This window comes from Hirundo rustica, chromosome 8 (assembly GCF_015227805.2).
Source record: "Hirundo rustica isolate bHirRus1 chromosome 8, bHirRus1.pri.v3, whole genome shotgun sequence".
Classification (NCBI taxonomy): domain Eukaryota; kingdom Metazoa; phylum Chordata; class Aves; order Passeriformes; family Hirundinidae; genus Hirundo; species Hirundo rustica.
In genome coordinates this window covers 20,397,802-20,649,343 of record NC_053457.1, presented here as the reverse complement: position 1 = coordinate 20,649,343, position 251,542 = coordinate 20,397,802, and the positions used below count along the sequence as shown (strand labels likewise).

The window sequence follows — 251,542 nt, the reverse complement described above, 5'->3', positions numbered from 1 at the left end:
ACTGGTGACCACATTCTAGGCTGAAAGGAATGACTTTGAAACAAGTGTACACATAATGCTGCTTTTCAACCAGACTTAAGAACTGCTTGAAATTCTGCTTAAAACTAAATGGAGAACTACCTTCTGCAAGCATGCTCCAGGTCTGCATAAATACAACTTCTGCTGTCTGTTGTACTTAGTTTAACTAAGAATTCAATCTAACAAGTCTGTCTTTCTCCATACATGTTATCTTTGGAATTCACTTAGGCAGGAAGCTGCTTGCTTTCTGCAAATTGCAGATTTCTAGGTTGTTTTTTTAATCCTTCTCCCTAATGCTTTTGGAAGGTTTTTTTTTCCAAGCTTGCTGAAAACAAAATTGCACTGAGCATCCAAGGTATACATAGTGATTTCGTTTAACTCAAATTAGTTCAAGTTGAGTTGTTTGCTTTAGTCTATTATCTTTAAAAATCTTGTGTTTTACCTTAAGATTACCAGATTTAAAGACAAATGCTTCCATTTACCATTAGTGGTATCCCCAGCTTTCCTACTGTCTCATGGTTCTGCAGGTTGTAAGGCAAAGAGCACATATTTCTAATTAAGCCTTAATTCAAGCAGAAGTACAGCAACTTTTAAGCCATATTAGAAACTGTGGAAAACTTCGAAGATGAAAATATTCACCTATCAAAGCTTTTATTAACTTACTTATAAATGTTAAATAACATAGTGCTAAATCTAGCTTGGTGTGTAGTGTTAATAGAGCTTTGGCATAGGGCAAGCTTTTAAGGAACACGGCAGTAACTGACTTGTGCTAAGTTGCTTTGTAATCAAAAGCTTGGAAGATGGAGTTCTTTCTTGAAACCAGGCAGAGTGGTGCTTTTGAGTAATTTTTTTTAAAATCACATTTAAGTGAATTACTTTCAAGGACAGTTCTCTGAATATAAGGATTGTATAGAGGTGATAATCATTCTAAATGCTTTTAGTGGTCTATTAAAAGACATTACCTTTGAATTTGTGTCAGAAACCCTTTCAGTTGGCTCCTTATCTTCTAGTAGCTTTACTAGTTCTCCAGTATTCTCCTATACATTAGGTTTGGAAGTATCTGTTCAGTTCCACTCTCTGTTTTTAGGACCAACACCCTCTTCAGGAGTCAGGATTTAGTTGATTCTGGTTGCCAGACCAGACTTGGGGATTCTGCCCAGCAAGGGAAAGCTTCCTTTGGTGTGAGACTGAGAGCACAACCCTCTCCAGTACAGGAATGCCACTCCCCTCCTGGGAGGACCATATAGCAGCAGGGTAACAGAGCTCTAACTTCACACTGACAATTCTGTGATCTTGGGTGTCATTCAAAAGGAGATGCTCCTCATCTGCTCTGTGTGCACACAGGCTGAGCTCTGCTGCTATGAACCAAGCAAGCATGGTGCTCATAGAGCCAAGTCCTCTCCATTAGCTTTATGCACTAACAACAAAACCTTCGTTTTCTTCTAACATGTTCCTTTAATTTAACATAAAGAGTAAAGGGTTTGTGCCAGGCTCCTCTCTATCTTTTTCCTTGAGCAACAGCTAAACACACTATGCTTACACTGTGCATATGCTGCAGTAGATAGGCAAGAAGACAAGAGAAAGTTGTCCTTTGCCGAGGTTAAGACGTTTTTATTAACTTCTTGTAAACACTGGGATCCAAACTTGCGACTTTACGTCTCAAGTTGCACCCATCAGCCCTGCATCTGCACAAACCAGCACATGTGGGCTTAGGAAATTCGTTAGGCCATCCTTCCTTAGGGCTGTCAAACCTTTAAAAAGTCCTATGTTCAAGACTTGTTCTGCTTTCTTAGCTCAGCCATGTGAATAGCTAACTTGGAGTTGGGTGTCTGACAATTTATGAAGTAATCAACAATCATAAACTCTTACAGAGGATGACCTTCAGGATTTTCTTTTAAAATAAAATTTAGACCAGGATTTGCTAAGTTGTAAAAGGAATTCCATATACTAAAGGAAAATGTTTACTGTTCAATTCCCTTTTCAGCTGAGAGGAGTTGATCTGGAGAGCAGAAACTTCAAACCCATAAATTCAGCCTCAGGTGCAAAAGCTGCAGGATTGAGGAGAAAGGAAGGATACACTGCATCCTGCCAAATGGCTGTTCCAGGGACGCAGCAAAGTGAACTATTCTGCAGTTCAGTGAGAGGCTCAGAAATAGCTGAGCTATCAGAACATGCTGGCCATGTCTCCAACACACTCTGGTTCCAGGGGCCTTTGCAGGGCAATGCTGTGCTCTCCACGCCAAGGCTGTGCCTGCCAGAGATTTCCCATACATCAGGGTAATTACATTTCACAGTTTATGCAGGCTGGGTGCTTAGATACTCCATTGAGAAAATGGGAATACTGCTCAGCGTAGCGGCCCAAGCCGATCACGTGGTTAACTTGTGTGCTTTTTGCTGCTGTTTCAATGTTAGCTCTCTCTGAGTAAATACTGTGCTCTCCAGATACACATTTGTCTATTCTGACCCTGTTTCTTGTGACTCATGCTGCACTTAGAGAGATTTAATTATCAATCACAGCCCAGCATCTGAGAAATAAAGCCTTTGAGTAGAACTCCGCAATGGTAAGCCAAGGGAAGAGCTAACACAGATGTTAAAATCTGCTTTGTGCAAGAACAGACCTTGAAAAGTCAGTTGAATTTGTCATGATCTCTGCTGTAGCCAGAGAGGGAAGACATTATAAATACATCAACTCCCAGAAAATGACGCATTCCAATTCCTGCCTTTCTTCTGAATCAGAGCTGCTTCACTTAACAGCAAAACTGACTTTTGCCTTTGCATTACCAAAACAAGTGTGCTAAAGGAAAATGCTGCACTGTATTTTGATCTATTTCTCCATGCTGCCCTCGCCTCCACACAGTCCAATTATAAAACACTTCTGGGACACCTGCAACTGTTCATTCTTGGCTTCTGTTTTGCAAGTATCGTCACTCACAAACCACAACTATCTTGTCAACTAAAGCTCAGGTACTTAGGTGCTATTTCACGTTCATTTGGACACATTTGGATACCTATATAAACACAGGCAAAATTCACTTCTGGGCATAAAGTCAAAATTCGGCCCATGCTCATATTCAAGAGAATGTGTTTTCAAGAGATGGCAGAGGGAGGAATCATGCAGAATAACAAAACCAGCAGTAAGTGCCAGCCCACCAGTGTCTGTCTACATTTATGACTAATTTAAAGCTCACCCACTTAGCCATCATATCAGTTAAATTATCAGTTCATTTACAAGCTGGAAAGGGCAAGAATTCAGAGTTGGTACTTCTGCTTTCTTTGCTGCCCTGGTGAGAGCTGCAAGATGTGATCAGCATTTCAGGCTTCTCACAGGCCGGCACAGTCAGCAGTAGTTAATTATTGTTTATAAAATGCAGAACTCTGTGTTCTCACAGTCAGAAGTTGCATCACTCTTTGGCTGTGCCTATTATTTATCAGCTGAAGAGCGAGGCAGCAAACAAAGCAAGGAGAATGAAAAAACACCAAAACCCATGGCTGTTTACCTGGGCTGTGAAGGGGCAGGAAAAGCAAAGGAGGAGGAAGGGACACGGGCTGCACTTGCCATCAGCCTAATTTCCCTGGCTCTGTTTGGTTTATTTCTCCCAGTTTCCCACTGCGCAGTATTTTTGCCTCCAATATAGATGTGGTCACAGCTGGCAAAGCCACCGCAGTACTGCTGTGGAAGAGATTAGAATGCCTTACCCCTGGGAGCCTGGTGTGTGCTGCCTCATCCCCTTCCCACCTAAGTAGGAAAAGTAGCCCTGACCACCACCACAGGAGCCTGCTGTGCTACCCCAAATGAGAAAACAAACCAGCCAGACTCAAAGTTCAGATAAGTTTCAGTGGCAGATGGCTACGGACACCCCACAGCTTCTTGCACCTGCACAGAAACTGGGAGAGAAGTGACAATCTTTCCACACCAGCCGAGGCCCACAGCGGCCGTGAGGATGCGGCAGCCAGCACTGCCTTCAGAGAGTCACGAAACCACGGAGTATCCTGAATTGAAAGGGACCCACGAGGCTCATTGAATCCAACTCCTGGCCCTGCACAGGACTGCCCTAGGAGTCGCACCATGTTCCTGAAAGCATTGTCCAAACAGCTCTTGAGCTCTGTCAGGGTTGGTGCTGTGACCACTTCCCTGGGGAGCTGTTCCAGTGCCCAAACACACCTTGGGTGAAGAACCTTGTCCTAATTTCCAACCGAACCCTTCCCTGCCTTCACACCCTCGCTATCCCTCGCTCTCCAAACACCAGAAGAGAGGGCCTCAGAACCACGGGTCTCTCGCTGCTCCTCGGGCTCCTGCCATGTCCCCCACACGAAGGGGGAAGGGGATGGAGGGACGGCGCCTCAGCGCCCGTGGGGCCGCGCTGGCTGCCGGGGCTGGCACGGCGTGGCGTCCGCGCAGCGCCCTCGTCCTCAGAGCTCCCACTGACCGCCGCTGCACGGGGCAAGCTGGCCTCAAATTCCCATCTTGGCATTTCTTCCCTCTCCCAGGTTTGCCATTGTGAGCCCCAGAGAACAGCCCTCGCCTCGGAGCCCGGAGCACGGCGGGCAAGGCGGGCGCTTGTGCAGGCCCCGGCCAGGCGGGGCCCGGGGAGGCGGCTCCGTGCTGTCGGAGCGTTTGCAGAACAGCAAAGCCGACAGCTTCACCGGCGGTATTTTGGATTCCTGCCAGCTGAGGATCAGCCCGGATTTGGGGCCGAGTTGTGCACCTTGAGGAATTCTCTAGTTATCCACCCAAGGTCTCTAAAGGCAAGGAGGGCTCCTCTCCCTTTCGTTAGCCCGATGCTCATCTGTCACAGAGTAAGACTTGCATCCGTGGCAGAGACGTATTCAAGGCACTAAAAGGCTTTTGCAATTATTAGATGCCTTTATCAGCTTTGCTTTGGCACTTAATCAGCTGCAAAAGCTATTTATTGCCTCATAAACTCCTCTGCAGCAAACATTATCCTTTAATTAATCCGTGAAAATTACAAAGGCTGATGAGGTAACCCCTTTTTCACACCACCCGGTTAAGCTGAGGAGAATTTGTTGCTGTTTTCCCCTTTCATTTTGTTTTTAGACTTTTGTCAGCTCTCTCAGTCAGAGGGCTTGTTAGGACAGGTAGTAGCAATTTAGCAGCATGTCCCAGGTAACAAATACCAGCCAAATCACTGAGCTGTGAAGATTATTCACAGCTGAGAAAGTTAGGAGATGAGTAAAAGTTAAACCTTAATTTAACTCACATTAAAATAGGAAAGGCAATCTGAACAGCATGTGGCTGCAGAGTTAAAGGATGTTACAGACTCATTAAAAGATGGGACCAGTTGCTGATTAGGATTTTTTGACTCTAAGGACACAATGGCAAAAGTAGATCTCTTGCATAGTGAGATGCATTCTTGCTTTGAATATCATTAACTTTTGTACATCAGCACTCAGAGGAATTCAAAGTTACTGAAAAGCATCAAGATCTGTCTATGTCTGCGACAACTCAATACCTCAAGACTTCCGCTAGAGTAGTGTTTCGTAATCTGGATTCAAGTTTTCTTTACAGCACAGACATAAAGTTTTGCTATTTCCACATATCCCAACTCATAACCCCACCAGATTCAGACATTTGTTTTCAAGTAAAGCAGTTCACAAAATAACAAAAATATTAGGCATCACTATTTCAAACTTTTTTCTGACCTTATGAGAACTAGAATTACAGCTGGAAATTCAATGCTCTTGTGTCAATTCTACTTTACAGTGGGGTGAGAGGAGCAAGAAACATTCCCCTAAATATTTGGGAGTTGGCAATGGTGAGTCCTATCTCTTCACTTTCCCATGGATGACTGATAATTGTGGAATTGCCATTGGCTGGTCGGAAACATGATGTCAAAAGAGAAGGTCTTTAATCCAGGTCAGTTGCTGAGTTGCAAAAAGGTGTCGGGACCGTGTAATCAGCCAGTTCTCTGCAGATGTGCAGAAAATGTTTCATGAACAGCAAATTGTAGTTTAGGAAGAGCCTCGTGATGCAAGTAGTTAAAGTAGAATAAATTTTGTAGGGGACTTGAAGTACAGGAAGGGAGGTTGCTCTAAAGATTATCGCAACAAATTTCCCCATCAGTATTTAAAGTTTCCAAAGCAAGTTCTGAAAGGGAGAAAAGAAATCTCTTGTGTTTGAGAAATGGGAAAAGAGAAAGAGAAAAGTGGAAAAAATGTCACCTTCCATGACTCTTAAAGCTCTTTGTTTTTCCTCATCATTAAAAGAAATAAACGCACTCAAACCCACAAAAACCTCAACCTTCTTCTAATCCTAGCTCACAGCTGCTAGGGAATTTACATCTCCTGTGGCAGGTGTTAATCATGGTGAGACTAAAGAGCAGTTCCACTTCAGTGAGTCTTTCTGTTTGTTAGTAGGTGGTAGCATAGTCAGGACTCAAATTATAAGAGATTATGTTTTCAGAGATGTGTTGAAAACCCGAACCCAGCAATTATGTTTTCCAAAATAGTCTATTTGTTACTGCTGGAGACATCCTGCGTTGGTAAGTGGTATGTTCTTGCCACCTGAGTTTCTGAAGCATAAGTAGGGGGGAAAAAGATGAAATAGATGAATATTGTTAAAGCAAAACTTTGGAAGATAGAAAGTCTGAGGCTTCACATCCCAGGAGGAGGTGTGGTGGGGTGCAGCTGATGCAGTTTTTTGCAGTGTTAGGTGGTCCAACAGCCATCTTGCTGTACTGCTGGGGAGTGGAGGGCAGGGCTCTGCACGAGTGCAGCAACAGTCCAGGTACCTTCTCTAGCCCCAGGAACAGTCACACAGGCAGTGGGACACATCCCATGCTGCAGGAGCACCTCGGTACCTGGCGTCCACATCCTCTTGAAATGAAAGGAACCACAGTAAAAAAATTTGAGTCCATTGGGAGTTCAAGTCCGTAACTAAGTTAGTTCTAATTCAAGATCCTTCTCAATTAACTGTGGTGGTGAGAACATATGCTCAGCAGCAGCAGCAGCGACATTCAAGACACCCAGGTCTGTTTCTCGTCCTTTGGCTAAAGACAAGGCCTGTGATGGACCTCACCTGAGGAAATGCCAGCAAAAGTCCCTCACTGCAACAGGTTTGGTGTTTCTATGCATTTAGTTGCAGCTTTCTCAAATGCCTGTAATTTCCTCTCTGAGCAGTTTGGTATTTTTGTCATGCCTGAATCAAAGCATTTGGATACAGGAGTAATGTTCCTCCTCCTGGTTGCATAATAGAGCACAAATACCAGCTGCTGTCCTTTTTTTCTTAGAGCACAGCTGGAACACCGGGGGAAATGGCAATCCCAGTCCTATTTCCATTTTTATGGACTAGAGTGATTGTTCAGTGATGTTAGTGTCAAGGCCTGAAATCCACTAGGGTATGAGTGGATTTGTGTGGGATTCCTTTCACCCTGAAACTTTTCCACAATGCAACACAATCTGAAGTATTCATGGGGAGTAAAGAATGTGAGAATGAATGTGTAAGGATAACAGGCTGCTCACTCTAGTCTGGGTTTTATGTGTTTCCCTATGGAAGAGAGACAGTGGTTGTGTCTCCACATCACAGACTGTTCATTTTATGCATGTTAAAGCAAAACTTCTTTTGGCTAAAGTGTAAAAAAATGTCCTGGTAATGCAATTGCTACTTACCTGCAGCTACTTGAAAAACATTCTCTTGATTCTCTAGGGGATACAGAAAAACAAACAAACCAAACAAAAACAACAAAGAGAAGGGATTTAATTTTCCCCAAATTACATCACATCACACCATTTTCTATTAATCTTCTTTTCAGTGTAAAGAATATCCCTGTTGTTTCAGAAAGATGACAGCATGCTGCTCAGTAGGCGAAAGGAATGATAACGAGCTCTCAGAGCATGAGGAAATCAGCCTTGTTGGCTCCTCTTCCAAGAATAAAGAGAAGCAAAAAGGTTAATGCAGGGTTGAATCCTTTTGAGTAATTCATCCAGTGTGTTAAAGAGAGCACCACTTTGTTATTATTTCTAAAAAAGGGTGGTTGGATCAGAACAACTTGAAAAGTAGAAACAATCTCAGCACATTGACCCTAGGCCTTGGTAAGATAAGGAGACTCAGAGCTGCCTCACTGAGCCCAGCCTCGTCCCATCAGAAAATCTACAAGCAGGAAGCTGAAGTTCCTGTGTCATGGGTGGGGGGCATTGTCTCCTGCAGCTCCGGCAGCAGTGAGGTGCAAGAGGCAGACAAAGGCAGAGCTGTTATTCATGCTTTATTTGGTACAAACAATGCATTTTAACCTGTCTAACAGAAACTGAGCCAGACTGAGTCAGAACTGAGTTGAGTTTGGATGCCTGAGTTGTTCCAAATGTCTGAGCAAACCTTTTCTTCTAGCTTCTGCTGATCTGATTTGCAATCCAAAGAGGTTTGTAGAGTTAACCTAAGTGCACTGAATAGGTTTTGACTAATTCAGTCTCAGTTGGAAAAGGGTGTGTATGTAATGGGATATTGCTGAGAAGCAGCTTCTTGTATTGTGCTCTTCTGAGTACAAGTTTTGTTTGAATGCTGCCGTAGTCCTTATTGGACATTGTGATATATGTCCTAAAGTTAATTCGTGTTGATAGATAAAATTTAATATCATCTAAATAAATGTAAGGTTTTATTTTAATCCAACAAACTCTGAGTTAACTCAGAGTTAAGCAACTCAGAAGAGAGTGCAGGAATTCCTCTCGCTTGAAAGGACAAGGGAGGGGGAAGCACGAGACATAACATGATTAAGAATTACCAGGAGGGAGACACAAACATGCATTAACTACCAGGAGAGAGACACAAACATGCTTTGGCTACAGGTCGTCAAAAAGGAATGTAACATCTGCTCTGAAGTTACTTCATGTTAATAGAATATAAATTGTAATACTGAATGTATGATTATAAGTCCTGTATAAAGTAGCATGTTAGAAGTTAGGTTTTGTTTTAGCATTTTGTGGGTTAATTTGGGAAGACGGGAGATTCAACAAAATACAAAATATCCCTAGCCTGAAAAGGTGTGGGAGGGACACAGAAAGAGCTTGTTTAAATTACCAGAGAGGGGGCCTAGAAACTATCGCTGCCGGGAATCCCTGAAAGGATACAAAAGACAACGGAAAAAGAAGATACAAGTCCGGAGACCAAGATAATCACTTCAGATGGATATCTCTACTCGTCTCCGCCGAAATTAACATATACACGACACACCCGGGCTCGGCCATCAACGGCATTGTTTCACCCTACCGGTCTATTCAGACCTCCGATACCAGGACTTGAATAATTAATGAAGACGCCTCGGAGAGGATAACGTCAGAATTTCGGACTTCACTCCGCGATCTTGTGTATAAAAAGGGGTGGCCGGAGACCAGAAATTGTGAACTTGGGGGGGATACCAGGCTGACAGAGCTTGTTATCCGTGTTCACCCGGCATCGATCCCGGGCTCGGTGCTGTCCTTTTAAATTGTGGCTTTCCGAGACTGATATTTTGTCTCACAATAAAATTCTAAATTTTGATACTTTGAATTTGGTCGATTTTATTTATAACAATTCTGGTGACCCCGACGTGATTGGAGTGATACCGGGACCCCCGAGGGACCCCCGTCTCTGACCAGGAGGCGCCCTGCTGAATTCAGCGGCCTGGCAGAGCTGGGGTATCCGGGTGGAACCGATCAACCACACGATGAACAAAAACAGCAAAAGCCACATTTAAAAGGGAGATAGGCGAGGTCAGAGCTCTCGGGGAACTCGGGGAGGTTTTTCTTTGGAAGCAGAACCTCCGGAGCCGCGGCGAAGAAATCTACTCATAAAAATCTACGTGCACGAAGAATCCACGCAGGAAAAGGATCGTAAGTATTGCGTGGTTGAGTGGGGAGTGACCGAGCGTGTGAGTGAGACGTGATTTTATCACGAAGCGAGTGGGACCCCAAAATCGCAGTTCCATTGTCCCGCGAGGGGCGTGGTCGGTTGCGGGGGAAGCGAAAGTTTCGGGGGTAAAACGCACCTCACACGTTAAGCCCTGAAAACTCGGGGAGTTTTCGGAAAGGGGGGTCGGTCACAGGAAGGCTGAAAGGGAAGGTTACGTCCTTACAAGAGTTCCGGGGACTGGTAAACCTTTCAGCCTTGGACCAGGGACGGTCCGGGGAGGAAGTAAGGAGAAGAGAGCTCGCACACACCAGAGAAAACCCGGGGGGGGAGCGATCACCCACAAAGGGCAAGTATCTGGTAAACCCACACCATGGGACAGACAAAAAGCAAAGCTAGCAAAAGGAATCTTAGGAAAACAAAGCGGGGAACCGGTAAAGGAATCCCTGAAATCCCAGTTGAGAGCCCGCTGGGATGGATGTTAGAACATTGGGAAGAATGCCCCATAAGGGAAAGAAAATCCAAGAAACGGATGGTGCATTATTGCATAGAAGTATGGGGTGGGGTAGAAATACGGGATCACGTAATTTGGCCCGTGTTTGGAACATTTGAAGAATGGATATGTAAGGCACTGGTACGTTATGTCGGAGAAAAGGGAACTGCGGAAGAACGGGAATATGCTGGGGTCTGGGGTAGAATTGATGCAAAATTACTACCCATAAGGATAAAGGACCCTGCCGATGTTTCCAGGGATAAGTGGGAGCCTTTAGACAACTTACCTCCACCTTACATAGTACCCTCACCCCCTCCCCTCCCTGAGCAAAACAATCCACAGAACCCGGGGAGATTGGGACCCCCTCTGGGACGAAGGGTCCCTATATCCCCGTCTCTCCCCTCTGCCCCTCCGTTGGAGTCACAGACAGTGGCTCCGGTCCCACCGGTCGGGCTCCCTCCCCCGCTAGAACCTGTACAAGCCACTCAGCCACTGGGAAGGGGGACACAAAGTACAAACACCCCTGCACCAACCCGGGATGACCTGTTGCCTGATCTAGATCTGGCAGCTTTCTTTAATTCTCCTGAAAACACACAGCAGGGTTGGGCAGAAGCAAAACACTCACCTCCCGCTAGGAGGACTAGGAGACAGCTAAAGAAGATGAATGAGACGGAGAGTGAAGGGGAGAGTGAAAGAGCAAATCTTTTCCCCTTAAGGGAAATTCCCACTGCTCCAGGAATTATCGGGTACGTAAACGTCCCGATTAATACCAGTGATGTGAGAGCCTTTAAGAAGGAGATGGGAAAACTTATGGATGACCCTTTAGGGGTCTCCGAAAGGCTAGACGAATTCTTGGGAACTAGCATCTATTCGTATGAAGATCTCACAGCTATTCTCAGATCCTTGTTCAATACGGAGGAAAGGGAAATGATCAGACAAGCGGGGATACGGGAATGGGAACGGAGGAATCCTCAGAGCACTCCTGGAGATCAGAAATGGCCAAGCCAAGATCCCCGATGGAATGCTCAAACTGAAGAGGGTAGGAGAAGTATGATTGATATGAGAAACATCATCATACAGGGAATTAGAGAGGCCGTGCCCCGGGGACAAAATCTGAGCAAGGTCTTTGGGGAATGTCAAGGGAAAGATGAGACTCCCACTGAATGGTTGGAAAGGTTGAGAAAAAGCCTCCAGATATACTCTGGGACAGACCCTGATTCTCCCGTGGGGGAGGTACTATTGAAAACCCAGTTTGTAGCAAAATCATGGGAGGACATCAGGAAAAAGCTGGAAAAGATTGAGGGGTGGCAGGAGAAGGGATTGCAGGAATTACTGCGGGAAGCCCAGAAGGTCTATATGAGAAGGGATGAGGAAAAACAGAAAATACAGGCTAGGGTGTTAGTGGCTGCAGTAAGGGAAGCCCAGAAACAGGGACGCCCACAAGCTTCGGAGAAACCCTTAAGGAAAGCACCTCCGAGGGGAGCCACGCGCCCGCAAAAGGGGACTTCAGGAAAATGGGTGGAAGGAATGGAATGTTTCTATTGTAAAAAGAAGGGACATATGAAAAAGGATTGTCCAAAGAAGATAAGAGATGAGAAGATGTTTCGGGAGGACTAGGGAAGTCGGGGGCTCTATCTTTTGGGGTCCATAACATCAGGAGAGCCCTTGATAACATTAAAAATAGGACCCCAGGGAACAAAAATGGATTTTTTGGTAGATTCAGGGGCTGAGAAAAGTACATTCAAACAGTTGCCCCCGGGATGCCGAGTAAGTAAAGATTCTATGGTAGTTATAGGAGCTAAAGGGGAGCCATTCAAGGTACCCATAGTTAAGAACGTGGAAATAGAATCGGAGAATAAAATTTGTTTGGGAGATATGTTGTTAATAGAAGAGGCTGATTACAACCTGCTGGGTAGGGATTTGATGGTTGCACTGGGGATCAACCTCATCATAAGGAATTCACAAATTACGGTTAGCATATACAAACTAACCTGTGAAGATGAGGACAAAATTAATCCCAAGGTATGGCATACAGGGAAGGAAGCCGGAAAATTGGCTATGGAACCTATATCAATTGAGATTGAGAAGCCTGAGGATCCCATAAGGATCAGGCAGTACCCAATCCCTTTAGAAGGGAGGCGGGGGCTGAAACCTATAATAGAGGATTTGATCAAAAAGGGCATATTGGAGCCATGTATGTCCAGACACAATACCCCAATACTGGCTGTTAAAAAGGGAGATGGGAATTATAGGTTAGTGCAAGATTTAAGAGCCATAAATGAAAGAACAAGAACTCGGTTCCCTGTGGTGGCTAACCCCTACACCCTTCTGAATAGGATCTCCCCGAAGGATACTTGGTACAGTGTTATAGACCTAAAGGATGCATTTTGGACCTGCCCTTTAGCTGAAGGCAGCAGGGATTTTTTTGCATTCCAATGGGAGGATCCAGACACTAACCGGAAACAACAGTTAAGGTGGGCCTCACTTCCCCAAGGATTCATGGACTCCCCAAATTTATTTGGACAAGCATTAGAAAAGTTGCTAAGTCAGTTCTCCCCTAGGAAAGGGACCAAGATCTTACAATATGTAGATGATCTATTGGTGGCTGGTGAAACAGAGGAAGGTGTAAGAGAATGCACTATTGATTTGTTAAACTTTTTAGGGGAAAAGGGATTAAAGGTAGCAAAACAAGAGTTACAGTTCACAGAATCTGGGGTGAAATACTTAGGGCATTGGTTAGTAAAAGGGAAAAAGAAATTGGACCCTGGAAGGGTAGCTGGAATCATAGAACTGCCCCCCCCTAAAACCAAAAGACAAGTACGTCAGCTATTGGGGCTGCTAGGTTATTGTAGACAGTGGATAGAAGGATATAGTGAAAAAGCTAAATTTTTGTATGAAAAATTAACTGCAGAAAAGATAAAATGGACAGAACAGGATGATAAGGAATTAGAGCAATTAAAGGGTGCTTTGGTGACTGCCCCAGTATTAAACCTCCCTGATATAAATAAGAAGTTCCAATTATTTGTAAATGTAGGAAACCACACAGCACATGGGGTGTTGACACAAGAATGAGCTGGGGATAGGAAGCCTGTAGGTTACCTTTCCAAACTATTGGACCCTGCAAGCAGGGGGTGGCCTACATGTTTACAGGCAATAGTAGCAGTTGCCTTATTGGTAGAAGAAGCCAAAAAGATTACTTTTGGGGCTCCCATCACAGTTTATACTCCACATAACGTAAGAACAATTTTACAACAAAAAGCTGAGAAATGGCTCACGGATGCCAGACTGTTGAAGTATGAGGCCATTCTCCTTCATGCTCCAGAATTAGAATTAAGGACAACACAGGCAAGTAATCCTGCTGGGTTCCTGTTTGGGGAAGCTTCATCTGAGCCTATACACAATTGTATAGACCTAGTAGAATTACAAACAAAAATTAGGGAAGATCTGGAGGACGAGGAGCTCGAAGAAGGGGAAAAATGGTTTGTAGATGGGTCAGCCAGGGTTATAGAAGGGAAAAGAAAATCAGGATATGCAATTATAGATGGGAAAACTGGGGAAGTGATAAAATCAGGCCCCTTGGGCACTTCATGGTCAGCTCAGGCATGTGAATTGTATGCTGTGTTGCAAGCTCTCAAAGGACTTAAAGGAAAAATAGGGACTATTTTTACTGACTCAAAGTATGCTTTTGGGGTAGTGCATACCTTTGGGAAAATCTGGGAGGAAAGAGGACTGGTGAACACTAGGGGAAAAGGGTTAATACATGAGGATCTAATAAGGCAAATTCTCAAGGCAGTAAGGGAACCAAAAGCTATTGCAGTGGTATATGTAAAGAGTCACCAGGCTGGACTACAGTTCAGAATACGTGGGAATAATCTGGCTGATCAGGAAGCCAGGAAAGCAGCTCTCCTAACCCTGGACACCCCGGAAAGCAGGACAGAAAATCTTGGAGAAGTTTCTCCTCATCCCACAGAAAAAGAGATTGAGGATTTCAAGAAAATGGGGGGGAAATTTAATAAATGGGAAATGGAAATTGACTGACGGTCGGGAATTGATTCCAAAGGCTTATGCCAGGATCATATTAAAAAGATTACATGCACAAACTCATTGGGGAACTCAAGCTTTAGCAGAGCAATTTCTGAAATTCTTTGGATGCAAAGGTATCTTTGAGTTAGCCAAGCAGGAGGTTCAGAGTTGCTTGGTATGCCAGAAAATTAATAAATCAAAGGTCAAACACAATGCATTAGGGGGACGTTCTTTAGCATATCGCCCCTTTGGGAGAATACAAGTGGATTTCACAGAATTACCAAAAATAGGTAGATATAGATATCTGCTAGTGATAGTAGACCAATTAACACATTGGGTGGAGGCATTCCCTAGCCCTAGGGCTACAGCTCAAACAGTAGCACGGAAATTATTAGAGGAAGTAATTCCCAGATATGGAATCCCTGATTCCATAGATTCAGATCAGGGAACCCATTTTACATCCCAAGTCATAAAAAGCCTGGCAGAAGCTCTGGGAATCAGATGGGAATATCATACACCTTGGCATCCTCAGAGCTCAGGTCAAGTAGAGAGAATGAATCAAACTCTGAAGGCACAGTTGTCAAAACTTATGCTGGAAACTAGGATGACTTGGATCAAATGCCTTCCTCTAGCCCTCCTAAATATCAGGACACAACCTCATTCAGGTTCGGGATTATCTCCATTCGAGATGCTGTACGGAATGCCTTATGAGCATGGAATGCCAGTTGGACATCCCCGGGTGGAGGATTGTCAGATCCAGTCTTATATTGTTGTGATTAACAAAAATTTACAGGAACTCCGGAAGCGTGGACTGGTAGCACAAAGCACCCCCCTGGGATTTGCTATCCACAAAATCCAGCCGGGTGATCGGGTACTAATCAGAGCGTGGAAAGAAGCACCGCTGTCATCGCGTTGGGAGGGACCTTTCCTCGTCCTCCTCACTACAGATATTGCCGTGAGAACAGCAGAAAAAGGCTGGACCCATTCCTCCCGAGTGAAAAAGGTGGAACAACACAGCAGCTCTCTGCAGTAGAAAATCACCTCAGCGCCTGGAGATTTAAAGCTAAGAATTCATCGAGACACCCAATGACCAGCGCTTATCGGATAAGTTGCACTCAGGCAGGATGTCCCTGCTATCCTTTTGTTCATTTTAAGTGCGGGTATTGTGAGCAAGTTTGGATAACTCATTGTGTCCGGGGAGCTAGACCTTAGAATTTGTGTGTACCTTGTTACGAGGAGGAAGTCAGGCTTACCAATCTATTCCTATACGTTGCCACAGAATCGGGATTGTTCGAATTGGATTCTCCTGAGTGGTTCCACTATTTCACTAAAGGGATAAGGGGAGGATTAAATAAAAGGGCGGATCCACTCGTAATTGAGTGCAGGAGAACGTTGAAAGTACCCTGTGGAGCGGATCAAATAAAAATAACTAGGTGGGAACAGTACAAGAGGCGATATGCTCAGAGGAGCACCGGCAGGGACCCGGAAGAATATCCCTGCTGCCAAGAAGATGGTTTACCCCGCCGCTGGTGGCAACCCAACGGGCGAAGGGTGGAGCAGAGGGATAGGTCTATGGGTAACCCTGGTGATCCTGAGTCGAGCCATGTACCCCACGAGTGGCCTCCACAAACCCCAAGAGGGAATAGGGAAGGGAACTAATCCCTCCACGGTTCCTTCAAACCTTACCAGGAACAGAGTTTCAGAATCCAGGGTACGAGTAGACTGGTTTACACTAAAAAGGGGGGAGAATCACAAATGGAATGAAGGGGTTAAAATTGAACAGATCCAATCACCCGATGGCAATATCTAGGAGGAGAAGGAAGGTAAGCAGTCTTCCTCTGATCCCCACCTGCAAAGAATGTAAGAAGACTGTCTGGATTGGAGGAAAAAGAGAAAGTACTTTTGTAGGATATTTACAAGTTAACCCCTTATGTTATGATAAGAAGAAACTAAAAAATGTGTGCCCTGAATGGGAAAACATATTGGAGTAAAACAACAAGGGAAATGTTAACAGAATAATGGTTAAGAGGCTTTTTTATCTTGACAGAGAAAAAAGACTATAACCGGAACACGAATTAAATTGGTGAATTTGGAAGAGGGGGGATTGTGATATATGTCCTAAAGTTAATTCGTGTTGATAGATAAAATTTAATATCATCTAAATAAATGTAAGGTTTTATTTTAATCCAACAAACTCTGAGTTAACTCAGAGTTAAGCAACTCAGAAGAGAGTGCAGGAATTCCTCTCGCTTGAAAGGACAAGGGAGGGGGAAGCACGAGACATAACATGATTAAGAATTACCAGGAGGGAGACACAAACATGCATTAACTACCAGGAGAGAGACACAAACATGCTTTGGCTACAGGTCGTCAAAAAGGAATGTAACATCTGCTCTGAAGTTACTTCATGTTAATAGAATATAAATTGTAATACTGAATGTATGATTATAAGTCCTGTATAAAGTAGCATGTTAGAAGTTAGGTTTTGTTTTAGCATTTTGTGGGTTAATTTGGGAAGACGGGAGATTCAACAAAATACAAAATATCCCTAGCCTGAAAAGGTGTGGGAGGGACACAGAAAGAGCTTGTTTAAATTACCAGAGAGGGGGCCTAGAAACTATCGCTGCCGGGAATCCCTGAAAGGATACAAAAGACAACGGAAAAAGAAGATACAAGTCCGGAGACCAAGATAATCACTTCAGATGGATATCTCTACTCGTCTCCGCCGAAATTAACATATACACGACACACCCGGGCTCGGCCATCAACGGCATTGTTTCACCCTACCGGTCTATTCAGACCTCCGATACCAGGACTTGAATAATTAATGAAGACGCCTCGGAGAGGATAACGTCAGAATTTCGGACTTCACTCCGCGATCTTGTGTATAAAAAGGGGTGGCCGGAGACCAGAAATTGTGAACTTGGGGGGGATACCAGGCTGACAGAGCTTGTTATCCGTGTTCACCCGGCATCGATCCCGGGCTCGGTGCTGTCCTTTTAAATTGTGGCTTTCCGAGACTGATATTTTGTCTCACAATAAAATTCTAAATTTTGATACTTTGAATTTGGTCGATTTTATTTATAACAGACATCACAGCCATGTCTTTGAAACATTGACCTGATAAAATCCAGTGCTGGGGAGAGAGAGCCAGTGAAATGTGAAATGTTCATAACCTCGCTACCCAACACAGTCCTTTCAAACAGGGGTCAGGCTTTCAACCTCAGTTCTTTAAACAGGAAGAATGAACCAGCAATTAAAGCTCCTTATACCATTCTAGTTGTTAAGTATAGAAATTAAATGCTACAAATATGTGTTCTCTACAATGGAGATGGAGGCAGAAGGAGATAATCACATTAATTAGCTTTTTCTTTTGGAAAAAAGACTGTCTTTATTGAGTATTATAAGTGCGACCAATGCAGTTCTGACTGGCTGTAAGATCTCAGACAAGTCACTTCTTTTTGGTCCTTCTGTTACTCTTATGAGCGCTTTTTGGTTTTCGTACTTAGACTGAAAGCGCATCAGGACAGCATCTTTCTCTCTCTGCCTTATGTAATGCCAGGCCTAACAAAGCTCTGCTTTGCTTTCAGGCTTTTAGACACTGATGAAACATAAATACTTTCAAAGATAATGAACTACACTGACTTAGAATGGAAAGTTATAGTCTAACCAGAGAAAGAGGAATATTTAGTGCTCTGCCCTATCTGCTGATGACTATTCTCTTGGAAAGGAGGAGACTGGAAATTTTTGCAAACATTCTAAATGTTCAAGATGCTTTCCGAGTTTTGGCTGAGTCTGAAGGAGCTGGAATGTGAGTGATTAAATTGTGTTTGGCTGAAAATCAAATTAGCTTGAAACCTGAGTGTCTCACTAGCACCTGAAGTCTAGAAGAAGTTTAGTAAAAATTAAAGAACTCCTTGTCCTAAGCAGACAACTGTGATTGCTTACAAAATAACCATAAAGTGTCTTGAGGGGCACAGGCTTGACTGTGGGGTAATATTTAGACTGTAAAACAAACAAATTGAATCAAAATAGGCTTTAATTTGAAGAATTATATAATTTTTCCATTAATTATTTTAGTTTTTTCTACTATTTTTATCACAACACCACCTGAGAGTCCAGTCAGCATAAAGAGCAAGGCAACATACAAACCCTGCTATAAAATTCTGCTCTTCCTCTGAAGCACAGTTGGTCTTAGGGCACAGTGAGAGGGGCAAACTAAGTTGCTTAAGAGCTTGAGCGGACTACATTTTATGACCTTTTCTTCTCCAGAAGTTCTTGTCATGTCAGTTCTACCAGCTAATTCACTTTATTTTTTTTTTTTTTCCAACTTGATTTTTTTTGTAGTGTGAGATTGTGTTCTGTAGTAATTAGCTAGATAAGAGCTGAGATAGCTGGAACTCTGTCAGAGACATAGGATTAAGTGTCCAGGGAGTGGAAACTTCTTAACCATGATCAGCAGCAGAACACACAGCAAATGAACATGCACTGATTAGATTAAGTCAGGCCTGGTGGCACAGGTGTGGGAAATAAGTGCAGTCAGAAATTCCTTCTTACTAAGTTAGTGCTAGGCTGTAATGAGGAGCACCTGCAAAGATAGTTACTGTTGCAATTACTCTGGCCTTTAATTTCTTCCTTTTAAAAGCCAAAGGACGTCTCCCCAAAAATATTTTAATAGATGACTGATGTAATCATAGGAGGGCACATTTAAATATGGGTAGAGTATCTACAGTTTGCTCCCCGCCTTCTCCTGTACAAGGCAATTTAAACATAGGAAGTGTCACTAGTTAGTCCACAGATGCAACACAAAAATTGTGGTCTGTGTGTTTTCCCTCAGGAGATTTGTGGCTGCCAGAATGTCCTTTGTAATCAGAGAAAATATTTCTGTCGTGGGAGTAGTCCAGGTTTAGATACTCTGTTGGTATCATCATGGTGGACTATTCTAATTTGTCATCTAGTTCACTAACAAGCATACCTAGTAATTGCGAGTTTCTGTGAAATGACACCAAGTCACTAGACCTGCTGGTCCTCCAGGCAGGCTCATAATGCACTTACCTATAGTGCATACAGGTGCAGCTCATAATGTCTCATAAACCCAGTAGGTCAGGTGCATCTTTTTAGACTGTTGGATGCCTATTGGGTTGTTGGGGAACTTTGAACCTGCCCAGTGTCAAGGGCAGTTAATGCTTTCATACTTGGCAATGTAACTTCACCAGGACTAGCTAAGAGGGAGTGGTGTGGACATCAGCACACCTGAGATCTTGCCCCTCTTTAGCATGTGGGAATGTCGTATGGAATTCACACCAGTGAATTCTTTTCAGTTTGGCCTTACAGTGAAATTTGATTTCAACAGTACTAAAGGTTTTTCCACACCAACAATTTCGCCTTCAAAGGCATTTGCAGCTCTGACCTCAGATATTGTCGCTGTATTGTCACTGTTTCATGTATTTCTTCTCTATTGACTGAAGAAGAAATTCATGCTCACCATACATAAATAGGATCATGCCAGAGAACATCCTGGTTCTGTGTGCAATCTCTCTGTCTGCAGTCTGTCTGCTTGCTCTGCCAACCCTGAATCTTCAGCTACCCACCTGATTTGAAAAGGGCAGATATTTGTTTTTCTCTGAAATGAACTGCTGAATTAACAACTCTCTCATCTAAAGGCCACAAATGGAAATGAAGAGCTAATTCCCTGTGCTGTGGTGCCCAGCTCTGAATTATGTGGCAGACGCTCTGAGCAATGCATATGATATTCTTAGAAACCATTTTGATGAGGTGTCGTTACATCAGCCAAGAGCAAATGTAGATGAAAGGCTCAACCGATAACAAACCAGAGGGATTTCCTTCAATCTGAGGTCCACATCCTCATTCAGAAGTTGGATTTGGAATCTGCTTGTCCTGGGTGTCATCAGAGTACATTTTGAAAGCACACACACAGCTGTCCAGAAAATCTGAGAGGATTGCTGGCCAGCTCATTTGTCTTTACAGGCTACATCTGGCTTTGATGAGCTGCACATGCATGCATATGATCTTTGTCCAGGTGGACAAATGTCTAGTTTAATGTTTAGCAATAGGTCCTTCGTGGCCTTTCAGTCAAGGGCTTCAGTTACATATTAATGGCACAGGTCTTTGTGCGGGTTCAAGAGCAGGAACACTGGTACATACTGGGGTAGGAAATGTTTTGGCTCATCATGTCAGGTACAGCTGTTGGCCCCAGTTTGGCAATTACTTCAGTGTCCATGTAATTTTAAGCACATAAGTAATTCCAGTCAGTCAGGCTTGTATTTAAAAGTGCATTGCTGACTGGGGAATTTCTGGCATCTATAGCTGTTCAAATCTTGGCTCTCAAGAATCTTCCTCCAAATTTAACAAGGTTTCTGCTTTACTCTCTCATGGTAGAAAACTGGTAGCCTCCTTTGCTCTGTCAGCACAGACAGAAAATCTGCTTTATCTTCCATCCTGTGAGGTTCTGTCATTTACACACTGGACAGATACCTTGATGGGAGTAAACATGGGGTGGTTTCCTTGAGAGGCCAGGTGATGTGGATTGTTTAAGCTGAGACTCATTACTTAGGTTGCATGAAAGCGCAACCCAGAAATCTGGCAAAAATTTTACACACACTTTTACAAAGTTGGGTGCTTGTTCCACAAAGTTTAGAAGTAGGGCAGTACAGAATAAGAGCCAGGAGATGTACTGGAAATGGATTTGCTTTTGCACCAGGATTGGGAGAGAAATGTGTAAGCTCCTTTGAACTAGTACATGAAGTTACATCAGCTCCATGCTACACGAGATAAATATTGTTCAGGGCAGTGTGGAGAAGATATAGCAGCTAAAATCTTGAGGGAGAAGACAGACTGTTTGGGACACTTGTAAGAAAGGGAAATATATTTAAATCTTAGGTGCTATTCCTTGTCCAGATTTTTTTTAAAAATGGATCCTTCACGCTATTGCACCATAACCTGTATAAGTGAGGGAGTTTCTTCTTTCCTCTGGGCAGTGTGTTTTTATATCTGTTTTAAATTCACTCATATTAGGTAGTGCCTGCAGGCCATCAGCCGTTTCCCCCTTGGCTGTGGAAGAATGAGCCTATAATAGGAAGACAGTACTGCCCTACAGCGTAGTCCTTTCTCTTCCTTTTTAATCACATCTCTCCCTTGAAGAGCAGAGCCTGTCCAGCCTGGCCCAGGTCAAAATGGGAGAATGGCAAAAGCAGATTTTCCTGGGAAGCTTTTTTCCCCCATTTACAGCTAAGTGCATTACTTCACATCAGAGTTGGTCTGGCTAGATGAGCACGTTGTACACCACCCTCCCCACTACATTCTAACTGATTTCCTCATCTTCAGCTCTTTCCGCAGCTGGAAAAGCCACAAGTAGCTGGGGGCTTCTGTCTGCTGTACTGACAGAATTACAGTCAGCAAATCCACAGTTGTTCCCAGGTGCACCCCAAATATCTCCAAGCAAAGCAGCAGGAAGTGGGGTTCAGTTTATGACACATTTTCCTGGCTACTGTAGAATGAATGGGAGCATGCAGCTCAGTGGGTTGCATCAGAAAGCTCAGTGAGGTTTTGCTCTGTGCGCTTGAGGCTTCTGTTCATACTTCAGAGCAAGGATGATCTGAGGACAGGTATGTGTAAGGGTCTAGAGCATGTCTGGGACTGCGCTCGTGGGGAGAGGTGGAACTGACAGAAGGGTGATATCAGCCCCTTCTAAAGCCTCAGAAGGGATATCGCGTTCTTTAGATCTAGAGAGAAGCAGCATCTTCTCTGATTGCCTTGTCCCACTGCCAGGGTGAGGCTATTCCAAGTAAATGGCTCGGTAATAGGAGGAGCTGCAGAAGGGCCCCAGGAGCCCAAGCAGGTGGTACAGCTGGTGATGACAGGCTCAGTCTGTGGGAACAGTATGTGTGCTGGAGATAGCCAGGGAGAACCCATTTTAGCAAGAGCTGGGCAGACTCACAGTCACATGGGCTCTGGCTCAGCTGTACAGCCTGAGCTTTAGGAAGCTGACAGAACCAAGTTTTCAGAATTTGCATATTGCAGCTGAGTGACTCCACTGACTCCATTTCCTGGGGCCAATAAGTTCTCACAGTCTTGTTTCTGCAAGAGTCACAAAATGGATGACACCCCACCCCCACCCCCCCCAAATTTCTAATCTGATAGTGCATTTGGAATTGGTGTGGAAATTGGGCAAAGATCCAACTTGTGTATTTGATATGAAGTGTTCACTTCTGGCTAATGCTATTTCTGTTACATCCCTCCTTCAGAGCATGATTTAAGAGGACTCTCTGAGAGAGGGCCACTGCGACTTGCTGACTCTGCACTACCTCCTGCAGCATTTTGAATGCAGCTTAATTCCCTTGTGAAAAGAACTGATACAACCAATGCCCATGAACACTTCACACTTGACAGAAACACAAGTGAAGACGGTGATCCATAATAATTAGGAAATTGGGATCAAAAGCGGGCAGGCTTAGCCCCAACTGTTTTGCCCAGGGGCAATACTGCAGCTTATAATACACAACTTAATTACTAGAGAACATCCTTTCTGCAAGTGAAGGCAGTTTCCAGAGTGGAAGACCTGCTATAAATATAGTTCTAAATTCTACTTAAACTAGGTTAGAAGAGCATAATCTTGAGTAGTATTTAAAGGAGGAGAAGGAGAATGTCATGTAGTGTTGTCCTATTGCTAGCATCACCGCTCAGTGGAAAGGCCATTGTCACCTATCTGCCCTCATATGTCGTTCAGACAAGAAATCAAACACGAGACAGAAATGATGGTCCTTAAGATCCCTTTTCAAACAAAAGTGGTTGTCCTACTTAAAGGCAGTGGCAGATATCTTCAGCTCAGGGCTGCAGTTGCTGTCAGAGGCAGACTGAGCTATGTTTGTGTGAAGAGTCCTTTTGTGTGTCACAGATACTGTGTTGGTAAAAGCCTAAACTGCAGAAAAGGTTCATCCCCACACTTTGCTGCTTTTCCTCTTTATACATGTACTCTGCACTCTATAGGCTCTGTTCAGTGCAGCTAAAACTCACAGGATGGAGGTAAATTTATGATTTAAGGGTTTCTTCTAATACGTTGTGTAAGAATAGTCTGATAAAAGCAGAGGATATCACATATCTCAGCATTTGTTTTCCTTTGTCTCATACAACCCCCAGTTTCACTGAGGATTAGATGTCAACAGCCATTACACAGCAGGGAGTTAATTACAGAAGTTACTGGGTTATATAATGGTGTAAAGGTTTCCAGACTCAGTAAGTCATATCTCCTCATGACAAGGTTTTTTTCTGGTCTTTTGGCTATATAGTCTACACTAAACTTTTTTTCGAGGCAGTCACTGAAGTAGTTTTACTGAAGGAATTGTAGCACTGAAATTCCCTGGTATCTGATGGATTTTTCCAGAACAAAATGTTAGCAAGAGACGGTTACAGTTTGTCATGTTTATATCTTACCCTGCTCTGAGGGTAGTGCTTTCACTACATGGCCATAAAGTAACAGTGTTTCTTTGCCTCAAACTCTCTTGACAGAAAAGTGTTAAAACATTCTATTTCTGGATATATATATATATATATATATATATATATATATATATATATATATATAAAAAAAATTTTATTTTTTCCCTTTGTAGGATTGGGGTGAGGGGCATGGTGGGGTGAAGGGGGTGTGATTGCATTATCAAATGTTTCATGTTTTGCCCCATAGAGTGCAGGTTCTTCAGCACTTCAAGATTCGGAGTAATTTTCCTCTGTGTGGCAGGCAATTATTTTCAGCGCTTGTTGGAGTACGTATTTTCTGCTGTTGTCTGGCATCAATATTTAGCATTTAAGATAAGCACCTCATGTACACATTTTAAAAAAATCTGAACTGAGAAAAGGAAACTTGTTAGTCAAAGTCTCAAAGCTGAATCTACAAATTATGCCAGTGATGTTGAATTTGAGCATCACCAATGTCTAATTGTTTAGCTTGTGGTGGCCACGGCATCATCCTGGTCCTTGAGCCAGGCATCTGTAAGTAAATGTGATGCAGAGATACTCCAGGTGCTTTAGCACAGGCAAATTTAGTTGCTTTTCAGGGTGGTTTATCACAGTGTTTTTTTATCAGAACAGTAGTGCTTACTTGCATTACGCTGCCTGTGACTGGAGTAAGGCTTTTGCTCTCTGTTGTTCCACTTCTACGTAAAACAAATCAAGTTTCTTTGGACTAAGAGGGTGGAGCATAGGAATGACTTACTAACTGAAAGGCTTGGACACTCACTTGGGAGGGAGGAGCTGTTGGTTGTGGTTTCTGCCCTGTTTCTGAGTTCAATGTGATAATCAAATACTCCTGCTTATTTCTGTCAGAGTGACTGAAATTTGCCCATTTACAAATGGTAGCACGCAGGTCCAGTCAGAAGTAAGGAAGGTAGAGGCAGATTGCTCAGCAGGACATTTCTGGCACATGTGTCTATGCTGTGAATCTGTGGGCCCATAGTACAACAATATACACAAGGCACAGTTGGAAGAATTAGGTACATTGTGAACAAGATTTTGCCCATCACCTAGAATTTCAGGGTTGTTATTTGACTCTGACCACATTCTGTAGTCTGACAATGAGATTAGAGGGGTTTTTGCAACTCTAAAAGGCAAAGATTTTGGAGGACAGATGAGATGACATCATTTATCTTTATCGTGACTTTGGCAGTATTTTGCAGAATTATTTTGCATATGAATTGTAGGAGCTCTGTCTCTCAGACTTTCATTTCAGTGGCTACACACTGAAGCTGGCAAGGAGGTCAAGGAGTTGTATCAGAGGGCATGATCTTGTTACATATAATTTTATGAAAAACCACTTTGATTATTTATCTTAATGGTGATGCTTATGCTCTTCCAGAGACCGTTCTTCCCTTGGTAGAGAGAAAAATATGTATCACAAAATAGTTAAGAGCAGTTGCCACAACCATGACTAAATAGGTTTAGTTCTTGCTCCATAGTGCAGGAAATATTGAAAAAGAAAATAGTAAAACGTAAAGATATCCCGAAGTGTTTTGACCACTCAGGCTATTGGATAGAGGAGAAATACACCTCTGTTCTCCAATATGTGAAACATAATAAATATGTTTGCAAGTGCTTTCTCTATTTAGGTCTGCAGGCAAAAAAAAAAAAAAAAAAAAAAAAGGATAATACCTGGAAAACCTAAGTAGGTCTTAGGAACAACTGAGAAGTATTATGACACTAGCAGTTTTATATACTCCTGTTCACAAAAACACAGGCCAAAGCAACGCTAGGGCAACAGCTCAAAGGGGGTTTTAGGAAGCTGGTAGCAAATAAACATCACTCAAGCTCCTAAATGGAGAGCCATTTAGTAAAACCTGGTTTTACTGATTTAGCCCCAGGTGCCTCCCATGGTACTCAGGTAATGGTAGGGACAGACACATGGGGAAGCTACTGCGCTCTGGGTGGGACAGCACAAATTCCCAGCTGTTGCCAAGGGCCTGCCATGTGACTTTATACTGGCTGGTAGTTTATTTCTCCTTCAAAACCAGGAAAAAGGGGAGATTTCTGGACCTTTATCATGTTTCCTTCTCTAACTGCTGTATGAGCAGTTTGTGACCCAGAATAAACTGAAAAAACTTGCTTGCCCCAGGGGAGAGAGAGGATTCATTTGAACAGGCATCGTTTGTGTGTGCAGCTGGTGCATCCAGCTTCGGCCTGTGTTCATAATGGAATTATGTTCTATAAGGGTTTTGCAAGTAGCTTGAAACATTTTTATGAAAACAGGTTACATAGGTTTCTTGTTTGAAAACCCATTTCTTGGTTCATCCCTGGGAGAGAACACAGCAATTCTCCTCCTGAGCTCATGGTGTTTATCTTTTGCTAAACAGAGGAAAGCAGATTATGGCTTTTAAGAGCTAAGCTTCAGCTTTTCTGCAGGTCTGTGTGAGGGGGGACACGTTGCTTTGGTGCCTTGAGTGCAAAAATGTTTAGCTTGGGAGCCTCTCTAAATAGGCTTAATATACTTCCATAGTCACATAGGTGACCACTTTAGTTCACTTTAGTTTAAGTTTGCCAAAATAACACACACCAAGCAGAAGCAGAAGAGGCCATGCAGCCTTTTGTACCTAAGTGCACTGGTTTAAATTAAGTTACTGCAGCCTTTTTTAATGCAGGCAAAGGCTGAGGTAAACGCTGCTATCAGCTGGAGAAGGGAGTTGTCAGTATCAGTGTACCTTGCCAGCAGCATGGCTGACTTTATCAAGAAGCGAAGAACTGGGGATTCGAAGGTCCAGAGGAGCTGCATTTCTTCCCACAGCTGTCCTCTAACTGAGGAGGAGCTAAACTCAGACTGATTTTTGTACTATGGACTTAGGACATTGTACAGTGAGAGGCTACACTATACAATTAATTGGAAGGTGTTTTTAGGAACTCCCTTCCCAAATTTAGCTCTGAAATAAGAAGCTCACAGCTTCTCATACATTTATTCAGTCCAGGAACGAATACTACAGATCACTGCCTTGCAAACTCACTTCTCCTGGCAGAGCAGTCCGACCACTCTCCTGAAAGTTACGGTTATTCACTACCGGTATGAAAAGAAGTCAGCCTGTAATTTCTAGTGCTGAGAGCTCCAGCAGGGCTCTTGAGCTGCATTTATTAGCCTTTGAAAGAGAGCAGTGACAGGCCATGCACTACTCTTGAGGCCTCCACTTGTCCTGACACAGAATTTGTGTTTTTTGCAAGGAAATGTCCTGTAGCATTCTAAAACAGCTGTAGCTAAAAGCTGACCTTTAATTGTCTCCTCTTCTTAAAAAATAAACTTTTACAAACTTCTGTTGCAGTGATTTTTTTTTTTTAACTGATCAGCCCAATTTCTGCCTGCAATCATTGTTAAACTGCTAATAAAAGAGTGCAGTATGTTAGCCAGCAACTTTTCTCTAGCTCAGAGAAAATAATTCAACAGTTCCTTTTCTCAAGGCACTTGATTCTACATTCCCAGAAGTATTTCCATCATATATATATTTTTGCGTTTACATTCAGTTTAGTGTACTAAATATCTCTTTAAGGTGGCTTTTCTGTTTTAGAGAGAATAAATAAGTGGACAATATACTCGCATTATAAAATAACTGAAAAAGACAGTTTGTGTGCATGTAAGGTGTCTTTGCTTGACCTTATCTAGTAAACAGTTTTCCACTACAAGATTTTGGGCTTTTGCATCTAGTTTACACTCCCATAATGCATATCCCAAGATTTCCTTAGCATGTGCAAAGGATGACAAATATCAGTACTTCATACAACTATATTTAATAAGTTATTACAGAAAAAAATAAAGTCCAAACTACAAAGTTTAAGCAGTTGTAAGCAATAGCAGCATTGAGCTCCATGTTTAGTCACAGTACTGCAGTTCCATACAAGCATTAGTCCAAGCCAAAAAGGAAGAAGCTTTGTTAGAATTACTAGCAAAAACAATCTAAGAGAACATGTAATAAAAGATACAGTACATTTAAAATTAGTTGAAAAACAAGTACAGAGATCTTAGCTGTGAATGCTCTAAAAGTTATGTCCATTAGTTTGACAGTAAAATTACAAATATCTAATACTTTATACCCCAACAGAACTACATCCAGGAAAGGAAAAAGAGCAAAAATTATCTCTTGTTAGCACCCTGGTTTTCTACTTACTGATGAACTTTTTGTCATGTAAATTTGAGTGTGTCAGAATTATGTGACCAATGTGATTTCTGACCAGCTACCCATTTGGGGTATAGAGTAGTCACTAACATGAATATAAAATACTCCGTGGTATGATAGAACACTATAGCAGCAGAGATTTAAGAGTTTGTCTGTTTAAAAAAAAAGAAAGAAAGGAAGGAAAAGAAAAAGGGTTTAGCTGACATCATACAAACTAGCATAAAAGCAACTACATACAAGCAGATTAAACAAAAGAGACATTTCTACAAATCTGTGACTAATCTTTCACTCATACCTTGCAAGTAGAGATGTCACAATACTGAAATATTAACATGGGAGCTTTTCCCAGTTAAGCGCTTTTTTTTTTTTTCTTTTTTTTTTTTTCTTTTTACTACTCTAACAGATAGTGAAATCAGCAAAGGTATTTGCTAACTGCATATTTGCAATACAATTTGTTTTAGCCCATGCCTTGATAGCAGGCTATAAAATACAAGCACGTTGGCAGAAATATAAGCATAAACTTTGTACCACTTAGCAGGAATTTTTTATTCCCTCTTCATTCCTTAATCTCCTTTGTTTGCAATTTGTGTACATTCCAACCAGTAGTACCTAATTTGAGTCTAAATTTTACTTCACTATTTGATCTAGTCTATACATTACTTACAGAACTGAACACACAGAGGATACACAATAGACCAACTCTGGGCACATTTCTTCCCACAAGTCACGGACGAGCCACTCTAACACTCGAGCAGAAGTTAACTCTAAAAGGTCATCAGCAACTTGTGGAAGCGAGAGTTTTGTCTAGAGAAAGTCATTGTATGCCCTGTTTGCGCAACACCAGTTTTAGTCTGGATTGTTTCAGGTGCCAGAACAGAGTCACTGGCTTCAGGAAGGGGTTTCTTCTGGCTGCACAGGGAAACAAAGGCGATGGAAATGGAGGTGAAAAGTGTTTTGATACTGGCCCTCGGTATCGCCAATACAAAAGAAAAAAGGGACAAAGACACAAGAGAGGCAGAGAAGAACGGAGAAAGACGAAGAAGCTGAACGGATGTTCAGACGTGGTGGCAATATGAGTTACTGCATTGCTACCGGGGCACGGACAGAGGGGATCTGGCATGAACTCGGCAGCTCCCACCCACGCGGGGTGGCCGGGTCAGGAAGTGCTGTGGGCACCCACAGTCGCTCCACGCTGCCACCAAGAAACGCGTGCAGAGAGGGACCTGTGCAGGAAAGGGGCAATTTCGTTAAATCAGTAACACGGTGGCAAAATACAATGAAGAATATATATTTTAGGAGGTTCGATCTAAGGCTATTGAAAAGAGAGTTTATTGAGTTCATGACAAGAAAAGTAATGAAGAATTATGCTGAATGGGCAGGGTCAAAAACCCATTGTTCAATAGATTTAGTTCCTTATAACGGCAATAGTATTTCATCAACACTGGTGGTGTATAAATCTAGACAGCGAACTGGTACTGTGACATCCCTATTATCTCCCTAAATCATTTTGATAAAGGAAAAGGCTTTTCAAAATATCACGTTTTTTCTGCTTCATTCTGTCATTTTATTGCCCAATTCTTTGTTACAATTTTCCAATCACTTTACATAACCAACCATTTTCATCATTGCCACACTATTGTAAACCACATCAGCAAGTTAATACATAAAGCTTTGCATTTCAAAAAACTAGACACTTTAGTAACAATATTACAAAGATTTTAGCTTCAAAAATAACTGAAAATGAAAAAAATAAACTTTTAAGGAATCAGCATCATAAAATTAATTTATTCCAAGTAAAAATACAAAATAATATTAATGACATTGACCAGATATGAAAGTCTCTCCCAGAAACAACTATATTAATGGTTGAGAAAGCACTCCTTAAAGAAAATACGAAATAAAAATGAAAAATATGTAAATATGTTTAATTTTTTTCTTAGCAAAAAATCTTTCTAAAAATAACAATGAAAATTTGTCTCAGTACAAAGGCTACATTACTATTGAAAAAATACCAGCATGAAGAAAAGGTACATATTTGACAGTAGAAAAATGATTTTAGTGAATCACAATGTCTAAAGTCTGCAATGAAAATAAATCTGCAATAAAGATTTATGCCTTTTTTCTTTTCATTTTTCTTTTTTTTTATACAAACAGTACAAACAGTATTGCACATAACAACAAATAGTCGAGGTTAGGTTAGCCTTCAAAAAAATCGACTAGTTCAAGTCTCACATCAGAAAAGGCCACAATAGGACCTGTTGTACCCAGGGGCTTCTTAGTCAAGTTGCAGTTCAGAACTCCATATTTTAAAAAATAACTTTTTTTTTTGAAGGACCCTCTTTTAATATAACATATTAACAACTCAGGGGCACATTCATTTACAAAACAAAAGGGAGCATGTCATAATTTAATAAACTAAAAAAAGTTCTCTTTAAAAAAATACAAACAGAAGAACTCTCACAATTCTGGTCAGTCGTGCATAATCACACTTGATTATAAATATACAAATTAAGGGAAAATATTTTTTCACCTTCTATTCACAACTTTCAGCACCAAATGGAGTTTGTGTTTACACATGTTCTTTATGATGATTTTGTTTCAGATTTAATCCAACATTATGCTATATTGTACATTTTCCAGCTTCTCTCGCTCTCGCTCTCTTTCTCTCTGGGAGTATTTTTCTACATGAAAGAGGGGTATTTCTTCAAAAAGGTTTACTTCTTTCACATAATTAGGTAGACTTCTGTAGGTTAGCTATGATCTTTAATATTACAGTTATAAAGCTCTAACTTCTTCATTTTCAAAAAAACTCAAATAAGCATGAAAAAAATAAAGTTACCCATCTGTTAAATCATTTTTCTTGCAGAATTAAATTAATATATATTTTTCTGAATAAACTTACTTAGAAAATATCATTTTCTTTCCTATATTTCAAAATTGAGGTATTGCAAAAGATCATGTCAGTCAGAAAGCATGCCTTTTTCTTTAAAAAAAATCATCAGCCAACTGTTGAAAACTGTCTAGATACAAAAAGTAGTGCATAACAAAATGTCTTGTACAGATGAAAAAAAACAGAAAAGACACCTGGGCTGGGAAAAGCAATATCACAAAACCGCCCAGAAGTAACTTCAAAAGGGATAATTATAATAAGCATTTTAAACGAGTAAAAAACTATTTTTTCTTTTTTTTTTCTCCAAAAACAGAAAAAATCCTTTCAAAGCCAATACTTGCAACTAAACATCGGGAAAACCAACTTACTAAATTAGACACAAAGAAGGACATCACAAGAAACAAAACCCAGAACATTTAAATCTACTATGCGGTGTCATATCCAGTCAGATTGTCCCCAGAACTGCAAAAACAAAGGAGGAAAAAGAAAAAAAAATAGTGTACACATTCTCACAATCATTAGTATACCAAGTGTGTTTATATTTATATGCTATCTGCAGCCCAATAGTTCATGCTAAAAAAATGTCCACTGTGTTAGCAGGTCTTAATTTGTATTCAAGCTTCACAGGATACATCCAGGGATTAGAGAGATAACGCCACGTCCACAGAGCAGACATCTCACGTTACTTTTATATGCAGACATTTCTTTAGCACCACTTTGTCACCTAACTTTCTTAAATGTGCCTAGGTTATTAGATTGACAGACTATCTAATCGGTAGTGTATGTACGCCAGCATGAGCTCTTTGGTTCTCTGGACAAGTCTGCAGCTACGTAAATGATGCAAGCATTAGGAGAGAGATTGTAACTAAGAGCTCATTTCTGTTTATGTACCTGTTATGAACTGTCAAAAATGTGTAATGTCAGATACAGAGGCTTTAACAGTTAAGTTTGATCACAGTACTAGACATAATCACTTTACTATATAAAATAAATTGCACGATATATAACAGAGCACCGCAAAGTACTTCATCTACCATCCACAAATTTTTTTAAGAATATCCTACAGCTAGTTTTTATACTTGTTGTAATATAGGTCATTCTGTAATGGGCTGATCCTAATTTCAGAAGCATTACATTTACTGAGGCATGCCTTCCTCCAGTCAGTAATCAATCTTTTTTTGCTACTGAGCATTTTGTAGCCTACGTAGATTCATAATTTGTGCATTGTGGGCAGGTTTTATATTAGACATATATAAAATTTATTGCATGCAGCAACCTGATTAAGTAAACATGCAGTCAAAAAATATTGACCTTCCTTGGAAGCTTTTCTGTATGCTATACTGATCTCCTTTCAGCAGCCATCACTATTTTAATCACATATTCATTTTTAATTGATACCCTAGCCTGAATAGAGTATTATGGTATTAGTAATACCATTTTAATAGCAGCAAAAGCTATTGCAGCATACATTTACATAACACTAAAAGACCTAACAGAACAAAACAAAAAAACCCAACGAAACAGAACAAACAAACAAAAATAAAAACCCTCGGCAAAACAAAAGAAAAAAAGTCTGATCCAGCTTATGAGGTATCATCCTTACAAGTCAAAATCGAGAGCAACTAAAGGCTTATTTTCTTTAAGGGTTATTACTATTCTAAATGACCCAAACTAATGATTGCTGAATATCTGTTTAAGTTTTTGCTACATCTGCCACCTACTTGTGAATATTACCTTTGGTAAGTCATCTGCTAGGGGCAAGTCTAAATTTCTGAAAATAAGTGCATGCTCCAGTTTAAAAATAAAAATAATTATAATTACAATAAAAAAATCTTCATCACATACACATCAGCCCAGTGAAGACTGATGAGAATGGCAGTCTACATAATGTCACTAGTGACAAGTCTTGTGTAGGAAATTAAGGTACCAAGCAGATGTTTGTGTGAATCAAAGTGCAAAATCAGTACAGTTACACTCTGCCGGTTTGTATTATACTGGACACTGAGTTCAGTAATGTGACTGTAAATAATAATAATAGTAATAAAAAGACCCATATCTTCATTAAAGTCGAGGACGAATGCACAGATTTCCAGAACACTAAGCCCTGAGGCAGCGCTCTCTTTTCACTCAATTTTATTTACTCCAGTACTTCTCGCTGGGCGCGGCCGGGGTTCAGCTCCAGCGGAACGGGACGTGGCGGGGCCGGTCACCTCCCTCCTTTACCAGTGGTTTGTGGAACTCCCGCCCAGCACGGGAGTGTATGCTGGCCCAGCAGTATTCACAGTAATACTGCAAACAGGTAACGTTGGCACAAAAGAACGGAGCGAATTTTCCACCGCAGCGAGTGCCCTGGCATTCGTCACACATCTGATCATCCAGCACGTATGGCTTCACTTCCACCTGCACCAGGGATGAGAAAACAACTGTAAGAATGTTTCACGGTTTTGCTAAGCACAAACACAAACCCCAGTACTCTTTCTGGCTCTGCTGAAGGGTTGCAATTGGTGTAGGATTAACCCGAGAGGTTGGCAGTTAAGTTTTTACATCATGCCCTTTACTTGTCACAAAATCTCAAGAAAAAAGGGTGTGCTTTTGTAACTATTCAACACTCCTTGGAAAAGCTGGGTGTGGGAAAGCACTAAGATGGAAGAACAGTAAAAATCTCTAAGGATTTTCCACTAAGAAAACTCCAAAAATCTAAATAGAGCTGTTAGGGGGTAGGCCATGAGAGCAGCATTTAGGAAGAAAACTTCTAAAAAATCGAAAAGATTTTTAGCTCTTGAGGTGCAATAAAATTTCACTGTAGTTCCAACTAGGGCCGTGCCATCTTAGTTTGGAGAGCTGTTGACTTTTGCCCTACACTCAGTTGTAAACAACTTGAGGCTGGAATGCCTTTTGTTTTCAAAATACTTGTGCCAAACACAGCAGGACTGATGCATGATTAGGCACTGGCAATAATGCTATTACAGACATTGAATATGTTCCTATGGATTGTGCCTACACATTTAAATTGAGTGTTCATTCATTCCAGGGTAATCATGAGTTCATGCATGTCTAATTCTTATGGCTCTCTGATGCTATTTATAAAGTGGTTTAAGTACAGTCAACTGCACTAGAAAAGATAGAAAAAAAATGAAGTATAGATTTATTATAAATAATTTTGCCATAACTGTACAAGTGCCAGTCCAGCACAATTTGTATAATGTGAGGAAAACCTGACTCTAGTAACAATACTTAAATATACAGAGATTTAAAGAAACACAGAATGAGATGTTAAGCTCAAAAACAAGAAACAGTCTACAAAAAAGCTTTATGCTGAATTTCCTCCAGCTTATCCTGATCACACTTCAACAAAACTCCTTTGAAGTAAAGCTTAATACACCGAGTTACATTTCTTGCCTAAGGAACAGCCAGGGCTGCCAATCTATTTTTTTTAATTACACCCTGCCACTAGTATTGCATGGAACAAGTCTGAGTAACTGCCATTTTGCATATCAGGTGCCATATCACTAAAATTAGAAGCATCACGTAAAATAAAACAGCACTGTCTCAGATGAAATTGGAAGAAAGCAGGTCCAGTGTCCAGCACAGCTCTAAACCTCCACCTACTCAGATTTCCCAAGCATGAATTGTGGAGGTCTCAAATAGAGTCTTTTTCTCTCTCCCGTCTTTTCTTGCATTGGTTACTACTGAAATAGTTTTAAGAATGTTTGCTGTACAGTTCAGGGATTTCAATCTATTAGATTTAAAAATTAAGATTTAAGGATTCATTAAGAGACTTCATACTTCTTCAAACTCACACATAAATCTATTTTAAAAACAGGTAAAAGGTAATTAAATGAACTTAAATTATCAGTTGACCAAGTGAAAAAAAGAACAGATTGATGAAAAAAATTACTAGCCAGTCACCTTTTGTGGCTTTAGCCTAAAGCTTAGAAAGTACCCTCTAGCAAGCATGGCTAATATATAAATCTCAAAGGGTTCAATGTGTGATTAAGACTCCAAAAGTGATCTTCTCAATCTCTCTGTGAGATTTTTTCAGAATCTAATGGACAAGAAATGTTTAGTAATAGCCTTGTCTTAGTTGATGTAGTATGGTGTAAAACACCATACACAAATTGTTTGAGGACTTATAACTCCATGACCGCCTCAAAACTGACAAAAAGTACAATTCAGTAATGACAAAGTCAAAATAGTTTCAACTTTGCAGCTGTGTGGCTTTATAAGCATACTGCACACAACAGACACACCCAATACCCGTTAAATGACTTCTGAAGAAACCATTGACACCGCATTAAGGAAAAAACAATCCCTATCAGAAAAATACACAGCAGCACGGCATGCTGTGTGTCCTTTTGAATAATTCTAAGTGCAGAGCCCTCAAAAACATGCCAGTTCTTTGTATGTGTAATCAAGAGGTGAAGACAGACGGTCTAAAGGAAAAAAATAATATTGGGACGTAAGTAATGTTTTCAAGTCAAATCTCAGTGAATACTGTAACTTCACTCCATATTTGATAACCCCTTTAGGGACTTCATATAGACTGAACAAAACCATCTTGTTTTCCCCTCTTCTGCCTATCAAGCATCTCTTGGCATTTGGTTTTAGTTAAATAATTCTGAAGACTTTTGAGGTCAGCATTACCTATTTCACTTACAATAAACCTGTGCTTTAGAGACCTCAACTCTACACCTACACTACTGACAGAAAATGGCCTAATAATAGCAAAACTGTCAGAAGCTATACAAGTAGTCACTAAACTAAAAGCCACTGATGCACAATAAGCAAACATCTAAAGGTGGAGAAAGAAGTTGGGAAATGCAATGGAATTTGACCTATGGAATTCAAAAGAGAACCAAGGACAAACAAGCTTACAATCAACTATTTTCTAGGTTCAGTACTAAACAGTTATTTAAGATGTTTAAAGTGTTTTTTCACTCCGCTTTAGATGCTTAAATAAGCCTTTAAAAAAATTGACAAACGTCATCTAAAGAACAGAACTAAAAATGTCCTCCAACACAATGCTAACCAAGATTTTTGAAATACCTGTACAGTTTGGTAACAACCATTGTGCTGCACGCTATTTTACTTACCCGTTTATCAATGTCATTGTGTTGGAGCTGGACAAAGCGAGCACTGATAGCAGCAATATAGCTCTGCTGATTGGAGAAAGCCACTCTGCCAGCACCTTTTGGGTACTTCAGCTCTGGGTCTGTATCAATGCCAGCATAGCAGACACCTCCATATAAACGGTCCATAATCATTGCCAATTCAACTGCAAGGAGTCAATTGTTAAATATAATAGATTTTACATAAATAATGGTGTTGCATTTGGATTGTTGCATTTAAAAAAAGCACCATTTGCCCTATCAGACGTGTCTTCCAAAGTCTAAAATTGCAAAGTGAAACACAGATTGAATCAACCTTACATGAATTATAGTATAATATAAAGTCAAACCCCAGAATCTGTAAAAAGCTGATGTGGCTGAAGCGTGAAAAAAAAAAAGCAGAGTTATGTTGTTAAAGTAGGTATCAGGTGAACAAGAATTTATAATATTGCACAATAAAACTCATGTGTTTGGTACGCTTTTTAATGCTAGTTTACATGTAAGATCAGTTAGGGTTATTCCTGTTTTAAGAATCTGATATTTTGCGCTAAGTACTAAGGTTCAAAAGACATCAAAGATGTGTTTCACACTGGAAACAAAAATCTGTAAAACACCTGAAGTTCCTGCAGCTAAAGCAAGCATTTTAGGTGCAATTTAAATTAGTATTTTGGTAGAACATTATTTTGGTTCTGGGTCTTTTAAAATGGTGTGTTGCTTTTTATGATATTAACAATAACTCTAAAGAAATTATAAATATAATTCATAAAATCAGACAGGTTGAGCCCATGGCTGAGGACACAGAGAAGGAAAGTTAAGGGAAAGAACTGAAGGCAGTAGGAAAGAGGCTGAAGAAAGCAGAGAATAGCCATGTAAATTATGCAAGGTTGTATGGCCACTGAGCCAAGCTCTCTGTAAAACCTCACAGGCACACAAATTTGTCAGTGCAAGAACTGAGACCTGTACAGGACCTGCCAAGTCAGCCATCTTCTAGTGCTAATGTGTGAAAACACTTTCTGTAGCAAGTTGCCATTTAACTATCCAAAATAAATATAAAATCCACAAATACTAAATATTTAAATTCTCACAGTTTTCATAAAACTCTCATTAGTAAACTGAATAGGTATATGTGTTTGTATAAATCTGTGTGCAGGGAAGTCCATATGCTTATCTATCCATTTGCAACAAGCAAACAAATGTCTGACTCATTCCACCAAACCAGGTAATAATTTTGCTCCAAAGAGTAAGGAAAAACTACCAGCATAATGTAGTGATTAATTGATTCTTCTGCTTTCCAATGATTTGGAATCATCACTTGGGTAACGATCTCAAAAAGTGACAGTACAGAATAAACATCACAAACACAATTACAACATTAGTTCCACCAAGTTACTCTTGCCAATAGAGAGGAAACATAAGGATCCCAGGGCAAGAAAACCAGGCAGTGTTCAAATATCTTAGGAAAACCTGCATCTGATCTTTAAAGGTGCAAACAAGAAGAAATGGAAACTGTCTGCTCTGGAGAAGGTACCTATTTAAAGGCATCGGTTTTCAAATGTAATGCATTTCAAATGTGATCCATGACAGGCCAAATGGCATACAGTTTTATAAAGTCTATCATTAGGAATGAGCTAAAGTTTAACTGTTACTATTTACATAATTACCACCTTACAGCTGGGCCTTATTTTAAGATGGTGAGAAAAGTGAAAGCTGCCGAGAAACCTGGAATAAGAGAAATCTTACTGTCAGCAATGGCTGGGGGACGTTGGTACAGCTTCCCAAAAGATTCAGGATTAGACAAAAGATGAAGTGAGGAGCTGAAGTTGCAGTGGGCTGGAAAGTGGCTGCTGAAGGAAACTGAGGGCTACAAGGAACGTCTTTCCTCCAGACAGTGACTGAGAGGCCTCGTCTACGTCCTTCCCAGGACTAGGATCAGGGTTGAGAGGATGTGAAAGACAAAGCATGCAGCTGTCTTGGAGTGAGAATGGAAAGGGAGTATAAACAGAAGTGAGGGCTGCCAAAAGAGCTGGCCAGGAGAAACGTTTAAATTGCTTCATGACTGTGTCATTGGCTCATCAAAAATGTCAGGATTAGAAGAAAGAAATGAGGGTTGAGCTACAATTAGGAGCAGTGCTCAAATGGGGCCTTCAAAACAAAATGAGAACTGCCAGGAGCCCTGGCCTGGGATAAATCTTTCCTCTGGCCAAAAGCTAAGGAGTCTCATCTATGGCTCTACAAATAAAAGCGAAAAAAAAGAGCTAAGGGTGAAAAAAAAAAAAGAGAGAAATAAGCTACATTAGGAGTAAGTCTGGAAAATGGTCTTCCATGTGAGGCCAATGAGAGACCTGGGTTGGGAGAAATTTTTTTTCCCAACGGACAACAGCTGAGAGGCCATGTCCATAGCTCCATGGAAGAATTAAGGTAAGGGTTGATTGAATAAAAGTGAAACAGAAATCTTAGAGCTGAGGTTGGAATTGGTTTGGAAGGGGTCTGGAAGAAGGGTCTGGTCCTTGTCTTCTACTCAAATGACAGGGAAACTTGTCTGCACCTCCGCAAACAAATCAGGGTTCAGATTAAGATGGTCTACATTACATAAAATCAGCAAAGTTCTAGCATATTATGCAAAGTTGGGGAAAACTCTACTGGCAATCCTAATTAGTAACCTATTTAAAAGGTAAAAAATGTTCACTGTTTGTATTTCATAAATAGAAATAGGAAAATACTCCTTGCCTTAGAAAGCAAACTGTGATCTTTGGAAAATACAGGGTCCATTTTCTGATCTTTTACAGATGCTCTTTATCTTTCCTCATCTTTTCTACTTAATCTGCTACACGTCCTACATTTTCCTTCTACTCACCAGCTCGGAGAGGCCGTGGAACTCCTCCAACAAAGATTGTTTTTCTTGGATCCAAAGGCTGAGACCCATCCATCACAAAGTCACTGTCACTTAGGTTCCAAGGTCGAATTTGCACCTGTATTAAGGATCATTTTTAGCAGAGGAACTTGGCCACTTAATTAAAATGCAGAAAAACCTGCCAAATCTTCCTATAATTAAGAACAAAGAGTATTAACTTTTCAAAAGCAGTAAGTTGGCGTTACAAGAACCAAGACTATTTGAGAACGTACCTTATCTAAATATCTGAAAGAAGGGGGACAACTCATTTACCACCTCTAGAGGCCAGGCTTGCGTTAAATCTCCTCATCACAAACTCCTACGCTCATCAATTCCCTGCCCCTAATCGCCATCACAGGAAAAAACCTGTGAAAGGACCTTCAGAACATTTTGCTACGTATGTGCAATTACAGTTGCAGCTTGGGCTTCTGGCTTTCCTGAAACCACATAGCGATCCACAAATTTAAAAGCACTGTTATGAGCTGATAAAATTCATTTCTGTGCTTGGATACCAAAGCAATTTGTATAATATGTGAATGCCTATTTCTATTGAGCAGCAGGCAACACAGCTGATAAGAAATCTTTAGATTACACAAAAAAGAAAAAACCCTGCTCAGAAGTTGTTTAGATAAAGCTGTTCATCAATCCATTTTATTGATCCATTTGAATCACACAAGTCCGTTCACTGTGCTGCAATCCTTAGCTGTTCATTCATCTCTGCAAGATTTCTAACAGTACTTTTAAAAGGCAGCACAATTTTTATCTTACTTGTCTGCAGTTTTCACCTCATTTGTATATCTCCATAGGCACAAAAAGAGACCAGCATTAAAGAATGTTACAGATCTGAACAATAAAAACGGGCTATTGTATGTCTTCCATTCTGCTATAGCTGCCTGCAGTAGTTGATTTTACCCCATAGTTTCTATAAGGTAAATGAGACCTAAATTATATATTGATTAGCTACTGAATGCATAAAAAATAATAATTAAAAAACCTAATGAAATAAAGGGGATATTTGATGCTACCTGGATCTTAATTTGGTAGGGTTTAATTTCTTCATTTCATCACAAAAGACTTTCTTTCTTCTCAAATCAAATAGATGAAAAATTACCATTCCATTGTTTTAGAGCTAACACTGTAAAAGGATGCACACTCCTTAAGCATACCAGGAATACCAAATATAAAAGTGACTTGAACATGGCATTTATCAGAAAGAAGCAAATGTTAAAGCCATGCTACGCTGACACAGGAAGTCAAATCAATGTAACAGCAAGGTCAGAAACAGGAAGTGATAAGTAATTAAGTGGTTTTTATTTATTTATTAGCTGAAAAGAGTAACAGCAAATGGGTTAGCAACCAGCATAAGTGGCATGGCATAAGTGGCATAAGCTACTTACTGGTTTATCCTTGATTGTGGGACTTGACACACACAGGTAAAGTTTTCCATCTTCTTCCAGACAGGCATCTATCAGAGCTTGTACAGAGCTTTCCTCCTGGAACAGCAGAAAGGCATAACCTTGGAAGGGAGAAGGGAACAAGAAAGAATAGTAACAGATTAATTTATAGAGCATTTTTTTAAACAAACAAGCCAGAGAAGTGGGTAAGATACACAAATTACAAATAACTGTTAAGGCTGGTAATTTGTTTTCATAAATTAAATTCACTGAACATATCCCTGCATTACAGATCCCCACAGTATTTTCAGAATAGAAACAAGAGTATTTGCTGCATCTGAGGATATTTATTTGATTAATTAACAATTCTGAGCAGTGAAAATATAGGCTGATGAATGAGGGTTTCTATTATCCAACTGTATTGGAGCTATTTATCAGTGGTATCTGCTGATGTCAGTGATTAGCATCTTACAATGGAGGCACAAAAGGTCTACTTACTATATGCAATTAATAAATTCTCAAAGTGAGGGCTAAGAAAGTGGACAGGTAAACAGAAAAATATTCTATGCATACATACTTAAATATGAAAAAAATATTCACTAAAACAGTAAGCCCAGTGAAAAAGAACAACATGCTTTGTGCTTTCTTATTAATAAAAGACTTGCTGTTTTTACTAACATTTAAATAAAGCAGTTCAAAACAAAGAAGAAAGTCTACTAAAATTGTTTCATGTGATTCAGAATTTTAGGACTTTAACTTAGCCAGTAAATCGAAGTGTGTAGCACTCAGTGCTCTGCTGAATGCAGCCGCCAAGAAAACTTTCTTGAGTTCTATTTGATGTTGTTAAATCTGCATGAAGAGTTCACCCACACAGCCCATGCTTCTGCTACCTGAGAAGTGAAACTAATACAGCTCTCTCTGCACTCAGCAAAGCCAGATAACGCCAGGCTGCTGGATCACTGGAGCTGCCTGGCTGAGAGGACTCCCATGGGGCAGGCACTGCTCCTCTGCTCCACAATCACTAGAGCAGTTTTCTCATGTGAACATGTTGGGTGTGACCTTTGTAATGTGCCACTTGTGTGTCTTTTTCCAGGTCAGAGTGAGAGGTTACATCTGTGGGAGTTGGAGGTGACCACCCTTTGAGGGTACAGTAAATGGTACCACTGTATTTTCCCCAAACAGTTAAAATTAACCAAACAGACACATTATTTTTCTCTGGTTGCTAGATTAGAAGAGCAGTTCAAGTTGGTGAGGTTTCCATTTTCTAACCTGAGGCTAGTGCCTGCCATGGAGTTCAGTGAAGTAAAAGCTCCACACTTCTCTAGACCTCTATGAATAAACCATTCTCCTGCTGCAGGGTCTACAAGGACCCACTGAAGACACCAAAGAGGCTGTTTACAGAGCAGCCTTGTGTCAACCTAGAAAAGGGGAAGGCTGGACTAGCATGACATGATGTCCAGCACTGCTTCAAAATCTGGTAACTGCACGTCTGTTCCTAACATTCAAGGACTTCTGGTACTGAAGAGTAACAAAGATTACATGAAAATGAAAAATAAAGAACAGAATTTCAGATAGCATTAGGATCATAGAAGCTGATATGGTCAAGAAAGACACCTGCCAAAGTTAATTTTTACTCATTTTCTAGAAGCACATAGGGATGCAAAACCCTTAAATTCAGAAAGGTGCAGCTTTTCCCCATGAGCACTTCTAGGCATTGCTGCTACTGAAGACTTATCCTCTTCATCACAATGCTGCTGTTTAGAGTTGCATCTGCTTGTTCATCCAGGAAAACATGTGCTTCCATGGATGCACTTCATTTGATTGGAACTCTGTAGCAGAAGATGCACTTTGAATTCAGGTTCCAGTATAAAAAAAAATGAAATTGGAAAATACCCGTGCCAAAATCGGCATTGAATAAAGAATTATCACACACTAGGTGCAATTTAGCAGATGCTGGAAGTTGCTTCCAATTCCCCAGCATCATGTGCTTCAGCATATTCTCCTCCCTGTGCTTCACAAATATCATATCACTTTAAAAAGTATCCTTTTTTTCCCAAGAAGTAAAATATTTATAAATCCCAAGATTTTAATGCTCTATGGCAGAATTTTGGTAGCACCACTGTGGTAGTAGGTTGCAGTCAAAGTTTAGCAGTGCTCCTTTCTTACCTGACCACACACTCTAAAGGTTTGAGGGCTCAAGGGACTGCCCTCGACTCACATTCCATAGAGTGAAACAGGCAAGATACCTGAGGCCTCAAAAACCAGCAACCTGACTACAGCTGACTGTTCTCTGTCCACAGATATTTAGATTCTTGGCAGAGCAGAAGAAATCCAGCTCCTCCTCTGCTGTTGGTGCAACACATCACTGCAGTGCTGACAATAAACACTGCATTTTCTGGGAAAAGGCAACAATATATTTTGGTGTAAGACAAGTCATTACAACTTTTCAATGGGTACAGCAGAGGGAGGATGGGGAGAATATTAATTTCCCTCGTTTATGAAGCCAACCTAGGAGATCCTCAACCCTGAGCTCCAAGATTCGTTATGGAAAGCAGTATAAGAATTGAGCTCCTTTGTACATGTCCTATTCTGACATCTAAACAGTGAAACAATTTCCACATGAAAGGTAATTTAGTCCAGTTGGTCTAATTTCAGTCAACCTTGCTGAGAATAAACTGGAAAATCTGGCATATACATTGTGTCCCACAAGCTTGAAACAAGGTTGTCACTTGAAATGCAAGATGCACCTGGAATGAAATAAAGTTATTACAGTTTGGCATAAGCATTTTGGCATAAACCAAAACATCAGGAAAAAAAAAATCTCTATTTCAATTAATACCAATGTTGGCAAATCTTGTCTAATGATGGGAACCTTTCTGTATTACAGAAAGCACAGTTTGTAATAAGGCTTCAGTGACCTCTTCAAAACAACAGACTAGATGGAAAGCAAGGTGCCTACTCTGCCTTTCTAATTAATCTTGATATTCATACTTTTATGTAAAAAAACTGGCATGCTGGCATAAATGACAGGCAGTCACACTGGAGTTTTAGCTAGTAGTGCATTATGCATGCACTCTGCCCATCCCTCCTCAAAGTTACTAACTGCAAAGAACTACTCATGTACCTTTACTATGGCAGAAAGTGCATTTTATGTATTAGGCATGCGAGAGAAAATGAACTTACTGGCCCTGTGGACACCATTCATCTTAGCAAGCCACCAAGCAAGCTGGTAGAGAAAAGACCTAAAGCAAAATATTTCTCAAGAGTTAAAGATTATGCAGCTTCATGCCTGCCATGGCTCACCAGAAAAAGTCTGACTGCATTTCACACCATTCGTGAAAAGAGCATGTTTAAAAAAGAAAAGGTTTTCTTTTATTCTTCTAAATCTGGTAACACCTTTCTTTTACAGCTCCGTGGTAAGCACAGTTTGATGGAGTAAAAGGAAATCAACGACTGTGTTTTGTAACCCATGGGAGAAGGTAGGAACCAAGTTTGTTGCATTAGAATTTTTATACTCTGTTCAGTTTAAGTGATTAACTACAAACATATGAGAGTAAAGGTTCTCTGGACAGTCTCTAGTTATTTAGTGGTACAAGACTACTTCGGAAAGGCATTAATGGAGTAACAGTACAGATCTCTCACTTAACGAAGTCCAGAGCAGATTGAGTTTAATCAAGAGTTTTTCTTCAGAATTTCAGTTAATTGTAAATTAGTTCAATTTTATTATAATAACTGAATTAGTTATTTAACATTTTAAATCAATCATTTAACACTTTATGCTCAACTTGTGAATACTCAGAGTAATTAATAATTTAAGTTCTTGCATTTGAGAACAACAGTAGATAAACTGTTTTTCAAATGCATCAACCATGAGCTGAATCTTCTGGTACAAAGCCAGCATTTTGGCATGCAAATGTTATATAGCCAACAGGGAAGGATTAACCTATTTCTGGTTCTTAGAATCTGGGCTCTTTTCATACAAAGTGAAATACTGTAATGAAGAGTTCTATATAAGGTCAAAGAGAATTTGAATCTCCATGTCATGTGTCTGCATATCATCTACTGATTTCATATGTAATTGATCTGAAATCCGTACTTCCCAAAATTCAGCCCACTTGCAAAATCTGATGCAGGAATCATAATCTAAGGGTCATGTGTTTTCAGCTTTAGGACACTGAGGTTGGGTGGCAGAAATAAGAGAATGAAGAGAAGAACTTCCCTTTTGCAGTCTGCACAGCAAGTCAGAAGAGCCTTTGGGTAGTTCACATGCACTGATTTCATCTGCAAAAGGAAAGGACCACTTATGCTTGAAACAAGCTGAACTACCTTCAAAGCACATCTTTCATCCATTTAGACGGTGTCATTTTGGATGTTCCTATCAGCTTCAGGATTACAATAAAATCTACCATCAACCTCAGATTTCTTACAGAAGTATTTCAGTATATAAGCCTACCTCATATTATGTTAAAAAAAAGGATGGAGGTAAAAATGGCAAAGAAAAATAATGTCCTAGTCTCATTTCTTTAGGGTTAATGTTAGATGGTTGAGATGGCTGCCTCAAAGAAGTAGATTTAAATAGACTTTTTCACTAAATATATATTTCACCTTTTTTCTTTTTTTACTAGATTTTAAGAAATAGTTTTGAACTGAATTGTGGTTCTATTTAATAGAACTTTTAGAATAAAATTGTCTTAAAAGCCCACAGGAAAAGAACATTTGGAAACAGTGTGAACCAAATTTCTAAATCAGTTAATGTGATGACAAGGGTCATCGCTCAAAGTCACCTTAGTAATCTTATTAGAAGATGCTTTGAACATGAATAAAACACATTTCTAAATCCAAAGATGAAACGACTATTAAAAATTAAACTCATTTTTGAAAAATAAAAATCGGAGGTGTTAAAAAAAAAACCTGCAGACTTTCCTTTAAACATCGCAGTGACATGACTGCATTTTCAGAAGACTTCAAAGGCTTTAAATACTTTAGAAACCTCAAAATAGAAAAGGCTGTAATCTCACTTAGCTACTGCGGAAGAGTGAAATTATGTATTAGTCAGGGCTGCAAAGATTAATTTCTTTTAGTCGGTCTAATTTTATGTGGCAGTGTTTGACCCTGTCAGCTGATTCTTTTCTCTAAAAAACAAAGGTGAATAAGAAATAGGAACAGTCTAGAATCTTACAGTGACTCTTCTATTTCTGCACATTTACATTTTTACATGTTTTTCATGAATACCAGACTAAGCCTGGCTGGTGTGATATGTAAGAAATTCTTCCTATGCCACATTACAGACAGGTACTGGGGAAGGATTTGTTTGATTTTAATTAAAGGATTGTACTCCATATCCTCAGTTACATTGAAAAATAATTGGATCCTGAACCTAATAGCAATAAAATGAAGCATACACGTCAAATGGAAGACAAGAGACATAACAAGAAAAGGCAGCAATGGAGTGGATCATAGAGAAGAGCTGAATGAAAACTGAGGTTCTGTATAAGTAGCTTCTGTAAAATAAATTGCATGTCTTCATAATTCCAGTCTTGGCACTAAATGGCCCACATCATGAGATCACCAAAAGAACTGAAACTAACACAGAACCCTTACTAATAATGATCTTACCATATCACAAATAACAGAGAAAACAGAAACCTTCCATTTTACATAAATATTACAGAGCATTTTTCTCCACATCTTCAATTAAAGTGGAAGAAGAAACCCAGTCCACCCACAGAAACTGCTTTCTGGACATGCATTATTTGTGGGACATTGGAGAGGTGTCCCAACGTTTCCTCAGTAGAAAGGACAACATTTCTGTAGTGCTGTAGTAAATACACACAGCTAAAGATTTATAAAGTCTTTTTAGTTCCAAAAGATGTCAAGAAGCAGAAAGGATTTTCTAATCATCATTACTTCACTTTCACCACTTATGGGTAAAAAAGGCCCAAAAGAACAGCACACATATGCCATCTCAGTTTGTCCTGGAGTAAAAATACTACCACCCATCTGTATTAAAAAAGACTGAAATAAATCACTTGGATTTTCTGGTGTTTTTTAACCAAAAGAATATTCTACAGGCATACTAAAGCCTCTCTTTATCTGGCATTTTACTAGTAAACTAGTATAAAACATTGCAACAGCAAATTTATAGTGTCTCCTCTTTCAAAGGTCACAGCCATTTTCAAGATCAGACTTCAGACTGCAACATGATCTATACCAGCTATAAATCAGAATTAAAGGGTATAAAAACATAAAAGAAAGGCTCTAACACACAATTTGGTTACTGTAGTTGTAACAGTACTCACATGAATTTCACGATGAAGACTAAATATTTGATGAGGTGGAAGCTATCTTTGTGAAGTTTACTGTGTTAGCAGCACGACAAAAACGAGCATTCATACTCATAAAAAACCCCCAAAAACAAACAAACAAAAACCACTAAATTCAGAATTGAATTTTTTAAAATTTGATTTTCAAGGTCAATACGCAATGGTGACTGCCCTGGGCAGAGCAGCTCATGGTCATCATCTGGAGGGGGTCAGGTCTGTTGCTGCTGCTTTTACTCTGAACACATGGCTTAAGAGAGATCAGTTTCCAAGTTTGAACAAAACCTGTTACTCTTCTTTGCAAAAAAACACATTTTCCAGTCCTACTCCAACCAACATTAACATGGAAAAATTCTACAGAAATATAAATGCTCTGCTTCATTTCAAATTCTATTTAAAGCACAGTATCAGCATGAGGTAAAATGTATTTTCAGAGGAAGAAAGCACTGGTCCAAAAATCTAGGCTATCTGGATTTCAGTTATTTTAAATTAAATTTGATACTGGGTTTTACAATAAAAATAGCTTTCACTTTAAATTATATGTTTTTCTTAACATTTATTTTTAAAGAAGAAAGCAAGCAGCACTTATTAGAGCTGTGATACACAACATATTTGGGACTGTTGTCAAGAGCTTCAAAGTAAAGTACTTCAATCAAAAAGAAAAGCCACCCCACGTCATTTGCACAGATGAAGCTAGTAACATATTTTCTGATTTTTGTATGATTGTAACTTTCCTGTGAGCTGTAAAACATTTCTAAAGGCAGAATGCAGAGCTTCAGCACTAAGGTTTGACTTCCCTTCTTTTAATCAAGTAATCGATTTGTCATTTGGTGCTGTGGTGCTGCTAATAACTGGTTTGAATGTTCACTCACATATGGATTGTTTTCAGGTTCTGGTTTGTTCAAATTTCTTGTCTTTGTTGACTATAAGAAAAAGACGAGCTTGAGACGCCCTCCTTAATAACAGAAGGCATTTTCCAAAAATTGCATTATGTGGAACAACAAATTCCTCTCAAAACCAAAGAAACCCCAAAACTCAGGTGAGTAAGAGTGTGCATGTCCCTGGGAGATAAGAATAGTATGTCAAAAAAACCCCCAAAAACTGGACTTACAAAATCCTCTAAAAAGTTGTGTTTACCTTTATTACTGACACTGCCCAGCCTTCGCTGGCATACAGCTGAGGACTGGTTCCACTCTTGGTGCAATCTGCAGTCAGATACACTGCAGGTCCCAAAACCAGATTGCATTTGCATGGTGTGGAGCAGACACAACCTGCCAAGCACAGCACCGAGACAGCTGGGGGAAACAGCAGCTCTGAGCTGCTCCAAGCTTTTGAGATCAGAGGCACCCACAGCAGCACCTGAAATACTCACACTGCCGCTCCTAACCTCTGCCTTGAGAGGACACAAGTATAATTAGGGGCATTAGCTTGGGTAAATTGATGACACGTGTATTTCAATGATCTTACACCAATTTTAGATTACTGCATCATTACTTTAGGGGCAGAATCACTGAAGTGATCCTAGGAACCGAATACATCATTTTACAAATACAATGTCTGTATGATTTCATCAAGAGAGCACAAGATTTTAGTGCATTAAATAATTACAGCTGATTGGGGGTGGGAGTAGGGAACAACTTACTGTTTAGATGACCATCAGAACAATGAATATGCTGCAGTACCAGTACAGACTCTGTCTCTGCACCACCCCCTGCAACAACCCCTTCAACATGTTTCAACGATTTGAAAGGATAATTTGGTGCTTCATTATTATTTGCTAAATTATTAGCAAAACAAGATAGCACAAGCTACTACAAAGCACAAAATAACATTAAGTCTTCAACAGCTCTATTCAATGGACAGCTTTTATCCTGAAGCCCATATTACTTACAGCTCAATTAATCTATTTCCATTTATAAAACAAAAGAAAAGGTGACATTTAATAAAAAGAGTATTGGGGAGGGATGAGATGTACATCCCACAGTAAAATCTATTTGGGTTTTAGGAGAGGTTAATGAGAATAACACAAATATTTAAATCCTTCCATTTGACAAAAGGGGTCTGGCTACCTCTAGAGATAAACATGGAAAGCTTTTTATGTACTTAGATATGTTCAAATTACTGAAAAAGGGTCAAATGCTGGCTTAAAAATCGTGGTTTCTTCTATAGCAACCTAGCAATTCTGAAAGAAAGCAGGATCAGTTGAAAGCAACATGAAAGCTGAGAGAGAATAATCCTGCAATGCTACTTCAGAATCAGATTTGCTCTGCCTAGGTTGGGATGGCTCAAAAATACTTTTGTATTTTGCTTCACCAGATTCTTGTTTTCCCCTAGAAAAAGCAGCTGCAAATGGCATCATTTTAGAGACAGAAATTCTCTTACGTGAAGCAAGCTCCTTGAATGTTCTTAGAACCTGGCACGGCACTCTTAAACACAGACATTTAAAAATCACCATTATCAGTACACCACCAAGAATCCTCAAACATTTAGGAAAAGACATGAAACAGTGTTAAGAGCTTTAAAAAGGGAGGCTCAAACAATAGTCATCAAAAACCTCAAAGAAAATTCTCGGCAAAACCAAGTTAAAGTCACACAGCTACAGAAGAGCACATGAGTGTGTACTGCATTTTGCCACAACACATTTTGTGACTTGCATTGGTTTGGGATTATGCTGCCCTGCTGTGGGAAGACACAGGGACTACAAATTACAGGCATGGCCTCAAATGTCAGTGGGTAAATGACTGACACTACACACGTGTGCTGGAACATACATAAACAACATCTAAAACCCTCCCCAGAATCCCTCTCTGCCACGCAATTTAATTCTGGATTGGAAATGTCAGTTTCCATTCTGACAAATATTATTATCTCTTACTTCAGTTTTTTAAATACAAAATTGGGCTCGGCATTTCATGCTAGACTGTGGTGGTATCGTATTTGATCAGTTAGCCAGGCAGTTTTCTAGAACAGCCTGCTGTGTTTGGACAAACCAGATACCTTCTTGTGAACATAACTAATGAAATTGGAATTATGACTCCATACTTTCTCCTTGCAACTGTTCGCTCTTGTTCCTCTGGCAGAATCTACACCTGCAACAGCAGTGGCAATGGAATTAACCATGGAAATGGTCTTCATCCATGAAATCAAAATCAGTCAAAAGTCTGCAACAACTGTGTTCCCACCTAAACAGTACTTTGGAGAGAATCAGAGAGGCTCACACTGTCTGTCCCACCATGTTTGTAAATTAAAGCATGAGAATAATTTCACGTTACTTTGTGCAACTTTGCTTATACTGTTCTGTTTTTCAGGAGATCTCCCTCACTTTAGTGTCCCATATGGAGCAGTAGAGACAAATGTGCTTAATTTTATCAGATAACAGGATAACGAACTGAAGAACAGGGAAAACACAAAAGGATCAGACTGCTGCATCACACATCTAAATCGACTGTAAAGCCAAAGCATTCCTCCCATTCCAAACCCATCCTATTGCCATGCTTCATTGTCTAACTCTAATTCTCATCTCTAGCCAAACATCAATCTTTCTAAATGAAGAAAAAAAAAAAAAAAAAAAAGGAATTTTGGCATAATTTTTGGCATTTTAAAACACATGGTGCAGTTCTTAGTTATTACTAGAAAAATACTAGTTATCTCAAGGAAAAAGCAGTAAAGAGGTTTTTTAAAAGTTGTTTTAAAGCTAGCAATCTGTTAAAGAAAAAACAACTGAAAAAAATGTTTTTGAAACAGTTGGCACCATCTGTTTCATTAAAAAAAGGAAAGAAAAAAAATTACTGTAGTTAGCATAAGCATTGCTTAACTCAGCACACCAGCAAATAAGTGAAAACTCCATCAATTTCTATTTAAATAAAACATGAATTATCTGGATTTTGCCAGAGATAAATAGACTGCGAGATGGAAACGTGCAACTACTTTTGATAGCATCCTTTAGTACATATTTCTTTATTTCTCAGTGTCTCATAGGTACTCGAAAGATACTTAACCACAAACCACATTTAATTCCCAAACTCTGGGGTGAAAGCCAAGTAAACACATTATGCACTGGGCATCTGCTTACCCAAGACCAACACATGGCATTTATAATTTTGCCAGTTCGGTTAGCAACGTATCCAAACAGATGCCAAAGGAAGTAATCCAAAGACTTCTCAGGCAATGGGAACGAATTAGCCTTATTCAGAGGCAAAGCATTAAAAACCACCTCATGCACGACACAAACATAAAAACGTGGTGCTAAGCTTTACAATGCACAGGAAGGGTAAAAAGAAATGTTAAGGCAACAATGCAGATGCTCAGAACTAGAAACAGGAGCCTCTTACACACATTAACAGCAGTTGGCAGTTTCTCTTGCCCAAGCGCACAGTACTCACTTCCAGTGATAAGAGCATCCCTGTTCTCTCGGCAACCTAAATATGGAATTCTCTGGGAACCAAGGTGAGGTAAGGTGTGCTTGATCTACAGAGTGATTTGGGGGTTGCTGTTACAATGCCCAAAACTCAACTGCTGACAAGGCCAGTCTACTTTCACAAACACGTGATCAGTGTATTCTGTGACATCAGGCAAGCGGCATCATTTGGGTAACAAACCCCTAGAACATCTGGGAAAACAGGAAAACCTGGATAATACAGATAGAAATGATGTGCCTGAGGAATATAGTGAAGATAAATCTGTGTTGCTGTGCCACCCCCCAAGGTCCACAATGGCACTGTTGACACCACACTGGGATAAGCCTGGTGTTACTCACCGTGCTGGAGATCCCAGCTCAGCATCATTTCACACACAAACATTTATGTCCATCAGGCCCAGCACTAAATCTGAGGTAATGTGCCTAAGCAGACCTCTGGTGACACCGTCCTGCTCAGGATGCCAAATCCAGGCAAACCCTTGTTCAAGCTCAGTGCTGCAGGAATGTTTCTGGACTCCAACTGCTTCCAGTGATAGCTTACATGCCACTGCAGCTAAGCTAATCAACCCCACCAACTAATAAATTAGCTAATAAGGCTTGCTGGAACTGACTACACATCTATGGCCTGACTTGCTCACTAAACCAACCAGATAAAGCCCTCGGGGGGGCTGGTGGGTGGTGGTGGAGGTCACCAGACTGTAAGCAACATTTTAATCTTTCAGATTTCATGCTTGATCAGATCAGCCATGGCTAATGGTTTCTGCAGCCTTCTCTTCCTAGCCCTAAGAATATCAACAGGGTGCTACTAATACAGGGCGACTACAGGGAATTCATGTATTACACCAACATAGCAAACATTACAAAATTCAATGGATTATACCAACAAGTAGATACTGGAAATCTGTATTCATTCACTCAGGACTGCAGGGGATGTTGCATCACCTGGATGTAACTGAAGACAGAAAACCATGATGTGCAGCAGCTCCAGCATAAAACTTCACTGACTGTGCCGAACCATGGCATCACCTACTGATGGTCTCTGCCCCAAAGCTCACAGTGAACACTCATCAAAGCAAACAGACAAAAATCCTGAACCTTGCTGGAAAACCAGACACTGCCATCCATCAAAAGGACACTGAAGTCCATCTGGAGGTGATGACATATGCTCAGAAAGAGCAGGGCTCATTTTTACTGCCCCTGGGGCACATTCAAGGAGGTGGGAGAAGCCTTGAAGGTCAGGCTTTATCAATGAATAGCCTCTGCACCATCCCCACTTCATTCCAACAACTCGTTTTTCTTGTTTTCTTTCAAGATTGCTAGCATACAAACCCCAGCTCATTCTCTCCTCTATAATTTCATTTGTCCTTTGGTTTTTTTGGACATGTTTTCCATTTGAAAGACTCATATTCAAAATGTCAGAGAATTTACAGACTAGCAATGCAACATGGAAGACAAGACATCTAGAAAAATGAAGGCAGAAAACATTTGAATTCATGAGTACTTCACAGCTGAGTAAGTCTCACTGAATTTTGCACCAAGCATAATTTCAGATATCTCTCTTCGTATTTTTTAAGGAAATGTCCAATAATGCACCAAACCAGCTTAAAATAAAATAAAAAACAACCCAAAACCAAAGCCCATCAACTTAAATTTTAGGTCTAAAGGAACTTCTGATCAAAACCAGCATTGGAGACATTTTATTGTGGTACTTCTGAAAATTATTCTGTAATAACTTTGAAAAGTAAGTACTCTTTATTGGAAAAAAAAAACAACCAAAAAAACCCCCAAAGACCAAAAAGCTGTGAAAAAATTAGAACAGACAATCAAACTTTACCCTTTGACTCCTGGAAATAATAATTGGCTTCTGTGTAGGTGCTGCCTGTAGGGGATCATAGTAAATCAAGCACATTTGACTGAAAGTGAATGTCAGAGCCAGGCATGCAGGATGTCTGATGCTGCAGCCCTGACTGATAACTAAGAAGTCAGATATAAATAAATCTGGAACAGTTGGGATTGACTGTTGTTTAGCACTTTCAGACAGACGTTCAGGGCAACTGGCAGGGGCTTTGAAAGCTGTTTCCTATATTAGATTCATGACAAAAATAGAAGTGAGGCTGCATTCCCTTGTCTTCTGCTAAAATAGATCTTACTTAAAAATATTTTTCAAGTTCGTCAAGGCATAACTAGACCACAGTCAGATACAGAACAAAATCAAAATTGGAAGTCCCATGTTAATTCAACAAATAGTTACTTATTGAAATAATAAGAGGAAAAGTTTTAAAAAGGGAAAACAAGTAGAGAATACTAAGAGATAATAAGGACAAGGAGAAGTTGGCTTTTTTACCTTTTTAAAAAAAAAACCTTTTAAGTGAAGGCACCATTAGAATTCACTAGCCAGAAAGACACCAAAGATTTTTAAAAATAACATAAAAAGGGAAAAGCCTGTATTTTACTAACTGTCCTTAGGCATTAGGGGGTTGAGGTTTGGAGTGGTTTTTTGCTGTTTTTGGGGCTGTTTGATTTGTTTTTAAATTCAAGAACAGATGTTGCATAACTGCTGACAGCAAGGCTGAGTGGTGAGAATGGAACAGAGAAGAGGAAGCATGTATTTCTCTTCTGACTCTAAGTAAGGGTTTCTCTTCTGATTTAAGTGTCCCAAATACTGTTCACAGAACAAGTATTCATCACAGTGTTATCTTGCCTCCAGCAATTAAGTTTCCAAATAAAGTTGGCTTTTATTTCTGTGTTTTTACAGTCAAAGTATATCTATCAAAATATTGCAGGATTAGCTAGTTCACTGACTGAACAGCCCATTGTTCTGCCAAAATAATCAGTGGCCTTAATGAGCAATTAAGAACTTCCAGGGTCAATGAGAAATAAAAATCTTTGCATATACACCAGAAATTTTGTGTACAACTTCTTGCTACTGTTTCAGATCATAAGGGAACTCAGGAACCACATGCAAGAGGCACACGCAAAAGAACAGAATGTATTGTACAAAATCAGAGAGACCAGGCGCAGTGAGAGCAGTTGGATTTAGCCAGGTAGCCCTCCCAAAACAGATTTTCCAGAGAGTGTTCTTCCTCCCCCAGAAGAGGCCTGCACAGCATTGTCCCAGTGCTCTGGCCCAGCCCCGTGGTGCCCTCTGAGCTCTGAGCCCGGGGAGCTCTGAGCAGGGTCACAGCACACGCCCGAGTCGCCCCCTGCAAAGCTCTGGGCACCCAACCCAGTGACCCAATCCAGCTTATTCCCATGGGCTCTGCAAGGTGCAAACCACAACAGAAACAACTAGGAAATTTCTGCAGCTTGCATTCTACCTACTGCTGGTACAAATTAAGGCGTAATTCAAAGGTTCAAGGAGTGCTGAAGAAGTATATGCAGAGCAGCACATTTCAGTAAGCAAATTGTGAACTTTTTTCCCATCATGACGATGGCTGAAAATATGCTTGATGAAAGATAGAAAATTCACCATAAAGAGTCAAAACTTTGCTTTATAGTGGATTGCCACATGGAAGATGTAATTTCTTTTACCAGAACAGCCTTTTAAAGTGTATTTTAAACTATTTACCTTTAGGTGGAAAATATGACTTGCTTTCAGCTTTGTGAGGCCAGTCCACCACAAGAGGTCCAAACCTACGAAAGCTGGCAGTGATCTCATCTACAAAAAAACAAATGAGGCACCTTAGAGAGAACGCAAAAACTGACAGTGGCAAGGTAAAAAGATCTTAAAAAACAAAACAAGAACAGTGAAAACTGCAATAACATCCACAGAGGATGCCTAAATATTCATCTCTGCGCCGTACATGGCTGCTTAAAAAGTGATTTTACATTTCACTAGTGGAAGTCTGCAGCAGGATTAAATGCAAACATGATCTATCAGAAGTGAATATGCTTCAGCTGCAGTCTATTTCTAATTATAGCCACAAAGCAGGGTCAGATGCAGCCACATGGGACTGACGGAGGAGCTCCATGTCAGCACGGCTGCTCCTCGCAGCCTGCCCTAGAAAGAGGCTGCAGCAGGTCATGCCACTGTGGGCACTTCACCCTCCTCAGGCCACTCAGGAAATCTGCCTTCAGTTACCAAGCTCTTCCTTCACTTTTTGAGCATCAATTTGGAACCGCCATGTAACACACATCACAAGCTACCCTATAGGATGATTTTGTTTTATATGCAAATCCTTCAGAAAAAATATTTTTAATTGTTTTTGAAAAAATCTTATTTTCTCAATACACTTTAAAATGTACTTTAAAGAAGAATTAATTTAAAATAGTGTCTAATTTGATGTTAGGTAGATCAGAGTCATCAGGAGAAAAGGCAGTGGGGTTTTCCAGTTTCTGGATTGCTATTTGAGATGTGTCCAGTTTCTCTGACCCCATGAATTGCATGCCAGACTTTTCAAGCTTCTGGAGGCAGAACACCCATGTTGTGCACCTGAAGAGCTGAAGGAGAAAGGGTTAGTGAAGGAGGCCTCAGGAAAGAGGGTGACCATGTTACCTCCTCACTGGACAGACTGGGTATGTATTTTGATTCTGAGTGACCCAGCAACGTTCACATCAGTTGTCCCCACTGGGCTCCTGCTTCTTGAAGCTGTAAACCCAGATTACCCACCAGACCTCATCCATCAGCCCTGCAATTCTTGGTGTGACATGGGAGCTGCAGTTGAGGTGTTCGTAAACACAGACTGGCAACTCATACTATTTCTTCATTAAAAGCGTACACAGTTTAGGCTTCAGATTAGTAGATTAGAGATCTCCCTCTTTTCATTATAAGGCATCCTCAAATTCCCTGTGTATGCCCTTTGAAGCTAGACAGTGGTTAATTCCATGAAATCCATGTATTTTTCTATGAAAAATACACCAAAACCTGTCATGATTTTAGTTTGGGAGTAAGGGTTTGTGGGGCACACACAAATAAAGAAGGTAATGATTGAGAAAAACTCTGACCATCCTTGTTCAGCAGGTTTACTTTGTAACCATATTATTATCCTGTATTTATCATCCAAACTCTGCATACATGCTGGGTATAAGAGCTGATTATTTAAAGCCCACGGGATTTTGGTAAGGACTGCATTAAGAAAGTCTTTAAATCAACCACATCCAAGAATAGGAAAAGACTATGGAGGAGAGACAGTACCCACTAAGTTCCCTTTTTCAGCTTTCCCACTTGACAGTCGTGGGAAGGTAGGCAGATCAGAAGATCTGCTGTGCAGCCACTTCTGTCTCCATCTCTTCTGATCTGCAGTACACAAGAACGTCAAGTAAACTCTCAGGTGTTGCAGGGGGTGGGAGCGTGTGTTTGTTCTAGGTAATGCCACAAGCACCACACCTGGGAAAATCCATTTCTTCTATGAAAATCTGACCTTTGTAATAGTAATTATATGAAAGCCAATTCCCACACCTCAGCAATGCCAGCGATTCACAGTACCTTCATCAATGTCAGGAGGAAGACCTCCAACAAACACCTTTCTAGAATAGCGCTCCACTCTCTCCCCGTTCTGACAGCGCGTCGGAGAGCTGAGACCCGAGGACAACGACTGATCACCATGGCTGTCATCTAGGAAGCCATCTTCAAAAGGAAAGAGTGAAGACCGACCTGAAACAGATTTTGTAGGTTCTACAGTTAATGCTATTTGCTGAGAATTAAATATTTCAGTAAAAATCTTCTCCTTTTACTGTTTTCCTTTAACAGATCTTGCATTAAAGAACCCAGCTAGGTGGTCCAGTTGTCCAATGCATGTTCATTAGTATTGTTTCTATTTTTCCAAGAGCTTATTACCCTTACAAGGTAATAAACCTAATTTAGCTTTAAAACAAATGCTTGCGAGTGCATAAAAATGAAAACCAAGTTATCTAATGAAATTATGTGTCATAGCTATAGAAATAACCTTTGCAAGATTTACATTTTAAACCAAGTCTCAGAGATTTACACTTTCCATAACAGATCTTGAAGGAATGGTCTCAAGATCCCTCAAGCCATCGCACTGCAGAGCAGGACAATTCTCTGAGTGCTGTACTGGATCCTGACAACAAGGGCTGCAGCACTTCCACCTCCAGGGAACACAGGCTGAGAGGGGGGCAAACAGCAAAATAAACATGGAAAAGCTTTGGATTGTTGATATTAAACACAAAATGAAGAAACTTAGTGAAAAAGAAAAAAAAATCTTGTTAAATAAACCACAAAGAACTTGCACTTGAAGGAAAACACTGTTAGCTAGAACAGCCTGTCAGCCTGTTTGTTACAGGGTGGGTTTAGAGCATAAAGAGTTAAAACATCCTTTAGTAATGAAAGAGCAAAATCAGCAGAAATGGCTGCTACTCAGTTTGTTAATGAAAAGTAAAGAATTTATTTGTAACCATCTGATGTGACTGATTAACTTGTTGCTATTACTAACAAAGTAGACACACATTATCTTAAAAACAGATTTATTAACAAGGAAGATGAAAAAAAATATTCAGAGACTGCATATAAGCAACACATGCCAACTTTGGAATTTAACAATTCCCTGTACCTGAGCTGAAAAATACGTCCTGCAATATAGAGAGATGTATAAATAGGAACCACGCCTCAACTCTGAAAAGGCTACTTGTCCCCTCATACCATGGAGGATTGCTCCCAGGGATGGAATTAAAATTAATTGATACAAATACTTTATTGGGGGGTTGATTACAAATATAAACGTATTTATACTTTTGTAAATGCACACAATTAAATTCAAAGGTAATGGATCACATGGAATTGACACAGCAAGACATAAGGATTACCATACTGGTATCAACGGCACAGGGAAGTGAAGGAAATAAAATCAGGAGAAAAATCAAAACAGAGGGACAGCAGTCAGAAGAACATACATGCTGAAAATATCAGTAATTGTCTCCAGTAGCAAAGGACAGATTACAAAAAGAAACAGAAATCCTGTTTACGAAAAACAAGCTAACAAAGTCAGGAAAGATGCTCTGACACACAACACCAGCCTGATTTTTTTTTTTTTTTTTTACAAACATCAGGCACCAGGAAAGTGTTGATTAAAAAGAATATATTGAATGTTAAAAACTGACAGAGACCACAGGCACAAAAATCCACTGAACCAAAATCCTACCGTGCATTTACACATCAACGTAAACAGGGTAAATGCCACAACCAAGAGGGATGTAGAGATGCTACCTTTCAAAGACTTGTCAGAAATGGTGGGTTTAGAGCATAAAACAGGAAAGACTTTTGATGAATATTCTATTAATGGACAAACAGGTCATGCACATGAATAAACATAGGCATTTCAACATAAAAGAGAACATTTGCATGAGAGAAAAAATAAATATGAATACTACAACTGTGTAAAAATATCAAATCAGAACACTCATTGAAAAGCAGGAAATCTGAAAAAACCTCAGAGACTGACATTACTGAAGAGATAAATAATTTTCTAGTTCCTGCCCATCAACCCATCTTCTTGTAAAAAAGTAAACAAACAAGAAACACGAGCCATTAGTGGAAGATGACATATCAAATTAATAACAAGGTGTTCAACTAAAATACAGATCTGCAGAGCAGAATGAGTTCTGAAGGAACTAATAAAAATTGACAGCAACTTAGAAAGCAAGGTATCACCTCTAAGCACCATGTTAGATGCTTGGTGGTCTGAAAGCACCGCACTCACCTTAAAGAAATGCAAATGATGTTCCTTAAGTTTATAGCTAAGTATAAAGCTAAATGTAAGAATACATTTAAAATAATGGGAAGCATACAGACAAGGGAATAGGGAATGACTGTTCACTGTTTTCTCCAGTAAGGGAAAAATAAACTGCATTGAACGCGATCAGTACATGCCAAGGCTGAAAGCAAGGCAAAATTGGGAAATCCTTGCTACAGACTTTTTGGGATGTTGAAAGATTTATGTAGGCTTAGAAAAGGGAATGAGTAAACAGGAGAAAAATGCAATCCAAAGCAATAAATATTAAAACATCACCTCAAGAAGACCCCCTGGGGCAAATTTCTGGGAGAACATTATGGGAAAGCATCACTAAATGCACTTTTTTTGTAACATGCTCTTGTACCCCTCCCTGGGCATCTCTGAGTTGTCAGTGTAGCAAAATAGTTTGGGCTGATTTCCAACAGCGATGCTTACATCTGTACCTGAAAAACTGGTTGTAAAAGTTTAAAAACAAGGTACCAAGAACATGACTCAACAGTTCTAAACATGATGCCTACAAAGAAATGCTCATTCCTTTTCTCAAAGGAAACAAGAGGATCAGGTAGAGAACTGAGAGTTTATGGCAAGCCTCAAGAAATGTCTGACAAAAAACCTCTTCTCGCTGAAGATGCTTAGCCACAGTGACAGAATCAAACACTAATTAAAATATCCAAGTATTACAAACATTACATGAGTCCTCGCACAGACTTGCCTGTGGTTACTCTGCATACTATCCCAATGCAAATGGTAAAAGCAATAATAGAGAGGGATATATGAGAAAATTTGATAACCAACACATTTTTTAACAGACCGTTGATGAATTTCATACTTAAGGTTAAGAAAGCTCAAAAACAGCATTATAAAAGTCAAGGTAATGATAAAGCATGAACATCACAGACTTTAATACGAATGAGGCAAGTCAAAATCCCTAACATTAATGACAAGACACACACAAATCCACTTGTTAGTATGGAAAAGCCTGCATTTCACACAGGAACAAGTCTTGTGGAATGAAACATGCTTCTTGGTACGGAGAAAAAGAACAAACTGAAAAGCCAGCACATTCAGAACTTGTTTGCCCTGTTTTGTCTTCACTAAAATTTGTATAAAACAGCCTAAGTTACATTCATCACAGTTACTTCTGCAAACATGAATTGCAAGTAATTTATAGTATCCTACCAATTCCTACCTCCTTTCCTATTTTGGTGCCATTTGATCCATCTGGAAACACCTGCTAGAATCTTAAAATAAAGTTAAACAGTGTTCACATGCACAGAGACTATACCCTACTGTATACTCCACATACTTCCCAATTTGTTTCAGTACTATGAAAGCACTGAAAAAGTCTAAGTATTAAAATGCTTTCAACATCTTTTAATAGCAGCCTGATCCCTGCAGGTGGGGAAAAATAGGAAGGTTAAGTTTGTGAGGAAAATTTGAATCTTTTGTTTCAGATTTAGCCATCAAATAAACACTAAAATGAGTCAGCTTTGAACAAAATCAGAGCAAATTCATTATTACAAGCTGTGTGAGTATGACTTGTACAGCCTACCACCTCAACCCATACAAATTACAAGCCCTTACACACTACTGGTCTTGTGATGGATACATCTGTCTCTAAGATGCCTCACAAACGTGATGCAAATTCTACATTTGGAAAAGGAGGAAATGTCACCTGCATAGCTGGCAGAGAACTCCATGGAAAGGAAGATAAAATTAAGTTTAATGCTAAAGTAACGCATGCAGATGGCACTGCCTCAACATAATTGTTAAAAGTTGCTATTTTCACTGTTATTTTCTCAATAGCAAGATTCTGTGTAAATTCTCTGCAAGCACAGATGTAAATGTAAGCCACGGCAGTGGCTTGTTCGGTACAGCTGTTGGGCTTGCTATTGTCCTTGTTCATTCATCTCTCAGAATAAACTGATCTGCAGCACCATACATTTCTAACGTATTTTCAGTTTGCTTTTATCTTTTAAAGGTTGTCTATGATGAAATACTGTTAAAATGTGCTCAAATACTGTATCTTTTCAAAATTATTATCAATATTCACTGTTGAGGAGAGTTACTAGTATTGGTTTTCACACATATTCCATCTGAGGCAATTCAATGTAATGAAGTCTAATATCCAGTGAAAGCTGTTTCATGTAAGAAAAAAAGAAATTTTCAAATGTTCAATGCAGCAGTTAAACTTTGCACTTGCACTTCCACAAAAGAAACAAACACACACCAAACATAAACCCCAAACCAATCTTTCTTTGGAACACTGTGCATTTCAAGTCACAAATACGTGTCATGAGAGTCTTTATGTTCGGTCATCCTCCAGTTCTCCAGTAATAGCAACACACTTGCAGTTATCAGCTCAGGACCATCATTGCTTTTTTGCAAGGGAAGAATATGAGATTGATTTATACGAAGCAATTGATCAACTAAATAATGTTAAAATCGGTAACATCATCTTATCACAAGAAAACTAAATATTTATTTCTCCCACTATTCAGCAAACAAAACATTTAGTAAATACTTTTACCTCTTCTCCGCCCATAGCTCCTGGCTGCATGTAAACACAGAAGAAAATTGTCGGTACAGCTGTCATTAGATTTAGCTCCAAAAGCAATGAAAATGTAGCTTCTACCTCTTCTCTTTTTCCCCTCCCACCATAAAGAAGAAAAAGACATTTAAAAGTGCAAGATGAAATTCAAACAACCCAAGACAAGAAAAAAAAGTTGATGATGATACAGCCAGGGAAGAAAAAAAAAAAGAACATACCTTCACTGCAAGTTTTCTATATAGCAAAGGGCAAAGGTATTAAAAAAAAAAATCAGGCATATAGGACAGTATTATAAAATAATAATTTAGGATGGATTGTGGTTTTAAATGGCAATAAACATCTGATTTTGCATTTTATTAAATAGTTGTGGAGAACATATTTTCCAATTATGTTTTAATTTAAATAACTAACCATACACAAATACTAAAATCCTACTAAAACTGAACTCAATAGCCAGTACATTTAGATGAATAAAACCAGACTGACAAAATGCCTTCATAACTACCAGAATCAACACTGCATTTCAACAAGATATGCTTCAGTGGCAAATCCACAATGCTGGACAACTTTAGAACTGTGATTTCATTACCTAATGGCAAATGCAAAAACCCAGCATTTTTTATCTGAAATGTTAGAAAAACAGAAAATAATCTGGAAAACACGTGCCTTCTAACACAGGATCTCCAAGCTAGCCCAAAAGCCATCTATCCTTCCAAGGTAATCAGGGGAATCAAGCAGGGTTTTTCAACATAAGTGAGCTTAGGTAAGAGGTAACAGAGCTTTGTTTTCTTCCTCTCCTCATTGTAACAATATCAGAGTTCCTGGCCCTTCCCATCCCCACCTCCTATTTCTGAAACCAGCACAGCGCTCTCCAGTCCTGCCCTACACACCCAGGTGTCCCACCAGACCCCTCAGCATTCTGAGAGCAATTTGTCTGAAAGAGGTTTCTCAGAATGTTACCCATCTAAAAATTAATTAAAGAAGCATTATTTCAGTATGAAATGAAAGACTCCTGTGTTTCTTCACAAGAAAACAAAGTTTAATCTAAACTTTCAGGATCTGATCAAGATCAGTATATGACGGCAGATATCTGCCACAAGCCTCTGTAAGTTTTAGAACACCCTATTGCTACTCATGTATTATAATACTTATATGCAATACTGTGCTGCAGAATAATACTTTTATCCTGTGTTTACATTCACACACAATCTTTATGTCCATAAAAGTTACTGAAACACACTGAAGGTACACTTGCCTGTAAATTCTAGGGGCAAAATAGTGCAATTCACTTAAACAGGAAGACAGACAAATCAATTTTTGCTGATTTAAAAACATCACATCACATTTAAATACTCAAAGAAGGTGAAATTCCACCATTGTTACTTGTATTTTGTTTACATATACACAAATAATTTGAAAATTATCTCAGTTTTACCTAGTATTTATATTAAAATGTTACTTTTGTCCCAAGAAGCTGTTATTCAGCAGGACGACTTCAAAACCTCAGTGCACACTTTATTATGTCGCTTTCTCAGGATGTGAAGTTTGAATGTGTCACTTGAAACTAATTAATTAAAAAATACCCATCTTGCTCACAAGTCAAAATTCACAGCACAACAGATTAAACAGCAGGAACAGTTCATCAGGTAAATTTCATGATGCCTCTAGTTTGAGTAAATACCTCAGAAAGTAAACAATTTAGAAATTATTCTCAAATGAAGACATTTGGGAGAAAATAAGAATATTACTGCACTATTTAAACAATTAAATTACCAGAGCTATGTATATAAAGTTACTTTCTCTCTTTGGCAATTCCAACAGAAGACAAAAAGCAACTGGGAGCTCCTTAAACTGTACCCCCACCAATGCATCTGCTCCCCGTGTACTGGTTTTGGTGCCACACAGAAATGTCCTTTTGCACAGAAAACCATCTCCTGAAATGTTTGTGAACTCAACCCAAATGATTCTTTCCTAGGTACCTCCTAGATCATTCCAGTATTAAGGCAAACCCAGGTGCTTTGAGAGGGGATGAGCACCTTTTCCCACGTAAAAGTGCCCTGCTGGATTGTGCAGCTCGCGGCAGGATCATCCCTGCGTTGGTGTTTGTCCATCCTCAGCAGCGTTCTGTAGCTGTCAGGTACAAAGTTACATAACTGCTGTGTCCCAAATTGCACGGCCTCAAATGCAAAGGAACAACAGATTCTCCTTCACCCGCTGAGAACTCTCCTGAAACTATTAACTCACCTCATCCCAGAAGCCAAGTGTCTTTTTATGAACATGAAACTGTATCCTGAAGAATAGAACTTTAAGCTTTTAACAAACCAGCAGAACAAACTCCACAAACCTCAAATCTTGCAATGCAATCAAGGAAACTCAGTGCTAATGCTTTGGAATTCCTCCAAGCCTGCAGCTAAGATCACCCATTGTTGCAATAAATCAAAACTCACTCAAATGAACTGCTCAGATTTTAACTGCATCTCAAGGCTACACAAAACTGATGAGAAAGAACTTTTCTGGGATTTTTTTGGCTGTTTTATCATAATACGGGACTGAAACTGCACCTTGTATTTGTATCAAATAATTAGCAGTCCCCGGAAACATTAAATTAGCAGTCCTAGGAAACAACAAATTTGTGAAACCATAAAACATTAACTGGAAAGGACTAGATCTACATGCTCTCCATATCATAACTTAAAATTATTTTTATCATGTAATTTCAAATTTTGAAATAGGCAACAACATTTATTTCTGTTACCACATTTAATGGAAGACTTAATAGAAGTATTTCAAGATTTTTAAGAACATTCTTTCTTCACTTCTGATATTCATCTTGTTCATGCAATTATGTGGTCACAATACACAATATCAAAGATGCACACTTAAAGGAAATCTTAAAGACACATACTAAATTGACATAAAATAACATTACTTCTATGGAAGAAAAAAAAAAAAAAATCAGCATTTCCAGACTAGAAGTTTTAGAGCTATACTGGCTAAAGGAAAATTTGACAAGACTGGGAACCTCCTTGATTTATAAGGTACCAGAATCTTCTTTCTAGCTTGGAACACTCATTTGTATTCTTGAAGCAGTCAGCAGTTCAGAACAATACTTGCTTTAGGACATTATGAGTTATGCAATGATTTTCTAAGATCAGAAAGGAAAATATATCAAGCTTTTGCTTTTGAACTGAGGGTCTCTGAAGTTCTTAGGGATCTGGAAGTTTACAAGCTAATTGAAGTACCAGGGAAAATGCATTCATTAACTGAGTGAAGGTGATAGAATCAAGTATAATTATACAATGTGTTTTTCTGCAACAGAGAGATCATCCAGAGGAATCGCAAAGATGGGCACTCATCTACAAGAGGTTCAAAAGGTGGTTCTCAACTTCCACTGACAGGTGGGCTGGATGTGCAGAAGGGTACTACAATAATTTGGTTATATGAACCTCTATAGTCCCTTTTGGTCCATTTTTGTCCAATACTAACAATGCAAGTGTTGCAGCAATCTCCCTGCTAATATATGCTCATATACATATACAACTGAATCCTATTGCTAGAAAAACAAAATCTACATGAAAGCTGTATGCAGGTAAGTCCCACACACTGGACTTCAAACACCTGATCAAACACATGAACTGTATTCAATACTCCAAACCAGCTGAGGTGTCCTTTCCTGAGGCATAAGAGCAACCAAGCAACTGTGCAAGAGGGAAGGTTTATCTATTTTCATCTTTTTGCTTCAGTTTAAAAAATCTGTTAACAATAAAACTCACATTTTTAACAGCCAGGCTGCTTCATCTCTTCTAGCATCATATATAATGCTCTTGGAGTAGCCTGGCAAATCTTAAAATTCAGAGGAAACAGATGGCACTAACCCACAATAGAGAGGATAACAAAGATGAAAGAAAAGCAAATTGGTGAGGTTGTGAGGCAGGAAAAGCGGTGGGGGAAACAAACAAACAAAAGGTATTAATGAGCTACCAAGTCAGATTAAGAGGAAGATGATTTAAGAAATCTTCCTCTGCTAGAAAAGCCTTTAGCAGCCACTGATAAGAGATACTGCCTCCAGTAACAGCCAAATCAGGTCTCTGGAAGTGCAGATGCCAACATAAAAAACTGAAAGGAAGAAAGAAGAAAAAGCACACACTTACTATTGCTCCCCTGCTTCCCCCTTCCCCCTTTTTAAAATTTAAATAGGTATAGAAGGGACTTGGAGATAACGGCAAGCTCACCTCCCAGCCTCCAAGGCAGCATCAATACCAACTGCTTGTACAGCAGGTTCTGAGAAACCTAACCAGGTGATGTGCAGTGACAGTTCCACACTCTTGACTCCTTCACTATCTCACACTTCACATCAGTCATTTTTTCCCTCCAGTTATATTAACTTAGATCTCCTCACAACAAAATCAGGTCTAGCTTTGCAAACCTTCTAAGTTCCTCAGTGTTTTTTATTCCTACCTGTTTTTCTCTATATGCTGTTAAGATGGTGACACATTTGTAATCCAACCTCGCAACTGGGCTAAAGAGCTCAGCAAATTTCTATAGGCAAGAACTAAACTATTAGATGAGATCGATGCCTCTTGGAATTCAGTCACACACTTGCCCAGAATATTATCACTACAAAAAGAAAGCTTTTATTAGCTATTCAACTGCCAACCCAAGATCTTGTGAGAGAAAAGTAATTCAACAAGCTTTCTATTTGGAGCAGTTTATTTCAGGGTCTAACAGTAGCATTGGCAAAACTTTTAAGTATAAAATGCTACTTCAGCATTTTATATCTAAACACTGTATGTGCTTGAAAACAACACATCAGGAAGTGCTAAGTAAAATAGCTCTTCAGGAGACAAGGTAATTTTAAAAGCAACAGAAACACGAAAATAAAAAATTAAATCATTTTGCTGTCATTACATTTCCTGTCATGGCATGACAACTTCCCCACATAAATGGGATTAATAAAATAAAACCAAAATCTCAACACAGACATCTAAAAAGGTGCCCCAAATCCTTTTCTTAATGCCTTTTTCAAATTATTTTATTCTGAAAAAATAGAACTATATTACACTAATGAAAAGACAAGACAGTCAGATGGAGAGCAAATAGTACCAGACCTCACAGATGACACATTTTTGTATGAGACAAGAATGAACAGTGGAAGCAGATGGAACATTTGTAGCCCAACAGGATGGCAAAGTCACTGTATAGAGGAGCTTTATGAAAAACAAAATTCAGCATTTCACAAAGGGGTTCTTCTCATTTGTTCATTTGACTACCTTTACACTACACTTATTTTACAGAAGATTGTTTGGATCCCAGCACAGCACTTCAGTGCTTCCTTACAGAAATCACACACCCTCATTTATTCTCATCTCCCTTTTTCACCTGCCACACTTCCCTCCCACTGAAGCTATTGTGGCTTTCTGGAGCTCCCAAGAAGCCCTAAAGACAGCTCCCCACCTACCATGTAGCTGACTGTGCATTCATGCTGATCACTCAGTCCTAGTTACCCAGCTAATTAGAAAGGAGCTAATTCAAGAGGAGCAATGGCTGCAGAAATGTATGGCTACAAACGGTATTGAATATTAGCAAGAGACACTTTTGAATTAAATTTATGTCCCATTTCCCTTACAAATTACAGTAATACTAAATAAGGTAGATGATAGTTTATAAAAATTCTTGTACTGTTTAGCTCACTATGAATGGTACTACTAAAAAATTACCTTATATCGTTAATTGATTCAAAACACTATTTCAGTTAGAGGAATTTCACTTAGATCTAGTACAGACAAAAACTATACCATTTCACCTTCAAAAATGCTTCCAATCTAATATTTGCATCTTCCTTTTGTTAAGATCCTCTTTAGGATTATACTCAGATCTCTCTGAATATTTGAACACTGCATTCCTCAAGAGAAGCCTAATTCTGAAGTTCAAGAGCATTTATAATAGAAACATGTTTACACACATGTGCAGCTCTGTATGTACACAAGCATGACATCACTGATGACACGAAGAGATTCGTAATAATTGTGCATTTAAAAGCAATCTCTTTTACCCCACGGATTTCATTAGTTCAGAACTAAGTGTTTTAAGATGGTGATGACTTAGCCTCGCACAATGCTGAACAGAACTGCGGTAGCACGCTGCCCCTGTGCTGCCACCTAAGCAACACCTTCCCCCAAACCAAACAATGCCCTCCACCATTTACAGACAGCAGCTCACGGCAGGCAGGAAAATCCCCCGTTTCAAAAGGCTGTAATGAGTAAACAGGAATAACAGCTGAAGTACAGTTGAAAGTGCTGCCACAGAGGATGAGAAGGAACATCTCCCAGAAAACTTCCCCTCTCCCTACAGCATGTGAAGTTTTGCATTGCTGTTGGCATGAGCATCTGTTGTCTTCCAACTTCAAAAGATTGCCTACACTGTCAGTACGAAATTGAGCTTTGAGTAATAAATCTTAAAGATTATTACTGTGTCTTCACAGGAAAAGAGAAAAATGCTTATGAAGCAATGACTTTAAATAGAATGTGAAGGCTGGATTTGCAGACTCAGCAGAGAGTGTTTGGTTTCACAGAAATTAAACAGAGATACGACAAGTATTATGATTTAAAGACATTACATAAGTTCTCAAAATTATGCCAAAAAATACTGTGATGAAGTATCTTTTGGGAATTTTTCTTTAACGTATGTTATTTTTTTAACCCAAATTTGACAGCCATTCCAGCACAGAAAAGTATATTTCATCTTGAACTGATTTTCCTCGGTATACTTTCCCACGACAGGGAAAAGGTAATGAATTACACGGGAATTACCTATCTAAATTTTTCAAGTTTAGCTGCATACAAAAAAGGATTTTAAAGCTTGTGTACATCAATATTTGCTTTTATTCTTAGCTCTTCAAAGATTTAAAAGCAAAACCCAACAGTACAGTAATTCTAGCTTAGGGCTGTCATTGATGGCCAAAAATGGTGTGGCCTTGCCTGCTAAAGAAATGAAGGGAGAAGAGTTGCAGAAGAGGAAAATTATATGGGAATTTATTCAAACTTTGGATTTGTGCTTAATTTCATTCTGCATAAATTGCATATTTATGATTCCAGCCTCATTTAAGTCTTTAAATGGTTACTGTTTGAATAAACCCATAATATTTTTAATAGTGCAAATGCATAAATGTATATCGTTTTGGTCTCTGTTAGCTATGCTGATATTTTTACCATGTACCAGGACTATAGCTAAAAAAGATGATTGTTTTTTATAAACTATTAGAGTACATAGCTGCTGTAAACATTTGAAAGAAATTAGGCAGGAAAAAAGGGTTTTTTTTTTATTTTCATAAAAAAGAAATCAGAATAAATCACATAATTTACTTAAGATAAAAGCAAGTTGTCTCAAAATAGTATAACTTTTTGTTTCAGTTTTTCATTCCCACCTTTCAAAAATCTGTTAGACTTTGTAAGAAATACTGCTATATATTTCATCACAACTGTCAATTTTTAAAGGTAACTCAAAATTCAGTCATAGGATCCCATCTTCACAAATATGTTTCTATTGTTAGCTTGTTGAAATGCCCACTTTAGAACAAGAAAAACATTCTGAGACCAGAATTCATGTCGAAAACCTTATTTACACAGAGGGGCATGAAAAGCTTCCTCTTTTAATAAAGCCTTTAGGAGAAACATTTTGTTTCATTAGTTAATTATTTGACTTCCCCATAATTTCATGTGCTGGAAGAAAATGGGGTTTATATGCAAACTGTGACAACAAAAACTCCCCAAAATATCACTTCACCACTAACAGTGTAAAACTAAGAGGAGCACAAGCAAAGTCTTACAGGTTTCCAAACCTGGCCTTTAAAGCCAAATGTTAAACACCTTACATCTTGGCTATTACAAATTTTCAGTTCTTCACATCTACCAATTATTCTTTGCTTGGTACTACACAAAAACCCCTGCAGTTCTCAGCTATACACAGTCTAATTACATAGACAGTGCAAAGGCAAAAAATTTTAGAGAAGTTCATAAAGAATCCTACAACACTGTAAACGAAAATGGACATTTCAAAACAGTGAGCATTTCTCAGGATTAGACAGACAAACACTCTGCTTTCATTTGCATCCAGCATTATGCTGGTGCTGCCTGACACTGTCCCCCACCCTCTCCACATAGGAACTGTCTTCCAGATTCATTCTGCCAGGTTCTCCGAGTCCCTATGTTCATGACTGGACTTTTAATTTTATTTCCTGACACAAAAAACCCCAATAATCTCTCAGTGAAGTGCAGTTTCGCCTCATTATTTTGATGTCTAAACATTCTCTCAGTTCCTGTCTACATAATGGAAACCAACAAAGCAAACACCGTCAGTCCATGCAATTGTATGCAAAACTTGTAACTGCTCATCCCAACAGGAAGAAATACTTCTGGAGAGATATCAGAAATTAGAGTTACAGCTTTAACACACATCCACACCCACAAAAGAGGGAACAAGAGAGACTGGTCTGTAATTTTCCATAGCAGGCATTATGAAGCTTCCAGTGAAACACATAAAGCCATTACAAAGCTAATATAAAGAATCAGAAGTGACTGATTTATGAAAAACATTTTCAGAGAATCAACATGAACTTCTGTACAAACATTACACATATTTATCTCTGACTGAGCAGCTACACACACAATAGATGTAAGAAATAATATTCAACGTGGCAATATAAATCACTAGACATTAATTACTTACTATTGAGAGCCATAATATTGTCTGTTCCTGGATGATGGAAGTTTATTCCCATACGCCCTGCAATGTAAGCAAAAGCTGTTTTCAATATTTTTATTTCAAAACTGAATTAAATTCATTAATATGAAAAAATTCTAAAGGGAGTGAACAGTCAGGGTAGCTGAATCTTCCACCTATTGAAGACAACCTCCCAACAATACACATTTAAAATTATAAACACCCCAGCACCTTCAGCATTACTTAAAATACTGAGAAATAAATAACAAAAAAATTATTTTAATACATTCCTTTACTTTGCACTAAGAAAGCATTGTGCTTACCCTTCCAAAGTAAGGCCTCAAGTTTAACCTTGCTGCAGTTATGCCATTTATAGCTGGCTTCCATATGATGAGTACAGCATTACCAAACTCCATTGGTAAAATAAATCACTATTTTACATACTACATGCAGCACCAGAAGCTAACAAACAGTTGGAGAGACTTCTCACCCTGGTTTTGCATTCTTCCCTAAGAATCTCCCATTACCTACCCTCTGAGATAAGACAATGGGTTGGAGGGAATATTGTTCTAAAGCAGAACATTCGTACGTACTTTGAAAAATTTACAGTCTTGACCTAAAGGAGACTTAGTCCAGAGAAACCTACTCTTACTGCTAAAGCAAGAAATGAGCCAACAGCAGAAGTGCTGTTTAGATTAGTTTTGGATACTTTTTAACTGTGCTGAAATATTAAACCGTATCCCGAAGACAGTTTGTCATAAGACTTCTTAAATTAAACCACACAAGAAAATCTGCAAGATGTAATTTGTATTAGTTCTTACTTGGAAAAATATATAAAAGTATGATTATAGCCATGTAAAAATTTATTTCAATTAAGTACTGTCAGTAACTTTGAAACTATGTCAGTAACTATGAAATGGAATTATATAGGCTTTTCCCATCTCTAGGTCTGTGGCTAAGTTTGGGAGTTAAGGAAGAGGCCACTTTACGTTTCTTTACCACATGGACACTCAAATATGGGAGCTCAGGATCCACTCACTGCACTGAAAAACCAATATAATGGTTATGTTCCTGTATTCTGCAAACCCAAGTTTTAACAAACAAACTATGGCAAAGCAGAACTAAAGCCAATCCTCTCCAACATTTTTAGTTCCTACTGATAATGAAAGCCTTCTCTTTCCAGCCACTGCAACTGCAGGGCTGTAACGAATTTTCTTTCTGAACAGATGCAGCATGAAGTTTCAATACACTTCTGAAACTAAGTCATAAGGAGGTTAAGAAAAGTAAATAAAACTTTTCTTCACACTGAAGTTCTCTCCTTTTAGAAAAAAATGCCCCCCACACTAAGTCTATGAAGCAAAGAGCACCTCCAGAAAGAAGCGGGGAAGAGAAGGTAAACAGAATTTCCATTTTTACTTTCCAACTTCTTGAGCAAAGCTTCTTAAAGAGATGATCTTCATTAACCATTTCACATTTCCTAATTACAGACACAATTCTCCTATACATATTTTTACATTAATCCAGCACTGCAGAAACATTAAAGCTGCTATTATTTCATTTAGCACAACATTTGCTAAAATACTTCAGACACCTCTCCAAATGGACATTAATTCCCTTTTCCGTAACAGTGTAACAGTGTATTAATGAGTGTGAGGTTACAGGTATTACTTGTAAAGAGAAAAGGTGTCTGTACTAATTTGTACTTTAAAATTAATGATTGGAACAGAAGGGGAAAAAAGAAAGGAAACTACTATGAACAAAATAGAGTTAAATTTGAATGCATAATGCTTGGATGGGTCCTTCTCTTTTCCTTTGCTGAAGATGAAATTCTGCTGTTTAACCGGCCTCAGAAATAGAATCCTATCTGTGACATCTGGGTTTGGTTTTTTCCTCCCTCCAGGCTGTCACTGGACCAGGTGCTGCTTGTGTGACATTTTGTCACCTGCCCTTGGCCTGCTATTTTTAAACAGTTCTTGTCAGCTATCTTTTAAGAGCAGCAGAAAATACAGAGCAGCACAAGCAGAAGGACATGTTCTCCCACTGAGCTAAGGCAGCGTGTGCAGGATAATTCTGTACATCTTCAGAGGTCCCTCGTGCAACTCTACAGAAACAAATTAATGGAATCCTTTCAAAACACACCTGTATTAAAAGCATTCAAAAGAGACTGGCAATATACCAATCATAAGGCAACAAATTAATTATGAACAATTATACAGCCTTTCATATTGGTTATAATGTTTTAATATTTTGTTGCTTGAAGCAAATGATTCAATTGAAAAGAACAAGCCATCTGCAGATTACAAAACTGCATAATTATCTAAGGAACAATAAGAGAGCACAGAAAGGAAATTATAATTTTTTAATTTAAAGGTGCAGTGTAGAACTGTGAAATGTAATTAAGAATATGTACTTTCAAAGACCTATTTAGGTGAAACAAATAAATGACTATTGGAAAGCAATCAATTTTAGGAAAAACCCATGTATGCTATCTGAACATTTACAAGCACATATTTCTAATTATAGTTATAAAACAAAATCTCTAGTTTACTCTTCAAGAATATTAAGCACGCTAAACAGAAACGTAGAGAAGAGCACAGAAGTTATGAATTCCAGTAGTTCAGTAAAATCATAAATAGGAACCCTTCCAGTAACAACATCCCCAGTACTTGTATTCAGTGTACATCTGCCATTTTCAGTCTGCCTGTCTTGGTTTCATAACTATTTACTGAGTCTATTTTCTATTACGTGCTTTTACAACCTACCCTTTTCAATTACATTTTTATAACATACACGTCTTTTCAACTCCTGGTTTAGAAAGAAGAAAAATCTAGTTGTATACTTCTTGCTCTTTAAACACTCCAGAGCATAAATGAAGGCTTGATGATTCTTGTACAGCCCAGGCTGCACTGCTGCTTATCTTCCATCGTTAAATTTCTTAAATTATCTCTCCTAACAGCATTTGGAGAGACTTTTCTGGCTGAACTGCCTGGGTGCTCTGCTGCATGTGCAATATCATACTTGTCATGGCTGAGAGCCCAATGCCTTTCTAGAGCACATCAAGCCTGTGCATCTTCTCTTCTGCATTACACTGGAAATGAGAAGTAAATGGAATCTAACTTTATCTTGTTCTTTGTAAAGGGGAGTAATGACAAACGAGTTCTGAAATCTTTCTAACAACTTAAGGAAGTATACCCTTCCCACATATGAATCTTTATTGATTCTTTCACAAATAATTTTTTTTAACTGTCTAGATAATTTTCAGCTACATAATCAGTTTTGAGAAATAGTGCTGTTCCCAGGAATAGTAGACATGACTATCAGACACAGTTCTACCACTATTGCATTTCTTCTTTTATTCATTTACTCTTCCTAAGTGCTTCATGGTTTTTTGAACTTGTACAACCCTAAATCAGCCTCTGGATAGGAACACTCATATGGTGAAGGACTTTTAAGATTACTGTTACCTATTCTAACCTTTTAATGCAATAATCAACATCCCAAGAAAAAATGTCCATTGCTTATATATTGAGTAAAACTTCTTGCACTATAGATTTGCACCAAGATTGACCACTTATATATTCAGCAATTAGTATGTGGCATAAGATTTGCTAGAAAATAGCAAAATTGGTCTGCTTTTGACCTTCCCTGAACTTTCTGGGAATGGGAACTTTCTTTCACATTCTTAAGATCACTGTTGATATCAATTACAATTTATGACTACATAATCCTGTGACAAGGTCAAATGAAACTGGCAAAAGGACTAGGTCTGCTCTATTTCTTTAGCAATAATACCTCCTTTATCCCTCTTTTCTATGATTTCCAAGTTAGTGCCAACAAAAGGCACTAAAAACTAGCAATACTTATTTGGATAGATAGGTAGCAAGCGGGGTAGGGTAAAGTTTAGATACAGAAGTGTGGAAAAAGCAAAGCAAGACCAGAATATTACCCCAAACACGTGAAATAAGATTATTCATCTGACTCACATGTATTCAGGAGCCCAGTTTACAGCACAACCTACAACTCCACAGAGTCTCCCTCATCTCCACATGCCCCAGCTCAGCTGTGAGTGCAGCAGGATTCACAAATGGCCACAAAGCATGAAGCACGTGTGCATATACAAGACTTTAAATATTTTTTACCTGAGTAGACCTTAGACCATTCTCTCTCCCTTTCCCCAAAATTGCAGACATGTGAAACTATGCTACATTAACTCAACATACATGCCCAAGACGATTTCAGCACCAAGAACGTTGTAAGCAAGGGTCCACATAAAAAACCATAAAACTAAAAGGTAGCTCTCTGAAGAATTTTATTCACTTTATTCTCCCCCCTCTTTTTTTATATATTTGTCATTTGTTCACACCCATAACTTAAACACCCACACCTACAGATCTTAAAAAACCCCCTAAAATACCGAGCAGAACAAAAGTACTATTGTTTGCGAGAAGGGAAATATGAAGAACTATTACTGTGTTCACATGTATATACTTTAACTGCTCAAAAACATATTGTGGCAATGTGAAGTGCGTAATTATCTGCTATGAATATCAGTAATAAAACTTCTTCCTATCACTGACTAAGAATACATATCCTATCAGTAGGGAAAGCAACCTATAAAATAAAACAGAATATACATTACGGTGAAATGCAGACTTTATAAGTAAATTACATTGCTCCAATAAAACATTGCAGTCTTGAATACATTTAAGTAGTGCAAACATTTTTAGCTTGAAAACAGCTGTATTTTCAAGATAACAGTACTTTGAAAGCAAGACTTGAACTTAAATTTGGCATTTTTTGTAAGTGATAAACAAGTATTTGTACACATATGCTCATTGTACATGAAGGTCTAGAACCGTATTCAAAAGAGCAATATTGGTATTTTTCATTGGCATGTTTGGAGGGGCTAAAATAAAACAGTATCAAAACACTTTTCCATTAGCAATCTATACTAAAATATACAAAACCCTCAAAACAGTAGCAAAGTGTGAAAGAAAAAAAAAACAAAACAGCTTTAGGTCTTTGTGAGGTCCATCTTCAATAGCACAATGAGAAAAGGGAAATAAAGAGAAGGAAAAGTTGCTATCTCTATAACCACTTCTTAAACTAAACAAAGCAAACAAAACACCCCAGCACTCCTGACCAAACAGATTCAGCACGTCAAAGACAAGGACATGCTGGTTGCCAGCAGCAAATTAGGAAGCATGATCATACTACAGGATCCTTGCAAAAGGCATTTATTTAAGAAATATCAAACATTTAATGACCATATTCTGTCCTGAAAAAAAACAAAAGAGGATTTTCTTAAATAAGCAGAGTTTCAAATGGAAGGGCAACATATTGTCTTTCCTTCCAAAGGATTAGCATGAGGGGCCTAATTTTAAACACAAACACACGTGCAAACACATCTGTCTGCTCACTCTGTTTTTCATGAGCATTTACAGAAAGGGGGCTGATGAGTATTGAGATTTTGGCTAGTGCTGGTACACTGTCCTTTTTGTCAAATGAAAGTGTTGCAAAAAGCTCCAACAGTGTAGCTCCACTTCCAGGACTGAGATGACAACACTTGCTCTATTTGCACGACCTTTGTGTTCAGCTGCTGACTGCAAACACAAATATGATCCATTCACCTTCACTTTTCTTAGGTCACGTGGCAAACTTAGTGCTTTGCTTACAAAAAGCTAAGAAACACTTACAGCTGAACAAAATTGGGTGGCATGTACTGAAATTAATGCAAATCAAAGTGGAAACATAAAAGTCCATTCTGTATTTATTACAACAGTCTTAAGTTGCATGTAATCTTCAAACACTTGGCTGTCAAAAATGTGGTTAATTTAAATATAAACAAGAAATCTTAAATTTTGCTTAGTTTTCATATGACCTGATAGTCTTTACAAAAGTTATGAAGTAGTAACCCAGTAACTTCAGTTTTGTATTTCACAAATAAATGGGTGACATTGAGTACTGAAAATCAAGATAAAAAGCTTCCCTAGAGATGCTATTTCTGCCTCTGAACTGTTGTACATTTATATTTAACATCTTGATTGCTACTGAAATATTAGGACATAATCAACACATGCTTTATGTATCTTTCTACAGTAAGATATTCCTTAAAATTAGGTATAGTAAAGCCTACTCTTGAAATCCCCTGTATATGTGTTGTCCCCAATAATTTATATTTGAAGTTGTATCACACTGATACTTAAAAAAAAAACAAACAGGATTTTTGTCAGGTGGGGATTTATAAATTACAAAGTTTATTTCTGTTCTGATTTAGAATAAAAATCAAACATTACTGTTATCCAGTGTAACAATAAATTTAAAAGAAATACTTTGAAGGACATGATTCCTCTCCTCAATTTTATACTTAGTTTCATGACCTGTCAGTAGCACACGTGCACAGCATATGATCTAACACAGCTGAAATATTTTATTTAATTATTTAAAAATAGAACAAAGGCAGCTGCTAGTTACTACTGATCAAAAATTTTTTTATAGATCAGAATGCCTCTGTTTGTGTTGTAATGCAATCGTTTGACATGGATAAGCGTATTGCAACAGTGACATATCACACCACAGACAGGAGACACTTTTATGTAGGAAAGAAATGTTCTGGTCAGTGATAAGTGGCATCTACCCATAGCCAGTCTGGTAATTCACTTTTGCTCTACACCTTTAGGTCAAAGCAGAATGTAAATAAAAAAGGTTATAAAATACTGCAAATATAACCTTTCCCCATTAAAGCAAAACTGTCCCTCATACTTTTGTAGCGTATAATATATTTTATTGGCCACTCAGAAAATAAATAAGACTGCTGAGGACAAACATCTTCGGAGATACTGCACATTTCTGTCAAAGAGGCCTTGTTATGACTGACAGCCAGGTACCCTGGGCCCTACACTGTAATTTGTCATTAACCAAGCAAAGCCTAACAATTCCTTTACCCAATTTTTTTCCTTTTTTCCCCCCTCCTTTTGAAAGAAGGAAAATATTCATGAGTATTGACTGAAAGAAAAAAAAAAAGTTGAAGCTGGTCTTGGTGGTAGAGAAAGTGGGTAGGGGAGTCTGCCGAAGTGTCTTGGAACAAATGAAAATGCAAATTCCTTTTCAATTAATTTACATTCCTTAAATCTCAAAGCACAAAAATGGCAGATTATTTGTTAAGTTACACAGCACCCAGACTATGAGGACAGAAAGACAGGAACATACAGAAGGGTTCTCCTATCTGGCAGGAGAAGCTGAGAAAAAGAAATCAATTCTAGAAACAAAATGAGAGCTGACACTGAACAACTTCTCCCAAGACTGGGCTCATGATAAAATGCAACTTAGATGGATACGCAGGTAATTTAGGTCCAGAAACCTCAGAGCTAGATTTCAAATCCCTTTTACAGCAAGAAATACACAAAAAGAACCGAGTGACTGAGTGACCCTGGCTCTCCTTGCTGCAGAACACCAAGCCAGCCTGCCCATCAGACTGGCCCAACATAAATAACTCAACATTGCAAGAGTGAGGATCAGACCACTTCTGCTGCACTAACAATCTGTCAGACTTGCTCTGCTCCACACTTGATAGCAATAAAAACGTCCCTCTCCAAAAAATGTCACTTAATCACATGCCCTCCCAAGGCCAAGTGGATCATGCTTTAAAAGAAGCCATCTGCTTTGGTGACCTTGAAATAAACTCCATTTCCATGGCCTACAGGACAAATCCTGACCATACCTCAGACCGAGAGAAAGGTATGAAGCGTCAGCTACTACAAACAAGAGGACAGCCTCTCCCTTTCTCACCTCGAGCTTCTCCACTGCCTCCTCTCAACCAAAGAGAGCATGAGGAACCCAGACCCCAAAACAAAAACAAAATATCCCAGAAGCATTTCAATTTGGTCTTCCCATCAGAACCTTTTATGGTTAATCCTCCCACCCACATTCTAATCGGGAGCTCTTGTTCCATACGTAACAGAATTATCTTTTGTTCCAAGTATCTGCTGGGACATGAAGGACACATATGCCAAGAAGGATGATGTTCCAAGCAAAGTTTCAAACTTCAGCTAAACCGCTTGCAATATTTTACTCATGAGTAGATATACAGACAGTGCTTCTAAAAGTAAGTATTTGCTGGCAGCAGCAGGTTCAGGAAACAATCCTGGAACAACTCCACTGTTGTGGAACAACATATAGCTGTTCTAGAATCAAATCTTCCTGTATTTTCAAAATCAGAGGATTTTTGTACTCACCCTTTTCACCCTTTCCATTTAAAAAATTTGGATCGGAAATGTAGGGCAAATTGACCTGTAAGCGCTGCTAGCTGTGATTGTTTGAGAAAAAATGGCTCATTTACCAATACAAGAACAATTTTAAAAAGTAATTTGAAAGCCATCTCATTGCTTTTATTTTAAATTAGGATTTTTGTGGCTGCTTTATTTCGTATCTATAGAACAAGAGTGCACAAACCTAAGAGAGGACAACCAGATGCAAGAGAAGTAAAGATTTAAAGGGAAATACAGAGGTGGTAAAATGAAGAGGAACTAGCTCAGAGAGTTGGTTAAGTTAATAATATTCCAGAACTTTCACACAAGAGGCATTCACATCCTACAATGAACTGAAAAAAATGAAGTACATAACCAATACGTTCAAAAAGGTTCAAGGTGAAAATAAATGAAAATTTGGCAATGAATTAAAAGCAAGCCAAAGCAAGCAGAATTGATCACTTACTTTCTGAATGTGGTAACAGACTAAAATATCCTGCTACCTTAATGGAGAGAGTCAGAGTAGAATGGGATAAGTAAGAAAAAGCAAGTGAGTTTAGAAGATAAAGTGAAATGTGAGGAAGGTGCAGAGGACAGCACCTTTGTAGAGAAAAAGTAGTGAGATGTACAGGAAAACAGCAAAGACCAATTTTCACAGAAAAAGAAACAGCAAAAATGCCATAAGAAAGTGATTTGAGGACTCAATCAATTTTTGCAGAAGAATGGTTTTCAGGCAAAGGATTCAGCTAAATCAGTAACAGAGATCTGTTTAACACAGAGGAAGGCAACGCCTCTCGCAAGGGAGAATGAACGTGCCCTGAAAGAGCCGCTCCTACAAATATTCCAGTCATGCTGCAGTGTGAAAACAGCAGCAGGGAAAGTGCACATGAGGCCAGGGCAAGGCTGGGGGCTGGCAAAGTCAGTCTTCTAAGTAGATGGAGGAGGAGAAAGAAACACAGGGAAAGCAACTGTATCTTTGGGAGAAAAAACGCATCAACCAGGTAGGCAGAGACACAAGGAGGTAACTAACAGAAAAGCAGACTTCTCTAACACCTGCTGACTGGAAGTGAGCTCATTGGCAAGGCAGGAAGGCCAAAATGGGTGAAAAGCACAAAATGAGAAAATGAAATAGTTATAAAGAGGACACTCAATCTGAGACAGAAGCCTTCGTTAGAGCAAAAGTAAAGCTAATGGTCCCATTGTCAAATGGAAAAGATCAATTTAAACTTTACGTAAGATCCAACTTCAACAATTAATATCCAATCCAATTTCTAACCCTATCTTTTTAAATTTTTTCTACACTCAGATTAATATGGAAATTCGTTCTTTAAAAATTAGCCTCTATTTGTAAATGTAAATAAATACTGAAAAACCCCATAAAAATCATGGGAGTTTTAGCTAAAATACAACGTATCTAACAAGATACAGAAATACTTAACTGTATTGACTAGTAATTTGAATTTTATTTAATGTTCTAATGAAACACATATCCAGTAGAAATGTTAGTTTTGTTGAGCTTGTTTTTTTAAGTTCAACTTTAACCCTTATTTCAGAAGTTTATGATCAGAATAGATATGAGACTGTATTCCTTGCCATTTTCAGCAGATGAATAGTGGTTAAAGACATGTGAACGCTATGGTACAGCAAATTTCAAGATAACAGTGGAAAGCACAGGTTAGAAGATGGGGCAGAAGCCAGTCTGGCTGGGTTGTGAAAAAAACCTGTACCCAGAAAGATGGCAAAAAAGGCAGAATAGTTTTGACCAAGAAAAAATATTTTTACAAATGGAGAGGAGAGTAAATGAGGCAGTCATGACATCCAAAAACATGTATATAAGCATTAGCATAGGAAGTGCTATACACAACTAAATTTCTTCTTTGTGTTCTTCTTAGTGTTTGGGAATCATTTCTTGTTCAATACTTCCTTGGTATCCAGCTTACAACTACCTTCTGTCTTATAAGTCAGCAAGAATGTGTACCTATTTTTAAACTTAACCAATGAAAGATAAAGACAAAGGAGGATGCAGGTTGATCAGGAATTCAGTGAAATGCTGCCACACCTTTTACTATACTATCAGCCAGTTTTAGAAATGGTTTTGTCTCTAATGCAACACCTGGTAGAACAAACACAGTTTAACAGCATAAATAATCAAAACTTTCCCAGTACTTAACAATACCTAGTATCTTTTGGCTCTCCCTAACAAATTGAAATCCAAATTAAGATAAATTTGTTTAAAGGAAACCTGAAATAACTCTAGAGGGGTTGGTTTAGAACCAGTGTATCCTAGCTCACAACCCACACGTAAGTGAAGCACAACCTTTGAAAAAGCTGCTGGACACAACAACTGGAATTCAGTTGCATCAAACATTTTTTGAATTGACTGTAGCAAGAGATCTCATTCTACAATTTGCCGATACAAAATCCCATGTTTCAGATATGCCACTCATATAATATTATGACTGTACACTGAAAATAAATAGATACACATTTCACCTTATCTTCCTAGTAGAGAAGTTTATCTTAAGATGGGAAAACAGAAATTTCACATAAATGGAAACTCATTTATTAACAAAAAGTTTATAGAAATACTGAAAAGCTGATTTTTGTTTAAACACCAAGCAAGCATGGACATATGAATATTCCTAACCTGTAAAATGATTCCTCCACATTATATCAGCGAAACTCATTGGTGGGCCACTGGGAGGGTAGTGTTTACCTTTCAGAGGCTCATGATCAGTCCTTATCATATCCATTAAGGAATTTTCCAAAGAGTGCAAGTTAAAAGTGTCATAGGGCCTATTCCGGTCCTAGAAGAAAGAAAAAAAGAAAAGACAAGTGTTATTGAAAAACTTTTTCTAACATAGGTTCATTTCTTATTATATAAATTCCAGCAACCAGTCCTACATTTCTTCTTGACAGAACTTTTTATAAGAAAAAAAAATACAAATATGCTATAAACATATATAAATTATAAACAGTTGTTTAAAATCATAACCTTCATTTTACAACTGCTGTTTTCACCAGTACAGCTCTGCAAAGAGGCTTTTAAGTATTTCTAAAAATATACATACAAGCAATAGCTAATTCTAAATATTCCCATTTAAATAAGAACTTAGAATAAAGCAGTATTTATGGTTACACTAGAGAAATGAAACTGTTTCAGAGATTCTTGGTTTACAGCTTCATCATCTGCTTCATGTCACTGTGCTACCTCAATATCAGAGCAGAAGCAAGCAATGCTCAAGCAGGCACCTTTGTGCCAGAAAGTATCAATTAATTCTTCAAATGTCTAGCATTAATCTGACAGGTTTAAGGAAAGTACACTAGGTGCAAGGAAAAAAAAAAGGCAAGCTAGGATAACACTTCCACTGTAGGGCACTCAAAAACCGCTGGTCTGTATTGTTTGAATATCCCATTTTTAATTCACTGTGCTTCTGCTTCTGGTAAGTAAAAGGGACAAAGGAAAGAAACACAAAATCCAGAATCAGTCTTTAGCAGGCCTAGTAGAACAACAAGTTTCAAAGTTCAGGAACAATTCCATGGAGGAAATAATCTACCAATGCCCGTGCATCCAGAGTACTGTACACCATAAAACAGCGTAACAGAATGGCCCCTTGTAGTCATCCTGTTGCTTAAAAATTTCATTTTCCAATTCTCATCACTATCATTAAAAAAAATATTATTATGCTACAGTTGATAAAGAATGGTATAATATTTGACCCTGCAAACTGAAACCTTTGTTGTAATATGCTCCCACAATTCCTGGAACAATGTTTTACATGCTGGTTACTAGAAGATATTCTTGTCTGAAAAAACTAGCTTTTAAAATCCTCAGAGAAAAAGTACTATCCACTGAAAAGGTAATAAAATTCTGCCTTAATAAATATTATTTCTCTTGAACCATCTTGTTCTTAGGTTGTCTTTAAATAAAACTAAAGGAGAGAAGGGAGTTCACTGGTATAAATTCAGCTTTCTTTTAATATTCCTGTTCTGGAATTAAAATAAATACACATCACTAAAAGCTTGCTGTTACTGAAAACTCTGAAATACAGATAATCTTACTGTTAAAAATCTCATGTTCCCACCATGCCTACTCCAAACTGAAGACCCAATTTCCCTTATCCAATGTGCTAATGTTGTATTTTCTGTAAGTGGACTACCATTATTTTCTACACACGTTTATTTCATCTATTGAGCATTTTTGGCAGTCAAACACTATGTTCAAAAAATAATACTTGATTTCTGTTAGAAGCTATACTAAGTACTGAAGTTCAAATGATCTCACTGATTTTCAGTTCGCATTGTTGACAATTTTTATCTTCTACAGCTGCTTGGAATTCCAACATTTGTATGCTGTATTTAAAAGACTACTTGTTCACCTATCCAAGTAGATCAATACATTGGAACATAAGATAAAAGGTATGTCCAGCAAATCCAAAGTAGATCCTAGGGGAAAAAATAACTTCAAACCAAACAAAAACATCCAAAATGCTGAGATTGGGTGGGTTTTTTTCCTAAAAAGAAAACTTTAAAACTTCATTTGTTTAGAACAACCCACTTCTTAGTAATATGCACTGAGAGAAGAGTTTGTTTTATTTCACAGTCACTCCCTTAAAAAGAAAAAGGTTAAATTGAAAAGAAAAAGTGTTAACTTTGATGGAAAAAAAATCCATTCCACTGCTATATTAGTAAATTGATTAAATGGAATCTATATCACTCCTTCAAAGCAAGAATTTTTGTTGTCCTTTTCTATCTGCGCCTTTTACATACACATACTGCATGTCAGTGAAGAGCTCAGATGCTTCAATACCCAAAAATAACATCTTTTTGAAGTGAAAATATGAAAGCAAAGATATAGCTTATATCCTCAATAGGGGTAAGGAAGTATTTTTCAGTCAGATGCGCACCCTGAGCTGGTTTAGTATACAGCCACAGCAGAGCTGAGCTGGCAAAACCAACACTGGCAGGCGAGCAAAAGGGCAGGACTGCTGCTTTTGCCACAGTGGTAGTTTATTCCAGCTTCAAACATTCCTGAGATTACAGTCTTAGAGGTCAGAAGGCATTGAGTTCAGAAGAGGACACAGCCTACAAATTGAATTTAATTGCCCTTCATTAACATATGTATGTTATATTTTAAGTATGCTACTATAGCAGCCAATCCCTGGGAGGTCCTACTTTGCTCTGTAGCCTGCCAAGGAGCTGTACCCATGGACACAAGTGGAAAAAGGGAGAAAGAAATTTTAGCATGGCAGCAAGGCTACGCAGGGCAGGCTTGTTAGAACCCTGCATCTTCCTAACCTTTAAAAGGGCACACAAACCTGAAATATATTTTCAAGGTTAAAACAGACCTACATTAGACACTGGGACATCAATTCAATCAAGACCCTTTACCAGGCAATTATAACACTTCCCATTATAGCACTTGAGCAAGACAAATCTAGTAAAAGAAATTTTAGACGCAACAGATTTTATGAGTATGTTGTGGCACCACATAAGTGTAATGCATGCTGACTACAGACTTTGCAATGTGGGTGATAAAACACAAGTAAGGGCTAACATTCTAGCTCCTAAATAAAAGGGCTATTACCATTTTTCTCAGTAGCTTTCATTTCAGTAGTAACTCATTTGTACTCAGCAGATTTGAAAACAGTTTTCTAAATTCAGCAATTTCTTCCAAGACGACTGGTGCTTCTGCATACATGCACACAATTATGTTTCCTCATTTCTCAGCATGAACAGGTTCTCCTGGTTTTGTGAGTGGATACTGTTCCATCTCCTGGAACTGCCTTTTGCATTGTTTTCATATGCCACCAATCTACTGCCAAACAATCCCAACAACATGAATTCATAAAGGTTCTTAGCAGCACATGAGAACTTTGCAAGAAAGTTCTGGGACTAGGACCATGAGCTAAAATCAAAATACAGAGTGATAAAGCATAATAAATAACTTGGAAAAGAAGTTTGAAAATCCAGCAAGTCCAGAAGATTTGCTGGGATATCTTCCTAAAGAAGACAAAGCTCCTAAGACCTACTTAGATAAACTGCATTATGGATAAAAAAGAAATCTCCAGCTACCAGGCACTGCCTTTGGCTACAGAATAATCATTAAGTCAGCAAAAGATTAAGTCCAGCCTGCCCACGTTGGATTGTATTTCTGCTGTGTGCAGACAGCAGCTCCTTGTTAGCTGCTGGTGTATACAGCAGCATATTTCAGTTATTAGAATTCTCCAGTTTTTAAAGAAAGAAAAGCAGTTTAGTAATAAGAGCTCTTAGAGAAGAGATTCAAAATTTTAAATCCCAGCCCTTTCTGGCTGTTATCTACACATTCATACACGCCTTGGACTGCCTCAAAGTGGACATGTGAAAAATCATAAATGCTTATCAGGATCAGATTTTGAAGGATCACAAAGTGAAACTGACCTTTAGTTGGGGTCCCAGCTTTCTACCTCTAAGTATCTTACTTGTAAGTCTGATAAAAATGTCACATAATACAGTGTCTATAATCTTTTAATTAAAAAAAAAAAATCAAAACCAAAAAGTAGCTGCCAAAAATAACTGCAGGGTCAATACACTAAAATAAAATGAGAAAACACAATGCGCATTTTATCTGAAACTTACACTTTTGTGCATATGTATTATGCTAGTCTTTAATTACACAACCATGACAATTATTCAGAGGTCTCCATCCAACACACATAATGAACAAGCTCTAGGGATGAATCAAAACAGTGCATTGAAGAGTTCTGTTTATCTCTAGGACAGATGCCTGTTTTCCTTACTCCAGGAGATGGCTGAATTATAATAAGTGCATCAGCAAATTCCAGGAATGCAAAAGTAATTTTGAAAGTTATCTTACTTATGAAACAAGTATTACTTAGCAGCACCTGAAGTACTGACACATTCGTAACATTTGAAATAAAAAGAACTCTTTCCCATTTGTTGTACCCTGTAACGTGGTAGGCTTTGTTCTGCCCCCTTCAGACTCTCAGCAGGGGCAAGTAAGGGCAGGGCATACTCAGCAGTACTTCTGGTCCCTCCCAGTAGATACACAAACCATGTCTTTACTGCTGAGAGGGAAAGATAAAGAATGAGAAAAAAATACATGACTACATCATGGATGACAATGTCAAGATCAAATCTATAGCTAGGACCATACGGGTGAGAAGTGGATCTTCACAGCCTGATTTCCTCACTAACTCTCTCAGCTTGAACATGTAGCCCAAAGTAATTAGAACTAATGAACTAAAAAAGAAAATAACTGACCTATCCCATGGCAGAGACATGGAGAATACGTATCTTGCTCCAAAACCTGACACTATCATTTTCTTCTGTCTCTGCAGTGGATTATGGCAGAAAAGACACTTGACCATTAATTATTAAAGTACAGTTAAAAAGTGACAAGTTTTACCCTAAGAATGCATGTCAGCAATGTAATGCACAGTGCCCAAGCCCATCTATCAGCCACACTCAGAATCCTTAACCAGGAAACACACGGTTGCATGTGTTAAATCCTTGTTGGCATGGTCATCTACATCTCTAACATAAAATACTCATGGAGTTGAGAGATGCCCCTCATCTCTATGTTTTTTATTGCACAAGCAACAATTCCTCAGGCATCCAGATCCTCCCAAAGACACATTTCCCTGGGTCTACATATTTCAGTTCACTGGCTTCCTACTAAGCTTCCAAGCTTCCTATATTCTGAACACTCTCAGTTTCAGTAATTTATTTCAGTGTTCTACATTTTCATGCTGCCCTAGATTTTTCAGCTTTCTGCACCAGTATGTGGCACAACACAACCCAACTCTGCTGAGCAACAAGATGGCTTCAACTCACTAAACATTAACTGTTTCCAGAATAGCACAACTCCAGCGGGGCTCACAGGAGCCATCAGAGCCTGCGACATTACAGAACAACGAGATCTAGGGAACAGCTTCAACTCTTATGGCTTAAACAACTTTCCTATCAATGCAAACTTCTTCACAGAGGTCACTGCTGTGGCTTTTTGTGCCTGACATAAACCTGGACTTGGCTGGACAGGATTGCTATGCATTGCCAACCAAAGCTGAAGTCAATGGAAGCACAGCTTTGAATAAATACAGGGTAAATTGCCAGCACTTTCAAACAGGGCTCACTCACTCTGCTCTAGCACCCGCAGCACAGGTTAATACTGAGAATACAAGGAAAACAAATTTGTCTTGTTTCAGTATCTCAATACAAAACAGCAAAACCAACAACTGAAAAAAAAAAAAAAAAGTGTTCTGAAGTTTAGCTTGGGACATGCTCAACATGCCATGATGGTGCACATGAATGATCACACACAGCACGCTCTAAATGCTCGCTGGGCAGTCCTTCCTTCACTTCTTGCAGCTTCAGCTGGGATGCAATCCCACTTGCAGTCTCAGGAAAGTTTAAAAAAAAAGTCTTTAAAAAGAAGTCTTTAAAAATATAGGAAATCTGAGGAATATGGTCACGTGGTAAAATTATTACTGTAGAAAAGAAGAGAAAAATTGTAAATAGCCAAGTGTTACTTCCTTTGCAGCTTGGTGCTGGGATGCTGCCAATAACGACATGACTGACAACCCAGATACACGCAGAACTAGAACAACCAGAAATTTCAGTAATTCTTCCTTATATTGGATTTAATAAAAAAATGAAATAAACCAAACCACATAAGATATAAAATGTAGGTAGGATGGAACATTAGGGTAAGTTTATCTATGCCCATAATTAGACATAGCTACTAAGTTTTAATGCTACACCAAGTTTTAATGGAATTTTATTCAAATTCCACTTTCTTTTTTATCTTTCCAGTTAATTTTGGGTATTAGTAAATGAAGGTGGATTTATTGTGTTCCTTTACCAGAACAAATTGGGGAATGTTTTCTTATGTTATTGCTGCTCTTGGAATGTGCACAGAACACATCGACTTCTCATATATTTGTCTTTTTTCAACATTACCAACTGTAGCACATTTTATTTTCATAGGTGTTCAGAAGTTCACTGGGCAAAAGGTGAATTTTCTACAGCCTATTTAGAAGGCTTCTAAGAAAAATAAGGAAGTTTAATACACATATAAAACAATAACTGTGTAAAGATTATGGAAACATTTCCATGTAATTTGAAAAATAACATTTCAAAACTCTAGTTAATATTTAGTCACCTTGTCTGTGTTATATAAACTTTTATAGTTAACATGCAAGAACTCGGACTGAATCCAAAAGCCTTGAAAACTTGACCTACTCAAGCAATTTTTCCACAAAGAAAGGTAAAGTTGCATTCAAACTTTAACCCCTTATAAATTCTGAGTTCTAAAATCTTTCCGTGAAATGTTTGTAATTTTTATTTTCAGATTAACTAAAAAGCACAGAAATCAGAAGAGATACAATCACAATCAACATTATATAGAATTAAAAAAACCTAATAAAATTTATATTATTTGGTTCAAATGTCTCTTTACTTTGCAGTTGAGAATCCCTTTTTGCACACCCTTGATACATGTTCAAAATATATATAAAAAAGCTCAGTCTTTATAGCTATGAGATGTGGCATCATACTCACTAAACAGAATATCCTATAAAGTTCCTGAATATTCAATATTTGTATGCGAAGTGGGGGAAGAAAGTAATTGAATTTACCCTGCATTTTTCTAAATAGAGCTGATAACTTCGTTATTCTTCCAATACATATTTTTAGTATATGCCAAGCACACTATTTACACGATCACTAGTGTTATTTCTCCATTCAATGACAGTCAAGCACAGAGTCAAATGCTCCAGTGGGGAACATCACCTTTTATCTTGCTACCATCTTTGTAAACAGCAATATGATAATATAATACAATTAATATTTCAGGCATCATCTTTTGCCATGAAAACAACTGAACAATGTATTTAAAAAAAACCAACCAAACAAGAACCCTACCAAAAAAAAAAAAAAAAACAAAAAACAAAAAAAAAAAACCCACCAAAAAAACCACAACAACCCCAGAAGAATCAACAAAACATCTATTATTTTTACAGCCATTACACTACTGTAGGGAATGATCTGCAGACAGTACAACTGACTGAGCACTCAGTGACAGGATTTATGTTTAGTCATATTTTGTTCAATGTGATGCTTTAGATAAAAATCTGCTCATCAGTCCTGCTGCTGAATGCATCTCAAAAAGCTGATGTATCCACTTTCTATTATAGTTACTGATTCCAGTAACAAATGATTCTAACACTTGTAAAATGTAAGATTAAAGTAGTTACACCCAAGATGACCACCAATTCACAAAAACAAGCCAGTGGAAAAAAAAAGATGTCAGCATTAGAATTTACAAGCCCATTCATTACACTCTTGAGCTATTAAAATGACATAATTTAACTGGTTCATTGGCCTGCCATGCAAGAGTTCAGCACGGATAAGTTACCTTTGGGCTTCTACCACTCTGTTCAGTAGAACGTCACCTGTGTTCCATAGCAAGAAAAACGTAACACTGACTTAAGAACTCCTTGCCACACAAATCAGCACAAGTGCAAACCTCAATTCACAACGCGAAAGCACTGCAGAGAGGCAAAGGAGGAGGGAGTACTGGGGATACTACAGAGTGAAAGGATCTCAATAATCCCACTTCACAGGCTGGACCACAGAATGTAAAAGACAGCAGAGACATGCTGCGTAAGGAAGCTGTTGCCTCAAAGATTTACAGTCTGTCTCATGGTATGAGAGCATAATGAGACAAAATGGGAGACAGAGAAGAACAGAAGTAATCACTGTCAAACAGATGTCTGAGCAACACTGCCCAGTAGTTTCATTTGCTATGGCCATCAAGCAACGGAGACTGAAGGATTTCTCTGAACCAGTGTTTTTGTCTACAGTTACTGATCATCAGCGACAAGCAATATATTCGTAAGAGGAAAAAAAAGTGTCACTGAAACATTTAAGCCTGATGACAAATAAAATATTGTCTCTCACCCTAAATGATTGTGCTTTTAAGAAAAATGTGACTAACATCTAACTGGCACATTCCATGTCATACTCCTGTTCCATTTCTGTTGTGCTCAGGAAATAGTGCCTCCTGACAAAATTTTGTCAGAACTCCAGTAGTTATTTCAACAACAGAGAGGTACCATGTTTCATCTGTTCACACAGAACTAGATCTTCACTCACATGTCCTGGAAAATTGTCCCTAGAGAGGACAGTCATGTTCCACTTCAGAAGAGGAAATGGTACAGTGGGGATCGTTGTTTGTCAGGCCTGGGGGGAACTGGGGCCGTTCACCAATATTTACTCATAGGCCTGAACCAGGCCAGAAGCACTCGCAATGAAAAACAGCTCTCAGAGCAGACAAGGAGGTGACCTTTGCAGTGTGACGTCACTTTGCATCCAGCAGGATTTAAAGAAAAAATAAGCTATTAGTTGCAATATACTTGTAATTACGAATTACTTACCAATTACTCATGTGAACTACCTAAGTCCTAACTTTATACTATTATAGCAAGATTAATATGCATGATAAATTGTGGCACACAACAATCCACTCTATCACCTTCCTCCTAAGGAGATTGAGAATAGCTAGGCAGCAAATCTTGCCCATCCTGGGACTTTATCAAGGACATAATCAATCATAGAATCCCAAGGTGCCTCAGACACCTTCATGTAAGGGAAACAGAACTACAGGGTTTCTCAAGTGGGGCACCTACTTCTAAACATGGGCTGAAGACCCCTGCATAGCCAGTGAGATACCAGGCAAATTTTTTCCTAAAGTGTCATTATGTTAGAAACTCTAATTTAAAAAGACTTGCTTTCACATATTTGATCATCTGCAAAATTACCAAAGGCTGCATATCTGCAACTGAACAGGCAGGAAACAGCAGACAGTAGCAATCCAAAGACCACTTATATCATCAAGCTCCACTTAGAGGAAGGAAGGGCAGAAGCAGAGCAAAAAAAATCCCAGTCCAAAATTACGTTTTAATTAGAAGCAATTCTTCAGATCAACTACATGCAAGCAATTCCACTGAATAACAAATTTTATAAACAAAGGAACTTTTCCAGTGGCAAGTACTGAATCATACCACGTACACAAAAAAAACTTGAATTTAATAACAAATTCAGAATTAATTTATTAAATACATTACCTCACATGATAATATATTAAAATAGTAACTGAATCACACTACGTATACTTCCATCTTTTATTGCCTAAGGGGCTTAAAGGCATAGAGGATATGAGGAAAAGAATAACTAACTGTACCACATATAAAATGCTTGAACGCTAACGTTAAAATAAGCAGAATAAAAAATTCTTCTTAGATAAGAAGAGGCCATGAGCAGTTGTGTTGTCTGGTAGGTGTTATGCATTCAAATTACTGCTGCACATTTGGATTTAATTAAAATAATTCAGAAATTACTTACAAGACACAAGTACAAGTGTGAACAGCCAATTAACCAAAAGGAAACCTTTATGCAGAAATTGAAAACCATATTCATAGGAGCAGGAAAAGCACTTTCCTTTTACATCATAAGAGCTAAACTGATTAGCACATGGTAAATTTAGTAAAGATTGCTCCAGACAGGAAAAATATCTTGAGATAAAAGCCTGCCTTGATTTGCAACAGAATTCTCCTATTTTGTTTTTTGTCTTTTTTTTGCACAGGATAATAAAAACTGACAGGTGCCTTAAGAAAACATTGCTACAAGGAAAGAACCAGTATGTTCAGCCACTTACATATATTCGGGGAAACTGTAAAGAGGTCAGTATGAATACCCTGGACAACAAATGTCTAGAAAAAGTCTAGCAAGACTGAGAAAAAAAATTTAAAAACACAAGAAGTCTGGAGAAAATAATGTAGCCTCCATAACTGTTGTTCACATTCACAGAGGAAAATCAGGTAAACAAGGGTAAACAGAGAAGACAGATAAATAGTTAGAGAATGCAGTATCACCTATCAAAGTCAGTAACTGATGAGGAGCCAGAGTCAGTAAGGCCATCAGTGGAACCACTAAAGCCAGCCCAAGTAACATTGTCAGTACTGTGTAGATCTGACCCGCAAAATAAAAATGAAAGAACAGCAACAACTGATACAGGATATGAAACTCTAGATGACAAACACAGTTTCTAGTTTTCTTGACTGAAATTCAAGGATATTGTCTCTTACGAAGCATAGTGCAGAAATAATGCAGCACTATGCATTGCTGATGCAATACCCTGGAAAAGACGATTCCCGCTTCTTGAAAGATTAGGATATGGCTGATCTAACGAGGACTGCCACCGAGCATTTCACACTGTGCTACAGGCAAAGTAACCACATAAATGGAGACAAAAAAAGTAACCAGTGCAATTGGGGTAAGAAAGAAAATGACAAAACGGGAAGGAACTGCTAGTGCTCAACAGAATCTGCTGAAGAAAAGTGAATAATGCAGTTTCTTAAGGGCAAATCTTGAGACCAGTTTTGTTGAGATCACTTGAGATACTTGAAATGAGTAATGTCAGTTATTAAAGTAGAAACATAGTAATAATATTTACAAGACATCATCAACCCAGAGGAGATAAGCTCATCGTACAAAAAGAGCTGAAGAACTACAGAAAAGCGGACTGATATTTAACAGCACTAACTACAAGGTCACAACCTCAAAGACTCACCAAATCTTCATCATAAACTGGGACCTCATCAACCAGTAAGAATTACTCAGAAAAGAGAAATACAGGAGATTTTTGGTTGATTTCTGGACAATTATAAACCACAAATATAAACGTTGTATGTGAAAAGGTAAACAAAACTGTAGGTTGTATGAAAAACTATGCATCTCATATGGTTGCCTTATGCATGCATCTATGCACGCCTGTATTCATAAAAAAGCTATTTTCACTGTGTTTGTTCTTTTGAAGTAATTCTCCTTGCTCTACACGTCCAGTAGAGCCAAGGACTGAGCTACATTTGCAGACATTCACCAGCTCAAGTTTATGTTCAAGCAAAGCTACTGCGAAGCAAAATAATTTGCAAGAAAACTTTCCAGTGTCTATACAAAGTGAAGCCTTTCAAAAAACCTGTAAAATTTCCTACAATCAATTTTCAAGTAGTTTTGAATGGCATACACAACAGCAGGTATTTCTCCCTTGCCTAGCAAGAAAAAATTGTTATGTAAGTAATCTACTACTTTGTAAAACCAAGTCAGAAGAATGTGTTCCTGCTTAGACAAGGGAGATAAGATCTGCCTGCAGAAACTTGCATCAAAACATCACCGGTAAAATCTGCTGACAATTATGGCTGATTTTTTTACTCAGAAGTCACAGTACAGCTTCACTTATTAGCAGCCAAAAGTAGCAGGAGCCACCCACCTGAGGACCCTTACCACTAAATGTTCAAACTGGCCTAAACTTTTCAAGGTTTTTTTTGCAGAAATTCTCATCCACAGAAAGTGAATGGGTATATTGTCCTGTTGGATTGCCATATTTGAAAATACCACAGCTTTCCTTCCATTCTACTCTAAAAGCCCCACTTTTTCTTGTTCCTGACTTTTGTTTCCCCTGCTCTCTTGTTCTCAATCTTCCTGCAGCACAGGCAGCTCCTACTTCAGGCTTTGTGAGTTTTAAGAGAAGCCCTTTTAGCTAATGTGAGAGGTCTCACTGCTCAGTTGTTTTTTTTTTTTTTCCAATTGTCACAGGAAGAAACAATATGATCCTGGAGAGAATACATGAGTAAGAGAATTATTTAACAAGGTGAAATAATTAGGTCAGACTGTTGTGGGCATCATGATTTAAAACTAAAAGTTATCTTTATAAGTAGTTTAAAAATTTTCAAACCCACAAAGTGTGCTATAAACATTTTACACACTTGGTTATTACACAACTTAACACTTACTAAGCGTATCAGTAGATGATACTAGGTTTGCTTGTAAGCCATCTGTTAACATGCTAACAATCAGTTAATACATGAAAAATTTGTTAACCCTTTACAAATGTTAAGGTCACGTGGTAAATGGGAGTAACACTAGTCACCTCCATGTTAATTCATTAATGCTTTTAACACATCTCTTACACAAAGCAAGATACTTCAGCAGAATGAAGCAGCAACTTTCAACAAGGAATTAGGAATTTTCATTTAATCCAAAGCAATATTTAACCATTCAAGTGTTTTAAAACAAAATGTTCGCTCTGTTTATTTCAGCAATTCCCAGAAGAAGCTACAATTCCAAAGACTTTCTTTAGAAAATGAGTCTTGCCTGCAAAAAAGAGCCTCACCCAGAAGAGTAAAACCCAGAAAGCTTGGGGGTCTGACCTATCTTTACTGTCTTGACATTTCTCATTAAAAGATCAACTTTAACTTGCCTACAGTGTTGCCAAAAAGGACTTTTTAGGATGAATTTTTTTAAGCTGAGCACCTTCACAATAATAATTCTATGTAGGAAAGGTGAATTTCACCAGAACATCCATTTATGACTATGACACAAAACAAAACCATATATAAAAAGTCCACGATACAGCCATAATGAATGCTTTTCTCATTTATGTCAGAAGCGTTTTTTTGTCAATTTGTGTGAAAATCCATCTCCAGTCATACATTTTGGAAACTCAGTTTGGGCATGGGGAAAGAAAATCAGTTCTGCATGTTCAGAGTAAATTATCACTTGGTTAAAATGCCTAAATTTCTAGAATTTAGAACTTCTAGCCAGTACTTCTGAAAATTCCATTCTCCCTGAATTTGATTAAATCTACTTAAAACCCCTCATGCTATTAATTTTGCATAGGTCTTAGCAAACACGCTTTTTGATGTTTGAAAGCAGCTGAACAGTTCAAGGGTGGATAAAACAAAGGAGCCGTGCGACTGAAACCTATTGACAGTGCTCTCTACACATAAATTTCATTAACTTTGTTAAACCAAGAACAAAGAATGATAGAGTTGATCATAACTTGGGTGATGAATCATGTGAAGTTTATCATCCTAATATGCAACAGAATCTGTGGTTTTGCTTAAGAACTCTAAGAATTTAAAAAGAAACTGGTGCAAGGACTCGCAAATTTTGCAAAGCCATCCAGAAAAAAAAAATAATTAGGAAGAGCAGGAGTAAGAACTTCTCCAGAATGTGGAAGATGTGCAGAGAACATACACAGTTGAAGGAAAAGTGGGTACCAAAGAAATTAAATATTTTGCTTCTTTTCTCTTCCCCGATGAAAAGTTCTTAATTCCTGAGTAATTGGTACATAGCATAAACTAGAAGTTTTCACCAGAACCAATTTGTTGTCTTCACTTTTTCAGGTCTAATTTGAGATTCACACAAACAGCAAACTTAAGAGATTGCCGTGGCTGTTCTGTTTTCAAAGACCTATTTTCTAAATATTTCAGAAAAAAACCTACAATTTTTTAGTCTTCTCAGATTGAACATTGAGAAGAAAATTAATTTCCCAAACTTTGTGGTTCTTATTTACCTCTGCAGAATAGACTTCACATCATTTCTTCTAGCACTGCTGTGACAAAACAGATCAATATCAATCCTGACTGACACTGCGCTTCTCCCCTGTAAGACCTTAGAAAAATTGACAACCTTATCTCTGGAATGAGCTTGAGAAGCATGCAATAAAGGGACAAAACCATTTGTTCACAACAAGGAGGAAAAGGAAGGCATCTATTAAATGTGATTTACAAATGCTACTTGTGGCTTGTAGGAAAAGACAGAATCATATAAAAATTTATGAAAATGAAAACGTTGACCAAGTCAGAACAAACACAAGTAAAGTTTCTGTGACTTTTCACAACTTGCATATTTAAAATTCTAAAATTTACACATAATAAAATAATTACATAAAAGAAAATCTAATTTATATACAAAAGTTTTACATTCTTCTAACTACTGAGACAACTTCTTAGTACCAGTATGTGCAGCATTCCAAAAATTGCTTAAAAGCAGTGTTTTTGTGAAACATGGAAAAATTAGATTAAAAAAAGTAATGAAACAAAACATGGCAATGCTACCCTAAATTTAGGTACAGAATGTATAAGGTAGCTTAAAACTGTGAAGTCTAGATTAGAAGTAAAATTCAGACATTAACTGTTTAAGATCACTTTCAAACTTTAAACTAAACAGTGCTATATTTTAGTGTCCCCTTAGTATAGGTCTGCTAGGAATTACTCGAGTGACCTTAATGAAAGGAGAGCTACTTTACCAACTGCTAACAAATGGAAATATTCATCATTCACTCAGTAAACTCCCTTGAAAACCACCAGAACCTGAAAACACTACTTTTCCAGTTCTCCCTTCCTCTTACATTCCATTCACAAAAGCAGTCAAGCCAAAAAGACAAAAACTGGGAGAGATGATCTAAGAAGGGAAATAGCAAAACAAACTCCATGCCCTTCACCTTCCCTTCTATCATTCCTCCCAAAATCCTTTATCAAATCTTTAAGACAGAATTATTGATTCACTGTTCGATATTAACACCTTTAATGTTTTTAAGGAAGTCCTGTATTTGTACCAAGTTGATCAGAATATCAGCTGCCTCCTGAACTCAGACCTTTGCTCTACCTTCACTAACTCTGACAGCTTAACTGATCAGTTACTTGAAGTCGAAACTCTGATCAATAAGCAATTAGTGCTCAATCATCACACTTTGAATATGAAACAGCCATGTGCTTTTTTCCCATGTTTTCCAACTAAAACATTACTATGTTTTAGTTAATTTGAAAATGCAGACATTTACAATTCAATCAAATTTAAAATCTAACAAAAAATTGTAAAATACTTCACAACTACTCAGCTAGAACATCATGTGCTACTTGTATCAGCTACACTGGAAGACTACTGAGATACCACGGTATGTGCTCCCACATTTTAGTACTCAGAATCTGGCTACAAACAGTGCTAGTTAATAGTACCAACAGAAGCATGTAAGAAAGGATGGGGGTGGAAATAAAAGCAGACCTAGGTACTTTTCTGTGTTTGTTTTTTTTTCCTTTTTGTCCATAAAGTTGCAGGCTGTCAGTGCTTGTGCATCATGGTGCAAGAAAAATTAAGACTGGACTACACGTTAAGAAAGTTTTTAAGGTAACAGTAACACTACTAAGTGTGGTTGCCCACTAAAATGTCAAGAAGCTAGAGCACAGAATAACAAATTTAGACTAAAGAAATACAGTGTTTTAAAAATAAATCTTTAAATAGACTTATTACATAGTTGCATACAACTATTTCTGACTGAAAAAAACCCTCTAGATTTAAAAAAGTGGTTTTTTAAAATTAGTCACCAGAGTTTATTAGCCAGTAAAACTCCTTTATGCTTAAACACAAAACTTTAATTGTTACACTCATGAATGTTCCAATACTTGAACTCTATATTTACACATATATATGCACTTGTGTTTAAACACAAACACACTGCACATTAGAACTGGCATTTTGTTTAAGTATGAAATGTTGAATTTATATAAAATTTCTAAATTTAGCTTATAATTCTATCTGGTCCAAACTAATTCCAATTGAAAACAATGAGGAAAAAAACACCACACCAAAACACTTCCCCAAAAATAATTTCTCAGTCTCCCTGCAAAAGATAGCACATTAAAACTATCTTTATACACAATAAACACCACCTTATTTATTTCTGCTAGAGAAATATTTATCAGTAAAGCTGCCAAGAATGGTTTGATGCATGCCAGAATCTTCAGAGCACAAACTGCAATGCATTTTTTGTTTCTAAAGAACATTACTCGGAAAACAGCAAAACTCAGTGCAGTTTCTGGAAAATTGTTAGAGGGTTGCTATAATTAAAAATCCACAAGGTAGACATACTTAATTAGAATACTGGCCTGCAAACATTTAATTCCTTCTCTATCTTCCCTGCAAAGAGAATTTCTTATCCTTGCCTCCAAGGATCTATTTCAGGCACTATCAATCCTCCTAACCCCACAAGCTGTGTCCCAGTATCTTCACATGGCCAGAAGCCAAAAGAAATACACTATTCACCTGAGACAAGTGAAGGGAAAGAAAATAGTGGGAGCAGCTCAGAAGCAGGAGATGACAATAGTTCTGTACAAGCCCCACCAGTCTGCTGGAAAAGGAACGGAGCCAGTGCCAGGAGAACGGCGTCCCAGGGACAATCGGTTAATGCCAGCCTCAAATGGCAGAGCTGGGGATCACCTAACCAACAGCACAACACAACTGCTTCCACAGGACACTCAGAGAGCCTCCACCTGAACCACTCAGAAGCCAAAGAATATTCAGAAGAACAAGCTGGCCGTGTTTTTGCATTTCCTATCTGGCCTAGTTCCACATCTGTTCCCATGATCTCATCTCCAAATCTTACTTGCTACATTACACTTCATTCCAGACTGATCACTTCTCTTTCAACTATCACATTTGTATCTCCATTTTTTAAATATACATTGCAGTCAATTTTTCTGAGTAAGCTTATGAATGTAGTCTCCTTCAAAGCATTTTTAGTGGCCTTTCCACACCAATCACAGGGCAAACACCTGCAGAATTCCTACCAAATGATATTTTAAATCTTCTGATGTATTCTGCAGCACAACTCCTCGGGACAGTCACCGGTTGGTTTTGACATACAAGATGCACTAATGCATTACTCAAGGGATGAAAATATCTAGCTTATTGCTTTATATGCATGTTTTAAGGGAAGCATTTTCAAACTGAACATTTTTTCCGAGAACAAGATATATCAATAACTGAGTATCAACTGTCTTCAAATATTATAGACTCAGAACACAAATCTTGGTTATAGATCTTTTCTGATCACTGCAAAGACCTGAACTACAAAATAGCTCTCCCTGATGTTATTTCAGTCAGTGAACATATTAATAGTTTTCTTCTTTCCCAGAAAGCCTTATAATCTTGACATAAAATAAAACTTGCTAATGTGCATAAGTGTGTTGCTATAAAGTTTATTGGAAGGTATTTCTAAAGCAGCTCAAAACCTTGCAGTTATGAAGGGTGGCAGATGTAAACGGATAAACCTGCAGTAACTACTTGATAGTGCTGACAAGCAGAACTCACTGTGACAAACATATTGCCCAATTTAGGGGTGGGAGGAAGAAGAAAAAAAGACAACCAGAACCTTGGCAGCAGATATTAAACTCTGAGACTAATGCGAATTTCAGTTTTATCAGTGTAACTAAACAGTTGCCTCCTAACAATAGCATGATTTCAAGGTGTTTTTGGCATTTCATTAAGGATAGCAGCAATCAACATTAACCCAGATTACAATTTCTAATAAGCAAAATTCAGCTGCTTGTATTAAAAAAAGGAACCTAATAGGAAAAAAAAATACAAGTGTTCTGAGTCTCTGAAATCAGACTGTTATACCAGCTGGTGCCAAGAACAGCCTAAGCACTTGCTTTCAGCTGAACGTGAAAATACCTGGCTAAATTCACAGAGAAGAAAACAGGTTTCTGAATTTACATATTGGCTAATACTTCAGTTTTTTTGAAACCTTCATTTCAAAATGAAAAGAACATTTCTTTAAAAGCAGTTAGCTATGTCTTTCCCCTCGCGATGAGTAAATATCCACCAGTTTAATTTGTGACAATTTACAGTCACAATAATAAAGTTCTGTATTCATTAAAGATGTATCTCACTAACCAAACCACAGAAATAAGTTCATTTACTGTTGTTTTCACTACTAATTCAAATGTACCAAAATTTGTAATGTCTTACATGTACACAATTAAGAATACTTGTAAATTGAAACACATTTCCCACTCCTAAAAAATGACTGGGAGCTATTAGCTTTTGTGGTGCTGCGCTCTGTGCAACACAGTATTTACACCAGGCGTATTGTGTCTAAAGTGTAATCTTCCTCCAGCCTTCAGCGCTTCAGAGACATTAACCAGCAGCTCACCAGAAGCCGCTCCACCTTCATTTCAGTCAGCCAATAAAAAAATTGCAACTCTCCCTTTAAACAGAATGAAGCAGCAAAATGAAATTTCAGGGCTGACTGTAAGATGTCCTCTTTGAATAGAACTGGAAAGTGCATATATTTTACTTCAACAGCCTCCTAAAATAATGGGGGTGCGGGTGCATTTGTTTGGTTTTGTTTTTAACTGCGTTTCTAAAACTAAGTGTCAATCTAAACGCTATTCTTACCAAACTGGTTAGTTAAAAATATTTGAGAGATCATACTTTCCTGAGAAAACAAATATCTAAAGAGCAAGCGCATATGAATGATTTAACTATATTTCAAAGCAGAAAATTTTGACTCATCTGACACAAAACCAGCTAATCTAGAAAAGGTCTGAGATTCACTTCACCCAGTATACATATAACTGCAAGTGCAAGCTCTCCTTTTCATCAACTTAAAATGGATTTCACACCATGACAGGTTTCATTCTGCATTAAAATTGCAAATCTTCCATTTGGCCCAGTTTCAGCTGCAATTGATCTGCTTTGTCGTCATAGATTAAAAAAAAAAACAGTGAAGGGCACTGCAGCTTTAAATATTTCAGAGCTATGTAGCTAGTAAATAGACTCCATTGCAATATGGCTCTGAAGGTCGTGTCCTATTGTCTCTTTTCTCTGCAAATATTCTGAACAGCATAAAATGGTTTATTTTATACAATACCTCCCTGCCATTTCTAAATCATGTCAATTGTATTAGGCATTTCCTTACTGGAAAGGACAGATACGCCACTCTTTCCATACACACCCACGCTGCTTCGAGATGTATTCAAAACGTCCACTGTGAATATAACAGCAGGGTGTACGTATTAGATGTACACAGCTTTTCATACGGATGCCTTATGCAAACAGACTCCCCGTTAAATCCCACCACAACATAAGGACAATTAGTTATTGCAATGGTGATAAAATAATCAACTGAATTTCAGGTCAAGAAGCATCTTTGGTTAAAATTAACAGCCCAGCTAGAAAGCTGGAGCCAGCAATTTCAACATCTCAGCTTTCTCACATATGGGAGAATGTGAAAAAAAATTCTAACACAGCACCAAGGAAATGTAGTCTGCCGAACCCGTTTTTCATGAAGGCTCCTACCTTTCAGAGGCTAAAAAAAAGGCAAAAACAATAACAGAAAACTCCCATACTCCACATTTAACAACAAGTTACAAGAAAAATAAGATTTCAAACCTTAAGCTAGAATTGGAAATCTGTGTATGCACTCCCTGGGTTCAACCCCACTTCTTTCATGTAAGGTGACTATTTGATGAATATATGAGTTATGGAGATGCCACTCAGACAGAACAGTAACACGAAACACAGCCCCACAAAAAATAATAATTTGTGACAGCTGTCATCGCGCAGAAGGTGCACATAGTTATTTACCTGAAAAGGCAACAGATTGTTGCCATTGTCCGTCCTGAACGCGTTGTCTTCCATCCAGGATTTGGGGGTTAAGGGTGCAGCCCGTGGGAACTTCGGAGGGGCAATGACATTGCTGGAGAAGGGTTTTTTAAGGGGTGAAATGGGATTGAGGGGGGAGGGCACGCCGACTCCTACTCCCACGCCAACCCCCACTCCAACTGCCCTGCGAGGGTCCCTACCAGCCTGCAGCCCACCCCACGGGTTGGAAGGTGTACTCCAAGCTGCGTTTTGGTGGTTATTCCAGCTGGAGGAAGAAGAAGAAGAGGCAGAGGAGGAAGACGGTTTGCTGGTCATGATGGGCTGATGGCTGTAAGCAGCATTTCTCTGGGCGAAAGGTGCCTGATTAGGACTCACAGGTGACCTCCGCTGCTGCTGCTGTTGCTGAGCTTGCTGCTGCTGCTGCTGATGTTGGTGGTGTTGAGTCTGAGCTAGGCCAATCTGAGGTGAGAAAGTGCCACCAAATACAGGGTTGACGTGGTGTGGAAAATTCTGGAAAAGCATTGTCCCATTGACCGGAGTAATCCCTTGGAAAAAGCTATCATCCACCGTGTTTGTGGTCCCTGTAGACCAGGTGCTGCCAAACGAGGGAGACAAGGAGGTGCCGGCTGCAGGTTCTTGTTGAGGCTGGTGAAAGCTCAAGCCAGGCAAAATGGGGGACTCCATCTGCATCTTCTCCTTGCTATTTTGGGAAGGAGCTGATGTGCCGATACTAGTCACTGAACTGTTGTCTTCTGGTTTGGGTGTCTCTGACGAGATGGGTGTAGAGGGGGCTTCTGCTGAGTTTTGATCTTGCTGCTGCTGCTGCTGCCGCTGCTGCTGGGGCTGGGCTTTGCTTTTGTCCATCAGTAAATCATCCTGCATGGTTTGCGCAGCTGAAACAGTAGGGGAAAAAACCACAAAGACAGATTATTAACATTGTCATTCATACCGCAAGCCAGTCTGTTTTAATCATCTGCCAGCCAAAAATCTCGTCCTATTGCTAGTACTATGCTACAGCATATTGCAAGGCAAACCCGTAATCTTCCCCCTCCCCCATTTAGGAATATGTAACCTTTGATCGAGCTAGATTGCCCTTAAAATATTTCTTGAGATGCTTCACCCTTTTTGATGCTTTGTTTCCCTTCAGTCTAAATGAGAGATGTGCTTATAGGGCAGAGATATACAGCAATTTCGCCACGTCTCTTTTCTCTTACACCGGAACTCAGAGCTCTCACCCTGCAATGAGAAACTGATTCTGGTTCCTGTTTTTCCAAGCACCCTCCTCCTCCACCTCCTCCCCCTGGTTATTTGCATACGTCAATAAATACTGCTGCGTCCTTCAGCAAGGTTAAAAAGACACCAGTCTTCGCTCTTCTCCACCCCCTTTTCTATTAGGGGACCTTTAAAGGAGCCGGGTAGCGATTTTCCTTAATTAACCAGCAAGCTTGCAGTGATTGAGGTCTATCAGAGCGAAGCGCACAGGGACGCTGGCGCTGATACGGGAGCGGCTCCTCGCTGCACAATCGCTTCCTGCCCGCTCCTGCGCCCAGCCCGCGCCGGCTCCGGGCAGCGCCGGCGATGGCACAGCCGGGAAGGGGGGCCGGGGGGCGGAGACACTTCGTGTACAAAGCCACCGATGGGTGGTAGATTTGCCTTCGGTGACCTTACGATCTCTCCGCGTAAAATGCTATTTTACATCAAAGCAGCCCTTTACTTGAAGGTATAGCTAGCTATCTACTCGCTCTATTTATATACATACCCGCTCTATTTATACGCATGCATATGAAATCATCTTGTGATTTGTCCACTAGAAAAACATAAGGTCAAAACCAGCAGACTGGGGAGGTATTATTAGACTGTGATCTTTCTGATGCTTTCAAACGAAATATAAAACCAGGAAAAATCGAAATATTTATGATATAGACATGCTGCATGTTAAAAATCACCTTTATATGCACAAGACAAAGACTAGTGATGCATATTATTTGCAAAATCAATACATAAGTTTAAACTTTTAAAAGAAAACGTATGTGGAATGGTTGAGGCTTATACCTGCTAGAAAAGGTGTTCCATATGAAACAGGGCAGATCATATAATTTTATTATTATTTTGGGACCCAATTCTACTAATTCAATACAGACAACAATTAACAGCAATTGTATGAAATCACAACAGGAACCTCCAAATTTTGCAGGCTTTTAGTCAACTGAGGAGATCATTCTAAATCTCAAAAGTATTTTAAATGAGCCCCAAATCACTTACTTTGAGTAACTATGTCAAAGATGGCCATCGCTGAATACCTAACTGCATTGCTATTGAGTTAATCATAGGATATTTACATGCCTAAGACTGCAGTTTTAGGATTGTTTTTGTAATGTGACAATGCAAAGCCAAATCAATGAACTGTTTAAGAAAGGTGCAAAGCGTGAAACTGTCGACACTGTCCTTTCTGACATCAGATGGCCCAGGTATATCTTACATTTTTTGCTCTTCCCTTTAAATACCTTCTGAGGCATGCACACACATTTTAGTTAAAATGAGTGTCAGGAGAGCTTCTGGTATCTAGCAAGTTATTGCTTACGCTCCCCCTGATTTAGCAGTTCAATATGTAAAGCGAGCAGCAGACCATGCTGTGAGACAACATTAAGCTCCTAAGGACGGGGTAAACCATTGCATCTGTTCCAGGCAGCGCTGCTGCTGCTGGGAGTGCAGAAAACCTCGCAAGGCATTTTAAAGCAGTACTGCAGTAAACCACAATATACCAAGCTCTGTCTGTGTAACTTTCCATTAGCTTCACTTCTACCCACATCACTATTACTCCTAGGGCTACATGAAACTCCTGATGACTCCGCATCAGAGGGAGAAAAGGATTATGTGTATCCCTCTCCCCTGGGTCTGAGGTATCAGTATAAAAATACATTTAGAGAGAAAAACATAGCAGCTGAAATGTTAAAATTCTGTCGTCAATAAAGTTATATTTAAATGAGTTAGTCAGCAGGTTATCTATAGTGACTAGTACAGCAGTTGTTTCAAATATGTACCTTGACTTAGCTAGCTAGTTTTGAACTTTATCCTAAGGACTGTGATTCATATTCCCATCCATATTGCTTCTTAAAGGCAAAAATCACTGCACAGTTCAACCCTCTTGTCAAGGTCAAGACCCTCCTTTAATGAATGAAACCAGTCCAAATGAAAAAATACTGGTTAATAAATGACTTTGAAAGACAGGCCAGCCAATGTCTAATGTTGGACTAGTACGCAGTACTCTTGATTATTTGCTGGTGTAAGTATTTGTACAAATTTACAATCCAGTACAGGAAATCTATATCCCCACAGCATTACCAGCTCCATATGCATGCAGAAACCCATGCAGCCAACACAGAAATGTTTAAGGAACAGTTACCTTTGGATTTTCTGTATTTAAAGGTCAACAAAAGGGCAGTATATTTATTTTCTTCTTTCGGGTTTGATATATGACAAATAGTCGACCAGTCTGGCAAGAGCACTTTGACAACTGGAAGCTTTCAGCGCATGCTCTCCCAAGGAATCATGGGGTTTGAAGTCTTACCTACAGACAGCGTTTCAGAGCCGCTTCCTGAAAGGAAGAGAGCTCGAAAGCAAAAAAATTTATGTGCACACTCCCTCTTCCCAGGGAAAACTGCTGCAATCTGAATCATCAGCTCTGAGAAAATATCTGTCAGACTGAGCTGAAAGTGACTAACTAAATACGAGCTTTTAAACAGTGTGATTTAGAACCTGAGATCAAATAGCCACCTATTCAGAACAACTGCCAGACATAGTTCCAGTATTTCCAAACTTCCCTTACAAACTCCTAGCAGAAGAAATTAATTATAAGCTCATACCACATATAAAATTTACAGCTATTACAAAGGAAATCGTGTCACATTGCTTAGCTAAAGAATATATTAAATAATCATGCGTCATAGTTTCTAAATATATTCTGAAACTCAAGCACAAATAGGTCAAGTATGAAAATTTAAAAATAAAATCATAACATAGGTAAAAAGTTGTACTACTTGACAAGTTTCCAATTTTCAAGTTACAGCTTTTTCATTGCTGAGTTGTTACTACACTGAAAATTCTACCAAAAAAAAAAAAAAAAAAAAGTTGCTCAGAAGAAAATCAAGGTGTGAATGTTACTATTAAACATTCCAGCTATTTTGTACGTTGTGGTGCCACTACCCACCATCTACGTATCTCCAGTCTCCATATCAATACACATCAGGAGTTCCTCTCATAAGATATTAATATGGTGATCATTAATCTAGGTTGGGTAAAATTTTCAGAATTTCATTCACTGGCACTAGGTGTTCTGTTTTGCACTAGTACATGAATTATTCTGCATATTTATCTGGGTAATTCATAATAGTAATCATTCAGACCAAATAGTAATGCTTATAAGGAAATACATAGTTGAAATCAGAAGTGTGAAAATAACAGTGTTTAATAAAAGTGCAGCTGATTTTCCAAGGATGAAATATGCATAGCTTTGTGCATGAAAGAGAAATGACTAAAGCTGAGAAAGATGAATTAGGGCAGTTGAAAGTGAGTTGTTCTAACATTTATGTTTCTGCTTTCTGCACTCTGTTTATGTTGGACTGCATGGTCTGCCTGCCCTAAATCAACGCTGTAATTACGAGTTTCTCAACACTTGCTCTGACCTGTTTGAGCTACTCTGAATCATTAAAGGCAGCAAAACTGCTTTCTTACAGCAACTGAAAATACTTAATTTTATGAACTATCCCAACTCTCCCAGGGCTGGCTCTGGGCATACTATGCCCCTCCTTTATGTCCCTATTTACTTGTGGGTTATTGCTTTTCAGATGATTGAGGATTCCCATGCAAGGGATCGTGCTGTTTCTGTCGGTTCTTCCCAGGAGCCCATTTCACTTGACAGATCAATCATTAGGATAAGGAACAGCACTTTAGAACCAAAAAAATCAAGATGTAAAGACAGTTTTTGATCAACTAGCCACTAAAAGAAAACAATTTTTTTTTTTGTTTCTAGCAACCAACTCCCTCATAACTGAAATTAAAAGATAGTAATGACAGCTGAATCAGAACACAAGAGTTTCATTCAATCTGGTATACGAATTACTTGACCTGGGCCAGTTCCAAAGAAACAAATGTAAGAAAGGCACAAAAAAGCCAAGCTAATTCAATTAACATTGCATAAACTGTATTTTTATTTTAAGCAATTCATTATGAAGCAATTTAAGCCTCTTTAAGCCTCCTATGACTAACAAACCATGCTAGTCCTTTTGACAGAAAGTGACTATTCTAACTAGCTTGAAGGTTAAAGTGAAGTGTTATGGTACTGAAAAAAACCCAAGTTTTATTGTAGAAACACATTTTTCAACGTAGTTTTACTTTAGACTAATTGAGGGCTACTTATCTTCTAAAAAATGGAACCAAGTAGATGAAAAATGCCTAACTGATCTTGTAATTTAATTTTACATATTGCTATCATAGCAGTTAACATTTAGATTTGCCAAAATAGAATACTCCTGTATTGCCAGGTTACTTAGCTTTGTTGTAAACAGTGAATAACTTCCACAGTTTAATACTGCCAGGCGAGAAGAACCATATTCCTTCAGAAGAACCAGCTCCTTCAGTATTTGTCCTCTTTTTCAGGCTTCAGTGAAGTGGTCATATATACATATATATTTAATCTACCTCCACTTCATTCTTTCAATAATTGCCTATCAACTTCTTTATTAAGCTTAAATCTGTATAAATTTGTTATCAAACCATTTCATATTTTTAGAAGTTGATATTTTGCAGTAAATCCAATAGTCAATTTGTAAATCCAGTAGTCAATTTTAGGGCTCAATTTTAAGCCCTAAATAGCTTATACTGCTTTTGGTGATTTTCATTTAGTTCTGTACATGCCTTCAAACGCGCAGATTTACTTAATTTACTTTAAATGGCTGCTACCTGCAGTCAGTGTCTGGGGGCTGAGCTCTGGCAAAGCTCTCCGAGGAGCAGCCACTTTCCCCCCTCTGCTCTGGCCAAACAGAGCCTGCTCCCAGGAGAGTTCACTCAGCTCAAATGTAGCCACTCACTGCCAGGTGCAGGTAAGAGATGACAGAGTGAGGCAGAGTGCAGTGAATATCAGAGAAAAGGAAGGGAGAAACAAAGAAGGATCTATTAAGGGATGATACAGGAAGCAATAGTTTAAAAATGAAAAAAAAAATTGCAAGAGGCAGTCTGAGATTTATGGTGGAAATTGACACTGCAAAGAAGGAAGCATAAAGAACAAAAAGAGGAAAGAAAGTTAAGAGAAAAGGGGGTGAGGGAGAGTGAAGGAGGAGATTGTAGGAGAGAATAAAGCAAGCATTTTAATAGAGCAGCTGCATATCCTGTCTTGTTAAGGAGAACAGAGAAGGATAAAATGACAACCCTTGCTGCGTCTAGGAGTAAGGAAGTGGTTTTTAACAAATTTTAAACCAGTAGGTTATATATGTATTTTAGGATCACACTTTGATTCTGGAAAGAGCGGACAAAAAACATATACCATAAGCCGTCCAACAATTTCCACAAATCTTTTTTTTGATTTCAGAATCTTTAACCTATTGATGGGATGTTAGGGGGTCTGCCATTATAGAATGCTTTGGGTTGTAAGGGATTTTTAAAGCTCCCCTAGTCCAACCTCCCTGCAATGAGTAGGGACATCAACCAGATCAGATTGCTCAACTTGACCTTAAGTGTTTAGAGGGAAGAGGAATCCACCCACTCCCTGGATGACCTGTGCCAGTGCTTTACCACACTCACAGTAAAAGATTTGTTCCTTATGTTGAATCTAAATATTTTAGACTTAGATTACCTTTTAGTATTTTAGTTTAAAATCACTAAAGCTTATCCAATTATACTTTTATGTATCCTATTATGTTTTTATTTTTCATGTTTGGAAAAAAAATAGAATTAAAATCAAAAACATCCAAACCTACTGAGTGTTTACTATTTGACCTAATATTCAAGTTTTGTCCAGTCCAGTCCTGTCATACCTTCCTGTGCCAGTGGTAGAGCAAAGCAGCCCCTGACAGTTCCTTAGCCTCAAATGGTAGCCAAGTGATCCTGGGTTCTAGTTCCATTTCTTCAGGTAAATATTCTTCACAGCTATTATTAGCCACTATGACCTTTATCATAAATGGCAGGCAACCAGCATATCCTTTCAACTCCAAAGCAAATACAGAAGCTGCACAAGCCACATACTCCTAGAAATAAAACCAGCTTCCCTATTTCCATTTGTAACACTTGAGAACAAATATAAAAATACTAAGCAAGGCTAGCCTAGCTGCTCAGTGTTCTGGCCAATAGACAATGAGCTTAGTCCAGACCAAGAATAGGAACCAGAAACTCTTGATACCCAATATTGCTCTTACATGCCACAGACAGCTGTAATTGGGACACTGTGTATTAGGATCTCTTCCAGGAGATCATGCCCATGTGATTTACTCAGGCCACTGTACATCCAACACTCCTCAGCAGTGATAGAAACACTGAATTTTATGGTCCCAAGAATAAGTACAAAATTAATTTTCTGGGACAAGATGTCACTGCTTTTTTATCTGTTTCTATACCTCCTGTAAGGAAAATCTACATCTCTGTATATACTTCAGCATTCCCCTTTATGATATTTATACCATGCAGAACATAAACAACACCCTTACTATTATGCACATAATACTTCTTACAAGACCAGGTGTTTTACACACATTTTAACAACACTTTTCTCTCCCCAAAGACTCTCAAAACCAGACTGATTTCTTCTTAGCTAAGGCTAATACAGTCAGAGAATCCAGTATACTCCCTAAACTCGCCTTCCTGTTCCACCTGATGTCTGTTGTCACGTACATGCAAAAGCTTGATTTTGAACAGCTGTAGGTTGATGTAGCTGCAGAGCTGCACCCCGGGCTTGGCCCTGTAAATTACAACCTTGAACAGCAACTGCAGTGTAATTTACACAAGGTACAGGGACTAGTTTCATGTAGCAAAACTTAATATAGGAGCTATTTTTAAAAAAGATAACCTGAAAAGGAAAATTAAAAGTTGATTTTTACTAACTAATATTTCCAAGAATCTGTCATATCACAACAGCCTCTGAAAAACAGGCTATTGCCTTTGCTTCAGGAGCATGACGTGATGGCAGGAGACAAACACCCATGGTGGAGATAATTGGAAAGGCAACTTCTTTCCAGATACTATCACCTCTTTGCACTACAAAGGCTCTTCAGCTTCTACGTTTCCAGCTTTTCAGACCGATGCTCTAAGCTGACTTCTGAACATACAACAAATTTTAAAAGCACCTTAGAAGGACTTTTTCCCATTTGGGAGCACCTCAACAAACCCAAAAGAGAGCGCTGTCATTACCACCGGCCGTGCCATCCCTCACCCCGCTCGCACACAGAAGCCGGTGCTCACGGGGCCTCCATCGAGCACCAAGTGCCACTTACAAGGGCGCTTGTCCTTGTCATCGACACCACCACCACTGAAACGGATTAATTTCCCTTCCGTCGTTCCAGCCATCGCCCTTCTGGGCAGCTCGGTCGGAGCTGGCACCGGGCAGGGTCCCCGAGGGCCTGAGGGCAGGTCGCGGGGCCCGGCGGCCAAGCAGAGGCGGGGGCCGCCTGCACCTGTTCGGCAGGGGAGGGAATGGGGGATGCTCCTGCCCGAGGGAGTCCCTGCGGGAGCGGGGAGGGGGCAGAGCAGGCGGCCCAGCCTCTCCCGCCTTCCTTCCCTCCCCCCCTCCACCCGTGAGGGGTCCCGGCCGCCGGCGGGGGGCGGCAGGAGGGGCAGCAGCTGCCAGGCGCGGACCTTCCCCCCGCAGACCCCGCTCGGCCACCCCGCCGCGCTCCCGTACCTGCCCCGCGCGCGGAGCCGGGCAGCGACTGCGCGACGGCGGCGAGGAGAGACATGGGCAGGGCAAGGGGAGCGCCCCGCCGGACCTTTAAACCCGCGCCGGCGGCGGGACTACAGCTCCCAGCGGCGGCAGGACCGCGGCGGGACTACGGCAGGACTACAGCTCCCGGCGTTCCTGGCGAGGCCTCGCGCTCTGGCCTTGGCGCAGGCGCGCTGCGGGGCCGTGCGGCGGTGACGGGCGGCGCGGCTGCGCTCAGCGCTCGCCGCCTCACCCCGCGGCGGCCCGGGCGCTCCGTCCTGCCCCGGCCACCGGCCTTGCGCCGCGGCCCGCCTGCCGAAGGAGGGGCCGCCCCGGCCGTCCGTCGGAGGGGCGGATTTGCCGCCTTCCCGTTCTCTCCGCATTCTCCGCCGCCGCACGCGTGACGCCTTTGTCAGGCTCCGGGCCCTCGGCTGGGCCCGCTCCTCCGCCCGGGGCCATGGCCGAGCAGACGGGCTTGGCTCTGCCGCAGACCATGGACAGGTACGGGAAGGGAACGTTCGGGCTGAGCCTGTGAGCCCCCCGCGGCGGGTTTGGGGCCGATGTCGCGGGTCCGGTTTCATTTTTTGCCTTATGAAATCCTTGGTGGTCTGACAGAAGTTGTGCGTGCGCTGTCGTAAAGCAGAGCAAGGTACCGAGGAGGGATCGCTCCCGCACCCTTGGCCACAGGAGGTGTGTGCGTGCCTGAGCTCGGACGGGCTCCGGGGGGCTGCAGGAGCCTGTCCCTGTGTCCAGGAGAGCCTCTGGGTAGGGAACGCACTGACGTGCCCCTGAAGTGAGGCACCAAAAGATGACCTAAGCTTAGCCAGCCTTGTGTGTTTTATTGCTGGTTTTATGATCTGAAGAAAGCCTACAATAGTTTTCTGGGACGTTCTTCAAAATTACAACCTTAGAAGTATTATGACTTAAACCTCTCTCCTCATCTATAATTACTGACTTGTAAATTCTCTTCATTATATTTGTTTTCTCTTCATGCTTTTACTTGAATATGTAGCACGTCCACCCTGTTCCACTGCGCACTTAAGATTCCTTAAGTGTTATTTGGACTCATCCAGGAAGCCCTTGCAACCTATCCCTACAAAGAACAAACCACATTCAGAGCCTGTTTATGCAGGGGTTGTAATAGCCTGCTGGCTCAGAAGGTGGGGATCCAGAAGCAATCAGACATCTGTTGATGAACCTGTCAAGTTTTCATCATAAGGAATCGAAAAGAGCCCTGTTGGTTTTCTCACTTCCAGGCCATCTCTAATGAAAGAGTATTTAATGAAATACAGCCTGTCATTAGGCAGGTGCTGGAAATACAAACTATAGGAGGCAGCGGTAGAAGTTGTGCAGCCTGCAAGGTGAGAGTGAGAAGTTCCAGTTTGATACAGAAACAAGATAAAAGTGGTTTGGGGAGGGGAAGTTTGTGTTCTAGAAAACTGAAAAAAATAGGATGACAAAGGGACGATTTATGTTATAAGAGTATTGCTGAATCAACTCCTCTTAAAAAAACAACCACCCCCCAAACACAAACAAACAAACAAAACAAACAAAAAAACCCAACAACAACAAAAAACACACACACACCAGAAAACCAACAAACTTTCATCTACATCCTGAATTTTGAAGTCCAGTAATATATAGTATTTTGTGTTTTGGAGTTCTAGGAAACCATAATATTCTAAGTGGATGCCCTGATGGCCGTGGCTGTTGTATCACACTCTGAAGTCCTAGTTCATCCTGTTGGGAAATGACTGTGAGGTGGCATTCGTCATCTGTGTTGTGCCCAGCTGTTGAGCTGAACAGTTAAAAGGAAATTAGTTACTTGGTTGGCAAACCGGTTTACTGTTCTTCAGTTGTTCCCTGTAATAGAGATGTGGGTTTTAATGTAATTTAATATTCTTGTATCCTTTCAAGTTTGTGAAATTATAATTTGTGTCTCTGGCTCTTTTCAGTGACTTTTTCTAGTTCACTTGGAGTAGTTTGGTATGTAGAACAATTGGACAGCATCACTGATTTCCTTAATAACAAGGACAGCGGGGGAAGAATTTGAAGTACCTAAGTAGCATAAAAGGAGGTATGGAGAGAGGCTGTTGCTTCATATTAAGAATTCCTTTGGCTCATTATAGGAAACTTTAGAGACAGGAGTGTGACAAGTGGTGAATGTAGTAGGAACCAAGTATTTAGGATTTTAATTTAATTCAGAGTGTAGCACAACATCAGTAGAAGTATTTTGGACTAACCAAGACGTCAAGATGCAGTCATTGTAAATAATTTTTCTGGTTTATGGAGCAGGGTTACATTTGAATAAATAGATTTCTATCCATCTGGTGTTTCTGAAGATTGTACATAACTGTTGTCATGTTGTTTGTAGTGGTGATCAAGATAAGCCTTCAGTATTTCATCTTAAGGGACATGCCCCATGGTTAAATTATCTGTGGGGATTCTCAGTAATGGAAATACTTATTCTATCCTGTTACCTTTTTTACTCCTGTTACCTTTTTTATGACAGATATTTTTTCCCTGTGAGAAAAAAAATGGATATGTAAAATCTTAGCTTAACATAAAGTGCATACTTTTAAATAAAATACAGAATTTTTAGTGAAGGGTGCAGAAAACAGCTTTCCAGTGAAGGCAACTTTCATTTGGATTCTAATAGTTAAGGAGGGGAAAAAAGTAGGGTTTTCTTCTATTTCCAGTACCTAGATCACCACTGAGAGTGGTGCCGTGCTGTTGTGTCAGGAATTAATGTTGCTGTAGATCCGAGTGCATGCGCTGCTTTGTATACAAGGGTCAGAGCTCTCAAAGTTCTTTAATTCTGAGTGAGAGGGAACAGTCAGATTCTTCCCTTGACTCAGATTCTATACCTGCATGATTACAGGTTTTTTTCCCTTAATAAAGTTGGACTTCTGCAATGCAAGGACTGACTTGACAGCATCACTGCATTGTTGCCCGGGATTCATCTTTCTTTGATGTATTTTGTGCTCCATCCTTTATTTGCCTGCATAATGTCAATCTAGGAAGCAACCCATGGATTTATGATGAAGAAGATAAATGTGTTAAGATGTAGGGAGTTAGTTACTCAAAATTTCTAGCTACAGATTTTATACTTACCTGAAGGATTGGCTGTAGCATAAATACAAGAAGCATGACCGTGATGTGACATGACATTGTGGATCGTCTTATCTGTAGCATTTAGGAAACTAATCCATAGGATTGGCATCATCTTTTCTAATCTCAAAACTGGAATTTCCATCCCTCTTGTAATTTTTTTCTTCTTTCATATTCCAATAACAGTTCCAGATAATAATTCTTAAAATACTGTCCTTTTCTGCAAGCAGAAATCTTTTCTATCTATGGTAAAAAACCACATTTCTGGACTAATGTGTACACTTGAAGGTAGGGATTAGTAATCTATCTGAATAGTGAGATTTTATTAGTATTTCATTATTTTTAATGCCTTTGTTGGTGTCAGTTTAATTCATAAATTGCAGAATTATAGTAGTCTTCATTAAAACTTGAAATTATGTGGCAATGGTTTTTTCGTGTGCTGTTAATGTGAGTTGTAATGCTAAAATGTACTCATATTTTTAAGCTTTATTCTCCTGACTTGAGAGAGAGTTGAATTACGTGTGGATTGCTCTTGCAGTTGGTTATGCCAAGGCTTCAGAACGCTGGGGTTCTGTTTTTCGAAGCATTTCCTGTGGTAGTGATTTGTGGTATTTCATATACTATCTAAATTTAAATCCCTTCTTTCTGTATATTTGCCACCTGGTCAGAGCATGGTCGCCATTGCTTTCTGTTATTTCAATCTTCAAAGATGTTAGTCAACATTTGATGGATAATCTGTGGAAGGCTTGTTCAGGTACATGCTGAAGAATCTACATAGTGGTAATTTTAACATGGATTAGTTTTTAAATCAGCATTCTTAATTTTCTGGCTGGGTGGTAGTTGCTCAGTTGTGGTCCGTATTCTTGATAAAACCTAGAGTGACCTGACGTGACTTTGAAGTCTCTCCCCTTGCTGTTCCCTATTGGAAGGAGTCAACAGAGCTGAAATTGCAGGTAGACTTTAAAAGCAATTGAAAAATAAGTTGTAGTTTGTTTAAGAAATTACTTTTACTATCAAGAGAGGAGTACTGTTGCAATTAAATTTTCTCTTTGCTGGATCACTGGTTTATTGGAAAAATGCTAGCAATTGTAGTTCAAAAGTTGCAAAATAGCATTGGATTTTCTATTTCACTTTTTTGAACTATCATCTGATTCCTTGGTAATTTTTTTTTCCCAAGGAAAAAAAAATGCAATGGATTTGTACATAATTTTCAGTTTCTTTTGCATTCCAGTCACCATTTGTGGTGGTGTGTGTGTTGAGATCAGTCATTTCCTTCCTTTTTTGAAAATGCAGGCACTGATTTAGTTTTATTTGCACAATTAACTGATGTTACTTTAGTAACCCAATGCACAGTTTTGGATTAAGATCCTAGGGCTACAACCTTGACAATGTAATTAGTGCAGTGTGGTCTTTGAAGATGTTTATTCGGAACATCTTAAACTTGTACTGCATGTTGTGCTCTGATTTCTCTCACTGATGGAAGTTGACACACAAGTAGTTCTTCGTAGGAGTGGAGTTCAACCACATAAGATATGCAGAGTAATAAGCAACATCAAACATACAAAATCCTATCAAAAGGTAGGATTTATGTATTATCTTTACTTTTCACAGAGTGCCATCTCTGCAGTTACTCAGTCTGTCTGTTCTACTTGGACTGATTAGGCATGTCTCTCTTCCTTTTCTTACCTCAGTTAATTATTTACTTTCTTCACAACAGAGTTAAACTCTTTTGAGGGAGGTATTCCTAATTTCTGGTTGAAGTCTGTCAGTGTCTAGAATTACCTGGCTTTCTGTTCTTCCTTTAGAGTAAGTTACTCATGCTTAGAAGGAAAGGGTGTGTAAAAATAGAGAATGGACTGTGCTTGCTTAAGTCTCTACCAGGAAGGAAACAAGGGGTTTGTTTTCCCCTGTCATTACCCCAGCTATTTGGAAGTTGATGTTGATGCTGGATGGAAAAAGGAAAATCACACATACCTTGGAGAGTGGGTTTCAAGAAAGAAAGTTTGAAACAATAATAACTTTATAATAGCCTGACTTTCTCATTACTGCTTCATCCCAGGTGCATCCTTAGTATTTTGCTTCACTTTATGCTGAAGGTTCTATGTAGATTGACTTGTAACCGTGTCTCACCAGTAAAGATGATTGGTGGAGACTTAATGCAGACCTGTGCGCTACCTTTTGCCCATGCCATGTGAAATATGCAGGTGTCAGCATGTTATTTATAAACTATCTTAACCTTTTGACTGTGGTCTTGTGTATGTTATTTTTTAATCTTTGATGTCTGCTTTGATATGCTTAGGAACAAATGTACGTGTTTCAGTTGCTGATTAACAATTAAATTCTACCTGCAGAGAGTAGGTAATTATTCTTCCTATTAAATGTGAAGAAACTCCTGATCCACAACTTACAATTTTTTGTACTCAGACTCTTGGCATGCCATGTTATGAAGGCATTCAGATAATATTTTCATTTGTTATATTTACTTTATCTAAAAAAACTCTACAAAGCCCTGTTTATTGGTCTCTTCCATATGAAAGTGTTCAGACTCTGTAATAGTGCTTAAAGCTCTAATGGTTTCCTTTGCCATGGTGTCTTAAAGTGCTCATTGAAGTTGAAATTTCTGACATTTAATGCAAATGTGTTGAATAAATATATGTATAATAATTGACAGACAAATATCAAAAGGTTAAGGTATCAATTTTGGAATAACTATTTTAAAGCACTGCTTAAAGTGGTAATGAATATGCCAGCTGTTTTAGGCTTGTGTGGTGTTTTTGACATCTTAACCAACTTATGGCCTTTCTGCACTGCACAGGGTGGAAAATTCCTTGTATGAAAGTAAGTGCTTCCTGGTGCACGTTTCTTTTCCTCTCAGCAGCAGAATGGGCCAAGTACTAGATTTTTAGAGGATGCAATACCTACCTTTATCAAAAGAGTGTGTGACTTGCTCATGCTTTTATTGGCATTTATAGTTTACCACAAGTAGCAAATTCATTGCCAGTGCAGAAGAATAAGAGGACTCAATGTGAAGTGGTTAAAGCAAACCACTTCTGGCTGATGTTTCTGATTGAAACTGTTGAGATTACATAAGTTGGTCAAAGGGCTGGAGCACATGACTTACTAGAAAAAGCTAGAGGGAACTGGGCCTGTCTGAAGAAGGGACGGTTTGGGAGATCTGATAACCTTCTACCTGCCAAGGAGATTGTTCAGGAGACTGACTGTGGAGGTTCCTGGCAGGATGATGAGAATCAACTGCAAATTTGGACAGAGAAGTTTTCAGCATGTGAGGATGGGAGTGATGCAGTTGAGCTTGGTAACAAGTTGCCCAGTGCAGATGTGGATCTCTGCCCATGGGGCTTTTCAGGACCCAGCTGGAGAACGCTCTGCTGTCTGGTCTGAATTTGTTGTTGCTTCTGTCTTGGGCAGGTCTGAGGAGATCTCCTGCAGTCCCTTCCAAGCTGTAATTCTGTGATACCAAGTCTAGCTGCATTCCCAGTTTAAGTGGGAGAAGAGCACAGTATCATTTGCATGGCATAGTTTAAGTATACTATGCTGGAGGTGCAGTCCACTGCTACCTTCTAGCAAATCTGCACTTGGCCTTTTTTAGCACCGGCTCTGAAGTTTGTACCTAAAAGTTGAGATAACTTCCTCTCTAGTTGGACTGGGAATTTGCTTTTTTTTTTCCTCTTATGAATTTTTACTCCTGTCATGTTAGTGCTAATATGAGTGCTTTTTGTCAAAAATTTCTAAAACTGAGTGGAACTGCTTATGCTCAGGATTTTTGTGTCAGTGATTCTGGGGGAAGGATTAGACACTTCCTGCCTAACACTGCTGTAGGATAAGAGAACTTAACGATCAAAATGTCCACTTTTAAATGCTGCTTAAAAAAAAATTGCACTGAAGTTATTATTAAATCAGGGACTAGCTGTTCATTTGTTTCCCAGTTAACATAAGAATTAAACTGGCCTGCTATATAATATAGTTTCCCCTATAACAAGTAACTTCCAGTTGATAGCCAGGGAATCCTTGTACGTGCTTATGTTTTGAAACAACTTTCAGAGAAACAGACTTTTTGGATGAGTGGTGTTAGTGTTTCTAGGTTTTCAGGTGATTGCTGATGAGAAGTATGGACTGTTTAGTGTTCTCAGTTTATGTATCTCTGCCTGTTTCCTCCTGTAGTCATGCAGCTCTTCTTCAATGTGTTTATAGTAAAAGAAACTGCTAACACAGTGGGAAGGTGGTAAATAATAGAGTTGTCATGGACAAGAGGGGCTGGCATTCAGTGCTATTTATTTTAAGCCATGTTGATATAATTAATCATTTCTTCACAATTTTTCTAGAAAAAAGACAAGACCCTCTATTTTAAAGCTGCAATGTGGTCAGTATGTACCTTCTAGCTCTTTTCTCATTTGTTTCTTCTAAGTGCTTCCTGGAATGTGACTATTTTTGTTTAGAAGTGGATATTTTTTATTGGGCTAAAATGTGCCACCATAAGTTAGCTTTCTGTGAGGGATGTAATTACAGAAGACCATGTGCAGGGTGCTTGTGACTGTTCTACTGGTGAGTCATGCAGTCAGTTCCACAGCTTGTCGAGGAGAGTTACTGAATGTTATGATCAGACTCCTTGCAATTTTGTTCACATTTATTCAGAGTAAAGACATTTCCAAATTTTGAATGTCTGCCACATTTGATAGGTGGTTTTTGTTGTTCCTGAGGCATTAACATCCCAAGAACTTACCTTGTTGGCATTTAAATTTTTTTGTAATTTTTAGGTCAAAAATTGTTTCAGTTTTTATTATTAGGATTATATACGATGACTGACTTAAGTAGAGCTTTTTGGTTTGTTCTCTTATACTGTAAATTTTCTGGTGAAAGTAGAAATTATAAACTGAGAATAACTTGAGTAATAGTATCTGTCATAAACTCTTGAGTTCAAGGCATTTTGCTTGCTTTGGAGTCTTCCACTTTTTGCATTTGGAGGACTACAATTTCTTTTTTTTCTTCTCTTTTCTTTGGAAGAACACAACAGGAAGATTGCTTACTTGGTATGGTCAGTTTAACCATGAAACTCTCTAGGAATACATAGAAAAATCAAACTTCTACTTCACAATCACTTTCCCTAAGAATTGAATGTAAAGTAAGGAACCATATTTGGTTTCTAACAGATGTCTATGCTAATGTATTTGCTTTCATAACTAAAGTTACTGTGCCTAAAGATTCATTTGTACTTCTGCATTAACTGTGTGACGCTGGAAAATGGCTGCAGGAGATTGAGCTCACATGATACAGACTGTGTGAATAACTTTGCATTTCTTATCATTCGCTTATCATAGCAACAGCTTAATGTCAAGATGGTTACAGTTCTAGGCAGGTCAGACTTGGTCTATTCTGTATGTAGGTCACTCCTGATCTTTCTAGCATCTGTCATCTACTCTGTACATGCACCACGAATACCAGTATTGGTATTTATCTGATGCAACTCCCTTCCCCTTTCCCCCAGTGCAAAATAGCATTGTTGGTTAATAGAAACGGCATATTTTTGTATTCATTTGGAGTCTGGTCATCTTAGAGGTAATTAAAGTCACATTCAAGGAAGTAACTTTAAATAGCTTCTAATATGTAATTTCCTAGTTGCTTCACATCTCTGTTACTTCCTTTGTTTGTGATTATTGACAGATTTGTCAAACAATGAATGAGAAAGTGTTTTCCCTATATCATATCATGTACCATCTGCATTATAAAAAAATCCATTAAATTTTTAAAGCATTAACTTAATGCTATTAGAATTCTTACTTGACTATGTGTCAACTTTCTGTTCAAATCATGTTGTTCAAAGGATGTTTCAGTTTTGGAAGTAAGTTGTTTTGGGTGTCTGTATGGGGTTCTTTGTTTAGGTTTTGTTTGGTTGGTTTTTCTTTTTCCACTTAGTTTTAGTCACTTTTGTTTTTCTCCCCAAGATGGTAAGAATTAGTGTTACCCACCCTCAGCAGGCACTCAGTGGCTTCAATTGTTAGTTGTAGGCCAAGCTGCTAATGTACAATAGTAAGAGTTCAGTTAGCAAAATGTATGATGTTTTAGTAATAAATTGCTTATTGTATGAGTGGTAGTTTTTCTGGATTGATCCTTTGTACACGTCTAGAAGGGCCCCGTTCTCCCTCTTTCACTTGGGAAATAAAACAAATGTTTCTAACATCAAAATTCATTGCATATTTAAAGGCTGATAGCAAGGCCACCGAGCTATGGTGATTTCTCAATTTTTCCTTTTGAAAAATTGTAAGAGTATGGTAATACTAAAGCCTTTAAGATAACTGAATTTTGAAAACTTTGTGAAAGGAATATGTCTGAATAACTGGTTGCAGAAGTTTAATTTATCCAGAATGAAAGCTAATTTTTTTTACTGACAGTAAACTAGAGACTGAAACCCAACAAGATCTGAGGAGGAGGATCCTTATTCTAAGCTGGCTAGAAGCAAAGACCATCAAAACTGCCTAATGCCCAATTTAAGCACCATAGGTGATGCCTGGCAGTCAAAGGTTTAATGTTATCCACAAGCTAGAAAGCAGCCAGCAGGATTTGGTGAACTGTTCTTTACTTGTTTCTCTGCCTTTATCAAGTGCAATGAACTCAAGTGTAAAATATTTCCCCTTGATTTAAGCTATAATTGAGAATATAATAAAGCTTGAATTGAACTTCTGATAATCAGTAGAAGATTTCTATTTCTGGCACACTTTCTAGTTAATTATTCTATGGGGTTTTAATGTGTTTGTTTACTGGGTTTTAGTTATCCACATGCTTTTAATAAAAGCTTTTTAAAATCTGGTTTATACAATGTCGTCCTGAGGTTAGAGGAAGTCAGAACCTGTATGTGAGTACCAGTTGTGTGACCATATGTTCACACCAATGTTAGCTTGATATTCTGTACTTGGGCTGTTCCTACTGAAAGCATTGCTTTTGTAGTAAAGCTTAGTTGCTGTTATGTCTAGATTCTTGTATATCTCCTTTACCCAGCATTGCAGCTATGCTTGGTGACTAGGCAGAGCAGAATTGGGTATAAGGTCAGATGGCTTTCAGGACTTCCTTTGAAAATTTTAGACTTAGTTTCAAGGTGACAGCATGTTTTCTAGCTGAGTGGTACAGGCTGGCATATGGCAGCTCTACCGTGCTGCCTTAAAAGCATCCACTGAAGTCAGGCTGGAGCATCTAAGATGGCTATTTTTGCACGAGTATCTGTTCTTCACTCAGTGTATTTCCCTTGTGTGGTTTTCCCCTTAGGATAGTGTAAGGGCACTTTCAGTTTGATAGGTGGGTTTTGGTTTGAAGAGAAAAGTGTTTTTCACTGTGTTTGAAGGCCAGGAAAATATTGGGGAAAGAGCAGTGTTCCGTCTATAATCCTGCAAGTGGGTTCGTCTCTTCTGGCACTTAATCTCCTCTGTGAAGCATGACATAAGCTAACATTTCTCAGGTTAATGGTATTCCTCTCTCGGTAGCCTTTATCAGGGGTTTCTAGGCTAGGCTTGCATTCTCTCGTGACCAGGCAGTGGCCCTCCAGCATAAGATCTTACTGCTGCTGGTTCTTTACACTTGAGAAAAGGAAATGCTCAGTGGTAGCATTTGCAGTGAGGTGTTTCTCTTGCTTTTTGGGAGAACAGTTTGCCGTTCCCCTTACTAAAATTCCAGCCAGCTCCAAAGCAGCCTAATGCTGCTAGGTAACTCCATTTTTCTGACATCCTATTCTTCCAACTTAAATATGATCTTGTAGTCCTTAGAGTATAGTTGGCAGGTTTAGTGTAAAGCTAAACTATACATCAAAAGTTGTTACAGAAGCTCGTGAAAAATTGCCTCTTCCAAAGAGCAGGCTTGTGTGTCATCCTTTAGAACAGTGCCTTTTTGTGGCTAGTTATCGGAATGCTTTCAGTCATTTCTTTCAAGGTATGTTTTCACCCCTCACTGACATGGCTCTCTGTGCTATTGTTGCTATAATTTATGTTTCAGCTTTTTCACTTTCTTCTTTTTGGATGTGAAATTCAATTGCAGTAAGCTGCTCAGACACTCCGTGCTTAGCAGGACAAGGATGCTTTACTCTTGCAGCAAGACAGCAGCAAATTCCTACCACTTGAAGGAAAAGAGCTGTCTTTTATGATGTGGGAGAAATGCAGAAAACTTGTTTTATGAAGGAACTGTAATGAGAGGGAAAATGCATTTTTAGCTCATGATTCTAGAGCGCATCATGCATGTTCAAATTTGCATTTCCCACAGTAAGAGTTAGGTCTAAAAATCTAGCAGAAATTTCTTTTCTGAGAAGTTTTCTTACCATTCATATTTGTATGCCACTAAACATAGGGGGAAAAATTCCAAGATGTTTCCATTCCCACTTGCAGTACTGAATATTTAAAAGGAGATCATGAAACAGCTGTGCTGTCCCAATCTAGCAAGTCATCTTCCATTAAGTGGTGTGGATACAAGGATATCTGCTGGGCTTATGGGGCTTTTGAAATTTTTGCAGATCTTTTACTAGTATGTATAATGACAACATACGAGCAACATACTGCTTTTAAATTACTTTTTTCTATTTCTTTACACACTCACCCCTGCTTGAAAACAAAGCTGTTTCATGATGAATTCTGCTTTCACAAACTGAGTCAGATTTTATTTAATTAACATGAATTAGATACTGTCTTCCCTCCCATCTAAGACTGGTTTTGGGAAAAAGTAACCTTTAGAAGGGGTATAACTTAATAAAAAAGAGAGCAGTCTAGAGATGTCTGATAATGGAGGGCTTACAGATGTGTTGGAGCTGTATCTCCCACCAGGTACCAGAGAGAGTGGGCTCCTTACTGAGAAGAAACTTGTGGTTTGGAGGAACCTGGTTTTAGGCAGGCCTTGTTTTCTTAGGTTAGTCATGTAACATCTGGAGTATAGGATCTCTAATCTCCAATATAACTATCTCCCCATCTGCTTTGCTCTTAACACAAGCAGTGCCCTGAAAGGAGTTTGTCTCTACTAGAGGAAAAAATAGATGCAAAAAATGCATTGTTCTCCGAGTCAGAATAGAATTTTTGAGACTGGAAAGCTTCATCTGCTGGGGAGCTTAATCTAAAAAGCATTTGTAACCTTATATTCTGAGTTGCAATAGTGATATTGGTCTGGGGTTTTGTATGGGGGTGGTGTGTTTTGTTTTGGTGGGGGTTTTTTTGTTGTTGTGGGGGTTTTTTGGGGTGGTTTTTTTTGTTTTTTTTTTTTTTTTTTTTTTTTTTGTGGTTTTTTTTTTTTTTTTTGAGCCAAGGAAGTGTGGAAAAATACATTAGTGTTATTGATTTGGCTATGTAGAAAGTCATCAAGGAAAAAGGTTTGAGTTTCTATCAGAAACAATGCTTTGTTCCACCTTTTCAGCCCTTTCTATTTCAGGTTATCTGAGTAGCAACCTGATTCAGTGGTAAGAATCAAGGTCATATTTTATTCAGTACAAGAAAATGGAAAATCTGGCAAGAGCCTAGATACCTGTTTAGAAATGGTTTTATTTAGTCCTTTCTGCTACAGCTGCTGTCAATGGAAAGAGATAAAGCTGATGACAGTATACAGGGAATTTACTGTTCATTATTCATGACTTGCTAAAGGTTTAAGTCTGTAAAGGATTTTGTTATTCCTTTCATAGGTCTTTCAGGTTTTTAGGCAGGCTTGGCTGGCAAGAAATTGGATGAAGCAATAAACGTGTATGCTGTTTGTTTCATCTTAATGATGTTATTCAAGTTGTTAAGAGAACAAAACTTTATCAAAATTGTGATATAAAACTTCATTTAGGTCACAGTGTCTAATTAGACTGTGACTTGGTAGTTAAATTATAGGGATGCTGTTGCTGTGCTCCTTTATAAGGGTTTAACTATGCAGTGGCTTGCATAAAATATTTTTTAAAAATCAAACCATTATATATATTTATAGTAAGAATTTTATTTTGTTCGATTCTGGTTCATTATGTAAACTTCAATATCTTCAGTATGGGAACTAGCAAGTTGTTTCACGGTAAAAATTACTGGCTGAACATATCTGATATTTTCCTAGTTTAGATCCATATTTTGCTTTCTCTTATAAGTTGGCCAAATCTGGCCTAATCATCAGACAGATATCTAGGAGTTCTTAGGTTCTGTGCTCACTTCAGGTGAAGTTGTATAAACTGTAAGTCTTGTGTTTTCACCTTACAGAATTAATATATTTGAGTTTTCGTGTCCACGTAATTCTCCAAAGCAGAAATTTCCTCCTCTACTGGTACAATAGTATTCTTGAAGGACTTTGTAAATTAATTTATATTACACAAAGTCAAATTGTTTGAACTAAATACTTCCATCTTTTTAAAGAGAGCAAATGAATTGGATATAGTTGTTCAGAGTTTTTTGAGATATATTGTATCATTTGTTGTGGATCATTGTTTTATCATTTAAGTGGATTGGACTTAGTTTCCTAAGTAACTGACTACAATATTGATCTTATTTTTTTAAAATCAAACCTTACCAAAATGTTGTAGAAGGAGATGATAAAACATTAAAAAATATGGATTTTTCATATGTTGTATTATTCAAAGGCTGGACTACAGTCTCAATGCTCTTTAATCATAAATTATCTAAAAGTTTAATTAATAATTCAGAATGTATAAAGCAGATGTTTAGCTATCTGTCAAATTTTGTTTATTATGTTGATTTTATAGCAAAACTGTGGTACAAAATGCTTTATGAAGTAACAACCATCACCTCCTCTAGGTGCACATTTTCTAAAGCTGCATGCTTTCACACGTGAATGTTTATTTTATGCATGTAAAAGTAGCAGAAAATACCTTTTTTTCCTTCCTGTGATTGCAGAAGCTGCTGGGTTTGTTTTGCTACCGATGAGGATGATCGGACAGCGGAGTGGGTGAGACCCTGCAGGTGCAGGGGCTCCACCAAATGGGTGCATCAGACTTGTCTGCAGCGCTGGGTGGATGAAAAGCAAAGAGGAAACAGTACTGCTAGAGTTGCTTGTCCTCAGTGCAATGCAGAATATTTAATAGTATTTCCAAAGCTAGGTAAGATATGGATCATTTAAATTGTTGTTTATTTATTTGTTTGTGCTTTCTTTTTTCTTTTCCTTTCTTGAGCACCGGTTCCGTTGAAAACTCGTCTATTCCTTTTTCCAGGCAGAAAGAAATAATTTTATATTCTGCTTGCATCCTATTTGGTGGCTTAGTTAAATACTTTATAAAAATTTTGGATGTATTCCACTTAGGTATATAGATAAATCTTGTGATTGACCTGTAATTATTTCCTGGCTAATGGGATTATTTTTCTTGTTGAGCAGAAGGTGACTTCTTTTAGCAATTGCCACACAGCACATAAACATATCCTATTTTTGACTCAGCTTGCAGAGACACTTACCAGAAGAAATTCAGAGGAGAATTTCCTAAGCAGGACGTGGTATTACTGGAAAAACATACTTTCACTTTGGTCAGGAGGTGTTTCTGAGTCAATATTGCCCTGTAATCAAGAGGCAAAATATTTACGATTGCTGGGTACTGCTCTAGCTCTAAAGGTGAAAAAAAAAAAAGTTGGACATGTTCTTCCAGAGTCTCTTACTTAATTAGCCAAGTAGAATAATGCACAGTACATTACATGTATTTAAATTAGCAGTGCTTGCTGTTACTTCAGCCCTCGTTTGCCCATGTGTTCTATGGGATATATTAAGCATATCAAGAAAATGAAATGTTGCCATGGAAACTTAAATTTTGTTTAAAAGTAAAACTGCTTGTTAAAGAAATGGTGATGTAGCAATTGAGTACAGGCATTGAGAGGATTTTAAAGATTTTTTTTTAAGTATCTTATTTCAGTAATGAAAGAGCTGAAAATAACTCACTGCCAGTTCTTTGGGACAGGACCCCTTTCTTATTAGCTTAAGGGCTGACAAAATGAAGGTGACAAGGGAATTTTGAGTGGGGACATTTATTACCACGCGAGAACACTGAGTAATGGGAAGGAAAATGTACACAACAATACTGTACTGTTGCTGTAAAAAAAGATGTGAACCAGTGTGAAACTTACTACAAGTTACTCATACAATAGCCACAGTTCGGCTTTGCTGAAGAGGGTAAATCTCAGTCATAAAGAAGGCATCAAATGATAATGTTTAGCATTGGCTTTGGGAAGAAAGCTGGATTTCTATCTGGACACGGAATATACCACAAAACTGGACGCTGTTTAAAATTCTTATTTGTATCTTGACTGATGAAATTGTAATGTGAGCTGCATTTCCCTTTTATTTCAACAATGGCAAAAAGGGAAAACAGCTATACTTTGGACGGGCTATGTTAACATAGCAGGCATTTTGATTTGTTCCTGCAATCTGTGGCATAGTGTATTTGAAAGATTAGATTCCAGCATTCCTGGATTTTGAAGCTGGCCTAAAATTTTTGCATGAGGTTGTTCAGCTCTTGCATGCAGGTATGTGTGACTCCCTTCATGTATTTTGATATATTTGCCATCATAATACCATCTTTTTCCACTTTTAAAGATAAGAGCATAAAAATTCAGATATGTGTAAGAGTACACAAGACGGTAGTAGAGCAGGGAAATTTGGGTACATGGAACATCAGTCATCACCTTGAAGTGCCTTAAACAAGTCTTGGCCTTTCGTAGCTCTTTCTAGTAAGCCAAAGCTGTTATAGCACAATTCAACTCCAAGTCAATCAAGGTCACACCAGGCAGAGTAAGGACAGGAAGAATTTGCCAAGAAGCCTTGCTCGTCGCCCTGTTTCTTCTGCAGCAAGTGTCTTTTGAAGACAGTATTAGTCATACCCTTCCTGAGCATCACAGTTCAGAAACTTACTTTGAGACTTCCCTAACGTACTTCTGGAAACTTTTTCCTAAAAATTCTGTGAAAGAATACAGCCAACATGAATTTTAATTTATTATTATAGTTTAGAAGTAATAACAACTTGAGGAGACATCAGTGAATATAAGTAACAGTGGGTGTTTTTTTATGTATTTACTTATTCAAAATAACCTCTCATGATCTGTCTCAAAATCAGAATTCCATTTTAGATTTGATACTGCCTATCAGTTCTGGTGATTGGTGGTAATCATGTTCTTGTGAGCTGTTTTCACTAAAGAGAAAAATATTATTACCGCTTTGAAAGTAACCAAAGTATCTCTTAGATAATTACTTCATTTAATACTTTATTTTCTGAATTTCTTAACTTCATTCAGTTTAATAAGCAGAAAACAGTTCGGCAAAAAAACCAACTCTCTGAAGGATGATATATTTTTCAAAAGGAAAAATATTTTTGTTTCATATTTCCTTCTTTAATTTGCATATCAGTGATATTTATTTTCCTGTTTCTTCCTTAGTACCATCTTAAAAAGCAAAATCAGTTTTGTCCTCCTTTCTCACTACTTCCTAAGGGCTAATTAAAAGATTGTTTCAGTATTTTTTCTAGTATTTTCTCAAGATTCTATACCCAATCCTCTAGCCAAGTTTCTTTTAATGATTGGTATCAGTCTGTGTAATTTGATAGCACTTGTGTTATAAGGCAACCTTCAGTGTCATTTGATTCTCCTGTCTTCAAACATGAGTTTTCAAAATGGTTCAACCAAAGAACTTTTTCAGTGACTCTGGGAAACAGTCAAGATGTGTAAACTGCTGTGCATTTAGTACTTGCAGTTATGACCTTGTTGCTACTTCCAGCATACCGATAGACATCCCAGCACCTTCTTAAGTGTGTTCTGGAAAGTCAAACACAACTGTTAAGGGTTGAACTGGATGTTCCTTTTGATTTTTTTCACCAGCTGACTTGAGCTGGGCTTTTTGAAATCATTCAGAATAGAGCTGTTCTCTAGAAAAAGAAGCAGCAAGTCATGAAAGAGGAGTCACAGTTTTGTCACTGTGGGTAAACTTTGAGAGACATGGAGGATTAGTTACTTGAGGAATGCCTGTAGGCTGGTTTTGAGAATTTTCACTGATTTTGGTAGGAAAAAGAGGGAGCTCACAGGAACTGTTCATGCACATGAGCTGTGGGAGGACAGTCTGTATGTAGAATTTGTTGACAAATACAAAAGTAATGGGGATTATGGTGATGATGTTTTTCACTTCCGTATATGCATTCCAGTGTTCTGCCTTTTGCTTCTCTCGTGCTCTTGCAGTCCCTCAAAGAAAAGATGCAGGCACTACCCTTGTTTATCTCACCAAAGGTAGTCAGGGTATTTATTGCCTTGCCCTGTGTAAGTCTGGAAAGTGCAGTTGTGCATAGACAGAACAATGAACCTATTCATGTGTTGTTGTCAAAGGCACTGAATAACCTCAATAGGAGTATTTTTTCCTCCAGTGTTTTGAGAGGTGATCCTCTAAAGATACTGAATGCAGCCTCTTCCAGTGGAAGGAATCTTTTGTATTAACTGCGCTGCTTTTTACTGCAAGCAGCATAGTTTAGTGACAGAATTTTCAGGTGAAGCTGTCAAAGATAAGGACATGAAGTACATTACAACAAATCGGTATCTTTTCCTTTAGAAAACTAAAATATGTAACAAATAAAAAAAGCACTAAGCCTAAAGTGGTTTCTACAAAATAAAAATTCTTATTCGACACAAAAGAAGCTAATTGGTGGGTAAATTAGTGCTTTAAGCAGTGTATCAATCTCCTGGAAAGGTTATATGGAAAATGAAATGGTAGGTAGAAAGAAGTTACAAGCTTAGCTTAATAGCTTTTTAATAATTACATATTCCCACTTAAACAGCACATGTGGTACGTCGGACTTGTATTTTGCCTCTTTTGTTCTTTCTTATCAGTGATACGTGCTGAGCTTTCTGCAGTATGCTTTTATGTGTGTGTATCTATATATATCTATCTTGAAACCTTACTTTTCCTTTATCATAGGTCCAGTTGTTTACGTTTTGGATCTTGCAGATCGCCTGATCTCAAAGGCATGTCCCTTTGCTGCAGCTGGAATAATGGTGGGCTCTATCTACTGGACAGCCGTTACGTATGGAGCGGTGACGGTCATGCAGGTACACACATCTTCCTCCTTCTCGCCAGCTTTGAAAGCAGAAGTCAATTCACACTCCTCTTTCCTTGCCTTAAAACATGCTTAGCTGCTTTCAGTGTAGTTAACAGTGAATTCAGGATGGTTTTTCACGTTTAAGTGGCCCTAGTTTATAAATGCAAGCATGCATATTTGGGCATGGTTCAGTCTGCACCCCACAAAAACCAGTGCTGCTCTCGCTGGCTGCCCTGTGTATGGCAGACTGCTGAACCCAATTCTGTTCTCATGGAAAAGGTGCCATTACCACCTAGCTACCAATAATGAGTAATTCTTCAGAAAAGGCATGAGATTTAATCTTTTCTCTTAAACAGAGAAAAACTTGGCTAGTAACATTCAAAGGGTTGAAATTGAAGCATGGTAAATTATTTTCTGGATAATGTGTTTGGGTTTTTTTAATTGCATAAAGGAAAATACTTGCTCTGAATGATGCAATTCATTCATAAACAAGAAATGCAAAACACCGCAAATTAATACTGTTTTAATTACTTCAGACTGTATGATTAGTTGAAAGGGGGAAAATAGTTTTCCTGCTTCTTTTCTTGTGAACTTGCTATTCAAATAGAAAAGTAATGTTGACAGGTAGTAGACTATTAATTATGGAAAGACTTGTTCATGGCAATACTAGTTCAGCCACAAGAATGGAGTTTCCAGAGGTTGTACAACCAGAAGCACTTTGGTTATCCTTTTAGTTGTTGATTCCTATATCAAGCCCATAACCTGTGTTTTGCCTGAAAGCATAAAAGTATTTCTGATGCTAATTCAGCTGTAGATAGAATTAACAAACCTGTATGTTAATAAATACTCCTCTAAGCAGTTCTAATTTTAAATATACAACCTGATTCTTCTCCCTGTAAGTCATTTGGCACTAGTTCTTGGGATGTGTGGGACTGTGCAGTTCTGCAGGTCACTCCCTCTCGAGATCGTGTGCTGTTTTGGTTCGGTTTCTGTGTGATCTGAAAGCAGAAATGGAGCCTAAATGAGTGGTTGCAGTTTCTCTGTCGCGGTGTGGCCAAGGGTCAGGCAGCTGCCTAGGTGATGTGTAATGGCTTTCAATACCACCTCCGTTCCAGTGGGTGAGTCTGTGTATTACAGAGTGATGCACTTAAGTATTTTTTCATTGGGTATTTTGTTCTTGTGGATCCAACAGGAACGCTACAACCATCCGTAATACTACAGCCAGACTTTGGAAATGCACCAGTCCTTTTCTCCTTGCTCACTGCTACACTGAGCCTTTTTCCTGTAGGAGATTGGGACCTTTTTAGCTGCCCCAGAACTCCATAGCCAAATGGAAAAATAAATGCTTTGTTCTGAAGTTGTTTTGCTTTTGAAGTGAGGATCTGTCTAAATATTAGTTTAGGCAGCTGATCAAATCCCAGGTATAAAGGAATTAGCTGTTTTCATGATTTAATGTTTTGATTGTATGGATGGCATGCTGTGCAAGACAATAATTTAGTTTTGCTGGTAGAGGAGGAAATTGAGCGAGTAGTGGAGGGAAAGGGTTCCACCCCTTTTGCCCCCCCACCCTTGCTGGGTTTAATGCAACTTGTCTCCTGATCCGTTTCAGACTCCTTTCCTTTAGTTGAAGGGCCAGATAGAAGCACAGAAGCTATTTTTAGACTTCAGGCGCAGAAAAATAAATACAGAATTGACATTGTGGTAGCTAAGTCAGTAACAAGTCAGATGGAGTTACTGAAAGCAGAGAAATACAGTAATTTAAAGCAGAAAGAGGGAAGATACTGAGGCTTTTTTTGATGGGCAATCACTGTAAGGGGAAAAAGGATAGTGTCAGACTTCACAGCTTGAGTAGAAGAAGCTGGAAGATAAATGCTGAATGTTTTTTCAGGAATAATCTTTTGGCAGCAGCAATATTGGTTATGCCTATTTTTAGAGGCTGTGGTGTATAACATAACTTGCTGTTCTAGAGGCATAATATGGAATACTTTCCAGAGCCAGGCAAAAATGTACAGCTTGAAGGTACTGAGGTACATTACCATAGCTTCTTCCCTGTGTCCTACCTATTCCAGAAGTACTGGGTTTGTTGTTTTCCTTTTTTAAAATTTTGCTGTTGTTTCCTAATTCTAATTTTTGTGCAATTGAAGACTTGATAAGTTACTGTACTTGTGAGGAAGACAAGAAGTCAGTGAGAACGCATCAGAAAATCCAGTTCCTGACAAGCATAATTATTTTAGCGTTTTTGGTCCGCCCAGATTGTTACAGAAAAAGTCATGAAAGAGCCTGTTCTTCCTGGAAGAAGCTCAAGGACTGTATTTGCATTTATACTGCTTAAATTGAGGCAACTCTGGAGGATATCTACCACTCCAATGTAATTTTTTATCTTCAGTCCCATTAGATTTATTTAAAATTAAAATAATGTACTTTTTAGAAGACAAAAGGCACCATTCTGTTACAGTTTTAATATGTGCATTTTGTAAATGGATAAGTCTGATTAATGTTTTTATATGTCAGTAGAAGAGGATACACACAGCCGTAATAATGTTCTTTTAAAATCCTTGAACTAACTACATTGGAAAATAAGGCACATGTGAAGATATGCTGCAATTTCCACTACAGTTGAAAATAATGTTTATCTTCATGTATTGTCCAGGGAAACAGTTCTGTGATCTCTTGTTATGTAAGGTATTCCAAAAAACTATAAAATTTTGATAAAAACATCCGAGGTACCTACTGTCAATTTATCCTTTGAACAGTGGTATCTGATCAGTGTCTGAGTGTAGAATTAGTTGTTGTAAAACTGTAAATTCTTAAATGCATTTTGGAAAACCTGCTATATTATTAGTGTTTCAGATGTTTAGGCTTTTATTTACACAGAAACACGTGAAACCTTTCTTGAGATGGTAGGGAATTCTGTTACATCTCTCTGCAAGATTAATGATTTACAAACTAGGGCTGGTAGCTCACCTGTGTTACGCTCCGTAAGCAACCAAGGATACAAAGAGAAAACAGTAAATTAGGTAAAACAGTTTGGGGTTTTTTTTAACTTAAAAGGTGTGGGCAGCTTCAAATAAACTCAACTTTTTAAGGTACATTTTTGTTCATTTGTACATTGTTACATTGTTGTGGCCTTTGTTATGTTTGTTAACTGTGTGCATATTTTCCAGGTTGTGGGTCACAAAGAAGGCCTTGATGTGATGGAGAGAGCTGATCCTTTATTCCTTTTGATTGGCCTTCCCACTATCCCAGTCATGCTAATCCTGGGCAAGATGATCCGTTGGGAGGACTATGTGCTCAGACTGTGGCGCAAATACTCTAATAAGCTACAAATTTTGAACAGCATATTTCCAGGTAATGTGATTAAATTTAAAAAGAAATGCCAAGATTGAATTTCTGCCTTTAGGAGATGGGGATAGGCAAGTAGTTTTTGCTATTTTTAAGTAGAGGCGATTAACACCATCCCTCTGTTTCACGTTCGTTCTGTTTAGATTGTATTTGTTATCGTATGTCCTGAGAAAGGTGGGGCAAGAGTAGCAGGAACATGGTTTCAGTTCAGACCTTAGTAACAAACTACTAAAATTCATGGGTCTTACTTGAAAGTAAAAATGACTGCAGTAATTTAATGGAAACAGAATATTCACTGGAAGGAGGGATAGTTCTCAAAAAGCAGTTGGGCTATAGATTTGTAGGGGAGTCTGGGTTCTTTTCGAGGCAGTGGCTGTGTAACCTTTTCTTCCCCCATTCTTATCCCTTTAGGCATTGGCTGTCCTGTTCCTCGTATCCCAGCAGAGGCCAACCCTTTGGCAGATCACGTCTCTGCCACGCGTATCCTGTGCGGAGCTCTCGTTTTCCCTACTATTGCCACGATAGTTGGCAAGCTGATGTTCAGCAGTGTTAACTCAAATTTACAAAGGACAATCTTGGTAAGATTCAATACTGTTTGTTTCATAAATTATAATACAGGAATATGAAGTGTTGTGAAGGAGGGAGGCAAAGGAAAAAGGAACACAAATTTTAAGATCCAGAATTTTAAGAGCGGCATTTGATTTAAAGGAAGGGGGGTTTTAAAGGTTGCCTGTCTTAGCAGTGGGCAGACATAAAGACTGTCTTTATGACTGAAACTAATCTCAGTTCATGACAAGGCTGAAACTTTTATCTGGCGCTGTAGTAGGCAGGCCTTAGCAGTAATTAAGGCTGACAGTGAAGGCAAGGTGCCGGCATCTTCTAAGAACACTCTCTGTAAGGGAAGACTGGGGTTTATATTATAAGCCTTTCCATATAAGCTTTTGTTTACTGATTTTGAGAGAAACCCTTTGTTTCTTATTTTAATAAGGAGAGGAAAATTAACTCTCCCTAGAATTCAAACGGAGGGGGACTGACAATCTCTTCCTTTGTGGATAACCTCTCTGGTTGCAGCCTTTCAAGGGCAAGTACACTGAGTTTGGTAATATGGAATGAATCCCTGCTCATCTGACCATCACTTCAGCCTGTTTTCAATTCATGCATGTTTATGCACCCCTCTCTTTTATATGGAACAGACAGTGATGTTGAAAATGTTCATGCAGACTAAAATCTTCTTGGTGTCTCAGCTTGAAGACTTGAGATAAACATGTTGTAAAGCTTTCTAGAGGGAAAAACGTTTGTTTTACAAAAATAGATTTTATTTTACTCCACTTTTGGCAAGTGCCATTTTTCACAGTCTAGTTATAGAATGGTTATCAGTACTATTCCTTGTGCCATGTATTGTATATATTCAGAGAAGGGAGGAAAGCAGACACACATCTGCATTTTCTTTGTTCTTGAAATAAGATTTTGATTTTTAAATTTAGAATACTGTTGAGACTTCCAAGGAAATAAAAGCTTCTATAGTTTCAGTCTGTAATCCCTCTAAATAACGTTAACCTCTGTAATAGTGCATTGTGACAGAAAACTTTGAGATACTCATTTGGAACTGTACTAATTAGTTAATCTTGAGAAGCAAATACCATATGTTTGGAAAACAAATCTCTGACTGGAAAATTTTAAGAACATTTGTAATGATATGACACTGAACTGTGCAGGTTTTCAAAATATCTTTTTATTTCAGGGTGGAATTGCTTTTGTTGCCATAAAAGGAGCTTTTAAGGTTTACTTCAAGCAGCAGCAATATTTGCGCCAAGCTCACCGCAAAATTTTAAATTATCCTGAGCAAGAAGGAGCGTAAGGCTGTAACCTCCAGATGTCACAGAGTCTCACCTAACAGGTTTCCATGTTGTATTGGTTCCATTGTTATTGCACAGTAGTGGAAAATTGTGATAAGTTGCTGCTCCTCTATTTTTTTTTTTCTTTAAATACAATAAAGCACTGTCTTGTGGCAGGGTAAATCCTTTCAGCAACCACTGAACCTAAGAATGTGATTTGGCTTTCATTATTTTTTTGATATTTCTGTTGAGCAGCAGTCTTTTGAATTATTTTCTTTGAGCCAATATACTGAATGGGAAAAAAAAAAAAAAAAGAATTAACTAGAGAACATTTTAAGTGTAGTTATGTAGGCTATATCCGAATGCCTTTTCCATAGGTGTTTTCATACCCACGCTGTCATTGAGTTTAGCATTTCACACAATGAAGGGAGATTGCTTTAGAAGGGGAATGTGAGTCATTACTAAGGAGAAGTAATTTTCCTTGGGTTTTGCTGGTATCAAACGGGGAGTGTGAAATTCCCAAATGACAGAGAAAGCAGGAGATGAAGATCACTCTCTACAGGACTTGTTTGCCAGCTTTAACCACCTAAGTATTAGGTGTTAAAATTAGCATGGCTTTCAGGTGACTGTTTTATTACTGGTAATTTTCAGTGTCCTGTTGTATCTTCTGCAGTGCCTAGTGTCATTTTCTCATGGCTTTACTGGTTTGTAACTGGTGCTGGATAGCATTTTTTCCCTCCACAGTAAAATAATTACAAGGGGAAACTAAATTTCAGTTGCTTATTTTGTAGTTAAGTATTAGAGCAATTGCTTAGTTTACATATTCCTTTATGTTGTGTAAATACCCATAGAAAACCTGTGAAAAGCAGCATTGAACACTAAAGCTTCATTTGAACTGACAGAGCAGGGGGTCCCTTGAAGCATCCAGACCTGAGTGTGTACCTCAGCTGTTCAGGACGGGGCTTCCTGCCCTGGTGGAAGTGCTGGCTGCAAGGGGCTGACACTACATTTTGGTACCTGAGCTGAGCATCCTGCCAGCAGGGGAGGTGCTCTTAAGGTAACTTGGCTCCATTTTGTAAAGGACTGAAGGATAAATCTTGACTATGTAATAAAGTTCATTTATACAGTAAGCTTTACTGATCCCGTATGTGTAAAGTAATCACCTGAGGGAGGAGTTAGCACTTCCATTATTTGATGTATTTCTAAACCTAATTTCAACAGAAATTAACCGTTTTGTGAAGTTAAATCCTGACAAACATAATACAGCCATTGCATATTCATACCAGACATAATCTAGACTTCGTATTTGAAGTTCTTTCTTAACAATTTCTTTGTTTTTCTCCGAATTTTTTTCTTGTTTATATTAGTGTGTCAAATGCATGAAGAATGGCTTTAAAAATCTTCTAGCAGAATTATTCATAAGTAAATATTTCTTTTCACCAGAAATGAAGTAAATGCAGAATGGACTTCCTATTTGACTGCAATAATGTATGTTAGGAGAAATTCAACGTAAGGTACCTTTTCTATAGTATGTTTATCTTAATTACCAAGATGTAATATTTTACAACTGTACAAAAGTGTATATAAAGGCCAATTAGTATTAAAAACCTATACAGGTGTTAAGAATTATACATTCAATCAATATCAAATACTTTTGAGGCTCTTGCTGTAATGGAAGAATTACTATAACCTTGTACGTCTGCTGATTATATTTGTCTTTGTGGGCTCACTTTTATATAAAACCTAAACTGCGTAGCAGCCTCTGAAAGTTGCTACACTCTGTAAGATAGTCTTGAAACAATATAATATGTATTTCTTACAGAATTCCTTGTTTCAAGAAAACAGCTTTTCAGTGGTCTTCACTGTATATATTTCCAAGCAATTTATTACTGTTTTTTAAAGTCTCATGGAGAGAATTGAATGATGCAAATTAGTGGGTTTGAAACTTGTTTCATGGGAAAAGCTCATTGTCTCCTTTGGAAGTTAAAGCTATTGTAAAAAAATGCAATTATAAAATACTGTATGGACTGTAATATGATTTCACATGAGTGGTTAAAGGTCATTACTCTGTAAATCTTGTTTATCTTGTTTTTAAGTATTGAAAATTAGAGTTATGTTGAATTAGGTTGAATAAATATTTTTTACACTCCTTAGTGTATTTTGTCAGTTGAACAAAAAGCCTTTAGCAAAACTTCTGAATGGAAACTGTGTTTTGGTTTAATGCATACCAATTTATATAATTAATTTTAATTTCATAGGGTAAAGAAATATCTTTGTGATGAAGAATTACTTTAAGATTTAAGTCTGATATGGAAATTTTTTTCCTTCTCTCTAGTGATGAATAAATGATGTAGGGGAATGTGTTTCTTAAACATTTAAAGCAAAAGAAGTGTTGCAATATGGACAACTTCCAGTAACACAGAACTGAGGTTGGAAGTGACTACATATCCTTAGGTTGGCTGATGTGCAGCATTGATTTGGGCAGGTTATTGATCCCTCTTCATCAAGAAAGATAATACTGGCTGAAGGACTTGTATTTTTCACTGCTAGCCAATTTATGTTCTATTACTTTCAGGACAGGGACTACGAAATGTTGTCTGGCGTTTCTCAGTGTACTCTCACCTGTAATATGGTTTCTCTTAGACTTCCATTACATTGACATATGGGCACAAATTACCTGTGCTATGTTTATGTAAAGACACAGAAGATGCTGCTCCCCTTCTCTCTTTTCTTCTGCCTTAAACCCTTAGATTTAGATGGACCCCCTGCTTCACTTCTGGTTTGTGGGTTTGTTTGTTTGTTGTTTTGTTTGTGTGGTTCTTTCCTGTAAAACTTAGAAGTATGTGTGCCAAAATTTGCCAAGCATTCTTTCTGCTTTACTGAGATAGAAAAGTCCAGATAGGCTTTATTAATTAATTTCAAGCCTTACTCAGGAGTCACAAGTCACTCTCCAGAAGGGCATCTCCCAGGACATGTGCACAAAGAAGTATTGCTGTGAGTGAAAAATGTGCTGTGCAAACAGGGATGAACTACCCATTGGACCATGGCTCCTTGGCCTTCAGAAGGTTTGAAGACCTGTGGCCACTTTGTCCATTCTCTCCAGTTAGTTATTCACATGCTCCGGATTTATTGCTTTTGCTCCTCTGAATATTGTGAGCATAAAGCAGCTATTTCTGGTGTACTGTACTAAGCTGTTTAGTAGAAAAATTCCATTCCAGAACCACTAAAAGCAAACAGGAGACATGACTTGAAACTGCCTCAACCAAAGAGCTCAGCAGCACCTGTCAAAACATACCGTGCAGGCATCTCATTTAATGCTGGATGACTAAGCCATGGAAAAGCAATTGCCTAAGCAGTGGTCCTCCAGAGGAAGTACTGTGCTTTTAAAATAAAAAATAACAGCAATTCCTGGCTTCAGACTGCACTGTGGTAGAGCATGCACAGCTTGATGTTTGGGGTGTTTAGTGTTTTCCAATTGCTCCTCTGCTCTTGCTACAACTCAGTAACACTTGGCTGCAGTTTAATGGGAGCTGATAAAGGAATACACTGCTCTGAGCATTTATTGCATGTCTAAGGACTGTTCAGTCAGCAGTTGCCACTTCTCTGACATGAATCATTACAAGAAGCTGCCTCCGAAAGAGCCTTCCCTTCCACATTTTCTAGATACTTCTCATGCACAGAAGATAGAATATATAAGAATAGGATTAAAAACATTGTTGGTGTGATGAAAAGCAAGAATCATTTTTGGGGTTTTTTTCCTGCAGCAAAATGGTGGCTGGTTCAGAGCTGTTAGATTAACTTGATGGAAGAAAGTCTCTACCACATTCCCTCTCTTGCACACTTCTAGGTTAACATAGACCATTCCCTTGGGTAATTCAGGGTTTGTTACTAATCACAGTTTGCTACATTTCTATTGCTTTATTCTGTTTCAAACAAGACCACGGTGCAGAAGTCTTGCTTATCCAATATATTTGTACTTCAGGTTCGGGGGTTTTATGTATTTAATTTTATTAAACCAAGACAGATGTTGGTTAGGTACAGATAACATATTAAAATAACTGCCTCTGGATCAAGAACACTGCAGTAGCTCTGTGGAACTCAAGTTACATGATAAAAGGCATTTGGGGTAGGGTGGATGTGTGTAGAAATAAAAACAGAGATAGAAGAAAATGCCACTTTGACATACAGAATCTGAGACTTGGACCCAATTCCCTTAGCACTGAGCTATGAAAGGCTAGTGGGATTTCTTGTAACCAGGACAAGAGCAATTCTTTTGGAGTTGCTGACAGCAGCATAGAAAATTGGTGCTAACCTATAAAAATATTTCAGTTTTAATTTCATTAAACAAAGATTTCAGGTTTAAAATTTTTTTTGGTACCTTTTAAATACAAAACATTTTTTTTTGCATTCTCATTTTGGTTTCTTTTGTAAAAGCAAGTGGCATCTTTTAACAGCAGGGTTCTCTACCCCAGCATGTTTTTAAATTTCAAGCAAGTGCTTTCCACTTAGCATAAATTCTCTGCTGGGGAATACAACTGACCTTCCCCCATTACCAAGCCCCATCTCCTACTGCAGACACAGAATTGTGCTATGGAATTATGCTACATAGCACCTTACTCATAATTAGGCTGCTTTTCCCATGTCATTTCAAAGATGAATTAAAATACAGACAAAATTAAAGAGTAAATTCACATATGAGTTCAAAAGTATGGGTGCTTCCATTTCTTTTTTCAGCTCTAGATCCTTTTTTAACAGAGATTTTCTATTTCCCTTTCTAAAGGGGCTCAAAAGTGCTAAGACTCATTACATCCATTTATTTTATTTTTTTAAGTACAGTTACAACATTTACATAGGGGTAGTGTATGCCAAATGGCAGAAAACCTGTGTGTATTTCCTGAGCCTTGAGGCCAGAAGCTCATTCTTCCAGCATTTCAGTTCTTGCTGAGCTAAATGACACACACTGTGTGTTGAAATCCCTTTATGTAACACTTAAGAGTAGAATTATTAGCAACCTACAGGAATATTTTGCCCTAATATACAGATTGACCAAGAAAAACTAAACCAGCTTTACTAGTAGCATCTGGGGAGGCATTTTAGAGATGATTCCAGCAACAGATGATGGAAGTTGCTCCACATGTCAGGGAGATCACGTCTTTGTCTCTTCAAAAATCTGAGCAGCACAGGGCATGAGTCTTGAGTACGTCCCCTGCAAAGGGCAGCGTCACGCGGCTTGTAGCACCGAGCCCTCTGTGCCTTGAGTACCCAGATGGGGATAAACCTCTGCCTTGCAGATAAGGGAAGTACAGAATGTTCTTAGAAATGGAAACAAGAGTGCCAACGCCTCCCAAAACTCCATGAGATGCTTATGGTAACTCATGTTACTGGCTTATTTCAAAATGATGGCCCAGTCCTTACTGCAGCTGGCATTCAGATGTTTTCATAAGTAACTGTTTGCAAACCTCCAGCTGACAAGCAGAAGGTGTCTTTCATCGTTATCTTATTCTTCCCTGTTACAACAGTAATTAACTCCCATAAACCTCCCTGAGACTGTCTCATTTTTGAGGAGTACATCCCTTTATGGCATCCCCATATGAAGAGCTTAAAAAGGTAATTTTAAAAAATCATGCTGTATAATAAGCTGGACGCCTTCAAAAGCCTGTTAGACTGTCAGCTTTAGGAGCCTCGTTACAGGGTAATCAGCTGCATCTGGATATTCCTCACGAGCAAATTAACAAAGCATTTTAAAGAGTAGTGCTCAAGATGAATTCATCTCTTTTGGCAGCTGCATAATCATCATCTGGAAAGCCATGTAAGCCTCTCCTTACACCTCACGAATGGCATCCACTGAGCCAGTGTTGAAACACATTGGCAGACCTATAAACATGACCAGGAGAAAGTGAGTATTTCTGCATCAGCCACGATGTGCAGCTTGGATGGTGGTTTTTAGTTTTGGTTTGGTGCTAGTCTGTTTCTAAAAGAACAAGGCTTGTCATACTGCACACCCCAGGAGAGGCACAAAAGGCATAAGCAAGCTGAATTGGTCAGCATGTGGCAGTTCTGTTCCAGTCAAAAAGCATAAATATACTGAAACGTAACTAGGATAAGTCAAATATACACCACAATTATATGGCTCATGGTAGGCAGGCTCCAGAAGTGTATTTTTGCATTGAAACATTTCCTGTATTCTAAAAGCAAATTCTTTTCTTATGAATGCATTATTGAGATGTAATTAGATGGCTTCAAAATATGTTGTTTTTGCTGTAGCAACCCTCTTTTGAAAGTCAAGTATCTTTTTTTTACTAATTGACTTATGGAGGAACGGAACAGTATTACTATCAGAGTACAGTAACAACACTTGATATTCCCTGTCCAGTAGGTAAGGAAGCAGAAGGATGGAGAGACTGTACAATGAAATTAAATTCTAATACTATTAACAGGTGAACTTGGTGCTGTCTTGAGTAGTGCACATAGTTAATTTTGTCTTTTAAAATCTATTTGCATTTTAAAAAATTAACATTTAACCAGTATCAGATAAATCACGACCCCCATGCTCACACACACACACAAACCCTGCTTTTTTGTTCAAAAGTGATGCCAAACCAGAAGTGAGACCCAGAGCTGGAGCCAAGTGCCTTGGCCATGCTGCCCTTGCAACTCTGCTCCCTTGCCCTTTGTGGGTCCCGCTGGCTGGAGGAAGCAGCACACTGCTGCACAACAGGAGCTTGCAAAGAAGCACTTGAGACAAAATCTGCAGCTGACTCAAGTGTACAAGGTGCTACAGGCAGTGACTGCAGGGCCACTTTTAGCTTCACAATCTCATTTTTCAGTCCCAGAAGTCCTACAAATGCCCTTTTCCATCTAGAGAAACAAAGCAACCACCTGTCAACATAAGCTCTTGATCACAGAGGGCTGGGGTTCCTGCAGCACCTCTGACAAATCTATCACAGCTGGATGTTGTTGCAGATCACACAGCTCAGGAATGGTGTCTCCTGGACGAGCAGATGCACAAACAGTAATTTCATGACTGTTTGAGCCATGGATGGATCTGCCACCTGATGCTTCAAATTCTACTGCACCTTGTCCACTGCTGCTTTCCACATGATTGCAGGATGCTGTTGGGAATCTTTGGGGTGAGACCCTGCTGCTCCAGGCTTTGGGCTCTGTTGCCTCCCAGAAAGCACCTGCAGTGCCCAGCAGTGCCCTTGTCCTGTGGGTCAGAGGCATAAAGGGCACAGCGTGCCGTGGCCATACCGGGAGAGCACAGCCGAAATGCAAACAGCTGACTTGGCTGTTCCTTGCTTCGAATGAGGATGGGACTAAGAGTAATCTGACCTATGGAACAAGCTTCATGGCCTCTTGTTTTTCCCAATGGTTCTATATTTTAAAAATCCTCCAGTGGTGCATTATGAGGCTCTGACACGGCAGACAGACCACAGTACACCTTTACTGAAGCCAGGTTGGCCTCAGAGTGTGCAGAGTAACAAAAGACAGAAATGAGAGTGTTGTGGCAGGATTCTGGAACTGTACCAACTGCTTGGAAAAAGATTCAGATTTCATCTAATGTCTAGAACAAGATTATCCCTCATCACAGCAGTGTAAGCCTACAGCAGATGCTGGAATTCAAAATTCTGCACCAGCTGAAAGCAGATTTAGGTCCCCAGCAGGTAAAATGCTGGACTTGCCAGCACTGTTTTCCTTTTCTGGCTTCTGCTGCTCCTGCCAATAGCTGCAGTTGTGCTGAAAAGTTATTTTAAAAGGTCAGAGATAAAGATAGTTGGATATGGATTTGCAATCCTAAACACGTGCGGTATCTGAGAAGATGATCTGATCTCATATTCTGGTTCAGTCCTTTTATAGTTAATCTCCCCATTTTCCAACTGTGTAGGAATTGTACATTTTGGCTAATCCTCGTACGCCTCTGGTGGTTGGAGTTTTTTCCATTGACAGCAGTTCATCAGTACAGCTAAACAAAATCACTGTAAGCTGTCAAACAGAAGACAAATGAGAGCTTAGAAAACAGAATACTCACTGAACTGAGACAACACTTCAGCGCTGACAATGATGATGGCAGGGGAGCAGAGACTATCTAGTTATAATTGCCAATTTAGCAACAGCTGAGCCTGTACTTATCTGAATTAGTACTTCTGCTAAATTCATGATGTTTTTGTCCTGTGCTAAGCCTTGACGTTAGCAGACACAATGCAAATGCAGTGTTCCAGGGATAACTCCTCTCAAAAGCAGCAGGATGTTGTTAGTCTGAGGACTGAGTCCTACAAGAAGATCTTTTTTCCCTTATGTTGGTACCTGCTGTTGAGCTGAGATTTTTTGAATCTGCCTGCAAGCTTCAAGGTGATGAGCATGCATTTTTTTTTTTTCAATAGAAGTTTGTTCTGGCCTTTACCTTTTTCTGTAAGCCCAAAATATGAATTCATTTTGTTTTAAACTTGCATTTCAGGTTTGTGAAGTCTTGTCTCGGTAACAGCTATCTTTGGGTTGTATCTCTTAAATCCAGCATTGTTTCATCGTGAAGGGGTTGCCACCAAACACTGGTGGCTTATTCTACCAAGGATAGGTGATTTGTGGGAGGTAATTAGTTTAGCTTCTTGATAAGCTCTCTCATCAAAAGATGCTTCAAATAATGAAGTGTTAAAAGTATATATAAAAATAGGCAAAACCCATTTCTCAGAAACAAATTTTGCTCCAGTGCACCAAAGTGCAGCTGAGTGGAGTAGCAAAACATGTGCTTGCCCTTAAATGAAGAACGGCATCTCAGGGAAATTTATACGGCAGCAATCACTCTCATAATTAAAAATAATCATCAACTGTAATATTCGGTGCATTGATGATGTGAGTATACAACATGGCATACCTAACCCAGAAAGAGAATACAGAATCCTGAAATTAAAATTGGATTATTCAAGAACAGGAGATAGAAAGAAACTCTAAGAAACAAATCTTTCCACTTTTCCTGTACAGGCATCCATGTACTGCTATCCATTTTGGGACAGGAACCTTCTAACAGACTCCTGATCCCCATGACATACAAGAGAAACTCTCTCCTTTCTCCAAGCTGATAGTTATTTTAGTCCCATAAATAGCTTGCTGAAAATAATGCCACAGAACAATAAAATTGCAGGGATGACACAAAAATTAGCTATATGATACAGAAAAACAACAGAGAAATTTGTCTTCAGCTGAAATTTGAAATGTTGCAAACCAATATACCACATCCTAAAAGGCTTTAACAGGCCCCTTATCAGCACAGCTGTAGTTTCCTTTCCTACCATGTATTCTCCAAGTCACGGCTGCAGGCCTTTCTTGTTTCAGTGTGGGTGGCATGTTTGGTTTGCAGTGTGGATATGAGGCAGATCATATGAAAGGGTCGGTGTGGTCTGAACAACACCTGTGGTCTGAAGCATTAATATTTGATGCAGCTTTGACCAGATTTGCTGCACTGGAGCTCACGTGATGGGTGTGAGGGGCAGGGGCTGGCAGCACAGTCTGGGTCAAAGGCCTGACTCAGGCAGCCGCCCAGTCCAGCTTCAAAAGCAGCTGTTTGTGTACAGATTTCACTCTCATATTGCTAAGTCATAGAAATCTGTGCCATAATCATGTTCAGGATTGCAAATAGGGCTGCACATGTTCACTGCTGTTGCTGTTACTTACATAACTGCTACTTTAAAATTTAAGGAGACTTTATATTTACAAGGTTGAATTTAAAAGTGAATGAAGAAAGATGCTGTAACAACAGATTGATCTACTCTTTTCATACTGTATGTAACATCGTATTAGACTTCTCATAAATCTGCATGGGCAGGGGCATGGTTTAAGCTGGGCCAGGGTATTAATGATTTGTACTGTCCTTCCTGGCAGTTGTTTGAGTTGCCCATTCCCAGCTCCTGACTGAGGCCCAATAATATGAGGTGGGTGGCTGGAAAGGAGGGTGCAGATACACATCTGATCCTCCCGATAGAGCCATGAGACTGATGCAGTCACTCACGAAAACACCCTGCTCTCTTTTTCCTCTGCTGCCAGATTTAGATTATTTATTACAGCTCTGTGAGTGTGAATCTGACCTGTTTGCCATGACAGGCTGTAGCAGTGAAGGTCAGAATGAAGCTGAGCAAGGAAGCTCAAGCTTTCTCAGTCTTGTTCTTTAAGATGCAAGTAACATCACTTCAAACTTGCATCTGGGTACTCAGCAGGGATAAGCACAGGTCTAAGGCCATTCAAGCTGACAAATCTCTGACTCATCTCTCATCTCTATTGGGGTGATTGCCTATTACTGAGGCCTTTGAAATAAAAAACGGACAAAGGAAAGACAAAAGGGAATTTAACAAAGTGTCATAATTAATTCAACAACATTTTAAATCACCAACTGCAGTGTTATTCCATTTTGGTGAATGGGAAATTAAATAAGTAAATTCTTTTTTCAAATCTCAAAGAGTAATTATTCAACTGAAAGCTTGGAAGTTCAGATCAATCTTCAGAGAGGTGTATTTCTAATGGACAGGATTTCTCTCAAACCAAGAACATTCATTATCTCTGCAATGTTTTTTTCAAGCTTACAGCTCTGGAGAGTGCAATTTATTCATCTGTCAGATTCTATGCACTTCTCGCCATGGTATCATTTATAAATTATTTCTCTAAACCAGAAAAAATATTTTTAGAAAGAGAGAGCAAGCAGAATAAAGCCTTTAAATACAAATCAGCTGATTGAAAGTCCCTTCTCCATTTTCTATCTCCTTCAACCACATTGCCTTGTATTTACCCTTAAGTTAAACCAGTCAGATGAGCTTTTGCTCTCTCTGACAGAATTACAGAAAGCAGGATAAGCAGTTTATCCTTTAAATGTGTGAACCAAGCAGATGTATTAGCGAGTCACCGCAGCAGGTGCAGCCCAGGGATGCTCAGACCCAGCAGAAAAGTCTGACCCAGGGGGAAAAGGAAGGTCCTGCTGCATGGCAAAGCAGAGAGGAAGGGGCCCGTGGCTCTATTTCTGCTCTTTGTTCACTGTGCAAAGTGTGCAGTTAATGAGATGCTGCTGCCTATTTCTCTTCTTGCACTCTGTCCTAAGGCTCGTTCTGCTCCTCTTCCCTCAGCAGGTGCTCACGTGCCCGCACACACCTGCACAGGCTCACAGTTCCCCAGTGGTCAGCCTTGAGCCAGGAGGAGGCTGCTCATACAGGCTTTTGGAAGGTAGATGTGCAGCATCCATTGCATTCAAGGGTATGGCACCCTTAAGTTACAGTTACCCCTGCAAGGGGATGTTTCCTCCTCCTCTACTTCACCTGACACAGGAATGCTGCTATCACCTCCTGGTTGCCTGGTAATTCCTTTAATTAAAGACCATGTTTCCATTGCTAAGATTCATACTGAGCTTCAAACACCATGCTCTGTGGCCCCAGATTTCTTCTGTCATAGTTTGGACACTTAATGGGAAATGGTAGCAGATCTCTGACAGTCTTACAACTTGAAGCTGGGAATTGAAAATTAGGTGGAAGAGAGGACTTCAGATTGAGATGGTGTGTTTTGGGAGTTGTATGAGGAATCTTCCAAATGCCCTGAAAATTCAAATGATGAAGCTGCTTAGGTGGGATTGGATGAAACTCTGGGTTTGGGGTTTTTTTAAGGGCCACATTAAGAGAAGAGATGAATCTTAGCACCTTGTTGCACCTGCAGGGCTGTGTGGCTGGATTTGAAAGCAAAAAGGCTGTCCTCCAGAGCTCTTGGTGACTTCCCTGCTTATGCTATCCTACTCCGAGGCAAAAGATAAAATGTGGCTTCAGCAACACCTGTAATGAAGGACAAAGAAGTTGCGGACTGAGCAGTCATTGAGAAAAGTGCATGAGAGCAGGTGGGCATTAATGTGTGACACAGAGCCCGGGGGGTGCCGGAGGGTCTGGGCTGCAGGGGATGTTCATCACACATGGGCTGAAGGAGGCAGGGGACAAATGAGTGAGGAGATGTGGACTGAGTGGCCAGAGGAGAAGGACGTGGAACGGAGACGGGATGTTGGGGAAGAAAAGACCGCGGGTCTGTCACCATCCGAGGCTGGAGCGAGTGCGTGCCTCGGCCCTTCGCTGCTCTCCAGCGCTTATCGCCCGGCCGCACGCGTGCTGCCCGTGGCTGTGCCCCGCGAGATAACGCGCCTGGCGTAGGCAGGTACCGTCAGTGAAAGCTGGCCCGCACCGACCCTTTTCCCTCGCTTGAACACCTGGCAATGACGCCTCTCACTCTGCGCTACGAGCACGTTCCCATCAGGGCACCATTATGTCAAACGCCGGGACAGACCGGAGCCATTCTCGTTTTCCTCATCCCCCCATGCGCCACTCTCCCTCGAACGTGCCCCGTCGGCAGAACCGCTGCCGTTTCCACGCGTGTCCCCGCAGCGGCAGCTGTCGCAGTGCCCCAGCACAGCCTCCTCGGGGGCTGGGTGCGAAGCGGGCGCCTTTAGCGGCCCGGCCCGCTTCAGCCCTGCCCTCAGAGAAGGGCGCAGGGCGGAGCCGCGGCTGCGCTCGGCAATTCACGGGCACCCCGCAGCCCTAAGAGCAGGGGCGGCCGCGGGATGGAGCCCGCGGTGAGGAGAAGGCGCAGCCGGGGCCGGAACCCCCGGAGAGCCCGGCCGTGAGGGGCGCGGGCAGCGCCAGGGCCGGAGCGGGCCGACACGGGGACGTCGCGTCGTCCGGCTCCTTAGAAAATACACACCGGGGCTAGTTCTGCGATTTAAAAGGGATTTATTTTCTCTGATTAAGCATTTAAAGTTCCGTTTGGGATTTTATCTGTAGAATCGTACAAACACGATTTTCCTCAGCGGAACGAAGGAAATCATTTTCATGCATAACGGTGAGATGCACAACTCTTCACATTGTTACAGGGAAGAACAGCAAACTTTGTATCGTATAGCACCAAGAAGAATTTTAATTTCAGTGTGAAAGGTACCACAAAAGCTTCTTGTTTCATGGTAGATCATTTATGCTGACGTATTTACTCTGAAGCATATGCTGTTTTCCAAGCAACGAAAATTAAGCTTCTCGTTAAAAAATTAAAATATACCTGTTTAAAAACTTTTCACTTTCTAAAAATTAAGATATTAAATTTTACTTATTTTCTTGCATAGCATATTTTGAACTTTGAAACATAAGAAAATCTAACAAAAAACCTCCCAACCCCAAAAAATTAACTCATTCTTTCCTGATCTTCCCTTACCCTAACCTGGTCAAACAGCAGGAAGTAATTATTGAGTATGTACAACCACATCATGAACATTCCTCTGAAAATGTAAGCCTACTCCTTTATTTATTACTATAAAAGTGGCACTAAAAAGTTCAAAATTTACTGTCCAATAAGTCACTTCTACTTGACTTTCAAAAATATTTTCCGAAGTGCCAGCTCTAAAGACTCCACAAGTAACCCAAATATTCGTACTTCAGGTCTTTTCACTCTCTTGCATCACCATAAATAAAACACCCAGTTCTGTTGTTCATTTCAAAGATGAAGAACTCCATGTGACAAGCAATTTCAATTTCTTACGCACATCTGTTACCTGCAGGCACAGGTAACTGGTTGGAAATAACACTAATTAATGCACTATAAATACTGCAAAAGAGGAGATATAATTAAACTTCCTTTTAGACAAGAAAAAGGTAGTAACACGTAACACGAAATCAAACCAAAGGAAAAACCTGTTGAGTAAGGAGATTTGATTTGATGTAGTTGCTGCTACAACTACAAAGGAACAGAACTTTACAGCTTGCCCAAAGCATCCGAGATTGCAAGGGGCCAATAAAGGCAGGATCGCTCTCCTCTCCTGACAGCTTTGGCCATTCTTACTTTCAGGGCCAGGAAGAAACATCACGAACACTGCCGAGCTGCCGTGGGTCCGTGGGTGCTGGAGTGCTCTCCATTCTCATTACAGCTCCCCCAGCGGGGCACTCTCCTGCAGTACCACAGCAGCGGGACTGGGCACGGTGCCGCCACGGCATCTCTGGTACGGCTGCTGGGGGCACCTCAGCATGTTCAGTGCACCAGAAATTACCACCAGCCTAAGTAGAAGAGTTTAAATTTACTGACTATGCTATCCCTTACAGTCTTATTTATCAGACACAGAAACTGACACTCGGCTTTGATTCTGAAATGCAGTCCATTTTCTAAACAGTTGCCTCTGCTGAGCTGCTGGACAACCAGATCTATTAAATCTTTCCACACAGTTTTGAGAAGGTGTATTATTTACTTGAGCTTAAGGAAAACTGCCAGATTCATTACACTACAAATGCATGCTTCACAAAAGTAGACAGACATTACTGTTTTGCTTGCACGGTGTAAGGTGGCTCTGGGAGATTCGCAAGGCAGCTCCTCTGGCACCTTTGTAACCCATCTGTCACAGATCTCTGTGCCACCATTGCCAAATTAAAGCACAGTCCAAAAATCTATGAAACTATGGGGCTCTGATTCGTTCTATCCAAGAAATAATATATGCATCTACGTAATATTTCTATCCTGTCTGGGGATCTCAGATCAAAACAAAGACATTCATGTCATGAGGCTTCCAGGACTATTAGCTATTCCAAATGTATTTAAGATTATTTTCAATGACTAGCCAAGAATGTACGCCAAAACCACTGTTAAGATATACACATCCCATAATCTAGGGCTATCAGTATACTACAAGGCAACACATTTATTCCAGTTGTCAGGCCAGCTTAAGGATTTAGTTATCAATTATCTCAACTGCCTTTATTTTTTTGCTGTCTGTTGGGTAGAGAATGTAGAGCTAATAAATTCAATGAGAAATTCTGGTAATTTTATTCTATTGCTTTTAAAGAAACTTAGGACTGTTTAGACACTACAAGTTGTCCTGAAATTAAAGTCTTCACATTAAATTACTCAATTCAACATTTAAAAAAGCCTAACACATACTACTAGCTGTACAGCACCACAGTTGTGCATTGGTAGTTCACACAGTAACACATGACCTCTTCCCAGGAATTTATAATTTTTACACAATGACATAACAGACAGATATGATTATCAGACAAGAAGTGCAAAATGGCATGCAACTTATATGCATTATCTTCCATTTCAACATTATTTTTATGAAGTGGCTCACAGTGTGGGCCAGCACCCCAGCTCACATTAACATTTTGTATACACTGAACTTAATACAATCTTTTGCATTTTCACATTCATAGCATCTTTAAACTAACAATCACTGACATTTAAATTCAAGTGGACAATCCAAACTACGAGCATTCTTTATATATGCATTCTTCAAGTTACACAGAGCCTATGAGCTATTCCACTCTTAAGTATTCTACTTTTCCTACTTCCAGGAAAAGGCTGCATAAGGTACATTTCTCTTAGCTTATTCACAGCAGTAGAATCATGTTGTGCATACATCAGCAGATGTCTCCTGCTGCAGTTGAGTAGCACCTGCTTTCAAATTATTTCTGCAATAGTTTCATTTGCTTCAATCTCCCAACTTTGCTGAGCTCCAGCAGCAGTCCAGGGTGGCTCTCCAGGCTTGGACATACTGTAGGTGCCATCTTTGTTTAATTTCACGGGTAAAGCTTTCCAGGATTAGAAGATGAGCTCTAATCACAGAAAAAATAACCTAGGGCACACACATGCTGCCTGCACACGGTGTGTGCCAGAGCTAAAGGGACACCAGTGACACTTTGGGCCGGTGTGACAATGGCAGTATCTGCTCACCTCACCTCGGCCAGGGACACGGCACTCAAGGTGAGGTGAGCAGCGGCCGCCTCTGCCTTTGAAGGTGACACAGAGCAGCAGAACGAAACAATCAGCTTGTGGAGATGACAGATCCAGTTATACATACAGATTCCTGTGCTCCTAAAGTACATTTAATGCTGCAGAATTGTCACTTACTTTCTCTTCCTACAATCTTATCTGGAAATAATCTGTGAACAGAATTATTTACAGAGATTTTTTTTCAGACTCTTGAAACTTCCCCCTTAATTGGTATGTGCCAGTGAATGATATGGGTATCTCCCTGTCAAACAAATGGCTGCACTTGGAGTAATGGGTTTTAAGAAAACTGGTTGTTAAAAACACTTCTATTCCTCTGGCCCTGCAGAACTGTTAGCAGTTTGAAAGTTACTGTAATGACAGTGGGATAAGGTGAGGCGGTGTTAACTTTTTGACAGCTGACTGACTCCAGAGCACTGACGGGCACTGAGCTTGTGAAATTCCCTGGCTTCCACATACACGCACAAATAATCATTTGGATTGAAATTTGTCCTGCTAAACTTATTTCATTCCAAGGCCAGTAAAAAAGTTTAAAAAAGACTAAGTGAACCATTTCTGAGCACTATTACCGTGAAAGGTTTATGTATTTCTGGTGTTTTAAACTAGTTCCAACATTGCCTTGCCAAGTGCACCACTTTTAGTACTATTCAGGAAATTTCTAAGATCTCTGTACACTGAAACACCTCACATCTAAAATTTACATCTTCAAAGGGCTGCCTCAGTTTTCAATGACATTTGCACACCCAGATTTTCTACATTCAATGCCCCACAATACCATTTTTCCACATGCTCTGAAATGACTCAGCCTTAACCATGTAAAATGCATTAGGTACTGGTCTCCTACATCTGCCTGGAATTCACAAATAGCTGCTCTTCTTTCTCTCCCATCACAGCAGTCCATCCTTTACAACAGACTTTGTACAAAACATAGGCTCTTCTATACACAACACCGTGGTTAGCTGAAGTTACCAAAACCTCAAGCTCATTTTCATTTTCTATTAGAATCTTCCCTAGCCTGTTCTTCCCCCTTTGCAGGTTACTAACACAGGCTGAGCACCTCCTCATTCCCCTCTGTGGAACCTGTGCTGATTCTCTAAGTGTTCCCCACTGGAGCGGACGAGTGTTTGAGCCCACACGTACCACAGGACACCCAGTTCTGTGTATGGATGAAGGGGAGGGCTAGAAAGGATCCTGAGTTCCAGCTGCTGCTCCAGTGAAATTTTACATGCCTTTGGTAGTCACTGGACAAGTACCACAATTCCTTGCTTCCCTTTCAGAAAAGGAAGCTGAGCAGACAGTGAAAACCTGTACCAGAAATCTGATGCAGAAGGAAGCACAGCTAACACCCAGTAAAGTGGTGGCAAATCCTCAGAAAGATGTAGGATTTAAACTTGGATGCCTCTCTGTGGAGTTTCCCAAAGACTAAGCCTGGTCACTTTCTTGCACTTGGGGCTGTGTATCTTCCCCCATCCACTGCACAGTCAAGGAATTTAACTGGGAATTTTCCACTGCACCAGTAAAGACAGAGCCTTAAAAATTAACAGTGGCAAATGCCTACATCCTTTAATGCTGCACTTGGGCTTCGAAATGTTCATTTAGAAAGCCATACATATTTTCAGTCTTAAATTCTGTTTAGATGCTTGAGTTCAAATAAGTTGATTTAACTGTGACAAGCTCCTGGGCTTTTGGTCTTATACACTTTGTTCCTTTGAACTGCAATTCAAATTTCACTTGCCATTACCATTATATTCTACCCACAGCACACGATGTAACTTATATCCTTTGAATGGTAAATAGTAACATTTCAAATAAAAGCCTTTCAGCAGAATCTACATAGGCCAGCCTTCTTTTAAAATTACAAGGTACAAAAAGATCCTGACTTTCTGATCTCTTCTGCCTTTAAAATACCCAGAGGGGCCTTGTATTAGCAACAATATTAAAAACAGACTTGCCCCGAGTATTTCAGAGCTAGATTTGAATATGACATTAGGCATGAGCTCAAGCAAAGGCCCCAGTGTCACTGTGGATGACCATGTCAGCTCTATGGTTACATACTGAAAAAAATGGGGAAAATGTAGAAGATAATGGTTTTTAACTTTACAGACCTACAGTAAAAGCATACTAACCAGTTAAGTAGGAGAGAAAAGGTAAAGTAAAATTCTGCTGATCCTGTTTTAAAACAAGAGCTAGATAATAATAAATGAAGTTTAAAAAGTGTGTAATGCTTTCCCCAGATGCTATGATTACACTGTGGAACACATTATCAGTAAGTGCTGCTCACATCCAAGCACTTAAATAATCTGAACAAGCTCAAGCATTTTTTTGTGGCTAAGACTATTAGTTAAAATAGATTTGGATAACTTGATTTTTTGCAAGACAGTAAAGTCAACAAGTCAAGATCCACAGCAACCCCTAACAACTGGGAGTCAACAATGCCCTCATGTTGTGGACAAGTAATTTTCCAGATGGGCTGTTGGCATTTTCTTTCTCCCCTGAGAGCACCAGCCACTCTTCCCAATGCCAAGGACAAAACCTGTCTCTGAATGCTGCTCACTGTCACGTACTACTCCAAGGAGCCTCCTCAGGAGAGCAGGAGGACCTGCTGACTTGTATCTTTATGCTGTCAGAATTGACATTATGTACTGCTTTAATAATCACACGCTCCTAACCTTTTGAAATGTAGTCTTTTGGCGTGCATAGAACAAAAAAAATGACCAGGCAAAGTAATGTCTCAAAAGCAACACTGTAAAGCTGCACTAGGCAAGATTCAGTCTGGCTGCAGCTATGCCCTAAATGTACAGTTTCAGATTTGATAATTAAAATTCTGTCTTGTGCAAATATTTCTACCTTAAGTTTTCATACACTTCGAGGGCAACAGAAGTGGATTTACCTAAGAGGTGTGGGATGCCACATGGGGAAGTCCTCTGAAACTTCCTGAGAAGTGCCTCGGAGCACTTCTGCAGCAATGCTATTTGGCCTAACTAGTCCAACTGGATAGCAGAAAATCACATTTAACAGGTCTAATAGAAAACATGCACAGACTGATAGATGTAACATTACCAGTATGCAAAAATTAAAATGAAACAAATTAAGAACTCCAAACATTAAATTCAGATTGTTTATTGTAAACAGAATAACTCTAGCACTCTGTCATACTGGCTGTGTCACATGCACCCAATTCCACATCAACTGCTCAAAATAGCACTTGCAAAAATTACAGTTATGTAATAATAATTTATGGTTTCTCACATAAACTAATTAACAAGCACTAAAATTGAATTACAGTGTATTCTAGGTAGTTCTTTATTGCTTGTAGACACTGCAGCTTTGGATCCATTAAAATGAACCCGTTAGTATGCCTGAGTTTATCAAAATTTACTGCTATATCAAACTCAGAAACTGTAAAATGCTGGAGAACACTTAAAAGCAATTAAGAGTTGTGGGAAAACTACATGGGTTTCCACATCCAGTCACAGAACTTTGAAGGTATACATTTTTTTCCTCTGGAAAACATGATTTGTGAGCTTGTGTTAGATACACTGCTATTCCAATTTATTTATATAATCTGTTGAAAGTTGATAGTATTTCCATGAATATATATATTTTTTTTACACACAACAGGAGCCATTTCATTGTATTCACCATAAGAGTGGTATGTTTAAATACTAAATCCCAAAAAATATATTTTTATAATATGTTGTCAAAACTTTTTATATATATATAATACAAATACTTTTACTAAAAGAAAACTATAAACAAAAGTGAAATGCAAGAGGGCAAAAAGGCTCATGTGAAGGACCTATGAAAAATATGAGCATAGATATCTCGACTGGTTTTGTTTAGACTGCATTAATTTTTTTTTCTCTTCATCGGGGTAAAAAAGATGCTAGTGGCCTTCCTTGGCAATAGGTTACATCACAAACTCTCATCAAATTTATTTTAAAAATACTGAAACACGTACCATTAACCTTTAAAACAACTTTAAATGCACCCTATTTATTCAGTTAAAAGAGACTCTCAAATAAACCCAACTTAAGGCCCTTTCCCTGTCAAGCATTCATTTAATTTGGCCTCAGAGCCAATGTAAGAACCAACATTGATTCAATCACAGAACAGCCCTACTGACTATACCACGATTCTGATGTTTGACACACGTGCCTGTCACATCAGGGCATCACTTTCAGGCTCTTTTAGTAAGAAGCAAATTCTCACTAACACCTCTGATGAACAGATTTTCCGTACTCAGTGCTTTACATACTCTCTCCTCTCCGAGTAAGTGCCCATCTCTTTTATGTGTTACAGAGGTAGAACTTAATGCTCCTTGCCTTTTCCTCTTTGGGTGCTGTCCCAAGCACAAGATCACTCTGCAGAAGTCAGTAAAGTCGGTGAGGATGTGTCACTTTGTACTGTTTTATCATTTTACTACATTATGGAATATATATATCTATATATATAAACATTATTTCAGCATAGTTATTGATCCTCCTGAATTCTGCACAGCCTTCTTCCCAGAAGTAGGAGCAAACCCTTTGTGATGTAACCTGAAGCACAGGCAACCCCAGCACTGCACTGTCCCAAACACCTTCCGGAAGGACAAGAAGGAGCCATACAGGTATTGAAATAATGATGTATCTGACTCCTTAGAGAGCTCCTATTTGACAAGCACCTGTTCTTGAGTAAAGACCTAGTGTGTCTTTAGTTATTTGCACCAATGAGTGCTTTGCTGGACTGAGACCCACCATCACAGCTGAGGCAAAACAGACTGAGTTCTCCATCAGCATGTGTGCAACTGAAAACAAAAAAGGACACCAAATAAAGTATTTGATATACCAAATGGACAGTTCACAGTAATGCTGTAAATCTGAACAGGACGCTGACAGAGAGAGACCGAGACAACACTTTTGGTAATGAAAATAAGATGCACTAATAGAGTGTTTCCAGCATTTTACTAGTTTTAATATAAAATGCCCCCAAATTTGTATAGAAAGATTAAAATCATGCCCTTATCTTCAATTATTCTCATTAAGACAATTCTCTCACCTATTACTGTGTTGTCAAATTTCCTTTTTTTCGGCCCCACCAGTCTACATAAAACTTAAATAGAAAATATGTTGGTTACATTAAGGATCAATTAAAAAAGTATCATTCAACATGTCACTTCAAAAAAATGTGAAAGTCTCTATTTTTTAAGAAAAATTGTTGACCCCATCCCAAAAAGGACTTACTTATCTCACCCCCTCCAATTCCCAATAAAATAATTATTGGGATACTAAACAGTGTTTTTCAGGAGTAACAAGCACATTTCAAGCAACTTTGTTTGCTCTGGAGGGTTATTTCATCAAAATGAAAATCTGAAGGGATATGTTATTTTAAAAATATACTGCATCTACAAGTTTTTTATTATTATTGTTTCAGTTGATTTTGGTTTTTAACAGGTTGTCTGTAATATAAATGACACATGACCACAACTGATTTTTATATGCTCTCTATCCCTAACACACAGCTAATGTCAAATGAACCAAGAAGGAATTCGGGACTTTCATAATGAACAGAACCATTTATCCCAATACACTTTAATAATTTTGTTCATCACAAAGTCCCCTGAAACCATGTCAGTACTGATCATTTGCATTTCTTCATCCATTTGGGTTCTTCACAGTTTTGCAGCCATGAAATTGATATGTGGTTTCACCAGTGGGAAGAGCGGCAGACTGCGCTTGAATTCTGTCATATTTTCAATCACACTTGGCTGCAAAGAAGTGCATGCAAGAAAAAGTCTGCTCAGTATCTATCTTCAATCAGAAAAGTGATAAATTCCTTGCTTTTCATTTTAACTGTTGCTACAGCTACAAATAAATATACCAGTCTTGCTCTTTCCTGCAGTATTAGTGATTCATACTTCATTATTACAGGAACCTCCAAAATACATGTTATTTCTTATGAAATAACCAGTTTCATATTTACATCATTTCAAACAGCCATAATGCAGTCACTGCATTGTTAATAACATCAGAATCTCCAGTAAAAGCAGAGCTGACCTTTTCATTTTCATTCTATTTCAAAGCATCCCACCTGTCGTCCGAACATCAGAGGAAGATCACAACAGCTATTCTGTGCACTAATATTTTTAGTTGTAGTAACAAAGTAAGTTTCTAATATTTCAGTCATAATGGCTAATATATCCCCATAGCATTCATACAGAAAATTCTACCCAAGGCCATTATTTCACCTGTAAGGCTTGGTGAAGAACACAGACCGAGCACACTGTGAAAAGCTGATCACCTGTTGGGACAAACACTGACATCCTTCAAGAAAAGTCACTGAAGGTCCAGTAAGAGCCCAGTGCTGTCCTATCTAACCACAGTGAAATCTGTAATACTTGTATGAACAGAATTTGCCAAATTGATTCCACCACAACTAAACACATTGACAGAAATGTACATTAATATTTTAAGCTTTAATTTAATGACCAAGTAGTTGGTTTTGTAGTTACTTTGGGGTTGGTGGGTTGCTCGGGTTTTTTTAAACAAAGGTGATAAATTTGTTGATGCATATGCATCTCTCTCTTGACACCTGATTTATCTAACCATATAGAATCAGCACTTTCAGACAATAATCATCTGTATTTACTCCATAGTGCAGATACCCAGTGTAGTTTACTACTACTAATAGTTTTCATTTCAGAGAACTAAAAAGAACAGAAGTAAATGGACAAATTGATAAAAAGAAAAATCAGGAAAATCCCCATTGTTAGTGAGGACAAAAATGCCTGTAGAAGAGTGCTAAAACATCAGTCCCATGACAGCAGGAATTTCCCAAGGTCTGTTTCTCCCTATAAACTCATATTTAATGATACAAAACCTCTAGATTAAGAATGCAGGCTAAGTGTTTTTTGTGTTGTTTCTTTTTACCTGTGGTAGTGGTGGTGCTGGTGCCAGGTTCACATCATTTTGGCATGGAAATTCTCCAACAACAGGGCCTATTTAACATCAGCAAAATTAATTTGGGACCATAACTTAATGACTATAATTTACATAATTGATTAACTGTTTTTTCTTATAAGACAGGTATCTAAATAAAGCACATTTATTTAAATATTTTAATTTAAAAATTTTAAAAATTTAAGTTTTAAAGTATCGCTAAAGGTTTCATCTTTCATCAATGTTTTGCTTTTATACGCCACATCAATCTTTAGAAATACAGACATTAATCCACTGTTTTATCTGAAAACATGAGCTGAGGCAGTGGCTTTTATATATTTTACTTACACATAAAGAGAATGTAGAAATAAAAATTGCTAATGTGTTGATCAATCAATACTTAAAACTGCTTCTCAGTACAAATTATGAGAACAGCAGCAAACGCCAGTGGTACAGACAAGAGCAGTGCAAGAACAGCACATCATTTGACGGGGACATGCCCATAGAAGTGTAGAGGTTTCTACAGGTACCAAAAATCTGGACAGCAACCCCAAGTACTCCCTGCCTATCACTATGCATGCCCTACTCCCATTACCCCGAAACTTATTTTTGCAATTCTAAACTTTTTTTTTTTTTTCCCCATAACATAAGAAAGGCCAAATGCCAGATTAAAAGATTTAGGACTGGGGAGTTGTTTTAGGATTTGTTTTAATTTCTGTAAGTGATCACTGGTTAGGGTTGTCTTGCAAGCTCACCCTTGTCTTGGGAAGATACCATTCCAAGCAAATAATACCCAATCTGGCACTAGAGTTACTACACTTTAGTAAGTCTTCTCTAGATAGGAAAAGTTTTAGAACTATTTCCATTAAGCAATTGCCAGTCATGAAAACTGGAAAGGTGCTTTGAAGCAAGTCTTCCTGACTCAGCTGCAAAACTACAATTTCTACACTACCATAAAAATCAATCCTTCTAGGGCAGAGGGGAGTTTCATGACATGCATGCAGTATCTGCTTCTCTCTGCACTACAGACAAGCCTTTAATATTTTTGATTTTGCAAATAAATGCATGTTGGAATTTAAATCTGGTATAAAATGGGGAATGATTTGCAAATAAAACCTTAGAAGTTTTTCCTCTCAGTTTATTCATATTAACCAGAAACACTTCTAAGCCTTTTCCTTCTTGAACTCTAAAATGCAACAATACAGTTTAGAATGCACAACCAATCTATTTTACTTGAAAATGAAACCTGAGTAAAAGCTGACCTTCTTAAGTTTAAATAAAATGTTTGACATTCCCAGAGGTTTTGGGGTTTGTTTGTTTGTTTTCCCCTTTGAGGGTGCTGAAAACTACTGTGGATATTCATTGCTCGTCTGGCAAAAAAATGCTCACAAGGAATTGATAACTGCAAATTCTAATTTTGGGGTTGGCTGGGGTTTTTTTTCCCCCCTGCAGGACTACTACAAAGTTTAATGTGTTTTAAAATATCTTGTTAAAAACAGAAGTGCTATTTTAGGATATATTGTTTTATTATCAACGTACTTCAGAATATTGAAAAGCTGAAAAACTTGTCTAAAATAATCAACAAAAAAAATCTGAAGCACCCATGTGAAGCAAACCTAGAAAAACCCCTTTTTCCCCTGAAAGGTGTATCATCTCCAAAGCTCAGTTTTTCTTACAGTGGATTTGTATGATATAACATGGCTATCTGTAACTATGACTTGCTGGAACAGGAATTGATTAAATATTACACTCAGCACAATACTTACAGGAATCCATTTCCCTTGCAAGGACGTGTACTGATACCTTGTGTCTTCTGGGAGCATCTATTGCCAACAGCACCTAGAGTAAAAATATACCAAGTCCTTCAGGTGTAGGAAGTATTCCTTAGACATTGTAAAATAGTAAAAAGAATGAGACCATTTAAATTTTAATTTAAGCCTTAAAATGAGGGATGAATTTTGGGATGTGCCTTCAAATATTATTAAAAGTAATCTATACAGTACTCCTAATCAAGTTAAGCCATTCATGTACTGCTTGGAACTCCGAAAAACTCTAAGTAAAAGAAATTCAGCCATTAACTATCATAGGATCAGGAATGCAACCTAAAATCTCTGCAGAATTTTCAGTCCCTAGCAGCCTTCTGGAAGCACATCACCCTGAACACAACCATTAAATTCAGCGGCACTATCTCACCAATCTAGCCTGTTATTTCTGCTCTGCAATGTTGGATAATCATGTATTGAGCACTGGTGTAAGCAAAATAGTACAGATTCCTACTAACACAGAATATACATACTTGTTCAAGTTATCATTTATTAAACAATAGGTACTGAAATTCCATTTACTAACTTTGCCTTTGCTGCCTAACTTCACATATGCTATCATACTATTAAAAAATTAAACAACCCCTCTGCCCAAGAGAGGAAAAAAAGACAGACACACACATGCCATGCTTCTTCATGGGCAGAAATTTTTCTACCCTATAATAAATTCTGAAGACATTAAGTTGATCTTATTTTCCAAAGAACTCCCTGAGCTACCAGCTGCTCCCTAAGTAATAAAACTCCATGAGCACTTTGCAATATAGGGAAATACCATCATCTATTACACATTGCAAAACAGAATGATGCCCAATTTTATTTTTTATACTGGTGGGGGGTGACAGGAACAGGACAGGGACACATTTCAATTACTTATATTGGATACCCATCTCAGTTAAAAATGTGCAATTACTGCATCATTATGCTGTTCCTTTGCTCTGCTTAACCATTAGAGGAAGAAAAATCCCTACTGATTTACAATGAACAAAGCTTTAAAAATATCTGTTTTATTCACAATTCATGCCCATAAAGTAAGCTGAATCATTGATTGGCTGAAAAAAAAGATAAAAGAACAAATGTGCAATTTTGACCAGTCTTGGTCATAGAGCAGCACATTTTATATCCATAAAGAAAAGATAAATGAAACAAGAAGAGCCAGCAAGGAAAAAACCACAAAAACCCCACTATCATTCTGTGCAATTTTTACAGTTACTATTAAACTAAGTAATATTCAGGAAATACAAGATGCCCGCATCCATTTTCTCATCTACCCAAAAGAGGTGTCAGCATACCCCTTCAGAGCAAGCACAATTAAGATTCAGTTGTACCTCCATCTCATCCTAAGCAACACTTCAGCTGCATGAGTAACTTACCTTGTAGAACTGTATAATGTCATCCTTGGTCAGGGTCTTTAGATAAGCCACTTCAATGTTATCTGCACAACAATGGTACAAATTAGAGTAAGCCTGCAGACCACAGCTGGTTATTAGCACACTGCTTATACCAAGTATACTTCTTTCAAATTCAGATGCTGTAACTGACTGCAAATGAAAAGCTTTTCATTATTATCTTTCAAGTTAATACTTGCTTCACTAAAAGTGTCAGTAGTGTCATTTCTTGGCAGAAAATTGTATTTCAGTAAGTCTATTCGATTGGACTTACTAAAAATGCACTTTTGATGAATACTGATTGCACTGTGGGATATTCAGTAGCTAAAATAGATGCGCCTACTCCTGTATGTTATCTTCAAATCAGTTACGCATTTCTAATGCACACTGGTTATAGATGGCTTTTATCCACAGTTAGGAAACAGGTAGGACATACTTTTACAGAAACGTTATGGAGTGGTGCCTACATACCCATTAAGCAGTAGTCACACCTTTAAGATATCTGGGGACAACGTGTTTCAGTTGCTACATTCCTTCATATTAATTAAATTGTCATGGACTAATCACCGAATACCATTGTTGTTAAAGCAGAAAGGTTTCTTGTAGGCGTGCTTGCTTTTCTTAGGATTAGTAAGATCAAGGAAGAAACACGTGCAAGAGAACAGGCAGCGAACAAGCCTGTAACGCAGGCGGTAAGTAATATGAACTTCTATATGGAGGAAATAAAAAAAAAATCAACGATACAGTTTGGAAAACTAGGTAAGATTTGGGAGAAAACAATAAAAGTAGTAATATTAGAAATGTACAAACAAAAAATCCTTCCTCTTCTTAAGGCTGGAATATGAATTTCTGATTTCGACAATTCTAGTCACATTAAAATCATTAATGACATAAAATTACTAGTGGGCAGAGGGGAATTAAAGATATAAAAGTCAAGGGAAATAGTAAGTGGGATTTAGATATGAAAAACAGGGCTAACTTAGCAGTAAGAAATTCCAGAGAGATAATATTGATTCAATTATGGTATAAACAGAACCACTTCAGGCAGAGAAAAATCAGACTATTTCATCAGACACAAAAAAAAAAGTATTTCAAGTGCTAAGTTTCCAAGTTTCCATGCCACTTCTTAGGCTCAGGCATAAAAACTCGTAAGTAGCTCTTAATCTCTCTAGCCCAAGCCAGATGACAAGTCAAAATTCTTCATTATTAAACAGCTCAGTGAGTCATCATGAAGCAAGAAGACTGTATTTGCTATCATGGAAAGCCAATACGGTGCACAGAAAGCAGAAGAGAAATCACAGAATACAGAATGAGTTTTATGGAGCGAGCATATTATGCATGAAGACAGAAAATTACAGCTGTGAGTGAGAGTCGAGACATGAAATTGTCAGGAAAAACTGATCTGTACCTAAACTGATTATTTTTTTTAGTGTTAGAAACTGTATTACTGATGTGCCTAACTGTATTCGTAATGTATCCCAGTACTTAAAAAAAATTAAAAATACATCTTAAAAATATTTTTAAAAAATACAACTTAAAAATTATGTAGGACCACACAGTAAGTAATTGTCAGTTCATTCTCAGCAACACCACTAGAAGCTGGATCTCATTTGGTCTCCTACAAACGTATAACCTTCAAAGCGTCACAGATGAAAAACACAAAAAAATTAGTGTTTCTTCAAATCCACTCTAAGCTGAGACAGACTGCACATTAGTTAAGATACCTGCTGCTGCCTCTGCCAGCATTCCCTCAAAACAACTGCACAACGCAAAGAGAAATAGGGTTCATATGGATGTGTGCACTGCCAGGACTGTCGGCGTGTATCTGACTGCATCTCAGGGAAATAGACAGTAAATTATCTGCAGGCTATGTAAAAGTTTAAGTTGTTCCCAAACGAATGTGACACTCAACAGTCACAAACGCAGCCAAACGAGAGCATTCAGTTTTAAAGGAATTACCATTTGTCTTACCTCTGTCAAAGTTATACTGCTGGGAAATGATTTCTCCCCAGTATTTAGCACATTCCGCAGACAGCTTCTTTGGTTTGTCTAGACGACGGATTGCTAAAGCTTGGATGTGTTTTTGGAAGGCCTCTTCTGTCATGTCTTCTATGCATTTCTCCATAGTTTTTAAGAACGCTTCGACTCTGCTCTCTAAATAGTGTGGTGGTTTTTCAGATTGGATAATAAATCGCAGTCCTTGGATGCCATTAGCCCGACGTGGGCCACTGAACACAATGTAACCTTGGCAAAAAAAAACCAGCCACAAATTAAAAGAAATCCTTCGGCGTAGCATTGAACTTGCCAAAAGCGGCATGTCTGGCAAGAATGCAGCATTATGCTAACTTAATTCTGTGTTATAAATAAAATAACGCAGGTTTTCAAAACGTGTCTCCGTGTTTTTTTAGAACATCTTTATTTCACTGAGGTTTAGGGGAGGGCCAAGGAGGAGATGAGGCATGCTAAGACAAAACAAAAGCAATTCTGTCATCAGGATCAGATGAATCCAGAAATGAAGCTGTAGTCTAATGCTTCATTAGACTCAAGAAACTTTTTATTTTTTCATAATGTATAATATGAATTCTCTTTTCTGCAAAGTAAGACCACTACTTCCCATTTTATCAGTTAGAGAAAAAGTATTATTCCCTTCCTTTTTGTTGCAGGCTTTTCTAATCTGAACAACTAATCCTTTCTTCAGTCTTCCTCTACCCTTTTAATAACAAATCTATCACATTTCAGTCTTTTAAATGTTGTTTTGTAGTTTTCCTACAGTTTCATGACGCTCATGTCAAAACTGCTTACACTATTTCAGAGTTTTCATCTGAACAACTTAGGAATATTACTGTGAGTGCATCTTGAACGCTTCCATTTATATATCCCAGCATTTTACACAGCAACGTGACACTGCTGATTTATGTCCTACTTCTGATCCACTGTACCCTGCAGCGTTTTCTACAAAATTGTTACCTAGCCAGTGCTTCCTGGCTTGTATCCGTGCCATTGGTTGTTCCTGCCAAACTAATCCTAACAAATTGCACCTTATCTTCATTCAAGTCATGTTTCCAAAATGTCAAACTAATTTTAATTCTAACTCTATCTTCCCACATACTTGCAGCCTCTCCCAAATTAGTACTACCTGAAGATTCTGTGAGTATCCTCACTCTTCTATCATCCAGAATTTTGATGAAAATGTACCATGGAACACTGGATCACAGCAGAGCTCTGTAGAACACAGTTTTCCAAATGAACCATTCTCTATTCTCCAGTCGTGACTGGAGAATAAGTGACTTCCTAAGTCCTGTAACCAAATGCGTAGTTCTTCCACCTAGGTACTTCAGTAGAAGTCTATCAGTTACCTTCTATGAATTTAGAACTAGCTTGAAAATTTATTCCACATTTTCCTGGAATTAAACTGCCTAATCTATCATTTCCTTGCTTTTTCTCTTTCATTTTTTTAAAGGAAACATGTAGCATTTAGCTGTGTCTATCTTTCCAATACCCTATGATGCACAGATTTTCCATTATAGGACTTCTAATTCCAGGATTTCCTAATTTCATTCTTTGGAACAGAATGCCAAGTTCATCACACTTTGAACTTTTTAAAAGCTTCTAATTTAATCTGATTAATCTGTTCTTTTCCTGTTCAAAGGTAAGACATGAACTTTGATCACCAGTGTTTATTTTGGAAGTCATCTGACATTTTAAGTGAAAACTAACTAAGCCCACCTGAATTTTCTGATGATTTGAACATTCTGATTTTAATGATTTGAACACTTTGATTTTTTTACATCATTGCCAACTTTTCTCCTCTACTTTCTCATGCTGCTGAGCAATTCATTAAAAGAATTCTTGTTACTACTTCTACTGTTTAGGAAACTTCGAATTCTTGAACTTCTTTCTCCCTAAGATTTCGCAGAAATCTTACTAACAAGTCCATGAAGTTTACTGGATTTTGATGGTATTTCTACCATCTCCCCTCCTAAGTCTCGTGAGCTCTATTATTTGGCATTTAAGAAGTGCTGGACTTAACCAGTTCTTCCTCAGTTACCTCTCTTAAGCTGTTACTTCCAACTTCTGTACAAAACCTGCCATCAGCACACTTAACCCTGTTAAACAACCTGGGCTCTATCCTATTTTCAGCAGGTATAAAGACAGCTGAAATCTCTCTGATGAATATTGTACAGCTGGTTCTGCTAGTTGCTCACGAAAAGCCTAATCTTGCCTGACATCTCTGGCAGTCATCACACTGAAATATTTTTCTGCTTCTCACCTTTGGAAAACCTGTACTCCTCCTCACCAGTATTTCAATCACGTGAGCTGTCACACAAAGTCTCCGTCTCTCCTTCTGTTTGGAGTAACCTCACCAGTTCTCAGCCTCGCTGGCTCACGTAACAATTATTTGCACTTACTGGTGAACAGCTACAGTCTTAAAAAGCCTGAAATGTATTTAGGTTTTCACCAACATGGTATCTTACCATTACCCACACAGCAGCATTTCTAAAATAGGGCTTATAATTTAACAGTGGGACTCAGTGATCTTAGAGGTCTTTTTCAGCCAAAATGGTTCTGTGATCCTATGAATCATGAAGTGCACCTGGAAGTAGGATCGCAAGCAGGAAACATCAAACTACTACTGATTCTCAAAGAAGATCGAGAAATTTACGGAACTGATCCAATCTCCTTTTGGTAAATTCTAATATGAAGTTTTCTGTAGAGTGATCACACTTTTCTGAGTTGGAGTTGATTTCAGATATTTCAGACATCTTAAAAATCATGCCTGCTTGTTCTTATTTTAGACTCTGTGCACAGTAAAATTTCTTTGAGTCATCAGCAGTTAAGATGATTTCCATTTACCGAGTGCCCTTTAAATGGCATTCACCAGGCAGGGAGAGAACACCTCCTCGGGTCTCGTGCGAGCGCGTGACTGTGCCAGCTCCTGTGCACACACACACGGCCGCTCCGCTCCGCAGAACTCACCTAACTGCTCCTGCGTGCGCAGGGTATTGAAGCACGGCTCCGAGATTATCTGGCAGAAGAGCTCCAAAAACATATTCTCAGAAGTGCTCTGCATGTCTGTCTGGTAATATATTTCAATGCCACAGTTGTTATGAACTTCATTTCTCTGCTGATATACAAACCAACCTCCTAAAAGACAAGGTTAAAACACTGACGTTCGCGAGAGTGCACATTCTCACTGTCTGCAGGTCTAAGGTTCGAGGGATGGAATTATAATAAGTGGTTTAGGACTGTTAGAGCAGAATTTCCACTAAGAGCATACTTTTCATGAGACAAGAAAAGAATGTATTATTTCACCATCAAAATGTTGCCGCTTGGAAACATCAGCAAGTAAATTCAAACTGGCTGCTTCTCTTCAAGCAAACGTTTTTGGAACTGCAGTGAAATTCTACATTGCCTCTACTGTGTAAACACTTTTCTAAAGACAATCTGCCAGAAATTATTATGAACATTAAAAATAATTCAGCATTTAATACCAGCAACTTCTTTTGTATATTGCAGCTTCCACAGATGATCAGCTACGAGTAATTTACCTTGTCAGTATAGCTACATATGCCTCTCTCTTCACTCCCAGGAATACCTTGAACCTCCTTTCTTATAAAAAGCACTTTTTTCACCATGAAAGTAAAAGCATACAAGCAGCGCTCTACAAGACTAAAAGAATTGGTGTAAGATAAAAAAGTTATTTGTGTAAGAGCTTTTTGTTTTTCCAAAGAGTAATTAAGTGCGATTTTTAATGGTCAATTAATGCTCAGAAATGCTCAAAGAATGGTGTTTATCAAACGTAAATACTATGTGTAGCAGAGAGTGGGACAGGGTTCTTATTTCCATATATTATAACAAGTGACTTAGAACTGATGTGCAGTATCCTATGATCATACAAGTGCTTGGGGTTGGCAGTCACCAAAAGACTGTCCACGTCATCCCAAGAAGTCCAATTTACACACACAGATTAAAAATTAAATCAAATTAATTGTCAAGTATCCTAGAAAGGTCATGTATTAGTACGTAATTTCAACAGTAAAACCACACCCTACTATATTTCTGAATTTTAAGTTTAAAATAACTTGAAGTAAGTTTGACTTCAAAACACACTCCTAGCAACACAGTAACATGCATTTTAAAATGCAGCTAGCTAGGAGAATCTCAATTTAATGTACCTTAAATATTGTAAATACATCACTTACTGTCAGGAAGCTGCACTTCTCTGTACCTCACTAGCTGACTGGGAAGCAGTGGCTTTGTATGAGCATGCTCAATGAGAGTGTCCTCCACCATCTGCGTAATTCCTAACGCAGCCTGGAAAAGAAAACGTAAGAGGATTTTTAATGATCGTTAGTTATTCTGTGTTCAGCAGCAGCGTTAAGACTTTCCAGTTATTGATGGTGCTGGGAGAGAAAAGAAAAAAATATCAGAAAGAGAAAGTAAAGTAATTTTAATTCAATAAAAATACAGTAGAAGTTAAGCGGATGAGAGAAAGTGGGAATGTGGAGGGCAAGAGAGTTTTTTCATGACCTCTTTATGTTTAAATTGTCTACACATCTAACCACTCCTTCTTCTCCCCAGTGCTTCTGTAATTAAACCTCAATGGGCTTGTATTTTTTTTTTCCACTTTCCCTCCACCACCTGGTGTGCTCATGTTTCAAAGTGAAAATGAGGTATCTCAAATGTATGTCTGCAAAGCAAATGGCATTTCAGTAGACGAAAATTTAAGAAAACAAATGGTTATGGTCAAGGATGCATTTTATTGATGTGTTGGCGGTGTTAAGACTCATTGCCCAAATACTTTACTTCATGGATTACAGTAATAATAAAACAAATAAATAAATAGTGAAAAAAACCCTGAAAGTCATTACTTTCATTCAAGGATTTAACCTCAATAGCTTCACCTCTTAAGGGTTATGTGTTCTTGTAGCCTGCACACTGGAAATTACAGGAACTTGCTACAAAATAATTTTGGCTGAAATCTAAAATCTCTCACTCTGCATTGCCATAAACTCACAACACAAGTGATTTTATCAAAAACATGCAAAAGGTTTGAAAACCCAAGTATCAGAATGAAATTAAAGAAAAAAATAGGCATTTCAAGCAGCTAGATAAACCTAATTTTTCAAGTCCAGATTCACCGAAAAATTTTTTCATGACTGAAAGGTGTCACAAGACAATGTAAATTTTGATTTAATTTTAGTCAGAAAAAATTCTTAGGTCCAGGTTAAAATGGTTGAGTTTTATCAGTGATTATCACATCATGGGCACTGGAGGACAGACAACTTTTTCTACTTGCATCCATTCAGGGAGGTTTGCAGATAATTCCTAAACATTATACAGCAATGGGTGTACCAGGACATCCTTCCCAGTTCTTCAGCTGTAGGATTTTCAATAGCCACCCATTATCCCAAGTAAAGAATATAATTCTCTGACATAACTGCATCATCATGGAAATCTAAAAAAATCTGGGCATTCAGTTCTATTTCCAGAAACAACTGACTTTTGTATACAAATACCTAAGAAATAAGGAAGGAAGAAGAGGCTATTTTTAAATTTTCCTGCCAGAAGAAAATTTTTTTAAGTACTTTTTATTTTTTTAAATTTTTTAGTAAGTACTTTAGAGACATTCTTGACAAAGAAAAGTTTCTCTCCATGCTATTAGCTCCTTCCAATCTTATTTTCTCCTTCCTTACAAGTTAACTTTCTCCTCCATACATTCAGCAGTCACTAGCAGTGTCTGTAAAAGCTCCTGCTAGTAAACTACCCCAGAGCTGTTCTAACACAAAATAGTGTAAACAAGCCTTACCAAAAAAGAAAGCAAAAACATATAAGAATTTGTATCGGTATATGTATTCAAGTACTTCTTAAGATTTTGTATGCAAATACAAACTGCTGCTATTTTAATGGAAGAGAAAACAAATGTTTTCTGAGTTTTACTTCCCTGAGAGTTGACACTCGGCTTTTTATGGTCCACCGTTTCCTGTTTAGCTATGTACAAACTACTTAATTTGGAAGAATACTGTATTCTTAATTCTTTGCTAGTTATTCTGAAAGTTTTCAATGAAAAAAGCAAGATCTGCAGCACATCATTCCTTCTGCAGCTTGATCACAGTAATGACATGCAGCATAGACTTTCAAATACTTAAGTCCTAAATTGTTTTTATTACATTTCCAAGAACAATACAGAGGCAGCACTTAGCCTAATAAAGCTAAAGTGGAAAAAATTACACTCTCATACTCCTATAAAGATAAAAAAAGTACAAAGTTAATTTATGAAATCACATTTGGCAAACTGCTTCAGGATCTGCAAAGATTAAACTAGTGCTCCATTTTTATGCTGCTTTTAAATAAAAACTGCTTTATTAAGAAAGTATCAGACCAACCTGTTTTGTTATATTGCCATGGAGAAGAGCTTCAATGTGTAACCGTGACAACAGCTGTGCTATGAAGGCCTTGAGACGGGGAAGGGTGACATCTACAATAGATATTTAGACAGTTAAATCACTCAAATGCAATTTTAAATTATGAAAGACTTAAGTCTAAGTCATCCTTAGATACAGTGCATTTCTCAGAGGAGGAGAAATTTGTCATTATGTTGAAGCGAATCTCTCCTTAAAAATGCAATACTGGAATGCTTCCAGGTCTAAATAGCAGCACTCATCATATAGCTCATTTCACTTAGAATTCACATGCTGTCTTGACCCAGATTAAAAAAAAAAAAAAAAAAAAGAAGCTGTCATTCCAATCATGCTGAACAAACACTCATTCTCCAGAGAAAACACTTGCAATCATTCAGGTGGTGTTCCAAGGAAAAGCCCTAGTTATTTACTAAACAAGCAGCATGTTCTTTGTAATGCTCAAGAAAGACACTGTACATCTGCCACCCAGACTAAAACAAAGAACCTCAACTCAAATATAGTGTTTTCATACCAACTTTGGAACAAAGATACACAAGAAAAATATTCTGGCAATATATGCTAGAGGACACATGCGCAACACATACACACACATTCTAGCCAGCCTGTCCTTGCAAAGTAGTTTTTATACATATATATGCACACTATAGTTTAACATATACAATCAATGGAGTAAGAGGAAGGATGGTTGGATGGGGTGCACATGGATACACACTCTGAATGAAATCCCTCAGATAAATACAAAAGCCAGGTATTCTTCTTCAAAAGAAATGTCAGTGTATTCCAAGAAGACAATACAAGACATTTTGCTAACTGTCCCAGGAACAGTAATAATAATAATACACCACAGTAAAATACAGGTAGGGAAAAGTTCTTCAGCTATTACTACAAACATAGAATTACCACAGAATGGCTTGGGTTGAAAAGGAACTTAAAGATCATCTAGTTGTGACACCCCTGTCATGGGCAGAGACACCTTCCACTAGGCTGGCTGCTCAGAACTCCACTCCAGCTGGACTTGAGAAATCACTTAAATCTCTTAATCTGAAATTTCTTCTTCCTTCAAATATACTGGGGTGTCTACTTTGTGCTAAGAGCCACAACGTTCTTTATTACTGGTCATTATCTACAGCATGTATTATCTACAGAAACATAAGCTAGGATTCCCCAATAACAGTAAAAACAAAATAGTTTGCACACTGAGAAGTACAATGCAGATACACTCCAATGTGCCTGTGAGATGTCAACTAGAGCCAAATGGTTTTACTGATGTTGATTACACACTGGATTCACCATATCCAGGTTCATACACCGCCAAAGTTAGTAAAGTTTTGCCTGAACTTCTACCTGTGAGTTTTGCCATTTGAGGCCTTGCCCATGAACTACTCTACTTTTTTGAAACTGGAGGGAAAGTGCAGCATGACCAGCATCAGCTCAGGCCTGGCACTGCAGGGGCTTCCCTTGAATAGTGAGCAGAGTCCAAAACAGATACCCTCAATAGTTAAGTAATGTAAGAAAAAAAATAATAGAGTGGCAGAACATTACCATCTAGAGCTTCTTTTAATTCATCTTTGGTCCAAGCAACTTCTGTCATCAGGAGTCGAAGATAATACATTGCATGCTGGTGAGGCTGTTCAGCCCTGAAGTTGTTAAGTGATCTCATGTACTAAACCAAAATAATCATGTTCAAGTTAGAAATTTAGAAATAGAGTTCTAAACATATTAACATTGTACTCTTAACTTTGTATCAAAAAGATATGATTCAGATATTGAGAAAATTCTCTTGCTTGTTAGAACTCTTTAAAAAATTGTGTTATGTGACCTTAGTAATGATGTGGGCTTTCTAAGCCTTTGGATTAAGCAGAAATCATTAAGATACTTGAAATGTGCATGAAATCAAACTTGTCCATAAAATGAATGCCTAGAAATTAAATTACTGCAGTTAAACAAGAATTTAGATCAAGTTGCTCTACCCAAGAAACTTGCATTCTATGATTTCTGACTAAGGGTGGGAGACCACTGCTAACAGAAAATGTATTTTTCTCCCTGATGACTCCTATGGCTGACTCGGTTACACAAAATCTGGAGCATCTGGAAAATTCTCTGCATGTTTTGCATGGATAAAGGAGGTATGAGAAGAACCAGAGAGCTTCTGCAGAACTCTTTTCTAGTCCAGCTCGACTTTTACAAAATAAACAAACCCCTTCTCTTCTACCAGAGAAACTGGAAAGTGCAAACTAATAGCATTGGCAAGCTGGAAGCACTTCCAGTGCAGGAAAAGAGAGACTCATTTCAGGGCACATGAGTGACCAACAGCAAGCCTCAGGTTGCTAAGGATGTATCCTTCTGTCTGCTCCAAATAGAAGCCAGAAGTTGGTATCTCCCTTATCTGTTCGGCGTAGACATGGGGAAAAACCCGCAATCTCCCCAGCTGATGTAACTTCTAGAAATCAGCATGTACTAAAGGTGGTTGCCTTTGCACCAAAGGATCACAGCCCAGGAGCCAAGACAAATCGGAGGAAAAGAAATGTTGCAAACTTTTTCAACACTTCCTTTCCCCCTTCATCTTTTTCCCTCTTCTTTCATGGCTAAGTCCTGCTGAAGCCTTTCCAAATCGCAAAATAGGATATAGATTTTCCCCTCCATCCCCCTACTTAGATTCCTACTTCAACCAAAGCAAGCTGTCCTTCCTTGATACATTGTAAGAAAGACTGATTAAAAAAGATTCCAGGACCAGTTACTTTTACCCAAAGAATGTTATATACACAACTCTGAGGAACTCACAGCCACCAAAAAGAAAAAAGCATCTGAAGCCCCATTAACGCAGAATTTCACTCTCTATTTCCACAGTCGGTCAGCCCTCAGATCTCCTATCAGGTCAATGCATTCAATTTTCAATTACTCCAAAATGTGAATTTCTCAAGCAGCTTACCGCTTCCTTGATAATTTCAAATCGCTTTTCATCGATCTCAAAAGTGGCCATTTTCTCAATGATCTTCTTGAGCAAGATGTGTTGCTTGTCATTATAACCTTTCACGGAGAGCTACGGAAAAAGAGCATAAGTTGCTTTAAATGTGGAAGATAAAAGAGTAAAGCTGTTACCAAGTTTTGTACAATTCAATGAGCAATGCACTGTTCAATACTTACGCTAAATTCACCATTACGGAACATTTAATCATCCTTAAGTTAAATCCCTTTACCAATCAAAAGGTAACTGACAAATATAATATTGCATATTTGCACAGGAGTTCTAAATGCACAGAATGAATGTAATTTCATGTTGGTGTAAGGAAACTGTACTCGGAATAGAGATTTTTTAATGATTACAGTGTTGAGTCTTGGAGTACTGAAACGGCTTTAATCTAGGTTTCTCACTTTAGCAATGAAGTCTGGATTCACAACCTTCTAAAATACTCTCTCTAATTTACTTTTACCCTTGATTCATATCTGTGCTGTTTATCAAAGAATATTTAAGTGGAAGAAAACAAAATTACAAAAAAAGGGGTGCTATGAACAGAAGCACACTTTATAACCAGGATGCTACTCAGCTGAAACATCAAGGCAGTCATCCCAGAATTGTAATGATACATTGATCTGATCATACATATTTTTGAAAGTATAGATGAAATAGACTTGCTCATTTAAAAAATAACATTATAATTACTGTATGATTTCATCAAGCTACAGAAAATTTCTCTGGCAAAAAAAAAAGGCATTAAAAGGTGGGGTTTTTTTTTTGCAGGGAAAAACTTTGAACTGTGGTATCTTGAACCAGGAATTTGATGGGATTTGTGCAGTTTGGAGTAAAATTAAACTTTAGAACACAAACCAACATACATAATTCCTGCTTTTCAGCAGGAAGACTTTTTTTTTTTGTTCTGCAGTTGCAGAAACATAGCTGAACAACGAATTTGAAGAAAAAGTTATCATAAATGGATTTATGACAAAGGCTGTTATCCTAAATTAGCACAGGGACCCAAAGTGTTCAACAATCACCATGGGAGACTTCTCAGAGTAACATCTGCCCTTGCTCAAAGCATCAGTATAGTCATTAATAAGTTACACTTATTAACTATAAAACTTCTCACAATAAGGAAAGTAATTACAAAGTCTTAAATAATATTTAAAACAACTGACTAAAAATTAAGAAAATTACACCTTTTTTTTTTTTTTAAGGAATTAACCCTGATCACAGAAACACTGGCAAGCCTTGAAACTGAGGAAAACCATGTCTGCAATAAGTCAGGTGAATGCAACCAAGAAATCAGATTTGTGTTGGATTAAAGAAAAAATGCAGCATTCTCTCATATAGAAAATATTAAGACTACGTTCTTCTACTAAAATGCTTTGGAAAGGACCGCTTGTACAGGAAATTTCAAAACACATTGTGGCATATAAGGGTGGCTAAGAAAACCTTTTAACCAAACTTCAAGAGAGACTACTAAGATCTCCTATCATAAATCTCATTGGAGAAGCTGAGTAAGAAATAAGCATTTATCATAAGACTAGTATTTATCAAGTATTGTTAGCCCTTTTTAACAGATATAAACATGTGATAAAAACAAAAGAAAAAGCCATCAATATCCAGCATTGCATTCTAATGAACACATACACAATCCATCTCCACAGCTCACTACAGCAGAATTAGAGAATTATAACAAAGTCTGTAAAGTTGAGGATTCATTCAACAGAACAGTTAATCTTTTTATACAGAAACTAGTAACAGTACTTTCCAGATTATCATGCAAGCAAGTAAAAATGTGAACCAGAATGCAACAATTGCACTACACACGCGTTCACAAGACACTGCAATCTTGAACAGGTCACTCAGTACTGATTAAAATACAGTCTTGCATTGCCTTTAATTCATGAGATATATAGCAAGGAAAAAAAACCAAAAAACATTAACCATCTCATTTAGAAATGCAGAAGTCAAATGTTTTCTCCAAGCTCAACAACTCCCAAGCTGTTTCATTTCCTCCTGCGTTCTTTTCTTACTTACAAGTATTGCATTCATTCCTGATGCAATGCCATAGACCAAACCTGAGAGGCGTGCTGCATATGTATACTCTTTTAAATCATCCTTCAATAACCTGATAAACAGGTATGTCATGTTGCAATGGAGAGGATCAGCATAAATGTAGCGACTAACAAAAAGAAAAACAAAAGAAATGCTTTGATACCTCAGGCAGTGACAAGGTAATGGATGAAGAAACATGACTGAAGAGTATGTATATGCAGCCTCATGATCAGTAGTTCTTGAACAGGAAAGCAGACGTACACTGTTTATTTAATAAAATGAAAAGGGGCTCTTTTACCCCATCAGTCAGAAAGTTTTTAGTAGATATCTGACCAATAAATATGTAAGCTTGGATTGGGGTTGAGGTTTGTTTTTTTTTTAATGGAGGAAAAAATCTTAAAACTAATTAATTTCACGAATGATATTAAAAAAAAAAAGAAGAAAATTTGCTTAATGAGAACTAAAAGACTTTTGAAGACTTTTAACAAAATTCAACTTAAAATTCAAATCAAAGAAAGGATGGCTAATAACCAAGATCAAAAGGACTAACAGCCTTTATTTTTCATTGAGAAGTCCTTCCATCAAATCAATATTAAAATGTTGATGAGTGGAAGTAGTTTTAAGGCTCTAAGCTTTTCCTTGATTTGGGTACTTACATACATCCCATAGATGGTATTTTGGAGATCATAGTTCAAGCCAGCTAGTTCTGCTGCATATGCATACTCGTTGAGGGAGTCTTTGAGTAGTTCAAGGTACAAATAGGCCATGTTACAATGCAAGGGATCCACGTAAGCAAATGGGCTGGAAGAAAATGTTGAAAGCAAAATATGCAGTTTAAAATGATTTCTCTGTTTCTTTTGGCCTTTTAAGTTTGATCTGAAGGAAACAGTATTTTCAGTGTTTTTATGCTGATGGATCCCATTCTGAAGGACTCCTATTTTGAAGCCAAATACGAACACATCTGAAAAGAGTTACTTAGCTTGCATATGGTTTGATGACTAAATATACTCAGGATCCCAGAGATGTTCTATTTGTGCTCATAAATCAAGACATGTTTTATTTACTTGGCTGCACAGTCAGAATTCACCAGTTTCTTTCACTCAGAAACTAAATATACCAACATAATTTAACAGACCAAACTGAAGGTCCATGTACTGAACATTAAACTAATTAATACTCATATACTATCAGTTTCTATTACAAAAATTAGGAGATCAGTAATTTGTGGCATGACAATATGCAGTACATGTCACGGTCAGCTCGGGAGAGAAGTCTGGTATATCCATTTTCTTGTTACCATAATTTTTTGTGTTATTTTTTTAATGGCAACAACTCTCCAAAACCTACTGTAGCATTAGGAGCACATGATCACATGCAACACTGCTGCAAATTTCTCAGAGAAATGCAGCTCAAAGACTCAAGCCATGTTTCAACCACGCTAATTGTTAAATACCTGTCTGTTTGAAAGATTTGAGAAGACAAGTCATTTGTACTATATATATTGCTAAAATCTCTGCAGTGCATGTAAATTCATTAACGATTTCACAGAAATGATCAGCAGCATCTGAAGCATTTGCTGTCAGGTTACGGGTTACAATTCAAACCTGACTTTTTCCTGAAGCAGTCAGATATTCAGGCTATTACATATGTTTACACCTCTACAGCAGGGTATTTCACTGTGTATATCAACATTAATGTAGCAAAACATGACCACAACACACAAACTGATAACTAAAACACAGCGCAAAGATATTTCTAAGAAGGTTCCTCATAGCTTTTAACTTCTCCTTCATTTTAGATTAAGAAAAGGAAGCACATATTTTAACAAACTAAATTAATAATTTCAAATGTATATATTTGAGAAGCAGAGCCTGCTCTAGTCTGAAATCCTAGCCCAGATTAAAAAAACAAGTCAATAAAAAAGACAAAAGAACTGGTATTCACATTTCTCACTACTGTGAGAATTTCCCAAAACTGAGCAATTTCAATATGCCAAATGATATACATCTAATTACTGTTGGAATTTTTTAATTAAGACCAAATTCAATGCAAGATGTAGGTCAATCCTACAAACTTTCCTACAGACTCATTATATTCTTTCCCATTTTGATACTAGAATACAGACTTAATCAGTTAGAATGATTACTATATCTGTATCAGTTTTAAATTCTGTATTCTCACATAGCTGGCAAAGGCCAACTGGAAGTTTTTAAAAAATCACAACTATTAGACCATTAGTTCTCAAGTGAAAAACAACAGAAAACATTTATACCCCTTTCAAACAGCTGTAAGTGACATAGCTGGAATCAACACTGAAGTGCTGAGTTGCTAACTACCTTGAAAAGAACTTTCAAAGCATCATCACATTACACCACTGTTTTACTTCCTTTTAAACAAGAGTATTTTTTGAGCTTTTAAGTTGCAATTCATACAAATGCCAAAGCTTATCATCCTCTTTTAGGCTGGGCAATAAGTCGTATTTTTTACTGTGATGTTTCTTTAACACAAGATGCCTGTAAAGATTTTCAGCTTTGGAGCAAGGTGATTTCTCGATGTTCACAGACATATTGTTCCTGTGTGATTTGTATATTTAAGGGAGAAACCAACCTCAGCAACTTCCTCTGAACTTATCTACACAGCAATTGCTGCTATAACATCTGGACCAAAATTCTTTCTATGCTTCATGTTGATCAGGGCTGCAGGCAGAAAAAATCCTCCATGTTTTTTTTAATTATAGTGAAGCAGTGTGTAGTGTGAACAAACTTGTAATCCACTACAGGGCAGTGCAGGCTTCTGATTTAGAACTGAGGCTTAGACTCTTTATGAACACCCCTGTCATAAAGATGGCTTTATTCACCAATTCACTTAGTCCCATGAGATATGAGTGATTCCATCCTGTCTCATGAATAAACACTCTACATTTCACCACTTCCTTCAATGACCATCAGCATGACCAAATAGAGATTGTCCAAGAACCATTTTAAGTATCAAAACTAGACAAACCTGCTTACAACATCTTTTAGAAGTGATGCATCCAATATTGTCAAAATCTCCTTACTCCTGCTCACATACAATTACCATCTCATTTTTAAGGAAAACGGAAGAACCCTTGCTCCCAACCCTAAGAAAAAAGCCAGCTCTCACCTGGAACTGCTCCTAGGAGAAAAGAGGCAAATCACTCCATCACAATGGTCAGCAAAGCTCAGGTACTTCTGGCTTTTTATAAGGGCTCACTGGGATGAAAACATAAATCTAACTGGGAAATTGCATCCCCATAGGTCTAGATAAGATATCCTTGAAGGAGGGCTGGACTAGACCTTTCAAGGCTGCCTCCAACACCAACGGTTCTATGGTACTGTGTGTATTGCATACACTCAGACCTTGCTGTGCTCTGCTCTCCTAGGGTGGCTTTATGATGTTTGTATCCCCAATCACCTGCTCTGTTTATGCTGGACATTAAGTCCTGGACCTTTAAGATTGGTTCTGAGAGCAAAGGGGGGAGAAGAAGTGTGCAGTTGGTTTGCAGAAACTGCACTTGCTCCCCTGCATTCCTTCTCATAGATCGTGTTGTCTGCAGCAGGGATAGCGACAGAGAGCTCTCCTTTGCTTTTAGCTGGATTTTTTTTTTAGTTAGCTGAGGCCAGAAGATTATTATTCTTTTTTTTCCCCATATTTGTAAGTATTTTGCTTGCTAAATAAACATTTTTTTTTCCACTTTTCTTGAAGGAGATTTACGTTTCCCGAACTACTGGTGGGGAGAGAGGCCACTTGAATTTACTTCTAGAGGAACCACTTCAGAAGTTTCCTCCCAAAATTTGCCCTAAACCAAGCCATCTACATAAACCAAATTATTACCTTTTATTCACTCACAAACTCTTAGAGATTGAACCACTAATAGTTCACCTGAATTGATTTTAAAAACCACCACAACTGTAAACTCAGTGTCCATCAGTAAAATCCTATTTTGGATTCTGGCCAAACATAGCATGAGGGAAAGCCATCAAGAATGAAAAAGAAGGCAAATCACTGCAATTGTGCTCTCTGAGTAAGAGATGGGGAGTTCCCATTTCCTGACACACTGAAGTTGAAACAGTTCTAACATCTGGCCTGTGGTTTCAAAAAGCAGAGAAAGTGCCCAGGCAACCTATTACCCAGTAAAGACATGACATACACTGAAAAAACCTTCTGTAAAATATCCTGCAAGAAAAATTTCAAGAATTCAACAGTGCATCTATGGGAGCCCCCACAAGGGCCCTTCCAGCAATATCACCAAATAATTTCATTAGGCAAAAAGAGAGTCCCTGAACTTTTTTCTAGCTTTCATTAGTTCAACACAGAAAACAGCTGCACTTTAAAAACAGCAGTATATTTTTAATTCAAAAGTTAAAAATTTATTACTTGAAAGGAACATTTAGAAGGTCCATCACTGTCGTGCTCACTTAAAAAAGAAAGATTATCTTCCTATGATGAAAGTCATGCAAGACCAGAATTAACATTACATCATTTTATCATACATCTTGTGGTCAGAATCAAACACTCATTGATAATACAGACAATGCTTTTCTAAAAAAAAGCACAATCAGTTACAGTTACAGTTAAGTAAAAGCTCAAATTTTTAAGCCCTTTTTAAACTGATTTGCATTAGGCAAATGAAAACAGAATTTGAGCCTAAAACTATTATCAGAATAGCATTTCATAAAGAAAACACATGTTAAAATAGGTCTGATGTAGTAATTAACTTAAAAAACACACAATTATTGTTAAAGAGGGATATTGCAATATGTAGTGGGTTCTATTGGCAGGTATATCTCAGGTATAGCAAATAAAATACAAAAGGAAATTTAGTTTAAGAGTATTTTTCAGTAAACTTTTCTTGTTAATATAGAAAGAGCCCATCAAATTACCTGCTACTCAATAACTGTATATTTTAGATGTGCCTTCCTGCATCTAAGCCTTACTACATATTCAAAGTAAGGACAAAGATTCTAAAGTGTCAATACATACAAGAAAGTGTTTGCTGTAAAAATGCAGATTCCCAATAAAAAAGAAAGTTTTGGAGATGACTTTATGTGATATACTTAACATCGCATACCTGAAAAACTCAAAGTTGAGGCAAGCTTTTGGCAAAAAAAATTTGTCATCTTGCTTGAACCACAATTTGCTCATAGCAGTGTCCTGTGTCAAGAAAAGAGGTTTTGTTAAGTCATCTGACTTTTAACTGCAATATATGCCACTGCTTTAAAAAAAGTCTCTTCACCACTTCAAATCACCAGCTGGAAATATCCCCTTAAATTCATATTGCTTGAATTGCTGTATTCAATTTATATAATGAATATAAATATATTCAATATATTGAATACATATTCACTATATTTTGAGATCACTAATTGACTCTTCTCTCACTTTTTCCATGCAATCACGAGCATTTTCTAGACACAGTTACAAAACAACAGCCTTGTCTACACCCTTGACTTACTCAACAGTGGTCAAAAAAATGTAAGAGTGGCAGTCACCCTTCTCCTGAATAAACAGCTTTATTGCTATTTTTATCGATTGTTGACCCACTTTCAAAAGGGCAGAGAGAGTTCAAGCTGTATCTAGATTCTCTTTTCCTAAGAACACAAATTGTCATAATCCAAAGCTCAGCAAGAATTAACTTCTACTGTCTTCATAGCAAGAACTTTTTTTGTTTAGTATACTTTGGAATATGAGCTGATCTGTATTTTAAAAACCAGAGGAATTAAATTCTAACTTCCCAGAAGGTTAGGCAGCAAACAGGACAAATACAGCAAGTTTACCTTGATAAGCGCAGGGTACTGTGTTGCATCTTTTTCCAATGGCAAAATCTCAAAGTTTGTAGGAATAAACTCGTTCTTCATTGGAAGCTTGAATTTCCCATTCAGGTCAGCATTTTGCCATTTCTAGATCAACAGGAGAAACAATGAAACTATGCTAATCTCTGCTTAATTAAAGCATATATGAGTTTATTTATTTTACACTGAAACAGAAGATTTTAAAATGCATTCCACTACCTTATGTGTACATATTATTAAGGTAACAGGGCAAGAGAGAAATAGCAGGGAAAACAATTTGGAGTAGGCTATCAGCAAGATGAATTGCTCTTAGAAGGAGGATGACAGATAAATAATTTTGAAAAGTTTACAGTAGAGAGGATGGTGGGTTTCTATATTATATTTTCTGCTACCATAAACTGTAAATGAAGGTATTAAACTAAACGCTTAACCAAGAATTCTAATCAGGAACATAGGTCAAACTAAAGGAAATGTTCCTATGCAATGTCTGTTCTGAGCACACCCAGAAGGTTCAATTCAGCCCTAAGGTAAATTTTACAGTCATCTCCTCTTATAAGAGTAGAACTATAACAAGTTTCAACAAGGATTTGCCCACCTCCTGTTTTTGACTTCTGAATTTTACAATCTCATTTAACTGGCAAAACATACTTGCTTTCTACGTTGCAAAAATCAACTTCAGAAACAGTTACACATAACAGTTTTTAGAAATTCATAGGTACTGATCAGTTCATTAACATATAATACAGGGTTCTAAGTTTTTACAAGTTAATGCTTACATTTTTATGCAGCCACTGCATATTAGGGATCTTCTACAGAAAAAATAGTGAAACATTCCCTGTACTTAACATGGTTTATAACCACTAAAATATATCCATCCTATGTAATAAATATTTGAAATCTAAAGACTAATACAACATTCTTACTTCCTTTAACATTAAACAGACCCACTGGATGATTTTCATGCTATGAAGAGCAGCCAATTTAAGTTCCCCCTTCAGCTATATGGAAAATTAGATGAAGAATTTACCACTGACTTTCATTTGCAGATATTAGAATGTTACAAATTTTAACATGCCTTAATAACTTCATCAGAAATTGCTTCTTGCTTGTACTGCGTTCCATACCACTCTTCTGTTCGATCAGTTTTTCCTTCAAAAGACTTGGAAACTATTGCAACTCTGAAAACAAAGAGACAAAGTGCCTTGGTATGAGTATGTCTGAGAAAAGACTGAGACATCATTCCAAGCACTGTTTCTGCTCCATCACCAGAATACCTTTATTTCTGCACAATCCATAGACAATTACAGGGTACAAGAGCACATGTAAGTATACTGAACTACATGCTAAGGTTAACAATGAAATCAAATTATCACAGTCATTCAATGTCACAGTTTTTCTAAAGTGTTACAACCTGGGTTACATGCCAGTAGTGCTGCATGCAATTTCTATTTTTAAGACTCTTTTGTTGTTCCAGAAAACAGAAGGCAGTTCTTGCAATCTTCTAGAAAACTGATCAAGCGATTACGTTTTATATACCACCTACATGAACATCCAAATACATGAAAATACTGATTATAGAAATTTTATTCCAGTCCTAGTGTCAAAGAGTCACAGATAACCTCAAGTTCAAAGGGACTCATACTAACCCATGACACCCTATTAAACTGTCTGTATCTCAGCCCACGAGTCTTCCAGCTTTTACCCTTGCCATTCTCTCCCTGACCCCACTGGTAGGTGGGTGAGCGAGTGGCTGTGTGGGGCTTGGCTGCTGTTTGGGGTTAAACCACAACAGTTAAATGTTGCTAAGAGACTCCAAAAAAACATAAAAGTCTCTTAGAATTTCAGAGAAACCTACCAAGTCCTTTCATGCAGTAAATACATAATAATAAGAAAAAGAAGTAAGAGTCTTAAGCGAGAAAATTATCCTGATAAAATTCCAATAATCATATGGTTAGAGATGTTTTATGCGAGAATGTACAGTTAGAGTACGTCTGTTATTCAACATTTCCTCCTCCTACCCCTCTCCAACATACTGATCCTCAAGCAGTAGTGGCAATCCAAGCACCCAAACATTTCTTGCAGAAACATACTAAAATTCAAGAGCTAAAAATAATCTACAAACTGCAGAAAACAAAACTGTGGCAATGAACACTGTAATTCTTCAAGACGTTCTGCTTCAAGAGAATCTCCTGCCTTCCCTTTATCCCAAATTACTACTGGAATGATTACTGACATTTTGAGCTGTCAGAAACATACCCACAACAACAGAAACAAATCAAAAGGCATTTTGTCTGCCCAAGAATTACAACTTAAGACCAGGACACAAAAAAGAGAAGCACTTCAAGTAGAAATACTATGCCATGCAGGTATTTCAACATATTGTAATACTTCTCTAAAGTCACCAATTATGTAACATTACTTTTGCTTTTCATTTCTCTGTTGTGCTGTACAGCACTCATTTTTAATCCCCAAGTTTTTTAGACAATGTGGAAACGCACTGGGAAAGCAAGACAGGCATCAGCTAATCTTCAATAGGACCTGCTTAAATGAGCCCTTCATGGATATGGAACACAACAAGCTATAAATGTTACTTCTGTATATACATTCTTGTACAGGCAAACTGCTGTGGTCCCCTGTTTCATTAACACCACGGTTTCTACAATGTGATACATATTTACTAAATACTCCCTTGTTTTTCACCCTCCTGAAATCTAAATTGAAGCCACAAGTGAGAAATCCACAGGACAGTGTTACTTGGGAGGAGAATGCGTGCTTTAAAATGAATGTACTTCCACAAAAGATTATCAACTATTAGACTCCAGATTTCCCTAACAAAACTCAAGGTTCTAAAGGTGGAAAAGTAATAGGCTTAGAAAACTTAGTCACTATTTGTGACATTAATAATGTGTCAAAGTAAATTTATTCTTATAAAGGATTGATTTTTTTTTTTTGCACCTAATTTAAACTTTGTCTTCCAAATTATGACATTGTCAAACAATGGAAGAAATTACTTTTATCTCAAATGCGTAACACAACATGCCTGAGACAAAAAGCCCAAAAGCCTACATTTGTTCTTAAGTTTCCTCACAACCATCAGTAAAACTGATGTGAGGCAACACATGCTACTCAAAGCCCCTGAGAAACCAGAGAAGGGGGAACTACACACAGAGTTTTTCTGGGGTGCAGCATCCTGATCACTGCAGAAGCACGAGTTACTTCTAAGGGTTCAGTAAAACTAAGTTACTAAAAAGGATTTGTGGGGGGAGATGAGTGAACAAATTGTGATTTTCAAAACTGCTGCTCAGATCAAAAAAAAAATAAACCTAAACATTTCCAGCACATTTACCTTCAGGGTGAGCATCACCAACTGCACTGAGACAACTCTGCTGATGAGATTCTCTGAAATTCCAGTAGTTAGAAATTTCTCTATCAACATTTTTGGCATTCATTTTATTTTTCTTCCCTCTAGGACAGTACTAGTACTGCACTTCTGCTACCAATAGAGGAAAAAAGCCCACTTACTCTCCAGGGGAAAATGTTCTTTAGCTGCTTAATCTGGTGAGTCACTATCTTCTTAAATTTTAATAAGTGCATTTATTCTGCAGATGTTGAAGGGAAAAAATGCCTTGGAAATGACAGGAAAATTACATTTTTCAGCTAAGATTGCGACACATGCCAAGTCTATTCCCTTATCTTCACAGATAGCTGGCAAAACCCCATACAGTTTGAACAAGTAAAAATGATACTTGCATTTTAAAAAGTTTCTCTCCTAGGGAAATCAAGGCACTAAATGCAACAAGTAGTGTGGGGGTGGGAGGGGAATATATGAACACCTTCTGTTATGGCTCAATCAAATGGGAGCACATGCATACTTCCATCTGTGAGTATGATTTTCTTTCATACTTTTTAAACTCAAGGTTTGTTAAGAAAATAATAAATGAAAAACCATAATTTTGAAAAAGACATTGAATGCAGTTACTACAATATAGTTATGCTGAGAGGTCCTTAGAATAAGTGAATGGAAAAGAAATTACAAATACAATACAAAGAAAAAACTCAAATCAATGCCAACTAAACCACTGCAAGACAGAATGTATGCAAGACACCAAAAGGAAAAAAAAAAAAAAAAAAATCAGTAAAACCAGGAAAACAATGCCAAACAACAGGCAAAGTTAGGATGTGGCACATAATTCTTTGATTAAAAGGGATAACAGAAAGGTAAATATAAGCATACATATCACATGAGCATACAGACAGTAAATGGTGGATAACCAAACAATACAGATATTTGAAGCAGATGTGCACAGGTTTTTTTATTAGCCTATAAATTGTTCAAGAAAAGACAAAAGAAGGGAGCAGGCTACTGAACCAGTAATTCATTAAATTCACACAGATACAGATGCAATTTTAAAAAAGTGTAACACAAAGGGACCCTTTTATTAACATCTGTAATTTCAACTCATCCTTTCAAGAGACCCCACTAAAAATAAAATCCACAGTAGCTTTCGTGAATCTTTGTAGTGTACCATAAAATCACTTTTAGCAATACTTAAGTTTCCCCTTCTCAAGATAATGTATCCTGCCAGCAATTTAAAATAAAAGGTATTACAAAATTATATTCCCTCTTATATTATACTATACTTTGAAGGATCTTCATTAAGTAAAAGATGTTTTAAAATTGCAGTTCATTTCATTCTACTTCTAATGTCACAGATACATGCTTAAAATCTAAAAGGAATACAGTACTATACACAAGTTAGTATTTTCTTTCAAGCAAATGAAAATAGGAAAGTCTGATTAGCTCAGGTCCTCAACATGATGCCCCAAATAAAAACTTTAACTCCTACTGAAACTGACTTACACTTTTAAATCAAAGAAAAATCAGCTTCCAGTGGTATTACAGCAGGTGCACAGAAGCAAAACCATACCTTTTGCGTCTACACTGGAAAAAAGGGTATCATCTAGGGCAGCAGGAAAAAGCAACATGACATTTGGGAATCCTAAATTTGGGCTGATGTCTTGCATTTCTTTTTCTAAGTTATACTTCTTGAGAATACAAACAGTCTAAACACGGAGAGAACTAAGATGTGAATGTACAGCCGCGGCAAAGACAAACACCAATCCAGTTCCCATTACTCTGACCCAAACCCATAAGAGAGCCCGCTGCTCCATCATTAGAGACCTCCTGCAGGCTTCATTCCATCCATGCTAGAATAGCACTGCTTTGCTGAATTTGGCTGCTACAACTGCATTTAATCAGTCACTGGACAGTCTCTAGTTCATACACATTTACATTTCAGCCTTAGTGGGACAGCTGTCAGCATAGCTGTGGGCACTTCAGAGAAGTAACCCACTTGTATTTATTATCTTTAAGGCCTACTAAAATGCCTGCAACAAAGACAAGATATAACTTCTTTAACAGTTAACTGAAGAGGCCATAAAACCAGATTAATTCCAGTTCTGAAGGCCCTTTTTTTTCTCCCAATATTTGGCATTTTTTTAATTCAAAACTTTAAAACTACACATTTCTTCATCTATTAAATGACATCTGTTTCTTAAGTCAGGTAAAGTGAAGAGACAACATAATTAGTCCTGAAGGAAGATTAAACTTAACATATAGCATCCAAAAAGCACCAGCTAGAATGCAAGGTGAGACACATGACATTTAAAGCCCACAATTATAGAAACCCACAGAATTCACTAATAGCCAATTCTGAAACACCTACCTCCATTATCTGAAAGCTCAAACTATTATTAGTTGCTTAACACACTAAAGTTCATCTTCAGTTCATATCTGTTCTAGATATGTTCCATCTTGAAATAAAATCTAGTTATTATTTCAAATGAATCCACAATTACCAAGCGGGGAGAAAACGTCCATCGCCCAGAAGTCTCTTTGTCAAACTGGAGAAGAATGGTGTAACCCTACAAAACCACTATATGAAGATACATACCATAGGATGCTATTATCTTCTTTAGTTACTAGTGTTTCAAGCATGCTACACCTAAATTCTAGAATTACTTTTTCCTCTCAAATTAGATTCCTGTTCATCTTGTTCTTTTCTTGTCCAACCCCCACCTTTATTTCAGCAATTGACAAAGAGGAATGCAGAATTGCAAAGTGCAGATATGGGCCTAAACCACGTACAGCAAAAGAACGTTGTGAGAGAGGTGGTTGGTATGGCACTGAAAAAAAACACCCCACATCCTTCTAAAAACCATCACCACTTTCTTATGCTTCTGGCCGTGTTCTAGAGACTTGAATTTTCTCCCTCTACCAGTGCTCTCTACACTTTCCTTTCTCACACTAATAATGTTTGAAGTAGGTTCATTATGGCTGTCTTATGCTGAAGTACTGACAGCTGGAAAGAATGTCAGAAGAACGTCAAAACCAACAGGAGTAACACAGAAAAGTGGTGAGTGGTCTTCAGCATCCAACAGCATCTGACAGGATAAAGAATCTATGCTTGTGTGTACCTGTATTCATTTCCCCCAGCAATTTTTCCATGCATGAGTAAGAAGATGCTTTGGAAGTTCTCTGCATAGTAACAAAGACCCAATTTACATCATGAATCAGATAATATTGACTATTTTCTTGCAATGCTAAGAGCTACACTTCAAAGCTATGGGCAGCTATAATAAACATCATATCTCATTAATACCTGCAGCTTCTTTACTAAATCACATCAGCTCAGGTTTACCTATTGCTTGTAAGCAATTCCAAAACCAGTTAAAAGTTCACATTCATGTGGAATGTGGTTAGGCTTTCAACAAACAGCAAGTAATTACACATTCTCTATGCTAATTACTAAAAGCACTGCTTATATGTTAGAAGTATCAAATTTTCAAGAACTTGGGTGGTAGAGTAACAAAAAAATGCATTCAAAACAGAGAAGTATTAAATACTTTAGGAAAGAGAACTGGAGACTTTCATTAAAGCATTGTTTGTTCAAAATATGATCTCTTGACATAGTCGAGCTTCAGCTGAAGTATCCCACACATTACACACAGATGCACACCCACACACAGAGACAGAGCCCCTTCTTTAAAGGTCATTAATTACTATGGCAACTACTGTCACTGATACAGGCAACTCCATTTATTCTGTCATTACTTGCAAATGCCTAGAAACACCAGAACCCCATGACATTTGAAAACACAGTTCATAATTCAAGTTTACCTGACTTTATCCAATAATTATTTGAAATACATCAACCTTTGAAAATAAATTAGCATGTATCTAAAACCTTCTCATACAAAGAAGCATAATGAAGATTTTTCAATCACATTTACTTTGGAGCTGCAAGAGATACCTAAGATTTTGTGTTTGCATTAGTTCATCTGCTTTCTTACAATTTTGTTTGTGTTAAAATACAGTTTAACTTACCGAACATTTTCTGGTCTCAATTTATCCAGTACCATCTCTATTAAATCAGGCCTGAATTCTTCAAGCAAATATTCAGCAGCCAATACTTCTTCTATAGGATAATACTAAAAAACAAAGCCGAGAAATACGTAGATGAATTAAACAAAATAAAGCATGAAAAAGCTATGGTTCAGTAGAAGAAACAAAAGCAAACACTTCTGGTCACTACATCTGTATTACCTCGGTAATTTCAAATTAGGAATGTGTAGGATGTTTTAAAATCTCTCTCAAAACTAAACAAGAGGAAGTAGCGTTCTAACTATGCAATTGTATTTTTCAAGTATTGGGAAATCTTACATACTGTTTATTTACCATTCTTCTCTCTTAGAAAATTTTATGTCTCAATATAAAAGTCGCCCACCTTTAAATGGTATTTTGATTAAAGTAAAAATAACATGGTAAATGCTGACCCCTGCAGGATATTTCTGAAGATAAAAGAATACCAACTACTCACCAGAGTGCATTTGGGGAAAACAGAACACAAATAAGCAAAATAAAAACCAAAAAACCTAGGGTTTTTAGGACTCTCTAATAATTTAATTTTTATTTACAATAATTTAGAAGAAATTATAGATCAATATATAAAAGCATAATAAAAATTTAAACACTTTTAGTGCTAACATCCTTTGTTTAAGGTCAAACTGAAAATCTCTTAAGGTTAATCTCTCTTTAAAAAAGGCCGAAACTCTTCTGAAAATGATTAATGTGGCTGACAGGAAAACTTTCTTGATAAACACCTGTTTACCAAGGGAAAATTACCAGGTGACACAAGCACTGGGTATTTGTACTTTGCCAAATAAGTGTACTCTTTTTCAATCAGAATTATTACGAAATGGCTTTGTGGATTATCTACATTATACAAAAATTTGCATTGGAATGACAACCAGAACAGAGAGTAAGTCACATAAAGGATTTTGGAAAAGAAAAGGGCAGTGGGGGGTGGAGATCAAGGACAATGAACCAAACCTGTATTATTAAAAATTGAAATGCAAATGCTAAAGATCCAGAATTTGATGCTCATTTAACTACTAAAGCAGAACAAAAATTACCATTCATACTGCAAAGCAAAGCAAAAGCAAGGCAGTAAAAGTAAATAAATAAATAGTCCACATTCAATACCCTTTTCTTTGGAACACTGCTGGCAACTTCCTGGCCTGATTTTTTTTATTTTTGGAAACAGCAGTTGTAATCAGAAATGATCCAAGAAATAGAAGCCATAGAAAGACTGCTTCAGAAGTCAGAAGTCTATTTGTTAGAGATTTTAGGCATTTGACAGAACAAAAGCAAAAGACAGCATGCCAAGTAGGCGCTCTTTAAATACCCATTTACATGTTTTCAGCCAAGTCTAATGCTTTTCAGCAAACAGAAAGAACATTTGAAAATTAAACATAAATTTAGACTTTACAGATTAAAGGTCTACAGCCAGTAACAGTAATTCCTGCAAAGAAACCAAAAATTTCTCTGAAGAGATGCAGACACTAGCTATGCAATGAAGAACGGCTGCAATGTATAAAAGCTGCATAATTTCACTAGACAAAAAAACCCTCAACTAATCTCCCTAAATCTTCCATTAACACAAAATGAGGGAATTTTCAAGAAGTATTAAAGACCAAGTAAAAGCTACATGATGGTTCTTTCAGTACCAATATGCAATCCCATCAATAAAGTCAAGCATTTGTAATTTGCTATCTTAATACAAACATTTCTGCTTACTGCACTATTTCAACACTGTGATATTGACGATAAAATATTATTTGTCTAGTATCTCCCTAGAGAACACTTAGAGACCAGACAAACACAATGGCAAGGTACTTATGTCCTAAGAAACACTGAAACAGATCAAATAGCACCTCCACTTACTGTATAATCAGTTCTGCCAAGTACAGAAGTATAAAATGGTAAAGTGAACAGAATGTGACTTAGTGACTGCCAAAACTAAGGTCTGTGCAGCATACAAGAAGTGCAAAGATCTTCTACATCTGCCTGTATTTATTAAGTGGATAATTAAACACCGTTAAACTGTAATTAGAAAAACAACAACCAAACAAAAACAACGCCCCTCCACTCACATGCAACATTCCTCCAAGCTTTGATGTGTAACCTCGTGGTCGTTCCTTATCTTTAAATCTGAATGCCACAGCATTTAGATCCTAGAAAACAATGTATGAATGATTAAAGAGCATAAATTAAAGCCTATTTTAAGAACAATTACTGGCTATTTAATTCCTTTTTATAATGAAAGAAAAGAAAGTACTTTTGCTGTACCCATTTTAGAGCAGACAAGTATCTAACAAGTTTTCAAAAATATTCAAGTTGCATCAAACTCACAAGCAATTTGCGATAGTCTCATAATATGAAGTGCTATACAAGTCTTGTAAGTCATTTTCACATAGACTCATCTCTCATATTTAAGTTTCCTGATAATTTGAGAACACACCAACTCTGATCCAACCAGTACACAGTGTTCCAGCGCAGTGTTTGTCATATGTTAACGAACCGAAGCCTCTCTCCCTTCATTTCATTCAGTCAGCCAAGAGTAAGTTTAGAGACAGAAAAAGTGTGGTTTTTTTTGCTGTCTCAGCCACAGAAATAGAACACATCATTCTTAGGATACAATGGCAAGGGTGAATTAAAGAGTTCTAAGACTTTTAAGCCAGTGAAAAGGACAGTCCATCCTTCCATGAAACCATGCAGAGAGACTGATTAACTCAACAATTCAGCTGAAAGTAAACTCAGAAAGGTTCTTTTCATACTAGTTTGCCAGCTCTCTGACTCACCCCACAGACCCAGGAGTGCTGGGGCTGAGAGAAGAGGAGCAAGGAAAGGCACAGGGATGAGACAGAAGGATGGACCTACCTTTTCCAAACCTTGTGTTTGCTTACTCTTCAGTGAAACAAATCCATTGGGACTTTTAGTAGAGGATAACAAGATCTGAGACTACTTTCAAAGGTATACAGTGTCAAAATGTATGAGACAAAGCTAACTCAGCTGCAGAACTACTTTCAGAGAGACTCAACAGCTCAGATCAAACAAAGCTGAGATCGGAAAAGCAATCTTTACCTAAGCATATGTACTGAACCAATGAGACTATATATAAATAAAACTGGGTTTGCTTCACACTGACACTGAGAAGAACAGTGCTATCTAATAGGACACTTCACATTTTTGCTCTGCGTACACAGAAATATCCAAGCTTGTAAGAAGCATGAACAGTTCAGCAAAGACTGACAGGTACTGCCAAAGTACTTCATGAAAAGCCTTTAGTTGACTTCTAAAAGATGAGGGGAACAAACAGCAGATTCAATGTCCTATTGTCTTTACAATCTCGACTATCCAATTTGACCTATGAAAGAGGGAGGGATGGAGTAACAGCCAATTCCATTAACAGCTCAGTGTTACTCCTCAAAGAAAATGTTTCCCCCCCTTTTTCAGTGAAGACCAAGCTAAGTTATGTAAAATCCTTGTGGACAGAGCAAGATCCTTCTTCCTTCACGTCCATTATGCTATTGTAACTCCCAGCTCTCTAAGAGCACTTCCCATCTGCGTTAGGATAATGTATTCTGAATGTACTTGTCATCTCTGTCATGTTGCATCTTAAAAATTAATGAACTTAATTACCATGTGATTATTAAATGCTAGTTACAAAGTTAAATAAACTAATAATAAAGAAAGTTTGCAAAAGACGGCCACCACATATGGTACAGCCTCAATTACTTACCTTGCACTCTTGGAAAACCCATTCTTGAGGTCCTTCGGTACGTAGTTTTTGAATATATTGAAACATGTGCAAAATAATATCTTCAACATGCACTGAAAAGAAAAAAAAATACTTAATAATTCACTCAGTTCTGCACAGAGAAGAAATTTAATGAACACAAATACGGTTTTATTTTTAATTACACTTTGATACCTCAAGATCTTTAGGTACATTTGCAATCCCACCAACAAAGTTAAACTTGCTTTTCTCAGACATGAATATAAGGTAAGCGTTCATGTCCCCAGCTAATTCCAAGAACTACACTGAACACATCTTCATGTAAAAATATTGATTTACAATATCATTTAACTCAGGTCTGTGGTGTCTCGAGAGAGACACCACACAGGTCTAAATAGTATGAACAAGTAGCACACAAAGGTATTAACAGCTCTTCTTTTAAAGAAGCTTACTTAAGGTATTTTATTAATTAATTTAATATAACCTTAAATAAGTTGATTTCTTTTGTTACATGAAGTGTGCTAGCATACTTAGAGGAACTGAACACAGAAGTTAACTAAAATAAACTGGCTTTCAAGCTATAATCACAATTAGTCCTTTCGGATACAAACACAAAACCATCACATCAGCAGTAACACAAAATACAGATACAGTGCTTCACTTACAAAGTCCTTCTTCTGTCAAGTCCACGTTAATGATGAAAAACATGAAACCTCTAGCACCTTCCTTCTGGCCTCCGACAAGAGTATTTACCCATCCTATGTCATTAAAAATAAACTACATTACATAAACAAATCTATAACAATTTATGCCACTTTTTGCATGCTTCAGCAACATAATTTTTTTAACACCCATTCTGATTCATTTACATGTTTTCCTTTACTTCCTTAATGCCTGCAGCAACAGTGCAAGTTAAACATAACACAAGTCTGATCTATCTGATTTTGCACTCAGAGTGATATGACAAACTCAGGATCATTTGATTTCTGGGCAATTTACTTCTGTTGGGAACAGAACAATGTAAAGTAAAATAGCGAAATTTACTCCTTTGTAATCTTCCAGGACCTGACAGTAATCTCAAAGTTAGTGACAGAATAGAGACAAGATCATTACGCTGAAGTTCATGTAACTCTCTAAACAAGGCACATAAAGGGCAGTCCAAGAAATAACAGACTCAGCAGCCTGAGCAACTGTTACCTATTTATTCCTACCTGCTGCAGAAACAAAGCACAAAATGACTGAGTTCAAATTATTCAAGCAGATGAAGGCTTTAATATAAAGAAGTGTATTTTAAGTGAAACGTTAACTAAACTTTAAAAAAATGTGTGATCAAGTATTTTTCAATTCTCTACCCCTCTGAGGACTCACCTTTGGCTTTAAGCTCTGATAGAAGACTGCCCGGGCCTTCATGGCCAATCAGATGGCCAAGGTAATGGCCAGGGTTTGATTTGTAGTACTTCTGAAGGTCTGGTATAGGAAATGTGACATAAAGATTTCTAATGTCCTTAATGGGTACCACTTTGTAAAGTTGCTGAGGGGAAAAACAAACAAGGAGACCCATAAACAAAGGGAAACTCATTTTCTGTATTCATGTCAGAAGCATGTATCGTGTTCCCTCTACATACACACACATTGCAAACACATCTCCCAAATCTCTAAAGTATCTAAAACTTAGGGCAACACTTCAGTCATTCATGATACAAAGAAAATGAACTATCTCACAGTTGCTTACAGCTTCAACCAAATGTGCAACCTTTACTATAAGCTATACAAAACTATACTCAGGATGGAAGAATGGGTGGAAAATCAGTTAAGAAATATGGAATTTAACAGGGACATTGATAAAAGAGTAGTCAAGTGCACAATATTTTAATGAGACATTAAAAATAACACTTAAAATATACACTCTGGATGGAAGACGTATCTCCATACATACCCGGAGATGCTCTTCTTGGAAAGGATGTTCAGGAAACTCTGGTATAGGGACATTTTTATTCTCTACTTCTGAAAATAATTTCATCACTAAGCATGTCAGCTCATCCAAGGATTCTAGAAGAAAGAAACATTAGAAAAAAACACGGTCATTATATAAGGATTTTGACAAACTTTTTTTTAATATAGTTAGGGAGAGTAATGAATTATACAGAAAAGTAGCTTTAATGGTGTTATGATTTTTAATTTCAGAAAGAAACATTAAATATTCACATTTAAATTTTGAACTGTAACATGCCACGAGCACCATGCTTATTAAAGGAAGGCTTCAATCATGATTAAAACAAATCCTGTAACTGAAAATATATCCTCACATTTTACAGATTAAACTAAGCTAGAACTGAAAGACATATCAGATACTGGACATTTACAAAAGTAAATGAACACAAAAAGTTTAAGGGACACAAAATTACAGCTGCAAATTTTCTAGAGTGAAAGCAGATTTGCCCAACTTGATTTTTCTTTTGCCGCAGCTCATGTCCAATGTTTCAGGTACACTGTGAGCCAGGTCTATCCTTAGCTCCCAAAACACACACACCTGTGACCCGTTCAAGCACTTCTAACTCTACTTCCATTCCAATTTCAGTCTGTGACTGCAGTACTTTGCAAGAATGAGAGACCTTTTGCAGAAAGAATACGATGATGTGCGTTAACTCGCCTAAACTGACCTAGACCATTTCTGTTGAAATCCTGCCTTCAAAATTGCTTTCTGCCTCAAGAAATGCATTTTGGAGCACTTCTCAAAGTGAGCATAAGAAAAGATTCTTCTGACAATTTTTTAGTGAAAGACTTCCAAGGGTGGGCATTGGAAGAAACAAAACATCAGTTTTTTGGACCTCTCAAAGTACAATCTTAATCCTTAAATGATTTCTAAAAGCAGTTACCTTGTTATCAAAACAATCCCAGTTAGACTGAGAATCCTTCTTGCCCAATATATGCATGCTTCTACACTACACTAACAGAACTGTGCAGAGGAAAAAAAAAACTAACAAAACAAAGTAAACCAAAAGGGTTCACTATATATTAAAATTTTGTGAGCTGCACGTTATTCTATTGAAAAACACCAGTTTTTATGCATATCAGCAAAATAAACATTCATTTAATCTTTAGTACAGATTTACAGTTGCCAAGGTGAGTCTTCCTGAAAGTTTCCATGTGAAATTCCTCAGTGAACTTGCATTCAATGAGATAAAAAAGCTCATTTTCCTCCATTCATACTCACCATCCAAGCATTACTGTGAAACACCATGCAAATACCAGTCTGCCAGAGCATTTTCAAAAAGCAAAGTTTTCAACACACTGTTATTAAGCTTTTGGCAAACCTACATAAAATATCATCTCAGCTGTTGAAGGTTCTAAGCAGCTGGAATCTCCTTTTTTTTTTTTTCAAGTATACACATAGTGTTACTCAACCAACAAACTCACCTCTTCCTAAGACACAAATAGCCATTAAATTTGATGAATAATAAGTAGAATGGAACTTCAGCAGCTCTTGCCTTACATCTATTCCTTCTTGGGTTGGTCTAGTTTCCAGAGTGAATTTGTTCCCTGTAACATAAAAAGAATTAACAATATTCAATGTTTAACAATATTTAATGTTTATGAACTTATAGATCAAAATGAAATGTATAAACTAAACAGTCCGCTTTCCTTTGGATGGATAATAATTTTAAAAATAATCAGTACGCATAACAAGAAAACTGGATCTCTACTGTCTTATGTTTTAAATATTTTGTTTATATTCCTCATCATCTGCAGACAAATTAAATGGTGAAGTTTTAGACAACCTACTCTCTTTACTCCCACAGCATCAATAGGTAAGTTAAAATAAAATAACATATTTTAGCTTCAGTCAGTAACTGTGCTGTTACACTACTGGAGGACATTAGGAAGCAGCAGTCAGAAGACACCTTACAGCTGCAGGAAAATGGACATTAGCCAGTGCAGAAGTGCCTGGAAAACTACTTGACACTGAGGGTAATGATGGAGAAGAATCACCATCACAAGCATTAATTCAGGGAGATCAGTGAAGGATATCTGGGGAAAAATGCACACCCTTAGAAGAAAACTGGAAGGTGCATTTGTCTCTATGGACAGACAAGGAAAAATAGGTTTGCTGACCAAACAAGGTGCACAGCAATGAGGAGTGACCTGAAGCATCAAATGGAGTAATTCCCATACTCCGCTAGATTAACAACATCTCAGCTGATCAAAAGGAAACAATGAGGATGCCAAATGCATCTCTTTGGGTAAATTAAAACTACCAAAGCTGAGCTCTGCTTCTGCAAAGTCATACCTACTGGAAGGCTACGTGCTGTAATTTAATCTCAGAATCAGCACCCAATCTAAGGAGAAAGGAATATGACTATTACTGGTAAATTTGAGCACATTTTGGGTATTCTCCCCAAGAACACCTTTCACTTCTGTGAGACAACCTTATTAAACAGTACAGAACTATTTCTGCAACTTCCACTTATGTTCTCTGTGTGCTACATAAAAATTAAATAATGTCTTCAGTCACAGAGATTACAGAATGTACTTTGAACACCTGCCTACTAATTCACAGCTCCCAAGGGTATTATTTTAAAATTTACCTGGTTGGAGAATGGAGTTATAGTTTCACTTTTACAGACAGCCTGTCTCTACTGGTCAACAGAGCAATACCTGCTCTTGTGGCAGGTGGATACCAGACCCATAAATATGCCCTCCATCAACAGATATAAAGGTACATGTTGTCCTTTTAGAGACAGAGGAAGAAACCATCCTCCCTCTGTACCCAACATAAAGCATACTCATATTCATAAAGCAAACTGACCCATCCACAAAACACATTTTTGAGCATGTTATACTCAATGATTAAACAGTGTAGTCCTGATACTTTGAAGGTTTCAAAACTAAATTTGTGTGGAAAATAATGCTTACCAATAAAACCACCCCAACATTTAAACTTCTACCAGAGCATCAAACATTTGTGGTTTTATCCAGAACTATGGTATCTTAACTTTAATGCTTTTTGAATTGAGGTTTCGTGGTGTTTATTTTAAATTGTTACTAAGCATTCTGTGACCACTTTAGCCTGAACAAAACAACCAAAAATACAGCCATAGGATTGGGATTTGTCCAAGATCATTCTGTCTACCCATCTCCTCCTGTTGTGCTCTATGGCTCAGATTTTGTTTCTATACTCCTACTCAGTAATTTTCACAGTATTTTGATGATCTTTCTGATTTGACCTAGTCACTGTCATCTAGTTTAAATGCAATATTAAATAACAAAAAGCATTGTGGCTAACAACAATTCAAACACAATTTGTTCACTTTGTTATACACAAAGACTTATCAGTACCAAATTATGACAAATCCAGGAACTGGAAAACAGCACTCACTGCAGTAATTATCAGAATCATAATGGTTGCTTCATCATTGTACTCAAAGTCTTGGATCACTCTTTTTCCTATGCTTTTGTCTAGCTCTGTTTAGCCAATGATGTGAAAAATGTGATAAAGCACCATAATAAACATGCATGGAGAGGAAAATAAGAGAACTGTTACAGTCTGTCTTTAGCAATTTTATATAAACAGTAATACCATGTATGTTATACAGAGCTCCACTAAAAAATTATATTCTGACAAACCTGTTCCAAATTTACTGAAGGGATGGTTGGGGTTTCCAGTAGCCTTCTCCAATTGAAACAACCTCCAGGCATCATTCATCAGATTCTTCTCATGCTCAGAATCAACAGCATTCACTTCCCTATCTTTGCAACTTTCATCAAACAGGGGGCACAGGAAAAACTGGGCAAATCTAAAGAAAAACAAAATTAGTTCAAGTCAAGAGTACTGTATATAAATTGTAACAGAAAAGTGTAAAGCTTGGTACTGCCTGAAAACAGCTGAATACATTATTTTTTAATGCAGAACTTATGAACTCTGCAATCTTTGACACTGATTTAGTATACTCATTTCTCCATTTCTTTGTTTATAAATGCAGATAATGTGTTCATCATACAAGGCAGTACACGAATCAAGGGCCTTACATCACAATTCTCACAGTGAAAATTTCTCCTCTTCTGAGGTTTAGATGCATGAGGCTCTGAATTTCACCCATCAAGTAAGTCTTCTCAGACATCCAGGGAGAAACCAAAGAGAAAACTCACTCTACCTCACTGACTACACACCTTTCAATTTCTGTCCCCTGCCACAAAACACTGAGATTTCAACAAGTTCCCTCTACTAAGAGCATCCTTAAATATTTCTAGCCTTCACCCCTGTTTTGCTGTCAATAAGGATCCCCTGGGAAGCACAGCATTTGATTGCACCATCCCAGTATTTGCACAATGTGTACATTCATGATCATATTCTGTGCCCCATGTTTCCAAAAATATTCAGTGTAAACACAACATTTAAACTTCAAAAATTCCATCTTGATGAAGAACTCTCCCAGATGAAAAAAATCTGAGTAAGACTTTCAAACGGAAAAATACCTGGTTATCAATTTTAACAAAAGATGGTTTTAACCTTTTTTTTTTTAATATCATAATGATAGAACTATCAAAAAACTTTTCCACTAAGAAATTCAAGTAGAACCTCTGTAACAAAAATTAAATACTAAAAAAATGTGTTTACCTGTCCAGTGCACCTTCTAGATGTTCATGTGACACATCAAAGTAATAATTGGTGTGTTCCCCGCTTGTGAAAGCATTTGAGCTCCCGGCATGCTCACTTAGAAATTGGCTGTACTCATTTTCTTTTGGATATTTCTTGGTTCCCAGGAACAACATATGCTCACAAAAATGACTAAGCCCAGCAATGTTGGGGGGATCAGACAAGGATCCTGCAAGAGGAAAATTTTACGAAACAATTAACATAAAGTAATACTAAAACATTGTCTTTTAAAGTACTCTCTATTATGGTATGTTGCTTCAGGCAATTATATCAATTCTGTGGCTGTAAGAAGATATTTGTGCAACTACAGTCAACTCAACTTAATCTTCAAAAAATGTTTTAAAAATTAAAATTAGTAACTGAACCAATTAGTGTCTCAAACTGCCTCTCCAGATCAACTTGCACTTCCTTATACAGATGATTTTCAATTGAAGTCCATGACTCATAATCTGTAAACACCTGGCAAATCACACTGTTCTGAAATCTATACCTTGACTTTAATAAATGCATTGTGTTAAGAGGCAGCAACTGCCAACCATAATTAAAGAGGTATTTAACCTATGGTTTATAGGAAGAGTTATAACCTGTACTTGCCAGAACACAAGCAGCTATGGATGACCAGCTAGTAGGTGTGAAGGCAAACAGATCAAAGGACAACAATGATCTGGAAGAATGGAAGACAAAAAGGCAGAAGTTTGAGAGTGGCAGTCCTGCCTCGAAGTGCAGTGGGAGAGTGGAGATGAAGGCAACAGACACATCTCCTCAAGCACGTGTGCAGGACCTGGGTGCTGCAGCTGGCTATCACTGTCACAGGACCTAAACAAAACCACATTCAGGATGCTCTGAACTAGATAATGATCTGGGACAGCCATCCCCATAACAAAAAAGGGCACAAGTTTTTGAAGTCCCTCTATTACGCCTGCCCTGACACAAACAGCAGCAGGAACAGGAGCTCACAACTGCAGACATGGCAAGAGGGTGTTTAGGTTATACACACGTGCATAGTACTTTCCAATCTACTGAAAAACAACACAAGCTTGAGATATACCTCAGATGTAAGAAAAAGCTTCCATTATTCCAAAGAGTCAAAGTATTTGCCTTCCGCTCCTATTTCCCGTATTTCTGTTTGCACACACAAGCACCACTGAAGTTAGGGAGTGCCTCTCTAACACTACAGCATTTTCTCACCTCTACACATCAACAACTTAGCATGAAAAACAAGAGTCTGACGTGACAGATGGAGCTGTCTGAAATAATTGCACTTGCACCCGCCCCTTTTCTGCTCACAAAACATCTTTCATAACACGAAACTTAATGGTTAAAAGCAGTCTTTCAACTGACTGAGCTACATTTGAGTACACACAGAGTACAGTATGAGAATTTAGCTCTAGTAATTGTCAACTTGATGTGTCAAAGAATTAAATAAACTATAAATTACAACAGAAGGCTAGGCTGCCAACTGCATACCACTCCTGTAACTTTATTTGCATCAAGATACCAAAACTTGAAGCATTTTTATTAATGACATAATGAACACAACATGAATTGAATACCTATGTGGACATCAAGCGCTGCTGAGGACTTATCTGTGGTGGGGTCACTAATGAGAAGAGCTTTAATGCCATTTGCCAGTTCCAGTCCACGATATTCTCGTTTATCCTCGGGTGATTTGATAATTTCATTTGTTATTCTCTTAATAGCTGGATTATTCATTTTGTTGTTTGTCTCCTTCTGAAACCTTAAAGAAAGCAGAAGAAATTTCTTATTATTTTCACTTAAGCCTTGCTAATATTTTAATATTATGTTAGACAATACAGGGCAATACCAAGAGCTAGAAGTTCTATTATGCGCAAAGTTCACCGAACTTGCCTAAAATTCAGATCCTGAAAGATATCGCTGCTAAAACAAAAAAGAAACACTGAAGACCAAGAAACAATAAAAATGTAGATCACTTAATTGAATGCTTCAAGTATCACATTAACTGTAATTTAAACAACCCAAACTTAATAACTGTCATCCCCTTATTCAATTATGATAAAAATAAAATAAAATGAAGCATATACTGCTATCTCAAGTATACTTTCAAACTTCAGGAAAGTATTTAATATATCTCAATTGTTGATTATATTATGAGTGTTGTAACTCTGATTGTCAAATAAACAAAATTTTACTAACAGACTCGTACACTCAAGCAAGAAACAGAGACACTGTTTGCAACAGTGCCATAAAAATACAAAGACTGCAGAATTGCCATGATAAACAGGAAGACTGTCCCACACATTTAAACTTCTATTATTAGTTTAACAGATGCTACAAGACACCTTTCTTTGAAGGTACAATTCTGAAATGCTAAGAACCTAAGTGTGGCTGATTCAGAATCTGAATGTCTCCAAGCAAAAGCCATACAATATAAGTAACTTTCTAAAATGTTCAGCTCAATGCATTTTAGAAGGAAACATATAAACTAGTAAAACATTGTTTTCTTGCTATGAAATACTTAAAAGAAACAAAAGTGCAGTCAAACGTAACACTCAACAGTAGCTGAAATACTGAATTTATCCACTAGTTTACCCTGTGCTCAGGCTCATCCTGCTTGGAATATCTATGGGCCTTCTTCCACTGAAAAAATGCAGATACATTGACATATAAGGATTACTCCAAGTACCACAACATCTCTGTTTCTCTGCATCAACAGCACTGATACAAACCATGCTAACAATTACAAGATGCCTCCATAATCAAAGTTCAGAGTTTTAAGCAATACTCTACTAAACTTAAGCTACTGTGTAGAATTCTTGAAGTGAGAATAGATACTTTCCATATATGAAAATCAGTAACTAAACTGTTCCTAATTGTTTTTCACTTGCACAAAGTTGGATTGACAAATCTAAGTATGCGGGAGAACAAGGATGTCTCTTATGCTCCTGATTCCATACCTGCCAATGAACACCTGTACCTTGGTTTTCAGCTAGAATATCCGATCTCAATAAGATACTAGTTGCTTGTTAGAAGACACATATATACTATAAACTACTCAAGTTGTGGGTTTTTTAAAAAAATGTTATACAATTTCCTTGTCATCTGATAACCTCCTTGTTATTCCTACACCACATCAGTAAGTCACAGAACTTTACTTTTCATTCACATGACTCATCTTTCCAATGTGATTCATCAAATTACACAGCTATGAAACCTTATGAGATTTCAATTGAGATCTTGTGAAGCTGTACACCTCCACTTCATTTTATCATGATTCCCTACTTCGGCCTCCTTCACAGACTACTTCCAGCCTGGTAGTGAAATCCCAGGACAGGAAAAACCTACAATTTTCAAAAGGACGACACCAGTAATTAAGCCTTCAAACCAAGGACTGAAATTTGTATCTCCACCTTCAACAGGCATTGTGAATACAACATTCTCTAACTTCAAATGGGTTTGCATGATTACCTACGATTATTTTGCTGCAAAGTGAATCATAGTACCAGACAACTCAAATAAAAGCAAGGGCTGATCAACTATGCAATGCTCCTGGGAGGCAAATACGTCAAAAGGACAAGACAACACCTTCCTGCTTAAATACTGTTCCTCCTGCTGATATGTTACTACAATACAAAAGTGAGAAGAAAAAAATTCCTTTTAGAGAGAACTTGTATACCATTACATTTTCCTAAGGAGTAAACTGTAATACCCAATACTAAACATTCTTTCATATCACTGCTTTCCTGTATAGCTTCCAAATAAGTGCAATTGCTTTATAAAAATACCACATTTTATTCTTTTACACCAGAATCCTAAAACCCTATAAATTACTTTTTGACAATTGAACTGCTTTTAACCACAGACAAAAAAAAAAAAAAAAGAAAAAAGTAAGAAAACCAGAAATCCTGTAGTTATTTTTTGAGAAGTAGCTTAATTTCTAAAGCCATGTTCAGCAGCTGTCCTGAAGTCCTTGTGCTATAGCTACTTGCTGTACTGTCATTACAGTCAGCACTGGATACTGCTGGTCAGGAGCGACACAATTCTTCCACAAAGGAGGTGCTACATTTATTGCCAAGCTAATAGCCTAACAAAAACATTAAAAGAAATATTGCTATACTACCTTCACAAAACAGACGCAAAAGAGAAAGATCCGATAAAGCCAAAATAGCAGGAACAATAAGAAGCATCACCGTGGCAGTGGAAATTCTTCCACTGGCTCAAAAATTACAGGTGGAAAGATGACAAAGGTAGAAAGAAAAAAAGAATAGGGATGTCTGAACTGAGAACAGTGTCCCTACTCAATGAATAGGAAATATTCTTCCTCCTCATCAAAACTACTTCACTTGTAAAAGAAAAGTATCAGTTAAAACCAACACAATTTTCAATTACAGCACTTCCAGTGAAATTATATTCTACTCTTTGAGGTTCCATTTTTGTCATCATTTCCAGGCAGGCAGTCCCTTGGAACCAGCAAGGCTCTCTGAGGACGCCAGGTTTCACCTGCAAACAGAGTATTACAGAGTGGGATTAAGTGATATATGAGTCTGCTTCACTATTTTAATCTCTCAGAGTTATTTTAGTGAAGTTACTTTAATTAAAAATTAGCCTGTGTAGTCAAATCTAAGTCCAATGTTTGAACAATTAAAGGACCATATTTGAAAACCAATTAACAGAAACTCCTGAGGGTTGCTTCAATGCAAGAATGTGACTAGCTAATAAAAATATGACCCCCAAGGCACGAACTCCTCAAGACTTTTTTTGTCATGACAGTATGCACACACTGAAGTCAAGTGCTAGCACACACATCTGCTCCAGACAAAAGGCAAGCTACCATCTCAGTTTTGATGTGCTTTCTATCAGTTGCCTTTAAATTCACGTTTGATTTAAGTTTTTACGCATTTAATTGCTTACCATTTACCATAGTGAAGTGAAACCTACACTGAAGCGAGAACCTCTGCTCTGTTCTGCAAGGGAGTTACCATTGGTAACATGTCCTCTGTGTTGTTTACTAATCCATCTTGGTTTACATGAAGATTTCTCCAGATGCCAATGCGTGGAGTGAAAGAAGAGCTGTATGCTTTGGCAGGAGGCCCAGTGCTGCAGAACTACCAGCCAGAGTTTTCTCACCTCTTACAAGGATGACAGCACCAAACTGAGCACTCTGGAGGAGTCCATGAACTTCTTCAGTTGCAAGCTCATGGCTCTGCACCAACCAAGTAAATCTGCATTCTCTGTACCGCTCCTCTTTGTCTCTTGCACCTACTTCTGATCATGACAGCAGCAGAATTATGTTACCAGTAAAACAATCAAGAATCTACCTACTCTCTTCACATTTCCATTCACCTGTATGTCATAATAAAAATGTGTTTGTCTTTTTTTTTTTTTTTTAAGACTAAACTGTAGGCAGAAAAGTTAAATCAATTCAGGTGAACATTACCAAAAGGGATTGTGAAGGAGACTATCCATACTCTTTCAGGTTACACATTCATCAATCGTTCTTTTAGACACTTGAGATTAAAATACCTCATGATTCAACATCCAAAAAGCATCAGTCTTGTGTGAATTTGCTTGTCATGAAGCTAGAGAATGTATGAGATCCCAACACATTCCTGATACTGATCTAAATAACTCTGATTGCATGCACAGGCAGACAGACTGCATAAGCAGATAAACTGCTCAAAATGTTAGCATGTTTTATCACTTTTAAACTCATCAGGAATTCAGCATACTACTTCATACACAAAAGATCCAGCTACAAAGCCCCACAATGATTTAATCAGTGCTCCCAACTTTATTAAGAACAACTAATCATGCCAAATCAGGCAAGTTTGAAGGTGATGAATATTTATAAGGTTTTGTTATGTAGTTCATTTTGAAGAAATTCTAAAGTCTCGCTACAATTAAAGCATTTTCAGAACCTCAGTCGGCAGCATTCTGCCAAGCCTGTAATTGACTCAGAAAATTCCCTCCTAATGATGGTGGCCAGGGCAGATGCCTGCCATGTTCTTGTTTCCCAGAGTCCAGCTTCTACTAGATCACAGCAGTAAAACTTGGTCTGTCACAGGCTGCACTGCCAACGTGACAGCAGAAACACTGGTGTGCAACAGCGGTGTACAGGAATTACCGGCAGCATTAATGAGACCATAGCACGCGTGACCTTGGCAAAAACAAGGGCTGCTAGTTTCACGTGCGAGGTCAGGCCCCAGCTGAGTAACTGGCCTGAGAAGAACAATGATGTGCTGGCCAGATGAGATGGGACATACAATCAAGACACCATAAAGCTAATTTACTGCCCTAAATCTACACTCCTTAATTTGACCACTCCACAGTTTCCAAAGCACTAAGTAAAAAAGTCAAACAAAAACGCAGGACCTTATACAATTGGATATTACACAGGGTGAAAAAGGATAACAAGGTTTTTTTTAATCTCTAAATAACTTGAGCTTACTCTTCCTATGTCCTCAAAAATTGCCCCAAATACTTCACCCAAACACAACCTCCAAAGTAAACAAGCTCTAACCACGTTCACCAGAAATAGAATAATTCATCTTTCCCTAACAATTCTTTGCTTCAGTATTTTAAGGGGTTTTGAAGCCCTTGATTATTTGGAAGACCTGCGGAAGGGGGGTTAAGTAAAATTATCTGGTTTTACTATTTAGATGTCATTAAAATACAGTATCATTAAAATTTTCACAGATCTGGTATAGTAATTTGACTAACATCAGTATTTTCAAGTTGCATGTTAAGAACATGACTGGTAAGACTAGTTTCTGTGCTGCGTGTCCAACTACTTCAAAGCATATTTTACACATTTTCTTAAGAAATGCACTCATTAATTCAATTAATTGCTTTATTAATTGAATATTTGCAGACAAGTGGCTCCCACTCTCTCTTCCTCCCCCCTGACATTTTTCACCCACCACCCTACAGTTGCAGGGCTTGCTCCACAACCCCAGGACTGCAGTGGTGTCTAGTGCGTGGCCCTGAACACACAGTGGGAAATGTTAAACTGGATGCTACAGGAGAGGCCTCTGTGCTTTATCCTAACTGAGTTTTGATGTGTACTTCATAGATCTTATGTGCAAGTAGCACATCAGATTGCCCAAAACTCCTTGTAAAGCCAACTCACTTAATGCTTTATGCTACCATCTGTCTTATACCCTCAAAAAGAAAAACTTGTGAGATTTGAATTTAAAACAAAAAACAAGATGAGACTAAAACTTCAGTTATACTGCATAACAAGAAGAAATTCACAGAAAGATGAGAGAACTGGCAAGAAAAACTGATCTAGCAACAAAAACAGAGAGAACTTTAGAATTCTGAATCATTAAAAGCACTGTAATCCCACATTTAAAGCAACTGTTTATCTAACACTAGAGCTTTGACATGAGCAACAAACCTATAACAATGAGCAGCTGACAAGAGTCAGCGGTGTCTCAACAAATGAAGTCCTGGCTGTTCACCTACTCTGTAGTTTAGTTTTTACAATTTTGGACAATTCAGTTCTGGTTCTACTGTTGAAAGTATAAATAAACTCTCAGCTCTACAGCATTCTTTTCCGTATCAATTGTTCAGGCAAGCTATAGTTCTGACTTATTCTAAAAACAAGACGCAGAAGGTAAGTTTTCAATAGAAAGCTGTAGTGAAGCAACTTCAAACAGGATCCATCAAAATTCACCTTATTATATACATACATGACTGCTATCTCATAAGAAATATTTTAGCAACATAAGGGCATCATAAAAGCTGAAAGCAAAGACACTGACAGATGAGGCATATACAAATATACAACCAGATACAAAACTGATTAAAGTGATTTCTCTAGATTTTTATTACAAACTTTTTGATTTCTATTGCTGTTAAAAGATCAGACACCAAAGTCACTGTAAAAGCATCTAATACAACAGAGTAATTGAATCAAAAATACCAACCCCAGATGCCACTTCTCAAATGGTCTGACTGCATTTTTAGTAAATTACTTCTACAACAACCAGCAATGACCCCTATAGCTAGGAGCCGTTGATACCTTCCAGTACAGTGAAACACCAGAGGTAATGAACTTCTTTTCCCTTCCCTTCCCTAGTCTGGATCTAACGGGGGAGGGGAGTGCTTCTGAATTCATGTGCAAAATAAGTTACATACTTGACACTTCACCAATTCCCAAAGGTACCGTTTCATCCGAGGGATTAAACCAAAGCCTTACACTGACTGAAGACAGAAAGGAGAAAGCAAACAAAAAAAAACACCGGGCAAACATAGAATTCCCAATTAGAATAGACAATTTTAATGCTGTACATCAGATGAAAAGGAGATAAATTGTAATTGAGAAAATACCTTGCTACTTGACATAGAGATCAAGGTCAAAAATGTTATGAAAAGAAAAAGTTCAAGCATGAACAAAATACAGAGATGGGAACAGGGACGTGAAAAAAAGAATTTTAGTTTTCACATCTTAAAAAGAAATCATCACATGCCTGCTCTCATTTCATTGTCATTTATGTAAATCCTAATTCACAATTAAAATCAAATTGATTATTAAATCACGGTTGTAGGCAGGATGAAAACATACCAGGCCTACTCACATATATTAAGTTCAAATACTGCATATATTCACATGCATAAAGAGGAGTGATCTAGCAAGAGAAACTACAGCCTGATAAAAGCATTGGCTCGAATATACACTCTGGATTACCTTTACAATTCTGAAGCATAAATAACAATAATGAACAGTAACAGCACATCCGAATTTTGACACACGAGCGCCGACAATATGAGTCATCATAACTCACTTTTTTTCCCCGGAAAGATGCTACTTTTGACGTCTCTAACTTGTGCGGTATTAAAAATAGGTTTGGCTACTAAGGTAACAGATATAGCGTTAATGAAAGAAAGAAAACAACCTAGCCTTTGTCCCTTACCCCACCTCCCTTCTCGGACAAACTTTGTCGAGCTGTTACGCAGTTTAAATTGCCTCTAAAAGTGAGCTATGCCAAGCCTCCCGCCCGCTCCTCTCCTGACCGAGGTTAGTTGCGCTCTCCCCACCGGAGCCAGTGACACTGGGAACACAAACACACAATAACTAACCCCGCACAATGCCTGTACCAGATAACTCGCCAGAAACTGAAGAGGCCACTCCCATCAAGTCTGGGTAACTGATAGCAGTTTCTTCTTAAAGATTTTAAACTTTTTTTTTCATAATTATGTCTTAGGAAGACATGGAAAGTTAAGTAACACGACAATTCACGGACGTTTTTGGAGAGGGAAGGAGAAAAACAAAGCAAGCCCCCGGGCAACGAAAGCCACACGGCTGATGACCAAGCCTGCTTTGTCAAAGGAGGTGCAGCTGCAAACACCGGAGCACGTCAGCCCGGACTCTCCCGGGCGGCAGAGCAGGACTCAAGGCAGGGCTCAGGCCTTCTCGGCACACACGGCCCCGCCACCCCCATCTAGCCCACCGCCTCCCCGGAAGGCTCCGGCGCCAGCCCCGCTCCGCGGCCCGAGCTCCCCCGGCTCCCCGCCGCACTCGGGGCAGCGCGGGCACTCCCCTGGACTCACGAGGTGCCCCCGCCCGGCCGCGCCGCCGCCTCTTACACAACACCGCGGGGGCTCTCCGGCCCCACGACCCCGGGTCACCGGGCCCCGGGACCCGCGGCCCTGCCCCGGCCCCGCCGCACTCGCACCGTACCCGAGAGAGCTGCGCCGCCGGCCCTGAGGAAAAGAGCGCGAGGCCGGGGCGGCCCAGGGGCGCGTCCAGCCCGGCAGAGCCCGGCTCAGCACAGGGAACAGCCGCTGCCGCATATCCCTGGCGGCCCCGCCGCCAGCACCGGCCTTTCCCCGCCGCCGCCCGGCCGCGCTCGCCTCAGCACGCGCCGCTCCCCGGCGCCATGTTCTCCGCCCGCCTCCCCCCGCCGCCCGGCCAATCCCTCCCGGCGCCCGCGGGGTCCCGTCCGCCCTCCGCGCCCGGGCCTGGCGGGACCCGTACCTGGGGGTGCCGGGAGCTGCCGCCTCTGCCGCCGGGAGGGCCGGGGCCGCGGCTGAGGAGGGGGCCGGGGGCCTCTGGGAGGAGGCGGAGGCGGTGGAGGGGGTGGGTGGCTGGGCGGGGAGCCGGGGCGACACTCGCCGCGGCGGGGGGGCCGCGCCCGGCGGAGGCGGACGGGGCTGCGGCGCGAAGGGCGGCGGGGCGGCCCCGGGCTGCCCCCGCGGAGGGACCGTATCGCGGCCCGCCCGCTTCCTGGCGGCCGCGCTCCGCGTCCCTGGCGGCGTCTGCCAAGACAAAAGGTAATTAGACTCCTCGTAATTTGAGCACGGTGGGTGCAGTGCCGTCCTGAGTGGCAGAGATTTCGGGTGTCAAAATCCTCCGTCCCCCGGGGAGAGGTCACTGTGAGGCAGCACTCCCTCCTTAGGGCGCTCCTCTGGGAGCCCGCTGGCCGCCGCTCACCTGCCACAGAGATCTGCGGCCCCGCCGCTCCGGACACAGGACTCGCCTCGCAGGATGGGTTTACGAGGTGTAAATGCTCGAGAAGGTTGAACTTCTGTTATAAAACCTTAGATTTGGGGTTCTAGGGCGATTTTTTTTTCCCCCATTGGTAGATTTTCTTACGGGAAAGTCGTGGATGTGGCTGGTTGCTTTAATTCCTTTCTAGGAAAAAAAAAAAACCAACCAAATTTAAGAAAGAAAAAAAAAAGAAAAAAAAGAAAAAAAAAAAACCCAAAACAAAACAAAACAAAACAAAAAAAAAAAAAAAAAAAAAAAAAAAAAACCACAACCCCCCCCCCCCCCCCCCCGCTAAACAAAAAAACCAAACAAACAAACAAAAAAACCCACCACTGTTTGAAGTTCTGGTAATACGCTTTCTTCATGTGTATTTATTTTTCTATGTCTTATTTTTCAGAGGTATGAAGGGGAAAAAAAAGACAAAACCAATGTGTTACACTTAATGCCTGATTTTAGCTTCCCAACTGCTTGCCTTTAATAAAAGATGGAGTATCTCACAGCTGGAAATTCACAGAACCTCCTGTCATAAAAAGGTAGAAAGACGTGGTCAGATGAGTTACCTAAGGTTATTCCTGTACTCAAAGATGGAATTGAAGAGGTATCAGAAGTAACTTTAAACTTCGGTCTGCTTTGGTTGAAATTGCTGTTAAGAAGTGGCAGCATAGTGCTTCATATGGTCAGCAGAATCAACGGGGAATCAAGGAAATCTGTCCGGGAATTTGGGTAGACTTCATCTGCTGGTTTCCAGGGAGGTCTGTGCTGCTATAGAGATGCTCTTATCCCTACCTGAGCTCCCAGTTTAAAACATTTGTGCCTGCAGCAAGTACGCCCACGCTTCTGGCCTCAGTTTAGACACGGAACTCAAGTTAACTCATCCTGGTTGGAGCAAGGCATTTGGTAGTTTTCACCTCAATCAACTGTTTGGATTTAGAACTGTGTGGGTGCCTAATTTTAACACAGTATGTTAACTCCTGTGAAAATGTCCTCATGGGATTCTAGTTTGAGGCAGTCTGGGTTTTTTCCAGTTCCTAGTGCATGTAAAAGTGAAGACCAAGCTGGACTGAAAGAGGACAGGATAAATGGTGAGCTGTTAAATCTGAATTCCACCCTGCTGCTGTTGGCAGTGCGTCAGAGAGGCTCATCCCATGGTGTCTGACAGAGAACTGCCGGGTTAGTGCCCTTCACAATCGGTCTCCTCCCCCTCGGGAGCAGCTGGGGGATTAAGAGGTGAATTCGAGTCGTTCTGTTAAATTTAATGTACAGTAGAAATACTTCTGCCTTTAGTGTTAATAGTTATCATGTAGTGGTGAATGCTATAGAACTCTACAGTTTCAGGCAATTTACTTTTTTTTCAGGTCCCGACAGAGAGTTTGTTAGCCTAATGTAGTACATATTTCGCTAATGCTGGCCTGATCTATATTTAGCTGCTCTAATAAATCCTGCCTTTTCGTCTAAATCTTGCCTAGTACATACGGGGGCAATCCTGGGGAAGCAAGGTAGACTCTGCGAGCAAGACTCTGGTGGTCTGCTAAAAGGTGAGCCTAAAACAAGCACTTCTGTTTCCGTGGTGTGATGAAAGATCACGCCTCCTCATGTATCTAACATAGCTATCGCAGCAGAGATAAGCAATAGAGGTCACACCTACTGTACTTTACACCTATTTTATCCATTGTAAGCTTATTTAGCGGCTATTCAAAGTCGCTGGTGTGTCCTGGTTTAATCCCAGCGGGCAACTAAGAATCAGGCACCCTACACCCATCCCGGTGTAGTGGGGAGGAGAATCAAAAGTAGAACTTGACGGTTGAAACAAGAACAGTTTAGTAACTGAAACAAAATAAGTTATAATAATACTAAATAATTATAGTAGTGGTTATAAAAAGAAAAAAGATAATGATGCACAATACAAATGCTCACCACCTGCTAACCAGTGCCAGGCTCTGCCCCAGGCCCGATCAGGCCCTTCTGGGTAACTGGTAATATAAATCCCTAGTTTATATTCTGGGAATGACATTTTACGGTGTGGAATATCCCTTTGGCCAGTTCAAGTCACCTGTCCTGGCTATGCTTCCTCCCAGGTTATTTTTTCCCCTGCACCTACTCCCTGGCAGAGAATGAGACACAAGAAAGTCCCTGATGCAGGACACACACGACTTGGCAACAACCGAGACAAGAGTGTGTTACCAACATTATTCTTATGTTGAATACACAACACAGCACTGTGCCAGACTCTGAGAAGAAATTAACTCTATTCCAACCAAAACCAGAACACACAGGCATTTATTCAAATCAGGTTGTGTTGTTATACTCTGACCCCTCTCCATGTCCATTTATACTAGCCAAAATTACAGTCATACGCTGTTTTGGATATCTTTTCCGTGCTTTAAAGATATTTTTAATAGGACACCCTCAACAAAAGTAAAGAGGACTTTCAGTGAAATTCCTTTCTCAGTCTGGTCCTGCAACTAAGATTTCTTCCCCGTGAAATTTTAATTGCTCATAGACAATTGGTGCTTTTGGTCCTGCCTTCTTCATCTGCCCTAGCAGAAAAATAGGTGTTGCCTAAAAGATCAAATGAGCCTAAGTATAATTTAGAGTAAATGTGGAAATTATTCAAATACTCCCATGAAAAAACCTTATGAAGTAACAGTGTAGAGATCCCTCTTCAGGATATTTGACATAAATGTACAGTGAGGAAAAGTGATCTTCAAAATAGGTTAAAAATAATTTAGTATAAAACAGTATTTTATCTCAGCCTGAAAGCTGAGAGACAGTAAGTGTGGAATTCCTAAGTACAGTCTTGTTAGGGTTCTAATGGAAGTATGTCTTTTCCACATAGATAAAATTCTGGACTCAATTCAAATTGTAATTGTATATACTGGACCTTTGTAGCAAACTGTTGGCCTTGGGCTGAAAAAAAAGCATAACTTATGATTGTTATTTCCACTCCAAAATAAATGGCAACGACTTCATGACAAGACATATACGAAAAAAGAATTGTCTATTGGCTGTTCCCAGTATAAAAATACTGAATGAGGAAAACTAAATTAATAAAATAATTAAGTTAAAAGATAGTGGAAAGAGACATTTCCTGTTGACTTCAGTCAGTGCTGTTAAGTCTGTGTGTTTCCAATTTTCCCATTCATTGTTTCTTTTCTTGTTACCTAAAGGATGTCATCCAGATGCAAGTCTTAACTGAAAATAGGTAACTGTATGGAAAATGACTTGCTTAACTCGGAACTAATCACACAAATGCATACATCCCCCTATGTTGCCTCTAATTTTTTATTACAGCGACTATAAAAAGATGTAAAAGTGCTACCATCTGTGTCGGACAGTGATCTGGCATACATGTCTAAAAAAAGAACTCTTTAATTCTGTATATTTTCCTGGTTAGTTGAAACCAGTTCTGGTTTTAATCCTGTTATATGCATTGAGTCCTTAATTTTTAACAAGAAGGTAGTTATTTTATTGCATATTCTCTTTTCTTTTAACAATGTCATGGCTATCCTTTTACCTCGACTGGAAGAGAGCCCTGTCCTCAGCTGAGAACATACCAGTACTCTCTTGTGTATGTCCTTGTTGTTTAACTTCCTGTGTGTGGCGAACAGACTTTAGAATATTACTGGCCAACTGGTCAGGCTGTTCAAAGACTAGAAATTGCTTTTTGTTTATCTGAGGTGCAGGTGATTCCCCCTTTAATGTGAATATGCAATTCATCAGCAATTATAGTACTAAATATTAAGCTCTCCACATGCTCTATGCAGTTGATACATTGTATAGCATCCTGGCAATCAAATCAGGTGTTACTAAGCCTTCAAGAAGTCTCACCCAACCTTATAATTTATATTAATTATATTTCTCCATTATTATATCTTATATAATCTTTCTTCATTCGTAAGTAATCATGTTCCATATAAGCAATTTTACTACTTTTCAGGCCTCCGTACCTACAATTCCCCAAGTGGTCTGATACAGGCCCTGGGAAAACAGTGTTTATTTCGTCTGTGAATGTCACCATAATTCAACAGCTTTTTGTTTGCAAGTTAAAAATTTTTTGTTAAAAATTCTTGATTCATACTTGGGGATTAATATTCTCTTCTGAAATAGTTACATTTGCTGTTGTATATAAATTATTATATAATTTAGGTTTCTGTCATGTTTTTGTCTCTCTTTAAACAAAAAAAAACATTTGTCACAGATGAAGTACCTGTCTTCTTAAAGGCTATTCTCCCAACGACTGTTAAGACTGTGGCTTAAATATTCTTGTTTCCTTTTTCTCACATTTATTTTTATTGCTTATGAAATGCTAGCTCTCTGTTACTCAGTTTGTGTTAATAGTGTATTAGTATCATTAGGCTCTACCTAGTCTAAGAAAATGTACAACTTATGCTATAAACTGACCTTGTAAAACAGACTTGCAGCCATTAAACTGTATGCTTTTTTAAGCTAACTTGATTACCAGAAATACATGTTTTCCACTTACCACAGCTATAGCAAAAGTAGCTGTTGGCCAAATTCAGCTTTCAGTGAAATCAAATAATTTCTTATTGTTTCAATGCAGGTTTGAATGATTCCTTCAGTGTCTGTGAGAGATGTATTTTGAGGAAAAATATGACTTTCATACTAGAAAAGAACAAACAAGCAGAAGATGGAAGTTTTGTGTTCCGGTGCTGCCATCTTTTGTGTAATCCATATGAAGGAGTATAGAGCAAAAGGTAAATATTTAGATTATTTTCATACCTGCATTTGACTTTTCAGTCTAGCAGTAACTACTACACAATTGTGATTTTTGCTGTTAACATAGATGGAATACAAAACCAAAAATAAATTAATAAAGTTGTTCTCAATATGTTTGCCATGGATTATATTTATTTTCCCGCTTGGTTAAATCTTTACTTAGCTGAAGCAAAATATCTTATTGTGATTATTATTTTGTTTATTTTTTGTTCTTTGTGCCTAATTGATTGATTAGACTCTGATATTATTCTAACTCTTCAGATAAATGGTAGGGGAGCATAATGGGATGTTACTTCATGTCACTGTCAGGAAAATTACTGCAAGCCTTGTGGGTTAGGATTCATTTGTTATTAACTTCAAGAACTCATGGAGGTGAGAAGTATAATAAGATTCAAAGCAGCTAACTTTAGGGGGGAAAAAAGGGTGTGGACACCTGCAGAATTATAAATGGACAATCTAAATTTGAGAAATTGCGAAGGCCCTGGAAGAAGAGCAAAGCACTGTAGCACTGTAGGCCATAAGCAGGTAGATGACAATCTGTAGGAGCCAGTACAGATTTAACAAAAAAAGCACATCAGACGAGTTGAATCTCCTCTAACATCTGCTTCTTCCCCTCTACGCAGAAGACCTCATAGATCTCCACCTAGCAAAGCATTTAATAGTGCCTCAGAGGAAGTTCTCACAGGGAAGCCAGAGTGACATAAACAGGCAAAGCGGTTCGCATGATGTTGCTTCAAAGTAAAAGGATGGATGTGGTGCACTAGTGGTGCTTTGTCCCGAGCCTGTAACTACTTATTTTCATTCTTACATAGGATTTTCCCACTACTTGATAAGGCAATAGCAACCTGTAAACACGTGGAAGGTTGGGTGTGGAATTCAGACTGACACAGACAAGTTGTGCTGGAGACCTGCCTGAGCTGAAGCTGGCACAAGGCACAGAGGGAGCAGAGCAGAGCTCTGCGGGCATGGCCAGAAGTGCACCTCTGGGGGTGGGGTCTGCCTGGCAACCTGCGCTGGGGCACGTCCTGCCGAGGGGACAGCAAGGTGCCCTGTTGGGAACGGTAACCGCGGTGCCCCACTGGGTAAACAGAAACCCGATCATTGTTTTAGACAGGCCGAGTAACGTCTCAATTCCACAAGGCATTGGTGAGGTGTTCCCTATTTGTCGTGATGTTTAAAGAAATCGTGGGCCAGCTGGAGAGCTAGGGGGACAGAAGAACGGGTGGCCGGAGGGTTTCACCTGTGACAAAGGGCGATACGGATGATGTGACTGTTGAATACTGACAGCAGGCGAGGAGTCTGGCTGCCCTCAGACCCGTGGGTGTCAACGGCAGCCGCGGAGGAGGCCAGGCATTGTCTGCTGGCCCCTCGCGGTCCTGGCGGCACAGACGAGCCGCAGGGCGGGTTCGTGTCACGGTTCGGCGGGATCGGCAGCACCGGGGCTTGGGGAAGGAACCCGGCCCGGCGGAACCCGCCCGGCTCTCGGTGCCGGGGGCGGAGCAGCGCTGCCGCCCCCAGGATTTGAATTCCCGTCCCGTGGTGCTCCGGGGCCGCCGCTGATTGGCCGGGCCGGGCGGTGCGCGGTTCAAAGCGGCGCTGGCGGCCCCGCGCTCTCGTCTGTGTCCGCGTCCCCATCCCGCCATGGCTTCCTTCGGCTCCCAGGGCGGCGGCACCAAGAAGGAGGAGAAGGGCAAGAACATCCAGGTGGTGGTGCGGTGCAGGTACGCGCGAGGGCTCTTCTCTGGGCGAGCGTTGGGGGGGCGGTCGATGGGCAAGCACTGGGGGCGTCCCGCCTTGGTATCTCCGGGATTTGGGCCCAGACGTTCTCCGCAGCGCCCCGGGCAGCCCGTGAGGCCGGCGGGCCGAGGCCACCGCCGTGTGACAGCGCTGCGCAGCCGTGGCTCTGCCGGCCGCTGTGTGCGGCTGCGGATGCCTGTTCCGGGGGATCGCCGTGTCTGCCAGCAGCCTGCTCCCGGGGATCGCCGTGTCTGCCCGGACGGAGCCCCCCCGTACCCCAGAGCGGCCTCGGCACCGCGCTGCCAGCTGCCTGTCCCGGGCGCCGGTGTGCGGTTGAGGCGGCCCCGTGTGCCTCGCGGGGAAGCGGTGCTTCCGCAGAAGTAAGGCTTTTATGAGCCGCTCCTTATAGCTTAAAAAGGCAAGAAAAGCTGCAATTTCCGAACTTGATTCAGCGCACGCCCCGTATGGAGCTGTGTAGGAAGCTCAAGGAGAGCTACCTAGAATTAGTGTGATATTCGTGACACACAGAAACCCAGGCTGAGTTTTGCCCTGCTGTGGGAAGTAGCTAAGCTTTAACAACTAAAACTGTTGCTATGTCCGCTGTGGTGTATCTGTCACGTAACTTCACTGATGCAGACTTTCCAGGAGACAAGCAATGGGATGGGGGTCTACTTCTGAAGTAAAAATGACCAAATGTCTTGGTTGATGAGATGGACTTACTTTTTGGTATGAAGTGATAAATTTCATGTCCATAAAATTAGGTTCTCTTTGTAATTCTGAAGTGGTTTTAAAGAATTGCATATTTAAATAATCTTAAAGCACTGTATGTTTAAACTGTAATACTGGCAGTGCATTATGTCTAGTGTTTGAAACACCTTTAGAAATTGGGTTTTTTTGAGCCAGACCTGCAAATATTAGTTTACATATTATGTTTTTAATGCCTTTTGCAGTCATATTCTCAATCTTATGAGTTCTGCTTTTACAGATGCACACCGAATATAGAAATTAAACTCAATTTAGCCTTATCTTTGCAATGCAACTGTAAAGCTTCTGAAACAATTGTGGGATTGATGAAATTGTAGATGTGAGTCAAGGCTATTGCAAAAGAATAAACTTATAGGGGCAATTCGATTTGAAACACTGTCAAGAGCAGCTGTTCTCTTTTTTATTTCTCTTAATTGTTCCGGGATAGCTTTATCAAGTATTAGTATCTGTTTTAACTAACTATAATGCTCACTATGAAAGTAGCATTAGGACTGTCCATGGTGGAGTGTTCTGCTTTTGTTGTAGATCACAGACTAATTGCTATGTCAAGAGTTACTTACCTTTTAAAACTTCTTTGCCCATCCTTGCTCTTGCCCTTTGTAGTGTTGTTTGGGGGTTTTTTTAATAGCTTCAGTTTATTTGAGCTAGTACATGTTTCTTCTACCTTACAGATGCAGATCTTTTCAAGCAACATGTTTACTGAGCTTTGGTAAAACATGAATTTGGAAACCCAAAATGCATGCATAAGCCTTGTTAATATGTGTAATGTCCTTCATTCCTAATGGGATGAACATGAGATGGAATGTCTCCATGGCTCACCAGGCAGCTGCTTGAGTAGTGGTGATGCTGTATTCTGGTATTCCTGCTTCAGCTCAGCTAAATTGTTCCCCTAATATCACAGCTGTGGGCTCCTGTATCTCCTGCCACGGACTGGTTCCGTGATTACAGAGCAGAATGATTGTTGTTCTATTGCTTTAAAAGTCATGAAACTGAAGCTGTAACTTGCACTTGTGAACAAGATTTTAGTGATCTTCTGTTGTTATCATCTTGCACCCAAGTGTCCCAGGGTCTGTTCAGAACCTAACACTTCAGCCTCAGTGATGTATTGAGGGAGAAATGTTAGCCACAAGGTTCAGGAAACTCGAAGCGTCATGTGCTTGTGGTTTTCTTGTGTTGTTGTTTTTTTGTTTTGTTTGGGGTTTTTTTTTGTTTGTTTGTTTTTGTTTTTTCACATTATAATTTAAAGAGCATCAGAAGTATCTCTAGTGTCAAGATATTTTAAAGAGTACAAGATTGTAGAAGTTATATTTTCAAGCTGACTGCTCAGGTCAGCTATATAGATAACATAGACATTCAGTGCAGTAGCACTACTAAATGAAGAATAAAATAGCATTTCACACTTTTTAGGGCATTTCAGGAGAAATAGTGGCAAATGTCCCTTTAATGAAAACGGCGTGCACCAAGTTTGAATTCATTTAGTGGTGAAACAAGATGCTCACCTTGAAGTTCAAAAATTTTATTGTCCCTGTATTGAATCTTTTTGCTGTGACTGACTTTAATGTGGACTTTCCCCTCCCAGATCTGATGTCTTATTAAATACTTTCAGTGTTACAAAGGTTCTGGTGTTGCTGCTTACTGTCCTGCAATTAGTTGGGTCTGTTGGTATTTTTGGTGCTTTAGAGTGCTGTCATTGCCATTTGATTCACTATTGCATTAACTTGCATGTATAAGTGTTTTCTTTTCTTTTTTTTGAAGGCTGTTATTCAGACAATTTTTTGGTATGTTTCATTTTCTACCCCCTGCAATTGAACATGTTCCAATGCCTGTTAGCTATGTGCATGTCTGTATGATCTTGAAAGTGATTATAGGCTTGTTAAAAATATGTATGTAACAAACAAAAAGCTATAGATGTCTAAGTTGTCTCACAGTGGATGAAAGGAGAAACAGAGTCTGTAAACTACCAAATTGTGGCATTTTTTCTTAATTATTAAATAGATAAAGTTAAAAACTGTGTTGCTTTTGCCCATTCTAGATCCTTAAACTGGGTGGTATACTGCTTCATCTCTTTGTGTTCTTGTTAGCAATGATTTCAATCCAATATTCCTGACTCCTGTCACTTTTAGGCCTTTTAATGCCTCAGAACTTAAAGTGAGCTCCTACGCTGTCGTAGACTGTGACCAAGCAAGAAAGGAAGTCAGTGTCCGCACCGGAGGAGTGACAGATAAGACATCAAGAAAGACTTACACATTTGATATGGTTGGTAACTTCCTGTCATGTTGGGGACTTGTGGAAACAAGCTAGTACTGAGTGTGATGTTATACAATACTGTATGGATAAATGGGATGTGTTGTCTTTGTGCCAATAGGTTTTTGGAGCTCAGGCAAAGCAGATTGATGTATACCGGAGTGTCGTGTGTCCCATCTTGGATGAAGTCATTATGGGCTACAACTGTACAGTGTTTGCGTAAGTATGCCAATAATAATTATTGGGAAATTTTATTTGTATTTTAGCTTCTTGCTTATGTTTTTCTTTTTATTCTTGCAGTTATGGCCAAACTGGTACTGGTAAGACCTTCACAATGGAAGGGGAGCGGTCACCCAATGAAGAATATACTTGGGAAGAGGTATATTTTCACTCCGGAGACTTCTCTTGTCTGTACAGTAGCTCAAAGTTAGAAACTGCAGAAGGCTAAAGAAAACCAAATATTGATGCCTTTCCAATTCTGAAGCTGCCTTTCCTTAAATGTTTGTAGAATGACTAATAATCTCCCTCATTTATATGAAAAGGACGACTTTACATCTTTAATGTATTGCATTCAACTCTTGGCGACTTTTGTATGGAAGGTCGTCTTTTATTCTTGTTTATATCTAGTCAGACTGTTTAGTTGAAACTCTACCCCCTAGCTCCAAATCTTTCAGTAACTCATAAATTAAATATTTCTTTTTAATTTATAGGATCCACTAGCGGGTATCATACCTCGTACATTGCATCAAATATTTGAAAAACTCACAGAGAATGGTACCGAGTTTTCAGTGAAAGTCTCTCTTTTGGAAATCTATAATGAGGAGCTCTTTGATCTTCTGAATCCTACTCCTGATGTTGGAGAAAGACTGCAGATGTTTGATGATCCTCGAAACAAGGTTAGTGCTACAAAACTTGTTGTCTTGAGGCTTTCAGGATTGTTGAAAGACTTATAATAAGCATGTATTACTTTCTGACAGAGGGGTGTAATTATTAAAGGCTTGGAAGAAGTAACTGTACACAACAAAAATCAAGTTTACCAAATCCTGGAAAGGGGTGCAGCCAAAAGAACAACTGCAGCTACTTACATGAACGCATATTCCAGGTACAAATCTTCCCCATTTCAGAAACCTTGTTTTGTTTTTTCTTAAATAAAATCTTACTGAAGAAGTAGAGCTGGTGCAAACATGACATCATCTTGAGATTCTCTATCACAGTGTACACTGTCAGACACGGGTTAGAAAGCCAGAGTTACAATTTCTTCCTGATCATGTGTGGTGGGATGATTGCCATAGTTGTAGGAAGGGGTATCAAGGTTTAACCCCAGCCAGCAGCCAAGTCTTCCCAGCCACTCACTCACCACCCCATCTGCAGGATTTGGGGATAGAATTGGAAGTGTTAAAGCTGGAAAACTCATGGGTTGAGATAAAAACACTTTAATAGGGACAGCAAAAGCTGTGCACACAAGAAATGTGAGCACCATGAGAGCAGGGCCTCATAATCTGTAACAGTGACTTGGGCAGACAAATGCCATCACTCCAAGCGTCCCCTCCCCTTTCCTCCCTCTTTCCCCCACATTATATACAGAGTCTGATGCCATGTGGTCTGATATATCCCTCTGGTAATTTGGGGTCACCTGTCCTGGCTGTGTCTCCTCTCAAATTCCCATGTAGCCTGAACCTCCTTGCCAGTGTCACAGCATGCAGAGCCCTGACAGCATCTCTGTATTATCAACCCTGTGCTCAGCACAAATCCAAAACACAGCCCCATACCAGCCACTGTGAAGAAAAAGAACTCCACCCCAAAAAAAAAACAAACAGTACAAAGCATCATAGAATCTGAATGCTTCCCAAATTAAAGAGGGACAAGCTATTTCTCCTGGCATTGTTTTTAACCTAAGCTTTTCCTCTTGTTTAGAGTTTGCCTGCTTTGTAATTAATACATCCTTTGTTAATATGAAGTGTCTATTTGGAACAGTAACAGTGGGATTCCACCCTGAGATAACAGCATCGTAATGTTCTTAATTAGACATCTAGAATATTGAAGCTTAAGTGTAATTCAGTGTTAACTCTTTCAAAGCTTTCTATGAAAACAGAAGACCTAAATATAACATACATAAGTGAAATACATTTTATGTACTAGCATGAGATAAATGCTCCTTGCAGTAGATACTGTACACTTTCATAAAGAAGGTTCCTTTCAATTTTGGAAGATGTTTAGTTGATATACCTATATCAAAGGGGTGGGTTTTCTTTATTTTACCTCTTCTAGGTGGTTTGGTGTTTTGGCCAGTCCCATTTACTAAATAAACTTGATGTAAGAGTTGAGTATCTTTTCCTCTCCGCACCAGCAGTAGAAAATTGATATTAGGATTTGTTACTGAAGTTTAGAATTTCAAAATACTGCAAAGATCTGTTTTTTACAGATCGACACAACACCCTCATTTCAAAATCTGGCTTCTGTGAAGTTTGCAAACTAGGTTGTGGAAGCTGGGGATAAGATTGTTTGTCAATAAAGGCTTCTTGGTCATAGAATATAGTAGAGGCACCTGAGTCAGAAATAGCATTCTTTTTATTAATAGCATTCTTGAGCAGCAGATGTGATATAGATATCACTGTGCACAAGTAGTGATCCAGTGTTGCAATAGTAAAGAATGTACCCAGCCTGTATTGTATTTTAATTTGAAGATATACTGAGACTGTCTGTCTACTGGTGGAAGGAAATTGGTATTTTCTGCCAGTGATTGGAAAACAGAACTTATTTTGTCTGAGATTCCAAGGAATTTTGAGAATTTATTGTGCCTGAAGTGTTGTTTTATGTATGGTCAAACTGGTGTAATTTGACGTCTGTGGCTTTCTATATATGTCAGCTTCCTGTAGTAAAAACTTATTAAAAAAATAGGCTCACCCTAAAGTCATCCTTTCTATGAGAGTGGTGAAACACTGGAACATGTTGCCCAGAGAAATTGTGAATGTTCTATCCCTAGAAGTATCCAAGGCTGTGTTGGATGGGGCTTTGAGCAGCCTGGTCTAGTGGAAGGTGTCCTTGCCGATGGTAGGGTGGTTGGAGCTAGATGAAACCATTCCATGATTCTATGATCTTAAACTGTATCACTATTTTTGATTGAAAAATTGTCCTTCTAAATTTTTAATATTAGATTCAGCTAGTTGCTGAATTTTGTTAGCCTGCATAAGCAAAGTTATGTTCCTTAATCTCACATTCTGTGAAACTGTTCTTAGTGTAAGAACTGGAAAAAAAAAGGCAAGTCAGTTTTCATGAGATGCTTGTGAGTTGAGAATACAGAAATGTAAGCAAAACCAAGGAATTTCCCTTGCTTTTCATTGAAATATGGTAAAATTTATAGGATTGAATGAGTCAAATGTCAACCAGTTGCTTCATCACTGGTCTTTAAATATCATATTCATATGTACACAGACAAAATTATACTTAGCAGAATAATTTTGTGTATTGAAAATGTAGTTTGTAGTTCATGGGCTAAATGTATTCTCTATAAAGAGTACAGAACTTGCAAACAGTCATGCAACAACTAGATATTTGGCTTTAATGGAAAATCTGAAACTGGTTTCTTTTGCAGCCGTTCCCACTCAGTGTTTTCAATTACCATCCATATGAAAGAAACAACGGTGGATGGAGAAGAACTTGTGAAAATTGGAAAGCTAAACTTGGTAAGTATTTGAACTGTCATTAATAGAATTTTTAGCCATTTCCTAGAGTTTTTTCCTTATAAGGGGAAAAATTACTGTTTTCATAAAAAGATATGAAGTGTTTTTTCACTCTGAGAAATATCAGTCCTATTTGTCAACCCAGTGTCTCCTGAAAAACTGGTAAGCTCTTCTAAGTGTTCTGCAGGACTTTGGGGCAAGCATTCTTCAGAGTGGTTGAGACAGAAGCATAACCTGCCTTTCAGGTTGATCTTGCAGGAAGTGAAAACATTGGTCGATCTGGGGCTGTTGACAAAAGAGCTCGTGAAGCTGGAAATATCAACCAATCCCTGCTGACACTAGGAAGAGTTATTACTGCTCTAGTGGAAAGAGCCCCTCATATTCCATACAGGGAATCTAAACTCACAAGAATCCTTCAAGACTCTCTCGGAGGACGGACAAAAACATCAATAATTGCCACAATTTCACCTGCATCTGTAAATCTTGAGGTAAATTTAAAATCTGAAAACCTATTCCTAAAATAAATATACTATTTTGCTAATGATACAAAAACATGAGTTAATTCCTCAGCTTGACCTAGTGTTACATCTGTTATTCACAGGAAACATTGAGTACACTGGAATACGCCCATAGAGCAAAGAACATCATGAACAAGCCTGAAGTTAATCAGAAGCTAACAAAAAAAGCTCTTATTAAGGTAATGAGACATATAGCTTAAAAGTAAGTTACAGGTTAGGCATGACTTTTTATTGATGTAGTCTTTGCTGTGCAGGAGTTATGAGTATGGGAGAAGCCGTAACTAGTAGCAGTGGTTTTCTGAAGTGATTTTAATTACTGAACTGTTGCTTTTAAACTACAGCTGCACTGATGTAGCAATGGTCCCTACAGATATTGAAACTGTTGATAAGATTAAAGTTGAACAGGGGACTATTGCCACTAGCTGTGACTGTGGGTGTTACAGATTTGCGATTTTGCACTTTCTCTAGAAGGTGCCTGAACTAAAGAGAACTTCTCAGTAAGTACAAGTGAAAAGACAGCTCTGCCTCTAAGGAAGCTGTTATTCCCATTGTAAGCTGCTAAATGCAGCCAAGTAAGACCTTCAAATGGAAGGTTTTGATGTTCTACATATAGCCAATATGTATCCAATGATATGAATTTCAATGGTGCTATACTGAAGTTAGAACAGAGATGAAGTGCTTTGCTCTTGTGCTTATGCAAAACTACTGTAGATCAGTACCTTTGTAAAGTATCTGTGAAGCTGAATATTGAAACCAAAATAGAAATATTCAGGTTTACATGTGATTGTTTCTTTATGCAGGAATACACTGAAGAGATTGAGCGTCTGAAGCGAGACCTTGCTGCTGCTCGAGAGAAAAATGGAATCTATATTTCTGTGGAAAACTATGAGTATGTCTGCAAAATTTCTATAAAATAACTAGCAACAGCTCTCGGATACTGGTACCTATCCTTCTACAGAAATACTTTCAGGTCTATTTTTAATCCAGGAAGTTGAAGATAGTTAGGAGACTTAACTGTTTGGTCAACTTCTTTCAAAATTAATTATTATATAGATAAAATCTAATAGGCTTGCACTGAGAAATTTGTGTATGTGTGGAACTTACCCATAAGCATTATGCAACATGCAACCTTTTCTTTTTCAGTGGAAGCTAATACTGGAAAGTGAACTTGATATATTGGACTTCACTTTTAATAGGGCTAGTTGCACAGAAAGTTTACAGTGGAAAATTGTTGTGAATCTTTTCCACCTTAAGTGGAAATGACCTGCTATTCATATAGAATTTAACAATACGTCTTTTTTGAAATTATTGGAAATGCAGTGTAAAATCTTGAAATGGCCTCTTACTTGACTAATTTGTTTGTTTATTTTAATCCTTCCTTGAGAGCCCTTAATGGAAAGCTGACGGTTCAGGAAGAACAAATTACAGAGTATATTGACAAAATCAGTGTCATGGAGGAAGAAGTGAAAAGGGTAAGTGATGTTTTTCAGCTGTGGCTTAAATATGCAAAAAATTGGAAGAAATTAATTCTTCCAATTTCTAAAATGTTTAAGGCAAGAACAGTCAGAAAATTCTTTTTGTTGTTGTTGGTCTTAAAATTCCCCAATTAGTTAAGAATGGAGGTTTCCTAGTCCTTGAATTTAGGAATATGAAATAATGTATATGAAATTGCAGGTTGCAATATTTATTTTCAAAGCTGTTTTCACGTCTACTACTATGATTTGCTTTGTTGAATTTTCAGAAAAAAAATCTGCTTGTAAAATGGTATTATCTCAGCTGACAGGTATCTGCTTAGGAGCAAAGAATCAGGGGAGAGAGGTCATGAGCTTCCTTTTAACAAATTGCATGAAAATTGGAGCTCCTTGTTTAAGAGAAATGTAGATATTGATTAGCTGGTATATGTAACTCCTATGTGATCAGCTTTACTGACTCTTTTCAGTCTATCTGGCTATGTTTGTTCAGTGGGATTCTTTTCCTTGTGCTAGAACAGTAGTTCCCTCTTGTATTTTGAGAGGGGAAGCAAGCAATTATTACAGTGAGAATGGTGTTGGCTTGATATTTTCAGTGATTACAAAGACTATGCAAAGTTTAGGTTTAAGACCTGATCCTACAGCTGAAATTACATTACTAGAGGACAAGTTGCCTTCTGTCATTGTCATGTAATTTGAGAGATGTGAAATAAGACCTGTCAAATTTATAAACAGTGGTGTTGTCTTTTGATGATTGCCTTCCTACTTAGGTCACTGAACTATTCAGAGTCAGTAAAAATGAACTCGAACAGTGTAAATCAGATTTGCAAATCAAGGAGAAAGAACTGGAAGAAACACAAAAAGATCTGCAAGAAACCAAGGTTCAACTGGCTGAAGAAGAATATGTGGCTTCAGTTTTGGAAAATAATGAACAAAAACTTCATGGCACAGCTAGCAAGGTTGTCACAGTTCTTGTACCTACTGTAAAACAGCTTTCTATGTTTGGGAGTTTCATGGGCTGTTCAAGGAAACCAATTGTTGCTAAAGCATGATGCGAGTGAGACAAGACTTGAATTTAAGATGGAAAATGAGGATTAGATTGCAGGACTCTCTCTGTGGTAGTATTGACAGCTGACTGCTAAGCACTTGGTTGGTCTGGGACTAACTTTCCCTCGTGCCGGTTTGTCATGGGAGTTCTAGTGCTTCGCAGTATCTATTATCAGGGTTTTTTGCAGAATAAGTAGTTTCCTTTCAAAATCTTATGTCTGGTCCTGCAAAACAGTAAATTATACGTACCTGAATGACCTGGTCGACTGGAACATGTCCCTGTCCATGGTAGGAGGCTTGAAACTAAATGATGTTTAATGTCCCTTCCAACCCAAAACATTCTATGAACTGGGGTAGGAAAATAGCCAAAAGCTTTGAATAATGTTGCCCTGTCACCTCTGTGTTACAGGGTATGGCTTGGATGTGTTTGTAGATTAGTCATAATTATTAAAATATACTTGAGGTAGGGAGAGAGAGTGTCCTGCTATTTAAACTGCAAAGTGATGGAACTTGTATCTTCAGGCACCATGACAATTTCTTTCTGTTTGGATTCCTGCAAGATTAGGAGGGAATGCCTGGTTTTTACATATGGGTTATGGAGTGCTTGAGGCAAATAGGTACAGAAATTATTTATGCTCACTACAAATCTGGATTCCACAATTTATATGATTTCTAAATTATTTATCGCAGGACTAGTACTAGAAACCTCTTGCTTGAGTACTATTTTAAAGAATACCTTTACTGTCAAGATTGTTCAGAAAAAAGTTAAAGTGCTCAGGTATTTTTCAGCTGCTATTCTGGGATAAATGATACCTCTTTCCTTAAATACTGGGGGAGTCATTTATTAATGCTTTGATTTTAAAGCCAGAACAAACGGTCTCTAGTAGGTAATTTTTTTTGATGTTCTAAAAGCATAAATGACATACCAGGGTCCAGAACAGTTGCAAATTGATGATGAAAAGGGAAGCACCCATCTTCCTAGAGAGATAACTTCGTTAACTCAGAACTGTTGTTGCTTTTCCTTATATAAAGTGTACTTGACTTCTTGTTTAAAGACTTATTAAAATGACTTTAAAAATTATAGTTACTAAGTACAGTTGAAGAAACTACAAAAGATGTATCTGGGCTCCATGCGAAGCTGGACCGTAAGAAGGCTGTTGATCAGCACAATGCTGTCGTCCAAAATACATTTGCAGGACAAATGAATGCTTTGTTCAGCAAAATACAAGATTCAATTACTGAAAACAGTTTGAAGCAGCAACAGATGTTGACATCTTACACAAGTTTTATAGGTAAGTGTAATATCTGTATTAGTAGTCATACTGTAGTACCCTCAAAGACCACTTCCTAAAATGTATCTGTTTTAGAAAAGAAGTGGCTTTATTTAAGTGACAATGATTATAGTTGCACCAATAACAATGTGTCTGGGATGATCCACAGCCTTTCTGTAAAGGGCAATATGGTGATGAGTAATAAAAAGAGTTCCTGTCTTACTTTAGGAGGAACTTTAGGAAAATTTGTAACTCTGGATTTCTTTTGTAGGTGACCTCCTGTCTACCAGTTCTTCTACAGCAGATATCCTTGCATCAGTTGTATCAGCATCTTTTGCCTCTCTTAAAGAATTGGTGTCTACTGAAGTTTCTCACATGTCTGAAAAAATAACACAGCATGAGAATCTATCACTTGATTGTAAAGTGGAGCTGCTGAGATTAATTGTTAGTACATTTGCATACTCTTACTTAAGTATTTGAAACTGGTTTTGATCAAAAGGGGTTCTGTAAATGTATAGAATTTTTAGTGATACTCTTTACCTGTATCTGCTTTACCACCTGACCATGACTGTCCCTCCCCACTTCCGTTCCCATGTCACCCCCACAAGCTGCAATGTGCTGTATAGCCTATACTGCCATGCATAGGTACACAGTAGCTTCTTACAAGTGTAGGTGAAGGAACAGCCATGTTCTGGTTTAATTTTTTTCTCTTCCTAGGAGGAGCACAAAACTGGATTAGGAAGAGCGGTAAATAGCTTGACACCAATGGTAGAATTTGTCTTGGGGTTAAACTGTCAGTTCCAGAGTAACATGAAGAAATATTCTGCTGTGGCTGACCAGGTAATGCACAGAACTTCCCGCTTTGCCTTGTGCTCTTCTTTATTTTATAGATAATATGTTAATTGTTTTTCTGCAGTATGTCAGAGTGTTTCCCCTACTTGTCTGGCCTTTTCCCCCTTATCTTGTCCCATGAGTTTTATCTTCTTTCAGAGTTTTTTCTTCTCTTGAGTGTGGTAAATTTGCTTGTTCTCTATATTGGCACAACTGTTTGCCTAAGTGCCACAGCAGAATGGCAAAAGATGAATTCTTTAATCTTTGTGTAACAAAGACTTGATGATACATTTAATATACTCTCCCCCCTGTATTTTAGAAATCTGGGGGGGAAAAAAAAGTCAACTTAGGCAAATCTTACCAGCACTCAAAAATTTTCTGCTTTTGTACCAAACTTTTTCTATAGTCCCTTTGATTCCTGGGAAATGTGATGTTTTATCTTGTTACCAACCATAAGTGCAAACAATACTGCACTTATTGAAGTCCTTTGCTTCAAGTCTTAATTCTAGTCTATCTTGTGGTACTTGTGTAGAACTGCAGCCTCTTCCTATTTTTTTTTTTCCCTCCCCCCCCATTTTTTCCCATTGTCAAAATAAGTCTTTTTTTCTGGTGACCTGTTTCTTTTACTGAAACATTTTCCACTCATGTTAATTAGAGCTCATGAGAAATCAACTCCCCTTGTCTGGAAGCTATTTATTGGTTTTCAGACTTAGATAGTAGATAGTCCATGGCTTATGAGCTCTTGCTGCTCCTTGTCTACTTTTCTTTCTACCTTGCATATCAAATTTTCTGTTTGGAATAGCCTCCACACTCAGTTCCAGTCTCAAGCTTTAGATTGTTCCAAGTGTGACTTTCTGCCTTTTACTCACAGTATTTCATTAATACCTTCTGACAATTTCCATGGAGTAGAGTTTGTTTCTAGGTCAGTTATTCTAGGGGCAGATATCAGTTTCTTGAATAAAGATATAAAGTTTTTACTTACAGTTAGATTTTTTTTTTTTTTTTAAGATGGAGGGCCATAAAAAGGAAATGGACACCTTCTTTGGAGATCTTTTTCTCACTCTGAAAAAAATACAGGAAGAAACAGCCGGTGGTTTTGCTCAGCTCCAGTATAATTGTGACAGTTTAAAAGAAGAAGTGGAAATGACGAGGTTGGCACATAAAAAGGTACCTTAGAGTAAGAACATCATAACACTGTGATTGTTTGCTTTGATTTAAACTCCTATGTGGTAGTAAACCATTATACTTGCTTCAGAAAAATGTTAGGACAGTAACTTGATCCTAGTTCTATTCAGCTTTTGTTAGACTGCTTTAAGTAGTTTATGTAGGAATGTAGCAAAAATTTCCCCTTGCTGTATGTCCAGTATATGTGCACGTACATATGTCTCCAAAAGTGAAGTGTCTGTATCTTCACTACACAAAAATTGTACCTTCTGCTTTAGAATTGCAAAACTCTGCGTTTTTTATTCAGGCATTCAAGTACCCTTTAAGACTGTTAAAAAGTGCAGAATAACAGTGAAACTTGTGGTAATTTTCTTGATAGAGTGCAGCCAAATTGATGTCTTTACTGCAAAGCCAGCTTGACCTGTTTGCTCAGGAGACTCAGAAGAACTTCACTGATGTACTCACGAAAAATGGAAGCCTGAAGACCACCATCACTGCTATGCAAGAAAGTGTTCACCTGTAAGGAGCAGGTTCTCTTTGCTCTACACTTATGCAAGATAAACTATGCATGAAGAGAACTTCAGAATTGGATGCTCTTCATATTTATGCGCTTATAAAGCCTGCTGGGCATGGCCTGTGTGTTAGAGCTGGGCTCTGCCGCAGAGTGTAGATCATAGTTGGCCTTTCCCCAGAGTAAACAATAGTTCTGAAAGGCTTGCCCTTGAACTTGTCTCCTGAGCATGTCGCAATAAGAAAGTATCATTTTGGGAGCAATACTCTGAGGAGTGTCCCTCAGTGTCTGGACTTCAGAACTCCATATTATAAAGGTTTAGCTTGAAGCATAATAATATATCTGTTGCAATATGTTTCATTCAATTGCAGACTGAATAACTTAAGGTCTTGCTGAGGTTGTTTTTAGCCTGTTGTTAGGGTCCCTTTGTTCTCTTTTGGGTCGTTTTGGTTGGCGAGGTTTTGGTGGGTGTTTTTGGGTTTTGGTTTTTTTTTTAAGTGAATCTGCTGCTGCAAGTGCTGTGAATTTACTAAGTAGAAAACAATATTATAATTAACTGGTTTGATAGAATTGTGCTATTTCTCTGGCTTTGGTCTCATATTTCTAAAAGCAGGCCGTGTTAACATTTACCTTTCAAAGTCTCTGAACTCTTACAAAAATGTTGTTACAGGAAAACTACAGACCTAGTCAGCAATACAAATTCCAATCACAGCAAATTTACTGCATCTCTGGATAATTTCTCTCAAGAGCTCAGGAGCATAAATGCTGAAAACAAGACAATGCTGGAAGAATCCAATGACCACTGTCAACATCTTCTCAGCAATCTCAAAAATGTGTCTCAGGATACCAATACATGGGGTGAATTTACAACTGCTCAGATGGTCAACTTTACTAATCAGCAGCTATTGTCATTCCAGGATGAGAAACAGCAATTTCAGCATTTACAAAAGGTACCTATAGTCATTTGTAGTCTAATGCAACTTTATTGCAGAATTTGCAGAGGGGAGAAAAAAGTTCTCTGTTACAGTCAAAACAAAACTATGGTGGTTTTGATAGCAGACTTGTGTTACTGAGCTTAAGTAGATGTAATTAGAGGAAATCAAAAGCCTAAATTAAGAGGAAGACTTTGAACTTCAAGTGCCCATAACCTCAAAAAATGGTGTCATGACTAATGCCTACAGCTAACTTGTAATCGGAATGTTTTATATCATCTTGGTAGTGTTTATCTCTAATCCTAAAGCTTTACCTACAGTACTGTCTTTGGGAGATGCACAGTGATTGAATGCAGGCTATTTTCTGGAGGATGCAAATTACTTTATTGGTCAGATTGAATCAATATGGGAGAAAGCATTCCTTTTGAGTATATACAAGTTCTGGCCTCTTGTCTAAGTTTCTTACATTTTGTGTTTTTTTTAATTTCCACAAATTTCATGTTCCACCCTTGTTTTATTTTTGTAATAGGCAATAAAAGAGGCAAATCCAATATTTTGTGAATTTTCAGAAGGAAAAGCTCAACTAGAAACTTCCTTCACATAAAATATTCTGAGTTAGAAGGGATCTCCAAGGATCAAGTCCAACTCTAAAAGCATTTGTGGTCTCAAGACATCTTTGTATCTGCTGTACCTGCTGAACACTTCAGAAGTTTCATTTCAGTGGGCATGGCTGAAAACACATTTTCCTTTCCCCCTACAAATGCATAAAGTTTCTAGTGCTTGTAGGATGTTCATTTTCAGTTGAATATCCTAACTCTGTGCAGGGTTTGTGCATTAGAATCATGAGCCAGATGGCATCATCTTGTGACTAGCTTTCTAAAATGATCATACTTTCTAAGAAACTGACTCTCTTCTGAAGATATCTCATTTTGAGAGCTTGTAAAACTGGCACTGAAACTTCTCAATTTGAGGTCTCAGTTGTTTAGTTTCAGGTCACGTCACTAATCATGCACCACATCTTAGAAATGAGGCCATAGTCTTACCTTTCCTGTTAACTTGGTGTTTTTAGTTGGTGGTTTTTTTGTTTCATTTTCAGAAAAATGAAGAAAACTGTGATAAAGCAGTAGCTGAAATCACTGACCACATTGGCAGACAAAAGGCAGCTGGGGGGAAGGTGCTAAATGGCCTTCTGGATCAGATAAAGGTCGATCAGGAGATACTTGTGGAGCAGAAGCTGGCACTTAAGGAAGAAGTACAGCATGGACTCACTCAGGTCAATGGTTTCCTGCAAGAGGATCTCAAAGTGGATGTTCCAACAGGTATTTAAGCAGGTTGGGGATAGAATGGTTACAGAAAACAGTTTGAGTTCCAGAATTCATAAGTGAAGGTTAATGGGGACATGATATAACTGGCAGCCTTGTACTGTTTTTAAGCTGTATGCAAATAATGGTGACTGAACAAAGCATGGTTTCTGTAATGAGTTGATGTAAAATTGAGGGTTTGAAATTAAAGCAAACACTGAAAAGTGTATAATCTTCATTAAAGGCACAACTCCACAGAGAAAAGACTACTTGTATCCAGTCACACTTGTGAGAACAGAGCCCCGGGAACTACTTCTGGAACAATTAAGGCAAAAGCAACCAAATCTTGATGCTATGCTAAGCAGTGTGGTAAAGGAGGTGGAGAATAATGCAGGTCAGGTATGTACATAAATGGCAAATGGGCTTTTGAATGGAGATTTCACATCCATGAGGTTTTTTCTATGCCCTTGTGGAGAGCTGACTGGAACCCCAGGACCTTTTTGTTTTACAGTGCAGTTGGACTTAAGTGTGTTGAGCTTTTGACAAAAACAATCTCTTGAAAAATAAGCAATGATATTAATGACTTTGGTTTCATTCCTGTTTTTCAAGAATGGAAGTTCCATGTCTTTTATAGATCTGATTGTGCTTAATATGTTCACTGAGGAAATTCAGAAATTAAGTACATCTTTCTGAAAAACTTCTGTTTTAGGACCTGTTGGAAGAGGAAGGAGAGTTGCAAGAACCCAGTGAAAGCCTTGCCAGTGACAAATACTTAATGGATACAAGTATATATTGCCACACAAATGGTGGCATTCCTTTTTTCCAGGTAACTTCTACAAATAAATAAAACAGCTGTGTGTTTGAGAGAAGTATTATTGTTCCATAACAGTGCTGCAGTTTCAAGTCACTTCTTGTATTTTAGGGTAGTCTCACAACTTGTACAAATCCTGTAAATAATGCTTTGTGAAATTTAGATTCTGATAGCAGTTAATAGTGGATAAAATAATGCTGCTTTCTGACAAGCTGGACAGACAGTTGAAAACTCCTCAGCAAATGATCCTGCACAAAGAAAATTGTCATAATTTGCTAGACATGTGTTAATGGAAGAGTTGAAGGTACATGGAGTATTTTCTTAGAGACCTGACAGAAATATTGGTGTTTTTAAGTCTTCATGGGGTTGGGGGTTTTTTTACTTACTTGCTTCTGACCCTTTTTCTCTACCAATGTATCAGTGTAAACTTCTTGGTATATTAGTCTGTTTTCTTGCTGGGGAGAGCATATTTTCTTCTTGTGGACTCTAAAAATAGGTGCTGAGCTTCTGTATTCCTGCAGTCAATCTCTTTAGTAAATGCAGTATATTAGGGACCTTTTTCAGGAGTTATGTCAACTTTTTTTTCTTAGAACGCTATGTACTGCATTGCACATGAACAAGTAGTAATTTCTTTGTATTCTGTTAACATGGGGTATTTTCTTTAAATCCCAGCACAAAAGAAGTCTCAAAAAGGGTAAAGAGAACAAATCTGCAGCTACAGTGGAGAACAAAGTGGAGGATATGGCAGAAGAGTTTCTTCAGAAATCTAAGCATCCCTTAAGATTGCTGAACTAAGATATAGCCTCTGCAGATCCCTGGTTTTAAATATTTCTTTCTTACTGAGCCATAACTTTCTTTGGTTGTTCTTGGTGTCTTGATATAGTGATGCAAAGTTAAATCAAAATATTTCCCTGCCCAATCTCATGCCTTGGCCCCATTTTTATGTCGCAGCTTGTGAAGTTTTAAGGAAAAAAAAAAAAAACAACCTACAGATTATGGTGCTGTTATGTGTATGTTATCAAATAAGATTTTTTTTTGTTTCTTCGTAGATTTAAAATACTAGAAAGGGATGTGGAAATATGCTTTGTCAGCATTATGAGTTACCATTTTATGTATTAATTAGCTGTAAATAAGTGTTCTGGTTTTATACCTGCTTTTTATTCCAGTTCCCCTCTTTTTACTGTGATACTTCAAATAAATTAATACATGGAAACCAAATGTACAAGCACATCACTCGGCGTAAAACAGACTTACTGAACTTTCTTATGATGCCAGGTTTAAGTTAACTGAAACATTATCAGTTTTGTCATAAGTCTTGTGCTGTCAGAAGAGGATTGTTTGCTTCCTTGTTTCACAAGAGACAGTAGCTTTATTTCAGTGCCTCTTCATTCTGTGAAATCTCATTGCTGGGTCTTGGGCTTTTTGTTTGTTTGAACCCCACTGTTCTTCCTCTGAACTTGCAGATGTGAGGTGATGGTTGGGACACAATATATATCAGGTTCTGTATCATAGACTGGCGTTTCTTTAAGATCTAGGCTTCTTTACATTAAAACATGTCAACTTGGTTACAAATGCAGCTTCTGTGTTGTATTATAACAGTGAATTATTTCCAGGATTCTACAGGAGCATTTGACCAGCTGTTCTTTTCATGCTCTGCCCCTGGAAATTTGAAGAAAACTTCAAGCTGCAATAACCCAAAGCAGATGAATGGGATTATGATGGGAGTAGGGAGAGACACTGAAAGGCGACATTAACTACATTGAAGCACTGTTCTTAGATAATTGTCCAAACATGAGTTGGGAGACTGTTCACTTTTCTGTATTGAGTTTGCAGGCTTAACATCTTCAAACACGTGGTCTGTGTATTTATTTGTCTTTGACCAGGTATTAATGGTTATACCCTTGACACCATTCAGACAGCACTTTGCAGTCCTGCTAGAGCCCAAAGGACATCATTTGAAGTGACCCTTGCACTAATTTTCTGAACTCTAGCATGAAGGAGATCATTAATCAGTTGTCTGTCTGAACACCTATCTTGCTTCATTATTTATCCTTTCTTTCACAGCTGCGGGCAAAGTTAATTGCTTTCCAATAGTCCAGTAGCAGGAGGAAAAGCATTAATTCCCTTTCAAATTACTAAGAAGATCAAATACAGCTTTGTTTTGTGTTTTTTGGGTTAAGTGGGAGGCAGTTTAGTATCATCTTGATACCTACCTTATATACTGAGTCTTTTTCCTGCTCTAAGGGACTTGAACCACTGGAAAGCTGCAAGACTTTTCAGTGTATTTGGAGTACTGTCAAATTCTGGCACATAAAACTTAAATGGGCTTAATTTTCCAGGCTCTAGGATCAATTTTCTGCACCACCTGCTTGTTAACACTGACTAGATATTAGCATAGTCTTCCACAATGGTTCAAGAAATCCTTTATTAACTAAAACACAACCCCAAGGGTTGATCCCATAGCTGTATTGAATAGCCTAAAAAAAGTGGGAGAGCCTTGCACAAGCCTTTTCACCCTATTACATTTTCCCTGTGGACTTGACAGGGTTAGTGTGAACAAACAAACTCAACTAGCCAGTAACTGAGCTGGCTTGCATACACAAAATCATGCCATATTTTGTGCTCCCTGTTTCTTTCTCCTCTTTGAAACTACCTTGACTGTTAGGTTCCTGCAGTGCAGGCACAGCCTGCTTTCCTTTACACCTGTACGAGTTTTAGGGGCTGCTTCACACTTTCTTTTTCTAAAGTAGTCCTCAAAGTCGTGTTGTCCTTTGTTTGCAATACCGGCAGTGATCTGCTGCTCCTTGTTCCGTTGGCTCAGCTGTCCGGAGGCCACGCCAAAGCTGAATGGGGCGAAGGATCCGGATGTAGAAGGTGTCCCAGCCTCCCTGTCCGTGCCTCCTCTCCCACTAGATGGCCCTAACACTAAAGGTTGGTCTGAGCTCAGGCACTGGCTCCTAACCAGGACTTGCAAATGCAGGTTTTGCTAAGCTTTTTCTCAAGCATCTGTTAAAAAAAAGTTTCAAAGTCTAATGTTGAATTTATGCTTCCATATGGAGAAATCTATACTCAAGCTTCAGTAACAGCTTGCTTAATGAAGAGCCACGTTTGTGTAACCGATGCTCTAGTGCATGTCTTGGGTTTTACTGCAGGACTGTAGACCTGCTTGGTAACTAAATTCTTGTCCTGGCCTGCTCTCTCTTCCCCTCCACATGGGCATTGCCCAAAGCAAAAAGCCATGCTAATTTATGTTAGTGTATTGTATGATGTATGACAAAGAAAGGTAAGAAAAATAAAGCAACAGATGTTTACAGATGTTTACAATGAGTGCAGTAATCACAGATCTAACCCAGAGGGAAGCCATGGCACTGTCCAGACTCACTTACCTGGTGGTTTGGTTTTACCCTGTGTCAGGCATCCTTTACAAGAAGGGTACATTTCCACAGGATAATTAGCCAGGTCACACCCTGGCTGACTCAAGCCAGCTGAGCATAAGGGAGAGTTGTAGTGACTGGGGCTGTAGTGTATGGTCATGTTCTAAATCATCTGATGAGTAGTGTTCAGATTCTAGATTAATGGTTAAGTGAGACAGCTCTTGATTTAACAGCAAACTTAGAACAATTAATACAATGTGGGGAAATAAGGAAAAATAAGTTTAAATGTAAAGGGTGAAATGCAGACAAGCAGTAAGGGGGCCACAAGAAGTACAAACAAGAGTCACCAGTTTCCTTTTCAAGGGAAAAAATGAGCAGCCAGGAGGAAAGCAAGGAAAGGAAATTTCCTGCTTCCTCTTGGAAATCAGGGAGCTGCAGCACTTGAATCAGAGTTGTTGGGAGATGCAATGTTTATCTGAAGAGAGAAAAGAAGACCGAGCTGACTGGCTGCTATTGATGACTGCTTTTATTTTAGGTATCAAATAATTGCATGGGGCTAGAGAGGAGTGAGGAGAAGGTGCAGAGTTGCTAGACTGCTTTTCTTTTTTCTGTTAGGTAGGTGTCAGTCAGCATGGCAATTAGCTGCTAAAAGGGTAGAGGAAACATGAGGAAGACTTTAACTCTTTGGAGTGATAGAAGAAAAAAATTAAACCAGGAAGCACTGGAAAAAAAGAGTTAACATTCCCTTTCCATCAAAAAGAGATGTAAGGGGAAAAATGAATGTTCTAATTTGTGAGCATTAAAAACAGGGAAAGAAGTGTATTCGCTAACAATGTATTTTAAAATTTATGCATTTTAAACAAGTGTTTACAACCATTTGATGACTAATTCTTTTCTTTCCCTGTTGCAAACTACTTTTTATGGTAGAGGGCAATGCTCTATAAACTGCACGCCCACCCATGCAGTTGCTTTCTAAAGTTCAACAACAATAAATCATGCTCTGCTTTGCATTCATAGGCTTCAAGTGACGGGGTTCTATAGGTGAGACGCAGACCACCTAGCACAGCTGTCCTTGGAGGGGGAGCACAAACTCAATCCAAGCAGCGCTGCTGTGCTCAGTCTTGAAATCGTTAAAAATACAAGCACAGCGAATGCAGTGAAATGAATGTTTGCATTTCTATGTTATATTCCTATAAAATTCTGCTATACTCTTTGGCTCCCTAGAAAAGGGTCTAGCTACCAACAGGAGGGCATGGCTAGAGAGCTACACAAGTGCTCTTCAAACGGATAAAAAGGAGCAAATACTTGGTCTGGCAGTCTCTCATCAGGGAAGAGGGTTAGAAACAAGCTGCCTCTTTTTGTATTAGGTCTGAAAATTGTTCCATTTTTCCAGCTTTCTCCAGCTTTATGAGATGATTGTCAGTTTCCAGGTGGCACAAAGTTAAATTTTGTAAAAGAATGGAAGTTAACTGGATTGCTTTCTTTTTCTCCAAAATATTAAACCTATATAAATATTCCCTTGAATTCCTTAGTTGTACTTCAAATGCTTTTTTCACTCCTGATCTGTTTGTAACCTAATCATCGTACTTCAGAGAATGAGGCACAATGACCAAAACTCTGAACTTGGTAAGTGCATTTCCTTTATTATAAGGATCAAATAAAGGAACAAAATAAATAGAAATATCACGTAAAAGTAGACTCAATTTTTTCAGAGCTTCTCAGTTCTTGTCAACCTATATATATATATATATAAATATATATATATAAAAAAATTTATTTTGAGAATGTCCAGAGCACTAAAGCTACTTTTTTTTTTTCTTTTTTTTTTCTTTTTTTTTACGTGGTAAAGAATTTTCATTGCTAGAGGTTAATTAAATATATATTTTTTTTCCCTAATTAACATGGAATTTTTGTAAAGCAAAAAATAACAACTAGCAGGAACTAATACATGCTTTTTTAGCACTTTAAAACAGATTAAATGCGCAATAAGATGCTTCCTCCATTCATGTGATAATAATGGCTGGTGCTTCTCCAAGGACTGATTTGTCACTGCACAAGTCCAGTCTTGCTAATTCTGCTGCAATCACTTGACTTACAGTAAAGCACTAAGATGAAGGATCAGGATCTCCATTTTCCAAAGTACACACTGAGAGTAGAAATTATGCCTAAAAAGCCCCAAACCCATCAAAGGCCCTGTTAGGTCTGCATGGCCGAGAGGTTCCATGGTGTTTGGAAAGGTTTGTCTGGGAAGGGGGGATGTTGTTTTCATGCCCAGTTCTCTATGCTCTTTTACAGGTCCTTCACGCACATCTGCTTCCCCTACTTTGTGAAATGGCTTTGGGATCTTTCAGGATAGGTGCGAAGTTATTGTTCTGCCCTTAAAAACTAGACCCAAATTCATCTGGGGCTCAGCGCTGCCTGCAGTGGCGCTGGATCCCACCGCTCCTGAGGCAGTGGGTATCACAGGGAGGGCAGAGACAGCCTCTGTCTGATGGGCACAATCTTGCGCTGAATTCGAGCACCACTGGAAGCAGAAATTTGTGAACGTGTTTCTAAGGGAGTAAATTCCAATTTGGGGGGGGGGGTTGGTTTGGTTGTTGGGGTTTATTTGGTGTGGTTTTTGATTGGTTGGTTGGGTTTGGAGGGGGTGGGTTGTTTTGTTTTGTTGTTGGTTTGGGAGTATTTTTGGCAACGCAGAAGAGCTTAAGTCATCCCTGTCATATGTAAAGATTGTTTTGGGAAATTGGTTTTTCACATTTCAATTAGGTTCCTCTAACGCTCAAACTAAAACCTAAGCAGCGTTGTCATTATGTTCAGAAGGTAAAGGAAATAAAGAAGTGAATCACTTATCATTTGCTATAGCCACCATCTTCTCTGACTTAATTAAAATATAACATTAATTTGGAAACCATTCAGCTAGAGATATATATTTAAATGGCTATAATATAATAATGATAGGTGCCAAAATTTTGTTCATTCACTCTAACAGTTTATTTTAGGAAACTCAGTCCAGCAGGATGAACCTTGAATATACAAATTATTGCAAGGAAGAAAATTTTATGATGTCTGTTAGTTAATACAGAAGCCAATCTTATTAATCATGGATTTACAGAGGGCTGTTTTATTAGATGTTAACCATAGCTTATGTTGACAATTGATTTTCATTGTAGGACAACTAAATTTATTATTTGTAAAAAGATAAAGATAATTAAATTGACTTTATAAAGGTTACTATCATAAATGTTAGTACCTGAGAATAGCAAACATAAAACTGCCTTAGCAGCAAAACTTCAGTTAAGTGATAGGTGGTTTTTTTTCCATTACATTTAATAGTCCCTGAACATTTTTAGCTTTCATTTTATTTTCCAGAGTTTATGCCTACTGCCATGAAAAACTGTTTGGGTTGAAGCCTCACTTAGTTTATTTTCTTTCCAATAAAACAGGGTCAAAACATTTTTAAAGTCATAGAAGTAAAACAAAACAAAGCTTTAAGTACAAATGTATTACGCTGTCCTGTCATTTCTCATATTCCCCACGAAATTGTTCAGACTCTGTTCAAAAAGATGTTGGATCTACAATAAAATTTGACACCTAGGGCGTTTTAAGAAATAAAAAGAGTGTTATTAAGGAAGTTAATTTGGACCTTTGCTTCTTGCTCTAAAGGAAAATACAAATCTTGCACAGCCAGGATCCAAGTATTACAGAAAAATTCCTGCTCTCTGTGGCATTCCTGCTGTGTGAGCAGCCCCTGAGAAGTGAGTACGCACTCCTGGTGAAGGAGAAGGGTGAGAACAGAGGAGTGCTGGCAATTCCCGCTGCCCTGCTTTGAGAGCTGCCTCCCTGGCCTGCCAGCAAAAGCTGCTGTCAAAGCACAGCCTGTATTCCTCTTCCCATGCCACAGTTTGCTCTTGTGATCATGGAGCTGCCAGCATTGCCACTTGTGTTTGGGGTGCTGAGGGGCCCAGTCTTAAACCCATACGGAGTTTGGTGTGACAGACGATGGAGCTCAGTCCTCACCAGCCCTTCAACAGCTGGGGCTGGGTTTGATGGAGCTCAGCAGCCCAGGTGAAGCTTTGTTGGACATTGTCCTCTTGTGGTCAAGCCACCTCTTGGTCCCCAGTTCTCCTCCCAAAGCAAGGTATGGCCTGAATTCAGCCTGTGCTCATTTAGGCACTTGTATGGAGGTAGCCAGGTCAGAACCTTCGACACCCAGCGCCAGGGGAGACAGGCAGGAACCTCAAGGGATGGTTCATTCTCGGTGCCCTGTGTGCCTCTCCTCATCAGCTACATGGGAACCTAAGGAGGCAGCGTTTTTAACTTGGATGCTACAAGTGCACTGCTGAATCTGGGATAAGCATCACTCCCCTTAAATTTTCCTATTGTGATTTTTTTAATGTTGAAGGCATTTATTGAAACATAAAATACAGATGCCTTGGCTGAATTTTAACTCTTCACAGCTACCTCACGCTGTCCTGTTACCCACCTTCAGGTCATTGTAAATAGCACTTTCTGATTCTCTGCGTGCGCATTTGCAGTGAAGGTGCCGAAGCCATTGCAAGAAACTGATATTGCCTGGTTTTAATACATTATTTAATCTGCTCAGGACTAAGCCAAGGCAGATGTACTTTTCAGGCAGTTTCCATTTTGATGCAGTATTTACTTTAAATGAAAGGCCATGATCCTGTTCAAAGACATGATTTCCCCTCTCTCCTCTGCTGTCATTGCAGTCAGATAACAGGAAGAGACAGTAAGATAACTGCCACTTATTTAGATTTCACTGAAGCTTTCAGACAGAAACAGGGACGCCAGCCAGAGCCAAATCAATTCATTTGAATGATTTGCTGATTATCCATGTTAGTTATTCCCTGATTATCTTGCCTGTTGTCCAGGACTAGCTCTTTGCCTTCGGGCTTGGGTTGGTTGTTTATTTTAACCTATTATTTCTAGGGGATACTCTGCAGCGTGAGCAGTGCACCCCAGTCTGCAGATACCAGAATAATTGGCACTAGAAAAACTCAGGATTGGTATTTTAATAACTGAGTGACAGAAATAAAGCTTGATCATAGTTTTTCATGGAGTATCTTGTTAATGAAGCAGAGTTAATAAATACATTAATAGGTTTTTTCCAAGACTTTGGCTTGAACATTTAGATCACTGCTTTTGTGTTTTAATTAGTGCTTAAATTAAGGACATTCCAAGAGCTTCCCACCAATATACACTGAATGGCATTCATACCTGTAGAAGAATTTAGTCTAAAAGTTGAGGAGCGGGTGAACATGCACAAACAGACACGGATGTGGTGACATGAACTCCAACAGCAGCACGATGTGACAAAGGTAGGTGTCCAGGCCCCCAGGTTCCAGTCCAGAGTTGCTGAACCACGATCCTCTCCCTCTCATTTGGCACCACAGTGCTGCTGCAGTCACTGCTGCATCCCTCCAGGGAGTCCACACCTCCATCTCAGTACCACTTAGACAAAAAAAAAAGAATCAGTGCTGCTCCTAAGACTTTGCTTCAATGTAAGCTTCCTTTCCATAGAGTCCACAAGTTCATACTTCCAGGAGTCATACAAGATGATGAACTATAGCGAAGTTTAGGAAATTTGAGTCAGTAACTTTGAGATGCTAAAGTACTATGGGATGGAGTTACAGTAGCAGGTGGATAATTTGGTCAGATTGTGCAGTCTGGCCTCCTTCCTTCAAGCAAAGGATTTGAAATATTCTTCAAAATCAAAGGTAAAGTTCTGTACTTTGGGGTTTCTGGTGACAAAGGGAAAATTAAGCCTCTGGATCTGATTCTCTTGCATTGTCATTACTTTCCAAGCGAGGCAGGCCCTCAGCCAACAGACTCTTTTCTGGCTTTTAACCACGTGCATTTTGACAACATAATGTAGATAAACACATACAATTTTCTCAACAATAGAAATAAATCGCTTCAGTCTATTCATTACCATGCCTAAGTGAATTTTTCTGCAGTAACTAAGGCAGTTACACATAGTCTGAGCTAATGCAGGAGACATTTGGAAACAAGGCTGTAACCAAAATGAGATATTGTCATTCTAAATGATGAAAGACGCCTCCATGACAAAGCAATGCAGATGAAATCAGACAACACGTTTTGCAGCCAAACACAGACCAAGAAATTAAAGCAACTCACGATGCTATCAAAATGATGGGCTAGTTTTCCCTCCCTCTCAGACTGGTGCAGCAGGTGCAGCCTGTGGGGTGAAGCTCTTTGCCCAGAGGAGAGTGAGCCAAAGGGCCAGGGCTCACTCCCTGTCTCAGCAGCCTGCCCTCCTCTCCTTCCTCACCAGCTGCCTCCCTGTCCTTCCTCTGTGTGCACATACAACTCTGGTCATTTTGCTTGTCAGCCTGGACAAATTGAGAAGTCTGAGGAGGGACTGATAAACCAGCAATTACAGAGCAATGTCAACAACAAGAGACGGCACCACAACGGCCGCTGGGAGCATTTGTTCAGTGAGGAGAGAGCTCCAGGAGCAGATACAACTTTCACAGCACAGATAACAGGTTTCCTCTTGACATCAGCCCCCAGTGAAGTTGATCCAGCCTTTAATATTTGCAAAATCAAACTTCTGGCTGAGCCAATAAATCTAGCTATTCTGAGATCTTAAAATTCCCCATTTCAGTCATACACTTTGCTGTAAACAGCACGTATTAGAGTCAGCTCGATCAGAGCTGATAAAAATGTCCAAGGAGAAGTCAATTTTCGGTTTAAAGATTGCATTTTTTTAAACTCACAGGCATCTGCTGACATCTGTGTGTCTCGTTAGGAGAGGAGCTCTGAAGCTGCTTTACTGAGACCATTAAGTCCGATGTTTTCTTCCTGCCAGTGACCAGAAGAGGCTACTGAGGGGAGCCCTGGGAGCAACAGCCACCAGCAGAAAAATCCTTTCCTGCTTTCATCAAACAGCTCTGAAAGGGCTTCCTGAGCCAAACACTGTGAGCAAGCTACTATGTTTAATACTCATCAATGTACCTATCCTCCATTAATTTCTCTCCTCTTTTTCTGAACCCATTTAGACTTTTTGGCATCCAGCGCTTCCCATGGCAACAAGTTTCATAATTTAATTATGCGCTGTGTGAAAAAGTACTTCCTTTTGTTTGTTTTAAACCTACTAAAAGAGAATTACAGGATGCACAACAGAATTGCATGGGCAGACTTAAATGGGAAGATAATGTGGAACGACAATGGAAAATCAGTCTCAGCGCAGAGAACTGGAAACCAGCTTTGTTTTTGCTTTACTCTGACCACCAGCCCAGGGTTAGTTAATACTTCCTATCGTTCCTCTCCCTGACATAAATAAGCCAATTCACGTGATTAGTGTGAAAAGTTAGAAAACAATCGGAGGTCTCTACAGAAAGAGCAATGTTTGTTGGAAAGACGAGATCCGAGGTCTTCCTTTTCTCTTAGGGCAGAAAAGATACGGTGACCGCTGTGCTGAGCAAGGAAGGCCTCTGCATTTGCATTTGAATTTTCTGGGCGGTGCAACAGTTCAAAATGTCAATGTGATTTGGGGCTCATGGAGATACACCACAGGGAAAGAGCAAGTGAGTCTCTTCTTGGAACTGACGTGCGATAGCATCTGGAAAAGGTGAGTGCAGTTCTCTGCGCCTCGTTACCGGGAAGCCAAGCTGGAGGAAGTTCAGAGAAGAAGAGCCAACTGAGCCAACTGTAGCTATATGCTTGGAAGAACTGCCTGATGAGAAAAAGTACAAAGAGCTGACAGAAGAGTTTGCTAACCAACGCTTAGGGAGTAAGATGACATAATAATAACTGTCAAGTAATGTTTTAAGTGTAAACCTGCAGGAATGAGAGGTTAGTGTGGGACAAGAGGGTATCGTACATAGTGACAGGCACAACAGGAAGAAAATGTAATAACAAGGCTTTATCATCGCTGGCCTTGCCCCATGTGTGGCTTTGACCTGGGTGCCCCTGCTCTCAGCACATAACATTTGCCAGGAGCACACAGGTTGTGATGCTCTCGCCCAGCAGAGAGAACTGTGGCCACAAACTCAGCAGTGCCATTGCCCACGCTGTGAAGAGGAGCTCTGGTGGTGCTTGCATGTCCCACAGAAGCACAGTTCCTGTCCCCTTCGCATTACTGTCCCTGGAAGCGCTGGCAGAACTTTGGTTCAGGTGCTCTCTGGAGAAAGCACATCCCTGGGTCTAAGTTAGGGTACAGCAGACGTGGAAAGACTGATCCTGTTTGGGCTTTATCAATAATCTCTAAGAAATTATTCACATCATGAAACCCCCAGACAGTGACACTTAAGTATTCAAAGCCCGTGTGTGAACTAAATATGAAGAAAACTGTAGAAAATGCTACAGGCAAAATTGAAAGTTCATTGTATTGCAACAGTTTCAGCTGCAGCAGGGTTGGAGGAGTGTGCACTGCAGGTGACACGACTTTCTTCTGTGATTTAATGGTTATCTACAGCATCCTGACTCTTTAGGAATTTACCCTTCAGTGATACAGACAGAGGCTGTGGTGCTCTCTCCCAAACAAACCCATTTATCTGTAGAACCCACTTATCCTGGCTAACTGACTTTAACACACATTCTTACAGTTTAATATTTTACAGGTGTCAGATGGGTGCTATGAAGGCTACATAAGAGCAATGTCATGTCTACCAATAGATTCAGTCCTGAGGGGAAATGTAACGTAATGTGAAAGAGACAAAAACAATAGAAAAACAACTTGGCAAGGCACAGAAATTAAGTTATACAGAGGGCTTAGTTTAGATGCACCTTAATATTAAGTTGCTTATTTGTCTTCAAAAGTAGAGTGCTCTGAGTTGGTTCCATAATCACAGTCCAATTAAATCTTGTTTTATTTATGGCCATCTGAGACTGAAGACCTCTTTTCTTCAAGAACAAATCTCTTAGAAGGTAATGCAATGGCAAAAGTCAGAAAGGGTTCACACTGTTCCTCCCGGACTGGCGGATGTTCTTCAAAGGACAGGTGTGAGCTGCCTCTATCTTCAGATTTAATTGGTTAAATCATGTTAATTAATCCTAAAACTTTAATTTGCACTACCTTCTTAAGAAAATTACTGAAAAATATATAGATTTCACAAGGATTACACAAAATCAAAACACACAGCTGCACATAGAGCAGTGCAGAAAATGAAGACATTTCTCCAGTTAGTTTCTAGTACATGTTGGTAAAATTATACAAGGAATAATTTTGGTCAATTATGATGCAGTAATTAGTGGGTCTCTCCCACTATCTAGAGGATCTCTGAAGTCTGTCCTGGTGAGCAGTCTGCTTTCTGCATCTCCTATCCAAATGTTCTGAGTCTGAGCAGATATTTAAATCCCATTTTTGTACAGATCGTATCTTTGGCTGTACCTTGGCATGTGAAGAACTGTGTGCACTGGCATGTGACCCACACGCACGACATTTCTCATTGCTCTTTGTCCGAGTGGCCCCCACGACTGCGCTGCCTGTGGCTGCCTGGGAGTCCTTGGAAGCAGCCATGCTTTGGAATGGTGGGGATTCACTGACAGTGCTGGGGAAGGGGATCCCCAGTGTAGTGCAGGATCCTTCTCCAGGCATTCCCTGCGTGCGTCTGCTCCAGCAGAGTTAGGTGCAGAGGTGTGGACTGTAGATCTGCCTCCAAATAACCGTGCAGCAGCTGAGTTTCAAAGCTGTCCATCTTTGAGGATGTGGCACTAAGCTGTGGGTTGAAGTCCACCTGCCTCTCCTCAGCACCTGTGTCACCTGTCTGCTGAGAATACTATTCAGACACCCATTTACATCTTTTCACATTGATTTTGCTGTAAGGTTCTAAAGAAAGCATTTTAAAATAAACAGAGTATAGTTAGAGATCAAAATTTTGATTAGTATCTCTATCAGGTTTGACTTTGGTGTCGTGGTTTGACCTCAAGGGAACCTCTGGGTGTAGCTCAGCACTCAAACTTCTATGTCCACACCTACAACATCCAACCCCAGAACAGAGATGAGGTAAATTTATGAGATGGATAAACTAAGGAAGGATTAAGAAAGAGCAGCTGTTCCAAAAAGTTAGTCAGGTCCAATCCTTAAAGTATTTGGAAAGCACTGTAATGTTTTGAATACAGATTTCAGATACATACAGATTTTATATTGGCATACTTACTTTCATGTCAAGTGCAACTTATTTTTTCTTTGCTTTTATGAGAAGTAGTATAATAAATGGAAGTTGTGTTGTGTAACTCTCCTGACACCTCTGGCACGAACTAGCAGTGTAGTGGACAGGATGAGGTCTCTGGACTCAGAGACTCGAGGCTGGGTACTCTCTGTGGCTGATGCTGCCGTGTTTTGGTTGTTATTTCTGGGCTAAGCACTTTCCATTACAGGGACACCTCAGCTCAGGGGCAGGAGCAAGAAGGGGAGATATCTGCCTTAGGGAAAAAATATTCTTCCTCTCCTTTCTGCTATTTAATATTGTATTTTATGAGATATTTCTCTGTGCAACCATCGAGGCATATTCTCTCAGTCTGTCATGAAAAATAAACTATTTGCCTATGAAAATCATCAGCTTCAATGGACTCCAAATCCACTGCAGGAATTCTGAATTCTTCTCTAAGGCAATTCCCCCAGCCTTCTAGAGCCAGTTCTACCCAAGTATTTTGGGTTTTACCTGTGAAAATAAAGCCTTTTGAAGTGTTTCTGCACTTGAGCTCTCCACTTTTCAGATGAAGACAGATTTCAGATCCATCCTTCAAACCCCACTGTTAAACGACCATTAACAGTTAGCTAGATGGTTATTGTAAGCTTCTGTATTTGACTGTTAAACAGCAACTGCATGTGTGTGTCTGCTCCATATAGAAAAAACCTATCCAGGGATTGATTTTATGATGCCAAAATGATAAAGTTTGCTAAAAAATGTAGACTGAATGTGTAAGCTCTGGAAAACATTAACAAAAATAACTAAGTAACACTCCCTATTCATACCTAATTCCCACTGACATCAAATTTAGCTGTGTGTACTTTGGACTCACTGGAACTGTTACTGTGAAAAACCTTGCTGCACAAGTCCTCTTTGAAACATATAACATTTGTGTTCTGATTGCTCTGTTAAAAAAAAAAAAAAAAAAAAAAGAGGAAAAAAAAGTTTTGTCATCACTGTAGTTTAGGCAGATTCTCCATTGTCTGGTGTCTTGTTATAGTCATTTATATCAACACAGAGTGGGTGTACAGTAGCCAGCAGTCTGTGTTAGCAGCATTTTAGATTCAGTTTGCACTTACGTAAAAGATTGTGCAAGATGTGAGAGGCAATCTAGCCCCTGGGAATTATATATGGTTTTGGGCGTAATCTTTATGTGTGTAGCCAACACATAAAAATATAGAGAAGTTTTAACATGTTACCGTTGCCATCACCCCAAATAAATATAATTAAACAAGCAGCTTTCAGTCGCACTTATAGGCAGGATCCAGAATGGCTCATGTTTTTGGTGGCAGGTATATAGGAAATATGAGTCTATAAGGAAAAATATATTGTTTTGTTTTTCATAACATTGTTCACTGCATTCTCATAACGGTCAGATAAGAATGTTTTCAGACCAAGGAAGGGTTAGAAAAGTGCATTTCAAAAAACATTACAATCTATGTAGTTTAATAAGATGCCTCTTTGCAATTCAGAAGAAAGCTCTGGTGAATTATGTCACATTTCAGCTGAATTAAACTGGTTTAGAGATACTGTATCACGTTAATCACTAGGACAGCCCAGTCCAGAAAAAAAGTGGTATTAAACTGTGTTTATAATGTGGGGCCATGTGTTCCTTCCTTTTACCACAGAGCTATAAATGTTGCATACTCCACTTTGCAAGTCAAGGAATCCCAGAAGAGATATTAATGATATTGGGGGCTACAGGAAATGGAAGCACCTTAACAATGTGTTCCCCAGAGGGTCTGGCATGTGCTGCCTTGGAAATCCTTGACAAGACTCAAAAGCACCATTAAAACTTTTCTGTAGCTTGCTTTTTTTTTTTTTTTTTTTTTTTTTTTTCGTCAGAGCTGGTGCCTAGGGCATAGGTGAAAAGTGCCCTGGCTGGTGGCAGCACATCTCTCATATCCACAAATATTCATTTAACATTAATGAATTGCTTAAACATTCCTGACCTCTCTGTGTCTCTCTGCAGAGATTTGGGATCTTTATTTTGCCTGACTCTAAACCACAACTCCAAGTAAAAGAGCAAAGGAGGAGCTGAAGGGACAATCCCTGGCCGACTTTTTGGCCGTTGCTTTAATCTGTTGAAGTTTTCCCTGTGATGGGGCTCTGCAGGTTTTCAGGGCAAGGCAAGGATATCTAAATGGGGAAAAAAAATCTGCTTTTCTCTTACCCAGTGCTCAGAAACGGCTGAACACATTTTGCTGAAACCTTAAACTTGCTCAGCATGATGGAGATTCCCTCAGAACAGAATTTTTTTCACTTGGATGATTTAAATTTGCCAAAATCATAGTGAGGTAGAACGAAAACTGATAAGTTCCTGCTAGCTCTGCCTAGACTAATAGTTTACATGTTGACCACCCCTTTTTAGACCAAGATTTGTCTTGTTCTGCTGTATCTAATGAATTCCTTTAAGACTGACTTGCCTTAATGTAATAGACTTGCCTTAACTGCAACAAACAGTTGTAACTCATTTATTAAATCACGATGGTGAAGAGGAGGAAGTTGTAAGAAGTGAATATCTAACAGATGAGCTATCTGGAAGAAGGCAGCACCTACTGACATCACCCTGCAACATGCAGTGCCTCTGTCTGGAGCAGTCTGGCTTCCACGATGCTAGGAAAATCAGAGAGGTGAACTCCCTCCTATTTCCTCCTTGGAAGGTGTTCAAGACTGTGGCCTCACCTCTCCTGGAAGAGTCTTGAAATATTTTCAGCACTGGGAAGGGGTGGAATGGCTGTGGGCTGGATCCTTTTGGAAAGTGCCCTGTAAAGTGAGGGAATGACGCTGCTGGTAACCTGCTCCAGCTGTTAAAAAGATGGAGTTTTGCTGATTTGCTCGCTAATTCTGTACAGCCAGGCGCAGTTATTGCAGCTAGGAATGATCCATCTCTGGTGAATCTCTGCCAAAGTCGCAGAGGGTGAGATCGTGGGTGAAAATCCCAGCTTGGAGAGCAGAAACCGTCTAGGTACAACAATCCGTGAGGCAAAGGGAAGTGTTCTGTGATTCCAGACACTCACCTATAAATCGCTGACCGGTTTATGTATTGCCCGATATAATCACCTCAGGGATCAGGAATATTCTGTTTATCGGGGCGTTTATCACAGATAATCATGGGTGCGGTGGAAATACCGCCTGGCGTGTGTCGCTGCATTTGGAAGCTTTCATTTCCTGATTTTCTGACACTGTTGGGGGGGATTGTGGGTTTGATTTTTTTTGAATTATTCTTGTTTTATTTTAACGCACGGGCCCGAGGACAGGCCAGCGCAGCTCAGCGCCCTCCGCCTCACCCGCCCGCGCCCGCGGTGCCGCCGCCCAGGTGTTTCGCGTTACCGTAAGAGCCGCTCACCAGCACGGTGACAATAAACGCGAAATTAAAGCGGGGCTGCGGCCCCGCCCCGGGGCTGGGGCGGAGGGGGATCCGACCACCCGCAGCCGGGCCCCGGAGCGGCTGCCGGAGCTGCCGACTCCCCGCAGCCCCGGGACGGCCGGCGGGAGGCTCCAGAGCCCCAGCGGAGCCCGTGCGTGCCGCTTCCTCCGGCAAAGGCTTCCCCCGCGGCCGCTCCAGGCACCTGCGGAGCGCCGGCCTCGGGGAAAGCCGCCCGGGGCTCCCCGCGGGACTAGGGGCTGGAAGGGGAGGGAAATCGGCTCGGGGCAGCCGGTGAGCGAGGCTGGGCCAGGCTCGCAGCACGGCGCCGGCTGCACCGTCCTGCGAGGACAGCGCGGCAACATCGCTCCTGCGCCGGCCGGGACCCCGCTGCTTGCCCCGGGGAGCCCGTGCGAGCCCTGCCCGCCGGCCCCCGAGCCGCGGGGACGCGCGAAGCAGCGCACCGGCCCCGGCTTCCTCCGGCCCGAGCCGCGCCCCGGCGGCAGCGGCGGAGCGCGGGTCCCGCCCGGCACCGCCGTCGGGGCTGGCAGCGGGGCCGCCTGCTGAGAGGGGGGGGCCTTGGGGTTTATTATTTTTTTTTTCTTCTTCCTTGAGCTCAGAAGTCCTCGAAGGCGGGTGATTTCACGGAAAGTGAAGGGGAAGACAGGGCCCCGAAGTTATTACACGAAATAATGAGTTCTCCAGCCGATCCCTTCGGGCTGAGACCGTGCCAGTGCGAGGATGCACGCATCCCGCCCCGCCGCCCTCCAGAAATCCCCAGATTAGCAGGAAAACTTGGTGGTGTTTCAAGTGCATACCAAGAAAATTAATATGAAAGCATTCTTTTTTTTTTTTTTTTTAATCGGGAAAGGCGTATATTTTCTCTCCCTCCCAAGGCTTCTCTATATTCCCCCCCTACTCCCCCCACCCCGCTCAGGGTTTTCCAGATAAACTGGAGAGCTTTCCAGAGGGAAACTGGGGAAGAAATAATGGAAATACTCAAGCACTGTCTTGGTTGCCCTGATCTACAACACCTTACTTTAAATGCCCGTTAGACTGTAAAATCCGGTCAAAAGTGTATTCATTGCAACAATAGTGGTAATAATGTATTTTGTCCGAAGTTGCATTATCTCCCTCACGACGGAAACTACAAACAAAATGTATGTTCCAAGCGAAAAGGAAAAGGTTTTATTTAATCCAGAAAATAATTAAAATCTCATGTATTTTTATTGGTTTTAGTATCCAGCAGAGTGAAAATATTGAAACTCCGAGACCCCTTGCATTAAAAAGTCACAACTGTTCTATTTTATTAGTTCTGACTGTGTGAAAAAAATTATAAGGACAACATTGAAAAAATCCGGGTTTTAGAGCCCCGAATGGCCATAAAAACAATAAAATCAACTATAAAACCTGCACTAGTGATATTAAAAAATTATGTAGTTCAATAAATGTGACATTTCATGAATGCGGATTTAATAGTCTCCAACCCGTGGAAATAGGAAGGCTGAGGTCTAACAATTGAATTTGAAAGGGGCGGTTCTGTGGAACTGCAAAATTAAGTGCTTCATTTTTCTTGTTAGGGATTATGCAGTGGTAGTGGAATGTAATAAGTGTGTCATTAAAACTTCCTTTTAACAAGGCCTATTGCTTGTATAAAAGTCAGAAAGGAATAATCTCTTCCTCTATTTATTTGTTTTCCAATAATAGAGCAAAACATTTTTTCCCCCCCTTTTCGCATAACCTTCTTCTCAAGATTTTGAATCGACAGCTTGTAAAGTATTGTGGGGGCCCTCCATTCTGCTGCCTCATATCATGCACGTCGTTATTCCAGAGGGCAACGGGTCATCGGTTTACTGTACATTTATTAAGTAAATCAAGCTGCAAATCCAACACTTCCAGATGAAAACATTAACTAAACCCCTTGGAAAGAGCAATGCCTGGGAGACTGAACACAGAGAAAAAATAATCAAAACTGTCAGCTCGCTTTACGTGTACCTGATATTTACAAGACACAAGACCACACTTTAAAGGTGAGTTTTGGCATTTGTTAACAACGTAAAGAAAAAGAAAACCCAACCTCTCTGTATTATTAAAATATATTTTTTTTGTTGTTTTTCATTTCACCAACACCCTTTCGTCTTGCTCTGAGCCTCTTAGTTATTAAGATCTTCGTGGGTTTGAACTGAAGACCTTTTTTCTTTTTTTTTTTTAATTAAGGTTAAAAAAAAAAAAAAAAAAAAAAAAAAAAAAAAGGCGCGGACATATAGCAGCACCTGCTATTCCTTAACAGCTTTCCGTGCTCGCTGTCAGCACGGGGGCGTGTGAGGGAGACGGGGCACGGCGGGGTCCGCGGACACGCAGGGTGCACCTGCCGCCTCCGCTCGCACGGAGAGGGAGAGGCTGCGCCAGCGAGGCCCCGGGTGCTCGAGGGGCGCGGGCAGAGGGGGGGGTCGCTGCCCCTTCCTCACACCTCCCAGTACCCCTCGCCCAAGTCCGGCCGACAGCGGTGCTGCCGAGGGGCGGCCCCGCGGAGCGCAGTCGGCGGCGCGGATGGAGCGCGCGTTTCCCGCTGGGGGCCGCGAGCAGGGAGAATCACCCGGCGGGATCTTGAAAACGTAACCGACGGAGCCCAGGTGGCGCTGCTCGGGCCGTCGCGCCGCTTTCCCCGCCCGGGCTGTCGGGCACCGGGTCCCCAGCCCCGCGCGGCCCCCGGCCGCCCCATCGCCCCCCAGACCGCCGCCCGGTGCCGGCCGTCGGTGCCAGGCGGGAGCGAGCAGCGCGGCGCGACTTCCTGCTCCGCCGCGCCGCGCTCGGGGCCCTGTCCCGGGCACGGGCGGGAGCCCGTGCGGCCCCGCCGCCCACGCGCTCCCTCCGCTCGTTCCCGGTCCGCGCAGTCAGGCGGAGCGCCCGCGTGGACTGTTCCAAACGAGAGGTCCCCGGGCCGGGCGGAGGGCGCCCGTCCGCTTCTCGCCCCCTCCCTCGGCCGGCGCCAGGGCCACGCCGCAGGGGTCAGCCCGAGAAGCGGGTGACGCCGCGCCGGGCGCGGGCGGAGGAGCGGGAACCGCCGCGGGAGGCTCCGGGCCCCCCGCGCCGTCGGGGCCCGGCGGGCGGCAGATCGCGCCCCGCTGCCGCGGGCTCTCCGCGCCGGTCGATTGGCGCCGCGGGGCGCTCGCTCGGGGAGGCGGGGGGAGCGTTTGCCGGCGGGGGGTGGTTTCCCCCTTCCCTGGCCGGGCTCATTGGCCAGACGGCGCCGTGGCAGGAAGGGGACAGAGACCACGCGGGCTCCGCCCAGCGCCAATAGAAACCTATCGAAGGGTAACCCGAGCCCAGAGAAACCCGCGGCGGCGGTGCCAGCACCCAGCCGCCGCGGTCGGGGCCGGCTTTCGGCAGGGGCGGCCGGGGGCGCGGGGGTGCGCGGGCGGCGACCGCGCCATGCAGTACCAGCCGCCGGGCGCGGCGCCGGCGGCCCTGGGCGTCGGCGTCCCGCTGTACGCGCCCACGCCGCTGCTCCAGCCCGCGCACCCCACGCCCTTCTACATCGAGGACATCCTGGGCCGCGGCCCCGCCGCCGCCCCGGCCCCCCACTCCCTGCCCGCCCCGCCGCCGCCGACGCTGCCGTCGCCCAACTCCTCCTTCACCAGCCTGGTGTCCCCGTACCGGACCCCCATCTACGAGCCGACCCCCGTCCACCCGGCCTTCTCCCACCACCTCGCCGCTACCTACGGCACCGGCGCCTACGCCGGGCCCCTCTACTCCTTCCCCCGCGCCGTCGGCGACTACGCGCACGCCCTGATCCGGCAGGACCCCCTGGGTAAGCCACGTCCTTCCCCTCCGCTCTCCGCGGCGGCCGCCCAGCTCTCGTTCCGTCCCCGTCCCGCCGTCGGGGCAGTGGTAAATGGGAAGTGCCCGAAAGCTGTCCCCTTTCCTACCCGCCGCGCCGCTTCTCTGTGTTCCCCCGGTTCCCTCCGGCCCCCGTCTGATTTACAGTAAATTAAAGACGTGCCGCGCTCCGGGTCTGACAGCGAGACCACAGTGCGCGGCCGCGGTGACTCAGATTTGTTTTCCTTCAAACCGAGTGACTCTGAGAGTGTCCTTAGTAATGTCGCGTGTGGTTTTGGTGGGGAGTTTTAATTGTGCTTGGAGATCGCATGGCAGATCTCAGTCTTTCCTGAGTACGACTTGAAAAACACTCGGGAGGCCGGCTCCGCTCGCTGGGGCCCTCGAGGTCCCTCCGCGGGTCGGCTCGGGCCGCGGCGACTGCTTCGTGCCCTTGGCCGGGGGAAGCGACCCCTCTGCGGGGGCTGAGCCCCGTGCCCGGGCTGCAGCACTTGTTCTTAGCGATTGCAAAACTGGACCTGACTCACCACTTTTGTGCAGTGAAAGAGGCTGACCCTTTCCGTTCATACAGGAAACCTTGAGCTCTCGATAGGAGTAAATCTGGTTTCAGAAGCTGTTAAGTGTTTTCCTGGCCGCCTGAAGCAGGCTCTTCCCCGGGAGTCGTGCACATTGCTGATTACTTTATCGACATCCTCAATACAGACAAATTCAGGAAACACTCGACTTCTGATAGCCGGGATCCGTTTTTCTGATATTGTTCATTTCCTCTGTGTGGGATGTGACTTTATGACAGCTAAAATAACCAGTTGCTTCCTATTTTTTGAGTCTGTTTTGCACCAGAATTACTAAAGCCTGACGCAAGCAAAATCTCGAAAACAATGCAGCAAATTGCAAAGGGTGCAGGCAGAAAGACAAACAGCGTGACTCAGTAGCGCTGACCGGAGCTCCTGCCCCGGGCCGCGGCTCCGCAGCGGGGCTGGTTCCCCGGCGTGTCGCTGCCTGCACCCCCTCGCCCGGCCCGGGGCTGAGCCTGGCGGGCACCCGCGGCCTCTGGAGGGCAAACGCCCAGCCGAGGGTGGGGGACATGGGGGCCCTTCTTCCTAGAAGCCCCTAGTGCCCTCCTGTTGGCGCATCACCCCTGCCCAGCCCCGCGATGTCCCCGAAGGGATCGGAGCACAGGCTCAGAGAAAGGGAGACAGTTTCTTTAGGGCATCGCGGTGAAAGAGCAGAAGGAAGCAAAGGTCTTTTTTTTTTTTTTTTTTTTTTTTTTTTTTTTTTTTTTTTTTTTTTTTTGCCTCTTTCTGTGCGAGATAGACCAACAGGAAACACATTGACGGAAATGTTGCCAAAGCCTGTAGAGTGACTTTAACTGGTCTCTCTGTTTGGCGGAGGGGAAAAAATCAGAGAGGGGAAAGATCAGAGTAGGAACTGGGAGAAATAAAATCAGTCGAAGGAAATTAGCGAGCCCTGGACCCGGCGCTATACCAGGCCTGGTCACGGCGGGGCCGGGGCTCCCCAGTCACGCGTGTCCGCGGCTGGCCCGTGACCCTCCTGCGCCTCTCTTTGTAGGGAAGCCGCTGCTGTGGAGCCCCTTCATCCAGCGGCCGCTGCAC

General features: G+C 39.2%; 5 protein-coding genes across 19 annotated transcripts in view; 3 read left to right on the top strand and 2 right to left on the bottom strand.

The window, feature by feature from the left end:
• Positions 1 to 29,565: 29,565 nt before the first annotated feature.
• Positions 29,566 to 109,540, bottom strand: CPEB3 (cytoplasmic polyadenylation element binding protein 3). Of its 11 annotated transcripts, none has more exons than XM_040070824.1 (11): positions 109,427 to 109,540; positions 100,525 to 101,435; positions 80,900 to 81,059; positions 70,013 to 70,069; positions 61,268 to 61,291; positions 56,475 to 56,642; positions 54,618 to 54,707; positions 40,316 to 40,434; positions 38,883 to 38,997; positions 36,014 to 36,195; positions 29,566 to 33,320 (listed from the first exon to the last, which is right to left on the bottom strand). In XM_040070824.1, exons 1-11 carry the CDS (start codon positions 109,479 to 109,481, stop codon positions 33,093 to 33,095), a joined length of 2,109 nt encoding a protein of 702 aa, XP_039926758.1. In that variant the 5' UTR covers positions 109,482 to 109,540; the 3' UTR covers positions 29,566 to 33,092. The 11 variants fall into 11 exon arrangements, with proteins under 11 accessions (XP_039926758.1, XP_039926757.1, XP_039926762.1 ...); XM_040070823.2 differs by lacking the exon at positions 109,427 to 109,540 and adding an exon at positions 109,020 to 109,225; XM_040070828.2 differs by lacking the exon at positions 109,427 to 109,540 and adding an exon at positions 109,020 to 109,225 and having other exon boundaries at positions 80,969 to 81,059.
• Positions 109,541 to 109,730: 190 nt separating this feature from the next.
• MARCHF5 (membrane associated ring-CH-type finger 5) lies at positions 109,731 to 134,889 on the top strand. 2 transcript variants are annotated; one of them, XM_040071700.2, is made up of 6 exons: positions 109,731 to 109,945; positions 123,403 to 123,605; positions 127,472 to 127,572; positions 130,727 to 130,910; positions 131,316 to 131,482; positions 132,646 to 134,889. In XM_040071700.2, the coding sequence occupies exons 1-6, from the start codon at positions 109,902 to 109,904 to the stop codon at positions 132,760 to 132,762; spliced, it is 816 nt and encodes a 271-aa protein (XP_039927634.1). In that variant the 5' UTR covers positions 109,731 to 109,901; the 3' UTR covers positions 132,763 to 134,889. The 2 variants fall into 2 exon arrangements, with proteins under 2 accessions (XP_039927634.1, XP_039927633.1); XM_040071699.2 differs by having other exon boundaries at positions 109,732 to 109,945; positions 127,442 to 127,572.
• Positions 134,890 to 151,611: 16,722 nt separating this feature from the next.
• On the bottom strand, positions 151,612 to 216,117 carry IDE (insulin degrading enzyme). 4 transcript variants are annotated; one of them, XM_058421639.1, is made up of 25 exons: positions 216,110 to 216,117; positions 197,238 to 197,422; positions 195,646 to 195,853; positions 194,655 to 194,824; positions 192,447 to 192,569; positions 190,966 to 191,078; positions 190,398 to 190,560; positions 189,695 to 189,787; positions 189,033 to 189,124; positions 187,384 to 187,464; positions 185,276 to 185,379; positions 178,964 to 179,066; positions 177,874 to 177,996; positions 177,168 to 177,250; positions 172,732 to 172,876; positions 169,988 to 170,098; positions 168,601 to 168,721; positions 167,023 to 167,114; positions 164,839 to 164,950; positions 163,613 to 163,780; positions 160,607 to 160,879; positions 158,621 to 158,682; positions 157,194 to 157,266; positions 155,419 to 155,486; positions 151,612 to 154,256 (listed from the first exon to the last, which is right to left on the bottom strand). In XM_058421639.1, the coding sequence occupies exons 2-25, from the start codon at positions 197,395 to 197,397 to the stop codon at positions 154,161 to 154,163; spliced, it is 2,937 nt and encodes a 978-aa protein (XP_058277622.1). In that variant the 5' UTR covers positions 197,398 to 197,422; positions 216,110 to 216,117; the 3' UTR covers positions 151,612 to 154,160. The 4 variants fall into 4 exon arrangements, with proteins under 4 accessions (XP_058277622.1, XP_039926526.1, XP_039926524.1 ...); XM_040070592.2 differs by lacking the exon at positions 216,110 to 216,117 and adding an exon at positions 205,646 to 205,751; XM_040070590.2 differs by lacking the exon at positions 216,110 to 216,117 and adding an exon at positions 205,349 to 205,502.
• On the top strand, positions 212,474 to 230,743 carry KIF11 (kinesin family member 11). Its single transcript, XM_040071126.2, has 22 exons — positions 212,474 to 212,616; positions 215,521 to 215,653; positions 215,763 to 215,860; positions 215,942 to 216,020; positions 216,352 to 216,537; positions 216,619 to 216,743; positions 219,234 to 219,324; positions 219,567 to 219,809; positions 219,923 to 220,018; positions 220,640 to 220,728; positions 221,224 to 221,311; positions 222,079 to 222,267; positions 223,440 to 223,647; positions 223,898 to 224,070; positions 224,344 to 224,466; positions 225,466 to 225,624; positions 226,001 to 226,140; positions 226,803 to 227,082; positions 228,161 to 228,383; positions 228,610 to 228,764; positions 229,075 to 229,191; positions 229,849 to 230,743. Exons 1-22 carry the CDS (start codon positions 212,537 to 212,539, stop codon positions 229,969 to 229,971), a joined length of 3,198 nt encoding a protein of 1,065 aa, XP_039927060.1. The 5' UTR covers positions 212,474 to 212,536; the 3' UTR covers positions 229,972 to 230,743.
• An 18,684-nt stretch (positions 230,744 to 249,427) lies between these two features.
• HHEX (hematopoietically expressed homeobox) overlaps positions 249,428 to 251,542 on the top strand; it is a 5,367-nt gene continuing 3,252 nt past the window's right edge. The window contains exons 1-2 of the mRNA XM_040070604.2: positions 249,428 to 249,903; positions 251,499 to 251,542. The exon at positions 251,499 to 251,542 is cut by the window's right edge and continues 135 nt beyond it. Of these exons, the coding sequence (XP_039926538.1) occupies positions 249,525 to 249,903; positions 251,499 to 251,542 (423 nt within the window). The 5' untranslated portion in view covers positions 249,428 to 249,524. The remainder of the gene's footprint in view (positions 249,904 to 251,498) is intronic.

Excerpts from the sequence above, each read along its gene's own strand:
- CPEB3 (XM_040070823.2), bottom strand. The coding sequence starts at position 109,092 with ATGGCTGGAACGACGGAAGGGAAATTAATCCGTTTCAGTGGTGGTGGT. Across the intron at positions 70,070-80,899 it reads GTGGAGGAATCATTTTACAG|GGCGTATGGGAATAAACTTC; the intron begins GTTAGGAATATT and ends CTTACATTGCAG. Across the intron at positions 36,196-38,882 it reads TCCACGGCCTCTCCGAGCTG|TTGAATTGGCAATGATTATG; the intron begins GTGAGTAGAAGG and ends GACTCCTTGCAG.
- KIF11 (XM_040071126.2), top strand. The coding sequence starts at position 212,537 with ATGGCTTCCTTCGGCTCCCAGGGCGGCGGCACCAAGAAGGAGGAGAAG. Across the intron at positions 212,617-215,520 it reads CAGGTGGTGGTGCGGTGCAG|GCCTTTTAATGCCTCAGAAC; the intron begins GTACGCGCGAGG and ends TGTCACTTTTAG. Across the intron at positions 216,021-216,351 it reads AAGAATATACTTGGGAAGAG|GATCCACTAGCGGGTATCAT; the intron begins GTATATTTTCAC and ends TTTAATTTATAG.
- MARCHF5 (XM_040071699.2), top strand. The coding sequence starts at position 109,902 with ATGGCCGAGCAGACGGGCTTGGCTCTGCCGCAGACCATGGACAG. Across the intron at positions 123,606-127,441 it reads AATAGTATTTCCAAAGCTAG|GTCCAGTTGTTTACGTTTTG; the intron begins GTAAGATATGGA and ends CCTTTATCATAG. Across the intron at positions 131,483-132,645 it reads ATTTACAAAGGACAATCTTG|GGTGGAATTGCTTTTGTTGC; the intron begins GTAAGATTCAAT and ends TTTTTATTTCAG.
- IDE (XM_040070590.2), bottom strand. The coding sequence starts at position 205,461 with ATGCGGCAGCGGCTGTTCCCTGTGCTGAGCCGGGCTCTGCCGGGCTGG. Across the intron at positions 190,561-190,965 it reads TCCAAGAAGAGCATCTCCGG|CAACTTTACAAAGTGGTACC; the intron begins GTATGTATGGAG and ends TTTTCCCCTCAG. Across the intron at positions 177,997-178,963 it reads TTTCTGATGAAGTTATTAAG|AAATGGCAAAATGCTGACCT; the intron begins GCATGTTAAAAT and ends CTGTTGATCTAG.